General features: G+C 35.8%; 1 protein-coding gene across 2 annotated transcripts; it reads left to right on the top strand.

Moving 5' to 3' along the window:
* Positions 1 to 87,470: 87,470 nt before the first annotated feature.
* Cadn2 (Cadherin-N2) lies at positions 87,471 to 262,922 on the top strand. Of its 2 annotated transcripts, none has more exons than XM_064062207.1 (12): positions 87,471 to 87,628; positions 189,864 to 190,007; positions 220,197 to 220,312; positions 228,145 to 228,309; positions 244,429 to 244,566; positions 245,284 to 246,607; positions 249,919 to 251,926; positions 251,978 to 252,252; positions 252,298 to 252,487; positions 253,924 to 254,165; positions 254,741 to 255,166; positions 261,833 to 262,922. In XM_064062207.1, exons 1-12 carry the CDS (start codon positions 87,571 to 87,573, stop codon positions 261,943 to 261,945), a joined length of 5,199 nt encoding a protein of 1,732 aa, XP_063918277.1. In that variant the 5' UTR covers positions 87,471 to 87,570; the 3' UTR covers positions 261,946 to 262,922. The 2 variants fall into 2 exon arrangements, with proteins under 2 accessions (XP_063918277.1, XP_063918278.1); XM_064062208.1 differs by lacking the exon at positions 87,471 to 87,628 and adding an exon at positions 148,598 to 148,704.
* Positions 262,923 to 288,358: the final 25,436 nt, after the last annotated feature.

Here is a 288,358-nt window from a genome sequence, read left to right as displayed (position 1 = left end):
TTTTGTGATACTGAGAAAATTTCTAATGAAAATAACCCTCTTTTGATCTAATTTCGTCACTTCTATATTTTTTATCGGTAAAAATGTTGGAGGTGCCGGGAGAATAATCAAATAAAGTAATCTTTCTTTCTAACATTTTTAAGGAACTGCTACAACAAATTATGTACGTTAAATGCAAGTAATTTCTTAATGCCTTAAAATTAGCTCAAAAACGGAATGGTTTTCAAAAAATAAAATCTCTTTTTCGGAATTCTTCTTTTTTTCTTAGAGGGAATGTCATCTTCCAAAATCAGTCACATCTTGGAAAATACTAGCCCCGCCCAGCCGCCCTCTATTTTTTTGGAAGCTACGCCATTTTCCAAAATCAGTCATTACTTAGGCAGTACTAGCCCCGCCCACCCGCCCCATATTTTCTTAGAGGGAATATGATTTGCTAAAATCAGTCATATCTTAGTTAGTACTACTAACAAATGACCTACTCTCTAAAAATATGCAGGGCGAGGGGGCGGGCCTACCACTTGGTAAAATAAGACTTATTTTGGCAAATGACATCCTCTGAGAAAATATAGGGGCAGGTGGGCGGGGCTAATTTTTGCTAAGATAAAACTGATTTTGGCAGATGACATACATTCTAAGAAAATAGAGGGTGGGTGGGCGGGCCTAGTACTTGCCAAGATAAGACTAATTTTGGCAAATGACCTACTTTCTAAGAAAAGGAAGGGCGAGAGGACGGAGCCGGTACTTTCGTGGTAAGTACTAGCCCTGCTCACCCGCCCTTTATTTTCTTAGAAGGTATATCATTTGCCAAAATCAGTCTTATCTTAGCAAGTACTATTGTATTTCGAAAATTTGAAGGTGTTTAGGTGTAACAAAAGTAACTACAAATTCGTGATCTTGGGAAAGTTCTCGATAAGAATGACTCAGTTTTTTCGGATTTCGTCACCCGTGAATTTTCTTTATAAAAATGGTAGGATTATAATCTTTTATTCCTTTCTATAAAAGTCTTTTTTTCTTTGCTTGAAGTACATTTAACGAAAATAAGGGTAGTTTTGTGTTCTTGGGGAAATTAATAATAAAAATGGACTTCTTTTCAATTTATACAAATGGTGGATGCGCCGGGATAATCAAAGATAAAAACCTTTATTTCTGATATTTTTAAAGAACTGCTGCCACAAATTGTGTATTTGGAAAGCAGTAATTTGTATCCTTAATGCCTCGAAATTTGAACAAAATAATAGCCCAGAATACTTAGTTTTCGGGAAGATAAAATTCCTTTTCGGACTTGTCTGAAAACTTGGAGGAGTAGATATATAAGAAAAATAATACGAACTCGTGATCTTAAGAAAGTTTCCAATGACAGTGACTCAATTTTGGTCCGATTTCACCGGCTTCGAATTTTTGTGTAAAAAATGGTGGAGCGTCGGGATTTTCTACTTTTTTAAATAGAACTATTTTTTTGAAATATATTTATTTTACAAAAATAAGAGTAAGTTTGTGATACCGTGGAAATTTCTGACGAAAATTAACCCTCTTGTGATCTAATTTCATCACTTCAATTTTTTTTTATCGGTGAAATTGTTGGAGGTGCCTGGAGAAAAGTCAATTAAAATTATCTGTCTTTCCAACATTTTTAAGGAACTACTACAACAAATTATGTACAGTAATTTGCACCCTTAATGCCTTGAAAATAGAACAAAATCGGAATAGTTTCCAAAAAATTAAATTTTCGGGATTCTCTTCTCTTTCTTATTTTTCCAATGTCATTTTCCAAAATCAGTGACATCTTAGGAAGTACTAGCCCCGCCCACCTTCTCTTTATTTTCTTAGAGAATATGTTAAATGCAATATCCGTCTTCTCTTGGCTAAGATATGACTGATTTTGCCAAATGATATATCCTCTACCCTTTATTTTCTTAGAGGGTCTTATATTAGCAAGTAGTATAAAAATAACTTCGTGATCTTGAAGAAGTTTCCGATGAGAATGATCAATTTTCATCCGATTTCACGACTTTCGAGCTTTTGCATAAAAATCGTCGAGGTGTCCGGATTATAACCTTTTTTTTTTCATAAAAACTTCCTTTCTACTTGAGATATATTTACCAAAGATAAACACAAGTTTGTGATCCTGAGGAAAATTCCGATGAAAATGGACCTCTTTTGATCTAGTTTCACCACTTCAAAATTTTTTATTTGTACAAATGGTGGAGGTGCCTTGAAAATAATTCGTTCTTTGTTTATAATATTTTTAAAGAAGTGCTGCAACAAATAAAAAGCAGTAATTTACGTCCTTAAGGCCCCGCAAGTTGGAACAAAATAAAAGACTGGTTTTTAAGTAGATAAAATCCATTTTTCGGAATTAATTGGAAAACGTTTCAGGTTTTATGAAAACCCGATTTTTTCCGTTGTTGGAAGAGATATAGCAAAAATAAGGATGATAATAAAATAATTGTGATCCGATTTTACTATTTTTAATTTTTTTATCTACAAATAGTGGAATATCGGAACAATAACCGACTGAAAAAGTAAGGATTTCTAGAATTTTTAATTTAAAAGAAGCCATGCACTTCTATAAATAGTTTAAATTTTTAACAAAATAAACAGTTTTTTTGGGAAAATAAAACTTTTTTGAAATTATTTGAAAAATTGTTTAGAAATATAAAAATTAACTACAAATTCGTGATCTGAAGCAAGTTTCCGATGAGAATGACTCAATTTTTATCCGATTTCACCACCTTCAAATTTTGTATAAAAATTGTGGAGGCGTCGAGACCTGCTTTTTTTCATAAAAATATTTTTTTCTTTCTTTGAAATATATATAGTTAAAATAAGGGCACTTTTGTGATACTGAGAGAATTTCTGATGAAAATAACCTTGTATTGTTCTAATTTCGTCAATTCTATATTTTTTTTATCGCTTAAAATGATGGTGGAGGTGCCGGGAGAATAATGTATTAAAATAATCTTTTTCTCATTTTTAAGGAATTGCTACAACAAATTATGTACTTTAAAGGCGGCAATTTGCCCCCTTAATGCCTTAAAATTAGCTCAAACACGGAATGATATTCTTTTTTTTTCTTAGAGCTAATGTCATCTTCCAAAATCACTCGCGTCTTAGGAAATACTAGTCTCGCCCACCCACCCTCTATTTTCTTACAGGGCATGTGATTTGCCAAAAGCCGTTTTATCTTAACAAGTGCCAGCCCCACCCACCCACTCTCTATTTTTTTGGAAGCTAGGTCATTTTCCAAAATCAGTCATAACTTAGACAGTACCAGTCCCGCCCACCCACCATATTTTTTCTTAGAGGGAATATCATTTTTCAAAATTAGTCATATCTTAGGCAGTACTACTAACAAATGGCCTGCTCTTTAAAAAAATGAAGGGCGAGTGGATGGGACTGGTACTTGCTAAGATAAGACTGATTTTGCCAAATGACATACCCTCGAAAAAAATTAAGGGCGGGTGGGCGGGGTTAGAACTTGCCAGGAGAAAACTGATATTGGCAGATAACATGTACTTTAAGAAAATGAAGGGTGGGTGGGCGGGGTCATTACTTGCCAAAATAAGACTGTTTTTGGCAAATGACGGGTGGGTGGGCGGGGCTAATACTTGCCAAGATAAGACTCATTTTGGCAAAGGACCTACTCTCTAAGAAAATGGAGGACGAGAAGGCGGTTCTTTTCTTGGCAAGTACTAGCCCCACCCACCCGCCCTCTATTTACTTAGAAGGTATGCCATTTTCCAAAATCAGTCTTATCTTAGCAAGTAGTATAAAAATAATTTCGTGATCTTGAAAAAGTTTCGAATGAGAATGAGAAATTTTTATCCGGTTTCACGACTTTCGAATTTTTGTATAAAAATGGAGGTGTCGGGATTATAACCTTCTATTTTTATATATTTTTTTTCCTCTACTTGAGATATATTTAGCAAAGATAAACACAATTTTGTGATACTGCGGAAAATTCCGATGAAAATGGACCTCCTTTGATCTAATTTCACCACTTCAATTTTGTTCGGCTGTAAAAATGGTGGAGGTGCCGGGATAAAATAATCCGTTCTTTGTTTATAAAATTTTTAAAAAACTGCTACACCTAATACAAAAGCAAATTAATTTACGTTCTTAATGCCCTCAAGTTGGCACAAAATAAAGGACTACTAATAGTTTTCGAGCAGATAAAATCCATTTTTCGATGTTAATTGGAAAACGTTTCAGGTTTTATGAGAACCTGATTTTTTCCGTTTTTTAAAAGATATAGCAAAAATAAGGACACATGCATGATTCTGAAGAAATGTCCGATGATAATAAAATAATTTTGATCTGATTTCACCATTTTTAAATTTTTTTTCTCTAGAAATAGTGGACTATCGGAATAATAACCGACTGAAAAAATAAGAATTTCTTGAATTTTTAAGTAATTTCTACATCATGCGGTATATTTTGAAAATAGTCATTCACTTCTGCAAGTAGTTTAAATTTTGAACGAAATAAACAATTTTTAGGGAAGATAAAACTTTTTTGAAATTATTTGAAAAACAAATTATTTTTGTAAAAAACTCAATCTGTTTCCTTTACTTAAAGATATATAAACAAAAATAACCAGAAATTCGTGATCTTAAGGAAGTTTGACTCAATTTTTATCCGATTTCACAAACTTCAAATTTTTGTATAAAAAGTGTGGAGACGTCGAAACCTTTTTTTATAAATTTTGTTTCCTTTGAAATATATATAGCAAAAATATGGGCAATTTTGTGAAAATTTCTGATGAAAATAACCCTGTATTGATCTAATTTCATCAGTTCTATATTTTTTTATCTGTAAAAATTGTGGAGGTGCCGGGATAACAATAAGTAAAATAATCTTTATTCGTAACATTTTTAAGAAACTAATACAACAAATTATGTACTTTATAGGGAGTAATTTGCGCCCTTAATGCCTTCAAATTAAAACAAAATCGGAATAGTTTTCAAAAAAATTAAATCTCGTTTTCGAAATTCTTTTTTTTAATTTTTTTTATGAATGTTATTTTCCAAAATCAGTCACATCTTAGGAAGTACTAGCCCCACCCACCCGCCCTCTATTTTCTTGGAAGGAATATCATTTGCCAAAATCAGTCATATCTTAGGCAGTACTAGCCCCGCCCACCCACCCTCTGTTTTCTTAGAGGTAATATCATTTGCTAAAATTAGTCATGTCTTAGGCACTTTCCAATTTTTGTATAAAAATTCTGGCGTCGGGATTATAACCTTCTATTTTTTTAATAAAAATATTTTTTCTCTACTTGAAATATACTCAGCAAAGATAAACACAATTTTGTGATACTGAGGAAAATTCCGTTAAAAGTGGACCTCTTTTGATTCAATTTGACCACTTCTATATTTTTCATCTGTAAAAATGGTGGAGGTGCCGGAATAATAATCCATTTAAAAAATCTTTATTTCTAATGTCTTTCAAGAACTGCTACAATAAATAAAAAAGCAGTTTTTACGTCCTTTATACTTTCAAATTTGAATAAAATAAAAGACTCAGGATAGTGTTCAAACAGATAAAATCAATTTTTCTTAATTAATCGGAAAACTTTGCAGATTTTATGAAAACCTCATTTTTTCCATTGTTTTAAGAGATGCAGCAAAAATAAGGACACTTTGATGATGTTGAGAAAACGTTCGATGAGAGTTACCCACTTTTGATCTGATTTCACCACTTTTGAAAATTTTTATTCAGAAATGGGGGAGGTGCCGGGATAAAAAGCAACTGTAAAAACATATTTCTAAAATTTTTACATAATTTCTACATCATGTGGTGCATTTTAAAAGAAAACTTCTGTAAATACTTTAGTGTTAGAACAAAATAACAAATAGCACAGTTTTTGGCAAGCAAATTTTTTTTTATAATTTGAAAAACTATTGTTTTTTAATAATAATGTCGTTTTATTTCCTTTGTCTAAAGAGAAATAGGAATAATAACGTCAAATTCGTGATGTTGGGCAAGTGTCCTACGAGAAGGACTTAATTTTTATCTGATAAATAAATCCTTTAAATGTTTGTCTAAAAATTGTGGAGGCGTCCTCATTACAACCTTTTATTTGTTATAGAAATATATTTTGTCCTTGAGGAAATTTCCGACGAAAATGGGCCTCTTTTGATGTAATTTAATCACTTCTATAATTTTTAAGATCTGAAAAAAATGGTGCAGGCGCCGGGATAATAATTAATTTAAACATTCCAACATATTGGATATTTTAAAAGGAGTAATTTGCGCCCCTAATAACTTGAAATTTGAACAAACGAATTCTTTGAAAAAAAAAATGTATTTCTAGAATGTCTAACGAATTTCCATATCATGTACTATATTTTAGACTACTCCTTTAAATAAGTTGATATTATAACAAAATTACAACCAACCCAGTTTTAAGGAAGATAAACACTTATTGAAATGATTTGAAAAATTTCATTTTGTTCAATAAAAATCTCATTTTGTTTCCGTTGCTTGAAGAGATGTAAGAAAAATAAGAACAAATTTGCGACGCTGAGCAAACTTGTCTCAATTTTCATTCGATTTCACCACCCACAATTTTGAGAGAAAAATGGCGGATGCGCCGGGATAATAACCAACTCTAAAAATATTTCCTGAATTTGGAATCCGCTTCAACATCAAAGAGTGTAATTTAAATTTTGCAATTTTTAATATTTCCCTTTTGAAACAAATATCTATAATACCAAAAGATCGCTATAAACAAATATTTCCGCAGTAATTTAAAGCTTTCACAGTCAAACAGAGTAAACTATACAATTTTACTGCGTACCGCTTTGAAAGTAAACAGATTTCGTGAAATATTGAATAATGTTTGTGTCCTCGAATTCATACAACACTTCAGAAATTATTTATACTTCGTACGCCACTCTCAAAGGACTTCGTTATATTCTACTTAACATTTATCTCGTAATACGATTACCAATCGAAAATACCGCTCGTTAGAGCCCGAAGTGAACCTCCCACATTTATTTAGGACTCCATTAAACACCGATCGACAACGTAGCAGCGTTTTCATTCAGTTTTGCCACCGACAAGAAATTAAATTCAGGATTCGTGCAACTTTTGATTTTTTCGATACGATTTTCATTCTGTGTCGGATTTTCGATCACGCCTGAGCCCGAAATTCCACGTCCCACATCTACGCCCCTGCAATCCACGCAAAGCAACCCTCTGCGGAAGCAAACGCCGCCGGCCGATAGTCGTGACGAGTAACAGATGTCTCCGGAGACTGCACAACATCGTTATAATTAATTGTGGAAACAGTTTATGCAAAATGCGCACCGCCGACTCCGCTCGATGTTTTGCCATGTTTCGATAATCAGCCGGGGAACCGTAAATTAATCAAGGAAAAAGCCGCCCCCGAAGATGCTGCATCAGATAGTAGTGACGCAGCAGATCGGGACAATTAACATTTTCGGAACGGGGGCGGCGCGACGTGCCGCACATTCTGCTATAAGGCCAAATCGGGGTTCAATCTGGAATAAAGTCCGATCTTAACGACACTTTTGAGACAGATAACGATTTCATCTTTAATGCGATTATTCCGGAGATAGAAGCTGGTGGGGTGGACTACGACAATGGACGTTTTATTTTGTGTTATCTGCATGATGTACTACGATGAAATAAAAAGTAATCGAATGAAGACGAAGCGGAATCTGGTTTATTTTTTGATATCTCATTACGTCGGCATGCGGAGGACTGATTTATTTCTCGTCTTTGTGTGAAGGGTCTTAAACATTTGGCTACTTTATGCTCAAAACTCTGATTACCCTTTCTGGAGTGATACAATTATTTTACACAATTCTGCTAATGGCCGAGGCTGGCGCAGTCGTTAAAAGAAAACTTTCAAATTGTAGTTGACGGAGCTCGTTTCTGGAATGTTGTAGATTGATGAAGAGCGCCACCGAAATATGCTCTGCATCGAAAAAATGCTTTTATCTCAATTTACTACAAACGAGAATAATGAATTCAATTCGAGAACAAATTCGACAAAACGGGACTTTCAATTGGACTCGAGTACTTCGTCCGGCTATTTTTTAAGCAAAAATCGACGTGTATTCACGCATCCGTGCTATAAATTACGCTTAGGGATGATTAAAAGTGCCAAAATATTTTAAATTAACTGACAATAAACAATATTGTGTATCAATATTGCGAAATAATAACCCTTCCCTGGCTCAATTTCCGACATAATAAAATTTATCCAACGCTGGACCACATCAGGACAATAATTGCAATTTTAATTAAATGCTTTACGCATTCCACCATCCGAGCGATATTAACAATCATGAGATGCATTTATTCCGTTATTAGTTCTAATTACAATTTAACCGTATGAGCCCGTTTCACATGCGAAAAATTAAAAATTTTTTTCATCCCACCGACTGCGCCACTTTCGCAGCCCGGTTTAAAAAATGTCGTGTTTTCGAGATTTTGCGGTTCTCTGGCCATTTTCCGGCAGCCTCAGCTATTATTCTACCTGCCTGTTCTACAAATTTGGAAAAAGAAATACATCACGTCACGTCTAGCTCCGCCGCAATTCCGCATTCCGTCCCGAGTTCCGCATATTAACTTTGTTCCATTAAAAATCTTTCGATTCTTATTACGTGAGCGCTTTTTCAGCTCTAAAGTTTCCGGTTTCATTACACGTCAGAGGCAGTGGATCCCGGTACAAGCGAAGGTTATTAAAAGATATCTGGATTTACGACGAGAACAAGCGGATTTTTGCAATTAGAAATTTAGGACTAATTCCTACTCATGTACATCGTCTTATCGATGCAGTGAATAACTCCGCAGCTCTAATAACACCGCACACGGAGTATTAGCTCGACAGTAATTGGAGATTTGCGAAAGTTCAGCAGGAACTGTGCGTTGGTAGCTCGTTGTAATCAGTGGAGACAATGTCGGTTGCACTAATTGAGGGCATTCATATTTTATGGGGAATTCGGATGGTTTATAGGAGTTTTGAGTCGGTAATTAGAAGGGTCGACGATGTCCAGAGGGTGGTCGTTTGCGAGCCGACATTCAATTTTCGACGTTTGAAGGTACGGGATTACCATGTGAGGAAGCGGCGTATGTTGTGAGAAACGAGCTTTCGCTGCGGGAGTTTCATCATTCGATAAAATCAAAGCGATCCGTTCCTCGCCAAATTCGCCTCATCAACTCTCCCGGATAAGTAAAAATTACAACACTATAAGGTCACATTTGCAGAGAAAGGGGGTCTAAAACTTAGATGAGCTGGTGCACCTCAAGGTTCGTGCCTCTATTAATTATGTAAGGAACAACTTGGCGGAGAAAAATTCGGGCTAGTCGGAATTGATCTTCAGGTGGAAAGCATAATCATGTTCTCTATTAAGGAAGGAAGCGTTTTAGCTGACGCCTCGTCGTCGCCAAGTCAGCGGAATTTTTAGTTGGATCGTTGTCCGGCTCAACACTTTTTTCATCCCTTGCCCTTCCGAACTGTTGTGTGGTGATTAAGGCGCGTAATGCTACAAAGCGGTCGCTTAGGGGATCGTTGCGTTTTTGTTGGTGTGTTTTTTAAATGATACAACATTTTTATCCCTTTGTTAACCGGACGGAATTACGGGCTTTGTGTTCGAGATGGACTCGTACATTTTTAATCAATCCCGGCGGGTGGAGAAGTTAGAAACTAGATTAAATTTAGAAAGAATTAAACGCATAGGTGAAATCCCACCGACTGCGCCATTTTTGCGACTTCGATTTCTTGCACCAAACAATCGAGCTGATTATTTTTCCACCGAATAGTGAGCGCTCGGCGGCATACCGCGAGATTAAAATGGAAATTGTTGAGGCTTTGTTTTCGCAAAACATGTCCCTGATGTGCGCCAGGTATGGAAGCAATTCGAAACCCATTACGATAGTCCGACCTATAATAAATTCCCTCTGTTTAGCGCAGATTTAATTATTACCCGCATTACAGATGCACACTCACCCAACTCGATAAATCGTTGCAATTGGTTTAAAATGTTTGTCCCTGCGGCGAATAGAGAAATCCGACAAAAAGCGAACCCTCCGAAAGAATTTTCATTAAGTCGGAAAGTCTTGGCACGAAGTTTCACTTATAAAAATCGCCGGGAGATGTTAATTGGACTTTTTGAATTTTTAAAATTGGATCCTGTCGGAACTCGTTGCGTCGCATAGAAAATTATGAAAAAAACATTTAACGGCGTAGGTCGTAAAACATTTACCTACATTAAACACTAAACCCCGGCGCTATATACGATCACGTAAAATCTTCGTTCGCTTAAAAATTGATCCAACTTTTCGGCTGAATCGTCGTAAAGTCGCGTAGTGAACTTATTATAGATGTTGGTGGGGTTTTCGGATTAGATTATAATACGTTCGAGATCCTTCTCTTAAAAAATCTACAAACGACTCGGTTCGCCGGCTAATTTCGATCAAACGCGGCTCCTCGTGTTTGTCGTTTAAAAGTGAAAAGCCGGATTGGCCGATCGGGTCAATGCCGATTCGCAGTCGGAGGGAGCGACAAAAAATCCCACCGACTGCGCCATGTCTAATGAACTTTTACGTTTTCGTAAATTGTGAAGAATGGCTTATTTATCTGGAGTTTCTTCGACGGTCGTGGAAGTGGCGCAGTCGGTAGGATGGCGACCCCACGTCACCTTATTCATTGATATTCTTGCGAAAATTTACAAATAAGTGAACGGAATGAGGATAATTTGGAAAGAAACCCAAGATTTTGCGTACCAAATCAACGAAGCGAGGCCTGGGTAAAAATAACAAAGATAATCAGTCTAATTTAGGGGGCTTTTTTGTTACGTAATGTCGTGCGATAGGAAAGCGTAACAAATCCTATTGCGAATAAGACGAAAATTGCAAATCCGATTTTCGGAACGAGGGACTTATAGCAGAAATTTTTTGACTAGTAGAAATTTTCGTCTACTGTTTTTCTCTGAAAATATCCACTACATTTTTTTTATTCTTTGAAATTAATTTCTTCTAACTTGCTAGTCATTAATTCGTCAGTAATTATCGTACTCTTTTACTTTATTTGATCATTTTTTGCACTTTTCTGTATCATTCTTCTCTTCATTGTTCATAAATTTTACTTAATTATGCCACTCTTCTTTCATTTCTTCTGATCTTCTAAATGATCTTGGATCGGAGCAGAGGTTTCGTTCCTGATTTTTGTCTGCTACAAATTTTCTTGATCCTTCTACCAAGGAGGTTTTAATCTTCTTTGTTATTTTGAATTAGAATAGAAGATTCGTTTCTGATTTTCTACCTGGACATAATTACCAAAAAAATCTACTTTTAATTAAATTCTTCCTAATTTATTAATCATCATATTCATAAGTATTTGTCGTACTTTTCTATTTTTAATTATCTTTTATACAATTCTATTCCTTCTTCTCGTAATTGATCACAACTTTTAGTTAACTATGTCCCAATTTTTTATTTTCTCTGATCTTCTAAAGATCTAAATATTCTGTCTTAATTTTCTCATCAAAACTAATTCTAATTTTCCAATTTTGCAATTTGTGTGCCTTTATTTCTCTTTTCTTCTTAATTTTTTCTAAGAATGTTCTAATCTTCTAAATGACCTTCGTCTAGAACAGAAAATTCATTTCTGATTTTTTTCTCCTGCGAATATCTACTATCAAATTATTGTAAACTTTGGAATTAAATTCTTCTAATTTATCAATCATCAATTTCGTCAGCGATTTTCGTAATTTTTTATTTCTTCGGATCATGTTTTACACCCTTCTTTTTCATTCTTCTGTTAATTTTTTGCAATTTTTACTTAACTGTGTCATGATTTTTATTTCTTCTGTTCTTTTAAACGAACTATATATTCTGCCTTCGTTTTCTCATCAAAACTAATTCTAATCTTCCCATTTTGCCATTTTTGTTCCTTTATTTTTTTTTCTTCTTAATGTCTTCTAAGAATGTTCTAATCATCTAAAAGATCTTCATCTAGAACAGAAATTTCGTTTCTGATTTTTTCCCTGAGAATCTCCACTAGCAAATTGTTGTAAGTATACTTTTAAACTAATTTATTCTAATCATCAATTTCGTCAGCGATTTTCGTATTTTTTTTTCATTTCTTCTGTTCTTCTAAATCATCTTCTAAACTTTCTTATCTTGACAAGAACTAGCCCCGCCCACCCGCCCTATTCCTATTCTAACGACTAATTTTATTTTTGTTAGAAGAAAGAGACAGAGTGGGTGGGCGGGGCTAATTATGTCCTTCTGTCGAGTGGGAGTGGAAACTAATATAATCTAGGATGTGAAAAAAATAAAAAAATCGCTAATCGCATTTTTTTTGTTATATTACATATTTGCTATAAAATTTATTTCTTAATTCATGTACCTGACCAAAGTCTGGATAATTTTCGAAAATAGTTGAAAAATAGGCGAAAACATCAAAAGTGCCAAAATCAGTTTTATCTTATCAAATGCTAGCCCCGCCCACCCGCCCTCTATTTTCTTGCAATGTATGTCATCTGCCAAAATTAGTCTTACCTTAGCAACCAGTAGCACCGCCCACCCACCCTCTTCTCATTCCAACGACTATTTTGTTTCTGTTCAGCATAAAATCATTAATATCGTTCAGATCAGATAAAATTAATCACTGAAAAAGAGACAGGGTGGGTGGGCGGGGCTAATTATGTCTTTTTGTCGAGTGGGAATGAAAACCAATAGAATCTAGGAAGTCAAAAAAATAAAAAAATCCTGACCAGACTCTGGATTATTTTCTAAAATAGTTGAAAAATCGACGAAAATGTCAAAAGTGTCAAAATCAGGCTTATCATATCAAATGCTATCCCCGCCCACCCACCCTTGAAATTTTTACATTTATTCGACTTTTCAATTTTTCGGCTATTAATTTTTCAATTATACAGTTTTTCATTTCTTCAAATTTTCGATTTGCAATTTTTCGATTTTTCAATGTTCTGATTTTATAATTTCCCTTTTTTTCAAGGTGAACTTTTTCAAAATTTTTGAATTTTTCAATTTTTCCATTTGCAATTTTTCGGTTTTCGATTTTTGAATTTCAGATTTCATGATTTTTCAATTTTTGTTTTTTAATTTTTCTACTTGTCATGTTTAAATTTTTCAGTTTTTTGATTTTCCAACATTTGGGTGTTGTAATTTTTGATTTTTCAGTTTTTTTGTTCGATCAATTTTTCATTTCGGTTTTTAATTTTCTTTATTTTGTCAAATTTTCAGTTTTTTAATGTTCTGAAATTATATTTTTTCTGAATTTTGGAATTTTTCAAATTTTCGATTAGCAATTTTTCGATTTTTCAATTTTTTGTTTTATTCAATTTCAAATTTTTCAGTTTCCCGATTTTACAATTTCTCGTTTCTTCAATTTTTGATTTACAATTTTTTTAATTTTCATTTTAAATACGTAATATGCAATAATATTTAAAAAAATTTTTCACTATTTCAATTTTACGATTTTATGATTTTTCTAATTTTCAATAAATGGATTTTGAAACTTTTTCATTTATTCAACTTTTCAATTTTTCGACTTTTAATTTCTCAGTTTTTCAATTCTTCAGTATGTATTTTGTTTTTTCAGATTTTCGATTTTCAAATTTTTCGATTTTTCATTGTTCTAATTTTAACTTTTTTTTTATGTAAAATTTCTCGAAATGTTTGAATTCTTGAATTTTTCCATTTTACATTTTTCGGTTTTCAATTTTTCGATTTTGTAACCTTTAGATTTTATGATTTTCCTATTTTTTTTGATTTGCAATTTTTTTAGCTTTCATTTTTTAATTTTTAACTTAACTTTAACGATTTTCCAGCTTTCCGGTGCTTCAGTTTTTTGATTTTACAATTTTTGATTTACAATTTCACAAATTTTCAATTTACCGTTTCTCAAGTTTTCACTTTTCAGTTTTTTTGTTCCTTCAATTTCTCGTGTCGGTTTTTTATTTTCTTTATTTTTTCAGTTTTTCGGTTTTTTAATGTTCTGATTGTATCATTTTTCTGAATTTTGGGATTTTTCAAGTTTTCGATTAGCTATTTTTCGATTTTCAATTTTTCGATGTTTTAGCTAATTTTTATTTTCATTTTGAGATTTTTCTGTTATCAGTTAATTTATTGATTGTACAATTTTTGGGTTTTCCAGTTTTTCGATTCTATTAATTTTTTCTTCTTTGGAATCTTTTCATTCATTACTTTTTCGATTTTTAACTTTCTCGATTTTTAGTTTTTCAATGTTTCAATTTTTCGCTTCTTCAGTAAGTTCTTCGACTTACAATTTTTCGATTTTCTCCTTTTTCGATTTTGTAATTTTTTGTTTTTTAGTTTTTTTATTTTTTAGTTTTTGATTTTTCAATTTTTCGAATTTTTGAATTTTTCTATTTTTCAACTTTTGGAACCAGAAAATGGAAAATTTGCAGCATAACTAAAAATCAAAAATGAGAATACGAAAAAGCATTAAATGAAAACTTTGGAAAATCTAAAAATCTAGGATGTGAAAAAAATAAAAAAATCGCTAATCGCATTTTTTTGTTATATTACATATTTGCTATAAAATTTATTTCTTAATTCATGTCCTTGACCAAACTCAAATAATTTTCGAAAATAGTTGAAAAATGTTCGAAAATGTCAAAAGTGCCAAAATCAGTTTTATCTTATCAAATGCTAGCCCCGCCCACCCACCCTCTATTTTCTTGCAATATATGTCATCTTCCAAAATTAGTCTTACTTTGGCAAGCACTAGCACCGCCCACCCGCCCTCTTCTCATTCCAACGACTAATTTTGTTTCTGTTCAGTATAAAATCATTAATTTCGTTCAGATCAGATAAAATTAATCACTGAAAAGGATACAGGGTGGGTGGGCGGGACTGATTATGTCTTTTTGTCGAGTGGGAATGAAAACTAATAGGATCTAGGAAGAGAAAAAAATAAAAAAAGACCTGACCAGACTCTGAATTATTTTCTAAAATAGTTGAAAAATCGACGAAAACGTTAAAAGTGCCAAAATCAGTTTTATCTTATCAAATGCTAGCCCCGCCCACCCGCCCTCTATTTTCTTGCAATGTATGTCATCTGCCAAAATCAGTCTTAACTTAGCAAGGATTAGCCCCGCCCACCCGTCCTCTATTTTCTTGCAATATATGTCATCTGCCAAAATTAGTCTTGCCTTAGCAAGCACTAGCACCGCCCACCCGCCCTCTTCTCATTCCAAAGACTAATTTTGTTTCTGTTCAGTATAAAATCATTAATTTCGTTCAGATCAGATAAAATTAATCACTGAAAAGGAGACAGGGTGGGTGGGCGGGGCTAATTATGTCTTTTTGTCGAGTGGGAATGAAAACTAATAGAATCTAGGAAGAAAAAAAAAATAAAAAAAGACCTGACCAGACTCTGGATTATTTTCTAAAATAGTTGAAACATCGACGAAAATGTCAAAAGTGCCAAAATCAGTCTTATCTTATCAAATGCTAGCCCCTCCCACCCACCCTCTATTTTCTTGGAAAGAATGTCATTTGCCAAAATCAGTCTTGTGTTAGCAAGCACTAATTTGAATAATTTGCGAGCATTCGAAACTCATTACAATATTCTACATTTGCGCAGCCATATTTAAATTTGAATATCCCCCAAAAACGGAACTTTTAAGTCAACATTAACCCCTCCTCGCCGGGTATATATCCCTTATCTTGGCACGGAGACGGTGCATTTGCATCGATATCAGTACCAATTCTGTTTACGTTTTTGTAATTTAAATGACTTTCTTTATCTCAGCTTAACAGTAGGAGGGACTAATGTCCCCAGTTGGAGAATTACCTGGAAAATTCCTCGTCGGAATACTTTTTCTTTGTGATCCGTGATAATAAAAAAGAGCGAAGAGAAAGTTAGCCGGGCCTAAAACCGTTCAATTAATCTTAATTGAAAATTAATATTTGAAACAGCTTCCCCCGACGCCCTATTGTTTTTCTAGAAAACCCTTGCCAAAAGCTCGGAATGCTAATTCGAACTGGCCCGGTTTTATGGCTACTGAAGCGACACTGTTTCAGCCAAGAAACTTGTTGGAACCGGGAAAAAAAAGAAGTTTTTCGATTAAAAGCCTGTCGAGGTAGTGCGACTCAAAAATATTAGAAATCAATTTTTGCAAGGGATGTGGCTCTCTTAAGAAGCATTTAATCGGAAAAGTTTTCATTCGCTGCTTGAGGGGCAACCAGGCAGAGGAAATTAGGGCTTGAGCATGTGTAACACGGGAAAGTTTTTGTATGTATAATCGGCTTAAAGTACCCGAATGACGTAGTTGAGATACCAAAGACCCGATCCTACCGACTGCGCCAATTACGCGTCCGACTTGTAAAATTTTGAACAACGAGTTTATTAATTTTTTCACGCACACTCAATTTCCGACCGAGTCAAATAATCGTGCATCGACGGACCAGATGTTAGGCGATCATTTATCATCAGGAAGATAAATCAAAGGAACGTTGATCGATAACATTCCGCAGGAAAAAATCCTGCCGACTGGATTTAATCGCGCCAAGAGTAGCCGAGCGTCTGTTTGCTCTTTGCCCCCGGTTTTGTAAAGCGGCCGCCGCCTTAATAGCCCCAATTAGGTCGCCGGTGTCCGAGTGGGGCGGCGTGCCGCACATAGCAGGAGCGGTCGGCCGACGCCTGCAATCCTGCATGCAGGATCCCGGTGACGCGTCGCTCATGCAGAAATGCGGCTCTTTCAAACAATAGCCGCCTCCGGTTCATTATCAAAGGGCCGGCGACGTGCCTCTCGCTTTATCGATCATTTAAAAAGGGCCCCGCTCGTCTCAAACTGACTCTTATTTATAAGCAACCTTACAAATTGCCCGCTATTTTTTATCTCCCGCGGCCTTTGTTGACTCTCTTTGGCCACGAAAATAGCCTCCTTCTTTACGAGGGCAACTTTTTTTAATTAGGGCTCGGGGGTCGGGCGGGTTTCGCTAATTAGCCGCCCCGTGCATGCGCCCCCGAGAAAAATGGGTGGGAGCCCTTTCGTCGCCGTCGCTCCGAATTAAATTTAAATCGAATTTTAGGGTGGAAGTAACTAGAACAAACAAGCATCTAATTTAAAAGTTTTTGCTCGGCCGTCGTTACCGCGAAAATAGATTTCATTGTTGTGTGTGTCAACACGGTGTCGTAGGGGGTTACCGCAGCGAACTGCTTCAAACTTAGCCCAGGAAGTTTCGCTCAGTCAATCGAATCAATTTGGATTTCCAGGTTTAAATGACAAAGAGGGTTGTCAGAACTACGGCCGCAGGCGGTGATCGAAATTAGTTTTGCAAGGGCGAGAGCAGAAATCGGATAAGGAGATATTGTTCTTTGCAGTTTATCGCGCCGGGCTTCGGGGAGAGGTAATTAGCGAGTAAACCCACCTACAAATAAGGGCAGACCCTCGATAAAGTTGCCTTTTTCTTTTTGGCTTCTGGTCGTTTAGCGAACGGTCTTACGCTATTACAGGAGAATAATTGTATCGACCCGTCAAAGAGGCGCCAGCTAGTTTTAACATCTACAAAGCGACAATTATTAAAAGTTTGCTGAAGTTGTCATTAAAAATTTATCACGCTAGATTACAGGTAGAGAGGTAATTACGGATTTAATTCTATCTTGCTGTTTAGTCCAGAGTGGTAATTTAATGATTCAAGTTAAATTGCTTCAAACTTGGTAAGTGGATAACAAACTCGCTCGCGACGACAGACAGGTGTAAAAAAAATTGGTCGAAAGTTATTTCGACAAATTATAATTTTTTTGCGATTTGTATTTTCTGATAACCTGTATTGACTTGAATTTTTCAATTCTTCGGTTTTCAATTTATATTTTCAATTTTTCGCTTCTTCAATTATACGATTTACAATTTTTCCATTTTCCATTTCTTTGTTTCAATTTTACAACGTGCAACTCTTCGAGATTTCATTTTTAAGTTTATCAGTTTTCTGATTTTCCAAATTTAGGATATTACACTTTATAGATTTTGCAATTTTTGATTTACAATGTCACAAATTATTATGAATTTTGAATTTTTCAATTGTTCGATTTTTCAGTTTTTGTGCCTTCAATTTTTCGTTTCGATGTTTTATTATCTGTATTTTATGTTTTATATGTTTTTCTCCATTTTTCGATTTTTCAAGTGTTGTTTTATTTAATTTTTGATTTTTCAATTTTTCGTTTCTCCAATTTTTGATTTGCAATTTTTTTAGGTTTCATTTTAAATACATATGTAGTAATAATAATTTTCAAAATTTTTCACTTTCAATTTTCCGATTTTCGAATTTTTCTAGTTTTCAGTTATTGGATTTTAAAACTTTTTCATGTATTCGATTTTTCACTTTTTGAATTTTGAATTTTTCAATTTTTCAATTCTTCAGTTCTTCATTAAATTTCTTCAAATTTTCGGTTTGCAATTTCTTTATTTTTACAATTTTTTTATTTTTCAATGTTCTGATTTTTGTAGTTTTCCTTTTATCTATATGGAATTTTTCAAAATTTTTGAATTTTTGAATTTTCCCATTTACAATTTACGGTTTTCAATTTTTCAATTTTTTTACTTTTAGATTACATGATATTTTAATTGGTTTTTTAATTTTTGATTTTGAATTTTTCTTGTTTTCATTTTTAAAATTTTTCAGCTTTTCGATTTTCCAAATTTTGTGTTGCAATCTTTGACTTACAATTTTCAATGTTGAATTTTTCATATTTTCGATGTTTCAGTTTATTCGTTCCTTCAGTTTTTACTTTCGGTATTTAATTTTCTTTAATTTTTCAATTTTTCGGTTTTTCAATGTTCTGATTTTATCATTTTCCTGAATTTTGGGATTTTCCAAGTTTTCGATTTGCAATTTTTCGATTTTTCAATTTTTTGTTTTATTCAATTTCAGACTTTTCAGTTTCTCAATTTTTCAGTTTTTCGTTTCTTCAGTTTTTGATTTACAATTTTTTAAGTTTTCATTTTAAATGTGTAGTATGTAATAATAATATTTTTAAAAAATTTTCAATTTTTCAATTTTACGATTTCAGAATTTTTCTAATTTTTAATTATTGGATTTTGAAACTATTTCATTTATGTATTCGAATGTTCAATTTTTCGACTTTTAATTTTTCAATTTTTCATTTCTTCAGTTCTTCAAATTTTCGATTTGAAATTTCTCGTTGTAGCTTTTTATTTTATTTATTTTTACAATTTTTCGATTTTTCAATGTTCTGATTTTATAGTTTTCCCTGTTTCTATACGGAGTTTTGAAAAATTTTTGAATTCTTTAATTTTTCCAATTGTAATTTTTTGGCTTTCAATTTTTCGTTTTTCTAACTTACAGATTTCATGATTTTTCTATTTTTGTTTTCTTAATTTTTGGTTTGCAATTTTTCTGGCTTTCATTTTAAAATTTTCCAGTTTTTCGATTTTCCAACTTTTGTATGTTGCAGTTTTTAGAATTTTCAATTTTTAATTTAGAATTCCATAAATTTTCAATTTTGGTTTTTTTAATTTTTCGGTTTTCCGTTCCTTCGATTTTTAGTTTCGGTTTTTTTTTTCTTAATTTTTCAATTTTTCGGTGTTTTAATGTTATGATTTAAAATGTTTTCTAAATTCTGGGTTTTTCAATTTTTAGATTTGCACATTTTCGACTTTTAATGTTTCAGTTTTTTAATTCTTCACTTTTTCACTTCTTCAAATTTCCGATTTGCAAATTTTCGTTGCAGCTTTTTATTTTCTTTATTTTTACAATTTTTCTATGTGAAATTTTTCAAAATTTTTGATTTCTTGAATTTTTCCATTTGCAATTTTTCAGTTTTCAATTTTTGATTTTTGGACTTTTAGATTTCATGTTTTTTCAAATTTTTTTGTTTAATTATTCATTTGCAGTTTTTCTAGTTTTCATTTCAAATATTTAATATTAATTTTAATTTTCACAATTTTTCACTTTTTTAATTTTCCAATTTTAGAATTTTTGCATTTTTCCATTATTGGATTTTAAAACTTTTTGATTTTACAATTTTTGAATTTCCCAATTTTTCTATTCGATTAATTTTTTCTTCTTTCCAATGTTTCGATTCATTAATTTTTTCGATTTTGAAGTTCTTCGATTTTTAGTTTTTCAATTTTTTCAGTTCTTGAACCTACAATTTTTCGATTTTCCGCGTTTCCAATTTTGTAACTTTCTATTTTTTCAGTTTATGGATTTTTTTATTTTCTTTTCGAATTGTTTGTTCTCGACTTTTCAGTTTTTCGATTTTTTCCGATTTCTCGATTTTTTTACTTTCAGTTTTTGTATTTTCGAACTTTTGGTATCAAAAAATGAAACAATTGCAAAACTGAAACATTAAAAATAAAAAATCGAAAAAGCATAAAATGAAAAATCGGAAGAACAAAAATTGACAAACTTAAAATCGAAGAATTGAAAATTAATGAAATTGAAAAATTGGACAACTGGAAATTCAAAAATAGCAAAATTGAAGAATTTAAAAATTGAAAAGCGAGGAGTTGAAATTTAATGATTTAAAATTTGAAAAATTGAATAAGCGAAAATCATAAAATCGAAAGAAACATTGAAGAAAATAATGCAAATGAACAAGCGAAAAATTATGATTTTTAAAAAATCTAGTAAATGAAAATAAGAAATTGGGAATTCAAAAAAGAAAAATCAAGAACCGGAAAAATTTAAGATTTTTTCAATTTTTTCCAATTTTTTAGTTTTTGGTTTTTCAGTTTTCGCATTTTCATTTTTTTTTCTACTTTTTACCTTTTGATGTTTAAATTTTGTATTTTTCAATTTTTCGAATTTTGGAATAGAAAACTGGAAACATTGCTAAAGTGAAAAAAAAATTAAAAAATCAAAGATTAACGAACTTAAAAATCGAAGAATTGAAAATTAAAGAAATTGGAAACCTGGATAACCGAAAATCCAAAATTTGCAAAATTGAAAATCAAGGAATTGAAAATTAAAGATTCAAAATTTGTAAAATTGATTAAACGAAAAATTATAAAAGTGAAAGAAACTTTGAAAACAATGATGAAAATGAACAAACGAAAAATTTTGATATAAAAACGAGTAACTGAAAATTAAAAAATTGGGAAAATGAAAAACAAAAATCAAGAGCTGGAAAAATTGAAGGATTTTTCAATTTTTTTCGGTTTTTTAATTTTCGATTTTAAATTGTCAATTTTTCAATTATTCATACTTTCAGTTCTCCGAATCAAAAATGGAAAATTTGCAAAACTGAAAAATCAAAAATGAAAAAACCAAAAAATTATTAAATAAAAACTTTTGAAAATTTAAAAATTGGCAATCAAGAACGAAAAATTAAAACATTAAAAATGACAAATTTAAAAATGGAAGAATTGAAAATTAAAGAAACTGGAAAATTCGATAATTGGAAATTAAAAATTACAAAATTGAAGTGTTAAAAGTTGAAAACTTGAATAAACGAAACATTATAAAATCGAAAGAACCACGGAAAATTGCAAATTGAAAAATTAAAAAATTTTGAGGTCGATAAATTGAGAAATTAAAAAGTTAAAGTTGGAAAAATGAAAAATTATGAAGCCGAAACATTGAGAAATGGAAAAACTGAAAAATTAAAGAAAACGAAAAACAAAAAAAAATGTGATATCAAAAAATTGTAAAAATCTAAGGAAAAGAAAAAGGAAAAATTCTGATGTCAAAAAATTGGTCGAAAGTAAATAAATCCAGATTTTTCAAAAGAATATTAGATTTGATTTTGCGAATTTTACTTTTTTATGATAACATATAAAGTTATAGTGAGTTTCTCCACTACAAAATTGCCTCAGTTATTAATTTGTTTGTATAATAAATTCTGAAATTTGTGAGAGCATTGAAAAGCCACAATTCCTAATATTTTTCATATTTTAGACAGGATTTATTCAGCAAAATTTTGAGAAGACGTCTAATTTTTTTGGAAGGAATCAAATATGATTGACGATTTAGCATGTTTGGCATAACCTTAAAGCGTTTGCAAGATTTTAGAGCATTCGATTTTGTTAAGTTGCAAAATCTGTCTAAAGTAAAAACTTGTAAAATTTGAAATAATATAATTAATAGTTTAAATTTTCGAATTTTCTGCTCATTATTCGTAATACACATATAAAATTTGACACAATCGGTCCACTAGTTTTAGAGTTTATCAGTCCAATAGAAATCTAGACACACGGCAGACAGACAGACAGAGACCTGTTTTTTGGTACTCTAAAGGTCATGAAACGTCGAGAAAACATAAAAGTAAGCAATAAACCGAAATAATAGTAGACTGTAAGTTAAAGCGAATTAAACCAACAGAGTTTGGAGTTCAAGGGTGTGGAATCAACAGTGCTTAAGCCTCTGCATCCGACATAATTAACAGACGAAGCCAAAAATAGCCCCGAGTGGTACGCGACCTTATCAAAAATGTAGGTGTTCACGTCCGCTTATGACAGTCGCCGGTGTAACCTATATATAACTAAAATTCTTCCGCTGTGTTATATTTGAATGCTTGAACTTCAACTCGTTAAAGCGTCTTCTGCTTAAAGAACTTCCCGCCCTTAGCACCCGCAGCCTACTAATGGTCCGGTGCAGCTCCACATATCTCTCCCCAAATATGTGGCGTATGCAAAACAATTTGGTATCAGCTGTGCCTTAATTACGCCATTCCGTTCCGGCTAATTCATCCGACTCGTCCGGCGTGAAATATTAGAAAAGGAGCCGGATCCGAAGTGCTCAACTTCACCATACTTGCCGGAAATTAGATTATCGTGATAGAGTTATGCGGGAGTGCATCACCCTCTGTGCACAAACACTACCTCGGGCCACCTTTGTCCGTGCTCTTGCACAAACCGCCGTCAAATATCGAGCGATCCTATTTCACCGGATCGCACTTACACACGAATCCGGAATACTTTGCAACCCCCGATTTTATAACTCCAATTATCCCTAACAAGAATAAATTTTGATCATGTTTTCTTTGCTTTCAGGTAAGTCGCTGAGACGCTGTTCCTGCTGGTATGTAGTTGTTTTATTGTTGCCTACGAAGGATTTATCTACATTTCAACAAAGGATGCGCGAAGTTTCGTTAATCGCTTCAGCCGGAAATAAGATTTTCTTTATCTTATGAACGTAAACATATCCGTGGCGACTAGACGAACGAATTTATTACCGTCAAATCGATCGTAGAACGGCACTGATCTCCTAATTAATTTCTTTCCTCGCACTGCAAACACTGTAATATTATTTTAGTGCTTTGTTCGAGAAATCCCGCCGACTGCGCCAATCGACAGGCCAGTAAAGAGCGGAAAAATGTGAAAAATTTAAATTTTAATTTAAAAACACAGTTTATCGTAAAACTGCAAACTCCTGCGAGCTCCCTCATTCTCGCCAGTGTTTTCGCAAAAATGACAGCTCCCTCGCAGCGACCCATATATTTAAATGATGAAGGGTTCGAAGGGTTATTGCGAACGGGGATTGCAAGTAAATGATTGCATTCGGAATAAGTCGATGGGGTCGGCTGATTGAGAAATGTGTCGGCGGATGAGGGAGCGCCGGAATGATCGACTTGGGGTGCATCACCTGGGGCTCGAGAGGGCGGGAGATGTGCGAAAGTCGACGTTAGTTACGTGACACGTACTTGCTGAAGGGGTTAGAAATTGTTACAGGAGTTGTACGTGGAAAAATCCAGCTATGACGTTGAGGGGTTGAATTCTGACTTGATCACAAGACTATTAATAAAACGAGGTATAAGTGAGGATTTGACTAGGCGATACAGAAAGAGATGAATTGACTTGCAAATAACTTGAGAGATTTGAAGGAATTGATTTATATCAAGTATCAAAGAAATTTATCGGAAGAGTGAGCGGTATTGCAAGTTGGGTATTCATTTTGTTTCTTTCATTGAGCGGCTGGACCTCTTATCAATATTAAGGGTCATATAAATCGAGGAGTCAATCACGCGGAATGATTATCGGGTTGTGTATCATAGTTACAGATCTAGAAATCAAAAACTACATAAAAATATCATTTCATTAGATAAAATTTGCAGGTGGTCGAAAATTGGCAAACAATTTTAAGTTTTGAAAAATTTTGCTTTTGAAACAGTTGCCAACAAATTTACAAACAATTCTCGAATATATATTTCCATGTGCTGATTCCAGAAAATTAAAGTTTTTATGCTTCTGGAGCAAGGTGTTGGAAACATTCGGTTAAATTCACTTTTTGAAAAAATCCAGAAAAATTGTCAATCAAATGGCGATTCTGGAAAAATGGCATCTGTTTTCGAAGAAATGAAGCTGAAAGTTACTTCTGGATATCGTAATTTACAAGAAAATATCTTTCGTTAGGTTTCAAAGGTGGCTGAAACATTCCGAAATTTCATAAGGGAAAAATTTTGGTTTTAAAAATGTTTTCAAAAAATTCACAAAAAATTCTTTAAAATAGATTTTGACGTGAAAGTTACTTCTGGATATCGTAATTTACAATAAATTATCTTTGGATAAATTTGGAAGGTGGTTGAAATGAATGAAAATGTTTGGTTTTAAAAGATGCCCAAACATTTTGGAACGTAGATTTCGATATGCTAACTCCAAAAATAAAGTCTGCTTTTAGAAATTTTTGGTTTAAAATCATTTTTTGAAAAAAAAATTACTGTCATATCTCAATGCGCGCTTCTGGGAAAATGGTTAGAAAAATTGACAGAAAATTTTCAATTTTGAAAAATTATGGTATAGGAAAAGTTGCCAAAAAATCACAAAAAATTCTGGAATTTAGATTCCGAAGTGCTAATTCCAAAAATGTAACCTATTTCTGGTAATGAAGCAAGTTTTTAGAAATATTTGGTTTAAAATCAGTTTTTGGAAAAAATCCAAAGCACTGTTAAATTTCAGTGTGTCATTCCAGAAAAATGGTTAGAAGTGAGACTGAGCGTAACTTCTACAAGTCGAAATCTCCAAAAAAAATCATTTCATTAAATAAGATTTGAAGCTGGTCGAAAATTGGCAGAAAATTTTCACTTTTGAAAAATTTGGTTTTTGAAAAAGTTATTGAAGAAATTATGACGTCGAAATCTACAAGAAAATGTCTTTAGTTGGGTTTCGGACGGTAAAAGCAGAAACATTCCGAAATTTTCCAAAAAGGAAGTTATTGAAAAATTTTAATTTTCAAAAGTTGCCAAAAAATTCTCAAAAAGTTTTGGAACGTTGATCTGGACATTCTGATTCCAAAAATATAGAGTGTTTATAGTCCCGAAATAAACTTTTAAAAATAAAGATTTGAAAATTTATTTTTAAAAAATCCAAAATACTGTCATATTTCAAGGGGCGATTTTGGAAAAATGGTAGAAGTTATCGAAGAAATGCTGACGAAAATAACTTTTGCATCTGGAAATCTACAAGAACACATCTTTAGTTAGTTTTTGAAGGTAGTCGAAAAATTTTGAAATTTTCCAAAAGAAGACTTATTGAAGAATTTTTATTTAAAGAAATGCGAAAAAATTCGCAAAAAATTTGAAATGTAAATGTCGACATTTAATTGCAAAAATCTAGTGTTTGTGATATCGGAGAAAAATTTTCATTCGGTTTGAAAATCAATTTTTGAAAAAAAAACTGAAAAATGAGTCCGAAAGTAACTTCTGGAGGTCAAAATCTGCAAGAAAATGTCTTTAGTCTACGTTTGAAGGTGAACGAAAATTTCCGAAATTTTCCAAAAGGAAGTGTAACGAAAAATTTTAAGTTGAGATAGCCAAAAAATCTACAAAAAATTCTGGAAAACAGATTTCGATATGCTGATTCCAGAAATATAGAATGTTTGTGGCCCCGGGCAAGTTTTTAGAAATATTCGACTTGAAATCCAATTTCGTAAAAAATGCAAAAAATGCGATAATTTAGTGACCGATTCTAGAAAAATGAAAGTAATTTTCGACCAAACGAGGCCCAAAGTGAATTCTGTCTGGACACTTTTCGGGTTGTGTATCATAGTTACATATCTAGAAGTCAAAATCTACATAAAAATATCATTTCATTAGATAAAATTTGCAGGTGGTCGAAAATTGGCAAACAATTTTGAGTTTTGAAAAATTTTGCTTTTGAAACAGTTGCCAACAAATTTACAAACAATTCTCGAGTAGTATATTTCCATGTGCTGATTCCAGAAAATGAAAGTTTTTATACTCCTGGAGCAAGGTGTTGGAAATATTCGGTTAAATTCACTTTTTGAAAAAATCCAAAAAAATTGTCATTCAACGGGCGATTCTGGAAAAATGACTTTTCGAAGAAATGGAGCCGAAAGTTACTTTGGGATGTCGAAATTTACAAGAAAATGTATTTCGTAAGGTTTCAAAAGTGGCTGAAAAATTCCGAAAGTTTCATATGAGAAAGATTTTGGTTTTAAAAAACTTTCCAAAAAAATTCACAAAAAAATCTGGAAAAAGGATTTTGATGTGCTAATTCCAGAAATATAACGTTTTTGTCCAAAAAACTGGAAAAATGGCATCTGTTTTCGAAGAAATGAAGCTGAAAGTTACTTCTGGATATCGTAATTTACAAGAAAATATCTTTCGTTAGGGTTCAAAGGTGGCTGAAAGTTACTTCTGGATATCGTAATTTACAAGAAAATATCTTTCGTTAGGGTTCAAAGGTGGCTGAAACATTCCGAAATTTTCATAAGGGAAAAATTTTGGTTTTAAAAATGTTTTCAAAAAATTCTTGAAAATAGATTTTGACGTGCTGAGTCCTGAAATATAGAGTTTTTGTGGTCCCAGGCCAAAATTTTGGAAATATTCGGTTTGAAATTCAATTTTTGGACAAGTCTGGAAAAATGGTATCTGTTTTCGAAGAAATAAAGCCGAAAGTTACTTCTGGATATCGTAATTTACAATAAATTATCTTTGGATAAATTTGGAAGGTGGTTGAAATGAATGAAAATGTTTGGTTTTAAAAGTTGCCCAAACATTTTGGAACGTAGATTTCGATATGCTAACTCCAAAAATAAAGTCTGCTTTTAGAAATTTTTGGTTTAAAATCATTTTTTGAAAAAAAAATTACTGTCATATCTCAATGCGCGCTTCTGGTAAAATGGTTAGAAAAATTGACAGAAAATTTTCAATTTTGAAAAATTATGGAATAGGAAAAGTTGCCAAAAAATCCCAAAAAATTCTGGAATTTAGATTTCGAAGTGCTAATTCCAAAAATGTAGCCTGTTTCTGGTAATGGAGCAAGTTTTTAGAAATATTTGGTTTAAAATCAGTTTTTGGAAAAAATCCAAAGCACTGTTAAATTTCAGTGTGTCATTCCAGAAAAATGGTTATAAGTGAGACTGAACGTAACTTCTACAAGGCGAAATCTCCAAAAAAATTCATTTCATTAAATAAGATTTGAAGCTGGTCGAAAATTGGCAGAAAATTTTCACTTTTGAAAAATTTGGTTTTTGAAAAAGTTATTGAAGAAATAATGACGTCGAAATCTACAAGAAAATGTCTTTAGTTGGGTTTCGGACGGTAAAAACAGAAACATTCCGAAATTTTCCAAAAAAGAAATTATTGAAAAATTTTGATTTTAAAAAGTTGCCAAAAAATTCTCAAAAAGTTTTGGAACGTTGATCTGGATATTCTGATTCCAAAAATATAGAGTGTTTATAGTCCCGAAATAAACTTTTAAAAATAAAGATTTGAAAATTTATTTTCAAAAAATCCAAAATACTGTCATATTTCAAGGGGCGATTTTGGAAAAATGGTAGAAGTTATCGAAGAAATGCTGACGAAAATAACTTTTGCATCTGGAAATCTACAAGAACACATCTTTAGTTAGTTTTTGAAGGTAGTCGAAAAATTTTGAAATTTTCCAAAAGAAGACTTATTGAAGAATTTTTATTTAAAAAAATGCGAAAAAAATCATAAAAAATTTGAAATGTAAATGTCGACATTTAATTGCAAAAATCGAGTGTTTGTAATCTCGGGGGAAAATTTTACATTCGGTTTGAAAATCAATTTTTTAAAAAAAAATTTAAAAATGAGTCGGAAAGTAACTTCTGGAGGTCAAAATCTGCAAGAAAATGTCTTTAGTCTACTTTTGAAGGTGAACGAAATATTCCGAAATTTTCCAAAAGGAAATGCAATGAAAAATTTTAAGTTGAGATAGCCAAAAAATCTACAAAAAATTCTGGAAAACAGATTTCGATATGCTGATTCCAGAAATATGGAATGTTTGTGTCCCCGGGGCAAGTTTTTAGAAAAATTCGACTTGAAATCCAATTTCGTAAAAAATGCAAAAAATGCCATAATTTAGTGGCCGATTCTAGAAAAATGAAAGTAATTTTCGACCAAACGAGGCCCAAAGTGAATTCTGTCTGGACACTTTTTATTCCCTCTTAGTATTTAAATGTATTTAATTTGAAGTATAGCTCAAAATAACGTTAAACAAACACTGACGTACCCGTTTTCAATATAATTTTGTTTAAAGATGAAAGTAAATTTGATTTTGTCAGCACGTTGCGAGGGGACGTATTTAACAAGAAAATTCTGGATTGTATCCGTTAATGAATTCTTATGTCTTAGTCGTTCCGCTCCAAGTATTTGAGTGAAATTTAGTTTGTTTTTCGTGTGACTTTATTTTCATCAAAGTGTTTACCCACCGGAATGCGTATATCGCGATTTAGCTCCATATCGGAAAATAATCCCACCGACTGCGCCATTTCTGTAACACTTCTGAAAATTATCGGTTCCGAGATATTGTTTATATTGTCTGTGAAGCTGAAACTTAACTAACGTCGCTACAAACTACCAACTTACGGCTGAAACTTTAAATTTAGAGCTACTTTAGTGTAATTACGAATTTATGAATTTAGAGGTAGATAAATTCGTGGTCCGGAACTTACGCGTTCTGTACTTGTTTAAATGACGATATAGTTGTAGTCCACAATAAAACCCCCAAATCTCGTGTATCGACGAGTTTTATTGGGTAATCAGGTATCCATAATATCGGATAAGGACTTTATCGACTGTTTCAGTTTTATTGGCCACTTGATCCTTTTCATTAGGGAAATTTCCCAAGTAAATTGTAAGCGTCTCAAGTTTAATACACCAACATTATACTTGTTTATTTCCGAAGTAGCTTCCTGGAGATGAAATTTTTTTCGCCGGTACATCCGCTGCGCAGCTGAAAATGTGTTAATTACCGCATTTCCCCCCAGAAAAGCCATCATATCAGGCTCCCTCAGCACCACTCCTCCCGATTGCGGAATTGTAGACACAGCTGATTCAGATGTAGCGAATTGTTTATTGATTGATCCGACCCTCAGATTGTAATTATTACTAATTAGATAGTGCAGAGCTTCAAACTAGATTATATTGTCTGATTCGATTAGAGATTCATGAGCAAAATTCGGTTCAGAAAGCCGTTTCCGTTTTCAGCCAAACTAGCGCGACTGTTAAAAGGCTTGCGCAAGAAAATATTAGTCTTCACCGAAATCCCGTCAACCTGGATGCGCCGAGTTGGAAACTAATGTCTCAGTTTCGTTATGTTGAACGTTTTGTTTCAATTTTCCGATTTTTCAATTCCTAGATGTTTTCATTTTTGGTTTTTTCAAAACTTAGATGTTTCGATCTTCAAGTTTTCAATTTCTGCAAAGCCAATTTTTGAGCTTGCAATTTGTTGATTTTTCAATTTTTCGATTTTTAATTTTTCGAATTTTCTATATTCAATTGCAAATTCGGAAAACTAAAGAACTTTTAAAGACTCAAATTTCAGTCTCTACACTGCAAATTTTTGAGATACTAATTTTTGATTTTTCAGTATTTTGTTTGCGAATTTTTTTATTTTTCTATTTCTAGATATTTAAACTTTTCATTTGACCTATTTTTCACTTTTGATTTTCCCGATTTTTCAGTATTTCGATCTGCAGTTTTTCAATTTTTCAATTTGTAGATATGTAAATTTTTCGTTTGTCCGGTTTTTCTTTAATTTGAGTTTATTGATTTTTAGTTTTTTTGTTTTCTCAATTGATTATTTTTCGATTTTTTGAATGTTAAATTTTTAAAACTTCAATTTTTGTTTCAATTTTCCGATTTTTCAATTCCTAGATGTTTTCATTTTTGGTTTTTTCAAAACTTAGATTTTTCAATTTCCTAATTCTCAATTTTACAATGGAAATTTTTTATTTCAATTTTTCGAGTTAGTTTCTCGAGTTCTATATTTCGACAAATTAAATTTTTCAATTTTTGTTTGAATTTTCAGATTTTTCAATTCCTAGATATATATTTTCATTTTTCGTTTTTTAAAATTTAGATTTTCCTTTTTTTCGAGTTTTCAATTCCTACAAAGCAAATTTTTGATCTTGCAAATTTTCGATTTTTACATTTTCGGTTTTTTATTTTCCATTTTTCAGTTTCTAAATGCTTTATTTTTCGATTGTTGAACTTTACAATTTTCAATTTTCTGATGTTTCAATTTCTAGATATTTTAATACTTTTTCGCTAACTCAATTTTTAATTTTTCAGTTTCTCAAATTTCAAATTTCACAAATGTTTCACTTTTTATTTTTTTTAATTACATTTTACAATTTTTCATTGTTGACAATGCAAATGTTTGAGTTTACAATTTTTTATATTTGATATTTTCGGTTTTTCAGTTCCTCGACAATTTAAAAATTGTTTTCTTTCTCCAGTATTTTGATTTGTAATTGTGTGAGTTTCCAGTTTAATTTTTCGATTTTTTATTTCACCTTGATATTTGCAATTGCTAGATTCCTACAAATTGTAAAACGAGAAACTTAAAAAAATCGAAAAATCCAAGAAACGAAATATTTTAAATCGAAAAAGATCAAAAATCTAAAAATACAGCGAAAAACTGTAAAATAGAAACTTTGAAAAACCTAAAACAAATTCGAAAAATTGCAAATCGAAAAATTGTAAAATCGGAAAATCGAGAAATTGGAAGAACGGAAAACTGAAAAATTTTTAGAAACTCAAAAATGAGTGCTATTAAAAAATGCTCAGTCAACACAATAAACGCGGTGAAAGCACTTAAAAATCAATTAATTTAGTTGAGAAAAATTTAAATATAAAAATTTTAAAATCCAAAATCTGTAAAATTGTGCTTTTAATAAATTTGTTCTTTTAGAATTAAATTAAAGATTAGAATTTGGGAGAACGATACATTAAAAAATTGAGAATCTGAAAAATTTAAAAGCTGAAAAATATATATTTCCTAAACTTTTTGGATTTTCAGGATTTTCTGGACGTTCTAGGCTTTCTGGATGACTTCTGGATTTTCTGGACTTTCGGGGCTTCTGGACTTTCTGGATTTTATAGATTTTCTATATTTTCTGGATTTTTGAAGATTTCTGGATCTTCTGGATTTACTGAATTTTCCTGATTGTCTTGACTTTCTAGATTTTCTGAATTTTTTGTTTTGTTTTATTTTTTCTACTTTCTCGACTTTCTGGATATTCCGCATTTTCTGGACTTTCTGGACTTCTGAGTTTTCTGGACATTCTGGACTTTCCGGACCTCCTGGATTTTCGGATTTTTTTGGATTTTCTGGATTTACCGGATTTTCTGGATTTTTTGGAGCATCTGAAGTTTCTGGAATTTCTGGACTTTCTGGGCTTCTAGACTTTATGGACTTTCTGAACTTCCAAACTTTCTAAATTTTTTGTTTCGTTTTATTTTCTGAACTTTCTGGACTTTCTGGACTTCTGGACTTTCTGGAATTGTAGACTTTCTGAACTTCTAGACTTTCTGGATTTTCTATATTTTCTGGATTTTCGGGATATTTTGATTTTTTTATTTTTTGGAGTTTCTCGAATTTCTGAATATTCCTGATTTTCTAGACTTTCTCGATTTCTGGACTTTATGGACTTGTGGACTTTCTGGAATTTTTGGAGTTTCTGGAGTTTCTGGATTTTCAGGTTTTTGGATTTTCTAGATTTTCTGGATTCTTTTGGTTTTTTGGAATTTTTGGAACTTTTCGATTTTCTGTATTTTCTTTATTTTCAGAATTTTCGGAATTTTCAGAATTTTCAGAATATTTTCAATTTTTCAATTTAATATTAATAATTTGTAATTATTTTAATTGGTTGTGTTTTCAATTTTTCGATTTAGAATTTCTCGTTTAACGATCTCTCATTTTTCAAATTTTCGTTTCTTCAATTTTGATTCAGTTTTTCGCTAATTCAATGTTCCGTTTATATAATTTGGATTGGCGTGGAGATTTTGTAAGAACTGTTACAACAATGTTCTGGACTTTTGGAATTTTTATTGGATCTTCTGGATTTTCTGGATGTTCTTGATTTTTTGGACCTTCTATATTTTCTAAATTTCCTGGAATTTTTAGATTTTCTAAAACTTTCGAATATTTCGGATTTTCTGGATTTTCCTGATTTCCTGGACTTTCTGGATTTCCAGGGTCTTTGCACTTTTTGGGTTTTTTGGATTTTTTGGACTTTCTCGATTTTATGGGTTTCCTAAACTTTTTGGATATTCTGGTTTTTCTGAATTTGTTTTTTTTGGTATTTTTTTGGACTTTCTCATCTTTCTAGATTTTCCGCATTTTCTGGACTTTTCCGACTTTCTGGATTTTCCGCATTATCTAGACGTTCTGGACCTTCTGGACTTCTGGATGACCTCAGGATTTTCTGGACTTTCTGGACTTCTGGACTTTCTCGATTTTATGGATTTTCTATATTTTCTGGATTTTTTGAGTTTTCTGGATCTTCTGGATTTTCTGAATTTTCCTGATTTTCTTGACTTTCTAGATTTTCTGAATTTTCTGGACTTTTTAGATATTCTGGATTTTCTAAATTCTTTGTTTTGTTTTATTTTTTTGGACTTTCTCGACTTTCTGGATATTCCAGATTTTCTGGATTTTCTGGACTTCTGAGTTTTCTGGATTTTCTGGACTTCTGAGTTTTCTGGACATTCTGGACTTCTGGACTTTCCGGACCTTCTGAATTTTCGATATTTTCTGGATTTTCGGAATTTTTTGGATTTTCCTGATTTCCTGGACTTTCTGGATTTTCAGGGTCTCTGCACTTTTTGGGTTTTTTGGATTTTTTGGACTTTCTCGATTTTATGGGTTTCCTAAACTTTTTGGATATTCTGGTTTTTCTGAATTTGTTTTTTTTTTGGTATTTTTTTGGACTTTCTCATCTTTCTAGATTTTCCGCATTTTCTGGCCTTTTCCGACTTTCTGGATTTTCCGCATTATCTAGACGTTCTGGACCTTCTGGACTTCTGGATGACCTCAGGATTTTCTGGACTTTCTGGACTTCTGGACTTTCTCGATTTTATTAATTTTCTATATTTTCTGGATTTTTTGAGTTTTCTGGATCTTCTGAATTTTCCTGATTTTCTTGACTTTCTAGATTTTCTGAATTTTCTGGACTTTTTAGATATTCTGAATTTTCTAAATTTGTTGTTTTGTTTTATTTTTTTGGACTTTCTCGACTTTCTGGATATTCCAAATTTTCTGGATTTTCTGGACTTCTGAGTTTTCTGGACATTGGATTTACTGGATTTACCGGATTTTCTGGACTTTTTGGAGCATCTGAATTTTCTGGAATTTCTGGACTTTCTGGACTTCTAGACTTTATGGACTTTCTGGACTTCTAAACTTTCTAAATTTTTTGTTCGTTTTATTTTTTGGACTTTCTCAACTTTCTGGATTTTCTATATTTTCTGGATTTTCGGGATTTTGAAAAATTGAGGAAGTGTAAAACTACAATATCGAAAAAGTGCAAATCAAAAATCTGGGTGACCGAAAAATTCCGAAATCAAAAAATAAAAAATTCCAAAAATTGTAAAATTGAAAAATGAAAGATTGAAAATTAGAAAACTCAAAATCGAAAAACTGTAAACAATTGAAAAAATCGAATGTTAAATATTTCAAAATTTTCAAAAACTTAAAATTGTTAAGTCAAAAATTTGCAAATCGAAACATTGTACAATTAATAGATTCCAAAATAAAAAACGAAAAACCGAGAAATCGTAAAACAAAAGTTAAAAAATCAAAAGGAGTAACGTTGAGTTGTTGGTAGCGAGGTGGACGAGTATTGCTTGCGGGCAAATCCACCCGACTGCGCCAGTTCACCTAAATGAATTACTATTATTACATTATTCCAGCTGGTTCTGTAGTTTTAATAGCTACGGTTTTTATGCAAGTACGAAATAATAGCGCGATGTTACGACGCCGCTGGGGGCGAATATTAGTAGCAAGTTGGACAATCACCTCGGGCGCGACTCTAACGGGGCAAAACACGTTGTTACTCCGGACTAAATTTCGATTTTTAATTATCAAAAAATCCACGTGAAGTTAATGTAGAGTTTAATTATCGAGTTACAAAGTTGAATTTACACCTGAAATATCGAAGCTCTAGACTTGTTCAGGACGTATTATGTTAATGGCACTTTGTGATTTTTCCGGCGAGTGTAAGAGGGCGGTTTACGTGTGCCTCCGGGCGCACTTACGCTGCCCCCGCCTGCGCCAACTCAAGTGTCAGTTATAATCGTGAGAATTGTGTGGGATGCGCCAGGTCCGGAAAGCATACAAACCGAAGTCGCGCAAAGTTGCAGTGAGAATTCCGGCTATGGCAGTGTCCGGTGTATGCTAATCCGGTCCGAATCCCACCGACTGCGCCATTTACGTTGTCCCCGTGCACCTCGTGAATTTGGGTGGATGCGCCGGGCCCGCGGCCCATGGAAGTGTTAGGAGCGTCTTGCAGGAGCGTGCGAGTGCGATCGGTTGCAGTCGTGAGAACGTCGAGTTCGTCTCACACGGCTCCACAGCATCCAGTAGCACGCCGAACGCGCGTTTATAACCAAGTCGGGAGAGCGTGTCCGAATCGCGAGGTGTTTCCGGCCTTTGTGTGCTATTTATTGGATTCGTGTGATAAAACTTAATCGGATATCGGCGGCAGAGGAGTAAGTAGGGGGCGAGCCGAAAACAACACGTGATTTATCGCGGGGGTAGTTGTGGTGAATTATTTAGGGGGGCGCTCATAACGCCATGAAAAATTCAAGCAGGTGGCGGACTTTGATGTATCGAGGACAGTGGATGCTGATTAATTCGGGGTTGTCGCTCTTTGTGCAGGTGCTTTTTACGAAATTAACTGTTCCTGACGTCGTTTTAATGATGGAGGTCGGCTTCGACGCGTCAACGATTGATTTCACGCCAAATTTCACACAATTTATTGAATAAACACAAGACACATAAATTTGAATAAATGAACGAAAGTCGGAATATAAATTAATAAAGTTGCGCTAGGAGCGGGATTTATATCTATTTATCAAACCGAGCCCGGGATTCAATTAAATCAATTAAATCGCGGTATGGCCGGGTTGATGATGTTTCCCGAACTTGCCAAGGTCTCGCATGGCCACTTTGCCGATATTGTTCACCGGATGTATCGTATCTGTATCTGTATCTATATTTCACGGCCCGGCCAATAACACCCCCCTGGCGGAAGCGCATAAGCCACTGACAAACGCCGCCCTTAATTAACCAAAATCGCCACCCCGTCTCCAACCCGGAAAGAAATTGGTTTCGTTATCGCCCGGAGAATTCCGCGCGATTTTTCGCAAAATTCCATAAAGCGCAGGTATAGAATATGTCATCTCGTAATATTTCAATAGCATTTACTATGCAAATCTTCGACATGATGTTTGACGAAATGGTCAACCGACTGCTACAGGTAAACAGAAACGGGGTACCTACTTTTTCATTCCTTAGGTGTCATCAGGCATCGCGCGATTAAATTTCCGCCCCTCTGCCGGCAATCTAACAGGTAATTTCTATCCAACAAACGCTGATGATTGCCATTACGGCCGCTGTTTCCATATTGTCACAGCTGAGTCGTGCTTTAACAGATTATGGGGGTAGTTTTGGGGCGCGGCTGATTTATCGTCGATCTTCGCTTCGAAAATTCGCCAAAATACCAGGCTTTCCTAATTTGCCCCGCTGCTCAAAATGCAAATACAGAGTCGTTTTGAATAATTTGATAAGTTTTGAATAATTGCGGCCCGAAATAACTATCGGAGGGCGGGCCCGATCCGGTTTCTTCCGTTTTTTGGCGTAACGAAGTTCGGTTTGTAATCTCCATATTTAACAAGTGAAGTGTGCCGGAGTCTTGTCAAAGATAGTTGGCTAATTAGGGCTTCGGATTTATAAACTCGGAGTTCTGTTGCGGAAAAACGACGAAAGAATTTAGTGTTAATGGTGTTTCGGCCATATTTACGCGGAAAGACGAAGTTTCTTGAGCGCGGCTCGCTCAAAGGGGAACTTTGATCTCGATACGTCGCCGCCTCCTAAGTGCACAATAATGAGAGTTGCTTCATTATTGCCAAACTGCAAATTTTCCCGACCGAACTTCAGGTCTAAGTTTTAAATTCCGCGTTTTTGAAGAATTTAATTAAACAAACTTATGCAAGAACTATGTTACAGCGTGTCTGTTTTCCAAACCAGTCGCGAAAATGGCGCAGTCCGAAGATGCAATTTTTGCAGTTACGTTTTATCCCGATTTTGCGTATTCCAGTCACACCCTTTGTTTTCCGAGTAAATTAAAAGTCTCACCTCCGCCCTTACGGTTTTACAAAACCGAACATCCCAATAAAACGGATCCCATTCAGCCCACATTGCCTCACCCTTTAACCAGCATTATAAAATACGCCCAAACTCCGACTTTATTGAAAAGTATTATGTATCTGCTTTTGTTTACACGACTTTCTGCTTATCTTGTTTTAGTTTATGGAGGCCTGTTTTTATTTACTCACGACGGAGTGTTTTTCGTGCTTCATGCCGCGTTTGAGTACGAGTATATGTATAAATAAATATCAGTTTTGTTTATTAGCGACTGTTTCTTGATTTTCAAAGAATCGCTTCATAAATATGTCGAGTGGGTTGGGCTGTGTACACACGACTTAATTAATTCGCGCTTTTATTTTGGCCCCGATTTATAATTCACTGAGTAAATTCCCGGACATTGATTACGCGGGGTATCTGGATGATGGGACGATTTTTTATTGGAATTTTCGGAATAACCACAAACGCGTAATTTGGTTAATTGATGATGCCATAATTAGGGGCGAGCGGTCGGGGTTTTTATCGTGTGTTAATTTGTTTATGTCGAAGGAAAAACATGATAAACACGATATGGTGCTTTTGATTATGAACGCCACGGTTTTGGAGATGTGTGCACACAAATTGTGGCGGAATGGTAAACAGTGTCATTGATGGGAAAAACGAAACGTTGCGGAGGGAAAATAAAACCCTGAGAGACTCCGAGTATTATCTAAATGTTGTAGATACGTAATCCGGAGTGGAAGGTAAACTATATGATGAGGGTTGGAAATAAATTAAATTATTATCTCGGAGTGTCCAGTTCGACATCTGGGATTAAAAATAGTGAGATGAAATCTAGGGTTTGACGTCGCAATATAGTACATAATTAACTATAATGTAACAATGATCAGCCCGAAGGCCATTAGTTGGACAGAAACAGCTGTTCTTGTGATGAATAATAAATTAATTGGAACGAGAGTCAATCAAATGGTCGGTTTTTGTTTTCATTTTTTCTACAAGTACAAAGTTGTAACGTACAATATATACACAAATCAGTCGAAAAATTCAAGGAACCTGAAAAAAAATAAAGTACATTGTCAGTTAAATAATAATGAAAAAGAGAGTAATTTTTAAAATTTTTCAAAAAATGTAAATGTTGGAATGAAAAAAGCGTTAACACATTAAAAATTGTTTTTAGATCATGAAGCTGAAGTTACTTTGGCTATATTTGATCAAGTAAATGTGGAGCCGTGAAATAAATAATTTCTCAAATACTAGTCAAAAAGTGAATGATTTCCAAAAGTTTTTCGACCAAAATTTTGAAACGTGTGCTATTAACATGGAAAAAAGCCTGATTGCTTGAAAAATGTGTCCTAAAAACTGTGAACATTCCAAAAATTTTTCAAGAAAGCAATTTAAAACGTGGGTTATTCTAAAGTAGAAAAAACTGCAGTATTAGGAATTTTCCTTAAATTACAAATTTGAAATCATTTTTATTAAAATTCATCAAATTAGCGCGAAAAATAAGAAACTATTTTCAAAAATTTTCCAAACGAAGTGTTAAAACAGCTGTATTTGAACTATATATTTTGTGAGCAATTTTTTAGAGATTTCGAATAGATTTTAGCTACAATTATCCAAATAATAGCGAAAAAAAATTAATAACAAAAATTTTCCAAAAAAATGTTGGAACAAATGCGAAATATGGTGAAATATTTCACAAAAATGTTCCAAACAAAGTGTGCAAAAAAGCTATATTCAAAAAAAGTATGTGGTATTTTGCATAGAATTTTTTATAAAGTTGGAAGTGGTTTTAGTTATAGTTAGCCAAATAATAGAGAAAAAGATAAAAGTAAATTCCAACAATTTTTCAATAATATATTGAAACATTTATTTGCACAAATTTTCCAAACAAAAAAATTAAAACGGTATTCATTCCTTACAAATTTGAAATCATTTTTAATGAAACTCACCAAATAAGCGAGACTAAAAATAAGAAACTGCATATTTTCAAAAAAATTTTCAAACTATATGTTCAAAAAAGCTGTATTTAAAAGAAATATGAACTATATATTTTGTATACAATTTTTTAGATATTTAGAAGTAGTTTTAATTGCAGTATTATTTGGCTAATAATAATTAAAAAAAATGATTCCAAAAATTTTCAGAAAAAAAAAGTTGAAACAAGCCAGAAAAAATACTGAAATATTTTGAAAAACTTTTCAAACAAAGTGTGCAAAACAGCTGTATTCAGAAAGAGTATGTATTATTTTGTATAGAATTTTGTATAAAGTTGGAAGTGGTTTTAGTTATAGTTAAAGAAAAAGAGAAAATAATTTTCAAAAATTTTCCAAAAAAATGTTGGAACATTTTCCTATATTATGAAAAAACACTAGTAAATGAAAAATTCCGTGTCGATTTCCAATCTGATGTCACTTCGGCTCTATTTCTTGAAAGAAATGCTGAAGACTGAATACATTTCCAAAAATTTTCAAAAAAAAAATTAAAAGGTGGTTCTTTCTGAGGGACAGTATGCTGGATTATTAAGAATTTTCCGTAAATTACAAATTTGAAGTCATTTTTAATGAAACTCATCAAATAAGCGAGACTAAAAATAAGAAACTACATACTTTCAAAAAATTTTCCAAACTAAATGTTCAAAAAGGCTGTATTTAATAAGAATATGAAGTATATATTTTGTATGCAAGTTTTTAAATATTTAGAAGAGTTTTAATTGCAGTTGGCCAAATAATAATAAAGAAAAATTGATTCCAAAAATTGTCAAAAAAAAAAATGTTGGGACAAGCCAAAAAAATGGTGAAATATTTTCAAAAACTTTCCAAACAAAATGTGCAAAAAAGCTGTATTCAAAAGGAGTATGTATTATTTTGTATAGAATTTTGTATAAAGTTGGAAGTGGTTTTAGTTCTAGTTAAAGAAAAAGAGAAAATAATTTCCAAAAATTTTCCAATAAATGTTGGAACATTTTCCTATATTATGAAAAAACACTAGTAAATGAAAAATTCCGTGTCGATTTCCAATCTGAAGTCACTTTGGCTCTATTTCTTAAAAGAAACGCAAAAGTCTGAAAACATTTCCAAAAATTTTCAAAAAAAAAAAAATTAAAACGTGATTCATTCTGAAATTTGAAATCATTTTTAATGAAACTCATCAAATAAGCGAGACTAAAAATTAAAAACTACATATTTTCAAAAAAATGTCCAAACTAAATGTTCAAAAAGGCTGTATTTGAAAGGAATATGAACTATATATTTTGTATACAATTTTTTAAATATTTAGAAGACTTTTAATTGCAGTTAACCAAATAATATTAAAGAAAAACTGATTCCAAAAATTTTCAAAAAAAAAAGTTGAAACAAGCCAAAAAAAATGGTGAAATATTTTCAAAAACTTTCCAAACAAAGTGTGCAAAAAGCTGTGTTCAAAAGGAGTATATAGTATTTTGTATAGAATTTTGTATAAAGTTGGAAGTGGTTTTAGTTATAGTTAAAGAAAAAGAGAAATTAATTTCCAAAAATTTTCCAAAAAAATGTTGGAACGTGTTCCTATATCATGGAAAAACACTAGTACATGAAAAACTCCTTGTCGATGCCGAATCTGAAGTCACTTTGACTCTACTTCTTGAAAGAAACGCAAAAGCCTGCGAAAACATATCCAAAAATTTTCAAAAAAAAAAAAAAATTAAAACGTGATTCATTCTGAAATTTTAAATCATTTTTAATGAAACTCATCAAATAAGCGAGACTAAAAATAAGAAACTACATATTTTCAAAAAAATTTCCAAACTAAATGTTCAAAAAGGCTGTATTTGAAAGGAATATGAACGATATATTGTGTATACAATTTTTTAGATATTTAGAAGAGTTTTAATTGCAGTTAACCAAATAATATTAAAGAAAAACTGATTCCAAAAATTTTCAAAAAAAAAGAAAGTTGAAACAAGCCAAGAAAATGGTGAAATATTTTCAAAAACTTTCCAAACAAAATGTGCAAAAAATCTGTGTTCAAAAGAAGTGTGTATTATTTTGTATAGAATTTTGTATAAATTTGGAAGTGGTTTTAGTTATAGTTAGAGAAAAAGAGAAAATAATTTCCAAAAATTTTCCAAAAAAATGTTGGAACATGTTCCTATATCATTGAAAAACACTAGTACATGAAAAATTTCTTGTCGATTCCGAATCTGAAGTCACTTTGGCTCTATTTCTTGAAAGAAATGCTAAAGACTATGAACACATTTCCAAAAATTAAAAAAAAAATTAAAATGTGGTTCATTCTGAGGCAGAAAATGCTGGATTATTAAGAATTTTCCGTAAATTACAAATTTGAAATCATTTTTAATGAAACTCATCAAATAAGCGAGACTAAAAATAAGAAACTACATATTTTCAAAAGATTTTCCGAACTAAATGCTCAAAAAGGCTGTATTTAAAAGGAATATGAACTATATATTTTGTATACAATATTTTTTTGATATTTAGAAGTAGTTTTAATTGCAGTTAACCAAATAATAATAAGGAAAGATTGATTCCAAAAATTAAAAAAAAAAAAAATGGTGAACTATTTTCAAAAACTTTCCAAACAAAGTGTGCAAAAAATCTGTATTTAAAAGGAGTATGTATTATTTTATATAGAATTTTGTATAAAGCTGTAAGTGGTTTTAGTTATAGTTAGAGAAAAAGGAAAAAAAAAATTCCAAAAAAAAATTTCAAAATGGAAACGTGTTCCTATTATCGTGGAAAAACACCAGTACATGAAGAATTGTTCGTAATTTCCGAATCCGAAGCTTATTTTCTTAGAAAACATGTTATTTGCCAAAATCAGTTTTATCTTAAGCAAAAACTAGCCCCGCCCACCCGCCCTCTATTTTTTCAGAGGCAATGTCATTTGCCAAAATAAGTCATATTTTACCAAATACTAGCCCTGCCCTTTATTTTCTTAGAAGGTATGTCATTTGCCAAAATAAGTCTTATCTTAGCAAGTACTAGCCCCGCCCACCCACCCCCTGTTTTCTCAAAGGATATATCATTTGCCAAAATCAGTTTTATCTAAGCAAAAACTAGCCCCGCCCACCCGCCTCCTATTTTCTCAGAGGATTTGTCATTTGCCAAAATCAGTCTTATTTTACCAAGTACTAGCCCTGTCCTTACGCCCTTTATTTTCTAAGAAGCTATGTCATTTCCCAAAATCTGATTTTGGCAAATGACATACTCTCTAAGAAAAGAGAGGGTGGGTGGGCGGGGCTACTACCTACTAAGGTAAGACTGATTTTAGCAAATGACGTATCCTGTAACAAATTTAATTAAATTATTATAAGAAAAGACACTTGAGGCTCCAAAGCACTTTCAAATTCTTTCCAAACAGGAATACTTGAAACTTCAAGATTGTTTAAAATTTTTCAAAGGAAAAAACGGAATTCCAAAATTAACTCAAAAACAGGTCAGGTCAAAATTTTCCAAAAATAGAACACCAGAATTCCCAAAAATTGTTTTAAATAATTTACAAAAAAAAATCTTCATGGGCTCCCAAAATAATACAGCATGGGTACTCAAGAGTATTGCCTATATTTTTTGAAATAAAAAAAAAATCAAACGGGTTCTTTCTAAGGGAGAAATTTCTGAATTATGGAGCATCTATTTTCCGTAAATTACAAATTTGAAAATACTTTTAATAAAACTGATCAAATAATTATTTTCAAAAATTTTGGAGACAGTGTACAAAAAAAGCTATATTTAAAGGAATATGAACTATCTTGTGTTGAATTTTTGTAGACTTCGAAGTGGTTTTAGTTATAGTCAGCTTAGAGAAAAAGCAACATATTGCAAAAATTTTTCAAAAAAAATTCGTATTCTCGTGGAAAAAACACTAGTTCTTGAATCATTTTTCGTAGATTCTGAATCTTTATGGATGCAATAAATGAAATGTTTCGTTTTTGTGGTTCTTTTATACAATCGAATTCAAAGATCGAAAAATTACAGATTGAAACAAAAATAGAATAATTTAAAAACTCAAAAACTGTAAAATCAAAAATTGAAAATAGAAAAAATGAATAAACGAAAAACTGAAGAATGAAAAAATTAAAACTCGAGAAACTGAAAAATTGGAGAAACGAAAAATTGAAAAAGTCAAGAAACGATTAGTTGATAAATTGAAAAATGGAAAAAGTGACTGATTCTTCAGTTTGTTGAGAAACCTTTATAAGTTCTGCTTATACACCGAGTCCTTTGACAACTTTTTCTAAGCCCGTGGTAACTGAATGGAGAAATTCAATTGTAGTCAAAATTAGTCTCTCCTTTTATTGTTTTGAACGAACTACTCGTAGTTTCATCATCATCATCACAGTAACGAGTTTAATCGATGTCTTGACTTTGCGAAAATAAAATTCATAAAATATGGGCCATCTGTTTTTCCGAATGTCGACTAGTTGGAGATCCAATTTGTGGTAAAACCTAAACTCTCTCTAGACCAATCCAACAAATGCATCGAATGTATAGACCCACTCATGAATGCGAAATCTCGTCAGGTTTATATAATATCTTCCGTGTGACTTAGAGTCGAATCATGACTTTAATATTCCAGAAAAGTGGCTTTTAAGAGCTCCAGATTATGTAACATTTCACGCAAGGGAATATAAATCTCCTTTCGTTTTGTTTTTTTCTCGTCGAATAATTTCGCCGTCCTTCATTAATCCAGCCCCGTATCGAATATTGATAACCCACAAACTAACATGAGCCGAATCTGAAATTCCAATCGCTTCGCCCCACAACTTCAAAACACTATCCAAACCTTGGCTTCACCGTCGACACTCACGCCGAGATTAAGAGCAGTTAAGCGCCCCCAAATTATAAATACCCTGCACATTTCTCGCCCCACATGAGTGTTTTTCACTCAGTCGTTCGGATTACCATAACTTCATGATGATTCCATGTCACAATTCCGCTGACAATGTTGAATCGATACGACCTGATATCAGTTCGAGTTAAATTCCTCACGACCAATTTATGCGGCAGCACACATTCTCCAATTTCAATTCGCGTTATATTCGGCGCTCGGAAAGTGGTTTCGATGCGGGACCTCTTCCGGATCGGGCGCCCGGATCGGGAGGGTTTTAGAAAATTTGGGAAAAAGTTGCATTTGTTGCAATGGACACGTAGGGAGATGGGAGCCTCGATTACGGCTCGGGGATTAAGCACGTTTTGAGAATGTTTAAGGCGGTATTTAGGGATTCGGGAGCGCAGGGGGCGCGGAATTGATTTGTTTATTTCCGGGCGATAAAAGGGCGCTGCGTAAACAAATGTCGTTTAATGATGGAAATACGCAGTAAATTTTACATCGCGCGGTGTAAATTAGTTGTAAACTATGTTTTGACCTTTTCCGGGATCCGGAGGTCATAAAGTGGGGCTTCGGATACTTGAAACGGTCGGTAAAGTAACGGAAGGTTTCGCTAGGGTATAAATCTACATGGTAATGGAGGTACCAGTGCGATTTGTGTAGCGGCAGTTGCATACTTTGATTAATTAAATTCTCGAAAAACGCGAAAGCTCGAAGAAGCTCGAAACGAACGACCGGATATTGGTTATTTATTATTTTACTGAGAGTTTGTTTACTAGGAAACCGAAATTGTTATCAAATATTCAAACCAAGCCGCAGAGTTTATAATAAAACAGGGTTGCATTACCACTCATTAAATATTGTTTACCTCGGAGATTTGAGAATTTGCTCACTTTCACTGACATCGTTGTGTGTATTTTTACAACATTAAGTCAAACATGGTTTTTATTGTTGTTTATTACACCATTTTAAAAAAGTGACATCATCAGAATAATAATGAAACTGAAAATTTCGCTCATGTTTCCAAATGTGTTTGTTTTTATTTTCATAACTAAACAACGCCAATTAAATTTCCGTTTTGTTTGAATTTTTTATTTATGTGGGGTGACGGACAGTTAGTTCGTCCGTAGTCATAAATACACAACGGATTGCTGATATTTTTATGAACCGGAATAATTTGAAAACTGTTCGGAAGAGCGGATGTCGAGTCTTTCCGGACTTTTAATATTTTAGTTTTGAAATATTTTTTTATTGTTTTATGGCAGCTGATATGGAAAATTGGTCAAAGGTTATTTCGATAGAACTTCCCTTGCCCCTGAAGTGCAACGAATTCCGCGTCCTTGATAAATTACAAAATTCGCTGTCCGTACAAATGCGAACAATCTGAAATTAAATCGACAAACCGAAAAATTTTAAAAATTGAAAAATTCAAATCGCAAAAAATCAGAATCCGAATAACCGAGCAATCAAAACATTAAAAAATCAAAAAATCTAAAATTTGAAAAACCGGAAATTTCAAACATCCAAAAATTGAAAAATCCCCAAATTTGAACTGTTGAAAAATTCGACAAATCGAAAAATGTAAAATTTCTCGAAATCCAAAAATTGAAAAACAGAAAAACTGAAAAATCAAGTTAAACGTGAATCGGAAAATTGAAAAATCCGCAAACTGAATTCTCGAAAAATTGGGGGACCAAACATTTGAAAAATCGAAACATCAAAAATTAGTAAATCGAAAAGTCGAAAAATCGAAGAAACGAGAAGTCAAAAAATTCGAGAAGTCTAAATTAGAGTCACTGAAATAACCCAAAATCAAAAAATTAATAATTGAAAAATTGAAAAATTTTAAATTTAAAAAATCACATAACAAATCGAGAACTGAAAAATCTTTAAATCGGGAAATTAAGCTATCAAAAAATTGAAAAACTGAAAAATCGGAAAATTGAAAATCAAAATATCGAATACTCAAAAAATTGAAACATCGCAATGTCGATAAATTGAGAAATGAAAAGATTTTTAAAATCGAAAAATTGAAATTTGATATCTAAATTTTAAAAATCGAGGGACAGAAATATCAAAATACGAAAAATCGAAAGATTGAGCAATCAAAACATCAAAAAATATTATATCTAAAATTAAAAAAAATTGAAAAATTAAAATATCGAAACATTGAAAAATCAAGTTTAAAATGTTGAAAATTTGAGAAATCTGAAACTTGTAAAATCGAGTAATCGAAAAATCGAAAATTACAAAAATTTTCAAAATCAAAAAACCGATATGTAGAGAAATCAAAAATTCGAAAAATTTGAAAATCGTGAAATCGAAATATCAAAAAAACTTAAATTCGAAAATTTGAAATATCGGAAACCGTAAAATTCTTTTACATCGAAAAATTGAAAACCCCGAAAACTGGAAGATCAAATAAAAACGAGAAATCGGGAAATTGAAAAATCCTGAAACAAAATTCCCGAGAAATTGGGAAATCAAAAATTGAAAAATTGTAAAACAATCGAAATCTCAAGAAATCCATAAATAGAAAAATTGAAAAACGTAAAAATCAAAAAATTGAAAAATCGAATAATTTAAAACCCGAAAAATCGTAAAATCTAAAATTGAGAAAATCGCAGAATCTAAAGACTAAAAATTGAGAAATCGAAAGGTTCCTGAATTTTTTGAAAAATTAAACGCGAGAATTCGAAACATCAAAAAATCGAAAAATGGAAATAGTGAAAAATCCCAAAACTGAAATATCGAAAATTTGACAAATCGATAGACCCGAAAGTCGAAAAACTGAAAACTCAAAATGTTGAGAAATCGAATAATGGAAAAATTGAGAAACAGAAGAATCAGAATACGAAAAGTCGAAACATCGAAATATTATATCTAAAATTTAAAAAATCGAAACATTAAAATATCGGAATATTGAAAAATCCAGAATTCGAAAATTTCCAACATTAAAATGTTGAAGAAAAAGTCGAATATTCCAAAAATCTTAAAAATCAAAAAGCCAATATGTCAGGAAATCAAAAATTCGAAAAATTTGGAAAATCGAAAAATCTCAATTTTTTCCAATCCGAAAAAGTGAAAAACCGAATAACTGGAACATGGAATAAAAACGAGAAAATGAGAAATTCAAAAATTCTTAAACTGAACTCTCGGAAAATTGGGAGATTGAAAAATGAAAAATCTACAAATCTACAAATCAAGAAATCGGGAAATCGAAAAATCTAACATTTAAAAAATCTAAAAATTGAAGAATCGGAACATTCTTGGATTTTTTGAAAAATTGAAATATCAAACAATCGAAGAGCTGAAAAATCAAATTATTCACAAAACGAATAATCGGAAAATAAAAACATTCGAATGTCGATGAATCGAGAAATCCAAACATTTCAAAAATCAAAAAATTCAAAAAACGATATACTGAAAAAGTAAAAATCTAAATATTGAAAAATTGAAAAATTAACAATTTTAAAAATCGAGAAATTGAAAAACCGAAAGATCAAATTCCGATAAGTCGAAAAATCGAAAGATCGAACAATCGAAACATCGAAAATCTCTATAAAAAAATTGAAAACTCGGAAAATTAAAATATCCAAACATTGAAAAACCCAGAAATTTGACAAATTCCCAAGATTGAAATATTGAAATTAAGAAATCGAAGACTTGTAAAATTAAGAAATCGACAACGCGAAAATTCCAAAAATTAAAAAAGAATCAAGATGTCGAGAAATTAAAAATTAGAAATGTCGAAAACTTGAAAGATTGAAAAATTTGAAAATCGCGAAATCGAAATATCAAAAAATCGTAAAATTGAAAATTTGAAAAATCGAGGAACTGAAAAATCAAATATAAGCGAAAAACAGAGAAATTCCTCAAACTGAAGTCTCGAAAAATTGAAAAATTGAAACATCGAAAAATTGGAAAATCGGAAAACGGAAAAATCGAAAATTTGGAACTGCGAGAAATCTAAACATGAAAAATGCAGACATGGAGAAATTGAAATAGCCCAAAATGGAAAAGTCATTTAATAATTGAGAAATTAAAAATAAAAAATTGAAGAATCGAAAGATCGAAAAATCAAGAAACTGAAACACCAAAAATTCAAAAAACCAAGAAATTAAAAATCGAAAAATCGAAAATTTCAAAACTGAAACGTTCGAAAAACTTAGAAATCGAGAAATCGAACGTCGAAAAGTTGAGAAATCGAGAGATGGGAAAAACGACTAATCCAGAAATCAGGAAATGGAAAAATCGAAATAATAATGCCGAAAAATCGAAAACTCAAAATCCGAAAAGAAGAAAAATGCAAAGATCGAGCAATCGAAACATCAAAATATCTAAATCTAAAATTTAAAAAATCGAAAAATTAAAATATTGAGACACTGAAAAATTCTCAAAATTGCAATGTTGAAAAATTGAGAAATCGAAAAGTTGAATACTTCAAAAATTTAAAAATCAGAAACCGAGATGTCGAGAAATGAAAAATTCGAACAATCAAATTGAAATGAGAAATTGAAAAATCTTCAACCTCAATTCTCGAAAAATTGGGATATCGAAAAACTAAAAGGCTGAAAAATTCAAAAATCAAAAAACCGTGAAATCGAAAATTTGAAAAATCGAGGAATCGGAACATGAAAAGATCGAGAAATGGAAAAGTCTACGAATCGAGAAATTGAAATCGTCCAAAATGGAAAAATTAATAACTGAAAAATTAAAAAGAAATGATATCGTAAATCGGAAAATTGAACAATCGAAAAATCGAAACATCGAAATCTCAGTAAATCGAGGAATTGCCAAAATTAAAAAATTCAAAAACCGAAAAATCATAATTTGAGAAGTCGAAAAATCGAGAAATTCAGCAATACAAACACCAAAAATCGAAATATCTAAAATTTAAAGGATCGAAAATTGAAAAACTGAAAGATCGAAGAGTAATTGAAAAATGGAAAAATAAGAGGCCGAGAACTCGAAAAGTCGAATGATTGAAAATTTTATAAATCAAAAAATTGAGATGTCGGGAATTCAAAAATTTGGAAATCGGGAAATCGAAATTTCAAAATTACGATTTTTTTACGATTGAAAATTTGAAAAATCGAAGAACTGAAAAGTCAGATAAAAACGAGAAATCGAGAAACTGAAAATTCCTGAAACAGTGATTCTTGAAAAGTTGAAAATTCTTAAAACTGAAACATCGAAAAACTGGGATATCGAGAAGCCGAAAATTGAGAAATCGAACGTGATTTAAATAACACTTATTCAAATTGGGCCAAAATTGTAAGATCTTATAAGATTCCTAACATACCAATAGAATTTGACAACAATCAGTCTAGTAATTTCGAATATTATCTGTCTAATACAAATCGATACAGACGGCGGACAGCCAGACAGACGAAAACGGGAGCCCTATTTTTTCGTAATTTAGGGGTCATGAAACGTCAAGAAAACATGAATGTAGCCAGCTTTAATGACTTGGTAAAAATGTTCGTAACCTTGTTGCCATGTAAACGGATTTATTGAAAAAAACATTCAAACTATTTTTGTATAGTCGAACAATAATTTTGTTGGGTAATTCTTTATTGTTCTATTTTATTTTTATGTGAATAGAGTTCGGGAGTAGATTGATCGATTATTTGAATAAAACTATTGTTTTTCAATGTATTTTGTTTGTGAATAGAAATATTACAACCACACTTTAAATATTAAAAACAGCTTTACTGTAAAAACCAAAAACTATTATTACAAAAATATTTTAACGAAACTCACATTTTAAAATATGAAATTCTAAAGCTTACACGAACGCAAAAAAACTAAGTTAATTTTTAAAACTCCTGCAGTCCAATTATGAGCAATTTTCAAAAGCACACAGCATATTTAACGAACATCCGTCAAAACTCCTCTTCATTCCCAGCAATCCTATAAATATCGGACTAAACCCTCCAAATTCGTGTTTTGTAGCCGCGAATAATACAGGTTTCGGGGCATTTCTGTGTTGAAATACAAACGATCGAGTTCAAAGTTGTGTAACCTGCAGAGCACCAGATAATCCATGCATTACGATAAACATATTATAGTTTTGATTCGGAGATTATTCCTAAGCCGCCGAGATTGCTATGACTTAGGGCATGACGTAACCGCGATTTGTGGTGGCTTAGCAAAACTTTATTCCGGGCGCTTAGTTGAGGTTTCAGTATATCACTCGCGCAAATATTGAAAAGCGGGAGACTCCTTATCGGTCCTTGCGAAGAATTTGCTTTACCGCGTCAGAATGAGAGATTGACGGAGAAATTACAACAATAACGAAAACGCCACAAAAAGATAAGGAACCGTATCGCTATAAATGCCTGGAAACATCGCGTGATTCGGAACATTGTCTTCCACAGGGTTATCACGCAGCCTGATTTTAATTTAAGTTGAAACAAAAAAGACGTTTCGTGGGAATCATTGGAAATAGTTTTCTGTACTTCGGGTGTTTTTCGTAAGTTATTAAAAACTTGTCAGAAAATATTCTTTTGTAGTGAGCTATATTGTGAAACAAATTTTGCTTCTGAAATCCCTAAAATCTTTTTATGTTTGTTATTGGCTTAGAGGGCTGCGGTTTTCGCTAATACTTTGCTCGAATTTTTTAAAAGTCGAAACGCTGTTTGCCCTTTAATGTTTTGGTACTCATTTATGTTTTCCAACATTTCATTAACTTGATTTAGACATTACTCGGAGTTGAAATAACGTTGTACCGAATAATTCCTCAAATCGTCTATAAAATCCAAACATCAACACAGCGTCATGTAATTTAATTAATGCTGTAGTATTAGCCAGCTCTGTGTTGTTTCAGGATCCCGCACAAAGGAAAAAATATCCTCGAGTCAAATATTTTGTAACAAACACATAAATTTAAAATCTCCCCGAAATTATTATTAAGTTTTTGAATAACGGAGCAGAACGCACAAACACAGCGAAATTTCCCCAATCGCTCGGAAAACTACGTTTTGCACTGTCGTTCCCGAATTATCAGCTCAAAAGCAAATCACGCCACCTCTCATCTTCACGGTCTCTTCACCCAAATCCCGATTTCCGGTTACGTCGATAAGGATTCCTCCCCGACACAGGGATGTGTAAACATCGCACTCCCCGTTGACCAGCTTGTCTGCACCGGATTTTCCCGGAAAAATACCGCCGTTCCATGCAAATGTAATTAGTGCCCTCGGACAATAGTTAGGCGGAGCTTTAAATATTTACGTGGGCGCTATGAATTGAAAATTCCCAAGGTCGCCCCAACGTCAAATTGTCAAAGTTGGGGCGCGCTTAATAGAACCGGGCCGGGATGAGATTTTTGCTCAGCGAACAAACTTTCTAATAATTATGCAAGTTTTCCGGAACAGTGTGCCGCAACGTTCTGTAGATCATATTTATGTACTGTGTTTGTTGTCTTGTATTAAATTACGGGCCAACTTCGCGAAGTATCATTATCGTTTGCATATTTTTCGCCGTTTCGAACGCGCTGGATTAGGCTGCGTAAACAAAAAGATGAGCCTTAAATTGCCTGCAGAAACCAATAATTGTACTTGAGTGGCAGATATTTTTCATTGGGAAGCCAATTTTACGCGGCGCTGAACTCCGCGACTTAAAATTGTATTTCATCTCTAATTTAACACAAAACATTTTGCGGGTTCATGCACAAGCGGCGACATTCTTTCGAGAAATGTGAAAGGTGATTCGTAAATAATAACACAAAATAAAAAAATATTTATGTGATCGTACAAATTATCATTACCGTGAAACAGAAACTAAAGTGACGACAATCAACAGAACAAATTTTGCTGAGAGGTGTTTTCAAAATTTTAACGGCGACACTGGAGGTCTATTTTACGTTGCCAGCGTGGAGTGCCGGCCGAAGAATAGGGGAGAGCAGAAAACGGAAAATAATAAAACCGCAAAGCGTTCAAAGAAAATTCAAGCATACGCAAGTTCTTAAATCCACTACTGGTTACTGTGTTACAATAAATAACATCTAAACATCAATAACGCGACCCCGTGATACAAAGAATTTCTGAGAGCGCTGTAAATAAACTGTCAGAAATGGGTCTTTGAATTTACTCTCCCCCTCTGCTTAAAATCGAACACTTTATGGTCTCTGACAGATTATTTACGATCTTAATTTGTGCGAATTTTTACATTGTTCTAATCGAATCCATCGGGCGACTGACAACTTTATTTTTCTCGACGTTTCATGACCTCTAAGGTACGAAAAAAGAGTTAATGCAATGGAAATGGAAAAATTCGTTTGAAACAAACGGGTAGCAAGCTTCTTTACATTTATTTTAACATTACATACATATCTTTATTTTAATTTATAAGGGTTACCATAAAAAAACAAAATTCGTAAAATCAAATCTCCTAATTTTTGGAAAGATCTGAATTTATTTACTCTCGACCAATTTTTTCATATCATAAACGGTCGTTTTTCTTTTACTTCGATTTCACAATTTTTTGTTTTTTTAACTTAAATTTTTTCAATTTTAAATTTTTTTGATAAGTATTACTATTTTTCATTTTTCGGTTTTTCAGTTTCTCTATTTTTAATTTTTCAATTTTTCAAGTTCTATATTTAAATTTTTCTTTTTCCTAATTTTTTAAATTTAATTTCCTCGAATTTATATCACAATTTTTCGATTTTTCTTTTCATTCTATTTTTTCAATGTTTCTTTAAATTTTATAATTTTTCGTTTATTCAGTTTTTCACATTTTCAATATTTGATTCTTCGATTCATCGATTTTCCAATTTTGCAGTTTTTGGATTTCCAATTGTCGGATTTTCCGATTTTTTAATTTTCGTTTTCTCGATGTTTGCATCACAATTTTTAGTTTTTCCATTTCAATGTTTTTTTCTATTTTAAATGTTTCGTTTATTATCCAACTTTGCAATTATTGTATTTCCATTTAATCGATTTTGTTCGATTTTTAAGTTCCCCGATTTTTAGTTTTTCAATTTTCCAATTTTTGGTTTCCTCAGTTTTTCAAGTTCTCGATTTTTATTTTTCATTTTCCCGATTTTTTAATTTTCATTTTCTCTATGTTTAGAACACAATTTTTGTTTTTTTTTATTTCCTTCATTTTCCCAATTTCTTTCGTTTTATGATTTTTTCGTTTATTCAGTGTTTCAAATTTTCAATTTGTGATCCTCGATTTTTGCGATTTTAAAATTTTTCAATGCTTGTAATTTTTGGATTTCCAATTATCCGTTTTTCTGATGTCTTTAATTTTCAATGTTTGGATTTTACAATATATATATTTTCCGTTTTTCGATTTTGAACTTTCTCAATTTTTCGATTTGTAGTTTTTCGGTTTTCATTCAACCTTCGATTTTTCGATTTTTTGTTTCTTCAATTTTTCATGTTCGTGATTTCCAATTTTTGGATAGAAGTTTACATTTTATACTTTTTTGTTATTTCGTTTTTAATTTTTCAATTTTACAATAATGCAATTGTTCCATTCTGATTTGAAAAATTGAAAAATTGAAAACCTAAAAAATCGGAAGAAACTGATAAAACAAAATAGTGGCAAATCGAAAAATTTAATAAGCGAAAAATTAAAAAAGCAAAAACCGAGAAATTCAAGAAACGGTTAATTGAAAATTCTAAAAGTTAAAAATGGAGAAAGATCCAAAAGCTGAAAAATTGAAACATTGAAAAAAAGAAAAATTGTAAGTTCAAAAAATTATAAAATCGTCAAAATTGTAAGTCCAAATCGCACACATTGACAGATTGAAAAATTTAAATATTAAATATTGAGAAATTTAAAAATTAAAAATCGACAAATTCAAACATCGGAAAAAACTGACAAATCGAAAAACTGAAATACTGAAAAATTACGAAATCGAAAAGGTGGAAAATCGAAAAATTGGAAATCGAGGAACTGAAGAAATGAAAAATTGAATCACTGAAAAATTAAAAATCGAAAAAAAATCTTTAAATTGGAAAACCCAAAAATTGTAAAATCAAAAAATTATAGAATTGTCAAAATTGTAAGGTCGAAAACTGTAACATTGAAATATCGAAAAATTGTGTAATTAAATATTGAGCAATTGAAAAAATAAAAATCGAAAAATTCAAAACTAGCAAAAAATTGACGAATCGAAAAACTGAAATAAAGAGAAATTGCGAAATCGAAAAATAACAAACCGAAAAATTGCGAATCGAAGAACAAACAATGAGAAATTGAATAACTGAGAAAATCTAAAAATAGAGAAAAAAAATAAATCGAAAAAGTTGAAAACCCGAAAACAGTAAAATCAAAAAATTATAAAATCGTCAAAATTGTAAAGACGAAGTCTATAACATATAAAAGTCGAAAAATTTGTAATTTAAATATTGAGAAACTGTAAAATTAATAATCAAAAAATTAAAATTCGAAAAATCCAAAAATCGGAAAAAATTGACAATTCGAAAAATGAAATAATGAAAAATTGCGAAATCGAAAAAGTGAAAAATCAACAAACTCCAAATCGAAGAACTGAAAAAATAAAAAATTGAATAATTGAAACACTAAAAATCGTTAAAAAAAACGAGAAACGGGAAAACTCGAAAACTGTAAAATCAAAAAATTATAAAATCGTCAAAATTGTAAAGTCGAAATCGCAAACATTGACGGATTGTAAAATTTAAATATTAAATATTGAGAAATTTAACAATTAACAATCGAAAAGTTCAAACATCGGAAAAAACTGACAAATCGAAAATTTGAAATTTACTGAAAAATTTCGAAATCGAAAAGGTGGAAAATCGAAAAATTGCAAATCGATGAACTTAAGAAACGAAAAATTGAATCATTGAAAAACAAAAAATCGAAAAAAAAATCTATAAATTGGGAAACCCAAAAATTGTTAAATCAAAAAATCATAGAATCGTCAAAATTGTAACCTCGAAATCTGTAATATTGAAATATCGAAAAATTGTGTAATTAAATATTGAGCAATTGAAAAATTGAAAATCGACAAATTCATAAATCGCAAAAAAATTGACCAATCCAAAAACTGAAATAAAGAGAAATTGCGAAATCGAAAATAACAAACCGAAAAATTGCGAATCGAAGAACAAAAGATGAGAAATTGAATAACCGAGAAAATCTAAAAATAGAAAAAAAAATTAAAATTATAAAATCGTCAAAATTGTGAAGTCGAAATCAATAACAAGGAAACATAAAAAAATTTATAAATGAAAATTCGAGAAATTGAAAAATTCAAAAATCGGAAAAATTAACGAATCGAAAAACTGAAATAATGAAAAATTGCGAAATCGAAAAGTCATAAACCGAAAAATTGCAAATAAAAGAACTGAAGAAATGAAAAATTGAATAATTGAGAAACTAAAGTCGATAAAAAAATCGAAATATTGGAACAGTCAAAAATCGTAAAATCAAAAAATTATACATTCGTCAAAATTGTAAGGTCGAAATCTGTAACATTGAGACATGGAAAAATTTAAAAATCAAAATATCGAGAAATTGAAAATCGAAAAATTCAAAAATCGGAAAAAATTGACAAACCGAAAAACTGAGACAATGAAAAATTGTGAAATCGAAAAACTGAAGAAGTGGAAAATTGAAAGATTGAAAAACTAAAAATCGAGAAAAAATTAATGAATCGAAAAATTGGAAAACCCGAAAATTGTGATTTCAAAGAATTATGGAATCGTCAAAATTCTAACATCGGACGAAAAAATTAAATTTCGGGAAATTTGAAAATTAAAAATCGAAAAACTCAAAAATCGAATACATGAAAGAGGTTTAAAATTCAATAAACGAAAAATGGGAAAAATTTTAATACCGTAAATTAAGAAAAGTAATTATTTTTAAATTATAATTATCATTACATGTTTAAAATGAAAACTTCAAACATTCCAAATCGAAAAATTGAAGAAATGAAAAATTAAAAAAATCGAAAAATTAAAAAATTAAAAACTCGTGAAACTGCAAATCGAAAAACTGGAGCATCCAAAAGTTGAAAAATCGAAAAACTGAAAAATTTAAAAAGGAAAAAAATAAAAGTGTGGGAATGAACAAAATAATAAATCAAAACTAAAATTGCAAGAATTTGAAATGAAAAATTAAAGAATCGAAAAATTGAAGAAACAAAAAAAATGAAAATTTGAAAAAACGCAAATTGAAACAAATTAAGAAAATGAAAACAAGAAACGATAAATTGCAGATTGAAAAGTTGAAAAATTAAAGATTCAAAAATTGGAGAAACTCAAATAAAAAAATTGCAAAATCTAGAAATTGAAAAATTTAAACCTGAAAATTCGCGAAAAAATGCAAATCGTAAAACTAAAGAAACAAACGAAAATGAAGAATTGAAAAATTCGTGTCAAAAAAGCTGCCTGTGTTGACTTCAGTTTTTCCAAGTGTGTTAGTCCGATCCTCTTTACAATTTTATTTTCACAACACTAATATCCAAAAGCAAGAAATGGAGCAAAGTTAACCGAGCAGTTCACAGTTGTTGGAAGGAAGAAGAACGAAAACAGGAAAAGGAAAAAGCCAGATAAAGCCCCCGACAGGATTCACGAGAACAAGGTCAACCACAGGGAACTAAAATTGTGTGATGTCGCCACAAAAACAAGAAGGCAAAGAGACCTCTGAACGCGTTCACGATGTGGCGGTAACGTGCAAGAAGTGCAAATCGCTGCATCGCAAACAACCAAGACGCAAGAAAATACCAACGCTAGACACAGTACATTTATAACTCGGACACTCCAAGACGAACCAATCAGACGCCAGTGTTTGAATTCGCACGCCGCCATTAATCGACCTCACCCAATTACGTCCCGCCACGCACACCGCGTCATTCTTCACACACAACACAAATCGGAAACGAATTTTACATTGTCACTCATATTTTACATATGAATATTAAAAATTAGTTTCACGCCACAATGGAAATCCAGTTTGATTCATATTTGATGCGGCTAGTAAATAAACGTTCCATGGAGACTGAAATTACTGCAGTTTCGGGGGCTTCCAGACAAACAAATCTGAATTTTAAATTTTCACTGACACCTTTATTATATTCAAGCACGGGGATGTTTTTTCACGGCGAAAGTAAACACATTTATTTACCGCCGCACTTTGTATAAAAAAGCCACTAAAAACACTCCACGAAATTGACACAATAGATTTTTAGTTTTCAGATTAATGCCGGGCGTGGGATTAGTGCCATCGGGCGCGTTCATAAATCTGCCATAATTAAAAACAGAGTTCCGCCCGACGAGAACTCACCAAAGGTGTTTATTTGCGAAATTAAAATTTCACTCGTATTTCAGGCGCATCCACCATTTGTTAGCCCAATAAATTTCGCAAAGCTGCAACAAATGGACGCGATATTGACTTTCAAAGCGCGAATTTTTCGGAAATTACACGGGGTTGATGCTCCAGCACTCGTTAAACTCGACAAAAAACCAGCGACGTTTCGGACGTTCCGCATTTATGCATCGCAAATGCAGCCACTCACAGTCCTAATCCCGCTATGCTGTTAATATTTTAGATTTTATTTGACAGGGGAATGTAATTTCGGAAGTCGTGAAATAATTTGGATTTATGAGGATAATATTGTGTGGGGGTATCAAAGGAGAGCCGTGCAGATTAATAATTTGTGTAATCGGTTTGAAGATAAATGGTTGCAAAGTTTGCGGAGATTTTTGATGAGGGCAAGTCGGACGAGAGTTTTACGTTTAAATTTAAAACAATAATTTGGTTGTGCGCCTGCAGCGCTACACGGCTTAAAATGTAAAACATAACTGGATAATACGCAAAAAACGAAGCGGTAAATCTCGCCAATTTACCGGTTGTTGCTTGTCTGTTCGAATCGAGTTTAACTCGGAGTTTAGTCGGGATTAACGGATGTTTTTTAGTTTGACACCTTTTTACATTTCGGATGTGACAATGCGGTTCGACGTCTCGGGTTTATTAAATAAGCGGAATCCGAAGAATGCGCACTTAAAACTTGTCGAACTCGTCCCTAATTCCCGAACCTACTCCAGTTAATTATTCCCGAATAAATTCCTCCAATTTACGTCTCAATTCGTTATAGTGAGAGCCATGATCCCATTGGATTAAATAAATTATTCGGAATGGAGCCGAATCCATCGCGTTGTTGATAAATCCGATCCGATGGCTCATCATCTTATTTATTTGTCAGTGCTTGAGACATCGTCGCCTCGAAACAGTTAAAGCCCTTAATTTTCCGAGGAAAATCAGGAAAATGCACACGATAAGACCGCAACGTTCGAGTTCATATTGCGGAGTTTTCCGCAGCAATAAGAGCACGTAGGCCCTGATATACGGCCCTGTCATTCTATTCTCTCGAAGCTTTTATGCTAATTATGTATTTACGTTGTTTCGCACTTCTTCGCAATTCTCTATAATAAAGGGTCGGCATTCCAATTATCCGTTTTAGTGTGAAGGTGGAGGCGTCCTCTGAATACATTAAGGCGCGGCCACTCAACTCATGTATAGATGTATAGTTAGAAGTTCGCTAATTAATTCTTAACGAGTCAAAATTGAATAGAACTGTCACAAATTCCAGCGTCGGCTTGTCGATTTCGTGCCACTGTAACCTCGCGTGGAGCGCAGCCTTAAGGATCGATCATGACGGAGGCTGTTTGGCCCAACTTGGCCAAAGTTAAATTAACGATCACACTACACGGTATAGGCTGGAGATTTGGCGGTCGATGACCATGTTCGAGAGATATCGTGATGAATGGAACGCGTCAGGCCTTAATGTACGGTGACTAGGGAGTGATCCGATCTAGCGCTAGACGTATGGCGGTGTCGGGCGTAAGCCCTAGATTATTCATCGTTCGGATGAACACGACAGAGAGATTCTTCTAGTTAGCATTTCCCAGATGAATAGATAAGGACGGGATCTACACGTGATGAAGGTCTGGGGAGATGTTCGCGGAGGTGTAGAATTAGCACGCCCTAAATATGCATGGAAAAGTGCCGTATATCAGCTGTTCGCCTCTCAACGGAAAGTAACGAGTATGTTGATCGTATTTTTTAATTTAGGGGCGGAGATGACGTGCAGGTGCATTAGGGTATATTAAATTATGGAGTTTAGCGGGTAATGTGTTCATCCAATAAGGGCCCGTCGGGGGAAAAGCTCGTTAAAATATTAGTGGAAGGGATATAATGAAACGGTGCAATGGCTTGCAGTGGATTAGCTTTGCGAAGTCTTGCACTTGTCATTAGGTAAAGTTTTATGGAGCAAGCCGAGTCTCGAAAAATTCTTATATGTTGCGACTGTTCATTTCAGTGAGTCTAGTTTCTTGTTTTACTAAAACGTGGTTAATCGATTCTATAATTCTATAAAGGATTCATTCGAGGTACTGGGGTTTTATTTGACACGCAAACTTTCCAAACTAACAATCCATCTGCCGATCTTGTTGGAGGTAAACTAAGATTGGGTTTTCAATCCCTCTTGGTTTTTGTAATATATTTTCATTCTACTCCGTCCTTTGACGATTTAAATGCACTTTGTGATTTCTTTGAGGAAAAGTCTTTTCATTTTAAAAATATAGTTCTAATAGCTGACTTCAATATTTCAAATTTTAATGAAGACGTTCCTAACAAAGTAGTTCATTGTCTACAGTCATTTGCACAATTTTTAAACTTATTAAATCAAATGAGTAATGTTTTAAATTCTATTTAATTTGCTAGATTTAGCATTTTCGAATGTTCAATGGAAACTCGCTGGGATACTCGAAGACTAATATCATTCAGCACTATCTTTAGTATGTTCTCTGTTGATAAATCGATAAATTTTCCACGGTATGACAATGATAATGATAACATAAGAGCTTTTAACTTTCGTAAAACTGACTTAATTTCTCTCTCTACAAAATGGAAAATCTAAGATCTTGTCCGGTGATGCATCTAAAGTTGAAAATTACAGATCGATTTCCCTCCTTTCCAATTTTTTTAATGTTTTCGAATTATTTCTACATTCTTATATCTATCCTGTAGTGCATTGTCGATCAACAGCGACAGACCTTTAGCAAAAAAGAACATTTAGCAAAATCAGTCTCATCTTAGTAAGTACTAGCCCCGCCCACCCGCCCTCTATTTTTTTAGAGAGTATACCATTTGTCAAAATTAGTCTTACCTTAACAAGCACTAGCCCCGCCCACCCACCCTCTGTTTTCTCAGAAGGAATATCATTTGCCAAAATCAGTCATATCTTAGGCAGTATTAGCCCTGCCCACCCGCCCTCTGTTTTCTTAGATGCTATTTTCCAAAGTCGGTCACATCTTAGGAGGTACATCTAATTTCACCAATTCTATATTTTTTCTGTAAAAATGGTGGAGGTGCCGGGATAATAATCCATTAAAAAAATCTTTATTTCTATTGTTTTTAAAGAACTGCTACAACAAATAAAAAAGCAGTAATTTACGTCCTTTGGGCCTTTTCAGTTTGACCAAAATAAAGTCACAAGATAGTTTTCAAGCAGATAATATTTTTAATTTAGCAGATAACCTGATATTGTCAAATGACATATATACTTTTCAAGAAAATAAAGGGTGGGCGAGCGGGGCTACAACTTGTTTTAATAAGACTTATTTTGGCAAATGGCCTACTTTCCAAGTAAATAATGGGCGGGTGGGCGGGGCTAGTACTTATCAAAGTAAAACTGATTTTGGCAAATCACCTAGTCGCTAAGAAAATAAAGGGTGGGTGGGCGGGGTTAGTACTTGTCAAAATAAGACTGATTTTGGCAAATCACCTACTCTCTAGGAAAATAAAGGGCGGGTGGGCGGGACTAGTACTTACGAAGATAAGACTGATTTTGGCAACTACCCTATTCTCTGAGAATATGAGGGACGAATGGACGGGGCTTATTAGGATAAGACTAATTTTGCCAAAATTTTCTAAAAAAATAAAGGGTGGGTGGGCGGGGCTAGTACTTGTTAAGATAAAACTGAGTTGCCAAATGATATACCCTCTACCCATTATTTTCTTAGAGGAGATGTCATTTGGGAAAATCAGTCTTACTTTCGTAAGTACCAGACCCGTCCTCTCGACCTTCATGTTCTTAGAGAGTAAATCATTTGCCTAAATCAGTCTTATCATGGGCAAATACTAACCCCACCCACTCGCCCGTTGTTATCTTAAAGGATATGTCCTTTGGCAAAATAAATCCTGCCTTGGCAAGTACTGGTCCCGTCAACCCGCCCTTTATTTTCTTCGAGAGTATGGCATTTGGCAATCTCAGCTTTATCTCAGCAAGTATTCGTCTCGCTAACTCACCTTCTATTTCCTTAGAAAGTGAGTCATTTGCCAAAATCAGTCTTATCTTGCGAGTGCTAGCCCCACCCACCCTCCCTTTATTTTTTAGAGGGGCTAGGACTTGTTAAGATAAACCTGATATTGTCAAATGACATACTTTCCAAGAAAATAAAGAATGGGTGGGCTGGGCTACAACTTGCTTCAATAAGACTTATTTTTGCAATTGGCCTACTTCCCAAGCAAATAATGGGCGGGTGGGCAGGGCTAGTACTTGCTAAGATAAAACTGATATTGTCAAATCGCATATCACCGAAGAAGATAAAGGGCGGGTGGGCGGGGCTAGTACCTACTTGTCAAAGTAAAACTGATTTTGGCGAATCACCTACTTGCTAAGAAAATACAGGGTGGGCGGGCGGGGTAAGTACTTGTCAAAATAAGACTGATTTTGGCACATCACCTACTCTCTAAGAAAATAAAGGGCGGGTGGGCGGGGCTAGTACTTACAAAGATAAGACTGATTTTGGCAACTGACCTACTATCTAAGAAAATGAAGGACGAATGGACGGGGCTTAACTACGATAAGACTGATTTTGCCAAATGACATACCTTCGAAAAAAATTTAGGGTGGGTGGGCGGGGCTAGTACTTGTTAAGATAAAACTGATTTTGCCAAATGATATACCCTCTACCCATTATTTTCTTAGAAGGTATGTCATTAATCAAAATCAGTCTTACTTTTGTAAGTACAAGTGCTGTCCACTCGACCTTCATTTCCTTAGACAGTAAGTCATTTGCCTAAATCAGTCTTATCATGGACAAATACTAGCCCCGCCCACTCGCCCTTTGTTATCTTAGAGGATATGTCCCTTGGAAAAATCAATCCTGTCTTGGCAAGTACTGGCCCCGCCAACCCGCCCTTTATTTTCTTCAGGAATATGCCATTTGGCAATCTCAGTATTCGCTCCGCTAACCCACCTTCTAATTCTTTAGAGATTGAGTCATTTGCCATAATCAGTCTTATCTTGCAAGTACTAGCCCCATCCACCCGCCCTTTATTGTCTTAGAATGTATGTCAATTGGCAAAATCAGTGTTATCTAGGCAAGTACCAGCCCCGTCCACTTGCCCTTCATTTTCTTAGAGAGTATTTGCCAAAATCAGTTTTTTCATGAGTAAATACTAAACCCGCCCACCCGCCCTTTGTTGTTTTAGGGGATATGTCCTTTGGCAAAATCCGCCGTTTATTTTCTTCGGCAATCTCAGCTTAATTCTCTTGAGGGTGTGTTATTTGACGAAATCAGTCTTATCTTAGCAAGTACTAGGCCCACCCACCCTTTATTTTTTAGAGGGGCTATGACTATAATAAATGGCATACCTTCCAAGAAAATAAAGAGTGGGCGGACGGGGCTATAACATGCTTTAATAAGACTTATTTTGGTAAATGGCCTACTTTCCAAGTAAATAATGGGCGGGTGGGGGGGCTAGTACTTGTCAAAGTAAAACTGATTTTGGCGAATCACCTAGTCGCTAAGAAAATAAAGGGTGGGTGGGCGGGGTTAGTACTTACCAAGATAAGACTGATTTTGGCAAATGACCTACTCTCTAAGGAAATGAAGGACGAATGGACGGGGCTTACTAGGATAAGACTGATTTTGCCAAATAGCATATCCTCTGATAAATAAATGCAGATCTTTCCAAAAATTATAAGATTTGATTTTACGAATTTTGTTTTCTTATGATGCCAAATGGCATATCCTGTAACAAGCTAAAGGGCGGGTGGGCGAGGCTAGTACTTGTCAAAGTAAAACTGATTTTGGCAAATCACCTACTCGCTAAGAAAATAAAGGGTTGGTGGGCGGGGTTTTAGTATTTGTCAAAATAAGACTAATTTTGGCAAATCACCTACTCTCTAAGAAAATAAAGGGCGGGCGGGCGGGGCTAGTACTTACCAAGATAAGACTGATTTTGGCAACTGACCTACTATCTAAGAAAATGAGGGACGAATGGACGGGGCTTAACTACGATAAGACTGATTTTGCCAAATGACATACCTTCGAAAAAAATTTAGGGTGGGTGGGCGGGGCTAGTACTTGTTAAGATAAAACTGATTTTGCCAAATGATATACCCTCTACCCATTATTTTCTTAGAAGGTATGTCATTAATCAAAATCAGTCTTACTTTTGTAAGTACAAGTGCTGTCCACTCGACCTTCATTTCCTTAGACAGTAAGTCATTTGCCTAAATCAGTCTTATCATGGACAAATACTAGCCCCGCCCACTCGCCCTTTGTTATCTTAGAGGATATGTCCCTTGGAAAAATCAATCCTGTCTTGGCAAGTACTGGCCCCGCCAACCCGCCCTTTATTTTCTTCAGGAATATGCCATTTGGCAATCTCAGTATTCGCTCCGCTAACCCACCTTCTAATTCTTTAGAGATTGAGTCATTTGCCATAATCAGTCTTATCTTGCAAGTACTAGCCCCATCCACCCGCCCTTTATTGTCTTAGAATGTATGTCAATTGGCAAAATCAGTGTTATCTAGGCAAGTACCAGCCCCGTCCACTTGCCCTTCATTTTCTTAGAGAGTATTTGCCAAAATCAGTTTTTTCATGAGTAAATACTAAACCCGCCCACCCGCCCTTTGTTGTTTTAGGGGATATGTCCTTTGGCAAAATCCGCCGTTTATTTTCTTCGGCAATCTCAGCTTAATTCTCTTGAGGGTGTGTTATTTGACGAAATCAGTCTTATCTTAGCAAGTACTAGGCCCACCCACCCTTTATTTTTTAGAGGGGCTATGACTATAATAAATGGCATACCTTCCAAGAAAATAAAGAGTGGGCGGACGGGGCTATAACATGCTTTAATAAGACTTATTTTGGTAAATGGCCTACTTTCCAAGTAAATAATGGGCGGGTGGGGGGGCTAGTACTTGTCAAAGTAAAACTGATTTTGGCGAATCACCTAGTCGCTAAGAAAATAAAGGGTGGGTGGGCGGGGTTAGTACTTACCAAGATAAGACTGATTTTGGCAAATGACCTACTCTCTAAGGAAATGAAGGACGAATGGACGGGGCTTACTAGGATAAGACTGATTTTGCCAAATAGCATATCCTCTGATAAATAAATGCAGATCTTTCCAAAAATTATAAGATTTGATTTTACGAATTTTGTTTTCTTATGATGCCAAATGGCATATCCTGTAACAAGCTAAAGGGCGGGTGGGCGAGGCTAGTACTTGTCAAAGTAAAACTGATTTTGGCAAATCACCTACTCGCTAAGAAAATAAAGGGTTGGTGGGCGGGGTTTTAGTATTTGTCAAAATAAGACTAATTTTGGCAAATCACCTACTCTCTAAGAAAATAAAGGGCGGGCGGGCGGGGCTAGTACTTACCAAGATAAGACTGATTTTGGCAACTGACCTACTATCTAAGAAAATGAGGGACGAATGGACGGGGCTTAACTACGATAAGACTGATTTTGCCAAATGACATACCTTCTAAAAAAAATTTAGGGTGGGTGGGCGGGGCTAGTACTTGTTAAGATAAAACTGATTTTGCCAAATGATATACCCTCTACCCATTATTTTCTTAGAAGATATGTCATTAAGCAAAATCAGTCTTACTTTTGTAAGTACAAGTGCTGTCCACTGGACCTTCATTTCCTTAGACAGTAAGTCATTTGCCAAAATCAGTCTTATCTTGCGAGTACTAGCCCGACCCATCAGCCCTTTATTGTCTTAGAGTGTATGTCAATTGGCAAAATCAGTGTTATCTAGGCAAGTACCAACCCCGTCCACTTGCCCTTCATTTTCTTGGAGAGTATTTGCCAAAATCTGTTTTTTCATGAGCAAATACTAAAACCCGCCCACCCGCCCTTTGTTGTTTTAGGGGATATGTCCTTTGGCAAAATCAGTCCTGTCTTGGCAAATCCTGGCCCCGCCAATCCGCCCTTTGTTTTCTTCGGCAATCTCAGCTTAATTCTCTTGAGGGTTTGTCATTTGGCGAAATCAGTGTTATCTTGGCAAGTACCAGCCCCGTCCACTTGCCCTTTATTTTCTTAGAAAGTATTTGCCAAAACCAGTTTTTTCATGAGCAAATACTAAACCCGCCCACCCGCCCTTTGTTGTTTTAGGGGATATGTCCTTTTGCAAAATCAGTCCTGTCTTGGCAAATCCTGGCCCCGCCAATCCGTCCTTTATTTTCTTCGGCAATCTCAGCTTTATTCTCTTAGAGGGTTTGTCATTTGGCGAAATCAGTGTTATCTTGGCAAGTACCAGCCCCGTCCACTTGCCCTTTATTTTCTTAGAGAGTATTTGCTAAAATCAGTTTTTTCATGAGCAAATACTAAACCCGCCCACCCGCCCTTTGTTGTTTTCGGGGATATGTCCTTTGGCAAAATCAGTCCTATATTGGCAAGTACTGGCCCCACCCACCCACCCTTTACTTTCTTCGAGGATATGCTTTTTGGCAATCTGAGTTTTATCTCGGCAATAATTCGTTCCGCCAACCCACCTTTTATTTCTTTAGAGAGTAGGCTGTTATCTTGCAAGTAATAGCCCCACCCACCCGCCCTTTATTTTTTTTGGGGGTATGTTATTTGGCAATGTCGGTCTTACCTTGTCAAGTACTAGCCCCACCCACTCACCCTTATTTTCTTAAAGGGTATATCAATTGGCAAAGACCAGCCCCGACCACTTGCCCTTCTTCGAGAGTAGGTCATTTGCCATAATCAGACTTATCATGGGCAAATACTAGCCCCACCCACCCGCCCGTTGTTGTCTTTTAGGATGTTCTTTGGCAAAATCAGTCCTATCTTGGCAAGTTCTTTGGTTAGACAATTAAGAAATTAATAATTAACAAAAATAGTATTTTTTTCATTTTTGTCTTAACCCTATTTAGAAATACGTTTTTTTCCAAATTGTGACAATTGGATAGATTCTCTTTGACAATAAATATTATTATTAATGTTAATGTCAGTCTTATCTTGGAAAATATTAGCCCCGCCCACCCACCCTTTACTTTCTTGGAGAGTACGTCATTTGCCAAAATCAGTCTTATTTTGGCAAGTACTAGACCGCCCACCCACCCTTTATTTTCCTAGAGGGTATTGAAAGAAATGGCGAGTTTACTGTTACCAACTGTTTCTGTTGTACTTTACTAGTGAAATTAAATTAAATTAAAAATTAGAATCTGAGAAAACGAAACATTAAGAAATTGAGAATTTGAAAAATTTAAAAGCTAAATTAAAAGTTGAAATCTAGATTAATTGAAATAAGGAAAAATTAAAATATCTACAAATTGAAAAATTGAGGAAGTGTAAAATTGAAATATCGAAGAACTGCTAATCAAAAATCTGGGAGACCGAAAAATTACAAAATCAAAAAATTGAAAAATCCATCAAAAATTGTAAAATTAAAACATTGAACATTGAAAACTAGAAAACCTAAAATCGAAAACAAATGGACAATTTGAAAATCGAAATATTAAAAATCGAGGAACTGGAAAATCCAAAAACTGAATAAACGATCTAGAAATTGCTGAATCGAGCTAACTGTAAAATCGAAAAAATGTTCAAAAACTTAAAATTGAGAAGTTAAAAACTTGCAAATCGAAACATTGTATATAAACATACGAAAATAACAACAAAACCTGGATAATTTTTAAAAATTCGAACATGCGTGTAAAACTGAAAAATACAAAAGTTGAAAAATCAAAATTGAAAAACCAAAAGTTGAAAATATGAAAAACTGCAAATCGAAAAAATTGACAAATCAAAAATTGAAGCAAAAATTAATCAAATACTAGACATTACACGTATTTTGGCTTGCTCAGTGTTTATAAAATTCCATTTTTTGCCGAATTTTAACGAAGATTAGGATCGCTGGTTATGTAAAATAATAAAACAAATCTATATCTCAACGAAGACCCGACGTTGCTGGCCGGACTCGACTCGAAATTCCGAGTCATTGCTCCCCGTCCCTTTGTTCCAGGACACCTTGTATTTTGTCAACACTGATCAACGTGAGGGCGTTGGGACCTTTTGCCGAATAAATCGGAATCGATTGGATATCGTCCCCACTGATCCAGGAACCGAAAGGTGGAATATTCCTACGTCTTTTAGGGGTTTTGTGAATGAAGGATGCACGCAGTTTTCTAGTCTCCCCGAGGATCATCCTTTAAATTTGGCCACAGATTATTGCGAAGCTCGACTGGGAAAACTGTTATTCAAAAAACTTCGGCCGAGATTTAGAGGCATTTGCGTAATATTTGGGATTACCCTATCAAACATCGCCCATTTTTCCGATGCGTTGTAGAACTAGCTTTTAACGCAACCCTTTATAAACCCTTTCTCTTAAATAAAAAATAAATACAACTCCGTCGTTCCTTTTACTGACCTTTATAACGCGAGATCCGGAAAAGGTGTCATAATAGAGTAACCTGACCTAGGTTCGGAGACAAGAATGCACAAAAACTCGCTGTGACCCTTTTTTAGAAGTCGACTTGAACTGCCTTAAAAGTTTCAACAAAAGATTTTTCGCTTTTTTAAGATCGTGTTTTTAACGTTGCTCCCTCAAAAGCCAGACGCCGACTTTTCTAATGGTACAGCTTTATCGCAGCGTACGTGTGTCAGCTTTATATGAGAGTTTTTGTTTATGTGCTACCGAAAACTTTTGCACACCACGTTGCCACGAAAATTGTGTTGTTAACAACTTTGATTTTGGCAAGGCGATTGCGACCTGAAGCAATTATTCTCTATTCAGCTTTTATAAAAAAAATCGAAGGGGATTTGTTATTTCCAGAGAGCATGTCGAGCTTTGTTTTCGAAAGGTCAGTTCACCGTCTTATTTACAAGACCACGATGGCGTTCATTAAATCTCGAGTTGAATAGGCACGATTAAGGTCTGCAAATGAACCGTAGCGCCATTGAGTTGGCCCAGTTACAAATACACAGCTCTTAAGTATATCATACCGAAAATGGAAAACATCGTAAAGCCTTGACCGAAAACAGCGTTTAACGAAATAATCCAATCTTTTGACATCGCGCCGCCCATTTAAGAAATGAACATCAGAAATGGCCGGGTAAGAATCGTGCACACGAATAAAGGTGAATTGGTTAAGGGACCTCGAGACTAAATTGAAATTCCGTTGTCATACTCACAAATATTCACTCAACTGTTCTTTTTCCAATACGAGCAGCGAACAATACGTAGGTACTGCCAAAAACACAAAGCAGCACTAATAAATCGAGTAAAAAATTTGTGGAGCGCCGCCGGGCTCCACACTGCGCTCACCTCTCTTCACCGTCTTTGTTAACGACCTCCAGACAGTTTGTACATTGCGTTGTCGCATAATCTAAAAATTATTCAGCAACCGATTTTCTTAATTCGGAGCTCATCAGCGCCATCCTATCTCGGGGCCATCAAGCTGAATTCAGAAGCTATCTCATAACCCGGATACCTCCCCACAGACCGACCCCGTCTCTGGTAACCGCTGGTAGCGCGCCACCTCATTGTGCTCTACCTTCCAAGACCGCTCATCCGCCCTCCGGACGATTATCTCCAACGGATAGAGAACCTCCGTCATTGTGTTTTGACACACGAGCAACTCGCACCGACCCCTTATGCAAATTTCACGTCGCACAATAATAATAGCCTCTCGGAAGGGTGCCTCGGCCTGAATAAAACAGGTCCAGAGGGAGCCCTGCGAGTTAACGATAAATACGAAGAGTTGTTCACATGTCCTCCAACTAGTCGACGAGACCGCTCCGTAATCAAATCAAACCCCATTTAACTGGCCCCGATGATTCGTTACGAAGGTTTAAACACACAAGCCGACTTCTGAAAGAGCATCTGATAAAAGCTACTTCGCTTTCTTGCGTGCTTTTTAAGGAAATTAAGGAAATTCTCTCAAAGGCGAGCCGAGTGTGTTGGGAAAAATACGTGGGTGCGCCGCCCAGGACGAAATTAAAATAGAGGCTTTACGAATGGATGTGGCGGGGGTGGGTAATGGGTCGGTGGTTGCATGGCGTGCTTTTCAGGTCGAGTGTTTTGGAAATGTTGACCAATGTAACTTAAGGCTCGCGATGTGCTCACAGTAACGAAAAAGTTGCCAGTGGTAGGTGTGATTTTAGTATTATTAGTACTATTATTATTTCTTATTTATATGGAAAATGTACAACTATACATGAAAATTAAAACCCTAAAATAATATACAGGGTTTTTATAAATGATTCTAAGGGCGTAGTTGGCCATGGATTTCAAAAATTGTAATGAATTAGTTTTATGTTTTAATAAGATATGAAACATTTAGGCAACCAGTTATACAGATGCGCGTGGACTTTGTCATGCGTCCTTGAGCATTTAATAAAGTTCAAATCTGAGAGGCGGCACGTATTCATGACCTACTTGGACCCTATAATCATTCTATAAAGATGACATCAGGTATATTGGCGTCCTTATAATACCTATACCTGGAACCAGGAAATTCAGTTTTTCAAGCATTTGAGGAGTGAATCAATTGATATAGTAACAGTAGTACATTCATTTGACACCTTGCTAGAACACAAATAAAATTAAATTCACTACTAAAAGAAGATCATGATTGTACCCTCTGGGGGATAAACTTTGTGTTTTTAAGAGTAAATAAATCAGCTATCTTAATCTTCGTTAAAATTTACAAAAATTGTCGTTTTTAGGAGTTCACATTGAAATTTATTGGAAAAAAATTGAATTTTAGAAACATCAAGCAAGCCAAAAAACGTGTAATGTGTAATTTTTCTATGCCAAAAAATCAATTTTTATTGGATATTTTTTTATTTTTGATTTTTCAATTTTTCGGTTTGCAGTTTTTCTATTATCAATTTTTGGCTTTTTCAATTTTTGATTTTTGAATTTTTGTTTTACGACTTGTCAGTTTTTCGTTTTTTATTTTGCAATCTATTAATTGTACAATATTTCGGTTTGCAAGTTTTTGAGTTTTCAATTTTAAGTTTTTCAAAATTTTGAAATATCAACGTTCGGTTTTTTTCTTTTTTTAATTTACAATTTTTCGATTTTACAGTTAGCTCGATTTGTCAATATGTAGATCGTTTATTCCGTTTCTCGATTTTCCAGTTTCTCGATTTTTAATGTTTCGATTTTCAAATTTTCCATTTGTGAATTAATTTTTGTATCTCCAAATTTTCGACTTTACAGTTTTTCGATTTTCGGTTTTCTAGTTTTCAGTCTTTAATTTTTCAATTTTACAATTTTTGGAACTTTTTATTTTTTGATTTTGGAATTTTTCGATATTTGAATTTTGCACTTCCTCAATTTTTCAATTTGTAGATATTTTTATTTTTCCTTATTTAAATTAATCCAGATTTCAATTTTTTATCTAGCTTTTAAATTTTCCCAGAACCTAATTTTTAATTTAATTCAAAAAGAACAAATTTATTAAAATCACAATTTTACAGTTTTTGGATAAGTTTTACAATTTTTCGAATTTGTTTTAGGTTTTCCAAAATTTTGATTTTAAGTTTCTCGTTTTTCAATTTTTCGTTCCTTCGATTTTCAATTTCTAGAAATTTTAATTTTCCTGTATTTAAATTAAACGATAATAAAATTTTCATGTCTTCAATTTTTTGGTTTGCAGTTTTTCTAGTTTTCAGATTTTAGCTTTTTCCAATTTTAGCTTTTAAGTAATCAAGTTCTCGTTTTTGCATTTTTAAATTTTGGACAAAAAGTTTATTAAAACTGAAATTTTGAAAAATTCTAACGCAGGAATTTTTTCATGTTGCTCTTGTATTTTCGATGTGTTTACTCGAAAAATGGGAACATCCAAAATAGAAAATTGGAAATATGTATAACAACTGAAAAGAGGAAAAATTGAGAAATCTAAAAATAATAATACAAAGAAAAATCGAAAAATGAAAAAATTTAAACTGGGAACTCAAAAGATGCAAATCGAAAGACTGCGGAAACGAAAAATGAAAAACTAAAAAACTGAAAAAGCAAAATTTTAAATTTGAAATTTCAAAAAAAAACTGCAACACGATGAATTGAAAAACCGAAAAACTGAAAAATAGAAAAATAGTGGAATCTAGAAGTTGCAAAGTTCAAAGGAGAAATAAAAAATCGCAAAATTAAACTGGAAACTCACACAATTATAAATCAAAATACTGGAGAAAGGAACAATTTTTTAAATTGTCGAGGTACTGAAAAACCGAAAATATTAAACATCAAAAAATTCTAACTCACAAATTTGTCAAAATTGAAAAATTGTTAAATGTAATTAAAAAAATTAAAAAGTGAAACATTTGTGAAAAATTCGAAAGATTTACAAAATTGAATAAACGAAACACTATTAAAATATCTAGAAATTGAAAAATGAAAGAAAAAATTGAATATGAAAAATTCAAGAGACGAAAAATTAATTGTAAATCGAAAAATAAAAAATTGAGAAACTGAAAATTGGAAAATTGAAAATTGAGCAACAAAAAATCAAAAAATAGGAAAAATGGAAAATTTAAATATCTGTAAATTGAAAAGTTGAGAAAAAAAAAATCGAAAAGCCCAAAAATTTGCTTTGTAGAAGTAGAAAACTGAAAAATTGAAAATTTAAAATTTGAAAGAACGAAAAATGACACAAAAATTGAAGAATTTTAAATTTACCAATAGAAAAATTCCGAATCGAAGTACTAAAAAATCTATTTAAAACATTGCAGGCTCATAAATTTACTTTGTAAAATTGAAAACTTGAAAATCGAACATCTAAATTTTGAAAAAATAAAATATGAAAACATCTAGGAATTGAAAAATCGGAAAATTGAAACAAAAATTCAGATTTTAAAAATTTAGCAGTCAAAAAATCGAAAAATCGAAAAACTGCAGATCGAAATTTTGAAAAGTCGGGAAAATCAAAATTGAAAAATGATTCAGATGAAAAATTTAAATATCTAGAAATTGAAAAATAAAAAAAATGGCGAACAAAATACTGAAAAATCAAAAATTGGTATCAAAAATTTGCATTGTACAGACTGAAATCTCGAAATCGAAAAACCTGAAAATTTATTTTTGAGTTTTTAAAAATCCTTTAGTTTTCCGATTTTGCAATTTCTCGATTTTCCGATTTTTGTTAAATTTTACAATTTTTCGAATTTAAAGTTACTTATATTTTTAAATTTTCCGAATTAAAATGATTCAGTCATTGAGATCGATGCACTATCAAAATTCAAAAATTGTAAAATGAAATTAAGAACATTAAAAATTGAAAAATTAATATCGGAAAATTTGAAATTTGAGATACTAAGAAATCCAAAATTAAATAAGCGAAAAACTATTAAAATATCTAGAAATTAAAACATCGGAAAAATGAAAGAAAAAATTGAAAATTGTAAATTTCAACAATCGAAAAACAAAAAATTTAGAAACTGAAAAATGAAAAATTAAACACAAGGAACAAGTAAAAAAATCGAAAAATAGGAAAAACGGAAAATCTAAATATCTATAAACAGGAAAAACAAAAAATTTAAATATCTACAAATTGGAAAATCGAAAAAGTAAAAAATCAAAAAATTACAAGTTGAAAAATTTGCTATGTAGAAATTGAAAACTCGAGAATCGAAGAAACTGAATTTTAAAAAAACGAAAAATAAAAATATCTGTGAATTGAAAAATCAGAAAATTGAAAGAAAAATTGAGAAATTTAAAATTTATTAGTCGAAAAATTGCAAATCGAAATATAGAAAATTGGAGAAACTAAAAATCGAAAAATTTAAAAATCAAAAAATTGCAAGCTCAAAAATTTGCTTCGCAGAAATTGAAAACTTGAAGATCGAAGAATCTAAGTTTTGAAAAAACCAAAAATGAAAACATCTAGGAATTGAAAAATCGGAAAATTGAAACAAAAATTGAAATTTTAAAAATTTAACAGTCAAAAAATCGAAAAATAAGCGATTGAGAAAACAAAAAACTAAAAATCAAGGAACTCAAATAAAAGAAAAACCGGATAAACGAAAAATTTCAATATCTACAAATTGAAAAATCGAAAAACTGCAGATCGAAATACCGAAAAATCGGGAAAATCAAAATTGAAAAGTAGGTCAGATGAAAAATTTAAATATCTAGAAATTGAAAAATAAAAACATTCGCGAACAAAATACTGAAAAATAAAAAATTGGTTTCTCAAAAATTTGCATTGTAGAGACTGAAATCTCGAAATCGAAAAACCTGAAAATGTATTTTTGAATTTTTAAAAGTTCTTTAGATTTCCGATTTTCCAATCTCTCGATTTTCCGATTTTTGTTAAATTTTACAATTTTTCGAATTTAAAGTTACTTATATTTTTAAATTTTCCGAATTAGAATGATTCAGTCATTGATTGACGCATTATCAAAATTGAAAAATTGTAAAATGAAATTAAAAAAATTAAAAAGTAAAAAATTTGTAAAAAAATCGAAAGATTTAAAATCGGAAATTTGAAATTTGAGTTACTAATAAGAAATCCAAAATTAAATAAGCGAAAAACTATTAAAATATCTAGAAATTAAAACATCAGAAAAATGAAAGAAAAAATTGAAAATTGTAAAGTTCAACGGAAAAACGGAAAATCTAAATATCTATAAATAGGAAAAACAATAAATTTAAATATCTATAAGTTGGAAAATCGAAAAAGTAAAAAATCAAAAAATTGCAAGTTTAAAAATTTGCCATGTAGAAATTGAAAACTCGAGAATTGAAGAAACTGAATTTAAAAAAAAAATAAAAATATCTAAGAATTAAAAATCGGAAAATTGAAAGAAAAATTGAAAAATTTAAAATTTATTAGTAGAAAATTGCAAATCGAAACAGAAAATTCGAGAAACTAAAAATCGAAAAACTGAAAAATCAAAAAATTGCAAGCTCAAAAATTTGCCTTGCAGAAATTGAAAACTTGAATCGAAAAATCTACGTTTTGAAAAAACGAAAAATGAAAACATCTAGGAAATGAAAAATCGGAAAATTGAAACAAAAATTGAAATTTTAGAAACTTAATAGTCAAAAAATCGAAAAATGACAATTGAGAAAACAAAAAATTAAAAATCAATTAACTCAAATTAAAGAAAATACTGAAAAATCGGGAAAATCAAAATTGAAAAATAATACATATGAAAAATTTAAATATCTAGAAATTGAAAAATAAAAAAATTGGAGAACAAAATACTGAAAAATCAAAAATTGGTATCTCAAAAATTTGCATTGTAGGGACTGAAATCTCGAAATCGAAAAACCTAAAAATTAATTTTTCAGTTTTTGAAAGTTCTTTAGATTTCCGATTTTACAATTTCTCGATTTTCCGTTTTGTGTTAAATTTTACAATTTTTCGACTTGCAAATTTTCGAATTTGTTTTAAGTTTTTCAGTGTTCTATTTATCAACTCATGAATTTAAATTTTGCGATTTTATGGTTACTCAGATTTTTAACTTTTTCGATTTTACTATTTTTCGTTTTTCTTAATCTTAATAAAATATCGAAAAATTCAAAAGTGCAAAATCTAAAAATGAAAAAAACTGAAAACTGAAAAAATTGCAATTCAAAAAACTGCGGAAACGAAAAATTAAAAATCAAAAAACTGAAAATTCGAGGAGTTCAAGAACCGAAAAACTCAAAAATAGAAAAATTGTGGAATCTAGAAATTGCAAATCAATATACTGGAGAAAGGAAAAATTGTAAATCAGCCAACAGAAAATTCGAACCACTGAAAGAACAAAGAAAGTGAAAATCCGAAAGTTGAAAACTCAAAAATTACTTAGGGATGTAGAAAATTCAGATTTTAGACCAAAATAAGCACTCATGACCAAAAATAGGCAAATAGGGAAAAACAGGTAGGACTCAAACAAAGGATTTTCTCAGATACACATTTATATACAACCTTCATACATTTGCCCACAACCAGAGTGAAAAATCATTTTCCCTAGCAGTGTTACCCGATCGAATGATCTCTTCCTCGCACAAATAACCGGATAGACGCACTGCCAACAATCCATCCCGCTTCCAACTTCCCCATTCCGAAAAACCCTAAATCTGAATTTTCCTCATGAACAGCCCGCCGCTTCCTATAGAAACTAGGCCGGTTTCCGGCTCCCCCAACGTCTCCCGCCTTCAGCTAGGTCAAGTCACCGCGCCTTCTCCCATCATCCTCCTGCATTATTCCCTTCGTACCATCACCCCGAGCTGCACGTTCCTCATTCGGCTTCCTCTGGCCGCCCTCCAACTCACGAAAGCCCGCCTGTTGGTACACGTTCGTCCACTTATGATTTATGGAGCCGTCCCAATGGTGCACATAGTGAAGCCGTAGCGACGTGACGAGCTCCGGCCAATGAAATATCGCCCCCGGAAAGCCGGATTGTCATTCTTCTGTCGGCGTTCCATTATTTATATCGACGTGTCGTTGTCAGGTGGCCGTATTGTTTCCGTGATTTGTGTAGTCGGACGATTCCGGGCCTGCAACACCCGAAACGGTAAACACCGGAGGGCGCGCTTATCGCCGTCCGGCCCAGCTCCGGGGATTCCGGGCCGGCAGCGCGAATTCCGGGTGTCGACGGAGTTTAATATCGGACGCGGCTCGCGACATGCATTATTCAAGCGGCTGTGTGCGGAGCCGCCGGCGGCGGCGCGCTGCTGCCGCCGCCGAGGGCATAGGCCGCGGGATTGAGACGCGGGATTGGGGGCGGCGAGATCGGTTTCGGGGGAAATTAAATTCTGGAGACGGTGGGTGGACACGCCGCCGACTGCGACCCGAATGCCGGCTCGGGCACGTGCACACGCATAGCGAGGCGGACGCATCCGGCGCAGATATAGGGGTTTTCTGATCACATTTATAATGAGCAGCTACTATAAATTTGAAATTTATAATTGATTTTAAATATATATATATAACATACTTATAAATATTTTGTAGTTTTGTCTCCTTATCGAAAAATTAAAATAAGAGTATCTGAAACTGGAAAAATTGAAAGTCGAAAAATTGAATTGTCAAATTGAAAAAGCAAAAAATTCAAAAATTGGAAAATCGAAAAATTGAAAAATTAAAAATCGAATGACTGAAAAATCGAAAAATTCAGAAGGCAAAAATTTAAAAATTTAAAATTGAACACTTGAAATGTTGAAAATCCAAAAACAAAAAATTGAAAACACAATTACGTACCAAGATATCAAAAAAACGTAAACTCAGAAATTTGCATTGTCAAAATTGAAAAATTGTTAAATTAAATTAAAAAAATTAAAAAGTGAAAAATGAAAATCTAAAAATTGGAAATTTGAGAAACTGAAAAATCAAAAATTGAATAAACAAAAAACTATTAAAATATCTGGAAAATAAAAAATCGGAACAATGAAAGAAAAAACTGAAAATTGTAAAATTGCAAATCTATAAATTGAAAAATCTAGAAAGTAAAAATCTAAAAGTGAAAAATTGCAAATCCAACTACTGAAAAACTCAAAACCGAAAAAGTGAAAAAATCTAAGGATTCAAAATCGAAAAATTGGGAATTTGTAAAACTCAAAAATGAAAAATTGAACAAACGGGACAGTATTAAAAAATCTAGTAATTAAAAATCCGAAAAATGAAAGAAAAAGATTGGAAATTGTAAAATTGAACACTCGAAAAATTGCAATTCGAAAAATAAAAAATTGAGAACATGATAAATGGAAAATTAAAAATTGAGAAAATAAAAAAATTGAAAAAATGCATAAACAGAAAATGTAAATATCTAAAAGTAGAACAAATAAAAAAATTAAATATCTCTAAATTGAAAAATCAAACAAAGTACAAATCGAAAAATGAAAAATCAGAAAATTCGAAGCTCAAAAATTTGCTTTGTAGAAATCGGGAAAATCTAAATTTTATAAAAACGAAAAATGAAAACATCTAGAAATTGAAGAGAAGTCTGAAAATTGAAGCAAAAATTGAAAAATGTAAAATTTATCATTGGAAAAATTGCAAATCCAAGTACTGAAAAACCCAAAATCGAAAAAATGAAAAACTCAAAAGATTCAAAATCGAAAAATTGGAATTTGAAAAACGGAAAAATCCAAAATTGAACAAACGAAAAAGTGTTAAAATATCTAGAAATTAAAAATTGGGAAATTGAAAGAAAAAATTGAAAAATGGAAAATTGAACAGTCGAAAAATTGCAAATCGAAAAATAAAAAACTGAAAACGTGAAAAATGAGCAAATCTTGAAAAATTGGAAAAATGGAAAATTTATATAACTACCTATCTATAAATAAAAAAAATAAAAAATGTAAAATCAAAAAGTTGAAAGCTCAAAAATTGTCTTTGTGGAAATCGAAAATTCGAAAATAGAAAAATCTAAATTTTGTAAAAATGAAAAACTAAAACATCTAGACATTGTAAAATCGGAAAATTGATACAAAAATTGAAAATTTTGAAATTTATCAGTCGAAAAATTCTGAATCGAAATACTGAAAAATCGAGAAACAAAAAATCAAAAAATTGGAAAGTCCTGAATTTCCGTTGTAAAAATCGAGAACTAGAAAATATAAAAATTTAAAAATTGCAACAAAATTAAAATTTTAAAAATGTAACAGTCGAAAAATTGGAAAATCGAAAAATTAGCAATTGAGAAAACAAAAATATAAAAATTAAAGGACTGAAATTAGAAAAGCCGGACAAACGAAAAGTTTAAATATCTACAAATTGAAAAATCGAAAAACTGCAGATCGAAATACTGAAAAACCCATAAATTCATAAGGCGAAAATGTGAAAAATTGAAAATTGAACGGTTGAAATATTGAAAATCGAAAAACAAAAAAATGAGATAACGAAAAATCGAAAAATCTTAAAATTAAATAATCCACAAAAAAAAATTGCCAACACGAATACGTATCAAAGTATCAAAAAAATGAAAAAATGAAACATTCAAAAGACTTAAAATCGAAAAATAAGTTGTAAATTTCAGAAACTAAAAAATTCTTAATTGAATAAACGAAAAACTATTAAAATACCAGAAATAAAAAATAGGAAAGTGAAAAAAATACTCAAAATGGTAATATTCAACAATCGAAAAATAAAAAATTGGGTTCAGTTTCCCAAAAAAAAATTTAAATATCTACAAATTGAAAAATCGAAATACTGAAAAATCAGGAAATTCAAAGTCGAAAAATAAGATAAACGAAAATAGAAATTGAAAAATAAAAAACTTTACAAGTAAAATACTGAAAAACCAAAAATTTATATTTCAAAAATTTGCATTGGAGAAACCGAAAAATCGAAAAATTTAAAATCGGGAATCTGAAAAATCGTGAAACTGAAAAATCAAATAATTGAAAATCGTGCAACTGAAAAATCTAAAAATTAAAAATCGGGGAACTGAAAAATACCAACATAAAAAAAAACAATAATTAACATCTAAAAATTGAAAAATAAAAAAAAATCCATTGTAGAAACTGCAAGATTGAAAACTGGAAAATCAAAACGAAAAATTGAAAAATAAAGAAATTTGAAAAGAAAAAATCGAAAAATTAAAAATCAAGGAATTTAATATTAGGACATTAAAATCTCAAAAAATCGAAAAATCTAAAAACTGAAAAAGTTGAATTTAAAATTGAAAACCGGAAAAATTATAAAACTGCAAAATTACAAACGAAGAATTGACGAAATGAAAAAATTAAAATGTCGAAGCTAAAATCGAAAATCTGCAAATTGAAAAGTTGAAAAATCTAAAATTCAAAACTCAATTTAAATGTTTAAAAACTGACAGAATTTTTAAATTTTTCGTTTCGTCAACTTTGTCTTTTGGATTTCTTCAACTTTTCATTTCTCTTTTTTTCGATTTTTTAATTTTTCACTTCTTCAGTATTTCAGGTACTAGATCCTTCATCTTTTGAAATTTTAGATTCCTTGGAATTTAAGATTTTGCAATTTTCCCATTTTTCAATCTTTTAATTTTTAGGTTATAGATTTTCAAAATTTTAAATTTTTGAATTTTTCCGTTTTTCAATTTCACGATTTTCGTTTTCAAATTTTCAGTTTGAAATTTTTCAATTTTTCAACTTTTGAATTTTCCAATGATTCTAAATTTCAAAAGTTGGAAACTTAAAAAATTTAAAAATTTGAGAATGAAAAGTCAAAAAATTGCAAATCGGACTATTTGAAAAAATGATAAAGTCAAAACTCCAACAATAGGAAAAACAGAAAATTTAATTATCTAAATAGGAAAAACAAAAATTTAAATATCTATAAATTGAAAAATCGAGAAAGTAAAAATCAAAAATTTGCTTTGTAGAAAGTGAACACCCGAAGATCGAAAAATCCAAATTTTGAAAAAACGAAAAATGAAAACATCTAGTAATTGAAAAATTGGAAAGTTGAAACAAAAATTGAAAATTTTAAAATTTATCAGTCGAATAAATGCAAATCGATGTATCGAGAAACTAAAATTCGAAAAATTGAAAAATCAAAAATTTGCGCTGTAAAAATTAATATCTAGAAAATAGAAAAATTTTAAAAATTGAAACAAAATTGAAATTGAGTTGAAAAATCGGAAAATAAACAGTTGAGAAAATAAAAAATTCAAAATCGAAAAATAGGATAAACGAAAAATTTAAATATTGAGAAATTCAAAAATAAAAAGAATTACAAAATACTGAATAATCAAAAATTGGTATCTCAAAAGTCTGCACTGTAGAGACTGAAATCTTGAAAACGAAAAACCCATAAATTTAAAATCGAGAAACTAAAAAATCGAGAATTGAAAGTACCTGAAAAATAAAATATGAAACATTTTAAATTTCTCTTTAATGCTTGAAAAATTGCACATCGAAAAATTTAGAGAAAAACTGAAAAACCGAAAAACTTAAAATCGAGAGTCCGAAAAATAAAAAATTGAAAATCGTGCAACTCAAAAATAAAAAATTAAAAATTGAGAAACTGACAAATTTAAACTTTGGAAAAACAATAATTAAAATCTGAAAATTGCATTGCAAAAACTGAAATATCGAAACTTGAAAAATGAAAATGAAAAATAGAAAAATAATGAAATTTGAAAAGAAATGAAATATTGCAAAATCGAATAAACAAAAATCAAGAAATTTCATATAGGAAAACCAAAATCTCCAAAAATCGAACAACCTAAAAAAATTCAAAAGTTAAATTTAAAATTGAAAACTGGAAAAATCATAAAACTGTAAAATTGCAAACGAAGAATTGACAAAATGAAAAATTGGAAAACTGCAAATCAAAACACTGAAAAATCGGGAAATTCAAAAACGATAAATTTAAATATCTAGATTGAAAAATAAAAAAATTGACAAACAAAATACTGAAAAATCAAAAATTTGCATTGTAAAGATTGAAACCTCGAAATCGAAAAACCTGAAAAAAAAGCGAAAATTTAAAATCGTGAAACTGAAAAATCAAAAATTAAAAAAATTGAAAATCCTGCAACTCAAAACTCTAAAGTTGGAAAACGAGACATTAAAATGTCGAAGTTAAAGAATTGAAAAATCTAAAAACAGAAAAATCAAAAATTGAAACACTGAAAAACTGGCCGAATTTTCCAATTTTTTATTTCTTCAATTTTTCGATTTAACAATTTTTCAGTTTCCCGATTTTTTTTTCAAATTTTCAACTTCAATAAATGAAATTGAAAATTCTATTTTTGTAATATTCAGGGGCGTGGGAAGTTCGTTTGAATAGCCTTCGACCAATTTGCTTTTATTTACTTATAGCGGAAACTGTCTAGGGTGAAGTCTAGAATAAAGCGGAAGGTCAGTGTTTAATTATTAATTTTCATTGCCTAGGGAGTTAATCCTAGGGATTTAAGTTCCGACTGGAACCGGCATGTGTGTTTGGTACCTCTATCTGCCGGCCACGGGGGTTATAGGTGTTTATCAGGGTCTGCGTAATACACCGACCTCTTTTGACGTCTTGCGGTTGGCGCCTTCGCACGAGGATTAAAACTGTCGCCAAATCTCCTTCGACCCTAATCTGAGTTCAGGTCTAAATATTTCCTGCACTGCGACATACAGCGATGTTAATCACCCTTATAATTTCCTCTAGGAAAAATCTCGGCGATATTTATTCGCTGTCGTTTTTCGGCTCCCAGTGATATTTCACCACCGCTCGGTTATTTTTAACATTTTCCGCTGTTCGCAGCCGATCCGTCCTCCCCCGGCTCCCAAATTAGTCAAAACTCAAGTAAAAGCCGTCCGTCTCAGCTCCACGTCTCGAATTCATCAAAACCCCCACTAACATCATAAACGTCGTCATATTTCAGCGGATCCCGTTCGCGAAAGGGGTTTCAATTCAGTGCGGGCCGGAATAAATTCTTTATTTGGCGAAGCAGGGCAATAATTCATACAAATTCTGAAAAAGGAACATCCCGAGATTTATTTAGATGTATGGTTATTTTTCGGGTTCGAAACACGATGTTTTACGAATGTTCGTCATTTCTTTCTTTTACTGTCCTGCCGTGTTTCGAGTAACCGGAATGTTGTCCGCACTCGAAATAAAAATAAATCCGGTCGATGCGAAATGCTCCGGGCGCCGAAAAAACCGATCCGAAATTCGACTTATCGGGAGTTAATCCGGGTTGTCGGGCAACCAACCGTACACTGTCGCTAATGAAATGGCGGGAGGTATAAGCGCGTAAAGCTGAGTTATGGCGCCGCGACGTCAAAAAAACATTAAAACAACGTGAGGGCACGTAACTAATTAAGAACGGGGGCGCATTTAGGGCGCAATAAAACCCTCTTGACCTGCCAGACAAGGGCGTGTGTAACTAACGGTGTTGTTTTATCGGTTCCGTAATCAAGGGAGATATTAGGGACGATGTTGAATAACAATCCGAGAAAAATCTTCGTTTTGAATAAAAATATCTCGGGTTCTTTACAAGGGTCCCTAATGACCGACCTAACCCTTCTATACCTTTCTCTCTTTGAATCGCTGACAGGCGTAATGGGGGTGCAGATGGCCTTTGGGTTAAGAAAAACAACGATATTTCACCCGGGGGCGCTCACTTCCGCTGGGTGTGGTACTCTATAATGGAGACGATAAATTCACTTGTTATCTTTGATTTTATAACCTCTAAAATAACGGGCTAAATACGGTTTGCTTAAACGCAAAGCGCGACTCACATTTTGGAGGGTTTATGTTCGGTTTAGGGCCCGATTGGGGTAATTATCGGGACAATTGCTCCTTCTGAGCTAGTTATTCTTACTCGGAGGAAGGATTTTGCCTTAGCGCCGAAAGGACACTATTTCAGCCGAAGCTACACCGAGCTTAGGGTGAAATACTGGCGCTGGTTTTCTTAATTTAGATCCTGCATGAAATATATTACTCCTTCGGGGTGATTTCACCACGACTAATCCACCGAGCTTGTGATCACACTCAAACCCGAACGCTACCACAAGCTGGAGACTATAGGTTTCACTAAACCTAATGCAACACGAGACAATAAACTGAAACTGAACAATTCTGCTTTGTGAAAAAGTATAAAAAAAAATCGATTTTTCTTTGCTGACAAGCTTTATAAAGTAAGAACCAGCTTTTTTGACCCAATTTATCATTTTTTTGTTTCCAAGTTAAAATTTTTCAGTTCTTCAATTTTTGGATTTTGCAATTTTTGATTTGAGTTTTCAATTTTTCGTATTGGATTTTTCAATTTTTCATTTTTTTTCTTCAATTTCTAGATTTTCAATTTTTTTATTCAAAATTTCTTGACTTGTCATTTTTTTTCGGTTTTCAATTTTTTTACTTTTACAAATTTATCTATTGTTCAATATACCTATTTTATAATTTTTTTTTTTCGAGTTCGATTTTACCATTTACAATTTGTTGGTTTTAAATTTTTAATATATTCAATTTTTGCATTTTTTAATTTTAGTTTTTCAATTTTAGATTTTTCAATTTATCGATTTTTCACTTACTGGATCTTAAAACTTTTTCATTGATCAATCTTTCAATTTCTCGACTTGACAATTTTTGGATTTTCCAATTTTTTGATTCGATTCGTTTTTTTAACAATTAAAATCTAAAATTTGGAAAATCAAAATGAAAAATAGAAAAATTATGAAATTTGAAAAGTAAATGAAATATTGCAAAATCGAAGAATTAAAAATCAAGGAATTTAATATTATGAAACTAAAATCTCAAAAAATCGAAAAATCTAAAAACTGAAAAATTATAAACGAAAATTGACAAAAAGAAAAATTGGCAAACGAAACATTAAAATGTCGAAGTTAACGAATCGAAAAGTTTTGAAATAAAAAAATTGAAATATTGAAAAATTGACTGAATTTTTCAATTTTTCGATTTTTAAATTTTTTGTCTTTTGAATTTCAGCTTTTCGTTTCTCTTTTTTATTTTTTACTTCTTCAGTATTTCAGGTTCTCGATTCTTCAATTTTTGAAATTTTAGATCTCGTCAATTTTGTAATTTTACAATTTTCCCATTTTTTAATTATTTTAATTTTAGTTTTTAGATATATTAAAATTTTAAATTTTTCAATTTTGCGTTTTTTCAGTTTCTCGAATATTCATTATCACGATTTTTATTTTTATTTTCAAATTTTCAGTTTGAAATTGCCCAGTTTTTCAACTTTTTCATTTTCCAAATGATTCGAAATTTCAAAAGTTGAAAAATCAAAAAATTTAAAAATTTATAATTGTAAAGTTGCAAATCGGACAACTTGAAGAAACGATGAATTCAAAAATTAAAAATTAAAATTTTGCAATTTTTTGCTTTTAAATTTTTCGAATAATCAAATTTTGCATTTTTAATTTTGGTTTCTTCAATTTTAGAATTTTCAATTTCTCCATTTTTCAGTTTTTCATTTCTGCAATTTTTGAATTGCAATTTTCTTAATTTCTTTTATTATTCGATTTGTGATTTTTTAATTTTTCATATTTCTGTTTCCGCAGTTTTTTGGTTGTTTAAATTTCTTCAATTTTTTATATCTTCAAATTTTCGATTTGCAATTTTTCCTTTCGAGTTTTCATTTTCTTTACATTTACAATTTTTCGATTTTCCAGAGTAACGATTTTTAATTTTTTGTTATTTCAGTTTTAATTTTTAAAATTTTGCATTTTTTTTCTTTAATTTTTCGAGTTTTCGTTTTTAAATTTCTTAGGTTTTCAAATTTCCAACTTTCGATGCTTCAATTCTTAGATTTTGAAATTTTACGATTTCCAATTTCATCAGTTTTCAATTTTTCCATTTTTCAGTTTTTCATGTCTTCAATTTTTCAATTTTTCGCGTCTTCAATTTTTTGATTTGCAATTTTTCGTTTCGGTTTTTCAATTGTTCGATTTTTCAAAGTTTCGATTTTATAATTTTTTGGTTTTTTCAATTTCAGTTTTAATTAAGTTTTCCGTTTGTTCAATTTTTTTTTCTTCAATTTTTAGATTTTGCGGTTTTTTTCAATTTCTCGAGTTTTCAATTTTTAATTTTTCAGAAATTAGATTTTCCAGCTTAGATGTTTCAATTTTTGGATTTTTTAATGTCGCAATTTGTGATTTTTCAATTTTTCGTTTTTCTGTTTCTTCAATTTTTCATATCTTCAAATTTTCGATTTGCAATTTTTTTTTCCGGTTTTTCATTTTCTTGATTTTTAAGGTTTTTCGAATTTCCAAATTATAATTATATAATTTTTATTTTTGTCAATTTTAATTTTTCCAAATTTTCGTTTCTTCGATTTTACGGCGAAGAGTCGGGAGTTTTCATTTTTAATTTTTCAGTTTTTCGATTTTTTGGGTGCTTCAATTTTTCGATTTGCAATTTTTAGTTTCAAAGATCGAGAAATAGATAAACTAAGAAATTGAAAAACTGAAATATTCCAAAAATAAAATACTGAAAAATTAAAAACTGGGGAATCGAAATATCAAAAAGTCTAAAATACAAAAAATTCAATAGTGCAAACCCAAAAATTTGAAAAATCGAGATATCGAAAAATTGAGAAATCGAAATGTCGACAAATTGAAAAGTTCAAAATTTAAAAAATAGGAAAACTGAAGTCGAAAAGTCGAAAATTCAAAAATTGAAACATCGAGAAGTCGAAAAATTGAAAAATACATCGAAAAGTCGAAAATCGAGAAATCAAAAAATTTAAAATTGAATTCAATCAAGAAATGAAAAATCGGAGCATCCAAAAATCTATAAATTTGGAAATTGAGAACTCGAAAAGTTGGGAAAATTGGGAAATTAAGATATCAAAAAACCTAAAACACAAAAAATTATATTTTAAATATGTAATAATAATTATAATTTTTTAAAATTGTCACTTTTTCGATTTTACGGTTTTAAAATTTTTTGGTTTTTTCAGTTTCTCGATTTTTCAATTTTTCCTTTCTTCAATTTTTGTATTGCAGTTTTCCTTGAATTTTTCAAATTTCTTCTGTGCTTCGATTTTCCAATTTTTCGATTCTTCATCTTTTCTAATCAAAAATATGGAACAAATTGCAAAATTGTAAAAATGAAAAACCAAAAAAGTAAAAATGTAAAAATTGGAAATTCAAAAATCGAAACTTCAAAATCTGAGAAACTTAAAAAACGTTAAAGTGTAAAATTGAAAAAGCGAAATACGTATTGTAAAATTGAAATTTTGAAAATTAAAGAGAATCGGAAAATTAGACTACTGGAAGTCCTAAAATTGCAAAACTGAACAATTTAAAATTGGAAAACCGAGAAATTTTCAGTCTTAATTTGAAATATTATAAATTCTAAAGAAACGTTAAAAATAAAACAAATGATACAACAAAAAATTGTGCTATAATAAAAATCGAGAAAACGAAAATAAAAAAACGGGAAAATGAAAAATAAAATTAAAGAAATTAAAAATTGCAAATCGAAAGAAACTTGAAGAAACGAAAAGTTGAAAAATTGGAAGTCGAGAAATTGACAAATTGGAAAAATTAAAGTTGAAAAAACGGAACATTTTGATATAAAAAAATTATAAAATCCAAGAAAAAGGAAAAACGTAAAATCGTGGTATCAAAAAATTTGTCAAAGGCAATTAAAAAAATTTTTTTTCAAAAAATTATAAAATTTGATTTTGCGAATTTTAGAGAGGATTTCTTAGGCGATATTATGAGATGACATCATCAACTTTTTGGAAGGAGATTACGATAATCTTAAAACATCTGCACGATTTCAGAGCATTCGATTTTATAGTTTCAAAGTTAAATTGCAAAATGTTGTAATACAATTTTGATCGTTTTCCAAAAATCTGGAGTAAAAACTGGACACGGATTCATAAGCCACAATGCTTACGCTCAGGAAGTAAAAAGTAAACTTTAAGTTGTTACGGTGTTGTGCCCAAGACGCTCCTTCAAACTTTGGCTAGTGCACCTATTTTTCGCGAAATAGTTTTACGCCACTTGAGGAAAATCGTAAATTCCATACCGCGGCTGATCTCGTAAAATTATTATCGAATGCAGCAAAGTTGAAAGTTCCAGCACCTATAATCCGGTAACCGGATTTTTCCATCGTTTTAATAAACCGTGGCGTGCAGTTAACAAGCCCTCAGCTGCAACTGCTACTAACTTCTCACTTGCGGGAGTGTTTGTGTTTAATATACTCACTCTATTTCAGCTCGTGGAGTACGTTTACACTCCCCATTTCCAGTTTTAATAAGCTCTCCGGCTAAACTATGTTCCGGCCCGAGAAAGCCACTCGATAATAAAAAAGCTGCAAATTGAAACCCCGAATGTTGACTGTCGATGACAACAAAGCCAGTTTCACTCTCCGACCGCATAAAGTTGGACGATTACCGCCACCCGCTCATTTCCAATCGTCCGGATCCGCCAAAAGTCACGTGATTCAAACAATTCATGTTTACTTTGGCTGTCCGGACCAGTTCCGGTTTTTTCCAGCCGGTCCATTATCGATAACGAGTGCGTACAGCTGGATCCGTACGTCGAATTTTTAATTTTCCAAATGGCGAAACGCAACCAAGGATAAAAAGGACGAAGATTCCGGCCGGCGATAATGAGGAGCAATTTTAATTAAGAAAGCATTAAAAAAGTTGGAAGAGGGCTAATGTTATTTCCCTGTACAGAAACAAAAATGATAATCAATTCAATATGGCGCCTCCGATCGCCCGAGAATTGCATCTGCTTTTTTTTCTCGGGGGCGTTTTAAGAGGGGCGGATTTTGTCTAAATAGGTTTCGGGGTGGGGCGTTTATGTGCGATTGGTACATAATGTATTTATTGTTGAGTGGCGGCGTAAAAACCGCTTGTGTAAATTTTGAGCTACATTACTGGCAGGGTGCTTATCTTGGACGCTTTAATGCTATAAATTATGGTCAGAGCGAAGCTTTTTCGTACACATTTTTTGTGGAGCTCTTCCGGATCATGAATAAGCCATTTTCGACGTCGAAATGCCAAATGATGTACATAATACAGTTAAAAGGGGAGGGCGCTCGAGATAATCCCAATACAGACAACAACATCGTGCCCACCACTGTTTTGCATGTACACAATTTATGATCTAGTAGTAGCGAAATTTTTTGTCTCCTTCAACAGGACACCTTTTAGCCCCGAATTTTTTACGCCGAATCGATACGTTGCGCCGTTTCGTCCGGTTTAATTTGTGAGATTCCAATATTACAATATATCGCCGCAACTTAATAAAATATGAATGCACGACCAAGAGCATGCTTTATGGCAATCTATAAATTCCCGAAATTCCGGATGCGCCTTTATCTCCCAATAAAACAGGGTCCGTTGGCTGTTTCCTTGCCTCACACAATTAATAAATCTCGTGTTGTTGTCTTTTTTTCCTCGCCTTTCGCCCCCGCCACTGCTTAAACTGCCCTCGTGCAAGAAGTGGACTTTTGTTTATTGGGTCATCCGGGACTAGACGCGATGCCATCCATCCGCGTGCGGACGCTCCCATCTCCCTGAGGACGCATCCATGGCTGCTCCGGACGCAAACCTCCACCTACTGGCCTCCCTGCTCAGAATACTCGTTGGTGAGTTGCGTTACACCCTCATTTAAATTTAAGGACGAGCGTGTTTTTGCACTTGCCGCATAAAGCGGCCGCGGACGTCCAATTACCAGCAGAATCGAAAACGTGACGTATTTTTCCGACCGACGCGACTTCCATAACTTGGTCCACTTACTATTATGTTGGTGCTAGTGTTAAGCGTGGTACGGCTGCCACTGGTGGCTCCGCAAGTGTCTTATTGTATTTCACTGCCGGTAGATGGCTCTGACCACAGTCCTCCAAAGACGAAGATAATATTGACCCCAGAGACATGGTAAATCAAAAGTCAAGTTGTGACAGCTAGATGTTTAATTTTTCTACAGTTTTTTTTCTTCTTTCGACATCTTCATTTATTTTTGGGATATAAGAATATTCTTCTGCTACTTTTTCTCAAAATAGCCTATTTCAACAATACCACAATATACTATTTTATTCGTTGTGAGACAGGGGGCGGAGCTTAAATGAAAAGTTCATTTTTCTTCTCAAGAAATTACCACGTGAAACATGTTTTTAATGTCGTGTTGTTCAAAGAAAGGTATATATATATATTAAGGAAAAAGAGACGAAAAGTATGCCCCACCCACCCACCCGGATTCAAATCGTGCTAAATCTTTTATTCGTCGTGCGTCCAGGGGGCGGAGCTTAATTGCAAAGTCTATATTTCTGTACAAGAAATTACCAAGAGAAACATGTTTGTGATATTATGGGATTTTTGAAAATTAACTATTTTGAGAAAAAGTAGCGAAAGAATATTTTTATTCATCAAAAGTAAAAGAACATATCGAAAGAAGAAAAAACTACATACAAAAAAGTAGAACATTCAGTGACTTTTTGTAAATTTGTAGCGTAAATCGATTAATCTGACAATTCTGATGACGAAACTGGATATAATTCTATCCTGAAATTCACCATTTGATATTTTAAGTATTTTTTTCTTGAAAGAAGACTATGTATCTTAAGAAAAGAAAGCGATAGGCGGAGCTTAATTAAGAAGTTTATATTTATTTTTGTAAGTATCGTGTCGTTGAAAACAAAAATATATATACATATTAAGAAAAAGAGCGGAAGATTATGCCCCACCCACCCACCCGGATCTCAATTGTGATTATTATTTTATTGGTCGTGAGAGCAGGGGGCGGAGCGTAATTGCAAAAACTATATTGCTGTGCAAGAAATTATTCATAAAAATGGACTATTTTGCAAAAAAGTAGCAAAAGAATATTCTTATTTTCTCAAAAGTAAAATTTTCAATTAAGTTCCGCCCCCAAGTCTCACAACAAATAACAAATTCGTTACAATTGGAATCTTGCATATACTTCGGGTCCTTTTCTAAATATATATAGTTTCCTTTCAACGAGACGACGAATAACAAAATTAATCACAATTGAGGCAAGGGCGGGTGGATGGGGTTTATCCTCCATCTTAGTTGTGCGTAATATTGTATTCGTTGTGAGACGGGAGGCGGAGCTTAATTGAAAAGTTTATATTTCTCTACATGAAATATGTTTTAAGTATGATGTTGTGGAAAGAAAACTATATATATATTAAGAACGACCAACCAAAAATTGTGCCCCACCCACCCGCCCTTACCCAAATCGTGTCAAACCTTTTATTCGTTTTGAGACAAGAGGGTGGAGCTTAATTGCAAAGTTTCCATTTCTATACAAGAAAGTACCAAGAGAACATGTTTGTGGTACTATGATATTGTTAAAATGGATTATTTTGCGAAAAAATAGACCTATTTTCTGAAAAGTAAAATGTACAATTAAGTTCCGCCCCTTGGTCTCTCAACGAATAAAAAATTGATTACAATTGGAATCGGGGAGGGTGGGTGGGGCATATTTTTCGGCTCTCTCGCTAAATATATAGTTTTCTTTCAACAGCACGATACTGCAAACATGTTTCACGTGGTAATTTCTTAGAGAGAAATATAAACATTTCAATTAAGCTCCGCCTCCCGTCTGACGACAAATAAAAAAATTAATCACAAACGGGATGAGGGCGGGTGGGTGGGGCTTATCTTTCATACCAATTGTGCTTAACATTGTATTCGTTGTGAGACGGGGGAGGAGCTTAATTGAGCAGTTATATTTGTCTACCAAAAAATATATGTTTTAAGTATCGTGTTGTTGCAAGAAAATTACATATATTAAGAACAACCAACAAAAAATATGCCCCACCCACCCGCCCCATCTCAATTGTAATTATTTTTTATTTGCCATGAGACGATAGGCGGAGCTTAATTAAGAAGTTGATATTTCTCTAGAAGAAATTACCACGTGAAACATTTTTAAGTATCGTGTCGTCGAAAATAAAACTATATGAATATATTAAGAAAAACAAGCTTAAGATTATGCTCCACCCACCCACCCGGATCTCATTTGTGATACATTTTTTATTCGTTGTGAGAACAGGGGGCGGAGCTTAATTGCAATTTATATATTCCTGTACAAGAAATTACCAATAAAAACATATTTGTGGTATTACGATATTGCTGAAAATGAACTGTTTTGTGAAAAAGTAGCGAAAGAATATTCTTGTTCCCTCAAAACTAAAATTTGCAGTTAAATTCCGCCCCCTGGCCTCACAACGAATACAAAATTTAATACAATTGAGACAGGGGCAGGTGGGCGGGGCATATTATTGCGCTTCTTTTTCTAAATGTACACAGTTTTCTTTCAAAAACGCGATACTTAAAACATATTTTACGCGGTAATTTCTTACAGAGAAATATATACTTTTCAATTAAGCTCCGCCTCTCGTCTGACGACGAATAAAAAAATTAATCACAAACGGGATGAGGGCGGGTGGGTGGGGTTTATCCTTCTTTCCAATTGTGCTTAAAATTGTATTCGTTGTGAGACGGGGGAGGAGCTTAATTGAGCAGTTATATTTGTCTACCAAAAAATATATGTTTTAAATATAGTGTTGTTGAAAGAAAACTGTATATATTAAGAACAAGCAACCAAAGTTATGCCCCACCCACCCACCCTGTCGCAAATCGTGTCAAATCTTTTATTCGTTTTGAGACCAGAGGGCGGAGCTTCATTGCAAAGTCTATATTTCTGTACAAGAAATTACCAAGAGTAACATGTTTGTGATATTATGGTATTGTCGAAAATGGACTATTTTGCGAAAAGTAGCGAAAAAATATTCTTATTTTCTCAAAAGTAAAATTTGAAAGTAAGGTCCTCCCCTTGTCTCACAATGAATAAAAAATTTATTACAATTGAAATCGGGGTGGGCGGGTGGGGCATACTTTTCAGCTTCTTTTTCTAAGTACATATAATTTTCTTTCTATAACACAATTCTTCAAAATAGTTTCACGTGGTAATTTCTTAGAGAGAAATATAAACTTTTCAGTTAAGCTCCGCCTCTCGTCTGACGACGAATAAGAAAATTAGTCACAAACGGGATGAGGGCGGGTGGGTGGGGCTTATCCTTCATATCATTTGTACTTAACATTTTGTTCGTTGTGAGACGGGGGAGGAGCTTAATTGAGCAGTTATATTTGTGTACCAAAAAATATGTGTTTTAAGTATCGTGTAGTTGAAAGAAAACAATATATATTAAGAACAAGCAACAAAAATTATGCCCCACCCACCCGCCCTTACGCAAATCGTGTCAAATCTTTTATACGTTTTGAGACAAGAGGGCGGAGATTAACTGCAAAGTCTCTATTTCTATACAAGAAATTGCCAAGAGAACATGTTGGTGGTATTATGGTATTGTTGAAAATGGACTATTTTGCGAAAAAGCAGCGAAAAAGTATTCTTATTCTCTTAAAAGTAAAATTTGTAATTAAGGTCCGTCCCCTAGTCTCACAACGAATAAAAAATTGAGCACAACTGAGACGAGGGCGGGTGGGTGGGGCATATCCTCCATTTCACTATTATTGTATTCGTTGTGAAACGGGGGGTGGAGCTTAATTGAGAAGTTTAAATTTCTCTTCACGAAATAAAAAAAGTAAAACATATTTTAGTATAGCATTGAAAGAAAACTATATATATAAATTAAGAAAAAGCAGTAAAAAATTATGCCCCACCCACCCTCCCTGCTCCAAATCGTGTTAAATCTTTTATTCGTTGTGAGACCAGGGGGCGGAGCTGAATTGCAAAATACATATTTATGTAAAAGAAATTATCAAGTAAAACATGTTTGAGGTATTATCATATTGTTGAAAATAGACTATTTTTTAAAAAATGGCGAAATAAATAGTATTCTTATTCTGTCAAAAGTCAAAGATATCGAAAGAAAAAAAATTTGACCGCCCGAGGAAAATCCTCTAGGTGTCATGAAACGTCGAGAAATCACAAAAGTAGCCAGTAACAAGATGGACTCGATTATAATGGTTCTAAACGGACACAAACGTAATGTTCAGTCATTTTAGTCCAAGGTTCCGTCTTCTACCATGTTTAAATCGTCAGTATTGGTTAATATATTCCTATTGGATCAGGTTGATATACAAAAATACTACTTCCTATCTAAAATCTGTCCGTAACATATTTATTATACATTCATTTTTGTTCTCGTTTCGAGTCCAGCTACGTGGCCACGGAATTATAAAAACCCGGAGAGAGGAGGCGGAGAAGTCTAGTACCTCTCGCTGCTGGGTGCTGGGTGTCGGGTACCGATTGAGATACCGTCGCTGCTTAAGAAGCACGAAAAAGTCTTATACTCCCTAATGAGATTTTGTTTAGATTTTTGCTTTTAAAATTTTTTGTTTACTGTCATTAGCTATATCAACCGTAAACGAATTTGAGCCGCAGGTCTGAAGTAGTTAGTAATTGCGCAATTTTGCTGACCTTTCGTGATAATTTTCGCCCACTTCAGATTTATGGGTCTTTGTCGGTCGGTCTTTGAAGCTCGCTTTCCCTGGTCGTGACGCGGTCTTTTGCATCGGATTTTGTCATTAAACTGGTGAAATTTGACGACGGTCAGTGGCAGCCCTGTTCGAGAAGTGATTGCGTCCGGTGTTTGTGCAGAAGTGGCGACAATTCGGCCAATCCCGTACTAATCTGTCCGGAGTTGTCCCGTAGTTGACGTCGGCTTAGAAATATTTCGTAGATTATAAACAGTGGGACAAGATTACGAGTCTAAGCCCTTTCCCTGCTGTCACGGCGTATTATCTTTGTCCGAGAGCGCGCTGCCAACCTAATCTATTCAAATGGCCCCCGTCCCGCAGCCAGAGCGGCAAGCACGGCCGTGTTGATTAAATTAATTGCTAAACCGCAAAAATTACGCTGCTCGGGTACGCGCCGGGAATAAAACAATATTCCGCCTTAATAGAAACGGCGGCTTCGATATTCGACCGGATACGGCCGAAAAAACCGGAACGGGAAATGGACGTGGTACAGCGACGGCCAGAAGTCAAGTAACGATTTGTGTTTCGGCATTAGGGCCGCCGGTTTCATCAGTTTAAAGCTGCTTTTCTCTGGAAACCGATCGAACCGCATTTTTCCTTTTCGCCCGTCGCTCGATTTTGTATTTTATAATGCCAGAAATTGAGTTCTAAACGATATTTTAAAGCGGCTCGACGCAACGGTGGATTTGACAGATTCACGGCTCTCCATGAATGTTTTTCTGTCACGTTGCGACATAATCGTGATTGCGATTTGAAAAGAATTTGTTCGGAACTGCAAATGGTCCGTCTTTGTGAATAAATTCTATGGGATTAACGTTGTCGCAGACTTTTTTACTACCGGGGCTTTGTATTTACGAACGGCAGCAGCTTTTAATCGTGCTGCTGTCGAAATAAATCCGAAAAGTGTAATTTAAGCGCGAGTTCGGACGGAATCATCTTCTCCGAGTACTAAATCCTTTGCGCCGGTGTAAATATCGTGACTGCGTTGTTAACATATTTCATGAGTTTTGATTCGAAATCGCAGCGTCTCGGATTTTATTCCGATGAAAATTGATCTGTCAGCGACAAAAAAAAGCCCTAAGTGTTTTTCTGACACATGGCGACGTTACCGCGACTACAGATCGAAATAAGCTTTTGTGAAACTGAAAATTCAAGCTCGAGGCGAATAAATTCTATGGGATTAAAATTGGAGAAGGTTTTTACACGAAAGACTTTGCTTTGCCAAACAAGCGCAGATTTTAATCGCGGACCTGTCACTGTAAATCTAGAAAACTGGAAATTACGCCCTAGTTTCTATGATAGTGTGGGTCGTCCCCCCATGTGGACAACTCAAGGTATAAGACCATAATTCCAAATCTACCAGTGTCGATGAAGTTGGCCATGCCCCACTCCCGCGCCGCCTTACCCTAGGTATAAGTGCCCCTGCATATTAATGAGTTCCGGATTTAGAAGCATTTAAACATTGCAAAGGCTTAAAAATTCTTGATTAATTACTGAAGCAAACAAGAAACGCTCCTTCGCCCCCTCCTCATTGTTTGTTTAATAAGAACTCTGTTAACCGATTTTAATTTCACTCCAGATCGACTGTTCGCCCCTCAAAGAAGCGAAAGCGTACACAGCCCCTAAACGGAATTGAAGAAACATTTTTAAATATTTGCTCACTAAGAAAATAGCAGCGAGACTCGTTCCGAACTTTTCGGCCACCACTTAAATATTACCGTTATTGATTGTGCGACACAAAACGACGCCGGCACCGACACCGCCTCCGGTGACGTGTTGACGAAAAACCCTTCCACGTTGATTATGAATTGCCTCGATACGGACGATAATTTAATAGCGCTAACGACGCTGCATCTTTATGAAGTTGTTGCGATCGTCCCTCGGAGGAGGATAATTGAGTGACAGGCGTCCCGCCGAAAAATGACAGACTGTAAATTCTCCTTCGCAACGAAATCGCTGCTCGATCGGGCGCCAGATTTCACTGTTTCATAAATAAAGCAAAAAAGGAGTGCGTCGACCCAGGGACGCACGGATGGAGTTTTAATTCTGCGTTGACAATTTATATAAATTAAACACGTATGCGCGGCGAAGTCCTTAATTTTCTCTTAAGAAATGCTTCCTTTTACCACAAAAAAATTGTTAAATTTCCCATTCGTACACTCTTTAATGAGAAGCTGTTACCACAAGCATTGATTAAATACATATAGATAGACCCATGCTATAGTTTGGAGCGAACAGGCCAACGGCCGGCGAACAAGAGATGGCGCACCAACAGTCGGCCGTCAAACGCCGGCGAAAAGCTTGGACACCAATCGCGCGCGTAGATAACCCAAATCACAGCAACAATACATTTAATAAAGCTACCACTCGACAGAGGGCGACGAAAACAATGTGTAAAAATCTCTTAGTAACCATTTATATAATTTGAAACGTTGCCAGATGAGCCTAGCACAACTTTGCCGTTATTTCTAGTCGATTAGATTTTATTTCATTTAAAAGTTTCTGGTGAATAAATGGAATTATTATAATGAATAAACAATACAAACAAATTATTACTTGTTATTTTAAATACTTGTTAGTGTTGATGAAAACATAAATGGTAATTAAAGTTATTCTAAATACGGTCCGGTCCGGTAGCTCAAATTTTACAGTACGAGTGATATGTTTCAGGATGAGTAGGTAGCCGAGTCTTTAATTTCGAAACGAGTACTGCGAAAAGAGTTACCGGACGTATGTTGTTATCTATTTTATTTCATACTGTCAACATACTTTTTTATTCGATAAAATTATTATTATTTTGAGAAAAAATCCAAATCGAGTCACTTTTTCTGACATCGTTAGCAACCGCTCTTTGGTAAATGTTTTAATTTGTTTATTCGTGCAAATCAGCATCATATGTTTAAACACATAGTACTTATTATAACACTTTACAGGACTTATTGTTTTGTATAATCCGACTCGATGGACGAATGTTTTGTGCAATCCGTCTCGAAGGACCAATGTTTGTGCAACTCGGCTCGTCCTACCAGTATTTTTTGTAATCTGGTTGATACGACAAAGTGATACCGAATTGTACTTTGATATTGCTCCAATGACTTTTGTTTTATTGCGTGCGAGATAATAGACAGCGTTCGGTTTCGATGTTTAATACAGGACGGTTACAGAAGTACTAAATTTACATTTGTATTTACAATAACAGGTAAAGCAAAAGAGACCCAAAAGGGTCAGTGGCCGCTTCCGGAAATGGAACACTTGTCCTTTTTGGCTCAATTTTATCGGACTTGTCCGTTTTTTTTATTTTACCGGAATCGTTCGATCCAGTAAAACGTCAAACTTGACATAGTATAAAGTAAAATAAATAAATTTTATTCAATTTTGACATGTAAACAAACGTTTATTTTGCCGTCAGTAGGCCACTAAAGCTTTGGTTTATCCGGTAGCACCATAAAATTTTTAAACCGCTAGCGAAATAAAATTTTTATTTTGCTGTTTTAAAACCATGGTTACCATTTCTGTAATTTCTCCAATGTCTTGCTGCTCTTTCCATCTAAGGAACTTTTGATACACTTTCTGATTTGCTCTTTTTTGGGAGCAAGTTTTGCCGTTGGAATCTTGCATGATTTTGCAATTTTTCGATAATTTTAGTTTGTTTAAAATAAACAAACACCGTCGCCAGAGTCACATACTACACACACACACCTGATATTGTAACCTAAATTCTACGCATATAAAACTTTTATTTGGTCGCTGTCAATTCTGACGTTTCTCGAATGTGAACTTTGAATCACCAATTTTTTCACAATTTGGGACTTGGGGTTGTCAAAATTGAATAAAAGTTTGTATTACACTCGCGGTTAAAATGAATGTGTAACTCGTGGTCTTAAGGCGCTCGCGGCATACGCCGCTCTCGCCTTAAACTGGCCGCTCATTAAACATTCACTTTAACCGCTTATATAATAAATAACTATTATGATGTAAATACAATTAAGTATATCGATAATTCACTACTGAAAATTTATTGAAATATAATTTGTGTTAAAAAAAGATTTTTGTGGTTTTATGGTTTATTAACATAATTTACTTATTTGAAATTAAATATTTTTAATACATAGCACAAGTTCTTGATATTCTTTATTTTTATTCCAAGTAATAATTGTGTTTCCTTTAGTTTTAATCAAGAAAATTTTTCGGTTATTATCTAACATACTTTTGTACATTAAGAAACTCCATTCCACGTCACAGGACGTTACAGGACAATATTTAAATAAATAAAGAAGTCGTTTTATGTGTTTTAAAATTCACTCTGATTTCCGGACTTTAGACTTTTTGGTGTTTCACTTCGGCACAAGAACTAGTCGTATCTCAAAGAAAACAAACAGTGGAATATAGCGTATTGTACCAATATTTCATAGTAAAAATGTCTACATTTTTTTATGAAGAGACAGACTGTTCTAGGAAACTTTACTAAATCTTTTCATTTACGAGCTTTTGAAAGACCGCCGGTCTCACTGATACTTCTTACTTGGCTCCTACGAATGAAGCGAAAAATGCACAGATTGAAAATATAGTAAATGGGGTAGTATGTATGCGTGATATGTCGTTAGACATTAAGTATTTTGCAAATAAAATTTATTTCATTGAAAACAGAAACAATAAAAAACATATCTGTACAAGTTTGGAATCGATATGGCCAGTTGTTTAGAATATGCAAATATGCTTTTGTTCGTATTTACAATTATTACGAAACAGGTTATCAAATAATCTATTTTCACATGGCGAGACTTTCAAGCGGCCGAAGAATTAAAAACCATAAATTTTCATTGAAGAAACAAACTCTTCCAAGAAAATTACCAAATCTTTTAGTTCCATTGATACCTACCTACCGAAAACGTTGCCAGATGAGCCTAACACAAATTTGCGGATATTTCTCGTCAACCAGATATTATTTCATTTAGAAGTTTCTGGTAAATAAATGGGATTATTGTAATGAACACATAAAACAAATAAATTGTGATCATTACTTGTTGTTTTAATCCATTAGACGCTTATAGGCTTATAAGCATACTTTTCTTGAAAAATCGGTATTAAATTCAGTGAAACATCTTTGTGCCTTAATTCCTATTGGTAAACTGGGATTTTGAATAGAGGTCGCAGGAAAATTTTGTATGGTTTTATGGTTTATTTACATAATTTTCTTATTTACAATGAATGTTTTTGATATATAATACAAGTTCTTGATATTATTTATTTTAATTACATTTAATAAACCATAAAACCACAAACATCTTTTTTTAACACAAATTATATTTCAATAAATTTTCAGTAGCGAATTATCGATACACTTAATTGTATTTACATCATAAAATTTATTTATTTTACTTCATACTATGTCAAGTTTGACGTTTTACTGGATCGAACTATTCCGGTAAAATCAAAAAAACGGACAAGCCCGATAAAATTGAGCCAAAAACACGGAGGTAGAAGAGACACTCTTCTACCTCCGTGGCCAAAAAGGACAAGTTTTCCATTTCCGGAAGGGGCCACTGACCCTTTTGGGTCTCTTTTGCTTTACCTGTTATTGTAAATACAAATGTAAATTTAGTACTTCTGTAACCGTCCTGTATTAAACATCGAAACCGAACGCTGTCTATTATCTCGCACGCAAGAAAACAAAGGTCCTTGGAGCAATATCAAAGTGCAATTCGGTATCACATTGTCGTATCAACCAGATTACAAAAAATACTGGTAGGACGAGCCGAGTTGCACAAACATTGGTCCCTCGAGACGGATTGCACAAAACATTCGTCCATCGAGTCGGATTATACAAAACAATAAGTCCTGTAAAGTGTTATAAGTACTATGTGTTTAAACATATGATGCTGATTTGCACGAATAAACAAATTAAAACATTTACCAAAGAGCGGTTGCTAACGATGTCAGAAAAAGTGATTCGATTTGGATTTTTTCTCAAAATAATAATAATTTTATCGAATAAAAAAGTATGTTGACAGTATGAAATAAAATAGATAACAACATACGTCCGGTAACTCTTTTCGCAGTACTCGTTTCGAAATTAAAGACTCGGCTACCTACTCATCCTGAAACATATCACTCGTACTGTAAAATTTGAGCTACCGGACCGGACCGTATTTAGAATAACTTTAATTACCGTTTATGTTTTCATCAACACTAACAAGTATTTAAAATAACAAGTAATAATTTGTTGGTATTGTTTATTCATTATAATAATTCCATTTATTCACCAGAAACTTTTAAACGAAATAAAATCTAATCGACTAGAAATAACGGCAAAGTTGTGCTAGGCTCATCTGGCAACGTTGCAAATTATATAAATGGTTACTAAGAGATTTTTACACATTGTTTTCGTCGCCCTCTGTCGAGTGGTAGCTTTATTAAATGTATTGTTGCTGTGATTGGGGTTATCTACGCGCGCGATTGGTGTCCAAGCTTTTCGCCGGCGTTTGACGGCCGACTGTTGGTGCGCCATCTCTTGTTCGCCGGCCGTTGGCCTGTTCGCTCCAAACAATAGCATGGGTCTATCTATATGTATTTAATCAATGCCACAAGGAAGCATTTGCACAACTTTTGAACGTCAGGAACGTGATCAGGGGGTGATGTAGAAGCGTTTTGCGTAAACAGTTTGTGCGAAATCGGAAGGTGGCTTTTGTAAAGTTTCACCATCATCGTTAATTTTGTAAAATTGTTTCTGTACTTACCAATAAGATATAGTTTGTTAAAATGTACGTAGCTAATAAATACATACATACATATGCAATTAACATGACTGTTCTTTTATAATTTGAAATCATCGCATCATGTTTAATTCAGGTTATCTCAGAGTTCGCGTCGAAAAATTGAAAAATGGAAGAATTAAAATTTAAAAAATCGAAAAACTGAAAAACCTGAACTCCAAAAATCGAAAAGCCGAGATCGAAAACTCCAAAATTTAAAAATCGAAAAATTGAAAAATCGGAAAACTGAAAAATCGAGAAATTAAAAACTTTCAACTGAAATGACGAAAAATTGGGAAACTAAAAAACTTAACAAAAAAAAATCGACAAGCCGAAAAATCGAAAAACTAAAAAACCGAAAAATCGAGAAAATGAAGAATAGAAAAGTTGAATCATCGAACTGTCGAGGAGACGCGTTAAAATTAATCACTGAAATGGAGACAGGGTGGGTGGGCGGGGCTAATCGTGTTCTACTGAAGAGTGGGAGTCAAAAAATTGTAAAAGTTCCCACATTTCACTTGGCAATACTGGAAAAATGGTTGGAATTTTCGAAGAAACGAAGCCGAAAATGATTTCTAGATGTCGAACAGAAAATATATAGTTAATTTTCGAAAATTGTTGAAAAGTGTCAAAATCAATCATATCTTATGAAATGCTAGCAACATGTTACACGTATTAATTTCGTTTAAAGAAATATGAACTTTTCGATTAAGCTCTTAAGTCGAATAAAAAAATTAATCACAATTGAGAGTCACTTTCCTTTTTTAAAATACATCGTCTTCTTTATACGTTTGAAATATTGTCGTATTTTTAAAATACACTATTTTGAGAAAAAGCAGGGAATTATTTTTATCCTCTCAAAAGTAATAGAAGATATCCAAAAAAGAAAAAAAACTATACGAAAATAACACATTTATAAGTGTCAACTTGCCTTTTCTGTAAATTTATAGCGTAAGTCGGTAAACTTCGCCATTTGATATTTTAAGTATTTTATTATTAAAAGAAGGCTATGTAGCTTACGAAAAGAAACTCAAAAGATAAGCCCCACCCACCCGCCCCCGTTCCAATTGTGATTATTTTTTTTATTCGTCGTGAGACCAGAGGAGGAGCTTAAAAGGAAAATATTTTTCGGATCTCTCGCTAAATATATAGTTTTCTTTCAACAGCACGATATTGCAAACATGTTTCACGTGATGATTTCTTAGAGAGAAATATAAACTTTTTAATTAAGCTCCGCCTCTCGTCTGACGACGAATAAAAAAGTTAATCACAAACGGGATGAGGGCGGGTGGGTGGGGTTTATCCTTCATTTCAATTGTGCTTAACATTGTATTCGTTGTGAGAGGGGGGAGGAGCTTAATTGAGCAGTTATATTTGTCTACCAAAAAATATATGTTTTAAGTATCGTGTTGTTGAAAGAAAACTGTATATATTAAGAACAAGCAACCAAAAGTTATGCCCCACCCACCCACCCTGTCGCAAATCGTGTCAAATCTTTTATTCGTTTTGAGATCAGAGGGCGGAGCTTAATTGCAAATTCTCTATTCCTATACAAGAAATTACCAAAAGAACATGTTGTGGTATTATGGTATCGTTGAAAATGGACTATTTTGCGAAAAAGTAGCGAAAAAATATTCTTATTTTCTCAAAAGTAAAATTTGAAAGTAAGTTCCTCCCTATTGTCTCACAATGAATAAAAAATTTATTACAATTGAAATCGGGGTGGGTGGGTGGGGCATATTTTTCAGTTTCTTTTTCTAAATACATGTAATTTGCCTTCTATAACACGATTCTTCAAAATTGTTTCACGTGGTAATTTCTTAAAGAGAAATATAAACTTTTAAATTAAGCTCCGCCTCTCGTCTGACGACGAATAAAAAAATTAATTACAAACGGGATGAGGGCGGGTGGGTGGGGTTTATCCTTCATTTCAATTGTGCTTAACATTGTATTCGTTGTGAGACGGGGGAGGAGGTTAATTGAGCAGCTATATTTGTCTACCAAAAAGTATATGTTTTAAGTATCGCGTTGTTGAAAGAAAACTACATATATTAAGAACAAGCAACAAAAAAATATGCCCCACCCACCCGCCCTGACCCAAATCGTGTTAAATATTGTATTGGTTATGCGACCAGAGGGCGGAGCTTCATTGCAAAGTCTATATTTTTCTAGAAGGATTTACCAAGAGAGACATGTCTGCGGTATTATGGTATTTTTAAAAATAGACTATTCTGCGAAAAAATAGCGAAACAATATTTTTATTCTCTTGAAAGTAAAATTTGCAATTAAGTTCCTCCCCCTGGTCTCACAACGAATAAAAAATTGATTACATTGTTGGGTCTTTTTCTAAATATATATAGTTTTATTTCAAAAATATGATATTTCAAACATGTTTCACGTGGTAATTTCTTATAGACAAATACAAATTTTTGCAATTAAGCTCCGCCTCTCGCCTGACGACGAATAAAAAACTTAATCACAATTGAGGCGAGGGTGGGTGGGTGGGGCTTATCCTCCATATCAATTGTACTTAATATTGAATTAGTTATGAGACGGGGAGGAGCTTAATTGAGACGTTATATTAAGTTATATTTGTCTACCAGAAAACATATGTTTTAAGTAACTTGTTTGTTGAAAGAAAACTACATATATTAAGAACAAGCAAACAAAGATTATGCCCCACCCACCCACCCTTACCCAAATCGTGTACAATCTTTTATTCGTTTTGAGACAAGGGGGCGGAGCTTAATTGCAAAGTCTCTATTTCTATACAAGAAATTACCAAATGAACATGTTGTGGTATTATAGTATTACTGAAAATGGACTATTTTGCGCAAAAATGTTCCCATTGTCTTAAAAGTAAAATTTACAATTAAGTTCCGCTCCTTGATCTCACAACGAATAAAAAATTGATTACAACTGGAATCGGGGAGGGTGGGCGGGGCATATTCTTCAGCTCTCTTTCTAAATTATATAGTTTTCTTTCAACAGTATGATACTGCTAATATGTTTCACGTGGTTCGCGTCGAAAAATTGATAAATAGAAGAATGTAAAATTTAAAAAATCGAAAAACTGAAAAACCTGAACTCCAAAAATCGAAAAGCCGAGATCGAAAAATCCAAAATTTAAAAATCGAAAAATTGAAAAATCGGAAAACTGAAAAATCGAGAAATTAAAAACTTTCAATTTTGATTATTGTTTTTATTCGTCGTGAGACCAGACGAGGAGCTTAAAAGAAAGCCGAAGATTATGCTCCACCCACCTGCCGCGATACCAATTGTGATGATTTTTTTATTCGTTGTGAGACCAGAGGGTGGAGCTTAATTGCAAATTCAAGCCCGCTAAAATTTCGAATTGTAAATATTCTCCTTTAGTATTGTGTCCTGTTGAAAGATCCTTCTCTAGATATAAAACTGTCGTAACAGAGCAAAGGCAAAATTTTTCGCCCTAGAATTTAGAATTCTTCTAATTGTCGACATAACCAAATGTACCTAATTTTGTCGGTCAGGTAGCTGTAATTCCGCGCCGATTGCTTAATAAAGCGCAGTTTCGGGAGCAGTTGAGGTCCGTTCGTCGGTGAGGAATAGTTAAATTAGGTGTGTGTAGTACGGTACCGAACCGCATCCTGCGTCCGTTCCGTCTCCAATTAACACTCGACAACCGCACCTCGCCAAAAGTTGTGCGCCCTCGGTGAGAGCCAGCGCGCTCGCATGGAAACTAAGCAAACACAAACTCCGTTGTAATTTCCTTAAATTGCAGTTAATTGCGATCAGTCAGGTTTTCGCCCGATTAAGCAAATCAACGGCGCTTTGTTGCAGAGTCAATCGAACGGTCGGAACCGCGACCTGATTAGGAATTAAGATGGCGACCGCCGAAGAAACGGACCGCTTCTTCCAGCAGGCAGTAAAATAAAGCAGTGCTTGTAAGCGCTGCTCCACATAAATCTGGGCTAAAGTGGAGCTTTGACGAGCCGAACAAGTGAACTTTAAAAGTGGTCGGATTTGAAAAAATAAAAAAGTCGGCGTCTCGTTGTGTTTTTATTCCGACCGTTGGTAATTGTGTACAATTAAAAGTTTTACGAGGTCGCTTCTTCCCGAGTCGGGATTGAATACTTAGATGTTTCTTAAATAAGGTTAGGTGGCTCAAGAGCGGGCTTATCGTGTTACGATTGGCGAAATCCGTTCGCAAACTCTGGACACGTCTGGGCTGGCAGGCAAAGGAGAAGGGATTAGGGGAGCAAACGCGAAAAACATAAACCAAAAAATACACGTGCTCCCGAAAACCAACACATGTATTCCACGGCGCTCGCATAGGATACAAAGGTTTAGTGTCTCGCGTCTTAAATCCCTCGCTTGTCATTGGGATCTCGAAAACTATGAGGATTACGAAGGCACCTAAATTAGCGCTGCGAGTTGGTGGCTGCGAGCGGAAAAAAGGCTATTTACGTTGGGTCTGGAAGAGGGCGAAACTCAAACACCGCCTGGAAACAAGAAGACCCGGCGCTCTTTGAAGTAACCGTATTTACACATTAATCTTAATACTTCATTTGCAAGTTTTTTGGAGGCGGCTGCTCCTCTTAATCCGCTATTAAGAGATTAGGCAGGGTGAGCGCGTGATTTAAGTTCCCAACTATCGCTCGCGGATTAGCGGGAAACGCCTTTTAATATTTAACGCAACTTAGGAAGCCAACGAAAGAGAAAACTTCCACGAACAAAACACCGGCCGAAGCGGACCACGCGACCTTTTAATCTCGGGAATTACGAAACGGTTAAACAAATCCACTAATGAAGCTTTATACAACTAAGTACATTTTAAATAATCCGGACGAAGAAACGCGAACAACGCAGTATGAAAATTTTTGCTTCTTATTGTGTGTAGGTACAGAGTTCACAGGCAATTAAAGTTGCGACAACCAGTTGCTACGAGCGACCTCATAGAAACGTTAGATCTGTAAATTGAGCAGTGGGAGGGTACTTGATTTCTAGTCCAGTCCCGTGGCACAAGGTAATTAAGATGTCCTAATTCAAAATTTTTTAAGGAGGCGGAGAAGTCTCGCCTTGTGAAGTCCATCAAAACGTGTCGCAAAATTCAACAGCGCTTGCTAATATTTGCTAAGGACCTTTCCCAGTGTGGAAAACGGTAACTGCGGCCCGTTCCATAAAACCGCGATATCCTTTCGATTGCCTCCAGCCCTAAAAAAGAATTGTCATGTTTTATTAAAACGCGCAACATTATTAAGTCGCTCGCACGGATCATTTCCTGTTCCGACATAAAGGCCCGCGCTAATACAAAAATACGCGTCGGCGGTACACATTCAATAACATCAAGAGCGTTTAAGCGAACTTTCCCCAACTTATCGGTTGAGTTCCTTCGGTGTTTCTGGGGCGGCGGCGTTCATCGAATTGACGTTAACGCCGCCTCCACCATCCATGTCCAATTTCTCCCGCATAATATCCGGGTAATAGATTTACACCGATCCAGGGGTGTGAATAATCGCGCTCTGATCTATCCCGGCGTCCTCGCCTGATATGAAAAAGCGACAAATGAGTGATCGAGCGCAATTTTTAGTTCGGCGAGTAAATTAAGTCGGCTGCAATCTGACAGTTACCGAGCACTGACTGACGGCCGACTAATTCATCATAAACGCTGCGTTGCCAGATATTACCAATTAGTTTAGGCGGGCGGGGGCGGCGCGCGACACCCCTAATACATCATCGGGAAAAAGTCGACGGTGCGTGTAACGGATGAGGGATTAAATATAGGGCGGAGGAGCGGAAAGCGCCACTACTCTGGCAATTAGACAAAAACTTGCACGGTTTCGTAGTCGCCCCGTTGTATTGTATCGATTCGCGGAAAACTTTTGGAATTTAACTCCTGATAGAACACGTATACGACGCTCACCAGAATAAGATGTCGAGTTCGAGCTACGCGCGCGGTGTCGGTGTCGGTGTCGGTGTCGAAGTCATGTTAATTGCAAATGTATGCATGTATAATTACAGTTACATACATTTTAACAAACAATATATTTTTGGTAAGTACAGAAACAGTTTTTTTTTTAAATGACAATGATGGTGAAACTTTACAAAAGCCACCTTTCGATTTCGCACAAACTGTTTGCGCAAAACTCTTCTACATCACTCCCTGATCACGTTCCTTGCGTTCAAAAGTTGCGCAAATACTTTCTTGTGTCAGAAAAAAAAATTAGTATTCGCCCTATTAGATTCAGTTGGCCATAACTAGGTGCAACAGTGCGCCACCTAGCAAAGCGCGCTCGCGTTAATCACCGCCGTCTGCATGAATAATATTTGTGAAATCTGTCGACGCGTCGTTCGGAAAAATTGCGGATGACACACAGTGACGCGTTATTCGAAAACAATGCAACGTAAAACAATAGCCCGCAGGTGATGTTGGCGTCGATTTCCACTCTTTCATTCCGGGAAAATAACATCTCAATACTCGAGCCCGAATAAAAATACTAAAGCAGCCCTCGATTCCACGCGGGAAATTGAAGCCATCGCCTTTTGACAGGACGACATTCGCAAAAACATATGCGAGGCCGAGTTTTGTTAATTCCGTTACAGCCGATAAACTCGTTCGAGGAAGAAAATCCGGCGCTTCTCTCGAGAAAAAGGGCCGCAAACACGTTGACATTTTTCAATTTCATCGCCGCATTTACCTGCACAATAAGCAAAAACAAGCTCTTTCATTCCTTCATTCACCCCTTCCACGGAATTTATGGCCGGATCCGCTCCGGAAGGATCCGATTTATAAATTTGTGAAGCATCTGGAGGTTTTGGGCGACAGTTCTGCCAACCGACAGGGCAATTCGTTACTAGGAAAGTCAGAGGATAATTAAATTTACACGGTCTTTAGCTGACAGCCGAAAGAACGCTCGATAATGAATTACGCCGACTCGTATTAATATAAATATCGGTCGACTGGATTTGCATATAGTGCATGCACTGCAAAGCAATAAATAAATGCCCGATTAAAGCAGCACATTACGCAATCTGTTCGTGACGTACCGTGATCTATAGTCTTTCCGTATTAATTAAATTCGATTTTTCCGCGACTCGTCAAAAAATCGTGCTTAATTTTTTGAAGGAGGGTAATTTGCGGCGATTACGGCCCTCGATTCTCCCGAATTGTTCGTGTGAAAAAGGGTGTGCAAGAAAATGGTTTTTTATTCGTGCTCATGGATTACCGTTATTTATTCTGACGTTTACGGCTGTTGAGCTATAAGGACGGATAAATTTCGACTAGGGGGGCAGTTAGAGGCGGCGATAAAGAATAGTCCTTTCGAATCTGACGTGGTGTCGAGAAGAAAAAGGGGAACGTCTTTGATAACAAAGTTGGAGGTGTAGTGATGTCGATAGCGTCGAGTTAAAGGGACTCAGTGAAATGGAACCGCATCTTCGGTTAGTTCCGATTGATTTTGCACAAGTTCGGATGACATGAACCGACTTAGGAAACTAGTTAAATAGGTACGTGGCTAGGGGCTATGCCGGGAACGAAGCTTGTGTATTTAAATTGCAGATTGCAATTAGGGAGAAAACGAGCAAAAATTGAGGCGGTGACGGCGCGCTGAAGTTGAAGGGATAACTGTACTCGTTTTTTAACCGCTCGCTCCGCTTGCTACTTTGTGAATAATTTGTCGTCATTCCAATTCTCAAGCTATACTTTCACCGAAGGTTAACCGACCCTGGTGATTTTATAATCGTCACTAACCCAGTTATCGCATCATCCGACCCCCATAATAACGTCATAAAACGTTAGTGGATACAGAAATAACACCCAAAGGATAAATTGTCGCTGCCCTTAGAATATCAATTGGATCAGCTGCTAAGTGTTTTTTACTCTATCTGTTCGATAAACCCCGTATAGCCCGTGTTTGAGCTTGCGATATTCAATTAGCTCGAAATTAAGCTAATAAAGCCATCACGAGCGCAACATGTTTTCCGTCATAAGGGAGAATGGGATCTTCGTGGGGCGTTTTTCCCGTTAATTAATTATTCGCTCCAAGTTCGGTCGAGAGTCATGAGCGTTTCATTTAATAGTCCGCGATTAGTCGGACGATAATTGCTCGAAAAGTGGGGCATCTCCACGGATCCGGGCTCACATTATAAGAATATTAATTACTCCGCCCGTATTCAAGACTAACGGCACGTGTGTTCCGGTTGCTCGTCACGTAACATATTAGCTTTATCTATAAAAATCGCAATTCCACTCTTCCGCCGCCATTACGACAATTATTAAAAATATATCAGCCGAATCGTGCGCGGAATCGTAATTAAAAATTCCGTTGTTGAGGAACCCCCGGGCGCGAACTCTAAGTCGGCGTCAAGTTTCCGAGTAACGAGGTGCTTAAAGCAAATATTTTCCCAGTATTTACGATATCATCTATGCATACTTAATGCGGGGATAAAACGTGCCCGGTATTTTTGCTCCCGCATTTATTTATAGTTTAATTCACGTCCGGATTCCGTATGCGAACGGAAACTCCGGTTTCAATAGACATACGTACATTCTTTGTAGCAACCAAATCACCCCCTATAAATCGGATTTTCGCGCTCTGCCATACGTCTCTATTAACCACAAACCAAAAAAGGAACCGGAATCGACTTATCATGCCCATCACATACCGAACCTATTTGTTATTCCACATATGGAGTGCTTTTTAATCTCGGAGAAGTGCCTGAAAAATGAGATCCGCGAAATTTATGACACACATCTTCAATTAATTCCGTTTCTTATACGCCGATTAGGCTGCGATCGATCGCACGAAGCGCACGCTGGCGCCACCTGTCGCTCCACTCCCTCACCGAGTAGATTTCTTGGCAAAGTCAAGCGTAGTACGAGTTCGTGGCGCCAGAGCGCTCTCGAGGCGCAGCGCCCTGACGGAAACGTCGACCCATAACTTCGGCTATCCACCGCGCCACGGCGCCACCAGTCGATGTTGGGGACGGAACCCGAATCCTCCTCTAATTCGCGCGTTTTAACGAAGGTGATCAACGCAGAGGAGGGTGATAATGAATTCTTTGAGGGTTGTTTTAATGGTAGGTTTTTCCCAAAGGCAGGTGTACGTTTGGCCGTTTTTTCGGTGCATGCTTGCGTGCAGTAAATTGGTTGTAAATTACAATAAAGTAGCAACGGTAACAAAGGGAACACCTAGTTAGGGTTGTTTATGGCTTTAATATTATTCTGCAATTACGCTAATTTGGCGATCGCGTTCTTGGAAGAATGGAACGGGCGATCGCAGCACGATAAGATTTTTGTAGTCTGATACGTTGTTATTACGGGCTTGTTCTGGAAGAATTGGATTCGAGATTTCTGACCGGCATAAATTAAGAACACTGCTTGTGGCTAATTAATTGCTGTTATTAAATTTGTAAGCAACAGAAATAAATCTGGTGGAATTAGTACGAAAACTGGGTCATTTGCAACGAATTTGAAATCGGGAATTTTCCAGGAGCGCCAGTGCCGAAACCAAATTTGCTATATTTTTAAATTAATTATTATTATTATTATTATTATTATTAGTTAAGTAAAATTCCACCTCTGATGACAGGGCTCCGAGATTTTTTTCAGTTTGTCAAAAACAGAACACGAGGGCTCCCCGAGATTCTATAAAAACCACTTCAACAACAAAACAAAACGGGTGCCAGAGATTCTTTTAAACTTCTTCAAAAACCAGACACAACAGTTCCCCGAGATTCTATAAAAACCACTTCAAAAATCAAACAAACAAACGAGATTCTTTCACGCTACTTCAAAAATCAGACACAAGAGGTCCTCGAGATTCTTTTAAACCACTTTAAAAACGGTAGAAAAGGGGTCTCCGAGATTCTTTTAAACTACTTCCAAAACCATACAAAAGGGGTTCCCGACACTATAAAAACCACTTCAAAAACAAACAAAACGGATCTCCGAGATCCTTCCAAGCTACTTCAACAACCAGACACAAGTGGTCCCCGAAATTCTATAAACACCACTTCAAAAACCATACAAAACGGGTCCCCGAGATTCTATAAAAACGACTTTAAAAACAAAATGAAACGCCTCTCCGAGATTCTTTTAAACCACTTCAAAAACCATACAATAGGGGTCTCCAAGATTCTTTTAAACTACTTCAAAAACCATAAAAATGGGTCTCTGAGATTCTATAAAAACCACTTCAAAATCCAAACAAAACGGGTCTCTGAGGTTCTTTCAAACTTCTTCATAAACGAGATAAAAGGAGCCCTGAGATTCTATAAAAACCACTTCAAAAACAAAACGAAATGCGTCTCCGAAATTTTTTAAACTGCTTCAAAAACAGTACAAAGGGGCTCTCCAAGATTCTTTTAAACTACTTCAAAAACCATAGAAAAGAACTCGCCAAGATTCTGTTTAAGTACTTCAAAAATCATATAAAACGGGTCTCCGAGATTCTATAAAAACCACTTCAAAAACCAAACAGAAGTCTCCAAGATTCTTTTAAACTACTTCAAAAACCATACAGAAGGGGTCCCCAAGATTCTATATAAACCACTTCGAAAACTAACAAAACGGGTCTTCGAGATTCTTTTAAACTACTTCAAAAACCATACAAAAGGGCTTTTCGAGATTCTTTTAAACTACCTCAAAAACCATAAAAAGGGGTCCGCGGGATTCTATAAAAACCACTTCCAAAACCGTTCCGAGATTCTTTCAGAATTTTTCAAAAACCAGGTAAAAGAGGCACTGAGATTATATAAAAACCACTTCAAAAACAAAACAAAACGCGTTTCCGAGAGTCTTTTAAACCACTTCAAAAACCATGCAAAAGAGTCTCCCAGATTCTTTTAAACTACTTCAAAAACCATACAGAACGGGTCCCCGTCATTCTTTTAAACTTCTTCTAAAACCAGACAAAAGCGGCCCCGAGATTCTATAAAAACCACTTCAAACACAAAACAAAACACGTCTCCTCTTTTAAACCACTTCAAGAACCTTACAAAAGGGCTCTCCAAAATTCTATAAAAACCACTTCAAAAACCAAACAGAACGGGTCTCCGACATTCTTTCAAACTTCTTCAAAAACCAGACAAAAGCGGCGCCGAGATTCTATAAAAACCGCTTTAAACACAAAACAAAACACGTCTCCTCTTTTAAACCACTTCAAAAACCATAGAAAAGGGCTTTTCAAGATTCTGTTAAACTACTTCTAAAATCATAAAAAGGGGTCCGCGGGATTCTATAAAAACCTCTTCAAAAACCAAACAAAACGGGTCACTGAGATTCTTTCAGAATTCTCCTAAAAACAGGCAAAAGAGGCCCTGAGATTCTATAAAAACCACTCCAAAAACCAAACAAAAGTGGTTTCCGAGATTCTTTTAAACTACTTCAAAAACCAAACAAAAGGAGTCTCCGAGATTCTATAAGAACCACTTCAAAAACCAAACAAAACGCGTCTCCGAGATTCTTTTAAACCACTTCAAATACCATACACAAGACTCTCCGAGATTCTTTTACACTACTTCAAAAACCATACATAAGGGGTCCCCGAGATTCTATAAAAACCACTTCAAAAACTAACAAAACGGGTCCCCGAGATTCTTTCAAAATTCTTCAAAAACCAGGAAAAAGGGGCCCCGAGAGTTTATAAAAACCACTTCAAAAAAAAACACGTCTCCGAAATTCTTTTAAACCACTTCAAAAACCATACAGAAGGGGTCCCCAAGATTCTATAAAAACCACTTCAAAAACAAACAAAACGGGTCCTCAGATTCTTTTCAACCACTTCAAAAATCATACAAAGGTGGCCTTGAGATTCTATAAAAACCACTTCAAAAACCAAACAAAACAAGTCCCCGAGATTCTTTCAAACGTCTTCAAAAACCAGACAAAAGGGGCCTCAATATTCCATAAAAAACCACTTCAAAAACAAAAGAAAACGCGTCTCTGAGATTCTTTTAAACTACTTCTCAAAAACCATATAGAAGAGTCTCCGAGAGTCTTTTAAATTACTTCAAAAACCGTACAGAAGGGGTCCCCAAGATTCGATAAAAACCACTTCAAAAACTAACAAAACGGATCATCGAGACTCTTTTAAACTACTGCAAAAACTATATAAAAGGGTTCTCCGAGATTCTTTTAAACTACTTCAAAAATCATACAAAAGGGGTCCCCGAGATTGTATAAAAACCACTTCAAAAACTAACAAAACGGGTCCCCGAGATTTTTTTAAACTACTTCAAAAACCATACAAAAGGGTTCTCTGGGATTCTTTTAAACTACTTCAAAAATCATACAAAAGGGGTCCCCGAGATTCTTTCAAACGTCTTCAAAAACCAAACAAAAGGGGCCCCGAGATTCTATAAAAACCACTTCAAAAACAAAACAGAACGCGTTTCCGAGATTCTTTTGAACCACTTCAAAAACCATACAGAAGGGGGCCCCAAGGTTCTATAAAGACGACTTCAAAAACAAACAAAACGGGTGCTCAAGATTGTTTTAAATTACTTCAAAAACCATAGAAAAGAGGTCCCCGATATTCTATAAAAGCACTTCAAAAACCATACAAAACGTTTCCCCGAGATTCTTGGAAACTTCTTCAAAAACCAGACAAAAGCGGCCCCGAGATTCTATAAAAACCACTTCAAACACAAAACAAAACACGTCTCCTCGTTTAACCACTTCAAGAACCTTACAAAAGGGCTCTCCAAAATTCTATAAAAACCACTTCAAAAACCAAACAAAACGGGTCTTCGAGATTCTTTTAAAAATCTTTAAAAACCAGACAAATGGGGCCCTGATATTCTGTAAAAACCACTTAAAAAACCATACAGAAGAGTCTCCGAGATTCGTTTAAACTACTTGAAAAACCATACAGAAGAGGTCCTCAAGATTCTATAAAAACCACTTCAAAAACTAACAAAACGGGTCACCGAGATTCTTTTAAACTGCTTCAAAAACCGTACAAAAGCGCTCTCCGAGATTCTTTTAGACTACTTCAGAAATCATTAAAAGGGGTCAACGAGATTCTATAAAAACCACTTCAAAAACCAAACATAACGGGTCTCCGAGATTCTTTCAAACGTGTTCGAAAATCAGACAAAAGGGGCTCCGAAATTCTATAAAAACCTCTTCAAAAACAAAACAAAACGCGTTTCCGAGATTCTTTTAAACCACTTCAAAAACCAAACAAAAGAGGTGTCCGAGATTCTTTTAAACTACTTCAAAAGCCATAGAAAAGTGGTCCCCGAGATTCTATAAACACCATTTCAAAAACCAAACAAAGAGAATCCCTGAGTTTCTTTCAAATTTTTTCAAAAACCAGATAAAAGGGGCCCCCAGATTCTATTAAATCCACTTCAAAAACAAACAAAAAGGGTTTCTGAGATTCTTTTAAACTACTTCAAAAATCATACAAAAGAGATCCCCGAGATTCTATAAAAATCACTTCAAAAACAAAACAACATGCGTCTCCGAGATTCTTTTAAACGATTTCAAGTACCATACAAAAGGGGCTTCAAGATTCTATAAAAACCACTTCGGTACTGGTACTTGCTAAGATAAAACTGATATTGCCAAATGACATACCTTCCTAAAAACTAAAGGGTGGGTGGGCGGGGCTAGTACCTGACCAGAAAAGACTGATATTGCCAGATAATATACCCTCTATGAACATAAAGGGAGGGTGGGCGGGGCTAGTACTTGCCTAGGTAAGACTGATTTTGTCAAAGGCTAAAACCAGATATGACATCAGGTTCTGATCAGATCCCAATCTTCATAATTAGGGATGGCAATTTCCGAATTGTTAAGCCACTCCTATTAATATATAATAAATTTTGTGAAACAGGGATTTCCCCTACATAGTGTAAAGAATCTAAAGTCTGTCCTGTCTTGAAGCCGGGTAATGCATTCAAATTTGAAAATTGCAGACTGACTGGCCAAATCAGTCTTCTATTATTTATTAGGTCTATGAGCCTCCAAAAAATAAAGGGCGGGGGTGGGGCTAATATGTGCTAAGAGAAAGGATGTCGCCAAATGACATACCTTCCAAAAAAATAAAGGGCGGGTGGGCGGGGCTAGTACTTGACAGGACAAGATCGACATTGGCAAATAATATAGCCTCTAAGAAAATAAGGGCGGGTGGGTGGGGCTAGTACTTGCTAAGATAAGAGTGATCTTGCCAAAGACTAAAACCAGGTATGACATCAGGTTCTATTTCATCGTCTGAGATTTTAACTGCTTGTGTTACAAAAGCTTTTCTGGTGGAAGATCCTTGTAGTAAGTTTTTAAAATAAATGTGGCGAACTAGAGGAATGTAAAGCAACAAGTCCTGCATATTTTACTTGTCTGGATTTACAGGACGAAGGATAAAAATACAAAGAATAATTCACTGCATACAGACAATGTTGCCATAACATGGTTAAATATTTTAAATTTGTGTATCTTCGTATCTCATTTTTTTACTGCAAGCTCAGGAGTTCATCAAGTCAATATTAGGGCCACTCCTTTTCAATTTATATATAAATGATCTACCCTCCGGTATAGGTTGTTCAATTTTGTTATTTGCGGATGATGCGAAAATATTCCACAGTATTAATTCAATCGTACAAAATTGCTGAAGAAATTAAACCTTCAAAAACGAAACTTAACAAATACTAACACTGAATATATTTATTCTAATAAGCTGCCAGTAATAAGTGGCTTACCACGACCCGCTAAAAGAAAAATCCGGGAAGCTTCCGGTTCCGGTATCGCCGTCGCGGCTATAAAACTCGTCTTTTTACTAAATATCGTAACATTTGCGTTATTCAAAGGACTTCCGGGGTGTGTTCGCGATAATTAAAAGCGCCGCCAGTGGTGTGACGCGTCCGCCGACTTAATTAAAAAAAATCGAGGTCCGTCAAAACGAAGACTTGCAACTTTCGCACGCAAACAAGGGTTAAAAGCTTCTGAATTAATTAAGGACGGAAGTTAATCCAGCAGACGTGACAATTTTTCCGGGCCTGCTTGCATGTCGCCGCACCAGCGGCGTCCGCGAAATAATTAATTAGCGGCCGGGCAAAAGCTAGCGTTCCGTTACATAATTTAGGGCGGTGTCGCATAGAAGGAAACCGCACATTTTTATACGAAGGAGAGTTGGCGAAATAATCACTCAAAAATGGCGTCGCTCTAAGACGCCTAAATAATGCATCCGGCGGTATCTTCACCTGTCAAGATCTAATATTTATGAACGAAATGGGACGGAAAGCCTGTGTTACTTTTTATTTATTTCGGATTACTGGGAGAGTTCTCCGGAAATATGTGATATGCATTTATAAGGGATGAATATTTTATACGGGACGAGAGCTGCTACTTAAATTCCGGAGTTTAATAAGGACAAACACCGCATCATTTACTCGGCAATTATTGAAACTAAGTCAATGGAACGGAACACTAATAGCCAAATCGGGCGATCAATCGGAAATTTAAAACTTTGATAAATTAGCGAACTCCGACACTAAAACTCGTGCATTTATATTTCATAGATTGTTTGGGGAAAGGCTGCACCAGAACGAATTTTCACGGTCAACAATTGACCTATTCCGCAAACAAACGTCCGATTGTTTGCTAAAAATGTATTTCATGCAATAAAGCCGCTCCGAAATTGTGCGAATCAATATTGCGTTTACCGGGAGGAAACACAGTCGCCGACTTTCATGTTTATAAAAAGCTCAAAACGATAAATTTAGGCAAATAAACGGACAAATTCTTCGCTTGACGGTTTCAGATTAATATTTGCTTATTCTAGTTCACTGCCTACCCAATTTTTCATTTTTCGCGGCAGGATGTTTGGTTAATTTTACAAAAAACGACATGCTATATCCACAGGGGTGAAAAAACAGAACATCCATTAAAGGTCTAGTTTAGAGTGAAAATTTTATGAGAAGAACATTCAAGTACTAGATCCATTAATATGCCGAGAGTGCTGTGGAGATTCTAGATTAAGGGGACTCGCTAGACGAGGTATAACATTTTTTTGGTTTTTTGTATGAAAAAATGATATTAATATAGATGTGTCATACATCAAACTGCAGCTTTTTTCATATTCTAGGGCGCAGAGACCAGTTCAATCAACTAAAAAAATATGGCTGAGAAATATCGTAAAAAAGCACAATTTTATGTTTTCTTTTCAAGTTTTTTGAGTCATAACCATCATAAAATCGCTTGAAAATTCGCACATGAATAAAACATCACTTTTTACAGGGCGCAGAATCATTAAATGTTTGTTAGTGGTACAATTAGTTTAAATAATAATGTGTTTATTAAAATCAAAATATACCACAAATTAATGCAAAATACGTCGAAGAATTTTAACAGGAATATCAGAGGAAAATTAATGATCTATTGGTTAGCAGAGTTTTTAACCAAAACTAACAGTTATTGAAAAAAATGGGTATCAATTCGACAGAATTTGAGCAGTTAGTTCAGTACTTTGCCGATAGGAGCGCCACTAAAATTTACGGAAGCGACTTTCAGGTAAAACCCTAATCGCCTGCTTTACCATAAGCTGATTGTTTGAGTTCTCGGCTGATTTTTCTAATTTATGGCAAGGAACTCAGCTTTATAACAAGCCGCCAGGACCGGTCGTAGTAATCTATTGTTAAGAAAATTAAATTTTACGCAATGAGGTACTATCATAAAACCGAATTAAAACTGGGAAACTATAATATTTTTATTCCACTCAGGATCCTGAATTCAATACACATGATTACTAAAAATTCATTGTAATATTATTGTTAATATATATTTTGCTTTCTTAATTAATAAAACTAATAAACATATTTATAATAATAATAAAAAATATATAAAATACAGCTTTTGTTTAACACGTATAAGTAGCTAATTGTATCTACTACTTATCCCAGAAAGGAGGTGTTTTAAAAAAGCCCTACGCCCAGTAACTTATCCCTTCATTGTTTATTCGAAAAAAGTGCTCGTATATGTTTTCATTTGCCGAGAGATCATTTTCAAAATATATTTATAATAAAAATATGCAAGTCTTGGTGATGAAAAATGTACTCATAATAAATTATTAAAGTACATAAAAAAATAGAAACAAATTTTATTTATTTTAAAAAAATCTCTCGCAAAGGCAGGTTCCTCTTTCTTCTTGAATCAATTATTTCGGGCAATAAAGCGCCAAAGCAAAATCTGCCAAGTTTATCTGCCATCTTTTTACATATGTTTCTACGTCTTTATAAATTTTTTCTATATTTATTCCTTGGGTGTCCATACAACAAAATAAACTTGTGAAATACCCGTAACAAGCATTTGTCCCTGGACTTGAAAGTAGTAATCATGATTCTTTTTTTAGTTTCAATTCTCTGTCTGTCAATGTACAAAATTTGATTATTTTTTTTCTAACCGCTTCTTCGGGAGACAAATCTTGCGATTTTGAAGGGCATTTAATTTCGACTAATGCACTCCTATCCTCTAGAACCCTGTCTGGACTAGCAGCCAAGTGAGGAAATTGTTTTGAAATAAACAAGCCACACCGTTCAGTTTTTATATTTTTATTTATTTCAAAACACTTGACAGCTTTTTCCTCACTTTGCTGTCCATAGTATGTATAACTGTTACCTCTAAATGTACTGTATAACAGAGACTCCACAGTTTTAGCTATTGCTGTAGTTGGTCTAAATTTGTAAATACGTCCAAAATTTGAAGCCGTAACCCTAATTTCTCTTTCTTTTGCCCAAATGTGCCTATTGCCTAGTGTCTATTTAAATTCGGTCTAAATTCAAAGATAATTTTCTCAAAAAAACCTCTTTGGCTGTCACAAATGTTTCTACATCCATGACAGGATTTTCTAAAAAATATTTAAACTATAATCGCAGTCGGGACCAGCATACGTAAATTTTTTTACGACATATTTTTTTACGAATACTTTGTCTAAGACGAGCTTGTTTTATAGACGGACAATATTTGTTTGTTATTAAACCAGGACCGTTTTAATCACAATATATTTACTTATCCCCTCTAAAAAATTGATGACGTCACCTCAAAATTTTGCTGAATAAATCCTATCTAAATTGTATAAAATATGATGAGTCTCTTCTTGGGATTTATCATTCCATTAATGTTTTTGGGATTTGCATATACAGGTGACCCCAAAAATTAATGAATGCGTAAATTTATTTTATTGATTTAATCAGGAACCACAGAACCCAATGCTTTGAAATCTTGCAAATGTTTTAAGGTTATAAAGAGCATAATAAATTTTTAGTCCAAATATATTTGCTTATCCCCTCCAAAAAATTGATGACGTCAGCTCAAAAGTTTGCCGTATAATCCTATTTAAAATTTACAAAATATGATGAGTCTCTTCTTGTAATTTATCATTCCATTCATATTTTTTGGATTCGGATATACAGGGTGACTCAAAAAATTTAATGGATGCGCAAATTTATTTTATTGATTTAATCAGGAACTATAAAACCGAATGCTTTGAAATCTAATGTGAAAAAAAAACATAATAGGTATGGAGTCGTTACGTTTCCGATAGCGAGGGAAGTAGGTACTATTGTCTAAACTCTTTAGACTAATTTTTTTGATTTTCCCATTTTTCCATTTCTCAATTTTTCAGTGTTTCAGTTTGGGACTTTTTCACTGTTTCGATTCTTTAATTTTCCTTCCATTTTTAGGTTTTTCAATATTTTAGCTTTGGAATTTTGCAATATTTCGTTTCTTCAATTTTTGAAATTTTTGATATTGTGTTTTCTCGGTTTTTAAATTTTTCGATATTTTAATTTTTCAGTTTTTAAAGTTTTAGATTTCTCACTATCTCGACTTTTCGATTTTTCAGTTCCATGATTTTTCAATTTGTCGAATTTTTAAATTTTAGATTTTTTGTTCTCGATCATTCAATTTTCTGAGTTTTCAGGCTTAGATTTTTTTTGTTGTTCATTTCTTGGATTTTTAAAATTTTTGTTTTTTAAATTTTCCTATTTATCAACTTACTGGGATTTCAATGTTTTGATTTTTTGTTTGTTCAATTTCTCGATTTTTTGAATTTTTAGTTTTTGATACGATTTTTTTTTTCAAAAATTTTCAGTTTTCAATTTATTAACTTCACGATATTTCAGTTTTACGATTTTAATTTTTTTTTATTTTTCAGTTTTTAATTTTTGACGTTTCTAAATTTTTCGATTTTTCAGTTTTTCGATTAACTGATTTTTTGATTTTCCCATTTCTCTATTTCTTGATTTTTCAATTCTTTCTTCAATTGTGATTTTTCAATTTTACGATTTCTGGATTTTTCAATGTTTCAGTTTTGGATTTTTTCACTTTTTCGATTTTTCGATTTTCCTTCCATTTTTCAGTTTTTCAGCATTTCAGTTCTGAGATTTTGCAATGTTTCGCTTCTTCAATTTTTCCATTTTTTGATGTTTCGATTTCTGGGTTTTTCAATTTTTCGATAGGTATTTTAATTTTTCAATTTTTAAGTTCTAGATGTTCCGTTAATTTTTTGTTTCCTTGATGTTTCGATTTTTAAATTGTTTAATTTTTAGATTGTTCAATTTCTCGATTTATAAATTTTTCAGTTTTTCGGTTTACCGATTTTTTTCATTTAAAATGTTTCAATTTTTCAATTTTGGTGTAATTTGAAAACGGTATTAATAATACATTTAGGCGAAGAAACTAATAGACGGGCTTGTTAAGCCTTGTTTGCTCTACAGTGTCTAAATTGTGTTTGAATAATATAATAATTATCTCGTATATTAAAATTAATATGTCAAAAGAATAGGAGAAATGATTATTCCCCCTTAAATGCCACTTCGATATTACAGGATCGAGCGAATTCGTCTGTGAGTAACTTTGCGGATTTTTCCCTGCCCCACGTAATCCCCTCCCGATTAATTAAGTTTGTTCATTAAATTATTGTTTTATTTTAATAACATTCATCCCCCGAGTTTATGTAAAACGCGGCCGAACTTCCGAAACTCCTCGCACTTCCAAATTGCCGAAACATTCCTCCGAGGTTATTAAAAGCCGGATAAAATTCGCAAGACGTATTTCAGGCCCGGATTTTTTACGTCTGGTTAAATATTTGCAGTTCCGTGGTGGCAAAAATCCGCTAATTAACTCCGGTCGAGGTGGAGGCGGCTCCGGGCCGCTCCGGGTCCCGTGTTTCTCGCAGATGCGGCCACGTTCTTTCATTTCGACGGCTCCGTTTAATATAATCCTGCGAAACGTGGTAGTTTTACGTTGGCAGGATCATGTATACCATAACCGGAAATTTACGGCCGTTTATAATACGTATCGCCTATATTCGAACGGCGTCGTTATTTCCTGTATCAGGTGTGACGTCTCCTCAATCGATACATATACACATGAAGCAATTTCGAAAAATGGCTGCTGGCCCACTTGTGCCCTCGCCCGCAGCCGGAACGGCGGTGTTAGACCGCGTTGTGTTTTCCATCAAATTGGTGCGGGGATGTTTTTCCGGCAAGTTGCCGCAAAAAAGGCCGGGGAAAACGTTTTATCTGTCAGAAGGAGCCATTGTTTTGATATGCTGTCTTGCGCCACTTATCACCCGGGACAGGGAACGAGGGAAAATGTGCCGAAGATGGGGGTGCGGATGTAGATGTCGATGTTTAGAGGGCAACTAGGGTGCGGGGAAAAATGGCGGTTCTCGTTTTTGTTTTTTAGAAAAGTTGCCTAAAAATCTAAAACATAGATTTTGACGAAGCAAGATTTTTGTTCGGAAAAGTCCACTTGGAGAGGAATTTACTGGTCTTATCGTCAGCGGGACTCTAAATTTTGATACAAAGATAGTCGTGTTTCGCTATCAGGGTTCACATCATCAGGAAAAAAAAATGTCTGTAATAAAAGTAACATTTATAAATTATTTCCGTTATTTCAGCTCTAGTCGAGGATGGGACAAAGAAATGGGGGATTACCTATACAACAATCTGCATAAAACAGTAGTTTTCTTTTCAAATATTTATAGACGTTTTAGGGCGTCCAGAAATTTTTAGGTTAGTTAACAAACTAAGGTCTCGTAAAAGCGCCCTTACAGAAGAATTTTTGTACAAGAACTTCTAAATCTCTTTCTTGAGGTTCAATTAAAATAACATTTTTTTTTGACTTGTTAAAATTTAATATAAACAACAATAACAAAAAACGTTAACTAAATAAGTTTCAACAGTGTGAATACGAGATTAAATTATAATAACGTTTTCATCTTGTACAGGGGAATAGGACGTGACAAACAAATTGATTTACTTAGATAAATTATCAAATTTGATCTCAATAAGATAATATAAGAATAATTTAAAAAAAAAAGTTTCCATAAAAAATTACAGAAAAGACTACAAAAAAAGCAATAAAAATAAGGCGAATACAAGGCCGATAAAAACAATTTCTACAAAAGAAATGCAGAAAAAGGACGACAAAAAGCACGATTAAAAATTACGACAAAAAGGGACAAAAAAATTAGAAATGTGATAAAAAATGCGATAAACGAAGGTAATAAAACGAGAAAAATAAAGCGAACGCAAGTGGATAAAAAAAATCGACAAAAAATGCGAAAAAAAGCAGATAAAAGCAACGAAAAAAAGTCGGTAAGAAAAACGGCAAAAAAGATGACTAAAATAAAGCAAAAGGCAAAAAATGTGAATAAAACAACGGCAAAAAAAAAAGGAAAAAGATCAAAAAGCAACTAAAAAAATTACATCAAGAAAAGCAACTAAAAAAAGGAGACAAAAAGAAGCGAAGAAAAAAAGAAACGACAAGACAAAAATACAAAAAGGGATAGAAAATGCAATAAATAAGAGTAACGAAAAAGACGAAAAAATACGTGACAAGTAAAGGCGACAAAAATGAAAATTAAAAAAAAGACAAAACAAGATACAAAAAAAGTGACGAAAGAGAAAGGCGACAAAAAAATAAGTGACAAAGAAGGCGACAAAAAAGCCACATGAACATTTGCAAAAATGGGGACAAAAAAGACAAAAAAGAGGACGAAAAAACCTAAAAAAAAACTCAAAAAAATCATACTAAAAGCGTCAAGAACAGCAACACAAGGAAGGAGACAAGAAAGCCAAAAAGAAAAGGGCAATAAAAAAACCCTGATCGAAAAAAGTCGATATAAGATAAGAAAATACTACAAAAAAGACGACACGTGACAAGAAAAGGCGACAAAAATGGAGAGCAAAAAGAAGACAAAACAACTTACAAAAAAGTGATAAAAAAAAGTAACAATAAAAATAACCACAAAGAAATAGCAAAACAAAGGCGACAAAAGGGCGATTCAAAAGACGACAAAACAAGTGAAAAAAGCGACAAAAAAAATACGACAAAGAAAAGGCGAAAAAAGCGACAAGAAAACTGACAAAGAAGGCGCTAAAATCGACAAAAAAACGATTAAAAAAGAAAGACAAAAAAAACTGAAAAAAAGCAACAATAAACAACGACAAAAAATGTTCAAAGAAAAGAGGTAAACAAGGGACAAACAAGAAACAAAAAAATCGCGACCAAAAAAAAAACTAGAAAAGAAACTATAAAAGAAAGGCAATAAAGAGGGCTACAAAAAGAGAACAACAAACAGGTGTGACATAAAAGGCGAAAATTTACAAAAAAAATCGACGACAAAAAAAAGACGAAAAAAACTATAAATAATGCACAAAAGTTTACAAAAAGCGGCAAGAAAAGCTACATAAGAAAGGAGACAAAAAAGCGACGAAAAAGGACAAAAAAGCGACTAAAACAACAAAGAACCTCGACGGAAAAAAAATTACGGAAAAGCGACAAAAATAAGGCGAAAACAAGAGTAATAAAAATTACAACATAGAAAAAACAACAAAAAAATACATTAAAAAGTGTACGAAACAAATGATAAAAAGCACGATAAAAGAGTAACGAAAAAGACAACAAAAATCATTATTTTTATAATCGAAGAAGGAAAGACGACAAAAAAGGCAAAAAGAAAGGGAACAAAAAATACGAAAAATCAGGCGAGAACAAATGTGACAAAAAAACAAAAAATGCAGTAAAGGAAATGTGAAAAAACGAACTAAAAGACTAAGAAAGGTACAAAATAAATTCCAAAAAAGAGACAGAAAAGTGAATAAAAGACAAAAAAGGCAATAAAAGGCGACAAAAATAAAATGAAAACAATGACGATAAAAAAAATGCGACAAAGAAAAAGCGAAAAAAGCGACAAAAAACTAACAAAAAATGCGCAAAAAACATAAAAAAGCCGATTAAAAAATGAAAAAAAAACACCCACAAAAAATTGAAAGAAAACAGGTAAAAAAAAACGTAAAAGAAACGACAAAAAAGGCAACAAAGAGGGCTACAAGAAGAGAACAAACAAAAAACGACAAAAATGGCGAAGAAATTTACAAAAAAAAACTATAGCAAATCGACACCAGACTACAAAAAGGACGAAAAAAAACTACAAAAAAATAGCAAAATACACAAAAAGCGGTAAGAAACGCGAAAAAAAAGGAGACAAAAAAGTGACGGAAAAGGACATTAAAAAGACGATAAAAGAGTAACGAAAAAAAAAACAAAAAAAATGTGAAAACGAGTCGGAAAAAAAAATCGACGAAGGAGAGGCGACAAAAAAGCGACAAACAAAGAGAAAAAAGCAAAAAAAAGGCGATGAAGACACAGAACAAAAAATACGACGAAAACAAATGTGACAAAAAAGCGAAAAGTGCGACAAAATTAAAATGTAAACAACGACAAGAAAAGACGAAAAAGGCGACAAAAAGCCACAGAAAAAAGACAAAAAAAACCGACGACAAAAGCGCCTACAAAAAAGCAACAAGAAACAATTACACAATAAACGCTGGAAGAAAAGAGGTAAGAGAGGAACGAAGAAGTACAAAAAGCCCTGACCAAAAAAAAAAAACGATAAAAGAAATCACAAAAAAAGGCAAAAAAAATTGCAAAAAACGGACAAAAAGCCCTATAAATGTAGCAAAAAAATCCACAAAAAGAGGAGACAAAAAAGTGACGAAAAAGGGGAACGAAGAATCTCGACCGAAAAAAATCGATAAAGGAACGGCGAAAAAACCAACCAAAAGACTAAGAAATGTACAAAATAAATTACAAAAAAGGGACAGAAAAGTGAAAAAAAATAAAAAAAGCCATTAAAAAGGCGACAAAAATAAAATGAAAACAGCGACGCGACGATTAGAAAACTAACAAAAAATGTGCCAAAAACAACAAAAAGCCGATGAAAAAACGAAAATGAACACCTAAAAAAAATTGAAAAAGAGGTAAAAAAAACGATAAACGAAACGACACAATAGGCAACAAAGAGAGCTACAAAAAGAACACAACAAGAACAAACAGTTGTGACAGAAAAGGCCAAGAAAATTTCCAAAAAAAACTATAACAAATCGTCAAAGAACACGACAAAGGAAGGATGAAAAAAACTACAAAAAAATTGTAAAAAAAACACACAAAATGCAGCAAGAACAGCGGCAGAAGAAAGAAGACAAAAAAGCGACGAAAAAGGAGATTAAAAAGACGATAAAAGAGTAACGAAAAAGACAAAAAAAAAAATTGAAAACAAAGGCGACAAAAAAATCGACGAACGAAATATAACAAAAAAGCGACATCAAAGAGAAAAAAAGAAGCAGAAAAGGCGATAAAGAAAGGGAACAAACTGCGAAAAATCAGACGAAAACAAATGTAACAAATAGATACAAAAAAGTGCGACAAAAATAAAATATAAACAACGACAAGAAAAATCCGATAAAAAGGCGCCAAAAAAACACACAGAAAAAAGACAAAAAAGGCAACAAAAAAGGACAAAAAACCTACAAATGTAGCAAAAAAAAACACTAAAAGCGGCAAGAAAAGTGATAAACTAAAGGAGACAAAAAGTGACGAAAAAGGGCAACGAAGAATCTCTACCGAAAAAAAATCGATAAAGGAAAGGACAAATGACAAGAAAAGACAAACTAGCAATAAAAAGAGTCTACGAAAAAAGACGAAAATCCTACAAAAAAGCAACAACAAAAATCACACAAAAAGCGAGAGATAAAGGGACGAAAATGGGCTACAAAAAGCGAGACAAAGATTTTCACGAGTTGGTTCGAATAATATTGCGCATTATTTTTTTTGACCTAAAAATTGCCGAATTTCATATGGGCGATTCTAGAAAAACGGTAGGAATTTTCTAGGAAATGAAGCCGAAAATAAATTCTAGAGATCGTAGAATGACCATTGGAAAAATTTCTCTTTTAAAAATGTCGTCCAAAAATTCTGAAAAAATTCAGGGATGTAGATCTCGACTTGCTGATTCCAAAAATATAGAATGTTTAGATTTAGATATTTCAATTGTCGATTCTGAGAAAACGGTTGCAGCCATCAAAGAAACGAGGCCGGGAGTGAGTTCTGGAGCTCGAAATCTACAAGAAAAGTTGAGTTTCGAAAATGTCAAAATTTGGCCGAAATTTGAATTGGAAAAATTTCTCTTTTAAAAATGTCCAAAAATTCTGAAAAAATTCAGGAGTGTAGATCTCGACTTACTGAAATAAAAAATCTGTTCAAGTAATTAAAAAAAATTCATACCGGGAGCAGAATTGAAAAATAGAAGTTTTGAAAAAATTGCCGAATAAAATAGACAAAAATTCTGTAGTCAGAAATTGAGCGTGTTTATGGTCTCAGGGCAAGATTTTTGAAATGCTCAGTTTGATACTCATTTTTTTCTAACCTAAAAGTTACCAGATTTCATGCGGCTGATTCTGGAAAAATAGTAGGTTCTTTTGAGGAAATGAAGCCGAATATGCGTTCTGTAGAAGTAATATTCAGAAAAATCTCTTTAGGGAATTTTCGAAGGTGGCCGAAAAAGGTCAAAAATTGGAAAACAGGGGAGTATTGAAAAATTAAGTCCGTGGAAAGTTGCCTAAAAATCTACAAAAATTTTCGATGTGATAGTATGTTTTTTTAATCATTTAAATTGCTATGTGTCATATTCGTATCGGCAAAATCCTGTTTGCCTAGAAAATTCTACTTCTATCAAGGAAAATAAGCCAAAATCTATAAATTTGTTGTATTTCGAAACATTCGGGTTTCAAATTCAAATTTTTAAATATTCTGCAAAAAATTCTGGGAGATCGAAATCGTAAAAACCAATCAAACACAAAAAAAATCATTCCGTCGTAATTATCAAGTCCATATTAATTCTCACCCTTTCAACAAAAAAATGAAACCCTCATTTCCAGTTAGAGATACAGCGGTGCCACAGCCACACTATAAAAGCCTCTAAACGATTATCCGGTCACGCGAACGCCTCATTTCCGCTGCACCCGCCTCAACCCGTCGCGCCGCCAAAACCCTAAAAGCGCAATCGCTGCGTCCCACTTTTCATTAAAAAATTACTCCCCGTCGAAGTTCGCGCGATTTCAAAAATGCAAATTGCCCCCATCCGCCCGCTTTCTCGCTCCGGCCTCTCCTTTCCCGACTTGTAACTTACGAAATTGCTCGGTCAACCGCAAAATCTACAACTCAGTCTGGTCCGGTCCTCCGGAGAGCCTTTTTATCCCCGCGTCCGGACACAAAGCGCCAGGGAACATTCAAATTAATGGAATAATCACAAAGGGCCGATATTTTTGCGATAAGTCGCTTTCGGCTCCTTGTTATTTTTGTATAATTACGGCGGGGTGGAGAAACGAACCACCTAACTTAATTAAAATAACAACGGTGCTGAATATTCGCGTCGAACGAAAGAAGCCGTTTTTGCGGTGTCGAGGTTCCGTTCTAAATAAAATTCAACATTCGTTTGATTGTTTGGGGAGCCGTTATCGGGAGGTTCTGTTTATTCTGTGTCGGCCTATTGTTTCAAATTAAACAATTCGGAAGACGCATTCAGACCGCTATAAAGGACAATTTAAGACGAATTCGGTCCTGTTGCGCCACGGCTGGCTTTTGTAGGGACCTCGAGATACTATTCCGGAAATAACTGTGACAGTGTTAAACAACACGAACTATATTTTTGGCGGAATACTAAAACACCGATTTCTCTTATACGTGCCGGTCATACTAAGAGAGGTTGTTTTTTTGCGAACCTTTACCGAGAACTCGATTTTGGCACGTTGTTTTAATTCGAGCGGGCCGTTTCGGTCCAGGAATTGTAATTCTCCATCCCGTGGGACAGTTTTCGTTGCGATTGCTTTTTTTTTCTTTTTAGGGGAACGTTTTTTCTTTAAACCTCGAGTTAGAAAATCGTTTGTAACTTGTTCCTTAACAAGGTTTTCCGGCGGTTCGACGAAGGGTAAAATTTGATGCTTTTTGTGTGTTTATCTGCGATGTGGCGGTTTGAATCAATACTAACTAGCTAATGCGAGCTTAATATTAATTTATGGCGATGATTATTTCGCGGAAATAGCAATTGGTGGACCAATTATAATTTATTTATCATTGGAAAATTAAGTGGTGTGAATGTGAGCTATGTGGCTACAGGTAAAACAATTTATTAGTGAACAAATTTTTCTTAACAAGGGGTGTTTATTTTTATACTTTTCGAAATAAGCGCCTTTTAGGGGTTTGTCGAAACCTAGAATACAATTTTTCACTCCCTCGACAAAGAAACTCTAGTTTATTGAGTAAAACATGGCGCAGCAATCTCTTTTTTTATGGCGAATACTTCTCGAGGAGGAGATATGGATGAAATGACCACCGGAAACGTGGTTCAACTACAAAAAGCTTATGTAGCTTGAGGATCAAATTTGTTCGCAAGACATAGTCGGACATTATTTCCAACCATGTTGATTTTACGAACCTTTCTTCATTTAATTTATTTTTTTGTATTTTATTTACGATTTTAAGAGTCAGTTTCCAAAAAAATTCAGGAGGCCCCTGAGAGATTTTCTGAGCCTCAATTCTTATTCAGGATGTTAAAATTATCTGAAAATTTTACGACATCCAAATAACCTGAAAAAATGAAAATTTTCAAATCGATCTCAAACTGTGGACTTTAGCTAACTGGACATCGACGATTTCATTTCAGTCTTCATTTGATTGCTAATTTTTAATTTTACCCAGAAATGCGCTTTTTCCGGATCTAAAAATCTGTTTCTTGAATTTAGGCCCTCATAATTCCGAAACAAAAAAAAGTGGCGATTCAAGTTTTACGTCAGTCGATTGCTTGGAATTTTCAAGTCCAATTGGTCGTTTTTCACCTAGGGTTCTCAATTCGTTTAGGTTCCTGAGACGGATATATGGAACGATGCCATTTTTCAGAAAACTAGGTTACTGAAAAATTCCAAAAAATTCAGGAGGCTCCTGAGAGACTTTCTGAGTCTGAATTTTTATTCACGAGATTTGAATTAGTAGACATAGAAAATTTCAAGAACCTAGGAGTCCATATAAGGGAGATAATCTGAAATGATCGAAATCTGAAAATTTGACAATATCCAAATAACCTGAAAAAATTAAAATTTTCAAATCGATCAGAAATTATGGATTTTAGTTAACTGGATATTGAAGACTTCATTTCAGCCCTCAGTTGTTCGCAATTCTTTTAATTTCACTCAGAAATGTGCATTTTCCACATCCAAAAAACTGTTTTTTGAGTTTAGGGCCTTATAATTCCGAAACAGAAAAAAACTGGTGATTCAGTTTAAAGTCAGTGAATTTCTGGGAATTTTTGACTCGTACTGGTTATTTTTAAGTCAAGATTCTCAATTCGTTTAGGTTCCCGAGACGGATATATGAAACGGTCTCATTTTTCAGAAAAAAAAAATCGAAAAGTCGAAAAATTGTAAGACTGAATTACAGAAAAATTGAAAAATAAAAATGGGAAATTTGAAAAATCGTAAAACTAAAAATTAGAAAATAAAAAAACGAAAGACATTGCATTTTGGAAAAATAAAAAAAGTAAGAATCTAGAATTTCAAAAATTAAATATAGAGAAATAAAAGTTCCTAAATTTTCAAAATTGAAAAATCAAAAAATAGGGAACGAAAAAATTGACAAAATTCAAAACTTGAAAAATCAAAAATGAAATAACTAATAATAAATACATGTATCTAGAAAATGGCAAACCGAAAAATTCAGATCAAAAAAATTCAAAAAACGGAAACGAAAAAATTGCAACATTGTAAAATGGAAAGATAAAGAAATAATTAATAATGGAAAAATTTCAAATTGAAGAATTGAAAAAACGCGGAAAATAGAAAACTTTTTCAATTTCACTTTGCAATTTTTTAGTTTTTAATTTTTTATTTTCTCGACTTGTTATTCTTCCGTTTTTCAGCAATAGAACAAATTTATTCATATCGACGTTTTGAAAAAATCGAAAACCGAAAAAATCAAATATGTAATTGGGAAATTGAAAAACTGCAAAAATAAAAAAAATTAATTCAAAAATTAAAAATTGAAAAGACGAAAAATAAAGATACCTAGAAAAATGAAAAATTGGAACTCGATTTTCAGTTTGTGTTTTCCAATGTTTGCATTTTAATTTTTCATATTCCCGATTTTTTATTTTCCATTTTCTCGATTGTTCAGTTTTCAGTTTTTCAACGAAAAGAATAAATTTAATCAAATTGAAATTTTCAAAGATCAAAAAGTCGAAAAATAAAAAATCAAATTCATTTGAAAATGACAAAATTGTAATTAAAAAAACGAAAGAGTAAAATTTGATACATTTTAAATTGAAAAATTAAAACATTAAAAAATCGAGATATTGGAAGATCAATATTTGGAAAATTGAAAAAAAAAATTGGAAACTGGAACATCGAAAAATTGCAAAATTAAAAATCGGGAAATTAAAAATTCGAAAAACTAAAATCTGGTAAATTAAAAAAAGACGAAAAATTGTAGGTTTGATTTATGGATGGATAAATTAAAAAAAAAAGTAAAATCTGCGCGAGTGGGAGGAGCTTCAATAACATTAAACACAAAAATTTTAAAATTGGAAAATCTAAAAATTGAAAAAATAGGAACATTTTCAATGTTTCGTGGCCTCGATTTTTAACGTTTCAGTTTTTCAACAAAAGGAGCAAATTTATACAAACTGACATCTTGAAAGATCGAAAAGTCGAAGAATAAAAAATTAAATTCGACAAATCAAAAAATCGAAAAATTACAAAATCATAAAATTGAAAATTTGAAAAATCCAAAAAATGAAAAATCAAAACATAAAAGTCGGAAAATTAAAAACAGTGAAAAATAAAACCATATTGAAAATTTTAAAAATCGAAACAGAGAAAAACGAAAAAAAACATTTAGAAACTGAAAATTGTAAACTGAAATATCGAAAAATTGCAAAATTAAAAGTCGGGAATTTAAAAATTCGAAAAATTGGATTAATAAAAAAAGACGAAAAAAGATAACATGAAATTATGCAAATATTAAAAAAAAAGGTAGTCTACACGAAAACTCAACGACTGAAAAATCTAAAAACTGAAAAATACAACAAATTTGCAAAATTACTGAACAAAAATGTCTCAAAATTAAAATATCCAAAAATTGAAGAAACGAAAAACTGAAAAATATTAAATTGAAAACTGAAATTTTCAAATTTTACTTCGCAATTTTTTAATTTTCAATGTTTCGTTTCCTCGATTTTTAATGTTTCAGTTTTTTCAACAAAAGAAACAAATTTATACAAACTGACATCTTGAAAGATCGAAAAGTCGAAGAATAAAAAATTAAATTCGACAAATAAAAAATCAAACAATCAAAAAATCGAAAAATTACAAACTTATAAAATTGGAAATTTGAAAAATCCGCAAAATGAAAAATCAAAAGATGAAAAGTCGAAAAATTAAAAACGGTGAAAAATAAAACCATATTGAAAATTTAAAAAATCGAAACAGAAAAACGAAAAAAAAACCATTTAGAAACTGAAAATTGTAAACTGAAACATCGAAAAATTGCAAAATTAAAAGTCGGGAAATTAAAAATTCGAAAAAATTGGAAAATTGAAAAAAGACAAAAAATGGTAATATTAAATTATGGAAAAAATAAAAAAGGGTAGTCTAGAAATTGAAAAAATACAGGAAAATTTGCAAAATTGTTGAAAAAAAAATCTCAAAATTAAAATATCCAAAAATTAAAGAAATGAAGAACTGAAAAATATTAAATTGAAAACTGCTGAAATTTTCAAATTTTACTTTGCAATTTTTGGATCTTCAATGTTTCGTTTCCTCGATTTTTAATGTTTCAGTTTTTCAACAAAAGGAACAAATTTATACAAACTGACAACTTGAAAGATCGAAAAATCGACAAATGAAAAATTAAATTCGACAAATAAAAAATCAAACATTCGAAAAATCAAAAGATTACAAAATTGTAAAATTCAAAAATTTGAAAAATCAAAACATAGAAAAACGGGAAAAAAACATTTAGAAACTGAAAATTGTAAACATGAAACATCGAAAAATTACAAAATAAAATGTCGAGAATTTAAAAACTCGAAAAATTGGGTTATTAAAAAAAGATGAAAAATTGTAACATTAAATTATGGAAAAATTTAAAAAAAAGGTAGTCTACACGAAAACTGAACGATTGAAAAATCTAAAAACTGAAAAAATACAGGCAAATTTTGTTAAATTGTTGAAAAAAAAGTCGCAAAATTAAAATATCCAAAAATTAAAGAAACGAAAAAACGAAAAATATTAAATTGAAAACTTGAAATTTTCACATTTTACTATGCAATTTTTTGATTTTCAATGTTTCGTTTCCTCGATTTTTAATGATTCAGTTTTTCAACAAAAGGAACAAATTTATTCAGACTGACATCTTGAAAGATCGAAAAATCGACAAATGAAAAATTAATTTGACAAATAAAAAATCAAACAATCGAAAAATCAAAAGATTACAAAATTGTAAAATTGAAAAATCAATAAATGAAAAATCAAAACATGAAAAGCCAAATAATTAACAAACACTGAAAAATAAAACCATTTTAAATTAAAAAATTAAAAAATCTAAACATAGAAAAACGAAAAAAAATACATTTAGAAACTGAAAATTTTAAACCTGAAACATCGAAAAATAGCGAAATTAAAAGTTGAGAATTTAAAAATTCGAAAAATTGGATTATAAAAAAAAAGACGAAAATGGTAACATTAAATTATGGAAAAATTAAAAAAAGATAGTCCACAAGAAAACCGAAGGCTTGAAAAATCTAAAAACGAAAAAATACAGGCAAATTTGCAAAATTATTGAAAAAAAAATCTCAATATTAAAATTTCCAAAAGTTAAAAGAACGAAAAACTGAAAAATATTAAATTGAAAACTGCTGGAATTTTCACATTTTACTTTGCAATTTTTTGATTTTCAATGTTTCGTTTCCTCGATTTTTAATGTTTCAGTTTTTTAACAAAAGGAACCAATTTATTCAGATTGACATCTTGAAAGATCGAAAAATCGACAAATGAAAAATTAAATTCGACAAATAAAAAATCAAACAATCGAAAAATCAAAAGATTACAAAATTGTAAAATTGAAAAGTTGAAAAATCAATAAAATGAAAAATCAAAACATGAAAAGCCAAATAATTAAAAAACACGGAAAAATAAAACCATTCTAAATTGAAAAATTAAAAACTGAAAATTTTAAAACTGAAACATACAAAAAATTACAAAATTAAAAGTCGGAAAATTAAAAATTCGAAAAAGGTAGTATACACGAAAACTGAACGACTGAAAAATCTAAAAACTGAAAAAATACAAAAAAATTTGCAAAATTTTTGAAAAAAAAAATCTAAAAATTAAAATATCCAAAAATTGAAGAAATGAAAAACTGGAAAATATTAAATGGAAAACTGTGGGAATTTTCAATTTTTATTTAAAATTTTTTTGAATTTCAATTTTTCATTTCCTCGATTGTTTCAGTTTTTCAACAACGGGAACAAATTTATTAAAACTGAGACATTCTTGAAAGCTCGAAAAGTCGAAAAATTACAAAATTGCAAATTTGAAAAATCGAAAGATCCGCAAACTGAAAAATCAAGAAAAATAGAAACATTTTGAAATTGGAAAATTGAATTATTAAAAAATTAACATATTGAAAATTTAAAATTAAAAATATCAAAAAAACGAGAGAGAAAAATATTCATAAACTGAAAATGAGAATATGGAAAAAAAGAAATATAAAAATAAGAAATCGGGAAATTGAAAAAACGAAAAACTAAAAACTGGAAAATTTTAAAAAGAGGAAAACTGCACACTTTTTGTCTCCAACGGGTTAACAGATTTGCCTAAGCTTATAATAAAATAATAAAGATAACAATATCAAGAGTGGTCACTAGTTTGAAGAGAGGGGTGGGTGGGCGGGGCTAGATTTTTTATTTTATTTACTCTAAAATAAGAAAAACTGAAAATGGTAATATTGAAACACTGAAAAATTGAAAAATTAAAAATCGAAATAAAAAAAACGAAAAACTGCAACATTTTTAAGCCAGGATTCGATTAGTTTAGGTTTCCGGGAGGCTCTTGATTATTCAGAACGTTCGAGTTAGTATAAGCGAGGTAGCCTGAAATGATCGAACTCCTAAAATTTGGCAATAAAATTTTCATATCGACCTGAAATTATGGATATCGCTAGCTTGGCATTGAAAATTTCGTTCCAGTCCTCGTTGCTCACTCTTTTTTTAATTTCACCCAAATTCTTATTGCTACTTTTGTTTAATTGATGACGTAGTAATTCAGAATCTAAACCCCGCTTAAATGTGCGAGCGTTGTTAAATTTTCTTCGAAAGTTCTATGAATGAAGCCCCGACTTCGAGAGCACAGGCTACAAAAAATATAAAATATTCGCGGCTTTGAGATACGTCGCATTCATCACAGTAAATTCCCTAGACAACAATAGACTCGACATATTACCATTGTGAATGTACATTTAATCTTACAAATAAAGAACTCGTCTTAATGAAAGTACGAAATTCAAAAGCTGTATTCACATTATTATTCAACACTGACAGACAAATAATACTTCACCGGTTCTCCGTGGGTGTTAAGATTCCACATCTTAAAATTTCATTAAATTAAAACAATATTCAGACGGCGTCCTTTCACAACAAATGAGCAAACGCAATCAACCTTGAAAACAGAGTAACAGTTATTTGCTCACCCTTTTCTAAAATCAGAACGTACACAAAAATAAATACCAAAGGCGACAAGCCCCGACCAGATGTCTAAAAATCCCATTTAGCCTCGCCCCCGCGCCTGAAACAAAATTCCGACCCAATCCCCAACTTCTCGAATTTCCTCTGGAATAATCCATGTGTTCTTAGTGAAACCCATTCCTTCCCTTCGCCTCTAATTTCCGGTAACCCATCCCCGATCGTTAACGGTCGGAGACACTTGACACATTGAGATGGGCCCTTTAATCTCCCTCAAACTTCGAAAACTGTTTCGCTAACGCGGCCATGCCTAGTGCGAACTCCAGGTCTGGCAATAATCATAATAATTAAGGCTGGAATTGATGTCCTCGGCTAGTATTAATGGTCCCTTACTCAAACTTTTCGAATAAAAACTTGAAAAAAGTCCGCTAGACAAAACGGAGTGGGCTTCATAACAAGCACATAACTCTCTAAACCCAATCGATAAATTTTCACTGACGATTTCCATACAAGGCCGAAACACGTGACGCGGTTTTCCAGTCGAGTTTATAAACACCCCGGCACAATGTCGCCTCTTATCTTTTAATTTCCGTTCACAGTCTGTGTTATTATTTACGGAATTGGCAATTTCGGCCGGATTTGCATGCGCAACCACTTATTAGCCAAATGAGCGCGATTTACGAGTCACCGCCTATTGCGAAATAGTTGCGTTAAATCACGTTCAACACTATTTTCCATTTCGGATTTTTAGAGCGCGCCCGAATTAATAACCCATCTCGCGCAAGTTGGATGAGCCGCGTAATTGACGTTGAAAGATACGCGTCGGCCGGGGAATCCCATGAATTCATAACGCGCGGGATGATACAGCGCGTTCAAAAAAAAATTAATAGCGCAGTGCAGGTGGTTGCTGATATTTATGGCCGGGCTTCGCCCTCCCGTGGAATATAAAACCGACAAATCGAAGGTGCGACCTGGGCATTCTTCACCCCGTTTTTGGGCGATTTGTTTTCGGCCGATATTTTTTATGAGCATCGTTGACAGTTTTGCAAATGAAAGCGCGCGAAACATCATATCTTACGGACGTGGCCGAATAAATCAAAAAACGATGCATCGATTCCGGGCCCGGATTTACGAGGGGCGGGCGCGCGTGACTTATACAGTGTGTTCGATAAATTTTAATGGCTGCAACGGGGCGTAATGTGGCAGTTATGCGCGGCTGGAATGAGAGATGGTGCCCGGAACTATCATAAATAAAACGGGAAAGATTCACGGCGAGAGACGGCAGACAGACAGACAGACGGACGTAAACGCGAGATTATTTTTCGTACTCTAGGGGTCATGAAACTTACATAATTATTCAAGTTCGTGTAGGATGTCGTTCACACAATGTGGGTTATTTGAAGGTCCTTGAGCGATTCGCCAAGCGCTGTATAAACTGCATTTAAGCCACTCACAACATGCAAATTTGGCCCAGGGGTGGTTTGAATCCTTCTTGCGACGACTGAAGTAGTGTATGGAAATGTGCATTGGAATTCATGGCACCCAGCTGTAGAGGAAATGTTCACGAGCCCTTGCCTTAATGTCATCGATACCGCTTCAGTGCCAAACGCAGGCAAAAGATGCACTTGTTGGTTCCCTCTTGCTTTAAAAACCCGCAAAGGAAAATAATTTCACCCACATTGAGCCCATCACGTCGCAATGCCGCCACCGAGACCCACTATCTCCCTTAGAAAATAAATTCCCAGTCAGTAGTCCCTCCAAATCGATGTTCATGCTCCCTCATTGCTCTCAACCCCCAAGTGATCGATCCTTCCCCGAAATTCGACATAACCTGACACAGCAACAAACCGCCATCGGTTAACAATCCCTCTCCCAAAAAGTCGCTTTTTCTCTAACCGACCCGATTATGCAAATAAACACACTCCTTGGTCGTTTAAAGTTGACCGAACCAACAATAGCCCCCAACTTTAAAGAGCAGATTTGCTTTTTTCGCTTTGGTGGCGACTCCAGCGATCGTTAAAGTTATATTTTGCTAATTACATAAAAGTGCGCCCTTCGCAGCTCCCAACCCTCTTCTGTCTGATTTCCATTATCCCCAAAATCGCAAATCTTCACGTGAGGCTTCAAAGTCGATAACGACGAGTCATTAAAAATGTCAAGGCTGGAACTGCTCGGCGCCGGGTGCGCTTGCAAAAAGCGCCTTTCCGAGCTGTTTACGAGCCAGCTGACCGAGATCGTCTGCAAAAATCGCCATTGTGCGCCGAAGAGGACATTGTCGGTGTAATTACGATACGAGAGGATTGTCACTTACAGGCCCTTGAGTGTAATAGGTGTCGTTATATGAACGCAAGACGGCGGCTGCGAACGCAGGCGGCGTGGGCGAGAGCGGCTCCCTTCGCTCGCTAATATAATTCCGTTTTTGAGCACCCACTGTTATAAAGATCCCTCGAAGGATAAGAGACACTAATACAGACGTCGATTTTATTTATTCATCGCACCTCCTTGGAACAAAGGACGCGGAACGACGCGAGACGGCGCTGGGCGGAAAAATCACGGCCGGGTTATGTATTGCCGCCGAATTGCCGGAAGTTCGACAATCGGAACGCGCGATAACCCGATTGCGCGAGAGTTGTCGCTTGTGACGTCGCAACGAAAACGAGCTCGCTTTCTCGCTGTTTGACGTTCATTTGTTTTTGGCTAAATGGAATACAATTTTGATTTTTTTTATACATTTTTGACAACAATCGGACCGGTAGTTTTGCATTATCTGTCTAACAAAAATCGACAAAGACGGCGGACAGACAGGCAGACGGACACGCGAAACCTATGAAACTTTTTCATTATATAGACCACGTGTTTCTTTTATTTGATGCAACCCCTATAATTTTTTTATTTTTGAAGATAAACGTATAGTGTCTTTGAGTAAATTTGTATCATTTGAACGGATAACTTATGTGAATAAATGACATGAATGTCAATTTTTCAAGCTACTAGGTTGTTGTCAATAAATACGAATTTTCCATCTACTTTATTGAATAACTTAAGTATTGATTTTCGAATATCGGTTGCTTTTGAGTTTTTACAAAAAATCGATCTTTCCATTTATGAAAATCTACCTAGTGTTCCATTAAAAAATAAAGTTAACGTCATTTCCGGTTTTAGCGGAAGTTACAATAAAAATGCATAATCTTCGCCTTCCAAACATTTTATTTTCGTATCATTTTTTTCTTCTTTCGATATCGCCTTTAAGTTTTGAGAGAATAAAAATATTATTTTGCTACTGTTTCTCAAAAAAATTGTCTGTTTTCAACAATATCATAATACCACAAAGATGTTTGTCTTGGTAAGTTCTTGTGTAGAAATATAGACTTTCCAATTAAGCTCCGCCCCCTGGTCTCAAAACGAATAAAATATTTGACACGATTTGAGACAGGGTGGGTGGGTGGGGCATACTTTTAATTACTTGTTCTTAATATATAATTTTCTTTCAACATTATGATACTTAAAACATATTTCATGTGGTAATTTCTTTTAGAGAAATATAAACATTTCAATTAAGCTCCGCCCCGTCTCACAATGAATACATATTAAGCACAATTGAGATGAAGGATAAGCCCCACCCACCCACCCTCATCTCAATTGTGATTAATTTTTTTATTCGTCGTCAGACGAGAGGTGGAGCTTAATTGAAAAGTTTATATGTCTCTATAGGAAATTACCACGTGAAATATATTTGGAGAATCGCGTCGTTGAAAGAAAACTAATATATTTTTAGAAAAAGGGCCGAAAAATATGCCCCACCCACCCCCCCGACTCCAATTGTAATCAATTTTTTATCCATTGTGAGATAAGAGGGCGGAACTTACTTGCAAATTTTACTTTTGAGAGAACAGGAATATTTTTCGCCACTTTTACGCAAAATAGATCATTTTCAACAATACCATAATACCACAAACATATTTCTCTTGGCAATTTCTTGTATAGAAATATAGACTTTGTAATTAAGCTCCGCCCTCTGGTCTCAAAACGAATAAAAGATTTGACACGATTTGAGACCGGGTGGGTGGGTGGGGCACAATTTTTGGTTGCTTGTTCTTAATTATATAATTTTCCTTAAGCCCTGTGATACTAACAATATATTTCTCGTGGTAATTTCTTGTAGAGAAATATAAACTTTTCAATTAAGCTCCGCCCACGTCTCACAACGAATATAATACTAAACACAATTGAGACGGAGGATAAGCCCCACCCACCCGCCCTCATCTCAATTGTGATTAATTTTTTTATTCGTCGTCAGACGGGAGCTGGAGCTTAATTGAAAAGTTTATATTTCTCGATAAGAAATTATCACGTGAAACATGTTTGCAGTGTTGTGTTGTTGAAAGAAAACTATATATATTTAGAAAAAGGGTCAAAAAATGTGCCCCACCCACCCACCCGGGTTCCAATTGTAATCAATTTTTTATTCGTTGTGGGTCCAGAGGGCGGAATTTACTTGCATATTTTACTATTGAGAGAACATGAATATTTTTCGCCACTTTTACGCAAAAGAGACCATTTTCAACAATGCCATAATACCACAAACATATTTCTATTGGCAATTCCTTGTATAGAAATTAATATAGACTTTGCAATTAAGCTCCGCCCCTTGGTTTCAAAACGAATACAATTTCTGACACGATTTGAGGCCGGGTGGGTGGGTGGGGTACAATTTTTGTTGCTTATTCTTAATTTATATAATTTTCTTTCAGCACCATGATACTAACGATATACATATTTCACGTGGTAATTTCTTGTAGAGAAATATAAACTTTTCAGTTAAGCTCCGCCCCCAATACAACATTAAGCACAATTGAGATGGAGGATAAGCCCCACCCACCCGCCCTCGTCTCAATTGTCATTAATTTTTTTATTCGTCATCAAACGAGAGGCGGAACTTAATTGAAAAATTTATATTTCTCTATAAGAAATTATTACGTGAAACATCTTTGCCGTATCGTGTCGTTGAAAGAAAACTATATATATTTTTAGAAAAAGGGCCGAAAAATGTGCCCCACCCACCCGCCCTACTCCAATTGTAATCAATTTTTTTATTCGTTGTGAGATCAGAGGGCGGAACCTACTTGCAAATTTTACTTTTGAGAGAACAAGAATATTTTTCGCCACCTTTTCGCAAAATAGTCCATTTTCAACAATGCCATAGTACCACAAACATATTTCTCTTGGCAATTTCTTGTATAGAAATATAGACTTTGCAATTAAGCTCCGCCCTCTGGTCTCAAAACGAATAAAAGATTTGACACGATTTGAGACAGGGTGGGTGGGTGGGGCATAATTTTTGGTTGCTTGTTCTTAATTTATATAATTTTCTTTAAGCACCATGATACTGACAATATATTTCACGTGGTAATTTCTTGTAGAGAAATATAAATTTTTCAATTAAACTCCGCCCCCGTTTCACAACGAATACAATATTAAGCACAATTGAGATGGAGGATTAGTCCCACCCACCCACCCTCATTTCATTTGTGATTAATTTTTTTATTCGTCATCAAACGAGAGGCGGAACTTAATTGAAAAGTTTATATTTCTCTATAAGAAATTATCACGTGAAACATATTTGCAGTATTGTGTTGTTTAAAGAAAACTACATATATTTAGAAAAAGAGCCGAAAATATGCCCCACCCACCCGCCCCACTCCAATTGTAATCAATTTTTTATTCATTGTGAGATAAGAGGGCGGAACTTACTTGCAACTTTTACTTTTGAGAGAACAGAAATATTTTTCGCCACCTTTTCGTAAAATAGTCCATTTTCGACAATACCATAATACCACAAACATGTTTCACTTGGTAATTTCTTGTATAGAAATATAGACTTTGCAATTAAGCTCCGCCCCTTTGTCTCAAAACGAATAAAATGTTTGACACGATTTGAGACCAGATGGGTGGGTGGGGCACAATTTTTGGTTGCTTGTTCTTAATTTATATAATTTTATTTCAGCACCAGGATACTGACAATATATTTCCCGTGGCAATTTCTTGTAGAAAAATATAAACTTTTCAGTTAAGCTCCGCCCCCCGTCTGACAACGAATACGATGTTAAGCACAATTGAGATTGAGGATAAGCACCACCCACCCGCCCTCATCTCAATTGTGATTAATTTTTTATTCGTCGTCAAACGAGAGGTGGAGCTTAATTCAAAAGTTTATATTTCTCAATAAGAAATTACCACGTGAAACATGGGTGCAGTATCATGTTGTTGAAAGAAAACTATATATATATTTAGAAAAAGGGTCGAAAAATGTGCCCCACACACCCACCCGACTCCAATTGTAATCAATTTTTTATTCGTTGTGAGATCAGAGGGCGGAACTTACTTGCACAATTTTACTTTTGAGAGAACAGGAATATGCTACTTTTTCGTAAAATAGTCCATTTTCAACAATACCGGAATACCACAAACATGTTTCTTTTAGTAATTTCTTGTATAGAAATATAGACTTTGCAATTAAGCTCCGCCCCTTGGTTTAAAAACGAATAAAATATTTGACACGATTTGAGACAGGGTGGGTGGGTGGGGCATAATTTTTTATTGCTTGTTCTTAATTTATATTTTTTTTCAGCACCATGATATTAACAATATATTTGACGTGTTAATTTCTTGTAGAGAAATATAAACTCTTCAATAAGCTCCGCCCCCAGTCCCACAACGAATACAATATTAAGCACAATTATTATATTGATTTAGAAAAAGAGCCGAAAAATCCATATTTCTGTACAACAAATTACCAATTAGTGAATCATGTTTGAGGTATTATCATATTATTGGAAATAAACTATTTTGAGAAAAAGTACCGAATGAATAATTGTATTGAAATAAGAAAGAAAAAACTACAAAAGTCAGAAGATCTGAGAATAATCATAATCGAGATACGATTCTAACCTTAAATTCACCATTTAATATTTTAAGTATTTTATTGTTAAAGAGGAATATGCATTTTACGAAAAGAAAGTCAAAGGATAAACCCCGCCCACCCACCCCCATCCCAATTCTGGTCAATTTTTTTATTCGTCGTGAGACAAGAGGCGGAGCTTAATTGAAAATTTTGTATTTCGTGTTATTCTTGAAAGAAAACTATGTTTTAAAAAAGAGAAGCCGAAAATTATGCCCCATCCGCCCTCCGTAATACCAATTGTAATCATTTTTTTATTCCTTAATTGCAAAATCCATGTTTCTGCAGAAGAAATTATCAGTTAGTGAAACATGTTTGAGAAAAAGTAGGGAATGAATATTTTTATTCTCCCAAAAGTAAAAGAAAATATCAAAATAAGAAAAAACACTACACAAAAATTACTAAATCTAGTAATAATTATAATCTAGATATAATTCTATCTTCAAATTCAGTATTTAATAATTTAAGTATTTTATTGTTGAAAGAAGACTATGCATCCTACGAAAATAAAGTCAAAGTATAAACCCCTCCCACCCGCCCCCGTCTCAAACCTGATTAATTTTTTTATTCGTCTTGAGATGAAAGGCGGAGCTTAATTAAGAAGCTTATTTTTCTCTACTAGAAAGTACCAGATTTTAAGTATCGTGTCGTTGAAAAATAAACTGTATATAGTAAGAAAAAGAAGCCAAATATTATGCCCCACCGACCCGCCCCAATCTCAGTTGGGATAAATTTTTTATTCGTTATGAGATCAGAGGGCGGAGCTAAACTGCAAAGTCCATATTTCTGTTCAAAAAATTAGTGAAACAGATTTGAACTATTGTAATATTGTTAAAAATAGGTTATTTTAAGAAAAAGTGAAAAAATAATAAAAAATTGTATGAAAATAAAACACTAAGCAGTCACAACGTCACTTTTCTTGTAAATTTGTAACGTAAATCGGTAGATCCGGCAACTCTGGTGAAACAACTGGACGTAATTCCAACCTCAAATTCGCCATTTGATATTTTAAGTACTCATTTTATTGTTTGAAGAAGATTATCTATTTTCCGAAAAGAAAGTCAAAAGATAAACCCCACCTTCTCGTCACCATCTTAGAAAACCCTCTAGGAGTCATCAAACGTCTGGAAAACAAAAAGTAGCCAGTCGTCCGATGTGTTCTACCATTTTTAAATCGTTAATCATAAAGTCCACGCTTCGAATTCCGAATTTTCTGTAATCAGAAAATGGTTCTTGTCTACTCAGTTTAGCCAAGGGACTATGGGATTATGAAAACCTGTAGAATGGAGGTGGACAAGTCTAATACCCTCGCTGCTGACAATTTTTATCCGTTACAGTCAAACAAAACCCTATGCAGCAGCGATTAATCCGCCGCTTCCGCTACAACAAGACTACCCCATGTTCATTACCCCGTCCCATTTCATTCGCTGAAAACGTGAAATCAAATCCTGCCTCGGTCCGCAGCGCGACAAATGCCCAGAATAATCTTGCTGGCTGTTGCACTGGACGGGTCGAACTATCGACTCCCTCGGGAGGCAACTAGTGTCCGCCCCCGCCGCCGCCGCCGCAACGTAAACCACAGGCCGAATTCTATCAGCACTGTATTATTCAAGTGTACACTCAATTAAACGTTTGTATACACCGATTGGTTGCGAATGGGCCAGAATACCCCAATTAGCGCCACCGGCAGACGTCCGATTGTATGTGCCGCTGACGGGCCGTATATAAGACGTCGGTCCCGGCATCTTTGCCTGTCACCGCCACTCGTTATTATTTTAAGTCCTGATGATCCGATTGAAATGGCGAACGCGAGGCCGGGAAATCAGCCGATCGTTTCCGGATCGGTTCTCTCCCGGAATCGACAAAAATATGGGTTGTTTACAGAGGCAGGGGTGAAATATCAGATATGTTTTCAAAATGAAAAAAGAAACGGGGGAGGAACGAAACCCTCCAAGAGCTGTCATTGATCGGCGGCAATTTATATGTGTAGATGTAGTTTGGAATGATGGGGGTGTGACGTCAAAGGAGGCAGTGGGCGGTGTATTTACCGGAGGGGTTTTGTCTCGCTCTCGGAAAGAGGGGGAGCCGCAGGTACAATTTACACTAGTAAATAGGTCATCGAAAAACGCAGTTCAGTCGAAGTCGGGCAAACAGCGGCGAGTCTGTATTACGCGCCCCCGGCGACCCGTGGCAAGAAAATATTTCTTTTCATTTAGTCCGCTTTTAGAGCCAACGTCCCTTTGTCTACCTAGACGCTCCTCCCCGGCTGTTTACACTAAAAACATCCCATTATTTCCCCCATCGATCCGTCTGAAAAATCGGGCCTCAGTTCACACCGACGCATATTTAAATAGTCACTTTTGAAAACAAAGTTCTCCGGTGCCAGGAAGAAAACAGCCTGAATTATGTGCAAGTTTAGAGGTCATTTTCCGGTGTAAACAAAATTCCGGTTGCGCATTGTTCCTGATTAACGCGGTCTTGATTAAACGAGCCAAATGCAGGTGAAGCTCGCTGGCGCCTTTGTGGATTCCACCTGACGTCGTTTGAAGTGGGATAAATCAAAAGAGCTCTCCCTAATAAGCCGAACTGCGATTAATAAGCGGATGCCGAAGTAGCGCCAGGGTAATTTTGTTAACGAGACGAGTCAACAGGAGGAGTCGATTAGAAAAATGGGTTTTTTACCAATTAGGGAGTTCGGAGGGCTGGAAAAAGGAGATTCGGGGGTATTAATACCGGAATCGTGGTTAAAAAGCGCCGGATTTTCGGGACCCGGACGTAAGCCGCTTGGTTCGGAACGCACACATCAGACAAGATTTTTCCACAAACACGAATCAATTTAATTGTGTTGTTTTGAAAACGCGTAATGAATTAACACAATTACGACGACAACGATTCACTCACATTTAATAAAACAATATTTAATTTTCCCTTTTGAAACGCCAACAATTCGGAATACGCAGTAATAACAAAATTATTTTTCACGTACCGGAGTATTCCGATTATAAAGCGCAGATTATTTGGATAACTGACTTACTGCATACATTTCTCTGACTCCTTACAACGATTGTGGAGCGTTGGCATTTTCTAGATTGTTTCACCGCTATTTTCTCATTTTGTCAAATCGACGGAGAATTTTTTAAAAAGATCGGTATGTCGTCCAAAAAATAGCATTCATATCACAGGGGTAAATCGTTTTACGCGCTCGTCATAATTTTACAGCTCTCTTCGCGTCGCGTGAATCCCGGCATAAAAAAATACTTTACGTCCTAGTAGATGAAAAATATCCCACTCAAAACTTGTATTATCGCACTGGTTAATAAAACACAACTTTTAACACATGCCACACTCGACATTTTTGCCACTCCAACAACCCTCTATTTGTTTTTGTTCAAACCAGCTAAACCCTTTGTTATTAATGCACTGCAAATCGCCTCTTTCATCGCCATAAAGGTCACAACCGCCATTTTTCAATTCCGCTGCACAAAACTCATACAAACCCTTTTAAACAGAAAATTCGCGTTTAATACCAATCTCCATCGCTTTTATTATTTTTGTTAGTTGGGAATACGCGCCACTGTTTGTTTTAACCCGTGCACTTGCCCCGACCATAAAACATGATATACGATTTTCGCTCGAACGCGTCATTTTACCCCGAATGGACATTTTTCAGCGTTTCCAAATTGAAGCGCTCTGTTTACTGCAAACCGCAATTAAAACGGGCAATGAAACGCGCCGTCCACATTTTGTTTGCCAATCAAATAGCCGCCCCCGCGTCATAAATCCAAGAAAACGGCAACCGCTTTGGCCAATTACCGCTGACGGTGCGCACGTTCGGGCCACTGGAAAGCGGATCGCCGCATGCAGCGGCCGGATAATCGGCGGTGTTTGGTTATGAGGAATCGAGTGCGGGGTGGTTCAAGGTCGGGGGTGGTACGCGGTGACGTAGCTGTCTTGGCTGCAGCGACGGTTAAGAAAAGTGAAGTGGCGCTCTGCCAAAGAAACTCATTAAAGTTCTAAACAAAGTTGAATGGGTATCAACCCTATTGTTAGATAAAATTAGTCTATCGTCCTAACACTAATGGTGGTGTAACGTTTCATGACCCCTAGAGTACGAAAAAATAGGAATTCCGTTTTTGTGTGTCTGTCTGCCTGTCGTCTGTCCGGATTTTTATTAGGCAGATAATCTCCGAAATTACCGCACCGACTGTTGCCAAATTTTTACGTATTTTAGACGGTCAAACGCTAACCAAAATTTGTCTGCTAAACCCCATCCACATGACGCCATTTCATGATTATCGTCCTTTGGTTTTTCGACTTTTCGATTTTTTCTTAATTGACCGATGTTTCAATTTTCGATATTTCGATTTCACGATTTTTTATTTTTTTGATTTTTCAATTTTTAGATCTTTTGATATTTCAGTTACCTATCTCGATTTTTCAGTTATTCGATTCTTCAGTTTTTCGAATTTTAGATGTCTCGGTTTTTTAATTTTTCGCTTTTGCAATTTTCCGTTTCCAAATTTTTTTTTGATTTTTCACTTTTTTGAATTTTTCGATATCTCAGTTTTGGAATTTTTCAATTTTTCGATTCTCGAGTTGTTCAACGATTATTCAATTTTTCGAGATTTTAGCTTCAGAATTTTTCAGTATTTCGACTTTTATATAGTTTGATTCGATTTTTCGATTTTTCAAATTTCCGATTTTTTTGATGCTTCGATTTCTCGATTTCTGGATTAATCGTGTTTTTTTTGGTTGTTGGACTTTCGATTTCCCAACTTCTCCATTCCTCAAAATTTTTTGGCCGCTAAGTTTTTTAGGTTTTCAATTTTTAGATTTTTCAGGTTTTTCATTTTTCAGTTTTTCGAATTTTTAAATTTTCAATCTTTCGACTTCGATTTTTAGATTTCTCGAGATTTTACTTTTTGGATGTTTCGATTATCTGGATGCTCCAGTTTTTCGTATCTTCAATTTTTCTTCGATTTTGAAAATGCTTCTCCGATTTTTCGATTTTTGATGTTTGGATTTCTCAATTTTTCAATTTTTCAAATCTTCAATCTTTCAATTTTAAAATTTTAAATTTTTCAGTATTTTGGTGTTTCTACCTCTCGGTTTTAGATTTTTCGGTTTTCCGATTTTCCGATTTTTAACATTTTTAATCTTTCGATTTTTCAAATTTTCGGTTTTTAAATTTTTCGATTTGCCAATTTTTGTTTCTCGATATATTTAACGATATTTCCTTTGTCTATTTTCTCAATTTTTCAGTTTTTCCATTTTCCGACTTTTCGGCTTTTCAATTTTTAGAGTTCAAATTAGTCAATTCTTCGAGTTTTTGTAGTTTCGATCTTCTAGATTTTACATTTTTCCAAATTTTAATTTTTCGATTTTACGATCTTTTTTCTTAACACCTCGGTTGTCGATTTTTAAAATTTTTCGAATTTGTGGATTTAGAGTTTTCGGTTTTTTAATTTTTCGATATTTCGATTTTTTATTTTCTCCATAAATTTAACGACAATTCGATGATTCAGTTTTTCTATTCTTCATTTTCTCGATTTTTCCTTTTTCAGTTTTTCGATTTTTCGGTTTATCGATTTTTTTATGTTAAATTTTTCAATTTCCCAATTTTTTATTTCGGTTGAAAATTTTCGGTTTTTCGTTATTGCAGTTTTCCAATTTTTTCAACTTTCCAATATTTCAATTTTTCGATCTTCTAAATTTTGGATTTTTCGATTTGGTTTGTTAGACTTTTCGACAATTTTTGGGCTTTTCAATTTTCAGGGTTCAGGTTTTTAATTTTTCCATTTTTTGATCTTTCGATTTCTCGATTTTCAATTTTTCAATTCCTCGATATTTTTATTTGTTCCAGTTTTTCGATTTTTTAAATTTTGCATTTTCCAATTTTTCAATTTTTGGATTTTACGATGTTTTGATTTAATTTCTGACTTCTCGATTATTCGATTTTTAACATTTTTTGGGCTTTCCGATTTTCAGATTTTTGTTTTCTCGGGATATTTAACGATATTTCCTTTGTCTATTTTCTCAATTTTTCAGTTTTTCCATTTTCCAAATTTTCGGTTTTTACATTTTTCAACTTTTCAATTTTTAGAGTTCAGATTTGTCAATTCCCCGAGTTTTTGAAGTTTTGATTTTCTAGATTGTACAATTTTCCATTTTTTTATTTTTCGATTTTACGGTCTTTTTTCTTGACACCTCGGTTGTCGATTTTTAAAATTTTTCGAATTTTTGGATTTAGAGTTTTCGGTTTTTTAATTTTTCGATATTTCGATTTTTTATTTTCTCCATAAATTTAACGACATTTGGATGATTCAATTTTTCTATTCTTCATTTTCTCGATATTTCGGTTTTTTAGTTTTTCGATTTTTCAACTTTCTAATTTTTTAACTTTCAAATTTTTCGATTCTTCGATCCATAAAATTTTGGATTTTTCGATTTGGTTTGTTTGATTTTTCGACAATTTCTGGGCTTTCCAATTTTCAGGGTTGAGGTTTTTAATTTTTCGATTTTTTAATGTTTTGATTTCTCGATTTTTCAATTTTTCAGTTGTTCCAATTTTTCAATTTTTGGATTTTATTTCTGACATCTCAGTTGTTCGATTTTTAACATTTTTTCGACTTTCCGATTTTTCGATTTTTAACATTTTTAATCTTCCGATTCTTCAAATTTTCGGTTTTTAAATTTTTCAATTTTCGGATTTTTTGTTTTCTCGATATATTTAACTATATTTTCCAATTTTTCGTCATTTCAGTTGCAAGTTTTCAATTTCTTGATTTTTTCGTTTTACGGATTTTCAATTTTCCAATTTTTCGCATTTTTCACTTGCTCGATATTTCTATTTGTTCCAGTTTTTCCATTTTTCAATTTTACCATGTTTTTTTCTTGACGTCTCTGTTGTTCGATTTTAAACATTTTTTGGACTTTTCGATTTTTAAATTTCTTGCCTTTTTTAAGTTTTTGATTTATCAATTTTTCAATTTTGTGAATTTATCAATTACTGGATTTTTCGATATGTTAATGTTTCGCATTTATTGATATTTTGATTGCTTGATCTTTCGATTTTTCGAATTTTTGAATTTAGATTTTTCGGTTTTTCAATTTTTCAATTTTTTGTTTTGTCCACAAATTTAACGAGAATTCGATGGTTCGATTTTTCTATTGTTTATTGTTCATTTTCTCGATTTTTCGGTTTTTTAGTTTAGTTTATCGATTTTTTCTTTTCATTTGAAAATTTACAATTTCTCATTATTTCAGTTTCCCGATTTTTCAATTTTCCAATTTTTCAATTTTTTGATCTTTTAAATTTTGGATTTTGTTTGATTTTTGGACAATTTTTGGGGTTTTCGATTTTTAAAGTTCTGGTTTTTTTAGTTTTTCGATTTTGTGATGTTTCGATTTCTCGATTTTTAAAATTTTACGTTTTCAAAATACTTATTTCAATTTTTGGATTTTCGATTTTCTAGATTTTTCTTTTAATCAGTATTTTAATTTTTCTCTTTTCTGATATTTTGATTGCTCGATATATCGAATTTTCGAATTTTTCGGTATTTTAATGTTTCGATTTTTGGATTTTTCAGTTTTTCGATTTTTCAATTTTCCAGTTTTTAAAATTTTCATATAGTCCGCACTTGTACAGACCGTGTCTTGGAATTTGCGCAATTGGTTTTGCGGGATTCGTTGGGCTGTACTTCAGGGGCGAGGAAAGTTCTAACGAAATAACCTGGACCAATTTTTTAAATTAAATTTGAAAAAATAGTGCATTTTATTTTTTAAATAATAATAAATAATCGCACAAAAAAAGTTGCCAAACTGGAAAAAGCTCAATTTTTGAATAATTCGCAAGTTCCTACAACTTAAATTAAGCGCAATTTCCATAATAGTCCGTGTAAAGCCAAAGTTAAGCACCCTTTTGCCTCTAACCAATTAAAAATTCAATTTATAGTTTGTTAACCAAACACACCGAAACAACCGTTAACTTATAAACTTCTTGATATAAAATTTTCCTCCATCCAGTCCGGAGCTTTTTCAAAATCGTACCGGAAGCCAAGTACCCTCCCCTCGCGCTTTAATTGCGTCGTCACGTGACTCGCATGGGCGCCCCGCGGCGCTCCGGGCGCCCGGAGCCACGCAGATGGCGTCGTCCGCGGCGAAAGGTCGCATACATCATCATTAAATCGGTCGGTTTGAGCTTTTTTCTTAATTTGCCGATTAATAATGGATGGGCGCGAGAGCGGGAAACGCGCGCACGCCCGACTCCGGGAACTCCGGGAGCGCACCGGAGCGTCCGCCAGTGTGACCCATGCTCCGGTGAGCTGTGTGGCGGGCTCCTACCCTACTGCGATGTGAGTGATCGTGGTTTGTGTGTGTGATGGTCGACCCTCTCAAGGTCTTTTGGGTGTTAACCAACAGCACTTACCTAGGTAATCGGCTCGGAAAAAGCTTCGTCCCGCGGGACGGCTCCAATTTAAGTTGGGCTAATCAAAGTTTCGCCGAGGCCGGAATGCCGTGATGGACAATCCGGCTAAATTCCATATTTGTTAGTGTCGCGCTTAATGGCGGTGTTGTGCTTTCGGAATTCCCGGAGGAGGCTTGTTTGGAGATTTTTTGCGGTCGAGTTGGAGAAAGCGCGTCGAATGTTATTGCGACGAGGAGCGGGAGATGCTTTATTTTGGCAGGAAGGAGAGCGGAATTTATCCCAGATATGCGAGAGGAGGGGAAAAAACGAAGCGATATTTTATTAAAAGAAGCGTCTGACTGTATAAACACAATTGCGGGTTTGGAAATGGCTTGGGAGTTCCGGTAATGACGGCACTGGGCTTACGAAAAATTACGCCGAAATTTTTGAGACGGGCGAGCTTTGTTAATCCGGGGAAATTAACGCACGAAATGACGTCACCGGTTTTTTGCAGAGCTTATTAGAGCGCTTGTGGGAGAATATTAAATTACAAATAAAATAGCCCGGGGAGTATGCATTTGAAATAACAGTTAATTATAAACATTAACTTGGGACCGAACATAATGTTTCTTTGTTTCGAAAATACCCCAGCATTCGGACAACAGCTTTTTAGATAATCGATAAAGCACATCTGTAAGGAGCGGGTTTTAGGCAAAAAAAAGCCAAAATAGACGCTTTAGGCAAGTTTTAGGAAAAATTAATTTTACGCAACGTCTGGTTTTTCTTTGAGCTGATGTACATTTATTTTCGTTAAAATTTGTATAACTAATTAGATATTTTTGTAAATTTTCACCAGAAAAATTTTTCCTTTTGACTGTTTGAAAAATTTCAGTGGGTTTCATTTTTATTTCTTTTTTTACATTTTCGTTTTGTAATAAATTTTTGACAAGCTTAAGCTCTTGGTAGCCGATATTTTTTCTAAATGATCGCAATAATATCTTGCCGCTTGAATTCATGAACCCCACCTAGTCAGAACAGGTTCTGGAGGCAATGGACAATCCGGTAAGGCTTGGATCCTAAAATGAGCTTTAAAAATACTTTCTTTACGTTGAAAATTATACCATTATACATGCATTAAGTTGGGATAAAAAATTTCCAGATTTTAGTTTTTCGTATTTCATTCCGTTGGCCATAATATACCCGTATTATTATCTTTGAATTAACATTATCATTCCAGAAATTGGGTCACAGACCAAATTTAAGTGCGGCTTACATCAGATTACTTATCTTACCACATAGCAGAGTTGCAAATTTGCCCTAATTGTGCAACAATGTTAATGCAACTTTGCAACCTTGCATCGATAAATTTAACCAATCTGATCGACGTTACTAAGATGCCATTTGAGCACTTATGCAAGCCGAAGTTAATTTCAGTCGATCCGAGAAAAATAGATTTTTTTAATAATCAATACAATTTTCTAACGACTCACTGATAAAACGTGCCACTGTTGAATATTGTTTTTTTCCAATAATTTCGATACCATAAGTATTTTATTGTAAAAAGAGGAGTATGTATCTCACGAAAAGAAAGTCAAAGGATAAGCCCCACCCGCCCGCCCTCATCTCAATTGTGATTAATTTTTTTATTCGTCGTCAGTCGAAAGGCGGAGCTTAATTAAAGAGTATATATTTCTCTATAAGAAATTACCACGTAAAATTTGTTTTAAGTATCGTGTTGTTGAAAGAAAACTATGTACATTTAGAAACAGAAGCCAAAGAATATGCCCCGCCCACCGGCCCCTGTCTCAATTGTAATAAATTTTTTATTCGTTGTGAGACCAGAGGGCGGAACTTAATTGCAAATTTTACTTTCGACAGAATAAGAATTTTCTAGAATACCATAATACCACAAATATATTTCTTTTGATAATTTCTTGTACAGCAATATAGATTTTACAAATAAGCTCCGCCCCCTGGTCTCACAACGAATAAAAAATGTCTCACAATTGCGATCGGGCGGGTGGGTGGGGCATAATCTTCGGCTTCTTTCTCTTAACATACGTAGTTTTTTTTTCAACGACATGGTACTTAAAATATGTTTAACGTGGTAATTTCTTGTAGAGAAATATAAACTTCTTAATTAAGTTCCGCCTATCGACTCCTGGCAAATAAAAAATAATTACAATTGAGACGGGGCGGGTGGGTGGGGCTTATCATTTCACTTTCTTTTCATAGTATACATGGTCTTTTTTCAACGAAGAAATACATAAAATATCAAACACTGAATTGTTCATTGTGATTAATTATTTTATTCGTCGTCAGACGAGAGGCGGAGCTTAATTGAAGAGTATATATTTCTCTATAAGAAATTACCACGTAAAATATGTTTCAAGTATCGTGTTTCTGAAAGAAAACTATGTACATTTAGAAAAAGAAGCGAAAGAATATGCCCCGCCCACCCGCCCCTGTCTCAATTGTAATAAATTTTTTATTCGTTGTGAGTCCAGAGGGCGGAACTTAATTGCAAATTTTAGTTTTGAGGGAATAAGAATATTCTTTCGCTACCTTTTCACAAAATAATCCATCTTCAGCAATACCGTAATACCACAAACATGTTTTTATTGGTAATTTCTAATTTCTTGTACAGCACTATAGACATTGCAGTTAAGCTCCGCCCCCTGTTCTCACAACGAATAAAAAAATTATCACAATTGGGATCCGGGCGGGTGGGTGGGGCATAATCTTAGGCTTGTTTTTCTTAATATATTCATGTAGTTTTTTTTCGACAACACGATACTTAAAAATGTTTCACGTGGTAATTTCTTGTAAAGAAATATAAACTTCTTAATTAAGCTCCGCCTATCGACTCCTGGCAAATAAAAAATAATTACAATTGAGATGGCGCGGGTGAGTGGGGCTTATCATTTCACTTTCTTTTCATATGATACATGGTCTTTTTTCAACAAAGAAATACTTAAAATATCAAGCGCTGAATTGTTCATTGTGATTAATTTTTTTATTCGTCATCAAACGAGAGGCGGAGCTTAATTGAAAAGTATATATTTCTCTGTTAGAAATTACCACCTAAAACATGTTTTAAGTATCGTGTTGTTGAAAGAAAACTATGTACATTTCGAAAAGGAAGCGGAAGAATATGCCCCACCCACCCGCCCGTTCCCAATTGTAATAAATTTGGTATTCGTTGTGAGACCAGTGGGCGGATCTTAATTAATTGCATATTTTAGTTTTGAGGGAATAAGAATATTCTTTCGCTACCTTTTCGCAAAATAGTCCATCTTCAGCAATACCGTAATAGCACAAACATGTCTTTATTGGTAATTTCTTGTACAGCAATATAAACATTGCAAATAAGCTCCGCCCCGTGTTCTTACAATGAATAAAAAATTTATCACAATTGACATCCGGGCGGGTGGGTGGGGCATAATCTTAGGCTTGTTTTTCTTAATATATTCATATAGTTTTTTTTCGACGACACGATACTTAAAAATGTTTCACGTGGTAATTTCTTGTAGAGAAATATAAACTTCTTAATTAAGCTCCGCCTATCGACTCCTGGCAAATGAAAAATAATTAAAATTGAGATGGGGCGGGTGGGTGGGGGTTATCATTTCACTTTCTTTTCATAGGATACATGGTCTTATTTCAACAAAGAAATACATAAAATATCAAACGTTGAATTATTCATTGTGATTAATTATTTTATTCGTCGTCAGACGAGAGGCGGAGCTTAATTGAAGCGTATATATTTCTCTATAAGAAATTACCACGTAAAATATGTTTTAAGTATCGTGTTTCTGAAAGAAAACTATGTACATTTAGAAAAAGAAGCGAAAGAATATGCCCCACCCCCCCGCCCCTGTCTCAATTGTAATAAATTTTTTATTCGTTGTGAGTCCAGAGGGCGGAACTTAATTGCAAATTTTAGCTTTGAGGGAATAAGAATATTCTTTCGCTACCTTTTCGCAAAATAGTCCATCTTCAGCAATACCGTAATACCACAAACATGTCTTTATTGGTAATTTCTTGTACAGCAATATAAACATTGCAATTAAGCTCCGCCCCCTGTTCTTACAAGGAATAAAAAATTTATCACAATTGAGATCCGGACGGGTGGGTGGGGCATAATCTTAGGCTGGTTTTTCTTAATATATTCATATAGTTTTTTTTTCGACGACACGATACTTAAACGTGGTAATTTCTTGTAGAGAAATATAAACTTCTTAATTAAGCTCCGCCTATCGACTCCTGGCAAATCAAAAATAATTACAATTGAGATGGGGCGGGTGGGTGGGGCTTATCATTTCACTTACTTTTCATAGGATACATGGTCTTTTTTCAACAAAGAAATACATAAAATATCAAACGCTGAATTATTCATTGTGATTAATTATTTTATTCGTCGGACGAGAGGCGGAGCTTAATTGAAGAGTATATATTTCTCTATAAGAAATTACCACGTAAAATATGTTTTAAGTATCGTGTTTCTGAAAGAAAACTATGTACATTTAGAAAAAGAAGCGAAAGAATATGCCCCGCCCACCCGCCCCTGTCTCAATTGTAATAAATTTTGTATTCGTTGTGAGGCCAGGGGGCGGACCTTAATTAATTGCATATTTTACTTTTGAGAGAATAAGCATATTTTTCCGCCACTTTTACCCAAAATAGTCCATTTTCAGCAATACCGTAATATCACAAACATGTTTTTATTGGTAATTTCTTGTACAGCAATATAGACTTTGCAACTAAGCTCCGCCCTCTGGTCTCACAACGAATAAAAAATTGTCACAATTGAGATCCGGGTGGGTGGGTGGGGCATAATCTTTGGCTTCTTTTTCTTAACATATATATTTTTTTTTTCAACGATACGATACTTAAAATATGTTGCACGTGGTAATTTCTTGTAGAGAAATAGAAATTTCTTAATTAAGCTCCGCCTATCGGCTCATGGCAAATAAAAAGAATAATTACAATTGAGATGGGGCGGGTGGGTGGGGCGTATCTTTTCACTCTCTTTTCGTAAGATACATGGTCTTCTTTCAACAACGAAATACTTAAAATATCAAATGCTGAATTTAAGGTTAGAATTATATCCAGCTGTGTCATCAAAGTTGCGCTACAAATTTACAAAAAAGTGAAATTGTGAATGATCAACGTTTTATTTCGGTATAGTTTTTCTTCTTTCGATTCTCTCCTTTTAGTTTTAATAGAATAAAAATATTCTTTCCCAATTTTGTCTTTTTTTTTACTTTGTTTTACCTTTTTTCTACTTAATTTCTTGTAGAGAAATATGGAATTTGCAATTAAGGTTCGCCCCCCGATCTCAATGGTGATACATTTTTTACTCGTTGTAAGTATTTTATTGTTAAAGAGGAATATGCATTTTACGAAAAGAAAGTCAAAGGATAAGCCCCACCCACCCACCCACGTCTCAATTGTAATTAATTTTTTATTCGTCGTCAGACGAGAGGCTTAATTGAAAAGTTTATATTTCTATATTAGAAATGAGCATGTGAAACATTTAAAAATCGTGTTGTCAAAGAAAACTATGTATAGTTACGAAAAGAAGCCGAAAATATTATTATATATAAATTCTTGTACAGCAATATACATTTTGCAATTAAGCTCCGCCCTCTGGTCTTACAACGAATAAAAAATGTATCACAATTGCGATCCGGGCGGGTGGGTGGGGCATAATCTTCTACTTCTATTTCTTAACATATATTAGGCGGAGCTTAATTGAAAAGTTTATATTCCTCTATAAGAAATTACCACGTGAAACATTGACGTATCGTGTTGTGAAAGAAAACTATATATATTTAGAAAAAGGAGGCGAAATATCTGCCCCACCCACCCACCCGTATTCAAATCGTGTTAGATCTTTTATTCGTTATGAGACCATGGGGCGGAGCTTAATTGCAAAGTCATAGTGTTCAAAAAAAAAATATTTTGAGAAAAAGTGGCGCAATATTATTCTTATTCTCCCAAAAATAAAAGGACATAACCAAAATATGAAAAACTATACAAAAATTGAACTACAATGATCAAATGATCAAAAACAGGCAAATAGACTCTTTAGTAATCAGTTCGGTAGTTTTGGACATTACGTGCATAACCCTCCCTTACTTGTCGCTCCTCGCCCGGAAAGTAAACCCACCCCTTGTAATATAATTGTAATCTTGTAAAATCCATAAAACAAGCTCGTCCAAATCAGGCGCAGGTTTCGCTCGTAGCTAATAAAACCCCCTTTGTAAGCCGCCCTTAAAAAATGCCTTATCTAAAAACTTGACTTGATAGAAAATGTATTTCGAGTCATAAAATTTTCCAGTTACTTGAGGATTTAGAGCCGTCTTCAAATCCTTTTTATTTCATTTTATAACGCGGATTTGTATAAAACATACAATTCCGCTAAGATTTTATTTTTAACAGCCCCTCGAAGTGTTTTTCGTGGCGCTTCGAATACGAAATTTGCGTCACTACATGACATACTGTCTTCGGGATGACGGATATTGTTCGTACCGCGGGCCTTCATAAAACGAAAGTTTTAAAATGGTAAATATAATAAAAAAAGTTTGTTTGCTGGAGATGCGCATCTTTACATTTATTTCATTTATCGTTCGGGGTTGTCTCTTTGTTAGCATTTAATTTAGCTTGCGGTTGGGTTTTATTCGCCAGATTTATGTTTTTGTGTTTTTTCTTGTGCGAATTAACGTTTTTTTTTTTTGCTTTTTGTGTCTCAATTAGCTGAATTAATCTTGAACGTACAACCTTCGACCGATTTTTTTACGTATCAATCTAAAGTTTTGTGGGTTTTTTTTATAGGTTCTTTTAATGTAGACGCGGTTTGTTTATCCTGGAATTATCCTCGAGTTATTGCTCAACCTCTAGTTTTATGGAAACTAACTAAAACGAAAAAAACATGTTTACGACTTTATCTTTACTTTCACACAATTTTTAATGCTATTTTTCGTGAATGGAAAAAATCCGCCCGGAGAAAACATTTTCCATTAAAAACCCTGAAACAACCGTATGGAACTCCAGCACGTTTGCACTTTCAGTACTTTAATTCCACACTTTGTAATTGCAAGAACCTTTTAATCTAGTTTCATTACCGTACAAATGAGAGTTCCGCGGACCATAATCATTAAAATCCTTTTCTATGCAAAACGAGAGAAAAAATAACATGAAACAACTAACCCCGGACTAAAATTTTGCGCACCAGTTGTCGATCAGCATTGTATAAAATTCAGAAACAAAATATCAAAAATAATATCGACTTTAATGAAAATGCATATCGCTGTGTTTTCCGTTCCCAGTCCCGGAGGCGGCGTATTTATGAAGACCCCCCTTTCCGCCGCACGTTTGCGATTTAACATAAATATTTAATCGCCCGCTTGGAGATTCAAAATATAAATATACAGCGAGTTTTTGTATGAATCAAACTTAGAACAAATAGTTCTTCCGGTAGGCCGCTGTACGCTCTATCGCTAAAGTTCTCCACATCCCGGACTAATCCGGGCCCGCGCTACCGTCCGAGATAAGCCCGGAGGAGCGCTAACAACCCCGTGTGAATGAATTCCCGCTTACAATAAAATACCTACCATCATTTCCCGAATGATTAACGACAACGGCACTCTGAAAATCTGTGGAAAGGGGAGCTTCGATCACAATGGCCGACGTTTTATACAACTAACTCGCATATAAATGTGTCAAAACGTTAAACAATGACGTCTCGAGTGATAAATGGGACGGGTGATACGTGCCAACGGGGAAACTTTCCCGAGAGCGCTTTTTAATTGCGACGTTTTTACAAGTTCGAGGAATATCGCAGGATTAATGAAGGAGTGGACACCTGTGGAGCGGCTTTGTTCCGATGGGTGGATTAATTAAATTCGCACCGGAAAAATCCGGGATGTGCGGCTAGCCGCGACCGGAAGCGGCGAATAAATTAAAAAATTAGCGCGAAAAGACGATCTTGCTCCGGCTTCCGGACTTGTGGCGGGCGAATATTGTTCGATAATTGACCCGGGTAGCGTGACCATAATTCTAAACAGATAGGGATCTCGGGATTAGGGCGGCGAATATTGTTAAAAGGACGACGTTCGGTTTGTGAGAAATGAGCTTCTTTATTGAAAAGTTAACACTGCTGAAATATGGACAAATTCATTCGTTTTAGAGAAAAATGTGTTTATTTGGGTTCGAATTTGCCCGTGTGTTTAATTAAAATTATTTCTGTTGGATGTCTTCGTCGGCACTTCGCTTCTCAAAGCACAAAATTTACTACTCATTGAAATACCTTCGCACCTCGCTAACTGAAAAACTTTCCGGCATTCCCACTAATTGTGGCATTTGAGCAACCTTGTTTTCCGCCACTTCCTCCCAAAAATGGAATTCTTCTAATCCGTTTGCTCCGGAGCGAATCCGATCCGGCGAAGTTCGCGCCTACACGAAGCCATAACTCGGCCATGCCGCGGCCACTTTTCTAATTTTCGCTTCTTTCCCTTGCGGCGCTGGCACTAATGAGATTTTTCTCGTCATGATCCTCCGGAAGGCGCTGAAGAATCATCCTTTTTATTAAATCAGGTCGGCGGCCCTCCGTATGCAATGGTAATCTGTTTGCACCCCTCGGTCCGGATTAATTTATGAAGGCCTTCGCCGGATTTAATTGCATTCGTACAACAAACATCTTGTAATGCGATTACCGGCAAAAACTTCGGGGACCGAATCCGGAAAAACAATGGAATTTGATTTAAGTGTAAATGGATTTCCGGGGATCTTCCTTCTATAATGTCGCGGAATCCGTGTTGACAGTTTTTTGTCTTCGCAAGGATTCTCGGGGGTAACTGGTTTTGCAGGTTTTTGGCTTTTCTAAGTGGATTAGCGGAGTTTTGTGTCTGTTGTGGAGTGTGTTAGTTGTTGTTGAAAGAAATATGGCTCTAGAAAATAGTTTCATAGGAGTCTCGAAGGATCCGGGACTGCATCGAGAAGTTGGCTTGTTCGGCAACAAAGCGGTGCAAAAAGCGGAGTTCGAGGCGAAGGCGAGGTTTGAAAGCGATTCGCTGAAAAGTCAAATAAAAACTTTGCTACAGATGTAACTGCAACGTCGAGTTCCTCAGGGGTTTATTAAAATTATTAAATACACGACTTAGATCAATAACTGGTGGCTGAAACGAGTTTTGCGCTTCAAAATTGATTCAGAATCTTACTTTCAAGCAGATTGGGAAACTTTCGTATTTTCACCTTATTTTCCACAAAAATAATTCATGGAATGGAATTTCCTAAATTTTTTTGATTTTTTGTATGAAAGTACCTATAGAAAAATTACATCGTCCGTTTTATTTGTCTCTCATGCCCGAACGGCTCACTTGTCCATCTTAAAAATGTATCTGCTACGACTAGAAAACTCCCAGGAATCGAATGGTATAAACGCGAACTTGATATCTTGGGCCGTTTTGAAATGATCAATCCATAAACTCGAAAAATATTTTTTGAGATGTGGATTGGAACGCGATTTTGATCTAAATCGAATCGATATTTAATAACTGACGGCAAAAATTAACTTCACACTGACAAATCATTCCAGAAACTGAATTTCACGCAGATCGGAAGAATTTAATTTTTTGATCTTATTTTCATGTCTTACGAAAAGCTCTGATTTTGACCATTTCAGAATATCTCGGTTAATTAAGCTTCCAGTTTTCGGAAAATTGGTCTCTGCAATGATTCAGACCTCTTGAATTCGAATCCGAGTTCAAAAATTACCTCTGGAGCTTCCTGAATATTTTCGATTTTTTTATATGATGGTAGCAATAGAAAAATGACATCGTCTGTTTTATTGGTCTCTCACGTCCAAACCGCTCACTTATCCATTTTAGAAAAGTCTCTGCTACGACTAGAAAAATCCGAGGAATCGATTGGTATAAACGCGAACTTGATATCTTGGGCCGTTTTGAAATGATGAACCCATAAGCTCGAAAAATATTTTTTGAGATGTTGATGGGAATGCGATTTTGATCTAAATCGAATCGATATTTAATAGCTGATGGCAAAAATTAATTTTACAATGAAAAATTATTACAGAAACTTAATTTCAATCAGATCGAAAGAATTTAATATTTTGGTCTACTTTTCATGTCATACGAAAGCTCTGATTTTGACCATTTCAGAATATCTCCGTTAATTAAGCTTCCAGTTTTCGGAAAATTGGTGTCTTCACTGACTCAAACCTCTTGAATTCGAATCCGAGTTCAAAAATTACCTCTGGAGCTTCCTCAATATTTTCGATTTTTTTATATGATGGCAGCAATAGAAAAATGACATCGTCTGTTTTATTGGTCTCTCACATCCAAACCGCTCATTTATCCATTTTAAAAAAGTATCTGCTACGACTAGAAAACTCCCAGGAATCGAATGGTATAAACGCAAACTTGATATCTTGGGCCGTTTTGAAATGATGAACCCATAAACTCGAAAAATATTTTTTGAGATGTTGATGGGAACGCGATTTTGATCTAAATCGAATCGATATTTAATAACTGATGGCAAAAATTAACTTCACACTGACAAGTCATTCCAAAAACTGAATTTCAGGCAGATCCGAAGAATTTAATTTTTTGATCTTATTTTCATGTCTTACGAAAAGCTCTGATTTTGACCATTTCAAAATATCTTCGTTAATTAAGCTTCCAGTTTTCGGAAAATTGGCCTCTTCACTGATTCAGACCTCCTGAATTCGAAGCCGAGTTCAAAAATTACCTCTGGAGCTTCTTGAATATTTTCGATTTTTTTATATGATGGTAGCAATAGAAAAATGGCATCGTCTGTTTCATTGGTCTCTCACGTCCAAACGACTCACTTAATCATTTTAAAAAAGTCTCAGCTACGACTAGAAAACTCCAAGGAATCGAACGGTATAAACGCGAACTTTATATCTTAGGCCGTTTTGAAATGATGAACCGATAAACTCGAAAAATATTTTTTGGGATGTTGATTGGAAAGCGATTTTGATCTAAATGGAATCGATATTTAATAACTGATGGCAAAAATTAACTTCACCCTGACAAATCATTCCAGAAACTGAATTTCAGGCAGATCGGAAGAATTCAATTTTTTGATCTTATTTTCATGTCTTACGAAAAGCTCTGATTTTCACCATTTCAGAATATCTCCGTTAATTAAGCTTCCAGTTTTCGTAAAATTGGTTTCTTCACTGATTCAGACCTCCTGAATTCGAAACAGAGTTCAAAAATTCAGTCTGGAGCTTCCTGAATATTTTCGATTTTTTATATGATGGTAGCAATAGAAAAATGACATCGTCTGTTTCATTGGTCTCTCACGTCCAAACGACTCACTTAATCATTTTAGAAAAGTATTTGCTACGACTAGAAAACCCAGAGGAATCGAATGGTATAAAAGCGAACTTGATATCTTAGGCTGTTTTGAAATGATGAACCCATAAACTCGAAAAATATTTTTTGAGATGTTAATTGGAACGCGATTTTGATCTAAATCCAATCGATATTTAATAACTGGTAGCAAAAATTAACTTCACACTGACAAATCATTCCAGAAACTGAATTTCAGGCAGATCGGAAGAATTTAATTTTTTGATCTTATTTTCATCTCTTACGAAAAGCTCTGATTTTGACCATTTCAGAATATCTCCGTTAATTAAGCTTCCAGTTTTCGGAAAATTGGTCTCTTCACTGATTCAGATGTCCTGAATTCGAATCCGAGTTCAAAAATTACTTCTGGAGCTTCCTGAATATTTTCGATTTTTTTATATGATGGTAGCAATAGAAAAATGACATCGTCTGTGTTATTGGTCTCTCACGTCCAAACGGCTCACTTATCCATTTTGAAAAAGTATCTGCTACAACTAGAAAACTCCCAGGAATCGAATGGTATAAACGCGAACTTGATATCTTCGGCCGTTTTGAAATGATGTACCCATAAACTCGAAAAATATTTTTTGAGATGCCGATTGGAACGCTATTTTGATCTAAATCGATTATATATTTAATAACTAATGGCAAAAATTAATTTTGCAGTGAAAAATTATTCCAAAAACTGAATTTCAGGCAGATCCGAAGAATTTAATTTTTTGATCTTATTTTCATGTCTTACGAAAAGCTCTGATTTTGACTATTTCCGAATATCACCATTAATTAGGCTTCTAGTTTCCTGAAAATTGGTCTCTTTACTAACTCAGATCTCTTGAATTCGAATCCGGGTTCAAAAATGACCTGTGGCGCTTCCTGAATATTTTCGATTTTTTCTGTTATGGTAGCAATAGAAAAATGACGTCATCCGTTTTATTGGTCTCTCATGCTCGAACAGCCCTGTTATCCACCTTAAAAAAGTATCTACTATGATTAGAAAACTATGAGGAATCTAATGGTATAAAGGACAAATTGAAATTTTAACCCGTTTTGCGATGATGAACCCATAAACTCAAAAAATATTTTTTGAGATGCGGATTGAAACGCGATTTAAATCTAAATCGAAGCAATATTCAACAACAAATGGCAGAAACGAATTTTGCACCTGAAATTGAGTCTAGAAAATTAAGTTCAGGCAGATCGGAAGACTTTTCATTTTTTGTCTTATTTATTTTCCATAGAAAAATTCAAATTTTGACCATTTCAAATTATCTTCATTAATTAGGCCCTCAGCTTTCGGAAAATTGGTGTCTTCATTAACTTGAACCTTCTGAATACGAATCCGAGTTCAGAAGTGACTTGTGGCACTTCCTTAGTTTTCTTGATTTTTTATATGATCGTATCTACAGAAAAATGACAACTTCCGATTTATTGGTCACTCTTGTCCAAACGACCTACTTACCCGCCTCGAAAAAGCATCTACGATGATCAGAAGACTCTGAGGAATCTAATGGTATAAAGGACAAATTGAAATTTTAACCCGTTTTGCAATGATGAACCCATAAACTCAAAAAATATTTTTTGAGATGCGGATTGAAACGCGATTTAGATCTAAATCGAAGTAATATTCAACAACTGATGGCAGAAACGAATTTTGCACCTAAGATTTACTCTAGAAACTTCATTTCCGCCAAATCGAAAGACTTTCAATTTTTGTCTTACTTATTTTCCATAGGAAAATTCAAATTTTGACCATTTCAAATTATCTCAATTAAGTAGGTTTCCAGCTTTCTGAAAATTGGTCTCTTCACTAATTCGAACCCCCTGAATACGAGTCAGAAATCACCTATGAAGCTTTCTAAATTTTTTTGATTTTCTCGAAGTACGTATAGAAAAATGACATCGTCTGTTCTATTGGTCTCTCGTGCCTGATCAGCTCACTTATCCACCTTAAAAAAATATCTACTACGACTAGAAAACTCACAGGAATCGAGTGGTAGAAACGCGAAATCGATGTCTTACGCCGTTTTGAAATGACGAACCCATAAACTCGAAAAATATTTTTTGAGATATGGATTGAAACGCAATTTAGATTTAAATCAAACCAATAGTTCAAATGAGTTGTGCACCGCAAAATTAGTCTGGAAACTTAAGTTCAGACAGATTGGAAGATATTTATTTTTCGTCTTATTTTCCGCAGCGAAAATTTTCTGATTACGAACATTTGAAACTATCTCGTTTAATTAAGCTCTCAGCTTTCTGAAAATTGGTCTCTGTACTAATTCGAGTCTGAATAGCTTCGCCTCGAACTTATTGCACATTCCGCACCACCTTTGCAGTCTACTATTTCCCTAATAAAACTAACGAATCGAAAATCTAAGCTTTAAAACGAAATTCGTCAAATCCGGCTCAGCGTGTTAAAAATCGATTCATCTCGCTCAGTTGTCCCCGAAGTTGAAAAATAGCCTTCGCAGTAAATTTCATTTACCCTAACAGCGCTTTTAAACACCCGTAATTGCCGTAATTACTCATAATTACCAGATTCACTACGTTTACAGCCGCATATCCATCCAGTGGAACAAATAGCCTTATTTTGTGACTCGGGTCTGTTGATATTTCACGCGGGTATTTAAATCGTCCCGGAGGAGGGTTGTCGAGTTGGTTGAGTTTCAGAAGGGCGGTTCGTGCGGTACTTAATGACACCCTAAAAGCGAAAGTTGGGGGCATTTTCTTTGAAATATGACAGTAGTGGTGATTTCTTACGCGCGCAAGCAACAAAGTTGGGTCGGACGTCTCTTTCGCCTCGGGAGGGTGCGGATGCGAACTAAAAATGCACTTTGTTTGCTAACGACGGAAATATGAACCCCAAGCCGGTCTTAATTCAATCAAATCCGCTGTAATAACGGCGGAGATCGCGTCGATTTCAAGTTTTCTCGCTGCAACTGCCATCCATCAAGTTGCATTTCCATAAATTGCATTCCGAGAATCCTATCGCCGCCGTCAGTTAAATCACTTCAAGAACACGCCGCCATGAATAACTTCCTTTTATTGTCGGGTGCGAAATTTGGCGTTGAGCGGTGTCACCCCGCTGAAGGGTTTTAAATGAATGCCGCTCGTTGGCGAGGGTCTTAAGGTTGTCGATACTGTACATTTTATAAAATATTCTGTTTACGACGAGATAAATTACATTCTTTTGTTCGAATGGCTCCCTTTCCCGTGATTCTCTTTTCGTCGACGGTAGCAGCCGCCACATCCTTTCAAATCCTGCTGGAAAGACCGCCCCCATTAACAGGTACCGCCGCCTCCAAGTCGCATATCAATACAGAAATAACACTACCGCAGCATTTTTTACTTGGCTTTTTTAATTTTTCTGTCTGTCTGTCCGTCTATCCGTCTATCTGTCCGTATCTAGACAAGTTATAATTAGAGAGCGGATTTATAAGCACAAAAAATTAAGAATGAGCGCTTAAATAAGCACAACATTTTCAATAAAAAAGTTTTATTTTAAGCAAAAAAGCATTAAAAACATAATCATATTACTGATGCTGCCTCCACAAATTCTTCGTCTGTACTATTCAACATTTCCTGTGGTTCCAGAAAAGAAAAATAGTTTCTGACGTTTTTCATGCTTTCAAACCTATCTTTAATTTGAATATTTAAAATATCAAGAGCAGGATAGAAAACGGTTGTTTTAAATTTTTCAGTGGGATCTTTGAAAACGGCATCTTCACATAATTCGTCATGAAACAGTTTTACTTTTTTATACGTTTATTTGAAAAAGAATTGTTAATTTTCCAGGTATCAGCACATTTCCTTGATTCCTCCATTATTTGTTCAAAATTGTCACGTATACTTTGAAATTTGTCTTTTAGATGTTCCATCCATTTACAAGCCTCATCTAAAGTAATTTTTGATCTCTGTAAAGTTTTTGAGACCAAATTAACATTTTCTAAAATTTTGCATTGAAATACTAATAGAGCAACAAATTCAAATGAATCCATTTTTTTACGAAGAGCTACAGCTTCATCTATTTCACTTTTCTTTTTTGATGTTAAAATAATTTCAGCTCATAACTGTTGAGAGATTATATCTAATGGCAATTAGAGAATCAAATCTCGATGACCATCTGGTGGGGCATAACTTTTTTAAAGTTTTTTTTATAACACACTTATCATTTTCTTTCATCTCAATGTTGTTGTTGTTGTTGTTGTTGCCATCTCGGTAAACTCTCACTGAAATAGACGTACCTATATAGCATTTATTAAATCATAAAATGCGGAAATTCCTGGTACATTCTTAACAGAATCATTAAGGACTAAATTGAGTTTATGTGTAGCGCAATGAACATATTCGGCGTTGTTGGAAATTCCATATCCAATCATCTTTAGCAGGTACCTGGGGTTGTGAGAGGTGGGGGTGTGTCCCACCCACCCCATTTAGTCGGTACCGGTACACACAATCATGTAGTCAGAGTTCTGGAATAAATCCCAAGTACAACGGTCGCACTCTTCATTTTGGTCCTTCGAACTAATTCCTAATAATCATAAACAGCGTAATGATGTTGTTTCAAGTTCTTTATTTTTTTATACCATTTTCCCGATTTTTTAATTTTCATTTTCTGGATTTGATATCACAATTTTTCGTTTATTCAATTTTTCACATTTTCAGTTCCTCGATTTTCCAATTTTCGATATTTAGATTTCACAATAATTTTCGTGTTTTCGACCGCAATTTTTCGATCTTTAAGTTTCTCAATTTTTAATTTTTCGATTTTTGAATTTTCCGTTTCTTCAATTTCTCAAGTTTTTAGATTTCTCGAAGCCTTCATTTTATACTTTTGCGTTTTTTCATTTTGAGTTTTCAAATTTACAATTTTTCTATTTTATAACTTTTCCATTTTGTTTATTCGGAGAGTAGAAAATGCGAAAAATTGAAAAATCGGAAAATTAAAAAATTGGAAAAAATTGAAGAAACAAAAAATTGCAAAATCGATAAAACGGAAAATCGAATGGAATTTGTTTTTACGATTTTTTAACTTCGATTTTTTAAACTTTTTATTCTGTATTTCAATTTTTCGATTTTTGGAATTTTCTGTTTCTCATATCAAGGTTTATCGATTTTTTTGAGTTTTTCGATTTTTCCGTTTATCTTTTTTTTAAGTAAATATTTCAATTTTGAATTTTCCGATTTCTGCCTATTTCGATTTCTCGATCTTTTGAAGTCTCAAGTTTTCGATTTCGATTTCTTGGTTTTTCGATTTTCAAAATTTTCGTTTTTTCTAGTATATATTTTAAATTTTCGATTTTTAAAATTTTTCATTTTTCCCTTTTATAATCTTTATCTTTCGATTTCCCGATTTTAATATTTTAATGTGTTTCAATTTTTCCATTTTTGGAATTTTCGATTTCTCATATCTCAATTTTCCAATTTCAAAAATTTTTCGATTTCTCGATTTTTAAGTTTTCGCTATCTCAATTTTAAACATCGCAATTTTGGGAATTTTTCAATTTCTATATTTTTCAGATTTTCGATATTTTCGTTTTCCCGATTTTGTAATTTTCATTTTCTTGATTTTATATCACAATTTTTCATTTTCCATTATCTTTATTTTTTCAATGTTTCTTTGGATTTTATAATTTTTTATTTATTCAATTTTTTCCATTTTCAATTTTTGATTTTTTAAGTTCTTGATTTCCAATTTTTTTATATTTCGAAGCTTTCATTGTGTACTTTTTCAGTTTTACAATTTTTCTATTTTATAATGTTTCGATTTTGTTTATTCGAAAAGTTAAAAACCCGAAAAAATGAAAAATTGAAACAATGAAAAACTAAAAACCGAGAAACTTAAAAATCTAAAAAAAATTAATGAATCGAAGAATGGGAAAGAGGAAAAACCATTCGAATTGCAAAATTGGAAAATCCAAAAATTATAGAATCTTGAAAATTGTAAAGTCCAAAAACTGTGACATTCAAATACCGAAAAATTGAAAAATTCCAAAAACCAAAAACCGAAAAAATGAACAACTTTAAAAATGAAATTAATTAAAATGAAAACTAGAAAAACTGCAAATGAAAAATTAAAAAAACGGAAAATTGAAAGCAGAAAATTGAAAAAATAAAGAAAATTAAAAACCCACAGGAAAAATGGACGAAATTAAAAACTGTGAACTCGTAAGAAATTTGAAAAACTGAAAAATCGAAAAATCTAATAATCGAAAAGTTGGAAAGTCGAAAAAGGGAGAAATCAAAAAAGGAAAACAAAAAAATTGAAAAATCTAATATTTGAAAATTAGAAAAATTAAGAAATGGAAATATTGAAGAAAAATGAAAAAACAAGTAAATCAAAAATTCCAAAAATCGAATATTTGAAAAGCCCAAAAATCGCGAAACCGAAAAATCGAAACATCAAAAAATTGAAAAACTGAAACATTGAGAAATCGAGAAACGGAAAAGTCGAGAAGTCGAAAATCGGTAAATCAAAATAACCCAAAATCGAAAAGTTAAAATTGAAAAATTGCAAATTAAAAATTACAAAAAATTAAAAAAAAAATAAACTGGAAAATTGCAAAAATCAAAAAACCGAAAAATCGATCATTTAAAATTTGAAAAAAATGAGAAAAAGGCATATCGAAGAACTGAAACATTGAAAAATTATACAGTCAAAATAGGAAATTTGAAAAACTGAAGAGTCGAAAATAAAATTGAAAAATCTATCTTTTAAAAATCAGAAAAATTAAAAAATAGAAATATTGAAGAATAACTGAAATATCAAAAAATCGAAAAAACGGCAAAATCCCAAAACCGAAACTTCAAAAAACCCGAAAAATGAAAAATTGAAACAATGAAAAACTAAAAACTGCAAATGAAAAATTAAAAAAACGGAAAATTGAAAAAATAAAGGAAATTAAAAACCCACAGGAAAAATTGACGAAATTAAAAACTGTAAACTCGTGAAATTTGCAAACTCTAAAATTTGAAACATCTAAAAGTTGGAAAATCAAAAACTGAAAAATCGAGAAATCGAAAATTTTCAAAAATCGAAATTTTGGAAAATCGAAAAACCGAGGAATTCAAACTGAAAAAAGATCGAGAATTCAAGATGTCTAAAAATCTAAATATCTAAAATTTAAAAAATAGAAAAATTACAATAACGAAAAATTTAACATTTAAAAAAAACACAAAATCAAAAAGTCGAAAAATCGAGAAATTGGGAAATGGAAAAAAGAAAATTTAGAAAAACCAAAAATTGAAAAGTATAAAAAAAATTAAAATCGGGTATTCGGAACGTAAAAAAATAAAATCGAAAAATTGAAAAATTTTAAATTTAAAAATTCGAAAACTTGAAAAACCGAAAAACTGAAGAAATGAGAAACCAAAAAATCGACAAATTGAAAAATCTCAAAACTGAAAAGTCGAAAAATTGAAAAACGCAAAAATCGATTTCCGGTAAGTCGAAAAATCATAATTTAAAAAGTTGAAAAATGAAAATATCAAAAAACTGAAAAATATAGACATTCTCAAAATTGAAATGTTGAAAGATTGAGAAATTGAAAACATGAAAAATCCAGAATCCGAAAAAAGAACGAAAAGTAAAAACATTTTAAAATCGAAAAAACGAAAAATCGAGATGTAAGAAATCGAAAATTCCAAAATCGAAAAATTGGAATACACGTTAAAAAGGTTAAAATCGGGAGATCGAAGCATAACAAAACATAAAATCGAAAAATGGAGAATTTTAAAAATCTAAAAGCTTGAAGAAATAAAAAATTGAGAAATGGAAAAGCCGAGAAAACGAAATTAAAAAATTGAGACATCAAAAGATCCGAGAAATGGAGAAATCGAAATAGCCCGAAATCGAAAAACCGGAAAATTTTAAACTGAAATACATATTTAAACTTTAAAAAAACGATAAATCAAAATATTCAAAATTCGAAAAATCAGAAATTTTAAAAATCGAAAGATCGAGAAATCGATATATCAAAAAAGTGAAAAATTTTAAATAAAAAAATTGGAGATATTGAAAAATCCCAAAATTGGAACAACGAAAACTTGATAAATCGAAAAACTGAAAAATCGAGAAATCAAGAAATCGAAAAATTGTAGTTCAATTTTGCTTTATTTTTCCACAAAAATTTCGATGTCGAAGATAAAAATTCAACACGGATTCATAGACCATAGGTACACTGTTACATTTTTTTTAATTTATATAACGTTTATTTGACAAAATTGTAGAACTGAAGAAACGAAAAATAGAAACATTGAAAAACTAGAAATCGAGAAAAAATTAACTCCAAATTGTATCATAGTTACAGATACAAAAAAGTTTTGAAGTACTTACATTTTTCACAAAAAGCATTAAACCTAGAAATCCTCTCTCTAGTTATAATTAACCAAATGTGAATTACAACATCAAAAATCAAAATAAAATGTAGTGTTTGATTCAATGAGCGAAAGTCAGAGCAATAAAAAAGTCTGGACCGTCGGCATTGTAACATCTTTTATTACATACGGCAGACGTGATTAAATTGTTTCGTTATTTTGTCCATCCAGTATATGAAAATGTAGCAAATTTCCCGAAACCCACACAGACATTAGTAATTTGCCGTTGATATAACCCACACAATATTGAAACGTTCGGCGGTCTTGAAAGCACTGTGGTAACCCTATCAGGTAAAACCCCCATCTCGCCCAAATTTAATCCATTTCGGGATGGTCCCGGCGTATTAATCTCCCCGAAGTGCCCTCCGTCCGTCCGGAATCAATATTCCGCCGAAAATCGTCTGGACGGCCCTCGACGGGCATAAATCAGCAGCCAGCGACCTCGAAATAAAATCCATAATTGAGGTAAGAGCCGTGGATGTGATGCCGTACGTCACAATTTATGTGGGGCCCCGATATTTTTATGACGGCAGATATTGGGAACGGCGGCTTTCCCGAGATTACCTAATTTATTGTTTACGTGGAATCCGGGCCAAAGTGGCGGAATTAATTCTCGGACGGAGGCAAGATCGTCCGGAGTTAATTAGACGTGTGAGGGTCCGCAGGAAATTTAGCAGAAATCGCTGATAGGGCTCGCGGCGGGAAAAAGAAGCGGCTGACGCGCTGCCGGGGCAAGTTTAGTTAAAAGGGCGTCATTTCCTGGCAACATCCGTCGCGATATGAACTCGAATAAATTTGTTTTTGCGACAATGCGCCTGATTTTAATTACGTCCGATTCAGATGCTTGAAGAGGCAAATTGCAGACACAATACGGCGCCGATGCAGGAATTCAGGGAGCGTAATGACGTGTTTTTTTATTTTTGGGGTTGTTAGTTCGTGAGGGTGAGCTAAAGAAGTATAATCGAGTAGAGCAGGAGATGTGGCGCTTTTATGTTTTCGCGACGGTTCATGACCTCTAGAGGACGAAGATAAGATAAAGTAAGGTTTATTGAATTTATCGCATTTCCGTCTATTTGTCTGTCTGTCTGTCTGTCTGTCTGTCTGGAGGAAGATCTATGTTTTCGTAATCTAGGGGTCAAATTTAAAAAAATTGTACAAATCAAAACATGACAAATTCCCAAAATTGGGATGTCGAAAAACTGAGTAATCGTAGGGTTGAAAAATCCAGAAATCCACAGAAACGAAAAACCGAGATATCAAGAAATCAAAACATCAAAAAATCGTAAAATCGTAAATTAGAAAATGGGAAATTTAAAAATGTAATATTGAAAAATCCCAAAACTGAAACATCGAAAACTTGAGAAATCGAAAAGTCGAAAAACCGCAAGGTCGAATCGAGAGATCTGGAACTCTACAATTTAAAAAATTGAGAGAAATAGAAAAATTTCAAAACTCAAATCGAAATACCACAGATGGAGAAATTGCAAAGTTGAGAAGTAGAGAAATCATACAATTTGAAAATCGAAATAGGCCACAATCAAACAATCTAAAACCTAAAAATTAAAAAATTGGAAAATTTCAAATGAAAAAAAATCGATATATCAAAATATCGGAAAATTGAAAAATCGATAAATCGAGAAATTGAAAAATCGAAAAATTCCAACACTGGAACATCGACAGCCTGAAAAACGGAGGAATCGAAAAGTCGAAAAATCGATTACGAAAATTCGAAAATCGAAAAAATCGAATAATTGAAAAATCAAGAATGTAAACTTGAAAAATTGGAAAAACGAAAAAATCTAGTAATCGAGAGATCGGGAAATCAAAAATTTAAAGAATTGGGAGAAATTGAAAAATTCCAAAACTGAAACACCGAAAAATTTGAAAATCTAAAAACCGAAAAGCCGAGAAATCGGAAAAGCGAGGAATAGGAAAATCTGAAATTTTAAAAATAAAAAGTCAAAAATTTAAAAATCGAAAAAGCAAAAAATCGAGAAATCAAAATTGAAATATTGAAAACTTCCAAGATGGTTTTGGTTCAAAGTCGCTCTGGAATGGGAAGCTTTTTTCTCGATCTGTAATTTTTTTTTTATGAAAGCCGAAATACGGAAAAACTGAAAAATCCCAGCAGTGAAAATTCGAAAAATTGAAAAGTTGAGAAATCAAAAGTGTGAAATTTAAAAAATCGAAAAAGGATAAAATAAAAAACCTAGAAATCGAGAGATCGGGAAATTTAAACTCCAAAAAATTAAGAAACATTGAACAATTCCGAATCTAAAACATCGAAAAATTGGAAAATCTAAAAATTCAAAAACTTTAACATCCAGAAATCGAAATAGGCCAAAATCGAAAAAAACTCCATAAATCAAAATATCGGAAAATTGAAAGATGGATAAATCGAAAAATTGAAAAATTTAAAATTCCAAAAATTCAAAAACTGAAAAATCAATAAGAAGAAAATTTGTTTCCATCTATATTTTTTTATCATACCTAAAATATGAAAAAATTGAAAATTGTAAGATAAATTGTAGAATTGAAAAATCCCAACATCGACAACCTGAAAAACCGGAATCTAAAAGTCGGAAAATCGAAGTCGAAAATTCGAAAATTTAAAAAATCGAAAAACTGAAAAATCAAGAATGTAAAGTTTAAAAAATGCAAAAACGAACAAATCTAGTAATCGAGAGATCGGAAAATCAAAAATTTAAAGAATTCGGAAAATTGAAAAATTCCAAAACTGTTCGAAAAATTGGAAAATATAAAAATTGAAAAGCCGAGAAATCGGAAAAGCGAGGAATAGAAAAATCAAACAACAGAAAATTTAAAAATTGAAACATCTCAAATCGAAATACCAAAGATCGAAAAATCGAAAAAGTGGGAAATCGAAATAGACCAAAATCGAAAAATTCAAAAAGTTTAAATAAAAAAAACATCTGTAAGTCAAAATATCGGAAAATGGAAAAATCTAAAAATCGAGAAATTGAAAAATTGAAAATTCAAAAAATTTAAAAACCGAAAAATCGAAAAACGAAACATCAACAACTGAAAAATATAAAATTTAAAAATTCTAAAAATGGTAAAATGCAAACATTGTAGAACTGAAAAATCGAAAAATCGCGAAATTGAAAAATAAAAAATTTTAAAATCAAAAATCTAACATTTAAAAATCGAAAAAGCAAAAAAAAGAGAAACCGAAAAATCGAAAGTCGAAAAATTGAAATATTGAGAAATCCCAAGATGGTTTTGAGTCAAAGTCGCTCTCGATGGGAAGCTTTTTTCTCGATCTGTAATTGTTTTTTTTTATGAAAGCCGAAAAATTGAAAAATATCAGCACTGAAAAATCGAAAACTTGAAAAGTTGAGAAATCGAAAAATCGAAACATCGAAGTCGAAAATTGGAAAAACTAAAAAATGGAAAAATTGCAAAATCAAAAGTGTGAAATTTGAAAAATCGAAAAATGAAAAAATAAAAAAATCTGGAAATCGAGAGATCGGGAAATCTATAATCCAAAAAATTAAGAAAAATTGAAAAATTCCAAAACTGAAACATCGAAAAATTGGAAAATCTAAGAATTCAAAAACTAAAACATCCAGAAATCGAAAAAAGTCGGTAAATCAAAAAACGAAAACTAAATAAATAGACAAATTGAAAAATTGAAAATTCGAAAAATAAAAACCGAAAAATCGAAAAGTCAAAAATTGAAAAACCGAAAGCTCGAATCGAGAAAACGAAACATCAAAACCTGAAAAATCTAAAAATTAAAAATTCGGAAAATTTAAAAATGGAAATAGTGAAGAACTGCAAAATCGGAAAATCGAGAAGTTTAAAAATCTAAAATTTTAAAAATAATTCAAAATTTAAAAATCCCAACATGATTTTTTTTATCTGTAATTGTTTTTTCTATTAAATCTGAAATATGAAAAAATTGAAGAACTGAAAAACTGAAAAATATCTACACTGAAACATCGAAAAATTGAAAAAATGAGCAATCGAAAAGTTGAAGAATCGAAGTCGAAACTTCCAGAATCTAAAAAATCCAAAAATTTAAAATCTAAAATATAAAATTTAAAAAATCGAAAAACGAAAAAATCAAAAAAACTCGAAATCGAGAAATCGATAAATCCAGAATTTAAAAAATCGAGAAAAATTGGACAATTCCAAAAGTGGAACATAAAAAATTTGGAAAATCTACAAAAAGCCGAAAAATCGAAAACGCGAGAAATAGAAAAATCAAACAAAGGAAAATTCAAAAACTGAAGCATCGACAAATCGAAATACCAAAGATCGGAAAATTGAAGTAGAGAAGTTGAAAAATCGAAAAATTGGGAAATCTAAATAAGCCAAAATCGAAAAATATAAATAAAAATATCGGAAAACTGAAAAATTGAAGGATCCGAGAAATTATACAATTAACATGTGAAAACATCGAAATCTATTGAAAAATTCAAAATTTAAAATCCGGAAAAGCTAACAAAAAAAAATCGAAACATCAAAAACTGAAAAATGGAAATATTGATGAACCGAAAGATTCAAAAATCCAGAAATTGAAAAATCTGAAACTTAAAAAAATAAAAAATCGAATAATTGGAAAATCAGAAATGTAACATTCAAAAAATTGAAAAAAATCGAAAAATCTAATAAAAAAAATTGAAAAATCGAAAAATCGTGGAATTGTACAATTAAAAAGTGGAAACATCGAAATCTCCATAAATCGAGAAATTGAAAAATTTAAAAACCGAAAAATCGAAAAATCAAAAATCGAAAAATCGAAAAACGAAACATCAAAAACTAAAAAATCTAGAATTTAAAAATTTGAAAAATTGAAAAATCTAAAATTTAAAAATAAAAAGTCTAAAATTTTAATTGAAAGATTGAAATATTGAAAAATCCCAAGAACATTTTGGTTCACGGCCGAACTCGAATGCGAAGCTTTTTATCAAAGCTGAAATACGGAAAAATTGAAAAATATATCAAAAACTGAAGAATTAGGAAATTGAAAATTCCTAACACTGACACATCGAAAAATTGAAAAATTGATCTGAGCGGATCGGATTGGAAATTGTAAGAATTTTCTTTTTCCAAAAATTTGGATGCCTAAGGTAACACGGATTCATAAACCACATGTGGAGGAGTAAGTTATTTTGTAAAAAAAATTATTGTATAATTTGGAGGTGATGTCATTCCAGACAGACAGACAGACAGACGGGAATGGAAGACATATTTTTTCATTGAACCAAGAAAACATAAAAGTAACCAGTAGCCCCATGGCGACAGCTTACGCTCTGGAAGTAAAAAAAAAGGGCATTTCGTAAAATGTTAGATCCCTTAATTTCAGGGAATTTGCTTAAAACTTATCAAACTTTTATTTCAGAGGATCAACATGGGTTTATGAGTAAGCACAGGACTTAAGCAAACATTTTCATTTATAATAATTATTTAAACAACTCTACAGAAGAAGACTGAAAGTAAACTCACTGAATACCGACTCCTGCGAACCTTTTGATAAAGTTGATAAGATCTGCTACTAACTAAACTTTTAAATTACGAAATTCAAAGAAATATTATTTCATCTTGCCCTAAGTAACTTAAAAGGAAAACACAGTTTATTTTTATAAATGGCTCTACTTCAAATAGAACTTATACCAGTCGGGGGTCCCTCAGGGAATAATAGATATTTTCCTTAACGATACATTTGTACAATGGTTCGATCGTGTGTTCACACGACATCGGCGCATTCGAAATGCGTTTTAGTGCAGCAATCCAGACCGGATTTGCTTAGAGATGCGCGAAAAGCAAATAAAGACTTTCCGCGAAATTAATTCGGGATTACAAGATCTCACCAGAAAGCTGGAACAATGGAGAAAAAAGTGCGCCAAATGTCACACCGTTAATTTCGCTCACACTCGTGCCATTTAAATCAGAATCCGTTTCTTACTCGAAATTCCGCCGCCTAAATCAAACATTGACACTAATCGGATCCGCAATTTACCGTCAAGCTGCAAATGCGCGTCATCAATAACCCACCGACATAAACACGCGTATATTTTTCCCCTCCCCGCCCGAATTAATTAATTAAAACTAGCACATTATGCAAATGCCCTCCGCCTATCGACCCGAACCCACGAAACGGCACGATTTATCCGTTCCGCAATCCGAAAGCGCAACATTTGATTAAATTCGCATTTCTCTCCGGCTTATTTTTTACGCAGCCGTGGGCGAATTTATTGTCGGTTAACGGGAAAAAAGCGGCAAACTCGATCCGGCGCCTCGACCGTCACTAATTAAACAACCCTTGGTTATTGAAATATTGGGCCGGGCCGTCAGAAACTTGAAGCTTGTCTTGTCTCGGACAAGCTCATTAACATGTAATTGGATTTGCGGCTTATGTTAATATCGGCATATTCCGGCCCTGTACTGCGCCGAAAATGCAAATGCGCCGTCTGATTGGCAAAAAATGTGCTCGGAAGGTTTTAACAAGTGTATTTTAATTTAGGCGGGATAAGTCCCCTGTGGAAAATCAAGCCGGAACAAAGTTTGACTGCTGGAAGGCCGGGGGCGGCGTTGTCAGTACTCGAGTTAATAATTACCGCCACTAATTGCCGAATAAAATTGACGCCAAGGCCGTTGCGGGCGAAAGGGTCGCAGCCCTCGTCACGGCGGGGCTGCGGAGGCGATTTTTCCGGCCCATATGTGCCTTTTGGCGCCCACGCACGGCTGACCCACCTCATTATTATTATTATTATTTTATTACCCAGCACTGTAATATACACCAAGTACTAATGGCTAAGCTTAATATAAATTCAAATTAGTGACGTCCACCACTCAAAAATTAATAATAAAACATTTGAAAATACTTGACCAGCACTTATTACTTATTACTTTTGACATAAAATTTTATTGTTGGATTATGAGGGGTTTAAAAGGGCGTGCTCTATCAGTTACCTGTTGTAGATTTGACGGACCAGAAAAATGGCTACAGTTTGTTTGACCACAAATTTTAAATATTCTGCCCCTGTTTACTCAAATTGTTTATTAAGATATTTTATTTCTGTGAAGCGTAATGGATTTTTTAATACAATTTCTACTAATGTACCTCTTTGAAAATCTAAAATTGATCCATAAACAACGAAAACCAGATAATCCCATACTCATCACAATTTTAACGCGTTGTAATTTTTTTTTTTTGCAACAAAATTTGAAAAACGGAAAAGCAGTCTGGGTAGGCTTTTTACGCCCATTTCAACGGTGTAAAGTGAAACAAGTTATGTAGTAACAGTAGAGACCTTACTAGAACATGAATAAAATCGATCATAATTGTACCCTCTGGGGGATAAACTTTGAGTTTTCAAGAGTAAATATTTTAAGAATTCAGAACACCCCACAATGGAAGCATATTTTAGTTTGTTTAAGACAAAAGCTCTAAAAGCTCTATACAAGGTTTTGAAGTAGCAATAAAATCCTTCGTCTGATTACAGGATGAAATAATATTAATCTAATGTTGATTAAATCGGACAAAAAATTCAAAGTATATACTCGTACCTAAGTCTTTAACTGATTCATAGTACGGAAGAAAGCTCTGATTAATTTTATAATCATAGATAATAACGTTCATTTAAGTTAATATCGTGGAATATTTCGCATCATCCAACAAAGTTGAACAATGTATACTGAAGAGTAGATCATTTATATACACACTGAAAAGTAGTGGCTCTAATATTCACCCCTGAAAAACTCCTGAGCGTGCAGTGAAAGAATAAGACACGAAGTTATTATATTCCACAAATTGTATTCGGAATGTAAGACAGGATCGAAAATGGTTTACTAAATTAGGAATGGAACTAAAGCTTACAAGCTTTTTTAAGCAGAATATTGTGGTCAATTTCATCAGCTGCCTTTGTAACGTCTGTATAGATAACATCGACATGAGATTGATGTTCTAAATTTTGAGACACAAACTGTAAGACTGATAAGACGATTTTGGCAGATGACCTATCCTCTAAGAAAATAAAGGGCGGGTGGGTGGGGCTAGTACTTGCCAAAATGAGACTGATTTTGGCAGATAACCTACTCTCTAAGAAAATAAAGGGTGGGTGGGCGGGGCTAGTACTTGCTAAGATAAAGCTGATTTTTTTTGAAAAATTTTAAAATCCCAGCACTGAAAAACCGAAAAATTTAAAAGTTGAGAAAATGAAACATCAAAAACTCAAAAACCTAAAATTTAAAAATTCGGAAAATTGAAAAACGGAAATTTGGAAGAAGTGAAAAATCGGAAAACCGAGAAATCTGAAATCTAAAAAATAAAAATTCTAAAAATTTAAAAATCGAAAAAGCAAAGAATAGAGAAACTGAATAATCGAAAAGTCGAAAAATTGAAATATTGAGAAATCCCAACATGATTTTTTTTCTCGATCTGTAATTTTTTTAATGAAAGCTTTTATGGAAAAACTGAAAAATATAAGAAAAATTGAAGAATTGAAAAACTGAAAAATCTCTACACTGAAACATCGAAAAAATGAAAAATTGAGAAATCGAAAAGTCGAAACTTCCAAAATACAAAATCAAAAATGTAAAATTTTAAAAATCGAAAAACGGAAAAAACAAAAATACTAGAAATCGAGGGATCAGGAAATCTAAAATAAAAAAAATTGAGAGAAATTGAAAAATTCTGAAACATCGAAAAATTGGAAAATCTACAAATCGAAAAGCCGAAAAATCGAAAACGCGAGAAATAGGAAAATCAAACGACGGAAAATTCAAAAACTCAAACGTCGACAATCGAAATACCAAATATGGAGTAATTGAAAAGTGGAGAAGTCGTAAAATCGAAATAGGCCAAAATTGAAAAAACCAAAACATAAAAATTCAAAAATTGAAAAATTTAAAATAAAAAAAGTCTATAAATAAAAAAATATCGGAAAACGGAAAAACGGAAAAGTTGAGAAATTATACAATTGACATGTGGAAACATCGAAATCTCGACAAATTGAAAAATTGAAACTTCCAAAAATTTAAAACCCAAAAGATCGAAAAATCAGAAAACGAAACATCAAAAACTGAAAAATATAAAATATAAAAATTCGAAAAATTGACGAACTGAAAAATCCAAAAATCCTAAATTTAAAATAATAAAAAATCGAACAATTGAAAAATCAAAAATGTAAAATTAATAAAATCGAAAAACGAAAAAATCGGATAAATTAAAGATCGAACAACCGAAAAATCGAAAAATCGAAAAATTAACGGAAAATACAAGAACTGAAACATCGACCAATCCAAATACCAAATATCGAGAAACTAAAAAGAAAAGAAGTTGAAAAATCGAAAAATTGGGAGAGCGAAAAAAAAAATCTATAAATAAAAATATCTGATAAGACTGATAAGACTGATTTTAGCAGATGACTTATCCTCTAAGAAAATAAAGGGCGGGTGGGCGGGTCTAGTACTTGCCAAAATGAGACTGATTTTGGCAGATATCCTACTCTCTAAGAAAATAAAGGGTGGGTGGGCGGGGCTAGTACTTGCTAAGATAAAGCTTATTTTCGCAAATCACCTACTCTCTAGGAACATAAAGGGTGGGTGGGCAGGGCTAGTACTTGCTAAGATAAAGCAAATTTTCGCAAATCTCCTACTCTCTCAAAACTTAAGGGTGGGTGGGCGGGCCTAGTACTTGCCAAAATAAGGCTGATTTTGGCAGATAATCTACTCTCTAAGAAAAGAAAGGGTGGGTGGGCGGGGCTAGTACTTGTCAAGGTAAGACTGATTTTAGCAAATGACCTATCCTCCAAGAAAATAGGGGGTGGGTGGGCGGGGCTAGTACTTGATAAGATAAGACTGATTTTGCAGAATATTTTTTTTTGCAAAAGGTTTGTCGTTGTTGATGTACAATTGAAAAACCATGATCATGCTCTGGTATGCAGGGTCGCTAGATCGTATGGAAACTATTAAATATCTTGAGAACCAATTATACAAATCAAATAAAATTAGGTATAAGAGTACAAGAAGTGGTGCTTTAATTATTCGTCAAAAAAAAATTTTTTTTGCTCCAACTTATTGTTTTTTAATGGTACTACCATATAATTAATGCAGTTTTTAATTTCTTGTACTCCTATACATAATTTCATTTGATTTGTACCAATTGGTTCTCAAAATATTTAACCGTTTCCATATATTGTAGCGACCCTGTATATCAGAGCGTCAGCATGTTTTTAAATTGTAGATCAACAACGACAAACCTTTAGCTAAAAAAAACATTTGCTAAAATTAGTCTTATCTTAGCAAGAACTAACCCCGCCCACCCGCCCACTATTTTCTTAGAAGGTATGGCATCTGCCAAAATCAGTTTTATCTTAGCAAGTATTAACCCCGCCCACCCGCCCACCCACTATATTATTAGAAGGTACGGCATCTGCCAAAATCAGTTTTATCATAGCAAGTACTAGCCCCGCCCACCCACCCTTTATTTTTAGGAGGGTCTGTTATTTGGCAATATCAGTCTTATCTTAGCAACTACCAGCCCCGTCCACTCGCCCTTCATTTTCTTAGAGAGAAGGTCATTTGCCAAAATTAGTCTTATCTTAGCAAGCACTAACCCCGCCCACCCACCCTTTGTTTTCTTAGAGAGCAGGTATCTGCCAAAATCAGTCTCATTTTGGAGTCAAGAAATCGAGAAATAGGACTATGAGCTAATGCAAAAATCAAGAATATGGAAAAATGCTAAATCGAAAAATAGAAGAAGTGGAGATTTGAAGAATCAAAAAATCAAAAAATGCCGAAACTAAAATATTGGATAATTGAGAAATCGAAAATTTGAAAATCGAAAAATTGAAAAATATAGAAATTGAAAAATCGGAGTAAAGAATCAAAGAAGTGAAAAATTCCAAAGGTGAAATACCGAAAAATTAAGAAATCGAAAGTTCGAAAATTCAAAAAGTTGAAACATCGAAATCAAAATACATATTGAAAAACTGAAAACCTGAAAAATCAAAAATTTTATACTCGAAAAATTGAAAAACCGAAAAATCAAAATCCGAATAGTCTAAACATCAAAATTTTAAAAATGAAAAAATTAAGATACAAGATACTAAACTTATCGAAAAATTGTTTCCAAAATGTTGAACAATTATTGAGAAATCGAAAACTTGAAACATTTTAAATTTAAAAAAATCGAAACATCAAAAAACCATAAAATTGAAGAATTAAAATATGAAAAAACGTAAAATTTAAGAAATCGAAGAACTGTAAAGTCAGAAAAAGGAGAAAACAACCTATTGAAAAATCCCAAAAAATTATTCTCGGAAAATCGAAAAATTGAAAAACAAAACACTGAAAAATTGGAAAACCAAATAGCTGAAAAATCGAAACATTATTCATTACAAAATTTAAAATTAAAAAAATCAAATCGAAGATCGGACTTTTGAAAAATCTAAAAATCGAGAAATTAAACAATCGAAAAATCGAAAGATTAAAATCTCGAGAAATCGAAAAACTAGAAATTTAAAATTTTGACAAATTGGAAAACTGAAGAACTGAAAAATTTAATCGAAAAATTGAAAAATTTAAGAAATCGAACAATTGAAAATCCGAAAAACTGATATATTAAAAAAATTTTAAATCTTGAAATCCAAACACCAAAAAATCATAATACCGAAAAAGTCGAAAAATCGAAAAATGTAAAAACCAAAATACTGAAAAATAAAAAAAAAACTAGAAATCGAGGAATTGAAAAATCCCCAAACTGAATTCTAGAAAAATTGGGAAATCGAAAAATTGCAAAATCGAAACGTTAAAAAATTGGAAACCGAAAAATTTAAAGATCGAGAAATCGAAAGATGAAAAGATCGAGAAATCGAAAATTCGATCAAGACATTGAAACAGCACAAAATCGAAAAATTAAAATAAAATGGGAAATTAAAAAGACGAAAAATTGAAAAATTGAAATATTCCAAAACTGAAACCTTGAAAAATTAACAAATCGAGAAAGCAAACATCGAAAGGCGAGAAATCGAGAAATGGGAAAAATTAATACAGAAATAGAGAAAATCGAAAAATCGAAGAAACAAAAAATTGAACAATCAAAAAATCGAAAAATGGCAAATGGTACTAGCCCCGCCCACCCACCCTCTCTTTTCTTGGAAGGTATCTCATTAGATGAATTCAGTCTTATCTTAGCAGATACTAGCCCCGCCCACCCGCCCTCCCTTCTTTTAGAGGATATTTTATTTGCCAAACTCAGTCTTATCTTGGCAGTTACTAGCCCCGCCCACCCACCCTCTATTTTCTTGGAAACTATGTGATTTGCCAAAATCAGTCTTATCGTAGGTAGTAGCTGCTAACATAAAACTGATATTGGAAAATGAAATACCTTGTAAGAAAAGAGAAGGTGGGTGGGTGGGGATAGTACCTGCGAAGATAAAACTGATTTTGGCAGATGAGACACCCTCTAAGAAAACAGAGGGCGGGTGGGCGGGGCTAATACTTGCCAGGATAAGAGTGATTTTGGCAAATCACCTACGCTCTAAAAAATGAAGGGTGGGTGGGCGGGGTTAGTACTTGCTAAGATGAGAGTAATTTTGCCAATTGGTATATCCTCTAAAAAATAAAGGGTGGGTGGGCGGGGCTAGTACTTGCTCAGATAAGATTAATTTTAAACTTTTTTTTGGCTAAACCGTTAGTTGATCTACAATTTATAAAGCATGCTGATGTTCTGATATATAACTTTTCACCACAAGATAGATATAACAGTGTACAATTAATTTAGAAATTTTAGTACAATTATAAGCCGACCGAACTTCAATACCGAGCAGATCTTAGGATCCTTCTTTGTAGGGAAAATCTCTGTTTCAAGATATCTATTAACTATTGATAGGAGTGGCTTAACAATTTAGAAATAACAATCCTTGATTATGAAGCTTGGGATTTGATTGGAATCTGGCGTCATTCCTAGTTTCAGTCTTTTGATGGGTTTTATTATCTTCCGTTATCTTAAATACATTTTCGGTAAATGAGGTAGAATTTTCATTTTCAACTGAATAATATTCACCAAGAGGATCAGATTCAGTGTGAGTTGATTTAAAGAAACCGCCCAAGGCATTTACAATTTCAGTAGGATTTTCGAAAGTGTTATTACCGAGAGACTTGGCCTGGAATTCTAGTTTTACCTTTTTTAGCATTGATGTAATCCCAGAATTGCTTAGGATCATGATATAGGTTCATTTGAGTGTTAATATACGATTTATTTGCTTTTTAAAAGTATCCCATAAATCTAGACCTGAACTTCTGTATTTCTTAAGATATTTAAATTTAAATTTGATATTATTTATTATTCCACTGTTGAACCAAGGCTACTAAACAAATTTATTATTGGAATGCAAGATATTATTCATTTGATTTACGGTTAAAAATTGTGCGAATGGCTGTAGACTCAGAAATTTTATTAGGAATGTTGTGATTAAAATTTGGAATATTGAAGTCACCTATTTTTAAGATGAAAAGACTTTTCCTCAAAGAAAACACAAAGAGCATTTAAATCATCAAAGGACGAAGTACAAGGAAAATATTACACAAACAAAGCGGGATTGAAAACCCAATCTAACAGGATCGACAGATGGATTGTTAGTTAGAAAAGTTCGCGTGTAAATTTTTCTCCAGAAATGCTACCTTCAACGGCTAATAAAACACCACTGCCTCGAGCTAAATTAGTAGACAGCAGATATCGATCAGATCTAAATACCTTTTAAACGCCTGTTAAAATGAATTCAGAATCCCTTACAGAATCCATTAAGCACGTTTCTGTTAAACAAATTATATCAAAATTAGAATCACTTGAAGAAAGCAAAAACTTGTCTACTTGGTTTTTAAGGCTACGAAAATTCAATATGATGTAATTTTCGGAAACATTTTGCAAAAAACGCTAAAAACCCGAAAACAATGTTTAACTTTATAGCAAACTTCATTACGAACGAGACTCCGCGAATTCCAGCTCTTCCATTAGTTGCGGAGAAAAATCACCGAAGTTGGCGCAGCAAGTGGGATGCAGGAAGTGCTAATGCATCTCGAAGTACCGAAGTGTAAATTACTTAACTTTCGTCGTATTGATTGGCGAGTTTGCGAAAGCGCACAGATTAATTGCCGCTTCCACTCGCCGAATGTTTTTTAATAACGAAAAATGGCAACGGACCATCGTTAGTCCCATTGAATATCAATTCGCCCCGGTATCGCGCCTGATTTATATTCCTGGATGCACCGCAGCGGCAAACTTGGAATATGTAGGAGTTCTGTTACGCGACGTCCCATTTATTAGGGGATTTCGCGCGGCGTGAATGGGTTCATCAGGGCATTCGGGCCGACTTGTCCCATGATAGCGGGATTTTTGCGTGAGTCGCTGGAGCGCCCGGGCCAATCGATCCGTGCTCCATGGTAGCTTAATTTGCCAACCCAATAATTTCTTGTGTACGTGCTACAATATACATTACCAACTCCCTGTATTAATCCGAAAGTTTAGATGCTGAAGTAATTCTAGAAGTTAGCTCATTAACCGCAAAAACTTGGCGTCCCGCTAAAAATCGGCCCGTTTCGGTGGCACATGCAAAATACCGGAATTTAATCCAACTTCTCGAGACATTCTCTCCCTTTTCGGAAACTTTACTCGTTTGAATTCTTTTTAAACGGCACTCGAATCCCGACAGAGTAAATTGATATTGAAAGCATTCCGGACTCGTCAGATCGGTTATAACCGTGTAGTCGTCTTTAATTTTAAAAATGCAAATTCGGTCTATAAAAGCGACTAATTCTCTTATAAATTAACCGAGAGGGCGAACCGACGCGCCCGGATTTCGACGGAATTGTGCATTATCCCGTTCTAATCCACCTTCTTAAGCTCCTTTTAAAAGAGAAACGTTGATTCGGACGGTTTTTTAAGTGATGGATGGCCGACATTAATGAAACTCCGTGGACATAATTGAGTGTGAAATTTAACGAATGGCGACGTTTCGCTCGAAAAGTCTAACTTAGCGGTATCAAATTACGCCGACTCAGCGGTATCAAATTAATGCAGCCAATTATACATGTATACAAGTGCACGCGATCCCACAAGGGGTAGTATTTCATTCGGTAACACAGATTACGTTCCAGCTTGTTCTTGTAGTGTCATCTTCCCGGAACATCCGACTCGAGATTCTAACCGTGTCATCTTCGTTAATCCGGCGCCATGAAACCCAACCACAGTTGTTACTAGTGTGTTTTTTTCGGAACAGCGTGTTTCGAGCCATTAATTTCTTGAAAACACTCGTTCCGGCGGCACACGTGTCATCCTACGTGCTAATCTTTTTATTCGTTTCATGCAAATCTGGTTTCGCCCAGCTGCGTGCCGCTCGCGTGTGTGTATAAATTAATAAAATCTTGTTTTTTTAAAACAGGCCGACGATAAATAATCCGGCTTTAGCAGGACCTTGCAATTATTCTTGCAGAATTAATTCCGCGCCCGGTCCGGCATTTTATTCCCGTATTATCTCGTTGCGGCACGTTATTCTAATAAAGTCGCTTCGGCAAAAAACACGCGTCGTTTCCGTAATTGAATCCGTTCTCGCGAGTGGCGGCGTCTTTGTCCGTATGCACCCCGATCCGAGATAAGCCGCCGCCACTCCACCACACCCAACTTAATTTAGCCGACCCGTCTGATTACTTTTCGGGGTTATGTTTATATTATAGTTCGGCGGTTTGTCGGTGGCGATTAGGGCGGCGAAAATTCGTGTTTAACAAGGCCCGAAGAAGAGCCAAATAACGAGGAAAGTTTTTATTTGCTCGCAGTATGGCTGACGTCGGCCTAATGTTTGCTTATTTAAAAGAGAACGAGCGAACTATAGTCTTTTGGCGGAAGAGCGTATTAATTCGGACGGAAAATGGACAAGTTGTAGGGGACGAGAAAGAGGGCTTTCGATCTGTCTCCGAACGACTTAAAAAGTCGCCGTGGGGCCGAACGCTAAAAAAACATCTCGGTTTAAAATCAACACTTGCGAGAATGGAAGCTGACGCACGATAGAAGCGAATCCGTGTCGAAGTTTGAGGGAAAATTGACCTCGCGGGTCGTGCTAGACTGCTCCACCTCCGCACTACGGGTTTCCATAATCCCCCGAATTTAGATAGAACAAAGCGAGAAAGTTGTACCTCTTCTAACGAATCCTTAATTAAAAGTTACAATTTTGATACACACACTACCTCGAGCTTAAGTAAGTGACGGAAAATTATTAAAGTGCGAAATTAATTCCGTAATAAGTAGCGACTGCGAGAACGGGTTAATCGATTCGGAAAACAAATCCTCGAGATCCCCGTTTACAATGTTCAATAAAAATAAACACAAACAGCTCGGTCGGAATTAACTATGTAACCAATTAATAAAATCGGGATAAAGCGATCGAGTTTTTCCGCTCCTCAAACAGATATATTAAATCATAACTCGTTTTAATCCGGGGAGACAAATTTATATACATGCGAAATATAAATTCCGGATTTCGTTTTACGTCAGCCACGCTTGAGGATTTGCGAACTCAACCCTCCTTTTTCAATCTAATTTGGCCATAATTCGCGTGCCCTTTCCCTTATTGTAAAAATCGTAATCGTCAGTCACCGCAAGCACCTGCTTCGAAATACCCCTTGTAAATATCACCGGTCGCACATTCCGAAGAATGTCAGCCGTAAAATTCCTCGAAATTAGCAACACTTTAACAAAGTCAATTCGAAAGGTCAAAACGTTAGGGAGAATGACCCGTGTCGATTAGTTTTTATTTATATCGGGTGGAATTTTAATTTCGTCCCGAAAGATGGGGCTAATGAGGCGCCCGGGCGATGATTAATTTAATAGCCGTTGTTCCGGCTTCCTTTTTTCGAGCGTCGTGATTGTCGTGTTGCGGTTTAATCGGGCGAGAGCGGCGAAAATCGCATCACCGGATTACTCCGGGTAACGGATATGGGTTCAATAGGCCCATCACTCGGCTATCGGACACTGTCCATTCGGTCTCGGCTCGGCACCGACCCATTACTCTTAATTTCGTTCGCGAAGGGAGCTAATTCGATTGGCGGGGTCCCCGGACTAATAATACCGGCAGAATATTATTAGTTCCGGGCCGGTTCTTTCGCACCTAAGGGTCCCCGAGCTTATTCATTCGATATAAAATAAGAATAATATCGACGCGGCGGATGGGGGACGTAAAATATTTACAGCTGATATAAAACGGTCCCGGATGGGAATTTGAAATGCATCAGGGGGCCGCGCAGTCCGCATGGGCTCGTAAATACCGCGACGTGTGGCTTTACCGAAATTGTTTATTATACGGGGCGCCGCAACGACTTGAATAGTTGGCATACATGTGGGAGGCCATTCGAGGGAAGTGGTCGCTCAATTTAATTACGAACTTCTTTAAGTTAAAAGGACGAAAACCGGCTAAATTAGTCTGCACTTCATGAATATTTACGCAGCTTGAGATGTCTACTGAATAATATACAAATTTGTCCTAGGAGAGTTCAGCGCCAAATAAAATAAAAAATTTTCTTACTTAGTTTCGTAACGACCGCCACAATACTCCCCGCTTAAAAGTGAATCAAGAATGTGTGGCATTTAGATTGCGCGACTTTAACGCTCGTAACTAAATTACAAAGTATATTTAACGCGGAAAACACGCACTGCGCGCAAAATAAAACCCTAATTCTGTTTGTGTGCTCATTTGTACTAGTAGTTTTCTTAATGCACTCCACTATTAGATTTCTTATCCGGAAATGGTTTAGACTAAGTGGGAACCGAAACTTCTACTGTATTAACTCCGGGTCCAAAGTTCTTTGATGTCTTTTTTGTTTTCTGTTTTCGAGGCCTGTCGAAACTTCAGATTGACGGACTTTGTGTTCTTTGACAATTAAACCGGAGACATTACGGTCACGAAACATCCGAAATTTGCAAACATCTCGGATTCTTGACACCGCGCTGATACGTAATCAATAAAATCAATTCTTTCACCGGCAATAAATTTCCGGTTTCAATTTACAAGGAAACAAAGGATTTCGGCGGCATTATTTTATTAGAATCGACAAAACTCAGAGTGACATTTCGTAAATTGCGTAGAAATAACTCAGTCGGAGAAGGCAACAAATTGCATTTTTTATATCCCACCGACTGCGCCAGTCGAGCTACTTTTTTCAAAAATAAGTCCGTAGCGCTCCTTCAAATCCCAGTTTACTGAGTGCAACATTGAATTGCATTTACAAAGCTTTGAAATAAGTAATTTTTAGGTTACCACGAACTCGTTCAACCACAACTTTGTTCATATAATTTTAACGTACTCGTCAAAGCGTCGACATGTTTAATGCACAAATTTGAACACAATCAGAGTTTAGTAATTAATAATGTAGTTTACTGTGTTCACGGAAGGCACACAATAGGCAATTGTTTGAATCGATCCTTTTGAAAAAATCGCACTCTTCAAATCCAACTTTTCCGATGCACCGTCTTGCCCCGTTTGCGCAACTTCAAAGCCGCGCTCGCAAACAAATCCTCATCAAAGTGGCCTCAGCGCCATTTCGGCCCCGTCAAAAGAGCCGAAGTCGAGGTGGAAGCCGCCAATCTCTCCAAATTGAAACGTCAAAAACTATCGCGTCGGATTGCAATATTGGGCGAACTCCGGTCTGCATAAGTCGCCCGTAATCAATTTAGTTGCAAGTCGAACCGCAGGATTTGCCCCCGCCTCGATCGCTTCACAGCCATTAACCCTAATCGGTAATCGCATAAGCGGCTCTATCTTAACACGATCGCCCCCGTCTGCTCGCAGCACGTGAAATTAAAAAATTTAACTTTTCGAATCCATCATTGTCGCGACGAAATCGGCCACCCTCGACACGTGCCACCCGTAATCGAGGATCAATCCTAATTAATTGAGGTGCGTTTCTGCGCTCGCTGGCGAAATTGAACTGAGATGCTTATTTATGGACTTTGGAACGGAGGGTTTTGTGTTGATATCGATTCGGAGTCGGGGGAAATTGTGCCGGGGTGTGTGATTTTGTGATTTATAATTATTGTGATTTATTTTAATTTGTTGTGGGGTCAGGAGCGATGAAAACGATTTGCCGGCGGGAGGTTTATGCGATTTTTATTTTAATGGGGATTATCTGAATTTACGCTGATTAGTTCTTTTCAGGATATCGGAATAATTAAATTTTAGTCTGTTCATGATTTGCTAACTAATTGGGTAATTTTAGCGTGCCCCGGATCCATTATCATATCGACTTCATTATAATACGGCGAGACATAACTCACATCGGTGCTAATTAAAGAGTCCAACTTCGGGCCATCACAACACTCCCCGCTTAAAAGTAAATCTAGGTCACTGACAAGGCCGTCTTGAGAAATATTTTTGCTTTTTGCATGGTCGGCTGGCTACAGCTTTCCTCGTCCATAAACACCCGTTCCCTTTTAATTTATGTGTCCGCTTGTGCAAGTTTTTCCCAATTTTAATTTTTAACGGCACGAAGCGTGTCCACCGGCCATAAATAATAAAGAAACAATTAAGTAGGCGGCGGTATCGAGCTCGCGGCAGCAGCGCCTCGACGTGTCATATCTTCCTAACTTCATATCGTCTCCGAACAGCCCTGTTTATACACACCCGACTTCGCAACATATCGATATGATGGAAAGCATTTCAATAAGTGCCAAACTGTACATGACGAAGTCGACGCGGCACTACATCACACCTCCAGAAAAGCGGAAAAACTCCAAAAGGCCGACGTAATTTATCTCCGGATTTTCATAAATCTAAACGGATTCGAATGAGCTATTAAGCATTGAGGAGGTTAACCAAATATAAATTCGCTTTGATTGAATCGGAGACAATGAATGGGATAAAGCCCCATTATTGAGCCAAACTACGAGAAACAGAAGTAAAGAACGAAATTGGGGAATTATAAAGGATAGTGAAATTTCGCGAACAATGAGGTTCATGACCGGATTATGGCGGATCGAAGGTTTTTTTTAAATATGGCGCCATCAGCTTCCCGCAACGCCATCTAATCTAAGGAGTCATTAATCATGTCGAACACGCTTCTTTGCAGGGTCAAAAATAAGAAACATGGTTGGCACTTTATTAAATTAGGCTGGAGCGCTCTAAAGGGTTTCAACGTTTTAATTTGGACCCAGAATGGAAGCGACATGACATGATTTCTTTTCGCCAAGACTGTGTGAAGCATTTTCTTTACAACGAAAGAGGGGTTTGTCGGGTACAAAACGCTACCGTGTTGCGAGCTCTCACCCGTTTTATTTTCGCTCAGGACTCTTTTGTGAACTCCGAGTTTCCACAATTTCATACGAATTTTCAACTAGTTATTTGACGCTCGAACTTCACAGATATTAAAGTAATGAAATGTGTCACATGTCGTGTGGTCATCCTTATTCATGTGAATGCGCACACGAAGAAACCGAGCAGATATTTTCGTGATTAATTAGCCCCGGAATAATTAGTCCGACGAAGTACTTTATTATTCTTGCAGCGGAAAGCTAATTAAAATTCATGATATGTAAAGTAAATGGTAGAAAGCTTAGACAGATGACTTTACGAGGAGAAAAAGTTTAACAAAAATCGAGCGAAACCTGAACTAAGTTTAAAACACCTTAGAACGAAAACAGAAAAGTAAAGTTTGGTGCAGCAGGCGGGACTTTCGCAAAATTAAATATCAGAACCTATCGACAAAAAAAACCTTGATTGGATAAGGCCGCATGCATAAAACAGCAACTGTCGCCTACATTTGCTATTTCTGCAAATGACGTCGTGTAAAATCTCTAAGAAAAAGGAAAGAAAAGTGAAACGGCTGTCGACACTAAGCAGATTACTGAAATGGAACGAACTGACGAACTAATAACATCTGATGAAAGCAAGCAAATGAAATCAGATAAATAAATTTGGTTAATGCTGCTACTGTTTCCGCGTCGCATTGTAGCGATGAGCATCAAATACCCAAATCATCTGTCGCTTCGACTCCGCAACCAATTTCTTTATTATTTATAGCGCACGAGTTTACGGTTGACACCGTTTTTAAAAATGCAAATTCAATCTGCGACACAGCCACCAGCTGATCTAATAAATTCGCTTTAATCCCCTTTTCCCATTAACACCCTGTTTTAAGCGCCGAAACCTGCTTTTTTGAATAGTTCGCCGGCGACTAATTGCTCTTTCGGAAAGCACGGTCGTGAAGGGTAAATACGCAGATGTAATTTAAACGACTCCGGCATGCTACTCGACAATATACAGTCCAAACAGGCCGTAATAAATAAGTAACTGAATAGTAAAGTCCGGGTGCCATTTACTTTTTAGCGGGGAGTGTTGTGACGGTCGATCTAAACCAATGAGAGTGATTAATATGTTGTTGTTTGTTTCAGTGACCAAGTTCATCCGGATTGGAATCGCCGACAAAAATGATAATCCGCCCTACTTCGACAAGGCCCTCTACGAGGCGGAAGTGGACGAGAATGAAGACATCCAACACACCGTCCTCACCGTCACCGCCAAAGATCACGATGAATGTAAGTGCACTTCTACACTACTTAGTATTTTTATGGCGGCTGTAAACCGTTGTTCTAGCGTAAATTTTTAGTCAAGAGTAAACCGTTATTTAAGTTAAGATGTTTCCAAGTAGTGCTTAAAAGCGCTAGATCATGTGTTGCTCCCCCTAGCTTGAAAAGAATCTTAAGAACTTTAAATTCTGAGTGAAAGAGGATTTCGTTCGGGGCTGCGAGAGCAGCGCCGGAAATTTATGCCTCTTAATCCGTTTTAATAGGGCGTGATGATATATTGTGTTATGAAAAATGGCGGAGGAACGATAAAGATGAAAATTGAAGTCAAGGTATCGCTAAATTTCCAGATCTGGACTGAGAACCAGAGCGACATGAATCATCGATAAGAATCATTATTGAAATAAATTTTATACAGCCGTTTTCGAGATAAGGTTGTTTGATCTTACGAATTCGGAAAATTGTTTCCGAGCTACGCCGATTCGGGAATTTAAATGTCGCCATATCTAGATTGGATTTTTTGCAAAAGATGTTTTATGAGCCTTTTACGGAAAATGTAATAAAGGGCCATTTTTTCCTTTTAATAATAAAATAGGAAGCGGCTTTTCGTGCAAGTTTTACGCTGTTATAACTTAAAGTTTGGACGGAACTCCCGAAACAATTTTATTAGAAATTTGGTGAAAAGTTGCGCGGGATATTCCCCAGACGGGCGACTCGCGTCCATTTTGATCCGCCGCGAACACCCATCGATCAATTTGAAGATGTTGCGGAGTTCCTCGAGTGTGATTACTAGAGAGCGGATTTTATGAAATTTGCATATCAGTTATTTTTTGCATATAAGTCTTGATATTTAATATGTGAACGAATCATGCTAATTAAAAATGAATACAGCTATAAAAAAATTGCATATTTCACGTAACCGGTGCATATTTTGCATTTTTATCCATTTTTGTGGTAATTTGAAAAAAAAAAGATTATCATTCTATCGGCATTTATTGTAGTCCCAGTTTAAAGCGGTTTTTATGACAAGATAATTAACATTATCACTTCGTTATTACCCCACCACGGACAATATTAAATAATAAAGTACGGCCTTGCAAAGAAACCGACCACGTTCTTATTTATGGCTAGGGAATGACTTCATTGTCCCCATCGTCAACTTCGACACAATGGACCTATCATAAAAACCACTTTAAACTGGGAAGACTATATCTAGAAAGTCAAAATTTCATTCATCATATAGCAAATATTTTCCTGAGCTTCAAATAACTAGGAAAGGTTTGGGTTTTATGGTAGTTTGGAGAAACCACTGGGTGTTAAACCATCCAGCAGGTAAATTCGCGCTCTAATTCCTTTTGGAAATAAGGCCTGTCCCAGAAACTTTTGCACATATTTTGTTTTTGAATAAAATAAGAACGTCTCAACAAATCGAATCAAATTTATTTACAGTATATTATAACAGCAGTAAAATTATGAATTTCTTAATTACTTGTTTAAAATTAACGGCTTACGGGAAAATAATCTCACTTTAGATCTAATGCGACGCATTATTTTTTGCAAATTTGCGCTAGAAACTTTTTCACTTCCCATCATCCACAATTTTTTGAAGAATTCAAAATTTTTGGCGCATTTTCCTTCTTCCCTTAACTAGAACCCAATATCTTTCAACAAACCGGAGTTCAGGTAAGTTTGAGGGGTTGTTTTCATTGTCTGGATATTGCACTCTAATCTGCGCAAACCAATTCTTCGCTAATTGTGAGTAATGCAAAGTAGCTAGGTCTGGCAAAAAGAAAGTAGAACCAGGGTGAGCTCTTAAAAAAGATAGTAATCGAGCTTGAAGGCATTTTTGGACACAAAAATCAGTGTTGGTGCTGCTTTCAACAAAAAAATCCTGTTTCTCTTGCCACATTGGCAAATTGCTTGCCAAACAAGAACTTTGCGGCCAAATTTTTGCAAAAAAATTTATTTTTCTTTGTCTCTGACATCTATCAATGGTCCGTTTTACCGTCCACTGCGTCGCATTAGCCTCTTTCACTATTACATTTAAAGATTTTTGACAATGCTCGGACCAAATTTACAAAATTCGTTGTCTTACACTAACTCTTTTTGACGACATTTTGAGAGCCGACTGATTAAAATAAAAAAACTAATGACAGATGTGTAGACCATGGCCTACTGTAGCATATTTTACTTAATTCAAATGTCAATTAAACAACTTTAATAGCAGAATTTAAATATGGTGCAAAACTTTCTGGGACAAGCCTTACGTTCATTCCCAATATTTTTGTTCGTTACTTCAGTGTATTAATGACTAGCTAGTATCTGCTAAGATAAAACTGATTTTGGCAAATGGGATACTCTCTAAGAAAAGAGAGGGTGGGTGGGCGGGGCTAGTAGCTGCCAAGATAATACTGATTTTGGCAAATGACCTATCCCCTAAGAAATTATTTTAAGAAAAGATACTAGAGGTTCCAAAGCACTTTCAGTTTTTTTCCAAACTGGAATATCTAGAAACGCAAAAATGTTTTAAGTTTTTCAAAAAAAAAATAGAAAACACCAAAATCCCCCAAAGTTGTTTTAAATAATTTACAAAAAAAATTTCCAGGAGATCCCAAAATAATACACCATGAGTACCCAAGAGTCTTCCCTATTAAAAAAAAAACACTGTGGCACTCGAGACTTTCAGTTTTAATACTAGTTATTATGATAATGAATGTGTTGTTTAGTTGTTAAACGTAGCAAAAGAACCAATTTTAAAATCTTTGTAACTCCAGCAAAGTGTGAGAAGGAATTTTTTACTGTTTTTCTCAGAGTCACCAGTTGATTGTTAACAGCGTAGCGGAGAGTTTTTCCACCATTTTCCAGACACCCGGTATATATAATTTCGAGTACCATAACCTGTTACGGATAATAAATTAATACACATTTGTTACTTTAAAACCAACTTTACTTGTTCTGCCTGAAGACGAAAACGTAGGCTCTCGAAACATGTTCCGTTACTAATAAACTTTTTTTCAAATTTTAAGCTCCATTTTGTGAAATAGGATCGCTAAAAATTGTTGAATTTTATTTCTACTTAAAATATACATATTTTTTTTGGCATTCTAAAAATCGGTGATCTATTTAGTTCTCAAGTGCCAAAATTTAGATATTAAAATTTTTTGCAATGTTACAAATACTTACAAAATCCGAGTCGAAACACATACACCACGATCAAAAACATTTTGATTTAGAGTTGGCCTTACGAGCCTCCGCATTTCAGACCACTGATATCGTTGACAAAAATTACAGAATTGAAATGACATTTAACTAGGGCAAAAATTTATTTTATGTATTTGTGGTGGTCAAAGGGACGTTATCCTATTATTTTTCATCGTGAGTTTGCATTGAGGCATTTAAAGCGATACAGGTGTGTCAATATGTCGAAGATAACTCAAATTAATTTATGGATTAAACCTTATTCTTCAAGAAGCAACTGTGTTTTGTCGCGTCTGCTCTAAACCGGTATTTATTTTTACATCTGTGGACGTAGTAGGTACACAGTTTTTCTATTTACAAATACATACTTTAGAATCACTTTTTGTTCAATATTTCGAAAAATATTTAAAAATAAATTGTTACCAAAATAGTAATTAAATAGTCGATTACTACTATCTTGCGATTTGTTCTGTTTGTATTTAATTTTTAGTATAAGAATATTAATATTTATGATTTATGTATTTTTTGTAATAAAACGGAAACCTGTTTTTGTAATTTGTAAATCAATTTAGTTCACTTATTAAGCTTTTTTTTTAATTGTTGGAGCATATGCAAATGCATATCTCTGCATATATTAAGAAAGTTACTGCATATTTCCATAAATTTCGTGCATATCATATGATCATATTTCCCAAAATTTTGCTGCATATTTTCCGCTCTCTAGTGATTACGGTAGATCAAATTCAAAATTATTCAGGCGGTATTAAAATCGTACTCGTTTCGGCCCACTTGTCATTGTCAGATGCTTAATGAAAAATGGCCGAGGCGCCGGCGTGTCTACATGCTGATTTATTCCTTCACATAATTTCATTATTTTGTGGAAACAGTTAAGAGAGACGTAATAAAAAGCGGCTTTTAATATTAATCAAAGAAATAGGCGATATGACACCGCTAATTTTATCAAAGGCCAAAGTCTTTGACTGCACGAAAACTAATTAAAACACGAATGGAATCTCCAAGCAGAAATTAATTGATATTGTTTCTGTGTGCACTTATCGAGCCAGACTTATTCTTGAGTTGGAACAAAAAAACGTTAAGCGTACCCAAACGCGAATCCAACTCTTGCAAACTTTCTGATTCTTCTTTAAATGTCTCAAGGCCGTCGTAAACCACGCAGCTGTCACCTACGTTCAGCAAATTGCGACAAGATGGCCCCCAAATCCTCCACAGATCCTGCGAGACCCACGCCAGCCTTGGCATTTTAAAGAACGCATATTAAATGATGAGGCTTAGTCGTGACGGGCGGCTGTCAACCCAAAGAACTAGTCGCTTGAGGAAAAATTGAGAAAGTCAGAGAATTAAACACAATTGATGATGCCGGAAAAAAGTTGACGCGTTTCATATTTAATTCAAATGTAGTTGTAATTTCGCCTGAATAAACTATTATTATAATAAAACGTGCGTTCCCATGCGCGTTTTCCGGCACCACTTAATTTCCGAACCCGTCCACTTACTCAAAACCCGAAACTCAAAACTGGGCTGTGCAGCCAAAATCCCGTCTAATTCCCCAGCGAAAGCCCTCGTTTCCGTTCTCGTTACCTCTGCGTACTTTACGGCCTCGCGACGCTTAATTCCGGTTCATTTTCATTAAGCAATACGAAAATTCCTCTCCACTTACATTAACACATTGCGGCCTCTACCCTCCCGTATAAATTTCCACGTGCACGCAGAGGTACACCCGGCCATAAATTTTTGAGCAGGACCTCGGCCGATATTAAGCGCGTGATTTAAGCCCGCACCTCTTCCCGAAAGCGAAAAAATTCAAATCGGGAAATGAGCGGATTCGAGACGCCCCATAAAAAATAGCGGCGCTGCGTCGGCTAATTTGCGGAGGCTATATTTCGAGATTGAGACGAATGTATGGAGGACAATTACGCGAGAGTGGATTCAATTTTAGGCGCGCGGTATACATTAAGTTGTCGTAAAACGTAACGTAACTATCGGGTTGATATGCGGAGGTGAGTAAATATTCGAATTTGGGGCGTGAATTCATCAGTTTTAGGCGCGCCCAGGAAGCGAGTTAAGGAGAAAGGCTGGATTCATCAATCTGGGCGAGATTACGTTCGTTCTCCGGGAGGAGGGGGGAAATTTCGATGAGGGAGAGGTATAAATTAATGAACAATAAACCAATACAAAAGGAGAAAAATGTTTGCTTTAAGGTGGACCATCCCATATTAAGAAAAAGGATAAAATATAAGGCCCGCCCACCCCCCCATATTTCGATTGTGATGATTTTTTCATTCCTAAATTTTTCTAGAAAATTCTACCCTCTTGAAAACATATTTCATATCGTAATTTCTAGAAATGAGCCCACGATGAATAGGAACTTCATCACAATTGAGAAGGGGTGGGTGGGTGGGGCTTATATTTTGCCCATTTTTTCTTAATATACAAAGTCTTTTTTTCCCAACAAGAAACTGAAAATATGTATGTCAACTATCATCGTGTTTTGAAATAAAACTATATTAAAAAAATAACAAACATTAAACAAGAAAAGACGACTACCTAAATTAAGAAAACGGGCAAAATATAAGGCCCGCCCACCCACCCTATCTCTATTCTGATGATTTTTTCATTCCGAATCAGACGGAGGGGCGAAGTTTAATTGCAACATCAAAATTTTTCTAGAAAATTCTACCCTTTTAAAAACATATTTCATATCGTAATTTCTAGAAATGAGCCCACGTTGAATAAAAAATCCATCACAATTGTGAAGGGGTGGGTGGGTGGGGCCTATATTTTGTCCATTTTTTCTTAATATACGAAGTTTTTTTTTCCAACAAAAAACTAAAGACATGTCAATTATCATCCTGTTATTGAAATAAAACTCTACATTAAAAAAAACAAAGATTAAACAAAAAAAGACGACTACCTATATTAAGAAAGAGGGTAAAATATAAGGCCCGCCCACCCACCCTATCTCTATTCTGATGATATTTTTCATTCCAAATCAGACCGAGGGGTGAAGTTTAACTGTAATGTGAAAATTTTTCTAGAAATTTCTACCCTTTTAAAAACATATTTCATATCGTAATTTCTAGAAATGAGCCCACGATGAATAGGAAATTCATCACAGTTGAGAAGAGGTGGGTGGGTGGGGCTTATAATTTGCCCATTTTTTCTAAATATACGAAGTTTTTTTTTCCAAAAAAAAACTGAAAACATGTCAATTATCATCCTGTTATTGAAGTAAAATTCTACATTAAAAAAAACAAAGATTAAACAAAAAAAGACGACTACCTATATTAAGAAAGAGGGTAAAATATAAGGCCCGCCCACCCACCCTATCTCTATTCTGATGATTTTTTCATTCCTAATCAGCCCGAGGGGCGAAGTTTAATTGTAAAATCAAATTTTTTTTTTGAAAATTCTACCCTTTTAAAACAATTTTTCACATCGTAATTTCTAGAAATGAGCTCACGATGAATAGGAAATTCATCACAGTTGAGAAGAGGTGGGTGGGTGGGGCTTATATTTTGCCCATTTTTTCTAAATATACGAAGTTTTTTTTTCCAACAAAAAACTAAAGACATGTCAATTATCATCCTGTTATTGAAATAAAACTCTACATTAAAAAAAAACAAAGATTAAACAAAAAAAGACGACTACCTATATTAAGAAAGAGGGTAAAATATAAGGCCCGCCCACCCACCCTATCTCTATTCTGATGATATTTTTCATTCCAAATCAGACCGAGGGGTGAAGTTTAACTGTAATGTGAAAATTTTTCTAGAAATTTCTATCCTTTTAAAAACATATTTCATATCGTAATTTCTAGAAATGAGCCCACGATGAATAGGAAATTCATCACAGTTGAGAAGAGGTGGGTGGGTGGGGCTTATAATTTGCCCATTTTTTCTAAATGTACGAATTTTTTTTTTCCAAAAAAAAACTGAAAACATGTCAATTATCATCCTGTTATTGAAGTAAAATTCTACATTAAAAAAAACAAAGATTAAACAAAAAAAGACGACTACCTATATTAAGAAAGAGGGTAAAATATAAGGCCCGCCCACCCACCCTATCTCTATTCTGATGATTTTTTCATTCCTAATCAGCCCGAGGGGCGAAGTTTAATTGTAAAATCAATTTTTTTTTGAAAATTCTACCCTTTTAAAACAATTTTTCACATCGTAATTTCTAGAAATGAGCTCACGATGAATAGGAAATTCATCACAGTTGAGAAGAGGTGGGTGGGTGGGGCTTATATTTTGCCCATTTTTTCTAAATATACGAAGTTTTTTTTTCCAACAAAAAACTAAAGACATGTCAATTATCATCCTGTTATTGAAATAAAACTCTACATTAAAAAAAAACAAAGATTAAACAAAAAAAGACGACTACCTATATTAAGAAAGAGGGTAAAATATAAGGCCCGCCCACCCACCCTATCTCTATTCTGATGATATTTTTCATTCCAAATCAGACCGAGGGGTGAAGTTTAACTGTAATGTGAAAATTTTTCTAGAAATTTCTATCCTTTTAAAAACATATTTCATATCGTAATTTCTAGAAATGAGCCCACGATGAATAGGAAATTCATCACAGTTGAGAAGAGGTGGGTGGGTGGGGCTTATAATTTGCCCATTTTTTCTAAATGTACGAAATTTTTTTTTCCAAAAAAAAAACTGAAAACATGTCAATTATCATCCTGTTATTGAAGTAAAATTCTACATTAAAAAAAACAAAGATTAAACAAAAAAAGACGACTACCTATATTAAGAAAGAGGGTAAAATATAAGGCCCGCCCACCCACCCTGTCTCGATTGTGATGATTTCTTCATTCCAAATCAGACCGAGGGATAAAGTTTAAAACTGTAATGTGAACATTTTTCTAGAAATTTCTACCCTTTTAAAAACATATTTTATATCGTAATTTCTAGAAATGAGCCCACGATGAATAAAAAATTCATCACAATTGAGAAGGGGTGGGTGGGTGGGGCCTATATTTTGCCCATTTTTTCTAAATGTACGAATTTTTTTTTTCTAACAAAAAAATGAAAACATGTCAATTATCATCCTGTTATTGAAGTAAAATTCTAAATTAAAAATAAACAAAGATTAAACAAGAAAAAACGACTACCTATATTAATTGCAACTAAATAATGAAAGCTTTTGCTGATTTTGAAAAATATTACGCCGACTGGAGAAAGAAATTGCGTTTTAATTACTTTTACTTAAAATTTAATTTCGTCTGATGGTAAATCCCGATGTCTTTTATCTGCTGAGTGGAAATAATCTTTTTATTTATTTCGGTGGAAGTTCTTTTTATTTCGCGATTCGGTATTTAAATGTACAAAACCCGGTAACATCTATCCAATTTTCATAAGGCAAAAACGCCAAGTTTGAAACATTAATGAGTTTTGGATGGAAACGACGAACAGGGATGTTTTAATTGGACCAAATTTTAAAAATCCCCATGAAAAAATGATGGCGCTTTTGGGTTACTTTATTACAAGCTTTAACGATGAACTGTTTGCGCTTTTTTGCAAAATATTGAAACTGGCTCATGGCTATGCTGATGTAGCATAAATCTGGTTATTCCTCACTCACGCAAATAATTTGTCAGCCGGAAAAACACAACGTTATTTTAGCTAGTTCACGATTTTACTTTATAATTCAATTTAATGAAAATGAAAATTGGTTCCGCACAACTTCAAAGCCGATACATCATTTTACATATAATGGCTATGAATAACATATTATTCATTATTCCAACATCAATGCAGGCGCTTTTGAGCGCAAAATAATTATAAATAAATATAAAAGTACGTGAAAATGCATTTCCAAGCCGACGGGCACTTAGTAAGTGATGTAGAAGCCCCAGCATACAACTAATGCTGCGATTTCTGCTCCTTGTCTACTCGTTTCAGGAAAACGTGGGTGAAAAACAAGTTTCGAGAGCGCACGGTTTTACTTTACTTTTAAATCAGGGTATCATTAGAGCCGAGGTACAGATACGCCTTTGATTCAGACACTTCCTTATCTCGCTTAAATTTGTGCTTCGTAAAAGAAGCGTCGGCTTGAAAATATTCGAAAAGAGAAATGTTGATCCTAGTGGAATTAACGAAAGTGGGAGACGGGCAGTAACCCAGTCCCAAAATGTATTTTCGGAATATCAGATGTGAGACGAATAATACCTGCGTCCCCATTGAAATAACATCCCGTCCCTTCCGAGTTTATTTTCGACCCTGCACACTTTTATCTCGTTTGTTAAAAATATCCAGATTATGATTTAATTATGCGCAAGCCCGCCTATACCATTTTAATTCTGCTTTATGCTCGTTACATTTTTGAAAGCGCCAAGATAAAAACTTTACAACAACAATAAAGTCGTCCGAACGTTATAAACCGGAAGCTCTCGTTAAATTTCCTCATCCATATGATCCCGAAAATAAAACGCGTTCCCGTATTTGCAGCGTTCGTTTTCGATTCAATTAGAAAAATTCCGACGAGAAAGCCGAACGTTGTTTACAGCTCGCTATCTCGTCCTGTCAGAAGGATAATTTGGTTTATTGGCACAGCAGGCTCTAAACTTGCCGAATCGATCAGTGCCGGAATTACAATAATCCCTTTTTTATTCCGGTACCGGTGACACTTCTCCAGACGTTCGCCTGCTTTGATGGAAATTCGTACGAATCGCGGCGCGAAAGCGGCTTTTACGTACGCGCTGCGGCCCCATCGTGTGATTAATTTATTAGCGAGCTTTCGCGCGACACGTTCGTTAATGTATGCCGTTTACGCAGACGGCGTAAATTTTTAATTTTCAATTTCGGCGTTGTATTGACTCCGGCGGTGATTAAATATGGATAATTGTTGATCAGTATTTGGTGGATTTTGCTTTGTTTGTAAATGAAGCAACAGACGACGCCGTGTCTTTGCTGGTAATTTTCGCTTGGTCAAACATGATACTGTTCAAACATGTTTGCCGGAATAATCTCGACACCTTGGTGTTAAGCCCGAATTTACGCTTTTACGTTCGATCGTGTATAAAGGCTTAAAAATTTAATCCCATAAAACGCCACGTTGTTTTAGCAAGTGTTAGATTAGAACCATTACGGTGATGGGTCGTAAAAATGGCGAATAAAAGACACTCGGCTTAATCGCTTTGTTACATTCTTTATACGGAAGGTGGAGTGATGTGTGTCGCAATTTTAAAGTGAGCGGAGCTGTAATGTTTTTCCAACGACTCACTCGGGAAGTTTTATTGTGATTCGGTTAATACCTCAACAAGTTGTGTCAATAGAGGTTACTGATGTTGCTTTTGACGGGCGAATCAACAAAATGTGGCCGGAAGTCTAGATGGGAGCTCAAGAGCCGAACGAGAGATAAAGCGAGAAGTGAAGTTAATATCTGATTATTCTAATTAGTTTAATAAGTTAAACAGAGTATTAAACAGTGGGTTTACTTTCGAGAGGAGATGAAAGTTCGAAATTTCGAACTTGTAACGAGAGACGTTATTTAGGGAGCTTCGATAACCTCTTTACACAATATAGTCGTAAATAGGTAAATACGGGGTTCCGTCTGGGACCGTAATAAAAGATTTGCACCCAGTTTCATTACCATGCAAATTTCTCCCAAAAAGTATAAAAGTGAATTTACGTGCCGTTAGTTTATATTTAATCCGGCGACGACAAAGACCATAAAGTTAGTGTAGGGTTGTCAAAATTTAATTCTAGTCTTAAATTACATTGTTACGATCCTTAGCAAGTTGGTTAGTTAGTTAGTTAGTTCAGTATACAAGAAACTAGCTTTTCGGGCTTGCTTAAGATTCATGAAATAAATTACACCTCAAAGAAATATTTATGCCTGCGAGATTTTATAACTCAAAGCGGCCAATTTTAAACTGACGCTAATGTCGCAACCGGAAAAACCCTCCGGTATTATCATAGGTACGTGCCAGAAATGAGTTACAGCGGTTCAAGTGGAAAAGACCCTTTCCGACAAACCCGTCACTGCGACCTTTGACAAAAAATTAACTTTACGGGTATGATTTAAGGACCCGCTCTGCAACAACAATAAAACCGACAAAAAAGGCAAAAGTTCGAGTCGGCAGCTTTTTGTTGTTTCATCCAGGAAAAACTCCCAAAGCACCTGCTCCGAGAGAGGAATATCGTGAGTCGTTGACGTGTCTCCCATGTACAAGTTTCGACTTGTTAAAGCCACGGATCGAAAAGTTAAATAACGACTTAATCATCCGGCGGCCTCGCCAACTTCAATTTAATTAGGAATTTTACTGTTTGCAAAAGAAGCGCAAACTTTGCCGAAATATAGAAATATAGCTAAGGAGATTTCGTGTTTTTGTGCGCTCGCGAGCGAAACGATAAAAAACGTCAAGCACATTACTTTAATTAAATTTTAATTAATTAACACGGCGCGACCCGACGGATCCGGTCTTAGATTTTTAACGAGGCTGCGGCTCAAAGAGATGGCGCTGTCATTTCCGCTCAGCGCTCGCAGGGGCGCGATTGCACATTATCAAACAATCCAAAGAATTGGACGAAAGCACCAAGAAACGAGCTAGATATCTACAACATTATCATGTGCTGAAATTTAATCACACTTCTGCAAAACAAATTTTGATCGAATATATCAAGAATCATGGGGTGGAGGTCGTATACGTAAAAGGAATAGAATATTTACAATTGGCTGTATATATAATTTTATTTAAACGCAAAAAAACTGGCAGGTGTGGGATTCGCACCCACGCTCCCTTTCGAAAATCTCGGCCAACCTGACTACACGTATGTGTTTTATGTATAAATTTGTACTTCCCTACTAAGCTGTATGAACACAAAGCGATAACAAACGCGAATCCACCAAACTAGATATCTAGAACGTTATCATCATATGACGGCGCCAACGATCAGACTTTTGTAAAACAAATTTTGATCGAATATATCAAGGATCATGGGGTGGAGGTCGTATACGTGAAAGGAGGAAATACAGGAAAAACTGTCAGGTGTGGGATTCTAACCCACGCTCCTTTTCGAGAATCAGAGCTTAAATGTAACATCCGGCCAACCTGACTACACTTATGTGTTTTATGTATAAATTTGTACTTCCCTACTAAGCTAAATGCGATGACAAACGTTCGATGCCACGTGCCGACCTCAGAGATCAATGACCATTGATCGATAGAACTTTCCTCGCCTCTGAAGTACAGCCCAATGAATCCTGCAAATTCTAAGACGTCGAAGTGAAAAAATTTTAAAAACTGGAAAATTGAAAAATCCAATTGAATAATCTAAAAATCAAAAATTTTTAAAATCGAAAAATTAAAATATTGATTAAAAGAAAAATCCAGAAATTGAAAAATTCCCAAAATAAAAAAAGTAAGAAATAGAAATCTAAAAATCCTAAAATCTAAAAATTAAGATGTTTGAAAATATAAAGTTTTTAAAATCGAGAAATCGAAACATCAAAAAATCGAAAGATTAAAAACCTTAACCCTAAAAATCGAAAAACCCAAAAATTGTCGAAAAATCCAAAATTTGAAAAATCGGAAAACTGAAATATTGAGAAATTGCAAATTTTGAACAGAAATAAAAAATTGAGACATTGAAAAATTTTACATAAAAAAAATGGATAAATCGAAAACTCGAATAACTAAAAAAAACGAAAAATCGAGAAAATGAACAATATAAAAATCGAACCATCAAATTCTCGTTAAATTAGTGGAGAAAAAACAAAAAAACAAAAAATTCGAAAAATCGGAATATCGAGGAAAGCAAAAATAAAAAAAATCCAAAATTTAAAAATTGAAAAACTTAACAAAAAAATCGACAAATCAAAAAATCGAAGAATTGAAAAACCGAAAAATCGAGAAAATGAACAATGGAAAAATTAAACGATCGAAATTTTGTTGAATAGATAGAGAATATATCAAGAAAACAAAAACTCGGAAAATCGAAACATTTGAAAACCCAAAAATTTGAAAAAACGAAGGATTAAAAATGTTAAAAGTCGGAAAATTGTAAAGTCCAAAAAATGTTAAAAATCGAATAACCGAGATGTCAGAAATGAAATCAAAACATCGTAAAATCCAAAAATTGAAAAATTGGAAAAGGTGAAATTTTAAAAATCGAAAAACTGGACCAAATAGGAATACGAACAACTGAAAAATTGAAAAATCGAGAAATCGAAACATCAAAAAATGGAAAAATTAAAAACCTGAACCCCAAAACTGAAAACCCATTGTCGAAAAATCAAAAACACCCGATCGAAGAATCCGAAATTGAAAAGTTGGTAAGTTGAAAAATTTGACACGAAAAGAATCCAAAAACCGAAAAATCGAAACATTAAAAAACCGAAAAATCGAAAAAATGAAGAACAGAAAAATCGAATCATCGAATTTTCGTTAAATTTATAAAACCGAAAACTTTAAAGCCAAAAATTCGAAAAATTTTAAAAATCGAACAACCGAGATGTCGAGAAAAAAGATTATAAAATCGAAATATTAAAAAATGGAGAAATATAAAATTTTAGAAAATCGAAACTTCAAAAACTCGAAGAATAAACTGCAGGAAAATCAAAGTTGAAAAATAATTCAGATGAAAATTTTAAATATCTAGAAATTGAAAAATGAAAAAATTGGGGAACAAAATACTGAAAAATCAAACATTGGTTTCTCAAAAATTTGAATTGTAGAGACTGAAATCTCGAAATCGAAAAACCTGAAAATGTCCGATTTTGCAATTTCTCGATTTTCCGATTTTTGTTAAATTTTACATTTTTCGAATTTAAAGTTACTTATATTTTTAAATTTTCCGAATTAGAATGATTCAGTCATTAATTGATGCACTGTTAAAATTGAAAAATTGTAAAATGAAATTAAAAAAATTAAAAAGTGAAAAATTTGTGAAAAATTCGAAAGATTTATAATCAGAAAATTTGAAAATTGAGATACTAAAAATTCTAAAATTAAATAAGCGAAAAACTATTAAAATATCTAGAAATTAAAACATCGGAAAAATGAAAGAAAAAATTGAAAATTGTAAAGTTCAACAATCGAAAAATTCCAAATCGAAAAACAAAAAAATTAAAAACTGAAAAATAGAAAATTAAACACATTGAACAAGTAAAAAAATCGAAAAATAGGAAAAACGGAAAATCTAAATATCTATAATTGGGAAAAACAAAAATTTTAAATATCTATAAATTGGAAAATCGAAAAAGTAAAAAATCAAATAATTGCAAGTTCAATAAATTTGCTATGTAGAAATTGAAAACTCGAGAATCGAAGAAACTAAATTTTAAAAAAACGAAAAATAAAAATATCTGAGAATTGAAAAATCGGAAAATTGAAACAAAAATTGAAATTTTAAAAATTTAACAGTCAAAATATCGAAAAATAAGCAATTGAGAAAACAAAAAATTAAAAATCAAGGAACTCAAATTAAAGAAAATACTGAAAATCGGGAAAATCAAAATTGAAAAATAATACAGATGAAAAATTTAAATATCTAGAAATTGAAAAATAAATAAATTGGCAAACAAAATACTAAAAAATCAAAAATTGGTTTCTCAAAAATTTGCATTGTAAAGACTGAAATCTCGAAATCGAAAAACCTGTAAATTTGCTTTTGAGTTGTTAAAAGTTCTTTAGTTTTCCGATTTTGCAATTTTTCGATTTTCCGTTATGTGTTAAATTTTACCATTTTTCGATTTGCCAATTTTCAAATTTGTTTTAAGTTTTTCAATGTTCTATTTATCAACGCATGAATTTTTAAATTTTGCGATTTTATGGTTACTTAAATTTTTAACTTTTTCGATTTTACAATTTTTTGCTTTCAATTTTTCTAGTTTTCAATTTTTCGAATTTTTCGATTTTCGATTTTGGAAATTTTCGTTAATTCTGTTTTTCCATCTACAATTTTTCATTTTTCGTAATCTTCGACTTCTTAATAAAAAAACTCAAAAATAGAAAAATTGTGGAATCTAGAAATTGCAATTCGATAAAGGAAAAATTTTAAATCAACGAACAGAAAATTCGAAACACTCAAAGAACGAAGAAAGTGAAAATCCGAGAGTTGAAATCTCAAAAATCTACTAATAGAAAAACCAATTTAGAAGCGTTGCATTACGGATAGCGTACATATTGAACGACATCAGTTTTGCTTACACTACAGTGGCAAGTTTCGAATCGGTGTCTTAAATGTGACCTTCGCGACAAACATGTAGGTACTTAGAGATGTAGAAACTTCAGATTTTAGACCAAAATAGGCACTCATGATCAAAAATAGGCAAATAGGTAAAAACAGGTAGGACTCAAACAAAGGATTTTCTTAGATACACATTTATATACAACCTTCATACATTTACCCACAACCAGAGTGAAAAGTCATTTTCCCTAGCAGTGTTACCCGATCGAATGATCTCTTCCTCGCACAAATAATGAACAGCCCGCCGCTTCCTATAGAAACTAGGCCGGAAAGGGAGGAAATACAGGAAAAACTGTCAGGTGTGGGATTCGAACCCACGCTCCTTTTCGAGAATCAGAGCTTAAATGTAACACCCGGCCAACCTGACTACACTTATGTGTTTTATGTATAAATTTGTACTTCCCTACTAAGCTGAATGCGATGACAAACGTTCGATGCCACGTGCCGACCTCAGAGATCAATGACCGATCGATAACTAAAAGACTTCATTTGACGTTGCCTAGAAGCCCCACTACATAACTACTAGGGATGAATATGCCGTCCGTGTCTTTCTTTTGTGGCAGCAAAGTGCGAATGCAAGCGAATCCTTATATCCACGAAATTTTATTATAATTTATGTAGTGTCGAACGAAATGAAAGTCAAACGCCGTTCGCCTTAATAACCGAAACATGTTTTTTTTAATAACAACAGTGCGGCGTAAACAGTTGGCCGTTTTTAATAATCCGCCTCGTTCCAGTGAAATCCCCCGGAAAAATCCGGTAAAGCGAAAATTTCAGGCCGTTAGAACACGGCGCGTTGTTATCGACATCTCGCCTCCGCGATGTTAATTAATTTGCGGTCCGCGACTTTAAAGATTGCAAAATCTTGGCGTAATTATCTAGTTCGCACCCACCTCGAGCCCGAGGACCTACGTTGTGCACAAGAACTCGTAATGACACACCACTAAAAAGCCAAATTGCGCAATTACCGATGGAACATCCGCTCCCAACAACCGCTTACGATGCCATCACGATGTGCAAATAGCCTAATAAAGAATCCCCGTAAACCCAGTCCAAAAACAGCCATTCAGCATGTAATATGTTGTACAGCAACCGAGTTGGTGCGATAAAGCCGGCAAATCCGCGCCAATCTCAATTAAGTGCTGCCTCATAACCGGGACTCCGGGAGTTGTTTTGTAGACAAATGGAATTAGGGCCGACAAATTATTAGCTTAATACTGGGTCATCATGGTGGTGTCGATGGCGACGCTTTCCTTGTTTTCTTCGGAATCAATGAAGACGCAAATAAAGCGAGGTCCGGGCCGAGGCCCCCATAAAACCGTGACGTTATTGGGGCATCGATTCGGCCCCAACACCGGTCATAAATCGAAGTGGAACTGTCATGGAGCAGGAGGACGTGCCCGACCACGGAGGAGCAAATCTGGATTTACTCCATGGCACATCCAAGACGAATGTGCTTTTCTTTTAGTGACTTACACGATGCAGCGGATGGGGTCCTATATTGCGGAGATTTATCGGGGGCACGTACGAAATACAAAGTGTCGGACGGGTTGTAGCCGGTAATTTGGTGCGACCGCGAGCGCAGCGAGCCCTCTGAACTAAAAGAGGACAGTTACGTTTTGTCTTACTTTTAATAAGCGTGAAGGGGAGCCCGAATCCGACACGTCCCTCTCCATTGATTCTCGAGAATTCGGAATGGGTAATGAATACAGTCGTCGTTCGGGTTTATTACATTTGCTATAAAGACTCGTCCCCGATCTTTGTTTGATCAATTCTTGGCATTTTTTCGCACGGATGCAGCCTCGAGTTTAATTAATGAAAGAATATCGCCGGATTTATGCGTCGAAGCATAAATCCCCTTCTCGTTTATTGTCGGTCGTGATTCAGGCATCGCTGAGCAGAAATCCCGAAGGTCCATAGCAGCGACAATAACGACAAGCATTTTTTACATCGTATCCAATAATGCGAATTAATTTCCTCATAATTCCGGGCCCTTTCCTCAGGAACATTTCCTTTATTAGAATTGTAACTCAGTAAGCCGGAACGTAATCACATATTTTCTTTGGTACGCCACGACATGTCGGCTAATATCCCCGGAACGGGCGATCAAAAGAAGTTTTGTTTTCTTGAAAGGAAAGCTCTTATTGTTTGAAAGCTCCGTCCATCAATATTCCCGCTGAATTGAAATAAATGGTACGCCAGACGATATATCTACCGGGGATCGCCGGTGTATCCCTAACCATATTATTGCCAATTTAAATAATACAACTCTATCCGAATAATTTCCATAAATCTAAAAGGGACCGCCTGCGTGGGATGTGTTTAAAATCCGACTTTCGCAACACGAGGAAACTTCCAAGCCCCCGTACCTCTAGTTAGATCACTAAAAACCGAAACTCTTGTAAGCCGGCGGCTTATCAAATCACCGCCTCCAACTTCCAACACCCCGCCCCCGGTCGCGACAAACATAAATCTCGCCATCTGATAACGCATCTGCATCTATCAAAATTGATGGCCCCGATCGCGTAAACTCCGGAAAAATCGCCCCACTCGGAGCGATTTTTTCATCCCACCGACTGCGCCACTTCGGAAAGCGTTCGCTTTTTATCGTCGCAAACTTTCCCGGCTTTTAGTTCGTCTGTTAACTAAACACTACTTTCTATGAAAACGGCCGAGAACCGAATTAATACCGAGAGGTCGACGTAATATCACGTGGACGTGACGCCGAAAAGGGATTTTCACTCTTTCGTAGCAGAACACCGGGATATGAGGAATTTAATAAGTGCGACGTGTACACAAAAAACTAACTCGTTACGTAATACACCTATACTTGTTAAACCGTCTCAAAAAGCCCCGTTTTTAATTTCCGTTAATTAACGTGCGGCCCCGTGAATTTTTAACGGTTTCGAAAGCTCGCAACATCTCCGCATTAGAAATTCAATTTAGTTCCGTGACCCTCTAATTAGACGTTTCGGCGTAATGAATTCATCCCTTGATCTCTGTGCGCCAAGTCGGCGATGGTTCCCTTTATGGGCATATGTGACGCGAGTTTGATAGCGCTGGATGCATATTTCACGGCGACGGTTGCTTAATCGCTTGGAAGTTGGTGCAAGCTCGTCCTTAACGACTGTGTTTTTCAGGCGTGTTTACAAGGAACGAATTAAAAGGGGGATGAGTGAGAATAAGTGTGAGTAATTTAAAAGCTCACGCAATTTAATTTCGACGATACGGTTGTGTTTACGGTGATTTAATCATCAGCGGGTTAAAGTGGCGCTTTTCGTTGTTTCGCTGGAAAAGGGAGTCATAATTCTGGCCTGATACGATCGTCATGGCGGAATTGCTGTCGCATGTGCTGTTAAATGATATTCTCCGGTTGCATGGTTGAAATAGTGTAATTTCGTTGTAGTTATGTGTCAGGTGTAGTTTGCGTTCGGAGGGGTCTGGTTGGGAGAGAACAATTAAGTTTACTGAGATGGTATAATTACCTGGATGGATGATGGGTATGATGTTGGCAGGGGGAAATTTGCGGATAGTTCAAATAATTTTCGCTATTTGTGTGTTCGTAACGAATTTAAATTATAAAGTTAATCAAACTGTGTTGTGGCAAGTTTGTTCCAAAGCTCGTCTGCAGCTATATTCGCAGCATTTACAATGATAATTTAAAACCCAAATAAATGGAAATAATTTGACTTCTGCTCAATCTTTAAAAAAGAAAGTAAAAATGAAATGGAAAATTATCGGGATTTAATTTGAAAGAAAATTTCATCGGGACGAAGAATCTGTCCTTAGTTTTCCCTTATATCTTCAAATTACGCACAAAATGTCGTTTTATGGAAGCTACTAAATTGAGTTAAATCTATGAAAAACTCTTTTATTTTAATCAGATCTAAATACAAATTTCAAGATATATATTTTTTTCTTCTAAAACATTTGAGTTTATGTCGAAAACACTCACAATTTTTAGAAATAAATATTACAAAATTAGATTTTTATCCCGGCGCCTTATTCCTTATTCCTTTATTCAAAAATTAAAATTTTTCAAATAGATCCTCGTCAATGTCATTGTGAAAGGAAAGCTTTTCAGAACCAAGAATCTGTGCTTATTTTAGCCTCGTCTCTTCAAATAAAGGAGAAAATATCATTCTGATCGGAGCTATTAAATAAGGTTATATCGATGGAAATTCTAATTAATTATTTTGGTTCTGACGTGTATTGAATCTGTTATTTTAATGAGCTTTCAATACAAATTTAAAGAGATAGCTCTTTTCTTGTAAAATACGTGAGTTTCTGTGGAAGTAACTTACAAATTTTTTAAATAAATAGCAATTAAGTTAAATTTTAATCCCGGCGCCTCCACCATTTTTACTCAAAAATTAAAATTGTCCAAATCGATCTGGACCAAAGTCATTCTGGAAGGAAATGTCTCTAATATCAATATTCTGGGCTTATTTTTGCCTTACGTCTTCAAGCAACAGAAAAAATATATTTTTGTCGGAATTATTAAATCAAGTTTAATCGAAAAGAACTCTAGTCACTTATTTTGGTTCTGAAGTGCACTAAATTTGTTGTTTTAATGAGATTTCACTGAAAATTTGAAGGAAGACATCTTTCCTGTTAAAATACGAGGTTCAGTGGAAGAAACTTCCAAATTTTCGAAATAAATAGCAACAAAGTTAAATTTTAATCCCGGCGCCTCCAACATTTTTACTCAAAAATTAAAATTGCCCAAATCGATCTGGACCAAAGTCATTCTGGAAGGAAATGTCTCTGATATCTATATTCTTGGCTTATTTTTGCCTTATGTCTTCAAACAACAGAAAAAAACATATTTTTGTCGGAATTATTAAATCAGGTTTAATCGAAAAGAACTCTAGTCACTTATTTTAGTTCTAAAGTGTATTTAATTTGTTATTTTAATGACATTTCACTGAAAAGTTGAGGGAATACGTCTTTCCTGTTAAAATACGAGAGCTTTAGTGGAAGAAACTACAAATTTTTGAAATAAATAGCAACAAAGTTAAATTTTAGTCCCGGCGCCTCCACCATTTTTACCCAAAAATTAAAATTGCTCAGATCGATGTGGACCAAAGTTATTCTGGAAGGAAATGTCTCCAATATCAATATTCTTTGCTTATTTTTGGTTCATCTCTCGTAACACAAAAATTTCATTTTTGTCGGAGCTATTAAATAGGGTTTAATCGATAGGAACTCTAGTCACCAATTTGGTTCTAAAGTGTACTAAATTTGTTATTTTAATGAGACTTCAATAAAAATTTTAAGAGATATGTTTTTTCTTCTAAAATAGTTAAGTTTATGTGGAACAAACTTACAAATTTTTGAATTAAATACCAACATACTTAAATTTTAACCCCGGCGCCTCCACCATTTTACTCAAAAATTAAAATTGTCCTAATCGATCTGAACCAGAGTCATAATGAAAGGAAGTGTTTCCAGTATCAAATTTCTGCGCTGATTTTTACCGTATCTTTTTAAGCAACAGAAAAAAAATTGGTCGAAAGTTGTTTCAATAGAACTTCCCTCGCTCCTGAAGTAGAATGAAACATAAAAAATAAACCACCAATCAGATTCAGGAATTTAACCCGTTATTATGGAAATTAACAATTTAACAAGTTTTTACAAGATTAACAGAAGCCAAGTCAGTCTTATGTTAGCAAGTACTAGCCCCGCCCACCCTTCCCCTCTTTTGTCAGAGGATATGTCATTTGCCAAAATTAGTCTTATCTTAGCGAAGACTAGCCCCGCCCACCTGCCCTCTATTTTCTTGGAAGGTATGCCATCTGCCAAAATTAGTCTTACCTTAGCAAGGCTTAGCCCCGCCCACCCGCCCTCTATTTTCTTAGAAGGTATAGCATCTGCCAAAATTACTCTTATCTTAGCAAGTACTAGCCCCGCCCACCCACCCCTTATTTTCTCAGAGGATATGTCATTTGCCAAAATAAGTCTTGTCTTAGCAAATACTAGCCTCGCCCACCCGCCCCCTATTTTCTCAGAGGGTATGTTATTTGCTAAGATAAGATTGATTTTGGCAAATGACATAATCCTCTAAGAAAATAGGGGGCGGGTGGGTGGGGCTAGTACTTGCTCGGATGAAACTGGTTTTGGCAGATGCTGTATCTTTTAAGAAAATAGAGGGCGGGTGGGCGGGGCTAATCCTTGCTAAGATAAGACTAATTTTGACAGATGCCATACCTTCTAAGAAAATAGAGGGCGGGTGGGCGGGGCTAGTCTACTATTTGCTTAGAAGGTATGCCATCTGCCAAAATTAGTTTTATCTTACCAAGTACTAACCCCGCCCACCCGCCCCCGATTTTCTAAAAAGGTATTGCATCTGCCAAAGTCAGTTTTATCTCAGCGAGTACTAGCCCCGCCCACCCACCCCTTATTTTCTCAGAGGATATGTCATTTGCCAAAATAAATCTTGTCTTAGCAAATACTAGCCCCGCTCACTCGCCCCCTATTTTCTGAGAGTGTATGTTATTTGCTAAGATAAGACTGATTTTGGCAAATGTCATAATTCTCTAAGAAAATAGGGGGCGGGTGGGTGGGGCTAATGCTTGCTAGGATGAAACTGGTTTTGGCAGATGCCGTACCTTCTAAGAAAATAGAGGGCGGGTGGGCGGGGCTAATCCTTGCTAAGATAAGACTAATTTTGACAGATGCCATACCTTCTAAGAAAATAGAGGGCGGGTGGGCGGGGCTAGTCTACTATTTGCTTAGAAGGTATGCCATCTACCAAAATTAGTTTTATCTTACCAAGTACTAACCCCGCCCACCCGCCCCCGATTTTCTAAAAAGGTATTGCATCTGCCAAAGTCAGTTTTATCTCAGCGAGTACTAGCCCCGCCCACCCACCCCTTATTTTCTCAGAGGATCTGTCATTTGCCAAAATAAGTCTTGTCTGAGAAAATAGGGGGTGGGTGGGTGGTGCTAGTACTTACTAAGATGAAATTGACAGATGAAACTGAAGAAAATAGGGGGCTGGTGGGCGGGGCTAGTCTTTGCAACATGTTGTTTCACATTTTTGATTTTTTTTTCCAAAAATTTCTAAGTTTTCACCATTTTTACTCAAAAATTAAAATTGGTCAAATCGATCTGGACCAGAGTGTTTCCGAAAGGAAATGTCTCCAGGATCAAGATTCTACGCTTACTTTTACATCATCTCTTCAAATAAAGGAGAAAATATCGTTTTTGTCGGAACTATTAAATAGGGCTAAGTCGATGGGAACTTCACTTTTACCTCTAACGTGAACTGAATTTGTTATTTTAATGAGATTTCAATAAAACTTTGAACAAATCGTCTTTACTTCTAAAATACGTGAATTTTTAGGGAAAGAACTAACAAATGTTTTAAATAAATAGCAACAAAATTAAATTTTAATCCGGCGCCTCCACCATTTTTACTCAAAAATTAAAATTGCTCAGATCGATTCAGGCCAATGTAATTCGGAAAGGAAATTTCATTAAAATAAAAAAATCTGCCTTATTTATGCCAAATCTCTTCAAATAACTGAAAAATATAATTTTTATGAACGCTATTAAAATGAACTTAAATCGATGTGAGCACTCGTCAATTATTTTGGTTCCAGCGTGAGCTGAATTTGTTATTTTGATTAGATCTCAACACAAATTTCCTTCTTAAATATGTGACTTTCTGTGGAAATATTGCACAATTAAATTTTAATCCCGGCGCCTCCACCATTTTTACTCAAAAATTAAAATTGCTCAAATCGATCTGGACCAGAGTTATTCTCCCAGGAAATGTCTCCAGGATCAAGACTTTGCGCTTATTTTTGCCTCATATTTTCAAATAAAGGAGAAAATATCGTTTTGTCGGAGCTATTAAATTGGGTTAAATCGATGGAAAGTCTAGTGACTTGTTTTGCCTCTAAGGTGCATCTTTCCGTGAATTTCAGTAGGAGACCGTAGAAATGTTTTAAATAAATATTACAAAATTGTCAAATATCATTTTTGTGGGCTGAAGTCCTTAGTTTAGTCGATTCTCAGTAAAAATTTATAAATTTCAACTGCGTTTTAAAGGAGATGTCAGTTGCATCAGATTTCCCTTTGAAACGTAAAGTGAGCAGGTTTCCAACTTTTATGATGACATGCACTTCGCCGCCGCTCGTCAAAAAAGATATCGCCGATCAAAACGCGCTGAATATTTAATTTAAACAACGTGTGTACGTTCGGCAAACAAAGCAAGTATTTCAGAACATCCTGAGAATTTTCCCCGTTTTGGTTCATTGACTGCTAAAGCCGCCGATTCTGTTTTCCCGCTCCATCAAACAACCTTTCCTCCCCTGCGTCCTAATGCTACCACTATGAAAAACATTCTAAAATAGGAGAAATCTGCACCGCAGACACATCCAAAGTGCTCTCTAACAAGCCCTGTTCGATCTATCTTTCCGCCAGTCCTCAAGGCAATACGAACTTTACCTTCACGTCAAAGTAGATACATATGCTTTCCATTTGACAAGCTGTGTATTCAGAGCTAACTGTTCTCTTTGACCTGCTGTTCACACCTCCAATGCAATTTGCATTAGACATTTGAGGATTCACAATGTACTGCATTTAAATGCAGCTGTGCAGCTTCAAACTTTACCTTAGTTGATCCACTTAGCCACGTCTGAGCAGACATTTTTGCGGGTCGCACAGAGCCGAAGTTGTGTACGTAATTCCACCCTTCCCTTTACCCGACATTCCACGACACAACCTCCTATATTTCTGCAATTTTCGCCGAGCAATCTCGTCTAAGCTAGCGCACCCCCGAAATAAGGGGTTAATCGGATCTTTCGGCTCCGCGGTGGATCTTGCCTGTATGCTTGTAAGCTCGCCGGGCTCATTACTCATGTATGACTCCGGTGGAAAAACAGGGCGATGTTTGCACACCCCAGACATTTCATTACCGCGTCGGAGGGTCGGACGCACTATACTTAATCGGTCGTCAGTCAAACCGAATTAGTCGTCGAGTCGGTCCATGAATTAATTATAACGTTGCGTTGTTACCCCGAATTTGTCTCCAGACCTCCCTCTCCATTAATTACGCGATAAAACCGCCCCCGATTGAAAGAGATACGTTCCACTGACAGCGGTTTATCGGGCAACAAGTGCACGTCAGACGCTAACGTGCAGAGTGCAATTAGGGGATGAAGCCACCTCGCGGCCTTCGGGGGCTAATTGAACCTGCTAGCGATTAGCGGGTAATCCGACGAGGGTGCGATCACTTGTTTGATTCCAGGTGTTGCTCGACCGCAGCTTTCACTCGTTCCGCCCCCGGGGACGGCGTATAAACAAAAAGTACAGTTAACGGCCCGCAAAAAATGTCATTAACGATGCTTTCTTTTACGATGGAGCGACGATAAAAGGCGAGTGTATAAAGTGAGAACATCAACCGGATACAAATCCTCCCCTTTTAACAGCCGCCAAGACGTCGGTTATTTATTTTCCAAGGGTTGTCGCTCGGCTCGATTAATTGCACGAAACGAACGCGTTATTTTAATTGCTAATATTTTTCCCATCACGAGAAACGGCTCGGAAATGTCAGCGGTTATAATTGTCGGTTGTTCGAATGCCACTTCGACGAATTAAGAAGGGGTTGGGGCGGCGCTAAATCACCGGAGTCAACGCGAACTCTTAAGTGAAATAATGGGAGTTTTTCTAATTTGCTGAATTTGTACGACCGGATTTATGAGCAAAGGAACACATTAAAATTGACGAAAATAAGGGTGTTCGGCGCTTTCGATTTTTGTGTACACAATACTTTACCTTAAAACTCGGTTTGTTCAAACACCCTTTGTGAATTTAAATGAGACGGTGCTGCAAACGAAGTTCAAGTTTTTATTCGTAGTTGGTGTGAATTTTCCTACCTCGTTCCAATAATACCGCGAAATCGAAGAAAACTTAGTCAAAGTTGCACATGAACGAAAGCTGCCAGCCTTAGTTTAGTGTTTTTTTACTTTAAAATGTGTTTGTCAATAGTGTGTGTGTTCTATGCTTAACGCAAGCTTCGCGGAAGACAACAATTGTACTACGTATTCTCATCCGAACACTCGTTTCTTTATCTAACTAGGTAGTAATGCTACGTACTCGTTTCCCGTGTCCATACAATTATTATAGATAAATATTCGCTTAGTGAGCAGTAGCACCATCCTGCTGCAGCTCTCCCTGATTCCCCACAGCTCGTATCATGTTCCGATGGTGCGCTTCATCCGATCTCCCATTTCTGCTTGTTGTTTGCATTCCATATTCACTTTTTACTTTAAAATGTGTTTGTCAACAGTGTGTGTGTTCTGTGCTTAACGCAAGCTTCGCGTAAGACAACAATTGTACTACGTATTCTCATCCGAACACTCGTTTCTTTATCTAACTAGGTACTAATGCTATGTGTTCGTTTACCGTGTCCATACAATTATTATAGATAAATATTCGCTTAGTGAGCAGTAGCACCATCCTGCTGCAGCTCTCCCTGATATTCCCCACAGCTCGTATCATGTTCCGATGGTGCGCTTCATCCAATCTCCCATTTCTGTTGTTGTTTGCATTCCATATTCATTTTGCTCCATCAGAGCTGGTGTTTAATGCAGGTTTCCCTGTTTTCCCGACCGAATCACATCTGTTTCCACAACCGTTGTAATTACCTGAATAGCATATGCTCTCCGCCATCGAAGTTTCTCTCCGGCTGCAACTGTTGCGCGGATTTGCATACAGTCCTTGAAATAATAATCAACAAGGATTGAGCGCCCGACTAAAAATACTCCACGATTGTTGGTTCAAAAAATCCCCTGAATTCGTTTCGGCACAAATCGCCGGCCGCAAATAAACGAAACAGATTGCAGACACTCCGGAATAGCTCCGATAAACGTCACCGTCGGGACTCACATGCAATTCAAATTTCCACCGTCTCAAGCTCAAGTTTCAATTGGTATAACTCACCACGTCTGGGCTTAACGATCGTAAAAGCGCTCGGTTTGAGCCATTGTGGTAACAAAGTGGACAACTATTAGGGTAGGTGAGGCTTGTTAACGGGAAACAAAGCGATTGATCATTATTTACAACCAAGGGACGTCGTTCCGAGCGAAAAAAATATTTTTTTCATAATGATTTGGAATCCTTAAAATGTTTGACGAATCTGATTGAAGTGTCCGGGATAATGGATCAATCCAGGCCTAAGCAAACGATAAATAAATGATTCTTTGCTAGTCAATTTTGTGCGTTTGAGGCTCATTCTTCACTTCCACTTCCAGCATTCAGCTCGAAATTTGGCTACTTAACCCCCTCGGCACGATCCACCGCGATTGATCATTATTACTAAACAAAACTCGTCGTAATGGAGACGTTTTCCGTGGTCCAGAATGCGCAAAACCCCGCTTCGCCTTGCACAACATCAATCATTTCTACTTCTCGAGTCACGAAAAGGGAGTTGCTAACAGCCCCATCACGTTCGTAAATCACATCACTCACTAAATATAACAATAATTATGACGCAACAGGGTCGTCATTAGAGATAATGAAGTTGCAACTTTACCCATTATGAATATGAATCCCGGCGCATCCACCATTTTTATAACGAGCTCCGGCTGTAATTAAGGATGTTTTGCTCAGGGCGGGATTCGCTATTTATTGTTTAGTGTAGGCGCGGTAGTCGCTCAGGCATCGATCCTATCGGGAATTTACATGCCGTAGATCAGCGTTAACGCGCAAAAGTGGCTGTTCATAATTTAGAACGGCGAATGCGTTCCATTTTAATTATTAATTGGATTGCCGGGTTGAGGTGGCCGGCGAGATCAGGTGTGGATTAGCCCACGATCCATCAATTTTGTTATCGGTAATTTTTTACGCGCCGTAGGTGATAAATCACAAACGGACTTTTTGTGGATACGAAGGGGGAATTTAAAAGAGCGGCGCGCTAAAAAAGTGCGCGGATAAAATGTGTTTCGTTTTATGGCGGCAATTCGTCTAATACACTACGAGACAAATTGAAGGCTTTACGCTAATCTAAAGCGCGACGTTTTCACTAGGTCCGGACACAAGAGTCGCAAGTGAATTTTATCAACCCCAATTGTTAAAATCTATTCGCGTCAGGTTTTCTTTTTTGAGTGCGTCGTTGACAAAACCCGCGAATAATCTCGGACCGGGAGATCGCCCCAGCACCTTTCACTCAAAATAGCCGCCTCCGTTGTGTCGTATTTATATCAGCGAAAATCGCTTCAGTCACCTCTATTTAGCCCATCCATTCATCCCTCCGGCCGGATTAAAACCAGTGATTCGGGTCTCCTTACAAATCAGCCCGCTCGGCTGTACACCGGGCACGAGTTCGGCCCTGAAAGTCACATTCTGAACTGCTGAATAATGCATACCGAGTGAATTCGGCTGGTGAAAATTCCGGATTCAAAGCCCTTTTCGGTCGTGTTACGATATCTTGTAAATATTGTCGCCTAACGAATTTGGGGGGGAAAAACGGCGCGTATTGATGGCACGCTTTTAGCCCGGGTCAATTCACACTGACGGTCCTTTCGTCATTAGAGGCGCCGGATTAGGAAAAGGGTTATTCGCGTAATCCGAAGACAAGTATATGGATCAGGCAGATTTTCTCGTTCACTCAATTCGACGGAGAACTATTCAACTAACTCCGCTAAATTCGGTCGGAGTTGCTTTAATCCGGACTGCGAATTGGGGATTTGCATTCTGTTGCGATAATTCGACGATGAAAATAATAACTGTCTGAAGTGGATGTTGTTTACCTGGTGTGCCACTTTGAGGATGAGTTTGATAAATTATGGAGTTTATCGTAAATGAGATCTGCCCGGTTTCTTTGTTTTCGGGGATTACAATCATATCGGGAAAATAAAGAAATAAATAATCGGGTTAGGCAGCGACATGGCTTGCCAATTACGGGATAAAAGTACGGAAACGTTTCAAATTTTAAACAAAGAGCAATTTTTCGAGATGGATATCTACCGTAAATATTAAAATCAACTTTCTTTAGGATGCTTTTATGAATCTACGTTATTGGAGTAAACGTCTGGTGACAAGGAAAACATTCCTTAACTTTGGAACTAGACCATTACAACACGGTACGGAATTGTGCTCTGATTTATTTTAGGAGTTTTCTCATTAACCTTCATGTTTTTAGCTGTAATTTATAGTTTGCAACACAATGAATTGCAGCTACATAACTGTGACGCTTTTTATCTAGTATGGTGGATTTTCCAGAAAGGCGGCACAGTTGTGTAGTTGTGGTTTATGAATCTGCTTCCCATTCAACTTTTCCAGTGTCAAATTGCTTCTGAACACGAACGGAAAAGGTTACGGTTGATTTTTTCTTTTAAGTGGGGAGTATTGTGGCGGCCAAAATTTTTAGCATGCTTATAGGGGTCATCACAAAATAAATTTTTTAACTGAAATTGAATAAAGCTGTAAAAGGTGAATTCGCTAATTACACTAACGTTAAGTTTCGCAAGCTGGGAATAGCGTAGTAATGGAATACATCGTCTGGCACTCTCTTTCCCATTATGATTATTTTTATTTCATCAACTTCGTGCCACCCTATCCCAACTGGACACGCGTTTGGTTCCATTTTCGACAATATCTCCATTTTTTCTCAATTAATGTCTCCACTTAACCAGATATTCGTTCGCCGATTGGCAATTTCCTCAACGAGAGACCTCGCATTTATCACATATTATTGAGAAAATTCCAATCGAACTAACGCTATTAAGCGTCGAACTCCGGCATCCACACTTAGTCGAAAAAAGGCTTTATGATCCGTCAGCGTACGCGCTGTCACGGGCCTTTGTTGTCATTATTGCCGGTTTAGCGATCGTCATTAAATCCGATCGGATGTATGAGTCCCCCGACGCCGAATAATCCGCCCGGATCCGGATATCTGTCTATTTTTTTCCGGACCGTCGTTAGACTCACGATGCGGGCTTTAGCCGAAGGGACTCGCATTATTTAAATTATCAATTAACGCAGCCTTCTCGAACACGGCTCTGTCTTGTAATACTAAAAGCTTCTGAAATTATCCCGACTCCGAGCAGTAACAAGCCTAAAGCAACCTGGTTTCGCCCTCTCCGCACTCAATTACTCATTTTTACGGATGAGTCGACCACAAAGCGCCAACTATTCCACGGGAGCGGCTAACGCCGCTAAATTCACTGCAGGATTTTTTGTTTCCAGTTTTAAACGGGATTGGAATTTTATTGTCACGGAGATCAGTTTTCCGGAATGAGGGATAAGACAGCTGGGTGAAGACGACGATGGGCAATAAAAATGTCTCGGAGTTAAATACCCACAGGGGCGGATTAGTGTTTTCGGTCGACCGTTCTACAATTCCACTTCGCCTCTTTCTATAAAAGGACAAAGCGCCGCAGATTACACCTATATCGTTTCATAAAGATAAAGATATTAGAGTTAATGGTACGCTGATGGCCCGAATTTGTCGCCCCCTCCGAAACACCGATGACGTCATTACGCTAAGTAGATCTCACTTGCAACCGGAACGTGACTTGCTCCGTTATCCGCGCTTTAATAACCCGCCCTAGTTTGAACCTTTGAACTTTAGGTACTGTAAATATAATAAAAACGGTGTCGTCTTGCCCGCAATGCGGGCGCTATTTTGAATTCGATTTACGCAAATTGCGGTAGAATAAGTATTGAGGTCATGCATTTTGACTGATGACGTTTTTTTTTTTTTAATTAAACTGAAACTGCTAACGGTGCTGTGTGCTTTGTAATAACATCCTCTCGTTCCTTTCAGCCTCCCGTATTCGATACGAGATCACAAGCGGTAACATAGGTGGGGCGTTCGCCGTCAAGAACATGACTGGAGCTATCTATGTAGCCGGAGCGTTGGATTACGAGACCAGAAAACGGGTAAGTACTAAAACAACAAGCCTTGATGTTTTGACGCAGTCCGGATTAATTTGAGAGTGTCGTAGTCGGAGTGAATCCCAGCCGTTCGTATCAATAAATCCGCGCAAAAATGCACAATTTGCGACCCCGATTAGTCGCCAGCAAATCAGGATCTGTGCCGTGTTTGCGGATTGCGGCCGCAAAAATATGGGGGGTATTTCTGGTTTATTACACATTCCGAGGATATTCGGGGCCGAAATGCAATTTACGTAAAGTATTGCACTCACGCGGAATTTAGATAATGAAAAGCGGGTAAAGGAACACTTGCAGTGCAACCGAGGACGCAAAAATGGAGCAGCTGGTGGGATTCGGCACGATCTTAACATACTTTTTGACAATGTAATTTATTTCGGGGTTTGTTAAAGAGGAAAATGGGACTTAGTTACAATACTTGGCAGATAATAGAGCATGCTTTTAGGGATTGCAATGCACTCACGTGGAATTTAGATAACGAAAAACATGTGGAAGCAACGAGAAGTCTTGTTTAAGAAATGCACACCGGGAGCCATAAAAATGGAGCAGCTGGTAGGATTCGGTAAATGTTTAAAGGATCGGGAGATGCTTTTTGACAATGCGATTTATTTCGACGTTAGTTAGAGAGTAAAATGAGACAGTCAAGTTGCAATATTTAGTAGATTGTGCGCACGATGCATTCACGTGGAACTTAGATAGTGGAAACCAGGTTGAGACTAGACTTATTTGAAGAAGTGCTGCAAAAATGGCGCAGCTGCTGGGATTCGTCAAGAAAGAATTAAATTACAACGCTTGCCAGAATATAGACAAGTACACACGCTCATACTCATGTAGAATTTCGATCAGAAGCAATATATGATTTCTCGGTAGGTAGAGATTTATTTACGTTACGAAATGCATACGGAATACCCGTAACTGGAATAGATGATGAGATGGTTTTCCAATTACGAGGGGCATATTCTTTTAAACTTCGCGTTTTAATCAGCTGTCAAGATCCAATTTCAGCTTACAAAACTAAATATGGTAATTGCTTAATTGAATGGGCTCAGAGTGCAATCACGCGGAATGTAGATAAGGAGCAATGCGGGCTTATTTTAAGAAGCACCTACCGAGAATCATAAATCAGAAGATCAAAAAAGCGCGATGTTCCCACCATTGTTTAAAGGTCGACGAGACAAACCGCAATCTTGCTAATTGAATATGGTAATTTTCTAATTACATATGCTCGCAGTCCCAAAACCGTCTTGTATTCGCATTAAATGCATCCCTACTCACGTGGCAGCCATAAATCTCCCCCACCCCCTCACTGACGTTTAATTAAAATGAATGTGTCGGCCATGTTCGAGGCAGGAACGTTGTTAACTTAACTTGTCGTCTCCGCTTTTTACCAAAGATGAGTTCTCCACGAATTAAAAAATCTTACATGAATAAAACCAAAACGATCGTTCGGATGAATGTATAATTTATTTGTCTCAATTTGCGCGTAAAAAATGTGTAAAGCCAGCACGACTTTTTGTTCGAAATGTGTCGACCTCCGAAATGGGAAACCGGAGCTTTGAAGGAAAATAATAAATATGTATGAGCAACATTTTGGATAATCCGTGGCGATACAGCAAATGTCGAAAGAAATTTAATAAGATGACGGCGGAGGCCGCCTTAAGTGCCCCAAAGAAATTCCGAGTAGAGAAAAATGGGCCGACGTAATCGATAAACGGCGCTGTGCTTTTAGTTTAGACCGGATTAACAGAATTTAGTTGTTCGGTCGGAACGTGGAAATAGTGAGGCTTAATTGCAGTTAATCGGAATTTTTCGACTTATTCGAAAGTTTAAATTGGCAAGTGAAGCGATTATTCTCGTTGACGCGTCGGATAAATCACGATTCCTCGACATCGATTAACTCTCTTAATAGTTTTGCCACTTTTAGCTTAGCGACGATCCATCAGCCCGGACTTTCACTTACTGCAACTATTTTTAGGAGTTATCGGCTACTTCCACGCCCCACTGGCCAGATTTAGCATGCATTTTATCGCTAAACTTTGACAATGCCGAATTTATCACACCCTATGACATAAAAAATTCCTTGCTACTCCGAATGAGCCATAAGCGGGCTTCTCGTCCCGTAAAAACGCAAAGATTTAGCGCTTGCGGGATATCCGCGTCGATTATTTACATTCCGAATGGAGCAATCAATATTTAAAGCATCTCACGGTCTTATTCGACCTCACTCCCGTACCATCTCCCCGAACAAATGTTTATTTCTCCATACATAAATAACAAAGAAAATTCGCCGAACGCAACGGCTTGCTTACTCCTTATCCGTCCAGCCCATTGACTCCAGAGAATGGTTCGCGAACGCACATATTTTTTATTTACAATTTCATGTAACATTAAGCATCAATTTATTTTAAACAAATGTCCCGTGCCCGACATGCACCACCGAAAGGTAATTGAACCGCGACACGACACAGCTCAAGGACGACGCCGAACATGTGGAGAAAACTCGGCCCTGATTGGCCAGTTTAAACTCGTTTTGGAGTGTGAACTGAAGCCTGAAGTCGTTGCCAGGAAGAATAGTGAGTTCTGCACTCGTACAATCGCACGCAAATGTTCTGAGCCTATGGGCGGATCATTTTTGCCGGTCGTCACCGAAGGAGGCGGTCCAAATCGTCCAAGGGCAGAATTTGTAGGTAGGCTCAAACTACAGCGAAATTTACGTGTTGACCAAATTCTTACCCTGAATTAGTTTTAATTTTATAAATACCCTATCTAAAATGTTCAGAATATGATGAGTCTATACTTTTGATTTACCATTCCATTAATATTTTTTGGATTTGTTTATACATACAGGGTGACTCAAAAAAAATGACTGAGTCAATTTATTTTATTGAAGAAATCAAGAATTGCAAAACTGAATACTTTGAAATCTTGTCAATTGGTTAGAAAAAAAAACCTGTCCTGCTCTAATAACATCGAGAATATGCTCAAAATCACACTATTATTAGGTCTAATTGTGCCGACCATAGTTATAAAATTCACATTAAAGTAAGTCACAGACATTTTTTGAAGTGTACTACATTTCAAAAAGCAAAAAAAATGTTCAGTTTATAAACTTCTTAATTTTGGTTTAAAGTCAATCATATTTGACGTTTTATTTTATCCCTTCCATTTGTTATCCTTTACTGCGGTCTCTCTTGGGTCGAGGTGTAACACCGGACCGAACGTTCTTCGACCGATAGGATAATTTATTACTTCCGACATCTTTTCGGTGACAAATTTATTCTTTGCATACTTCAGCATAGTTAGTGAACTCGTTGTGACCACTGAAATATACAAAGAGTAAATTTTGAAATGGAACGAAAGTCGAAGAATACTTTCAAAGCCACGATCAAAATGTATTTGCTTATCTTCGCCAAAAAATGCATGACGTCATCGTAAAATTTGATATGATGAGTCTATACCTGTGATTTATCATTGCAGTAATATTTTTTAGATTTACTTATACAGCCTGTCTCAAAAAAAAGTCACTTCGATTTTCGATTTTTCGTTTTTTCGACCAACAGTTTCATCGAATTAGATTTTTCAGTTTCCATTTTTCTATCAACTTTTCGATTTTATTACTTTCTAATTTTCTGATTTTTCAAATTTGCGGTATTTTGATTTTTAGAGTTTTCAGTTTTTTCGTTTTTTTGATTTTTCGATGTTTCGATTTTTTAATTTGCCATTCTTTCAATTTTCGATTTTTCGTCTTTCCATTTTTAGATTTTTTGATTTTTCTGTTCGTCAGTTTTTAGACTTTTTCGATGATATTTTACTTTCCGATTTTTTTGATTTTTGAATTCTCGATTTAACGTTTTTAATTCTTCGATTTCCGATTTTTCAATTTTCCGGTTTTTTAATTATGCTATTCTCGATTTTTCGATTTTCCATTAATCATAAAATTTTTCGATTTTTCGGTTGTTTTATTTTCCAGTTTTCTATTTTCAGATTTTCTGTTTTTCGCATATCTGATTTATCAAATTTTCGATTTCTCGATTTTTCGATATTTGATTTTTGAATTCTCGATTTAACGTTTTTAATTCTTCGATTTCCGATTTTTCAATTTTCCGGTTTTTTAATTATGCTATTCTCGATTTTTCGATTTTCCATTAATCATAAAATTTTTCGATTTTTCGGTTGTTTTATTTTTCGACCTTCGATTTTTCAACTTTCGATTATTCGATTTTCCATTTTCTGATTTTACGATTTTTCGATTTGCGATTTTTCGATTTTCGTTTTTCCGCTTTTGTGGTTTTTCGATTTTTCTGTTTGTTTCAGTTTTTATGGTTCTGCAATTTGCAGCTTTTAGATTTCAATTTTGTTACTTTCCCATTTTCCACTGTTCGATTTTTTGATTTTTTTTCGATCGTCGTTTTTTCGATTTTCATTTTTTCGATTTTTTGATTTTTCAATTTTTAGGCCTTGCAACTTTTTTACTTTTCGCTTTTTCGAGTATTTGTTTCATCGAATTTTCGAGTTTTCGATTTTCGATTTTTCGGTTTTTCCATTTTCCGATTTTCGATTTTTCGATTTTCCATGTTTAGATATTTTTCGATTTTTTTTTATTTTTCGATTGTTCTGTTCGTCAGTTTTGAGACTTTGCAATTTTTACTTTTCCACTTTTCTATTATTTTAGTTTCGGATTTTTAGGTTTTTTAATTTGTCGATTCTCGATATTCCGATTTTAGATTTTTCAATTTTCCAATCTTCGATTTTTCAATTTCCAGTTTTCGATTTTCCACTTTTTGATTTTACGATTTTTCGATTTTTCTGTTCGTCAGTTTTTAGGCTTTGCAATTTGTTTACTTTTCGATTTTTCGATTATTTTTTTCCAGTTTTTTGATTTTTGAATTGTCGACTTTTAGAGTTTTCAATATTATGAATTTTCGAATTTTCGGTTTTCCTATTTTTCGATTTTTGATTTTTCCATTTTTCGGTTTTTTGATTTTTCAATTCTCGGTTTTTCAATCTTACAAATTTTCGATTTTTCAGATTTGTGAATTTCCAGTTTTTCGATCGACCTACATATTAGATTCATTGAATTTTCGATTTTCGGTTTTTCCATTTTTAGATTTTTGATTTTCCAGTTTTCTATTTTCAGATTTTCTGTTTTTCGCATATCTGATTTATCAAATTTTCGATTTCTCGATTTTTCGATATTTGATTTTCGAATTTTCGATTGTTCAGTTTTCCATTTTTCAGCTTTTAGACTTCAATTTTTTTACTTTTCGATTTTCCAAATTTTCGAGTTTCAATTTTCAGATTTTTGATTTTTCGATTTTCTTTTTAAATCTTTGAATTTTTCGAATTTTTGATTTTTAATTTTTCCATTCTTCGGTTTTTAGACTTCAATTTTCTTTCTTTTAAATTTTTCGATATTCTATTTTCCGCTTTTCAGAATTTTCGATTTTCAGTTTTCAGACTTTCGATGATTAGAATTTTGGATTTTTCAGTTTTATGATTTTTCGATTTTTAGAAAATTTGAGTAGTCGAATTTTCGATTTTTCAATTCATCGATTTTTCTATGTTCAATATCAAAATTTTGCGATTTTCAATTTGTCCATTGTCGATTTTTAGAATGTTCGGTTTTTCAATTTTTCCATTCTCAACTGTTAGACTTCAATTTTGTTACTTTCCGATTTTTTCGTTTTCGATTTTCCAATTTTCAGAATTTCCAAGTTCTTTATTCAGATTTTCGATTTTCCACTTTTTCTATTTTAGATTTTTCGAATTTTTGTTTTTCCAATTTTTTGCTTTTTCGATTTTTCTGTTCGTTTCAGTTTTTAGGCTTTGCAATATTTTTTACTTTATATATTTTGATTATTTTAATTTCCGATTTTTTTTATTTTTGTTTTTGATTTTTTTAATTTTCAATATTACAAATTTTTGACTTTTCGATTTTTTGGTTTTCCCGTTTTTCAATTCTCGATTTTTCGATTTTTGAGGTTTGTGAATTTCCACTTTTCGATCGACCTTCATTGAATTTTCGATTTTTTGATTAGCCATTTTTAGATTTTCGATTTTTACGATTTGTATTTTTCGATTTTCTGTTTTTTACATTAGTGGATTTCAGTTTTTCCGATTTTTGATTTTGCGCATATTTGATTAATCAAATATTGTTGCTTACAAAAACTTCAAAACATCTACAATATTTCAAAGTATTCAGTTTTGCTATTCTTGATTTCTTCAATAAAATAAATTGAAAATGAGGTCAAAAAGTCATTAACTTTTTTGAGACACCCTGTATAACCAAATCTAAAAAATATTAATGGAGTGATAAATCACAAGTATAAAACTCATCATATTTTATACATTTAAGATAGGATTTATTCTGCAAAATTTTGAGGTGACGTCATAAATTTTTTAGAGAGGATAAGCAAATATATTTTAATTAAAAATGTATCATGTTTTTCATGATTTTAAAACATCTGCAAGATTTCAAGGTATTCGATTTTGCAAATTCAAAATTAAATTGCAAAATGTTGTTTTATAATTTTGATTTTTTTTCCAAAAATCTGGACATTTACTATGCATAAATTTGAAGTGACGTCATCACATTATTGGTGGGGATGATTAGACAAATTTAATAATTTTGCGACATTTATGAAAAAAATATCAGTTAACAAAATGGCACGTTTTTATTATTATGCCAGTTACATGTCACTCAACGACAATGTCGTTTTTTTTAAGAGTATTTTATTTGAAAAAGTGATGAAATTTTTTATACGGAACAATTGGTCGAAAGATGTTATGACTATTATTTTATGGGAACAACTACCTGCTAAATCTTCTCCGACAAATTCGAGAGAACTAGTGTGAGCCATAAATATTTCTTACCTAAAAAAAAATATATATATATATATAACTACTGTCCGTCCCGTTATTGTCAATACAATTTTATAGGGTAAAATGTGAATTTCGTTGTAGTTTGAGCCTACCTACAAATTCTGCCCTTGAAGGATTTGGACCGCCTTCTTCGGTGAGGGCAGGCAAAAACGATCCGCCCATAGGCTCAAAACATTTGCGTGCGATTGTACGACGTCTGAACCCGTAGATGTGATTTTTACATTTGAGTTGGCAGTATTGTGGTGGCCAAAATTTTTTTCTTGTTGACATCAGTGGCTACTGTAAGTAATAAAATGAAATAAGGGAGTGCTGCAGCTCATAAAAGCTGCTGCTGTCGAATAAGACTTACAAGACCGAAACATGCTATATAAAGAACAAACTCTGGAGGCGTCGTAAATGAAATTATTCCACACGCGAATAAAGTGCAGCAAGGTTGTAAAACGTGTTCCTTAAGCAGGAGGGTGATTTTTAATTGTCCGAAGAGGAGAAGCCTGTGTATTCGTCGTTTCATGTTTAATTCGGGTCCCATCTTCGCTTTCCCTTCGCGTGCAGCGAAAGTCCTCTAATTGTGGCGCTCAATGAAGCGGACATGATTGATATGGGAGACGTCGCGTTCGCTTATCTGGCTCACAAAGGGCCGTCCATTTCGGAAAATCCGGGCGCGTATCGGCCCGAGCTTTGTTTTCCGTCTGGGATTCACTATTAAGTTACGTCCGAGCGGTGAATGAGCCACGTGATTAGTACATCCCTAGGGATCAGACGTTCCAATCAGCCCGCACAATGGCGTTATTGTTTGGGCGTGTTGAGGGCCGTTGTCTATGACACATTGACAATGGCACGTGCAGCTGTTGGGTATACCGTCAATCTCGTTACCGCGTATCAAGTGCCGACGTTTCGGCGCCGTGCGTCCTCAGACTTAAACCGAGATTTTGCGACAGTATGAGCTGCGACTTGCCGCGTCCGATAACCTCAAAGAGAACTACACGACGGTGGTGATCCACGTCAAGGACGTTAACGACAATCCGCCCGTGTTCGAGCGACCGACCTACAGGACGCAGATAACGGAGGAGGACGACAGGAATTTGCCCAAGAGCGTGCTAAGGGCGAGTGTCTCGCATGTGTTTGTGTTGTTTGACGCATCGTCGCAGCTCCTTGCATGTCGGAGGGGGCGTCCGAGCGAGACTCATTCCTGGAGCACCCCGGGCCCTCGCTCGGCCGCCGCCTCCCAGCACCGCTAGATTTATGTGCATTCATGTTGTGTATGTCCCCTTGTGTGATGCATGTGTAGTACGAGCTAACCCTGGTCGCATCAGACAGCTTGAACGAAAACTATACCACGGTGGTCATCCACATTAAGGACGTCAACGATTTGCCCCCGCTTTTCCCCAAAGGGGTCTACAAAACCGAAATTGACGAGGAGTATCCCTCGACGTACCCTCTGCGCCTGATGCAGGTCAGTTCTGGATTCGGGAATCAGGGGTCAGGTCGATGGAAATTATACAGAAACTAGTTGCAAGCGTAATCGCAGAGCCAGAAATCAACGCTTAGGGAAACAATCGGGATTTTACAAGAACTGCGAACTTCGGGTAGAGGGAGATTACGTTGTTGGAACGAACAAACGGATGTTTCTGTAGTTTCCATCGAGCTGCACCGTTCACTGGTGAAAGGGAAAGGTTAACTACTGGTTCAATATTTGGATAATTTGGGGCCGATAATGTGCTGCGGGTGCAGCAGAACCTATCATGTGAGGATTTAGGTCGTGCACGCTTTATTTTAATTCGGTTGAATCATCGACTAATATAATAACAGTTCTGTGCTTGAATTTCACGTAAATTGTTTCATTTTTACTTGTAAGTGGGGAGTATTGTGGTGACCAAAATTTTTCGAGTGCGCTGTTTTGCATGCGCGGTGCCCCACTGGACTTGAACGTGCTTCTAGTGGTGACCAAGACACCAAAAATGGCATCAAATGGGTATTTGACGTTTTAACTTCGCTCGTAGGTAGCTTGTGAATTAAATTTTTGTAACCCCAGCTATCAGTTTAATCAAAATTCTATTTCTTGCGTTCACAATCTCCACCAGGAAACCGGGACCATTACCGGAAGCCTCCCCTTTCGGAAATATGAATTCCGAATCGGTTTCTTTGGCTTCCCGCGCTGCAAATCCAGAATTCCATTATTTCATGCTAATTTCGGAAAAGTTCTAAAGCGAATTTCAAGTAAACAAAATTTAAGACGCAACAGAATCTTATTTCGCCACGCTTTGACGGTGCGGAAATTGTGAAATGTGCTCACGTGGCACACACTCGGAGCGCTTCCTATTGATCATGTCGGCACAAAAGTGTGATTTATCCGATTTCCTGCACTTTTTGGAAAAGTTAGCGACGTCGCGGCGCTGTCGATGTAGCCGGAATCAAGACAAATTATTTTAATTAAAATAAGAACATCTTTCTTTCGTTTGAATCGCGCCCATTTAAAACTGCGATTTATCAAACTCGGGTTAAGCCGAACGTCTCTCCCGACTCTCCCGTTGTTTATTCGGGAGTGACCCCCCGATTATGCACGATGAAACTTCCGGGAGCTTTGTTTCGGCACGTGTTCCGCTAATGACCCCGAACTTTGATGCGAGTTGGAAAAATCAGCTTTTGTTTCGATCTGCGAAGTTGGAGTCTTGGTCGACCGAAACGAGTATTAAAGTTATTTTTTGCGAGCTTACTCGAGTGTGTAGGAGATTAGGGAGGCGACCGTGGAAAGCAGATTTTTCGTCTGACTTTTTTCCGGTCTTTTTGTTTTTCTGTTTTGTGTGCTGTTCCGCCAGCACGTCTGGTCTCGGGAAATAGGTTTCGACCATGCGAGAACGACAACGAGATGGCCGTTGTCCGACGACTTCCGGTAAGTCAGCTGCGACGCGTCCAGATAAAGTAGTTATTGATGTTTACCGAAGTGGGAATTTGACGTCCGAACGTCACGACTTTTTGTTCGGATTTGCCTGCGCCCGAATTTTTCCACGGAAGGAAGTCGGGTAATTTATTGGAAAACTGTTTACACCCACGAAAGTTCCAATGCCCGATTTCGTCGGGAATTCCCCGCGCTAATCCATATTGCCAACCGTGAGGTCGTAAATTTCCCGGTTGTATGAGACCGCGTAAATAATTCAAAAGAAAACGTTGGGGTGCTACGTCACGAGTGTTTGCTGCACTCTACTGCACCGTGGAGACACCAAGTCTGCCTCGTATTTATGTCCGTGTATTGTCTACGTGCTCGGGGAAGTACCCCTTTATTACGCCGGGCTTGCCCCGACCCCAAAATCTGGTGCACTTTTCACAATTTACAATAAGATACAGCTGCACGATATCTCGTTTTTCGTTCGCAGTACATTTAATTTTCTCAAGGACCCTCACCACACAAGTGTGTTTCAGCAAGCCCCCATTGTTCGACGAAGAAAAAACCTCCGACTTAATCTTATTGAAACCACTCAAAGTTTAATCTCCACGAGACGAGACCCCGGTATGATTAAAAGAAAGAACATTTCTAGAGGAACCCGTCACGTCAATCTAAGCAAATATTAAACATCAACGAGCCGGTTTTTTAATTTTTCAGCATTCGCCAGATTCTTCACCAACCATTCACATCTATACCTTCTGAAAACTGTAATACGACGTTCAAAGGGTGTCTTAATTTTCGTCTAAACCGTTCTAAATTTAAATCCGAGTACTTTATTTGCTGGTTTTCGCGCCTGCAGTAAGCTCCTGCTGTTTTCAAAACGCAAGAACCGCCCTCGAGTTAATCTCGTCGAACCTCTCAAACTTTAATCTCCACAAGACGCCTCTGCGATTAAAAAAAGACCACTCGAACGGCGATTGCTCTCCGAAATGTCAAGTTTACGGGAATATTAACCGTCAACCACCTTTTTAATTTTTTACCTCTAGAACTCCAATAAATTTCTCATTCACTTCCAGCGAAGACCGTGGGTTTTTCGCAGTTTGTCGTCGAATAAAAAATGTCCTTTTGTTCTCTCGGCGCGCCGTTTTTCTTTAAATCCTTTATAAGTCAGATCAAAGAGGCTCCCGTTTGCTAATTCATTGGATCCGGGGTGCAGCGCTGCAGCTTTATGGATTATTACCCTTTTGTCGCAACTGTTGTTGAATTAAAGGCTGGACGTTTCCCGTTTCCATTCGGGTTAAAAGGCAAGAATCCCGACTTCAAAGCGGCGGATAAGCGCAAACACGTGCCTCGTTTTCCAAAGGTGGAACAGATTTGTAGTTTTTGAGTCACCAGTTACTATTTCTGGTGGCTGATATAAATCGCTACTTTGTTGCAAAAGTGTAGGTGATATTCCTCTCTCGTTATATCCGACTTTATGTGGCGTTCGAACCACTATTTTAAGTACAAATTTTCTTTCATCTGTATTTACAATTTTTGAAATACTTATTTAGCCTTTTGAAGTTTCTTTTTTCATATTTTTTTTTTGCCAATAGTTTCATTAATTTTCTGGATTTAGGTTGAAAATTGCTCCCTTTCCAAATTCGAACCATTGGTGCCAAAAAATCTACAGACCTGTTCCTGAGTTTTTTTGGAATTTTTTAATATTCGAGTTTTCGGAATATGACACCGTGTAGGCTCAGATTCTAAAGGGACGAGATATTCAGCCTGAAAATTAACCGGAGTAATTGCAAAACTTCAAGAAAGCGAATGACGCAAACTGGAGACAAGAATCTCAGCCGGTTCCGGAGTTATGGACCATCAAACTCAAAATTAGATTTTTGAGTATGAAATAATACGAATTTGGTCTAAAATATCAAAAATTTAAAATAACTGATGCTAGAAACGGACTCAGCGGGCCGAAGTTAGTCTAGAAACCGAAGTTCAGGCAGATCGGAAAATGTTTACTTTTTATCAAATTTTTCCTAATAGCCAAAATTTTTGGATTTTGGTCATATCAACTTATTTCGCTTAAACGGATCCCGATTTGTCTGAAAATTGCTCCCTTCCCTAATTCGAACCTCCCGAACAAGAATCTGTTGTCAAAAAAACGCAAGCCGGTTCCTGATTTTTTTGGAATTTTTTATGTTCGAATTTTCGGAAAATGATACCGTCTGATAAATGAAGACGCAGATTCTAAAGGGATAAAGACTTCGGCCTGAAAATTAACCAATGGAACTGGAAGACTTTAAGAAAGTCAATGGTGTAAACCGGAACTACAAATCTCAGCCGGTTCCAGAATTATGGAATGTTAAACTCAAAATTTGGTTTTTGAGTATAGGTTAAGAAGGATTTCGTTTAAAATATTGTATATTTTAAAGAATTGATGCTAGAAATGAACTCGGCGAGGCGGAATTAGTCTAGAAACCGAAATTCAGGTAGATTGGGAAACGTTTATTTTTTGACCAAATTTTTTCTTATGGCCAAAATTTTTGGATTTTGGTCATATCAACTTATTTCGCTTAAACGGATCCCGATTTGTCTGAAAATTGCTCCCTTCCCTAATTCGAACCTCCCGAACAAGAATCTGTTGTCAAAAAAAAACGCAGGCCGGTTCCTGATTTTTTTGGAATTTTTTTATGTTCGAATTTTCGGAAAATGATACCGTCTGATAAATGAAAACGCAGATTCTAAAGGGATAAAGACTTCGACCTAAAAATTAACCAATGCAACTGGAAGACTTTAAGAAAGACAATGGTGAAAACCGGAACTACAAATCTCAGAATTATGGAATGTTAAACTCAAAATTTGGTTTTTGAGTATGGGTTAAAAAGGATTTCGTTTAAAATATTGTATATTTTAAAGAATTGATGCTAGAAATGAACTCGGCGAGGCGGAATTAGTCTAGAAACCGAAATTCAGGTAGATTGGGAAACGTTTTTTTTTGACCAAATTTTTTCTTATGGCCAAAATTTTTGGATTTTGGTCATATCAACTTATTTCGCTTAAACGGATCCAGATTTGTCCGAAAATTGCTCCCTTCCCTAATTCGAACCTCCCGAACAAGAATCTGTTGTCAAAAAAACGCAGGCCGGTTCCTGATTTTTTGGAATTTTTTTATGTTCGAATTTTCGGAAAATGATACCGTCTGATAAATGAAGACGCGGGTTCTAAAGGGATAAAGACTTCGGCCTGAAAATTAACCGATGCAACTGGAAGACTTTAATAAAGCCAATGGTGAAAACCGGAACTACAAATCTCAGCCGGTTCCAGAATTATGGAATGTTAAACTCAAAATTTGGTTTTTGAGTATAGGTTAAGAAGGATTTCGTTTAAAATATTGTATATTTTAAAGAATTGATGCTAGAAATGAACTCGGCGAGGCGGAATTAGTCTAGAAACCGAAATTCAGGTAGATTGGGAAACGTTTATTTTTTGACCAAATTTTTTCTTATGGCCAAAATTTTTGGATTTTGGTCATATCAACTTATTTCGCTTAAACGGATCCCGATTTGTCTGAAAATTGCTCCCTTCCCTAATTTGAACCTCCCGAACAAGAATCTGTTGTCAAAAAAAAACGCAGGCCGGTTCCTGATTTTTTTGGAATTTTTTTATGTTCGAATTTTCGGGAAATGATACCGTCTGATAAATGAAGACGCAGATTCTAAAGGGATAAAGACTTCGGCCTGAAAATTAACCAATGCAACTGGAAGACTTTAAGAAAGCCAATGGTGAAAACCGGAACTACAAATCTCAGCCGGTTCCAGAATTATGGAATGTTAAACTCAAAATTTGGTCTTTGAGTATAGATTAAGAAGGATTTCGTTTAAAATATTGTATATTTTAAAGAATTGATGCTAGAAATGAACTCGGCGAGGCGGAATTAGTCTAGAAACCGAAATTCGGGTAGATTGGGAAACGTTTATTTTTTGAACAAATTTTTTCTTATGGCCAAAATTTTTGGATTTTGGTCATATCAACTTATTTCGCTTAAACGGTTCCCGATTTGTCTGAAAATTGCTCCCTTCCCTAATTCGAACCTCCCGAACAAGAATCTGTTGTCAAAAAAACGCAGGCCGGTTCCTGATTTTTTGGAATTTTTTTATGTTCGAATTTTCGGAAAATGATACCGTCTGATAAATGAAGACGCAGATTCTAAAGGGATAAAGACTTCGGCCTGAAAATTAACCAATGCAACTGGAAGACTTTAAGAAAGCCAATGGTGAAAACCGGAACTACAAATCTCAGCCGGTTCCAGAATTATGGAATGTTAAACTCAAAATTTGGTTTTTGAGTATAGGTTAAGAAGGATTTCGTTTAAAATATTGTATATTTTAAAGAATTGATGCTAGAAATGAACTCGGCGAGGCGGAATTAGTCTAGAAACCGAAATTCAGGTAGATTGGGAAACGTTTATTTTTTGACCAAATTTTTTCTTATGGCCAAAATTTTTGGATTTTGGTCATATCAACTTATTTCGCTTAAACGGATCCCGATTTGTCTGAAAATTGCTCCCTTCCCTAATTCGAACCTCCCGAACAAGAATCTGTTGTAAAAAAAAACGCCGGCCGGTTCCTGATTTTTTTGGAATTTTTTTATGTTCGAATTTTCGGAAAATGATACCGTCTGATAAATGAAGACACAGATTCTAAAGGGATTAAAGGGATAAAGACTTCGGCCTGAAAATTAACCAATGCAACTGGAAGACTTTAAGAAAGGCAATGGTGAAAACCGGAACTACAAATCTCAGCCGGTTCCAGAATTATGGAACGTTAAACTCAAAATTTAGTTTTTGAGTATAGGTTAAGATGGATTTCGTTTAAAATATTGTATATTTTAAAGAATTGATGCTAGAAATGAACTCGGCGAGGCGGAATTAGTCTAGAAACCGAAATTCAGGTAGATTGGGAAACGTTTATTTTTTGACCAAATTTTTTCTTATGGCCAAAATTTTTGGATTTTGGTCATATCAACTTATTTCGCTTAAACGGATCCCGATTTGTCTGAAAATTGCTCCCTTCCCTAATTCGAACCTCCCGAACAAGAATCTGTTGTAAAAAAAAACGCCGGCCGGTTCCTGATTTTTTTGGAATTTTTTTATGTTCGAATTTTCGGAAAATGATACCGTCTGATAAATGAAGACACAGATTCTAAAGGGATTAAAGGGATAAAGACTTCGGCCTGAAAATTAACCAATGCAACTGGAAGACTTTAAGAAAGGCAATGGTGAAAACCGGAACTACAAATCTCAGCCGGTTCCAGAATTATGGAACGTTAAACTCAAAATTTAGTTTTTGAGTATAGGTTAAGATGGATTTCGTTTAAAATATTGTATATTTTAAAGAATTGATGCTAGAAATGAACTCGGCGAGGCGGAATTAGTCTAGAAACCGAAATTCAGGTAGATTGGGAAACGTTTATTTTTTGACCAAATTTTTTCTTATGGCCAAAATTTTTGGATTTTGGCTATATCAACTTATTTCGCTTAAACGGATCCCGATTTGTCTGAAAATTGCTCGCTTCCCTAATTCGAACCTCCCGAACAAGAATCTGTTGTCAAAAAAACGCAGGCCGGTTCCTGATTTTTTGGAATTTTTTTATGTTCGAATTTTCGGAAAATGATACCGTCTGATAAATGAAGACGCAGATTCTAAAGGGATAAAGACTTCGGCCTGAAAATTAACCAATGCAACTAGAAGACTTTAAGAAAGCCAATGGTGAAAACCGGAACTACAAATCTCAGCCGGCTCCAGAATTATGGAATGTTAAACTCAAAATTTGGTTTTTGAGCATAGGTTAAAAAGGATTTCGCTTAAGGTATTGTATATTTTAAAGAATTGATGCTAGAAATGAACTCGGCGATGCGGAATTAGTCTAGAAACCGAAATTCAGGTAGATTGGGAAACGTTTATTTTTTGACCAAATTTTTTCTTATGGCCAAAATTTTTGGATTTTGGTCATATCAACTTATTTCGCTTAAACGGATCCCGATTTGTCTGAAAATTGCTCCCTTCCCTAATTCGAACCTCCCGAACAAGAATCTGTTGTCAAAAAAAAACGCAGGCCGGTTCCTGATTTTTTTGGAATTTTTTTATGTTCGAATTTTCGGAAAATGATACCGTCTGATAAATGAAGACGCAGATTCTAAAGGGATAAAGACTTCGGCCTGAAAATTAACCAATGCAGCTGGAAGACTTTAAGAAAGCCAATGGTGTAAACCGGAACTACAAATCTCAGCCGGTTCCAGAATTATGGAATGTTAAACTCAAAATTTGGTTTTTGAGTATAGGTTAAGAAGGATTTCGTTTAAAATATTGTATATTTTAAAGAATTGATGCTAGAAATGAACTCGGCGAGGCGGAATTAGTCTAGAAACCGAAATTCAGGTAGATTGGGAAACGTTTATTTTTTGACCAAATTTTTTCTTATGGACAAAATTTTCGGATTTAGGTCATATCAAGGTGTTTCGGTTAAAAGAACCTGGATTCGTCTGAAAATTTCTCTTTTCCCTAATTCGATCCTCCTGAACAAAAATATGTTGTCGAAAAAAACGCAGGCCGGTTCCTGATTCTTTTGGATTTTTTTTGTTGGAATTTTCTGAAGATGACACCATCTGATAAATAAATAAGTGCGCAGATTTTAAAAAGACAAAGACAACGATCTGAAAATTAACCAATAGAACTGGAAACACTTGAAGAAAGCGAATGGTGAAACCCGGAACCATGAATCTCAGCCGGTTCCGGAGTTATGGACTGTCAAACTCAAAATTTTGTTTTTTGAGTATGGGTTAACAGGGATTTCGTTGAAAATAGACAACATTTTCAACAACTTGTGCCAAAAACGAACCCAACGCGGCGAAATTAGTCTTGAAACCAAATTTCAGGCAGATCGGAAAATGTTTATTTTTTGATAAAATATTTCCTTGTGGTCAAAATTTTTGTATTTAATCCTATCAAGTTATTTCGCTTAAATGGACCCCAATTCGATTAAAAATTGCTTTCTTTTCTAATTCGACCCTACCGAACAAGAATCTGGTATAAAAAAAACTGCAGGCCGCTTTCTGATTTTTTTTGAATTTTTTTATGTTCGAATTTTCTGAAATGACACCCTCTGATAAATGAAGGCGTAGATTGTAAACGGACAAGGACTTTGGCCTGAAAATTAAGGCATGCGACTGGGAAACAACAAGAAAGTGAACGATGAAAACCGGAACTAAGAATTTCAGTAGTGACAATTTTCAAAAACTGACGACAGAAAGGGACTCAACAGTCCGAAATTAGTCTAGAAACCGAATTTCAGGAAAATTATAAAATGGATTATTACCCTTTTGTCGCAACTGTTGTTAAATTAAAGGCTGGACGTTTCCATTCGGGTTAAAAGGCAAGAATCGCGACTTCAAAGCGGCGGATAAGCGCAAACACGTGCCTCTTTTTCCAAAGTTGGAACAGATTTGTAGTTTTGAGCGCAAGAAACCAGTCACCAGTTACTATTCCTGATAAATCGCTACTTTGTTGCAAAAGTGGAGGTGATATTCCTCTCTCGTTATGTCGGTACTTTAAAGTTTGAAGCTTTTGCCCGATCCGACTTTTTGTGGCGTTCGAACCACTTTGAAACTGCGAGAGATTCGCGAAAACAAGCACGAGATCAAACAACAGCAGTAAATCAGCGCGGAGGTCGTAAACGTAGCAAAACGGAAATTCATTCCGTAATGACGAACTTTCTCGTCACGGATAAGCAGAGGAGTAAATCCGGAGCTTTGCCATTCGGACAATTTAACATAACAATGAGAATTAACATAAAAAAAACTAAAGTTCCTGCGGGCGGACTGCTGAAGTAGGTTTCCGGCGAATATTATGATGGAAACGTCGCAACAGAGATAAAAAACAAATTTACGACTCTATTAGAGAAGAAGCGGTAAATCAGAGGATCAGCCCGGAGTTCGTCCTTGCGGGTGTATTTCTGGTTGCGTAGTTCTCACAATTAGGAGTTTTATTGGTTGCCTACATCCTGGAGGCGGACGCGAGCCCTCCCGTCAATAATAACAATAAACCGAACGAGTTATCTTTTATCATTCCCTGATCCAAGGAAATGGAAAAAGTCGGATAAGTCCTTCGGCTTTTTTTTCAAACTGTGCGGTGTTATCGTTCGTTTGATTATCGGTCTCGCCCCGGGTTTTATTAAAAACCCGGTTTGTTAATCACGAAGGAACACGCCGGCTCCGTGTCGCATGAAACGAGCATCCCTGAAAGAGCGAAAATAATAATGTAAATCATTGTAAATAAGAGCGAGCAAACTTCGTTTAACCTGAAGCCATACGACGTGAAAGGGCGCTTTTTGTATGCATGCGTTCCGGGATCGAACAGCCGACGTCTATTGTTAGAAACTTGTCTGGGATGATTTTTATTCAGTTTGCAAGTTTATTCCTTGCGGGATCGGATGCGATATCGAACCGGACGATCTTATTTATGGAATCGCGGACATTTCAATATCCCGTAATGAAAGGCTCCCGTGGCGGCTGGAATCAGACGAGCCAACTTTAAGACATAAATTACAACTAATCTTAAACAAAAACAAAGCGAAGCTTTGCTGCGAGTTCCCTTTGTACGAGGCAATATTAATCTGCGAAATAACACGAGTGCCTGAAATAATGTGATGTCGGAACGGGATGTTTATGGGGTTTTTATTTGCGCCAACGCTATAGACTTAATTCCACCAGGGCACGTACACCAGGTTAGTAAAATAGCTATAATCGCGGGGATTAAAAGTCCTGCCGATGGCGTTCAACGCCGGAATAATTACGCCAATTTGGCACTGCAGCCGGTGCAATAAAACGGAGCAGTCGTCGATAAAAGTGCTACCAACATTGTAAACATTGAGTGGTTGGTTCGGCTTTACAGCCGCGTAATCCGTCGGAGTTTACCCCGACTATGACAAATAGCCGAGTTAGCACTAATACCCGTGCAATGACGCAAGTATCGTGTGATTGCGAAGAGAACGCTGCTTCGCTTGAAATAAACAACATAAAAGTATGATTTATGCAGCCACTAGGTCGCACCTCGTAACCATTCGTGACAAATGCCCTAAACCGGACCCTGAAAGCCTCTCTATAGCAGGGATTCACACATCGCTATGTTTCCGTCAAGGACTAACCTCCCTGATCGTCAGTCACCAAGAAAATCCATTTATTTGGTTAATTTTTACTTTTAAGGAGGGAGTACTGTGGCGGCCAAATTTTTCCGCGTGCTTCTTTAACCTGAAGAACGGTCTCCGGGTGACCTTTAACGTTACAAGTTCCATTTGATGACCTAGTTTGAACACCAAATTACAATTTTCTTAGTGGAAGGAAACGTGACAGTGACGTGAGAGAGCGTATCGCCGGAGGCGTTAATGCTAGCGGGATCCCGGTCCCGGCGTATCTCATCATACATTCCGTGTCGTTGTTTACATTCAATTTTGCACTTGATTTCGCACAATTTTACGAAGCCAACAAAATTAATGGCGTCGACGGGGCACATTAACGTCTGAAGGTCCTACGATTTAGGTATCACCTCGTCAGCGATCCGTGAATAAGCGGCCATTCGGCCGCTGTGGTCTTTGTTCCACGAGGGGATAAAAATTAAGTATAACTGATACCGTGGCACTTTCCGACTTTCGCAAGCCGAAATGAAGTCGCAACCAGTGTTCATTTTTCTAGACCTTAGCAATATTGGCCTAGTGTCAGCTGCGAATATATTCTGCGAACTGTGGCATAACTAGAAACCCGTACCGCTCAGCGGTCGTGGAAAAAATCCCGCACCCGGATGTTTTATTCATCTCTTGCCGTCTTTCAGTGTTTTGTGGCGGCTAAAGTGTGTCTTTTGTAACAAGTAAAGTGCTTTCGGAATCTGCAGTGCACATATTTCACTTGTCGGGCGACAACTTGACAAAAACTTGTCCTAATCGCGTCTGGCTCTTTCAGACATGTAAGTAATCGAATTTCTAGGAACACATTGCGGCTTTCTTTACGACTCTTCGACCGAGAAAAAGAGCAAACTCATAAGACGCGCGGCAATTAGGCAGGCCATCGCCAAGTCGCGTTTTCTCCATAAAGTAATTAGGTTGAAACTGAAGTGGAGCCACTTCGCCATCAAGACCGTGTTACACAAACCGGAACGACGTTAATTTTAGACCTTAATTATTCGTCCGAGAAAAACCTCACCCTCCGAAGCGTGCATTTTGGGCGTCATGTGAAGCGTCGGACCGGAAGCGGCACGTAAAATGAAATTTAGGACTCGTAAAACCTTTTACTGATGTTAAGTCGTAATTCACCTTCGATGTAAAATAAAGTTGGAAGTTTTTAAATCGCCATAACAATTCTTACGAGGCTGGCTCGAGGGCTCGCGAATTTTTAACGCGGATCCATCATAAATTTAATTTTAATGGCGGAAAGCCCGAATAAGTGAGTTTCACCGGGAGGACTAATAGCGACAGCCGTCCTGAAATGCCACGGTTAATAACGGGCTTTCGAACCGCAAGTTTTGGTTGGTAATTTGATTGCGAGTAATGGACCAAAATTGTTTGATTTGACTAAAAGCCTGCGGTGGGCCCGGGCGGTCTGGGGACTCGCGGGAGGCGGCGGCCGCCCCCGCGCCAACAACGACGACACAAGTTGACCATCTACCAGTACAAATACAGTATAAATAACCTTCGCAGCCGCCAATTTACAGTTTCCAAGTTTGTGGTAGATGTCGCCTGTGACAACCGCTCCCACTTAAAAAGCTGTCGCGTAGCTATGAAAACTCAGGTTGACTTTTTGCGGTGACGCGGTATCGAGCTCACAATGAACGCGTATCGTATGCTCGGGTAATAATTGTTGACGTGGATCGTCGAAGCGATAAAATTTCTGCCGAAATGTTTCCCGTATTAAAATTATGCCGGAATAAATTTCGAACCGCAGCGCACGTCCTATTCCATTTATTTTACGTACGTATGGATATTGGCTTTCGGCAAAAAATATAAAACTAAATAACATTCCAGAAAGAACAAAGGATATAAAAGCAACCACAACACCTCCACTCCCGGATCTCGAATAAAACACGCCGCATAATTTATTCGAAATTTTAAACTCGGACTCGGCCAATTTAATGCCTGCATTTTATATCAGTTATGTTTCGACAGAACGCGAATGTTTCCCGACCCCTCATTGTTATTCAAACTGGGTTGAATGCGAGTTAGTAAAAAACAACAATGCGTTTCGAACGGAATTTCTTGCTCATCACTCTCTACTTTACCGACCCGAATATACCGGCGTAATTAAATAAGTAAATACAGCCTCGGAGCACTCAAATAAATTGAAATAAAAATAAGCGCGTCTCATTTCGCGAGATGCATCCACTCCGACTGTGAATTTATTTCGTCGTGAGACTAATTGAAAGCGACGGCTTCGGTCGGACTCCATTCATACGCGGATTCATTTAGCTACGACTACAATTAAACTGTTCTGGATGTACTTTTCGCGGGATGAACCAATTACGTCGACTTGTTATTCGCGCGACGCGTGCTTTTGTAATTCCCTAACAATCCCCAAGGAAAAGAGTACGATCCGATTATCTGAATCCTTTCCGAATGATGAAATTGGAAAAGATAGGAGGCAAGAGCAAAAGCGAGTTGTGTGTATAAAATATGGCGGATGTGTGTGTTTCGGTTTAGCTGAATAAGGCGAACCGGTATATAAAACGAAATTATTGGATTAAGTGCGTCAAGACCAACCGTTCTCTATTTCATAGTCCCGTTTGTCTAACCTCGTTAATACTCAAAAACACAAAGCAGAACCATCAGCGAGCTCAATAATGCCGTTGTTTATGCATTAGATATGAGCAGAACTCGCGTAATTCCCCCGGCGGGTGGAAGAAATACAGCCTCATGTTGAAACCGTGACGAAAAAAGCCCATGTCACTAGTTCCCAATGTATTATTAAATTTTTCATTGAAGTAAGGGGCTCGGAGCACAATGCGACCTCCGCTCGCCTGTTTCTTTCACCCGGAAAGGAATACGGGGCTTTAATTGCCTGGAAACGTGGTGGGATGGCGAGATTAACGATAATTTGCCTGAAACAGGTGCCTCGTAGTGCAAATCAATGAACGTATCCGGTTTGAATTTCGCGCCGGAGGAGCTCGGATGCCAAGTGCACACAAATGGAGCAGTCGGTAGGATGAAATTTTACATATACACATCGTCCAGGATTGCCTTTCCGGTGGCAATTACTTGTCGCCGCTCTAATCAAGGCATCATCAAACTTTCCCCGTTCCCACACATAAATTCTAATTTCGACTGCGAAATTACCGCTTATTCAGGCGATTTTTGCCCCGATTCTCCGCCGCAGTGAATTATCGCCGTGGTTGTTTTATGCTTTTCTTTTAGCTTGATTTATGGAAGCTGAATGGTTCATAACCGCAGCGGCCAGCTGCACCCATATTTATCGAGCAAACACGCTTCGCGGCAACTGCAATAATTAAAGACGGGTTGAAAGCCATCTCCAGCTTGTTATTTTGAGCGACGGCACAAAGGCGCTCTTCCTGTAATTACGTCAATTCGAATAATTGAAATCGTCCCGTCCCCATCTTTGATTTCGCCGCCGCTTTTCTTCGGAGATTAGCGGCATGTATCGGGCGGTTTCGCACGGATATGACAGTAATCCATGGATGGGGTATTTGGAATTTCAGCTAAATTCGGGTTGAATTTATTAAGCCGATCTCTTGCGTGCTTATGTGAAGGGTGAATCCGCCCGAGCAGGTTAATAAATGACACGACGAGTCAGGGGAAATGGTGCTATTATTCCTGTATGCTTTGGGGCTGGAAACGTCAAAAGTCAGAGAGAATAATCCGAATTATTCAAAGTGGCTTGTGTGTAAACGGTAAGTCGTGACGTACAACACAGTTTCGCTGAAAAATCGGACCTTTTGATGGCTCGAGAGCGCGAAGAAAGCCCGGAATTACGCCGATTATTTTTATTAGGGGATTTTATCGGGCACAAGTTCTTCCGAGATGTTCTGCAACTGGTGATTTTTTATTGGGAATATCTACTTGCTTCGTGCCGACAATAAAGAGCGAGATCGCAACGACTCTCCCCGAGTTTTATTTTTAGATGGCGATTTTGATACTTTTCAAAGAGAGCGAGGAAACGTGATTTCGACTAACTTACTTTCAGAATTACGAAATTTAATATCGTTTGGCGCATTTATTATACAAGAAAATAATATCGCCCGATGCTCACGTTCATACCAAAAGGTAATTGTTACAATCGCAAGAGCTAAATTAAAACGAACGAAAATGAAGCATAACCGTCAAACTGTTTTCTGATTTTTTTTCCAAATGCAGGACGATTTATTGCTTTGTATCTGTGCAATGAAAACAACTCTTTGTAGCTGAAGTGATAAAGGAAACCCCATAATCGCATTATATTGTAAACCTTTACACAACTTTTGATTCATGTTAGTAGTTCGTGGGCTATTGTCAAGGTCGTCCTTGAAAGAAACCCACTTTCTACTATCGATCCGACTCTTTGTTCTATAAACGTCAGCTAAAAAAATAAACAGTCTTCTGATTCTCGATTTTTTAACTTAACTTAGCAGTCAATTCGTTTCGTCCATTAATTTCACTACCGACTTTTATCGTCAGTTGATAGCGCTCCCAGAATGGAAAAATCTAATAACCCTATCGTTTCATTAATTTAACGATCGTCACAATCTGATTGTAATCGCGCCGTTACTACATCAAACGTGATGAAAAAAGGAAATAAAGCCAAATCGTTATAAGAAAAAATTAAACGGTCGGTATAAATCTCGCAGATGTTATCGCAAAAACACACCAGAGGGCTGTAGAAACTATTTGTGACGAGTCCGAATCCTTAGCGTCCCTTCCTGGTAGTTAAACCATTAATTTAAAATAAAAGAAGCACGCACCCCGGACTCCAAATCCATTCCGTTTTTCAGAATAAAAACTTTTTTAATATATATTTATAAACCGTCTGCAGTTACATGTCACGGAAAGAATGGATCGCATATTGCGTATCTCAAAATAATAAAACGGCGCACTTTGAAAGTTTTTATTTTCCTACGTCACGCACCCATTGGTCGTAATTCTCGTTCTTGCTGCACCCGTGCACCCATGCATGCCAATTAGGTTCTCGGAAGCGGGTCACTTGACCGCGTGTCCCGCCGGATTAGCCGCCCCCGCCTCCAAACCGGTGAGTTAACTCGACGTAGCAACTGCATGTGCATCTTGCCGCCCCCGCTCCCGTTCTAATTAGAGTTGTCGTGTTTAGGTGACCGCAACCGACGGCGACAAAGATCGGCCCCAGAACATCGTGTATTTCCTGACAGGCCAGGGCATCGATCCGGACAATCCAGACAACAGCAAATTCGACATAAACAGGACCACGGGGGAGATATTCGTGCTCAAGGTAGGTGTCGGGATCCATTTCCGCCCCAATTGCTTCTAAAAACCGCATTCGAATGCAGATCGGACGTCGATAATGTCCCTTCACGAGGCCCGCTCGTAAAAGGCTCGTTTCGCCGGGTTCGAGTCAACTGGATGTGCCCTTCAACCCGTTTCACTCATTAGGGCGGATTTTTTCGGCGGAGACGACGTTTTGTTCGAAATTACACAAAGAGAGTTAATCTGGCGATTTTTCATCGCTCGTATCTCTATTACGCTCTCCGGCTCTTCGGCCTTTATCATCTACGGTTTGATTTAAGAGACGCGTTAAAATCTGTAATCCTTCCGACCCTCCTCGTGCCATTATCCGCCCCTCGGTCGTTTTTATTTACTCGGGGCATAAATCGTGTTCCGCCAAAAAACAAGCTGGAAAAGTAGAAAAACCGCTAAGTGCAAGGGTGGCGCTCACTTTAAAGTAAGCGTCATTCGAGTGCACACAAAAACTACTACCACGAATAGTAACCGGGATTTTCTCTAAACACCCCCATTTCCGCTATCTGTATTCACATCATAAAATCACAATCTATCATTTCGTGGTTGTTTATCTTCGTTTACTGGTCTTCCGCTTTCCAGTCGTAACGGTGGACACGAAAAAACTGCTACCGGCGCGAGTAGTAGACGGGATTTTCTCAAGGTCGTCCTTCAAAACAGCCCCATTTCTACTAATGTTTTTGTTTTCTAGCCCTTGGACCGCGACCAGCCCAACGGCCGCCCCCAATGGCGCTTCACGGTGTTCGCCCAAGACGAAGGCGGCGAGGGTCTGGTGGGCTACGCCGACGTGCAGGTCAACCTCAAGGATATTAACGACAACGCGCCCATCTTCCCTCAGGGCGTGTACTTCGGTAACGTGACCGAGAACGGGACGGCCGGCATGGTGGTCATGACCATGACCGCCGTCGACTACGACGACCCTTCGGAGGGGACGAACGCGCGTTTAGTGTACTCCATCGAGAAGAACGTGATCGAGGAGGAAACGGGCTCGCCCATATTCGAAATCGAATCTGAAACGGGCGTCATCAAGACGGCGGTGTGCTGTTTAGACCGCGAACGGACTCCCGATTACTCGATCCAAGTGGTGGCGATGGACGGCGGCGGCTTGAAAGGGACTGGCACCGCCTCCATACGCGTGAAAGACATAAACGACATGCCGCCGCAGTTCACCAAAGACGAGTGGTTGACGGAGGTGGACGAGACGGACGGCACCACGCTGCCCGAGATGCCGATCCTGACGGTGACGGTGCACGACGAGGACGAGACCAACAAGTTCCAGTACAAGGTGCTGGAGAACAGCGGCTACGGGGCGGACAAGTTCACCATGGTGCGCAACAACGACGGGACAGGGAGCTTGAAGATCGTGCAGCCGCTGGACTACGAAGACTTGCTGCAGAGCAACGGATTCCGCTTCAGGATCCAGGTGAACGACAAGGGTGAAGATAACGATAACGACAAGTACCACGTGGCCAACTCGTGGGTGGTGGTGAAGTTGCGCGACATCAACGACAACAAGCCGCAGTTCGAGCGACCCAACATCGAGGTTTCCGTTTACGAAAACGCGGAGGTGGGGAAGAGTCTGGAGACATTTCAGGCCACCGATCCGGATCAAGGCGGTAAAAGCAAAGTCTCGTACGCGATCGACAGGGTTTCGGACCGGAAACGCCAATTCTCGATCAATCAAGAGGGAACTGTGAGTATACAGAGGTCTCTGGACCGTGAAGACACACCCAGGCACCAGGTCAAGATCCTGGCTATCGATGACGGGATTCCGCCGAAAACCGCCACGGCCACGCTCACCGTGATCGTGCAGGATATCAACGACAACGCCCCCACGTTCCTGAGGGACTACAGGCCGGTGTTGCCGGAGCACGTGCCGCCAAGGAAGGTCGTGGAAATCCTGGCTACCGATGATGACGACAGGTCGAAGAGCAACGGGCCGCCGTTCCAGTTCCGGTTGGACCCCGGCGCGGACGACATCATCAGGGCGTCGTTCAAGGTCGAGCAGGATCAAAGTGAGTATGAACCTTCAGGTAATAATCGATCCGAGCTGGTGGGCGGATAAATTATGGATTATGACGCGCAATGTTTACCGGGTAATGGGAATTATCTACTATTAAAAAAATAATTCACTTTGATTATAGGATTAGTGGTATATCAATAACCCGTAGTCTTGTGATAGATGTTTTAGGTGTCACGTTTGATGTTAAATTAACGTTTTTAGAGCACATCTATAAAATTGCGTCTGCTGCGCATTCAGGTTTAGGTTTTATTTGGCGAAACTGTCGAGATTTCGAAAATACCAACAATAGCCTACTAATCTTATATTATTCTCTATGGTATCAAATCAAATGTATTGAGTCAGTCCAACGTAAGTTTTTAAAATTTATTGCATTTAAATTTGATGGTTTTTATCCCCCCAAGGGTAGTGAGCATTCATTATTACTAAGCCGTTTCAGTGTGTTCCCATTAGATGTAAGACGTGATCAAGCCTCTGTTACAATTTTGTAGTCCAGCCCTATTATCGCTATTTCAATACATGTCCCTCCAGTACGTACAAGAAAGCATAATACTTTTTATAATCCACCTAATAGGACTTTAATTTTAAGAAAATCCCCTTTAAGTATATGTTGCAGCAACTGCGAAATTTTTTGTGACAGCTTGCAGTATATTGTAAATTTATTTAATAGAAATTAAATAATATATGTAATTATTTATATTTGTTATTTGTTTAGTTTATATCTACTTGTCCTATTTTGGTACTTTGTATTCTGTGTGGGCAATAAACTCTATCATAATTAATATTATTATTACCTCCTGTTCTGGGCTTCGGTTCGACCCTATAAAAATTTTTCAACGGGCGGAAGGGAAGTGCGCGGAAGCCTGAGTGCACTAATAACGGAATTACGGCGGAGATGCACAGCATTCATTTAATTATGAACGCATACAGACTTGTTTACTTAAATTGGCCATTTCATTCTGAAGCGTGTTCACTTTTAATGTGAACTCGTAGCCTAGCGAGCCAATTAATAGGAAAATAAGAAAACTCGGTATTTACTGAAACGAACTCGCAACTACCGAGCGACGTCCTTTAATTTACAACTAGAGTTATGTTCGAGGGTTGTCTGCTGCATAAAAATTGCCGCAATTTGTTTCCTTTTGCTATCGGAACGCCCGGATGCACGACGTACAATTATTGTGCATTTCCCAGATGCTCGCCTACATTTTTCTAAATATTTCTTCATAATCTTGACAACTCCTGATTGATTACGGCTCGTCTTGGTACACCGCGGCACCTTTTTTCCCTCTTCTCGTGTGTAGTGAAAAATTGCAATGCCGCGGATTCGTCTGACATTTTTTTATCTTCTGCCTCGCCGCTCACTAAATCATGAACAGGAGCATTCAGGACATCCAATTTTTTTCTACAAACGGTTTTCACTCAAACAATACAAGAGAGTAACAATTGGAGCAAACACGAGTTCCTGGTTTGTTTTAAGGACCGTGTTTGCCCAAATTCCACAAATTAATCACAATATTGATCTTAACCTAGGCGTGTAAACTGCTAAATGAGGCTTCTACGTTTCACGTGTATACATTAGTCTGATTGTTTACCCGTATTGTGTATCTTGGATTTTGTCGTTAATTGAACGATTTTTCAACTGCTGGTGGTGGTGACAGCAGCAGTTCTTCAATTATTTTTTGTTGGGTCATTGACCCAACGAGCCTATGGACCAGTGCTAGTTAGGAAACACGATGTAACTACGAGAACTTGTAAATGTACAACAAATTCCATCCAGTACTAAGGAACCTTGATGTATTCTCTCCGAAAGTCGGCCCTCCCTGGCGATGCCGCCAGCGGCAATAAAGTTTCCGCGCTATCAGATGGCTCCCAGTTTAGACTTGGCCGAGATAATCTGCGCGGGTTTATTTATTGTTTGTTTTTCGTCATGTTGCCGGAAAGGCCCGATAAAAGTAGAGGCCGTTGAGCAAACTCCATTTCCATGCACGCGCATGCATGCAACTTTGATTTCCCGCGGATAAGAAAATTTTTGTGACCTGAAAAATAACGGGTTGTTAAAAGCCCGGACAAGATTGTTTACTCCATTTCTCTGGGTTTTTACGTTGGTAATAAACGTAAAACGCACTCTTATCAGGGCCCGCGACGAAACACAAATACACCTAGGCGAATCAATACGGAATAAAAACGGGAGGAGGGGCCAATGTTAAGAGACAATTCATTTAGTCTGTAGCTTCTTGCGCCTCGCCTTTCACCCCATTTGCCGTTTCCTGATGACTCCGGCACACAAAAGACCGGAGTGTTTTCTCCGATTATGACGATCAGTATTCAAGGGTTTAAGCCGAATTCAGACGTTCTGTTTAAGTATTCCGTAAGTTTTGCGCAAGGCAGGAGCAGCCGTTGATCAAAAATGTATCCCGCTGGGGTTAATTTGCAATTATTGGAGAGTGAAGGGGACGAGCGTTTTAATTAAAATTTTCACTCTTGTTATGTCTGTTATTTTCTGATTAAAATGTTAATTTTAGACGAAAGTATGAATAATGTCCGACAGTGAATTGCCGGGAGGCGAGGGATCCGTCAAAAATACGCCGTCTGCTTCTGAGAACTCGGTTCAATCTCTTCATAGTCGCACCCGAGCAGCTGTGCGGTCTCGCGCGAAAACGACGCTATCACACTTTCGCTCCGTCGAGAGTCAAATTTGTTCCAATAATGAAGAATAAACTTGTAACGACGAATTATCGTCGTCGTAATGGGCCACGACTACTCCACCAACGCGCGAATGAAATTTTAACGAACGCTTATAAAAATTAATAAGTAGAAAGAGGGTCTGGAAAGTTCAGGGATTGTTAAGAAGTTTGCGAATGCATGGGAAGATCAATTAAATCCGTGCTATTTCACTTATCGCCCCCGGGGGATCTTTTTATGAAATTTAATGAACGAAGCAACTTTAAAGCAAAGCCGCGTAAGCCTCGCTTTATTCTAAGGTATTTCTCCATCGCTCGTTTTTAATTCAACGCAGATTATCGTCACAGTTAAAAGTAGGGTGTTCCTCGAGGGTAAACGAGATCCCGCCGCCATAATCCAGAAAGGGTGTCACAGTCGCAAACTTCCCGAACCCGCATAACTCGTCGGTGTCTTTCCGTCCCAAGCAAACAATAAGTATTGCGTCTCGACACTTATTGCCCGACTTGGTGACGGTTGACGGGGGGAATTAGCGCTCTGGCAGTAATGAAACCCTCCCGGCCGAAATTGTGCCATCTCCGAGCGTGTAATGAGCGTAATAACTCGCGAATATTAATTTGATTGCAGAGGGTGCGAACGGAGACGGCATGGCCATCGTGTCGTCGTTGCGCTCGTTCGACCGGGAGCAGCAAAAGGAGTACCTCATCCCCATCGTGATCAAGGACCACGGCAATCCCGCCATGAGCGGCACCAGCACCTTGACCGTCGTCATCGGCGACGTCAACGACAACAAAATGCAGCCCGGTTCGAAGGAAATCTTCGTCTACAACTACCAGGGACAAGCGCCTGAGACCGAAATCGGGCGCGTCTATGTGTACGACTTGGACGACTGGGACTTGCCTGACAAGAAGTTCTACTGGGAGACCACCGAACACCCCAGGTTCAAGCTCAACGAGGACACGGGGATGATCTCCATGAAGCACGGCACCCGCGACGGCAAGTATCACCTCAGGTTCAAGGTCTACGACAGGAAGCACACCCAGACGGACGTACCGGCTAACGTCACCGTCACCGTCAAGGAGATCCCGCACGAGGCCGTGGTCAACTCCGGGTCGGTGCGTATCGCCGGCATCACCGACGAGGACTTCATCCGGATCTGGGACTACAAGACGCAGAGTCTGTCCAGGAGCAAGGCGGACAAGTTCAAGGACAAGATCGCGGATCTCCTGAACACGGACAGGGACAACGTGGACGTGTTCAGCGTGCAGCTGCGGCGGAAGCACCCGCCGTTGACGGACGTGCGGTTCTCGGCCCACGGCTCGCCGTACTACAAGCCGGTGCGGCTGAACGGGATCGTGCTGATGCACCGAGAGGACATCGAGAAGGACGTGGGGATCAACATAACCATGGTGGGAATCGACGAGTGCCTGTACGAGAACCAGATGTGCGAAGGCTCCTGTACGAACACTCTTGACATAAGTGCCTTGCCCTACATGGTGAATGCCAACAAGACGTCGTTAGTGGGTGTCCGGGTTGACGTCCTCGCTGAGTGTACCTGCGGCGCGCGGAACTTCTCCAAGGAGGAGAACTGCCGCAACACGCCGTGCTACAACGGCGGTCGATGCATCGAAACGCGCTACTCGCTCTCGTGCTCGTGTCCGGCGGGCTACAACGGGCCCAGGTGCCAGCAAACCTCGCGTAGTTTCAGAGGGAACGGCTGGGCGTGGTACCCGGCTCTGGAGATGTGCGACAAGTCGCATCTTCATTTCGAATTCGCGACGCGCAAAGCCGACGGGTTGCTCTTGTACAACGGACCCATCGTCCCTCCCGAGTCCGACGAAGTCATGGTGTCCGACTACATCGCCGTGGAGCTCGAACGCGGCTACCCTCGCCTGCTGCTCGACTTCGGCTCGGGGACCCTCGAGCTGCGCGTCAAGACCAAGAAGACTCTCGACGACGGGGAGTGGCACCGGATCGACGTCTTCTGGGACAGCGAGAACGTGCGCATGGTAGTCGACTATTGCAAATCCGCAGACATCGCGGAGTTGGAAGACGGGACGCCGCCCGAATTCGACGACAGCACTTGTCAGGCTCAGGGCACGATTCCTCCGTTCAACGAATACCTAAACGTGAACGCCCCGCTCCAGTTGGGCGGGTTGTACGTGGAGCAGTTCGATCCCACGCACTACCACTGGCAGTATATGCCCGTGGGGAAAGCTTTCGACGGCTGCATCCGCAATTTGTTCCATAATTCCAAGTTGTACGATTTGGCCCATCCGGGACTGTCGAGGAACAGCGTTGCGGGCTGCCCGCAAACCGAGGAGATGTGCGGTAGGTCGGACGCCACGTCCAGATGTTGGGAACACGGAACGTGCGTGGGAAGCTTCAACGAGGCGAAGTGTCAGTGCAAGCCGGGATGGACGGGACCGGCGTGCACGATAGCCACGATACCGACGTCCTTCAAACCACAGTCGTACGTCAAATACGCGCTGAGTTTCGAGCCGGACCGATTCTCCACGCAGATACAACTGAGATTTAGGACCCGCGAAGAGCACGGGGAGTTGTTCAGAGTGTCGGATCAGCACAACCGGGAGTACGGAATCCTGGAAATCAAGGACTCGAGGCTGTACTTCAGGTAATTAACTTGATTAAATCATAGTCGCTTGACGTAACGACATATTCATAGGTACAACCTCAACTCCTTGAGGACCGAAGAGAAAGACATTTGGCTTAGCGCGGTCACCGTGGACGACGGTCAGTGGCACGTCGCTCGGGTAAGTCGCTACGGATCCGCCGCCACCCTGGAACTCGACGGCGGCGAAGGCCGGCGCTACAACGAGACCTTCGACTTCGTCGGCCACCAGTGGCTCCTAGTTGATAAACAAGAGGGGGTGTATGCCGGCGGAAAAGCCGAATACACGGGAGTGCGAACCTTCGAAGTATACGCCGACTATCAGAAAGGTAACACTAGAATTTCTGTCGAACAAGTGTATAACTTTTGTGTAGGTTGCTTGGACGATATCCGATTGGAAGGTAAGCACCTGCCGCTACCGCCTGCGATGAACGGCACCCAATGGGGTCAAGCCACCATGGCCAGGAACCTCGAACGCAATTGCCCGTCGAACAAACCCTGCGCCAACGTGATTTGTCCCCAACCCTTCGAATGCGTAGATCTGTGGAACGATTACGAGTGCACGTAAGTAAATCCGCCCGATTTCGCCGTCCTTTCATGATAATTAGTTTCGATTTAAAAAGAAGGTTTTTTTTCCTTTGACTCTTCCCCCAGACGTACTTGGAAGTTGTTTGCGGCGTCGTTTCGTGGTTAATTTAAACTTTTAAACGAGACTCTCTTTGCATTATGACAACTTCAAAAGTACGCGAGGAAACGTTTTATTTTTATTTGCGACGGCACTGAGTTCTGTGTCTTTGATTTCCACTTGAATGGTGACGGGTGGTGTGGCTTGGTGTGAAGTTTGGTTTTTGGGTTGAGTTTGTACGAGCAATAAAATTTTGGTGTTTTAATAGGAATGTCGGTATTTTGCATAGTTAATTGTCTCTCATCTACTAATAATCGCACGCTCGCCTCCACAACGGCGAACTATTAAATTACGGTGAAACAATTTTGTTCCAGCGAGAAGAATTTCCAACGTGATGATGTCGAATGACGACGGAGCGAATTTTCACGGAATAATTCAAAAGATTACTGTTGTCTTAGTTTTATGTAAAGTTCATTTATGCTTTAGAATAATGTAGAATTTCGGGTTTTTTTGTTGCGGAATAATTACGTATAATTACGTTCCGCTGAGGTTGCTGAGTCTTTCATCAAATTATAAAATAATGGGAGACGGGAGGTTTTGTGCAAAGTTTATGAATACCGTATTATGAGATTAGGTTAGAAGTTGCATGTACTTGTTCTATTATAAATAAAGAAAGTGTTGCTGAGCATAATAGTGTTCGGATTAATAAAGCTAATGGAATTCCTTATCAGAATTTTGCGAAAACGGGAGTACGTGAAACGTTTTATTTTGGACTAATTATAACTTTAAACAATGAAAATAAAACTTGTAAGATTCCCGCGAATGCACGATATCACGAGACTAAATTGTCACGAGTGGAAAGAACAGAGAAAGCTGATAATTAATGGCGTAGAGATTAAACTTTTTGTCCCATTCCATATTCAAACCGCAATAATAAAATATATTTTATGTTTGCGCAAAATTCAATTTTGTATTTTAAATGAAAACCAATCATACCCGAACACGCGAGCAAAACACCGATTCAAAGTTTAATTAGAAGATATGGCATTCATTCACAGCGGCTAATTTCCATACACAGATATCAAAATTCAATTTCGAACCTTAGCTGCTCTGTATTTTTTTTTGTTGACTAATTTTTATTAACGTGCTTAATTTCTCTTCCAACTTTTAAAATAACCTCCTCGGGCTCTGGAAAAAATACGTTCCGCTAAATTGCCTCCAATTTGTGTTTTATTAAAACATCAAAAGTTTTTTGTAACAATACTGGATGCCGAATTTTGTTTAATTGAACCCTTTGGTGAAATAATTTTCTTGTGGTGGTAGCGTTGTTGTTGCTTGCATGCGTCGAATAACGTTGTCTGTCCTTGTGTAACAGCTGCGGGGAGGGTCGTGTTATGTCTCCCGACAGTAAGGACTGCATGGACAAAGATGAATGCGTGGATTTACCGTGTTTGAACGGTGGTACCTGCTTCAATTTGGAACCGCGGCTGAGGTACCGCTGTCACTGTCCTGACGGTTTCTGGGGCGAAAACTGCGAGCTCATTCAGGAGGGACAGACCCTTAAACTCAGCATGGGAGCACTCGCAGCTATCCTAGTCTGCTTGCTCATCATTCTCAGTAAGAAACTAGCTTAACAGCACGTCGCATGCGTAGTCCTTCTAGTTCTTTCTTCTTTTCTTATAACAATAACCTCAGTGCCAGAGCAAGGGTGTCTTCTTTGTGGGTGAGTATTTAATGATTTTTTGTGGATTTAGATGTCCCCCGGGGTACAAGTTCCGCAATCACGACTGCGTTAACGACAACGAGTGCATGTGGTTGCCGTGCATTAACGGGGGGGTGTGCAGAGACCACATTCCCCCTCTGAAATACCAGTGCGTATGCCCTTCGGGCTATACCGGAGTTCATTGCGAGCTAGAAATTGCCGCGTCCGGAGCTATAATGCCTTCCAAGGACTTTATCGTAGCCGTTATCGTGTGTCTGTTGGTCCTTCTAGGTAAGTAACACACGGTTGCACCTAATCTGTCCCCAAGCACCGCAATATCGTCGATCGATGAAAGAAATACCTCTCCCTCCACATACCGCACGATCCGAAAAGATCGCCGCCTCTCTAATTGCGAGTCCACTTTACAATGACCGGCCCTTTTTTATCGTGCGGTATCTGCGGAATGCCCCAACTAACTCCCTTTTTGCAGTCCTAGTTTTGGTATTTGTGGTGTACAACCGGCGGCGAGAGGCGCACATCAAGTATCCGGGGCCGGACGACGACGTCCGCGAAAACATCATCAATTACGATGATGAAGGAGGTGGCGAGGACGATATGACTGCTTTCGACATCACCCCGCTCCAGATCCCCATCGGCGGACCTCTTCCCGAATTAGCCCCGCCCAAACTCGGATGTAAGTCGAGAGCTCGCGAGCTCGAAAAGCAAAAATCAACCGTTTTCTTGTGTGCAGTTTCGATGATCGGCGTCGGGCAAGAACCCAACGTTGGAGTTTTTATAGAGGAACACAAGAAGCGCGCCGACAGCGATCCCAACGCTCCCCCGTTCGACGATCTCAGGAACTACGCGTACGAGGGAGGCGGCAGCACGGCCGGATCGCTCAGCTCACTCGCCTCAGGTGAGATTATGCGTGGCGGGTTGAAGTAGGGACACCTAATATCGAATTAGTCGGTAATGCGATCGGCGATTTGTACGAGGACGTGACTGATCGGCCTGGAAACGGATATTGGGAAGTCGCAACTAGCGGAGTAGGGGGCTAAGATTGCGCTAAGAAGTTTATTAATCTCACTAGAACTAATGCACTAAACTTACGATTAGTGTTAGGCGGGAGGGATTTAAGGCTCCCCGCTAGTTTTGTTGTTTAACGCAAATTGAGAATAGTCCGGACAGCGACCAAAAATACAGACGAAATTAGGAATAAATGCAACGGGTAGGGCGGGTTACGGGTCAATTTCATCAGCTAAATCTGCTTTCCATTTAACCGCTCAAGTGACCGAAGTAGATCGCTCCCGATTAGCTCCGGATCGAATCACTTTTAAAAACAAATGGAAATGGAACACACATTTCGAGATCAAATCCGAGTTTTTTTTATTAAATAAACCGGGAAACACTTTTACAAAATTGTACATGGCTATACCGGGTGTCTGGAAAATGGGGAATTAAGTCTTCAGTACGTTATGTACGGAGGTTCCGGAAGTCCCAAAAAACTAATAAAAAAATTCTTTATGATGTAGGTTATGAAAAAAACGTAATTTTAAAAAAGTAAAAACCTCCGGCGTACTTTCAGATTTCTTAGTAATGATGGTGACTAAAATCCACCTTTTATTTTCTTTAGGACAATAACCCGAACAACCAGTAGTCATTTATAAATTATAAACAGAAACAGAAACAACATATTCAAAATTTCTACCTTGTGCAGATAAGTAAGCTAGTAATGTTTCCAAATTTTGATCATTTTTTCTAAAAGTTAGTCATCAGTACTTGCTAAGATAAAATTGATTTTGGCAATTAGATACCCTGTAAGAAAAGAGGGGGTGGATGGGCGGTACTATAGTACCTGTTAAGATACGACTAATTTTGGCAAATGACACCCAAATTGTTTTAAATTTTTCAAAAAAAAACTGGGTCCCAAAATGAACTCAAAAACAAGTCAGGAGTCGTATCTTAGAAGGTACTAGCCCCGCCCGCCCATCCCCTCTTTTGTTAGAGGGTATATAATGTGCCAAAATCAGTCTTATCTTAGCAGGTAATCAGCCCCACCCACCCACCCTCTCTTTTCTTAGAGGGTATATAATGTGCCAAAATCAGTTTTATCGTATCAGGTAGTGATGAGTAACTTTTACAAAAAATTGTCAAAATTTTAAAATATTACGAGTTTAGTTATATGTACAAGACATACACTTTGAACATCTTTAGAGTTTAATTGGTTATGCCTTAAGGGATTTTTCTTAGCTAGTACTTGCTAAGATATAACTGATTTTGGCAAATGACATATCCTCTAGGAAAAGAGAGGGTAAGAGATGAGATAACACTGATTTAGGCAAAAGAGATACCCTCTAAGAAAAGAAAGGGTGAGTGACAGGTACTAGCCCCGCCCACACACCCTCTCTTTTCTTAGAGAGTATTTGATATGCCAAAATCAGTTTTATCTTACCAGGTAGTCAGCCCCGCCCACCCACACTCTCTTTTCTTAGAAGGTATGTCATTTTCTAAAATCAGTTCTATCTTAGCAGGTAACAGGTTGAATATCTCTAGTGTTTGGTTGGTTATGCTTTAATGGATTTTTCTTAGGTAATACCTGTTAAGATAGAACTGATTCTCGCAAATGACATACCTTCTAAGAAAAGAGAGGGTGGGTGGGCGGGGCAGACTACCTTCTAAGAAAAAACTGATTTTGGCAAATAACATATCCCTTAAGAAAAGAGAGGGTGGGTGGGCGGGGCTAACTACCTGCTATGATAAAACTGATTTTGATAATGAGATACCCGCTAAGACAAGAGAGGGTGAGTAGGCGGGGCTAGTACTTACTAAAATAAGACCGATTTTGGCAAATGACATACCCAGATTGTTTTAAATTTTTCAAAAAAAAGCTGGGTCTCAAAATTAACTTAAGAACCAGTCAGGTCAGAGTTTTATCTGAGCAAGTATAAGCTCCACCCACCCACCTTCTCTTTTCTTAGAGGGTGCCAAGGTCAGTCTTATCTTAGCAGGTACTAGCGCCGCCCACTCACCCTTTCTTTTCTTAAAGGATATGTTATTTGCCAGAATCAGTTTTTTCTTAGCAGGTAGTCTGCCCCGCCCACCCGCCCTCTCTTTTCTGGGAAGGTATACCATTTGCCAAAATCAGTTCTATCTTAGCAGGTAACAGGTTGAATATATCTAGTGTTTGGTTGGTTATGCTTTAATGGATTTTTCTTAGCTAATACCTTCTAAGATAGAACTGATTTTGGCAAATGACATACCTTCTAAGAAAAGAGAGGGTGGGTGGGCGGGGCAGACTAATTGCTAAGAAAAAACTGATTTTGGCAAATAACATATCCTTTAAGAAAAGAGAGGGTGGGTGGGCGGGGCTAACTACCTGCTATGATAAAACTGATTTCGGCAAATGAGATACCCTCTAAGAAAAGACAAGATGAGTGGGCGGGGCTAGTACTTACTAAAATAAGACCGATTTTGGCAAATGAAATACACAAATTGTTTCGAATTTAAAAAAAAACTGAGTCCCAAAATTAACTCATAAACAGGTCAGGTAAGAGTCTTATCTTAGCAAGTACAAGCCCCACCCAACCACCCTTTTTTTTCTTAGAGGGTATGTGATTTGCCAAGGTCAGTCTTATCTTAGCAGGTATTAGCCCCGCCCACCCACCCTCTCTTTCCTTAGAGAGTATCTGATATGCCAAAATCAGTTTTATCTTAGCAGGTAGATAGCCCCGCCCACCCACCCCCTCTTTTCTTAAAGGATATGTTATTTACCAAAATCAGTCTTATCTTAGCAGGTAGCCAGCCCCGCCCACCCACCTCTCTTTTCTTAGAAGGTATGTCATTTGCGAAATTCAGTTCTATCTTAGCAGATAACAGGTTGAATATCTAGTGTTTGGTTGGTTATGCTTTAATGGATTTTTCTTAGCTAATACCTGCTAAGATAGAACTAATTTTCGCAAATGACATACCTTCTAAGAAAAGAGAGGATGGGTGGGCGGGGCAGACTACCTGCTAAGAATAAACTAATTCTGGCAAATAACATATCCTTTAAGAAAAGAGAGGGTGGGTGGGCGGGGCTAACTACTTGCTAAGATAAAACTGATTTTGGCAAATGAGATCCCCCTAAGAAAAGAGAGGGTGCGTAGGCGTCCCTAGTACTTACTAAAATAAGACCGATTTTGGCAAATGACATACACAGATTGTTTCGAATTTAAAAAAAAAACTGAGTCCCAAAATTAAGTCATAAACAGGTCAGGTAAGAGACTTATCTTAGCAAGTACAAGCCCCACCCACCCACCCTTTTTTTTCTAAGAGGGTATGTGATTTGCCAAGGTCAGTCTTATCTTAACAGGTACTAGCCCCGCCCACCCACCCTCTCTTTCCTTAGAGAGTATCTGATATGCCAAAATCAATTTTATCTTAGCAGGTAGTTAGCCCCGCCCACCCACCCCCTCTTTTCTTAAAGGATATGTTATTTGCCAAAATGAGTCTTATCTTAGCAGTTAGCCAGCCCCGCCCACCCACCTCTCTTTTCTTAGAAGGTATGTCATTTGCCAAAATCAGTTCTATCTTAGCAGGTAACAGGTTGAATATCTCTAGTGTTTGGTTGCTTATGCTTTAATGGATTTTTCTTAGCTAATACCTGCTAAGATAGAACTGATTTTGGCAAATAATATACCTTCTAAGAAAAAAGAGGGTGGGTGGGCGGGGCAGAATAACTGCTAAGAAAAAACTGATTCTGGCAAATAAAATATCCTTTAAGAAAAGAGAGGGTGGGTGGGCGGGGCTAACCACCTGCTAAGATAAAACTGATTTTGGCAAATGAAATACCCTCTATGAAAAGAGAAGATGAGTGGACGGGGTTAGTACTTACTAAAATAAGACCGATTTAGGCAAATGACACACTCAGATTGTTACAAATTTTTCAAAAAAAAAACAGAGTCCGAAAATTAACTCATAAACGGGTCAGGTAAGAGTCTTATCTTAGCAAGTACAAGCCCGACCGACTGACCCTCTCTTTTTTTAGAGGGTATGTCATTTGCCAAGGTCAGTCTTATCTTAGTAGGTATTAGCCCCGCCCACCCACCCTCTCTTTTCTTAGAGGGTATGTGATTTGCCAAGGTCAGTCTTATCTTAGCAGGTACTAGCCCCGCACCCTCCCTTTTCTTCGAGACTATCTGATATGCCAAGGTCAGTCTTATCTTAACAGGTAGTCAGCCCCGCCCACCCACCCTCTCTTTTTTTAGAAGGTATGTCATTTGCCAAGATCAGTTCTATCTTAGCAGGTAACAAGTTGAATATCTCTAGCGTTCGGTTGGTTATGCTTTAATGGATTTTTCTTAGCTAGTACCTGCTAAGATAGAACTGATTTTGGCAAATGAGACACCCTCTAAGAAAAGAGAAGGTGGGTGGGCGGGACTAGTATCTCTTAAATTAAGACCGACTTTGGCAAATGACATACCCAGATTGTTTTAAATTTTTCAAAAAAAAAACTGGGTCTCAAAATTAACTTAAAAACAAGTCAGGTCAGAGTCTTATCTGAACAGGTACGAGCCCCGCCCGCCAACCCTCTCTTTTCTTAGCGGGTATCTCATTTGTCAAAATCAGTTTCATCCTAGCAGGTACTAGTCCCGCCCACCCGCCCTCTGTTTTCTTAGGGAGTATCTGATTTGCCAAAATCCGTTTTATCTTAGCAAGTACTGACGACTAACTTTTACAAAAACTTATCAAAATTTGGAAATATTACGAGTTTAGTTATATACACAAGATAGAAATTTTGAACATCTCTAGTGTTTAGTTGGTTATGCTTTAATGGATTTTTCTTAGTACCTACCAAGATAGAACCGATTTTGGCAAATGGTGTATCTTCTAAGAAAACAGAGGGTGGGTGGGCGGGACTAGTTCCTGCTAAGATAAGACTGATTTTAGCAAATGACGTATCCTGGAAGAAATTTAATTAATTTATTATAAAAAAATTGGTCGAAGGTTACGTCCATAGAACTTCCCTCGCCCATAACGTACAGTTTGTCAAATCCAGCAATTTCGAAAAATTAAAAAATTTGATTTTGTCACTTTTATTGTTTTCTATGGCAACCATGATAAGCTAAAATAAAAATATCTAATGTTTGAGTAAAGGTTAAGAAACGTGCTAACCGTTTATTACAAGTCAGTTTTTCTATTACAAAATTTTGCATTGTAATACCAATAATAAAAGTATTGTATTATTGTTATTCTTAAATAGTTATTTATAATCAATAAAATACACGATAACGAAACAATTTAATCGAACAGAAACTAAACTAAAAGATGTTTTCTAGACTTTTTTATTGCTCTGACTTCGGCTTATTGAATAAAACGCTAGATTTTATTTTGATTTTCGATGTCGTAATTCATATTTGGTTAATTATAACTTGTCTAGAGCTTGGGGGGGCTCAGCATCTTTTAGCCTCCCCCTAGCTACGGCCTTGTTCTAGGGGTTATGAAATATTCAAAAAATATTAAAATACCAAATTGCCCGACGGACTGCATTACTGTACGCCTTTAGGTTACCCTCGATGAGAAAACAACTTGAAAGTGTTTATGTTTATGCATCGGAAGAATGTCACGTAGAAATTAGTTTGATTTGAATGAGTTCGTCTCCTCAAAACAAAGAATCAAAACTATTAAGCTGTAAGCTACAATCGACAAAATGTTCTGAATATTATTATTATAATTCTTATTAAATAAAGACGTCTGCATTTGATTGTTAAAAGCGTAGCAGAGAGCTAATCTGCCATTTTCCAGACACCCGGTATAGTAAGAAGAAAATTAAAGACATTTCAACCAACATGTCTAACACCAATTTAGAAAACAAAACAAAACTAAAGCAAAGCAATGATCACCTGCAGTATACCTAATTGTGAAGAGAACAATAGAGCAACTTATTTTTTTTACGTATAAAAATGAGTTGTGATTTTTACATTTAAGCGGGGAGTGTTGTGGCGACCGACATTAAATGTGCTTGTTTTGCTGCAGCGTGAATATGTGCGTTCGCAGACCGACGTTTATTGAAATTCATCGTTTCGGTTGCCAAACTATCAAACAATATCTCAATTTTATCTGCGATGGTCGCTCGGATTTCAATTAGAACACATTTTATTATCGTTTGACGGTATTTAACCGCATTCCTAATGATCGGTTTAACGGTTAAACATGGCGAACTAATTACGTCGTCGCTAATGTATGAAACAAGTTACTTAGCGTAATGGAAACTGTAATTAATCGTGCACTTTCTACCGAAGACGAATGTAGAAAAAAGGCGTCAGACGTCGCGAAGTTTGCGTTCGCCCATCCATCATTTAGCCAATCAGCTCGGCACAATCGCAAAATCAAACGCTCATGAATTATGAAAAGCATTTTTTATGAAAAAATAAATAAGAATCTTGCGGGGTTTCCGAGCTTTATGGCTCGTAACTTTTTTTGTGTACGCCTCATAAATTATTTGGCGAAAGTTTTACGCAAGCGGAAGCTCGTCCGTAATGAAAACAAGGCGTTCGCGTTTGTTTGTTCGATTTCGGTGGAAATAAAAGATTGTTGATTTTAGGTACCGACGACGAGGCTCAAGAATACGACTACTTGGGCGCTTGGGGTCCCCGCTTCGACAAACTAGCAGACATGTACGGTCCAGGAGAAGAGACTGAGCAAGAGGAAGAATAAGTGTCGAGTCGTAATTAGTGAAAAACACATTCCTTCGACGTCTAAAGCTTCTCACGTGTCCTGCGTGTTTAATAAGACTGTCGCAGTTCTGCTGCATCATATAAATAATTGTAGAGAATTTATACGGGCGCTGTCGGCGAGACCTTCCGGGGCAACTGGCGCAATTCGGGGCACTTCGATCGAACTGGGCCTAATAATATTTACTTGTTTGTGACCACTGCCACAATTCTTTGCATGTACCACTTTCGGTTGAGTTCTTTTTTTCCTCTTCGGGACGTCTCGGTGGCAGTGCCGTAATGTTGCATATGTTTTATTTGTAAAGCACATAAATACCATTGTCATGTATCGTTGAGCCAGTATTCCTACGAACAATGTACGTGTAGGCAGTCACTACATTTTAGGTCAAATTACAGGTTTAGTCTAGTTAACACTGTGCGAATGGAGAGCGACGGAGTGGAAGATACGCGTGGACTGTGTATATAGGAGCATCACAGAACACATCGTTTTGATATAGCACCTTGCGTAACATGTTGCCATATTACAGGACATTTTTGATAATTTTTCAGCTCACTAGGGTTCTTGTGTTGTAGTTATGTATATAGGAGTCACGTGGACGACTGATTCGTGTGCATGTTTCGAGAGCCAGTGCCAATTATTATAACTTATAAATGTAATAAATCTTGAATGCTGTGTAATAATTATGATATTATGTGTTTGCACTTGTGTATTGTTTCAAATATGTATACTTAATATTCTTATGACATCGCACCATATAACAACACTCGGCGATTCGTTTCCTCATCATTAGCCCATCCTGATTCACGTTCGTTTTTGTTCTAGTGGTAATTTTGAGTGCATTCTAGTGATTCTTGTTTTATGAGTTCTTTGTCATAAGGAATTCGTAGAAAGATTTATGTACCTTTTTTGTACAAGAAATTTATTTAAAATTTTATTTAAAATAAACTTCTAGAGATTTACTCTGTCTTTCTGTTACCTTCATTCGTACCAAATATACATTAATCTTCCAATATTACTACGAATTTCGTAGAAGTGAAACGATATTCAAGAAACGTAAAATCGATAAATAAACAATTTACATGTAAATACGGAAGACTGCGTGGTTAACAAAAAAACACTCACAGCAATGAATGTAAAGTGGCTGAAATATTCCATTTTCGCTGTTATTTTCTCCAAAAGCTATCTAAAATCTTTGTTTAGGTTTGGTTATTGCCCATTAAAATACATAACATTGTCGTCCGAGTGAGTTTCCTGTTTTTCTCTATCGAAAATTGTCAATCGCTTTACATTAAAATAGAAATCCGTGAAATATTTTTGCCTTTAAGGTTCACATTACAAAACGTTGTAAGTACTTATTACCACAAAGGTCCTCGTGTTTAAGGTAAAAAATTTGCTATGAGTGAAAATAAAAGACAAAGATATTATACTTATATCTATTTCGTGTGCCACACCTCCCACTATCCAGTTTCCTATAGGGAGTGTCACTGTGGAGCCATCTGCACACTAATGGCTTAACAATTAGAGACCAAAGACATGTAGATTGCCAGATTCAATAAACCTAGACAACCATGAATTTAGAATAGAGTGTAATGTTTACTCATAGTCAGTAAGTCAGTCAGTAATGTACAGATTTTCTGACCCCTGAAAGCTTAGAAAGTTAACGATTCCACGGAAACATTTTTCACCTAGTCGAAAAGCCTGAAGCTATTTTTAATCATGCCTATTCGGTCAGAAATGACACCTTTCGATTCGAACTATAAATTTCAAAAATTTCGATATTTCAACGGTCGATTCTGGAAAAACGGTTGCAGATATCAAAAAACCGAAGCCGGATTTGAATTCTAAAGCGTGAAATCCACAAGAAAATGAATTTAGTTGAGTTTCAACAAAATTTTCGAAATGTCACTAAATACATTTTCTTGTAGATTTCGGGCGGCAGAAGTCATTTCCGCTTTAATTCTTCGATAACTCTAATGGTTCTTCCAGAATCGTCTTATGAAATATATAAAAATTTGCCAAATCCGCCCAATTTTCGACCAATTTTCAACAAAAATTTCGAAATTTCACTAAATACATTTTTTTGTAGATTTCGGGCTGCAGAAGTCATATCCGCTTTCATTTCTTCGATAACTCCAATGATTTTTCCAGAATCGTCTTTGAAACTTTCAAAAATATGCAAAATACTCCTATTTTCAAACAATTATCAACAAAATTTTCGAAATTTCACTAAATACATTTTCTTGTAGATTTCGGGCTCCAGAAGTCATATCCGCTTTCATTTCTTCGATAATTCCAATGATATTTCCAGAATCGGCCTTTGAATCTTTGAAAAATATGCAAATTACCCCAATTTTCGACCAATTTTCAGCAAAATTTTCAAAATTTTACTAAATACATTTTCTTGTAGATTTCGGGCTGCAAAAGTCATATCCAATTCTGAATGAAAAATCTCCAGTGAGTAGAAAGGGGGAGGACCATTAAAAAATTCCAATTTTAAAAAAGCTATCTAAAAATTATCAAAAAATTCAGGGACGTAGATCTCGACACGCTGATACCAAAAATATAGCACCTTGATGTTCACGAATAAACTTTTTCGAAAAAATCGCTGCGAAATGCGTATTTTGAAAATTTCAAAAATTTCGAAATTTCAACGGTCGATTCTGGAAAAATGGTTGCAGATATCAAAAAAGATATATTTGAAGAGATATATCAAAAACATGCGCGGAATCGTAATCCTGAGAAGATTCTGTGTCCGATGATACCCCACATGGCCGATTCTGACCATTTTTTAAAACTTCCAAAAAAGAGGGCCGCATTTTTCTCGCTTATTTGAAGAGATATTTCAAAAACATGCACGGAATCATTATTCTGGGAAGATATTGCGTCCGATGATACCCCACATGGTCGATTCGGACCATTTTGAAAAAATTCGAAAAAAATGGTGGGGCAGCATTTTTCTCGCTTATTTGAAGAGATACATTAAAACCAAGCATGGAATCGTAATCCTGAGAAGATTCTGCGTCCGATGTTACCCCACACGGTCGATTCTGACAATTTTTTAAAAATTAAAAAAGCAGCATTTTTCTCGCTTATTTGAAGAGATATTTCAAAAACATGCACGGAATCGTTATTCTGGGAAGATATTGCGTCCGATGATACCCCACATGGTCGATTCGGACCATTTTGAAAAAATTCGAAAAAAATGGGGGGGCAGCATTTTTCTCGCTTATTTGAAAAGATATATAAAAACCAAGCACGGAATCGTAATCCTGGGAAAATTCTACGTGCCATGATACCCCACATGGTCGATTCGGGCCATTTTGAAAAAATTCGAAAAAAATGGTGGGGGCAGCATCGGAAGCAGAATCTTCTCAGATTACGATTCCGTGCTTGGTTTTTAAATATCCCTTCAAATAAGCGAGAAAAATGCTGCCCCACCATTTTTTTCGAATTTTTTCAAAATGGTCCGAATCGACCATGTGGGGTATCATCGGACGCAGAATCTTCTAAGGATTACGATTCCGTGCTTGGTTTTAATGTATCTCTTCAAATAAGCGAGAAAAATCCTGCCCCACCATTTTTTTCGAATTTTTTCAAAATGGTCCGAATTGACCATGTGGGGTATCATCGGACGCAGAATCTTCTCAGGATTACGATTCCGTGCTTGGTTTTTAAATATCTCTTCAAATAAGCGAGAAAAATGCTGCCCCACCATTTTTTTCGAATTTTTTCAAAATGGTCCGAATCGACCATGTGGGGTATCATCGGACGCAGAATCTTCTAAGGATTACGATTCCGTGCTTGGTTTTTAAATATCTCTTCAAATAAGCGAGAAAAATGCTGCCCCACCTTTTTTTTCGAATTTTTTCAAAATGGTCCGAATTGACCATGTGGGGTATCATCGGACGCAGAATCTTCTCAGGATTACGATTCCGTGCTTGGTTTTTAAATATCTCTTCAAATAAGCGAGAAAAATGCTGCCCCACCTTTTTTTTCGAATTTTTTCAAAATGGTCCGAATCGACCATGTGGGGTATCATCGGACGCAGAATCTTCTCAGGATTACGATTCCGTGCTTGCTTTTTAAATATCTCTTCAAATAAGCGAGAAAAATGCTGCCCCACCTTTTCTTCGAATTTTTTAAAAATGGTCCGAATCGACCATGTGGGGTATCATCGGACGCAGAATCTTCTCAGGATTACGATTCCGTGCTTGGTTTTTAAATATCTCTTCAAATAAGCGAGAAAAATGCTGCCCCACCATTTTTTTTGAATTTTTTCAAAATGGTCCGAATCGACCATGTGGGGTATCATCGGACGCAGAATCTTCTCAGGATTACGATTCCGTGCTTGGTTTTAATGTATCTCTTCAAATAAGCGAGAAAAATCCTGCCCCACCATTTTTTTCGAATTTTTTCAAAATGGTCCGAATCGACCATGCGGGGTATCATCGGACGCAGAATCTTCTCAGGATTACGATTCCGTGCTTGGTTTTTAAATATCTCTTCAAATAAGCGAGAAAAATGCTGCCCCACCATTTTTTTTGAATTTTTTCAAAATGGTCCGAATCGACCATGTGGGGTATCATCGGACGCAGAATCTTCTCAGGATTACGATTCCGTGCTTGGTTTTAATGTATCTCTTCAAATAAGCGAGAAAAATGCTGCCCCATCATTTTTTTCGAATTTTTTCAAAATGGTTCGAATCGACCATGTGGGGTATCATCGGACGCAGAATCTTCTCAGGATTACGATTCCGTGCTTGGTTTTTAAATATCTCTTCAAATAAGCGACAAAAATTCTGCCCCACCATTTTTTTCGAATTTTTTCAAAATGGTCCGAATCGACCCTGTGGGGTATCATCGGACACAGAATCTTCTCAGGATTACGATTCCGTGATTGGTTTTTAAATATCTCTTCAAATAAGCGAGAAAAATGCTGCCCCACCTTTTTTTTTGAATTTTTTCAAAATGGTCCGAATCGACCATGTGGGGTATCATCGGACGCAGAATCTTCTCAGGATTACGATTCCGTGCTTGGTTTTAATGTATCTCTTCAAATAAGCGAGAAAAATCCTGCCCCACCATTTTTTTAGAATTTTTTCAAAATGGTCCGAATCGACCATGCGGGGTATCATCGGACGCAGAATCTTCTCAGGATTACGATTCCGTGCTTGGTTTTTAAATATCTCTTCAAATAAGCGAGAAAAATGCTGCCCCACCTTTTTTTTCGAATTTTTTCAAAATGGTCCGAATCGACCATGTGGGGTATCATCGGACGCAGAATCTTCTCAGGATTACGATTCCGTGCTTGGTTTTTAAATATCTCTTCAAATAAGCGAGAAAAATGCTGCCCCACCATTTTTTTCGAATTTTTTCAAAATGGTCCGAATCGACCATGTGGGGTATCATCGGACGCAGAATCTTCTCAGGATTACGATTCCGTGCTTGGTTTTTAAATATCTCTTCAAATAAGCGAGAAAAATGCTGCCCCACCATTTTTTTCGAATTTTTTCAAAATGGTCCGAATCGACCATGTGGGGTATCATCGGACGCAGAATCTTCTCAGGATTACGATTCCGTGCTTGGTTTTTAAATATCTCTTCAAATAAGCGAGAAAATGGCAAATATTTGAATTTTCAAAATTGGTCCGTTTTCGACCGTTTTGGGTGTCATTTCACGCGGAATTTCCTCAGGATCACGACTCCGTATTCGTTTTTGACGTATCTCTTCAAATAAGCGAGAAAAATGCAAATTTTGGAATTTTCAAAATTGGTCCGTTTTCGACCGTGTTGGGTGTCATTTTACGCGGAATTTCCTCAGGATCACGATTCCGTATTCGTTTTTGACGTATCTCTTCAAATAAGCGAGAAAAATGCAAATTTTGGAATTTTCAAAATTGGTCCGTTTTCGACCGTGTTGGGTGTCATTTTACGCGGAATTTCCTCAGGATCACGATTCCGTATTCGTTTTTGACGTATCTCTTCAAATAAGAAAGAAAATGGCAAATATTTGAATTTTCAAAATTGGTCCGTTTTCGACCGTTTTGGGTGTCATTTCACGCGGAATTTCCTCAGGATCACGATTCCGTATTCGTTTTTGACGTATCTCTTCAAATAAGCGAGAAAAATGCAAATTTTGGAATTTACAAAACTGGTCCGTTTTCGACCGTTTTGGGTGTCATTTCACGCGGAATTTCCTCAGGATCACGATTCCGTATTCGTTTTTGACGTATCTCTTCAAATAAGCGAGAAAAATGCAAATTTTGGAATTTTCAAAATTGGTCCGTTTTCGACCGTGTTGGGTGTCATTTTACGCGGAATTTCCTCAGGATCACGATTCCGTATTCGTTTTTGACGTATCTCTTCAAATAAGCGAGAAAAATGCAAACTTTGGAATTTTCAAAAATGGTCCGTTTTCGACCGTGTTGGGTGTCATTTTACGCGGAATTTCCTCAGGATCACGATTCCGTATTCGTTTTTGACGTTTCTCTTCAAATAAGGGAGAAAATGGCAAATATTTGAATTTTCAAAATTGGTCCGTTTTCGACCGTTTTGGGTGTCATTTCACGCGGAATTTCCTCAGGATCACGATTCCGTATTCGTTTTTGACGTATCTCTTCAAATAAGCGAGAAAAATGCAAATTTTGGAATTTACAAAACTGGTCCGTTTTCGACTGTTTTGGGTGTCATTTCACGCGGAATTTCCTCAGGATCACGATTCCGTATTCGTTTTTGACGTATCTCTTCAAATAAGCGAGAAAAATGCAGATTTTGGAATTTACAAAACTGGTCCGTTTTCGACTGTTTTGGGTGTCATTTGACGCGGAATTTCCTCAGGATCACGATTCCGTATTCGTTTTTGACGTATCTCTTCAAATAAGCGAGAAAATGGCAAATCTTTGAATTTTCAAAATGGGTCCGTTTTCGACCCTTTTTCGGTGTCATTTCACGCGGAATATCCTCAGGATCACGATTCCGTATTCGTTTTTGACGTATCTCTTCAAATAAGCGAGAAAATGGCAAATATTTGAATTTTCAAAATTGGTCCGTTTTCGACCGTTTTGGGTGTCATTTCACGCGGAATTTCCTCAGGATCACGATTCCGTATTCGTTTTTGACTTATCTCTTCAAATAAGCGAGAAAATGGCAAATATTTGAATTTTCAAAATTGGTCCGTTTTCGACCGTTTTGGGTGTCATTTCACGCGGAATTTCCTCAGGATCACGATTCCGTATTCGTTTTTGACGTATCTCTTCAAATAAGCGAGAAAAATGCAAATTTTGGAATTTACAAAACTGGTCCGTTTTCGACTGTTTTGGGTGTCATTTCACGCGGAATTTCCTCAGGATCACGATTCCGTATTCGTTTTTGACGTATCTCTTCAAATAAGCGAGAAAAATGCAGATTTTGGAATTTACAAAACTGGTCCGTTTTCGACTGTTTTGGGTGTCATTTGACGCGGAATTTCCTCAGGATCACGATTCCGTATTCGTTTTTGACGTATCTCTTCAAATAAGCGAGAAAATGGCAAATCTTTGAATTTTCAAAATGGGTCCGTTTTCGACCCTTTTTCGGTGTCATTTCACGCGGAATATCCTCAGGATCACGATTCCGTATTCGTTTTTGACGTATCTCTTCAAATAAGCGAGAAAATGGCAAATATTTGAATTTTCAAAATTGGTCCGTTTTCGACCGTTTTGGGTGTCATTTCACGCGGAATTTCCTCAGGATCACGATTCCGTATTCGTTTTTGACTTATCTCTTCAAATAAGCGAGAAAATGGCAAATATTTGAATTTTCAAAATTGGTCCGTTTTCGACCGTTTTGGGTGTCATTTCACGCGGAATTTCCTCAGGATCACGATTCCGTATTCGTTTTTGACTTATCTCTTCAAATAAGCGAGAAAATGGCAAATATTTGAATTTTCAAAATTGGTCCGTTTTCGACCGTTTTGGGTGTCATTTCACGCGGAATTTCCTCAGGATCACGATTCCGTATTCGTTTTTGACGTATCTCTTCAAATAAGCGAGAAAAATGCAAATTTTGGAATTTTCAAAATTGGTCCGTTTTCGACCGTTTTGGGTGTCATTTCATGCGGAATTTCCTCAGGATCACGATTCCGTATTCGTTTTTGACGTATCTCTTCAAATAAGGGAGAAAATGGCAAATATTTGAATTTTCAAAATTGGTCCGTTTTCGACCGTTTTGGGTGTCATTTCACGCGGAATTTCCTCAGGATCACGATTCCGTATTCGTTTTTGACGTATCTCTTCAAATAAGCGAGAACAATGCAAATTTTGGAATTTTCAAAATTGGTCCATTTTCGACCGTTTTGGGTGTCATTTTACGCGGAATTTCCTCAGGATCACGATTCCGTATTCGTTTTTGACGTATCTCTTCAAATAAGCGAGAAAATGACAAATATTTGAATTTTCAAAATTGGTCCATTTTCGACCGTTTTGGGTGTCATTTTACGCGGAATTTCCTCAGGATCACGATTCCGTATTCGTTTTTGACGTATCTCTTCAAATAAGCGAGAAAATGGCAAATATTTGAATTTTCAAAATTGGTCCGTTTTCGACCGTTTTGGGTGTCATTTTACGCGGAATTTCCTCAGGATCACGATTCCGTATTCGTTTTTGACGTATCTCTTCAAATAAGCGAGAAAATGGCAAATATTTGAATTTTCAAAATTGGTCCGTTTTCGACCGTTTTGGGTGTCATTTCATGCGGAATTTCCTCAGGATCACGATTCCGTATTCGTTTTTGACGTATCTCTTCAAATAAGGGAGAAAATGGCAAATATTTGAATTTTCAAAATTGGTCCGTTTTCGACCGTTTTGGGTGTCATTTCACGCGGAATTTCCTCAGGATCACACGATTCCGTATTCGTTTTTGACGTATCTCTTCAAATAAGCGAGAAAATGGCAAATCTTTGAATTTTCAAAATGGGTCCGTTTTCGACCCTTTTTGGGTGTCATTTCACGCGGAATTTCCTCAGGATCACGATTCCGTATTCGTTTTTGACGTATCTCTTCAAATAAGCGAGAAAAATGCAGATTTTGGAATTTACAAAACTGGTCCGTTTTCGACTGTTTTGGGTGTCATTTGACGCGGAATTTCCTCAGGATCACGATTCCGTATTCGTTTTTGACGTATCTCTTCAAATAAGCGAGAAAATGGCAAATCTTTGAATTTTCAAAATGGGTCCGTTTTCGACCCTTTTTGGGTGTCATTTCACGCGGAATTTCCTCAGGATCACGATTCCGTATTCGTTTTTGACGTATCTCTTCAAATAAGCGAGAAAAATGCAGATTTTGGAATTTACAAAACTGGTTCGTTTTCGACTGTTTTGGGTGTCATTTTACGCGGAATTTCCTCAGGATCACGATTCCGTATTCGTTTTTGACGTATCTCTTCAAATAAGCGAGAAAATGGCAAATATTTGAATTTTCAAAATTGGTCCGTTTTCGACCGTTTTGGGTGTCATTTTACGCGGAATTTCCTCAGGATCACGATTCCGTATTCGTTTTTGACGTATCTCTTCAAATAAGCGAGAAAAATGCAAATTTTGGAATTTACAAAACTGGTCCGTTTTCGACTGTTTTGGGTGTCATTTCACGCGGAATTTCCTCAGGATCACGATTCCGTATTCGTTTTTGACGTATCTCTTCAAATAAGCGAGAAAATGGCAAATATTTGAATTTTCAAAATTGGTCCGTTTTCGACCGTTTTGGGTGTCATTTCACGCGGAATTTCCTCAGGATCACGATTCCGTATTCGTTTTTGACGTATCTCTTCAAATAAGCGAGAAAAATGCAAATTTTGGAATTTACAAAATTGGTCCGTTTTCGACCGTTTTGGGTGTCATTTTACGCGGAATTTCCTCAGGATCACGATTCCGTATTCGTTTTTTGACGTATCTCTTCAAATAAGCGAGAAAATGGCAAATATTTGAATTTTCAAAATTGGTCCGTTTTCGACCGTTTTGGGTGTCATTTCATGCGGAATTTCCTCAGGATCACGATTCCGTATTCGTTTTTGACGTATCTCTTCAAATAAGCGAGAAAAATTCAAATTTTGGAATTTTCAAAATTGGTCCGTTTTCGACCGTTTTGGGTGTCATTTCACGCGGAATTTCCTCAGGATCACGATTCCGTATTCGTTTTTGACGTATCTCTTCAAATAAGCGAGAAAATGGCAAATATTTGAATTTTCAAAATTGGTCCGTTTTCGACCGTTTTGGGTGTCATTTTACGCGGAATTTCCTCAGGATCACGATTCCGTATTCGTTTTTGACGTATCTCTTCAAATAAGCGAGAAAAATGCAAATTTTGGAATTTACAAAATTGGTCCGTTTTCGACCGTTTTGGGTGTCATTTTACGCGGAATTTCCTCAGGATCACGATTCCGTATTCGTTTTTGACGTATCTCTTCAAATAAGCGAGAAAAATGCAAATTTTGGAATTTACAAAATTGGTCCGTTTTCGACCGTTTTGGGTGTCATTTTACGCGGAATTTCCTCAGGATCACGATTCCGTATTCGTTTTTGACGTATCTCTTCAAATAAGCGAGAAAAATTCAAATTTTGGAATTTTCAAAATTGGTCCGTTTTCGACCGTTTTGGGTGTCATTTTACGCGGAATTTCCTCAGGATCACGATTCCGTATTCGTTTTTGACGTATCTCTTCAAATAAGCGAGAAAAATGCAAATTTTGGAATTTACAAAATTGGTCCGTTTTCGACCGTTTTGGGTGTCATTTCACGCGGAATTTCCTCAGGATCACGATTCCGTATTCGTTTTTGACGTATCTCTTCAAATAAGCGAGAAAATGGCAAATATTTGAATTTTCAAAATTGGTCCGTTTTCGACCGTTTTGGGTGTCATTTCACGCGGAATTTCCTCAGGATCACGATTCCGTATTCGTTTTTGACGTATCTCTTCAAATAAGCGAGAAAATGGCAAATATTTGAATTTTCAAAATTGGTCCGTTTTCGACCGTTTTGGGTGTCATTTTACGCGGAATTTCCTCAGGATCACGATTCCGTATTCGTTTTTGACGTATCTCTTCAAATAAGCGAGAAAAATGCAAATTTTGGAATTTACAAAATTGGTCCGTTTTCGACCGTTTTGGGTGTCATTTTACGCGGAATTTCCTCAGGATCACGATTCCGTATTCGTTTTTGACGTATCTCTTCAAATAAGCGAGAAAAATGCAAATTTTGGAATTTACAAAATTGGTCCGTTTTCGACCGTTTTGGGTGTCATTTTACGCGGAATTTCCTCAGGATCACGATTCCGTATTCGTTTTTGACGTATCTCTTCAAATAAGCGAGAAAAATGCAAATTTTGGAATTTACAAAATTGGTCCGTTTTCGACCGTTTTGGGTGTCATTTCACGCGGAATTTCCTCAGGATCACGATTCCGTATTCGTTTTTGACGTATCTCTTCAAATAAGCGAGAAAAATTCAAATTTTGGAATTTACAAAACTGGTCCGTTTTCGACTGTTTTGGGTGTCATTTGACGCGGAATTTCCTCAGGATCACGATTCCGTATTCGTTTTTGACGTATCTCTTCAAATAAGCGAGAAAATGGCAAATCTTTGAATTTTCAAAATGGGTCCGTTTTCGACCCTTTTTGGGTGTCATTTCACGCGGAATTTCCTCAGGATCACGATTCCGTATTCGTTTTTGACGTATCTCTTCAAATAAGCGAGAAAAATGCAGATTTTGGAATTTACAAAACTGGTTCGTTTTCGACTGTTTTGGGTGTCATTTTACGCGGAATTTCCTCAGGATCACGATTCCGTATTCGTTTTTGACGTATCTCTTCAAATAAGCGAGAAAATGGCAAATATTTGAATTTTCAAAATTGGTCCGTTTTCGACCGTTTTGGGTGTCATTTTACGCGGAATTTCCTCAGGATCACGATTCCGTATTCGTTTTTGACGTATCTCTTCAAATAAGCGAGAAAAATGCAAATTTTGGAATTTACAAAACTGGTCCGTTTTCGACTGTTTTGGGTGTCATTTCACGCGGAATTTCCTCAGGATCACGATTCCGTATTCGTTTTTGACGTATCTCTTCAAATAAGCGAGAAAATGGCAAATATTTGAATTTTCAAAATTGGTCCGTTTTCGACCGTTTTGGGTGTCATTTCACGCGGAATTTCCTCAGGATCACGATTCCGTATTCGTTTTTGACGTATCTCTTCAAATAAGCGAGAAAAATGCAAATTTTGGAATTTACAAAATTGGTCCGTTTTCGACCGTTTTGGGTGTCATTTTACGCGGAATTTCCTCAGGATCACGATTCCGTATTCGTTTTTGACGTATCTCTTCAAATAAGCGAGAAAATGGCAAATATTTGAATTTTCAAAATTGGTCCGTTTTCGACCGTTTTGGGTGTCATTTCATGCGGAATTTCCTCAGGATCACGATTCCGTATTCGTTTTTGACGTATCTCTTCAAATAAGCGAGAAAATGACAAATATTTGAATTTTCAAAATTGGTCATTTTCGACCGTTTTGGGTGTCATTTTACGCGGAATTTCCTCAGGATCACGATTCCGTATTCGTTTTTGACGTATCTCTTCAAATAAGCGAGAAAATGGCAAATATTTGAATTTTCAAAATTGGTCCGTTTTCGACCGTTTTGGGTGTCATTTTACGCGGAATTTCCTCAGGATCACGATTACGTATTCGTTTTTGACGTATCTCTTCAAATAAGCGAGAAAATGGCAAATATTTGAATTTTCAAAATTGGTCCGTTTTCGACCGTTTTGGGTGTCATTTCACGCGGAATTTCCTCAGGATCACGATTCCGTATTCGTTTTTGACGTATCTCTTCAAATAAGCGAGAAAAATGCAAATTTTGGAATTTACAAAACTGGTCCGTTTTCGACTGTTTTGGGTGTCATTTCACGCGGAATTTCCTCAGGATCACGATTCCGTATTCGTTTTTGACGTATCTCTTCAAATAAGCGAGAAAATGGCAAATATTTGAATTTTCAAAATTGGTCCGTTTTCGACCGTTTTGGGTGTCATTTCACGCGGAATTTCCTCAGGATCACGATTCCGTATTCGTTTTTGACGTATCTCTTCAAATAAGCGAGAAAATGGCAAATATTTGAATTTTCAAAATTGGTCCGTTTTCGACCGTGTTGGGTGTCATTTCACGCGGAATTTCCTCAGGGTCACGATTCCGTATTCGTTTTTGACGTATCTCTTCAAATAAGCGAGAAAAATGCAAATTTTGGAATTTTCAAAATTGGTCCGTTTTCGACCGTCTTGGGTGTCATTTTCCGCGGAATTTCCTCAGGATCACGATTCCGTATTCGTTTTTGACGTATCTCTTCAAATAAGCGAGAAAATGGCAAATATTAGAATTTTCAAAATTGGTCCGTTTTCGACCGTTTTGGGTGTCATTTCACGCGGAATTTCCTCAGGATCACGATTCCGTATTCGTTTTTGACGTATCTCTTCAAATAAGCGAGAAAATGGCAAATATTTGAATTTTCAAAATTGGTCCGTTTTCAACCGTTTTGGGTGTCATTTCACGCGGAATTTCCTCAGGATCACGATTCCGTATTCGTTTTTGACGTATCTCTTCAAATAAGCGAGAAAATGGCAAATATTTGAATTTTCAAAATTGGTCCGTTTTCGACCGTTTTGGGTGTCATTTCACGCGGAATTTCCTCAGGATCACGATTCCGTATTCGTTTTTGACGTATCTCTTCAAATAAGCGAGAAAATGGCAAATATTTGAATTTTCAAAATTGGTCCGTTTTCGACCGTTTTGGGTGTCATTTTACGCGGAATTTCCTCAGGATCACGATTCCGTATTCGTTTTTGACGTATCTCTTCAAATAAGCGAGAAAAATGCAAATTTTGGAATTTTCAAAATTGGTCCGTTTTCGACCGTTTTGGGTGTCATTTTACGCGGAATTTCCTCAGGATCACGATTCCGTATTCGTTTTTGACGTATCTCTTCAAATAAGCGAGAAAAATGCAAATTTTGGAATTTTCAAAATTGGTCCGTTTTCGACCGTTTTGGGTGTCATTTTACGCGGAATTTCCTCAGGATCACGATTCCGTATTCGTTTTTGACGTATCTCTTCAAATAAGCGAGAAAATGGCAAATATTTGAATTTTCAAAATTGGTCCGTTTTCGACCGTTTTGGGTGTCATTTCACGCGGAATTTCCTCAGGATCACGATTCCGTATTCGTTTTTGACGTATCTCTTCAAATAAGCGAGAAAAATGCAAATTTTGGAATTTACAAAACTGGTCCGTTTTCGACTGTTTTGGGTGTCATTTTACGCGGAATTTCCTCAGGATCACGATTCCGTATTCGTTTTTGACGTATCTCTTCAAATAAGCGAGAAAAATGCAAATTTTGGAATTTACAAAACTGGTCCGTTTTCGACTGTTTTGGGTGTCATTTCACGCGGAATTTCCTCAGGATCACGATTCCGTATTCGTTTTTGACGTATCTCTTCAAATAAGCGAGAAAATGGCAAATATTTGAATTTTCAAAATTGGTCCGTTTTCGACCGTTTTGGGTGTCATTTCACGCGGAATTTCCTCAGGATCACGATTCCGTATTCGTTTTTGACGTATCTCTTCAAATAAGCGAGAAAATGGCAAATATTTGAATTTTCAAAATTGGTCCGTTTTCGACCGTGTTGGGTGTCATTTCACGCGGAATTTCCTCAGGGTCACGATTCCGTATTCGTTTTTGACGTATCTCTTCAAATAAGCGAGAAAAATGCAAATTTTGGAATTTTCAAAATTGGTCCGTTTTCGACCGTCTTGGGTGTCATTTTCCGCGGAATTTCCTCAGGATCACGATTCCGTATTCGTTTTTGACGTATCTCTTCAAATAAGCGAGAAAATGGCAAATATTAGAATTTTCAAAATTGGTCCGTTTTCGACCGTTTTGGGTGTCATTTCACGCGGAATTTCCTCAGGATCACGATTCCGTATTCGTTTTTGACGTATCTCTTCAAATAAGCGAGAAAATGGCAAATATTTGAATTTTCAAAATTGGTCCGTTTTCAACCGTTTTGGGTGTCATTTCACGCGGAATTTCCTCAGGATCACGATTCCGTATTCGTTTTTGACGTATCTCTTCAAATAAGCGAGAAAATGGCAAATATTTGAATTTTCAAAATTGGTCCGTTTTCGACCGTTTTGGGTGTCATTTCACGCGGAATTTCCTCAGGATCACGATTCCGTATTCGTTTTTGACGTATCTCTTCAAATAAGCGAGAAAATGGCAAATATTTGAATTTTCAAAATTGGTCCGTTTTCGACCGTTTTGGGTGTCATTTTACGCGGAATTTCCTCAGGATCACGATTCCGTATTCGTTTTTGACGTATCTCTTCAAATAAGCGAGAAAAATGCAAATTTTGGAATTTTCAAAATTGGTCCGTTTTCGACCGTTTTGGGTGTCATTTTACGCGGAATTTCCTCAGGATCACGATTCCGTATTCGTTTTTGACGTATCTCTTCAAATAAGCGAGAAAATGGCAAATATTTGAATTTTCAAAATTGGTCCGTTTTCGACCGTTTTGGGTGTCATTTCACGCGGAATTTCCTCAGGATCACGATTCCGTATTCGTTTTTGACGTATCTCTTCAAATAAGCGAGAAAAATGCAAATTTTGGAATTTACAAAACTGGTCCGTTTTCGACTGTTTTGGGTGTCATTTTACGCGGAATTTCCTCAGGATCACGATTCCGTATTCGTTTTTGACGTATCTCTTCAAATAAGCGAGAAAATGACAAATATTTGAATTTTCAAAATTGGTCCGTTTTCGACCGTTTTGGGTGTCATTTCACGCGGAATTTCCTCAAGTTCACGATTCCGTATTCGTTTTTGACGTATCTCTTCAAATAAGCGAGAAAAATGCAAATTTTGGAATTTACAAAACTGGTCCGTTTTCGACTGTTTTGGGTGTCATTTTACGCGGAATTTCCTCAGGATCACGATTCCGTATTCGTTTTTGACGTATCTCTTCAAATAAGCGAGAAAAATGCAAATTTTGGAATTTACAAAACTGGTCCGTTTTCGACTGTTTTGGGTGTCATTTCACGCGGAATTTCCTCAGGATCACGATTCCGTATTCGTTTTTGACGTATCTCTTCAAATAAGCGAGAAAAATGCAAATTTTGGAATTTTCAAAATTGGTCCGTTTTCGACCGTCTTGGGTGTCATTTTCCGCGGAATTTCCTCAGGATCACGATTCCGTATTCGTTTTTGACGTATCTCTTCAAATAAGCGAGAAAATGGCAAATATTAGAATTTTCAAAATTGGTCCGTTTTCGACCGTTTTGGGTGTCATTTCACGCGGAATTTCCTCAGGATCACGATTCCGTATTCGTTTTTTGACGTATCTCTTCAAATAAGCGAGAAAATGGCAAATATTTGAATTTTCAAAATTGGTCCGTTTTCAACCGTTTTGGGTGTCATTTCACGCGGAATTTCCTCAGGATCACGATTCCGTATTCGTTTTTGACGTATCTCTTCAAATAAGCGAGAAAAATGCAAATTTTGGAATTTACAAAACTGGTCCGTTTTCGACTGTTTTGGGTGTCATTTTACGCGGAATTTCCTCAGGATCACGATTCCGTATTCGTTTTTGACGTATCTCTTCAAATAAGCGAGAAAAATGCAAATTTTGGAATTTACAAAACTGGTCCGTTTTCGACTGTTTTGGGTGTCATTTCACGCGGAATTTCCTCAGGATCACGATTCCGTATTCGTTTTTGACGTATCTCTTCAAATAAGCGAGAAAATGGCAAATATTTGAATTTTCAAAATTGGTCCGTTTTCGACCGTTTTGGGTGTCATTTCACGCGGAATTTCCTCAGGATCACGATTCCGTATTCGTTTTTGACGTATCTCTTCAAATAAGCGAGAAAATGGCAAATATTTGAATTTTCAAAATTGGTCCGTTTTCGACCGTGTTGGGTGTCATTTCACGCGGAATTTCCTCAGGGTCACGATTCCGTATTCGTTTTTGACGTATCTCTTCAAATAAGCGAGAAAAATGCAAATTTTGGAATTTTCAAAATTGGTCCGTTTTCGACCGTCTTGGGTGTCATTTTCCGCGGAATTTCCTCAGGATCACGATTCCGTATTCGTTTTTGACGTATCTCTTCAAATAAGCGAGAAAATGGCAAATATTAGAATTTTCAAAATTGGTCCGTTTTCGACCGTTTTGGTGTCATTTCACGCGGAATTTCCTCAGGATCACGATTCCGTATTCGTTTTTGACGTATCTCTTCAAATAAGCGAGAAAATGGCAAATATTTGAATTTTCAAAATTGGTCCGTTTTCAACCGTTTTGGGTGTCATTTCACGCGGAATTTCCTCAGGATCACGATTCCGTATTCGTTTTTGACGTATCTCTTCAAATAAGCGAGAAAATGGCAAATATTTGAATTTTCAAAATTGGTCCGTTTTCGACCGTTTTGGGTGTCATTTCACGCGGAATTTCCTCAGGATCACGATTCCGTATTCGTTTTTGACGTATCTCTTCAAATAAGCGAGAAAATGGCAAATATTTGAATTTTCAAAATTGGTCCGTTTTCGACCGTTTTGGGTGTCATTTCACGCGGAATTTCCTCAGGATCACGATTCCGTATTCGTTTTGACGTATCTCTTCAAATAAGCGAGAAAATGGCAAATATTTGAATTTTCAAAATTGGTCCGTTTTCGACCGTTTTGGGTGTCATTTCACGCGGAATTTCCTCAGGATCACGATTCCGTATTCGTTTTTGACGTATCTCTTCAAATAAGCGAGAAAATGGCAAATATTTGAATTTTCAAAATTGGTCCGTTTTCGACCGTTTTGGGTGTCATTTCACGCGGAATTTCCTCAGGATCACGATTCCGTATTCGTTTTTGACGTATCTCTTCAAATAAGCGAGAAAATGACAAATATTTGAATTTTCAAAATTGGTCCGTTTTCGACCGTTTTGGGTGTCATTTCACGCGGAATTTCCTCAGGATCACGATTCCGTATTCGTTTTTGACGTATCTCTTCAAATAAGCGAGAAAATGGCAAATATTAGAATTTTCAAAATTGGTCCGTTTTCGACCGTTTTGGGTGTCATTTCACGCGGAATTTCCTCAGGATCACGATTCCGTATTCGTTTTTGACGTATCTCTTCAAATAAGCGAGAAAATGGCAAATATTTGAATTTTCAAAATTGGTCCGTTTTCGACCGTTTTGGGTGTCATTTCACGCGGAATTTCCTCAGGATCACGATTCCGTATTCGTTTTTGACGTATCTCTTCAAATAAGCGAGAAAAATGCAAATTTTGGAATTTTCAAAATTGGTCCGTTTTCGACCGTTTTGGGTGTCATTTTACGCGGAATTTCCTCAGGATCACGATTCCGTATTCGTTTTTGACGTATCTCTTCAAATAAGCGAGAAAATGACAAATATTTGAATTTTCAAAATTGGTCCGTTTTCGACCGTTTTGGGTGTCATTTCACGCGGAATTTCCTCAAGTTCACGATTCCGTATTCGTTTTTGACGTATCTCTTCAAATAAGCGAGAAAAATGCAAATTTTGGAATTTACAAAACTGGTCCGTTTTCGACTGTTTTGGGTGTCATTTTACGCGGAATTTCCTCAGGATCACGATTCCGTATTCGTTTTTGACGTATCTCTTCAAATAAGCGAGAAAAATGCAAATTTTGGAATTTACAAAACTGGTCCGTTTTCGACTGTTTTGGGTGTCATTTCACGCGGAATTTCCTCAGGATCACGATTCCGTATTCGTTTTTGACGTATCTCTTCAAATAAGCGAGAAAAATGCAAATTTTGGAATTTTCAAAATTGGTCCGTTTTCGACCGTCTTGGGTGTCATTTTCCGCGGAATTTCCTCAGGATCACGATTCCGTATTCGTTTTTGACGTATCTCTTCAAATAAGCGAGAAAATGGCAAATATTAGAATTTTCAAAATTGGTCCGTTTTCGACCGTTTTGGGTGTCATTTCACGCGGAATTTCCTCAGGATCACGATTCCGTATTCGTTTTTGACGTATCTCTTCAAATAAGCGAGAAAATGGCAAATATTTAAATTTTCAAAATTGGTCCGTTTTCAACCGTTTTGGGTGTCATTTCACGCGGAATTTCCTCAGGATCACGATTCCGTATTCGTTTTTGACGTATCTCTTCAAATAAGCGAGAAAATGGCAAATATTTGAATTTTCAAAATTGGTCCGTTTTCGACCGTTTTGGGTGTCATTTCACGCGGAATTTCCTCAGGATCACGATTCCGTATTCGTTTTTGACGTATCTCTTCAAATAAGCGAGAAAATGGCAAATATTTGAATTTTCAAAATTGGTCCGTTTTCGACCGTTTTGGGTGTCATTTCACGCGGAATTTCCTCAGGATCACGATTCCGTATTCGTTTTTGACGTATCTCTTCAAATAAGCGAGAAAATGGCAAATATTTGAATTTTCAAAATTGGTCCGTTTTCGACCGTTTTGGGTGTCATTTCACGCGGAATTTCCTCAGGATCACGATTCCGTATTCGTTTTTGACGTATCTCTTCAAATAAGCGAGAAAATGACAAACATTTGAATTTTCAAAATTGGTCCGTTTTCGACCGTTTTGGGTGTCATTTCACGCGGAATTTCCTCAGGATCACGATTCCGTATTCGTTTTTGACGTATCTCTTCAAATAAGCGAGAAAATGACAAATATTTGAATTTTCAAAATTGGTCCGTTTTCGACCGTTTTGGGTGTCATTTCACGCGGAATTTCCTCAGGATCACGATTCCGTATTCGTTTTTGACGTATCTCTTCAAATAAGCGAGAAAATGGCAAATATTAGAATTTTCAAAATTGGTCCGTTTTCGACCGTTTTGGGTGTCATTTCACGCGGAATTTCCTCAGGATCACGATTCCGTATTCGTTTTTGACGTATCTCTTCAAATAAGCGAGAAAATGGCAAATATTTGAATTTTCAAAATTGGTCCGTTTTCGACCGTTTTGGGTGTCATTTCACGCGGAATTTCCTCAGGATCACGATTCCGTATTCGTTTTTGACGTATCTCTTCAAATAAGCGAGAAAAATGCAAATTTTGGAATTTACAAAACTGGTCCGTTTTCGACCGTTTTGGGTGTCATTTCACGCGGAATTTCCTCAGGATCACGATTCCGTATTCGTTTTTGACGTATCTCTTCAAATAAGCGAGAAAATGGCAAATATTTGAATTTTCAAAATTGGTCCGTTTTCCACCGTTTTGGGTGTCATTTCACGCGGAATTTCCTCAGGATCACGATTCCGTATTCGTTTTTGACGTATCTCTTCAAATAAGCGAGAAAATGGCAAATATTTGAATTTTCAAAATTGGTCCGTTTTCGACCGTTTTGGGTGTCATTTCACGCGGAATTTCCTCAGGATCACGATTCCGTATTCGTTTTTGACGTATCTCTTCAAATAAGCGAGAAAATGGCAAATATTTGAATTTTCAAAATTGGTCCGTTTTCGACCGTTTTGGGTGTCATTTCACGCGGAATTTCCTCAGGATCACGATTCCGTATTCGTTTTTGACGTATCTCTTCAAATAAGCGAGAAAATGGCAAATATTTGAATTTTCAAAATTGGTCCGTTTTCGACCGTTTTGGGTGTCATTTCACGCGGAATTTCCTCAGGATCACGATTCCGTATTCGTTTTTGACGTATCTCTTCAAAAAAGCGAGAAAAATGCAAATTTTGGAATTTTCAAAATTGGTCCGTTTTCGACCGTTTTGGGTGTCATTTTACGCGGAATTTCCTCAGGATCACGATTCCGTATTCGTTTTTGACGTATCTCTTCAAATAAGCGAGAAAAATGCAAATTTTGGAATTTACAAAACTGGTCCGTTTTCGACTGTTTTGGGTGTCATTTTACGCGGAAATTCCTCAGGATCACGATTCCGTATTCGTTTTTGACGTATCTCTTCAAATAAGCGAGAAAAATGCAAATTTTGTAATTTTCAAAATTGGTCCGTTTTCGACCGTGTTGGGTGTCATTTTACGCGGAATTTCCTCAGGATCACGATTCCGTATTCGTTTTTGACGTATCTCTTCAAATAAGCGAGAAAAATGCAAATTTTGGAATTTTCAAAATTGGTCCGTTTTCGACCGTGTTGGGTGTCATTTTACGCGGAATTTCCTCAGGATCACGATTCCGTATTCGTTTTTGACGTATCTCTTCAAATAAGCGAGAAAAATGCAAATTTTGGAATTTTCAAAATTGGTCCGTTTTAGACCGTTTTGGGTGTCATTTCACGCGGAATTTCCTCAGGATCACGATTCCGTATTCGTTTTTGACGTATCTCTTCAAATAAGCGAGAAAATGGCAAATATTAGAATTTTCAAAATTGGTCCGTTTTCGACCGTTTTGGGTGTCATTTCACGCGGAATTTCCTCAGGATCACGATTCCGTATTCGTTTTTGACGTATCTCTTCAAATAAGCGAGAAAATGGCAAATATTTGAATTTTCAAAATTGGTCCGTTTTCGACCGTTTTGGGTGTCATTTTACGCGGAATTTCCTCAGGATCACGATTCCGTATTCGTTTTTGACGTATCTCTTCAAATAAGCGAGAAAATGACAAATATTTGAATTTTCAAAATTGGTCCATTTTCGACCGTTTTGGGTGTCATTTTACGCGGAATTTCCTCAGGATCACGATTCCGTATTCGTTTTTGACGTATCTCTTCAAATAAGCGAGAAAATGACAAATATTTGAATTTTCAAAATTGGTCCATTTTCGACCGTTTTGGGTGTCATTTTACGCGGAATTTCCTCAGGATCACGATTCCGTATTCGTTTTTGACGTATCTCTTCAAATAAGCGAGAAAATGGCAAATATTTGAATTTTCAAAATTGGTCCGTTTTCGACCGTTTTGGGTGTCATTTTACGCGGAATTTCCTCAGGATCACGATTCCGTATTCGTTTTTGACGTATCTCTTCAAATAAGCGAGAAAAATGCAAATTTGGAATTTTCAAAATTGGTCCGTTTTCGACCGTTTTGGGTGTCATTTTACGCGGAATTTCCTCAGGATCACGATTCCGTATTCGTTTTTGACGTATCTCTTCAAATAAGCGAGAAAAATGCAAATTTTGGAATTTACAAAACTGGTCCTTTTTCGACTGTTTTGGGTGTCATTTCACGCGGAATTTCCTCAGGATCACGATTCCGTATTCGTTTTTGACGTATCTCTTCAAATAAGCGAGAAAATGGCAAATATTTGAATTTTCAAAATTGGTCCGTTTTCGACCGTCTTGGGTGTCATTTTCCGCGGAATTTCCTCAGGATCACGATTCCGTATTCGTTTTTGACGTATCTCTTCAAATAAGCGAGAAAATGGCAAATATTTGAATTTTCAAAATTGGTCCGTTTTCGACCGTTTTGGGTGTCATTTCACGCGGAATTTCCTCAGGATCACGATTCCGTATTCGTTTTTGACGTATCTCTTCAAATAAGCGAGAAAATGGCAAATATTAGAATTTTCAAAATTGGTCCGTTTTCGACCGTTTTGGGTGTCATTTCACGCGGAATTTCCTCAGGATCACGATTCCGTATTCGTTTTTGACGTATCTCTTCAAATAAGCGAGAAAAATGCAAATTTTGGAATTTACAAAATTGGTCCGTTTTCGACCGTTTTGGGTGTCATTTTACGCGGAATTTCCTCAGGATCACGATTCCGTATTCGTTTTTGACGTATCTCTTCAAATAAGCGAGAAAATGGCAAATATTTGAATTTTCAAAATTGGTCCGTTTTCGACCGTTTTGGGTGTCATTTTACGCGGAATTTCCTCAGGATCACGATTCCGTATTCGTTTTTGACGTATCTCTTCAAATAAGCGAGAAAATGGCAAATATTTGAATTTTCAAAATTGGTCCGTTTTCGACCGTTTTGAGTGTCATTTCACGCGGAATTTCCTCTGGATCACGATTCCGTATTCGTTTTTGACGTATCTCTTCAAATAAGCGAGAAAATGGCAAATATTTGAATTTTCAAAATTGGTCCGTTTTCGACCGTTTTGGGTGTCATTTTACGCGGAATTTCCTCAGGATCACGATTCCGTATTCGTTTTTGACGTATCTCTTCAAATAAGCGAGAAAATGGCAAATATTTGAATTTTCAAAATTGGTCCGTTTTCGACCGTTTTGGGTGTCATTTTACGCGGAATTTCCTCAGGATCACGATTCCGTATTCGTTTTTGACGTATCTCTTCAAATAAGCGAGAAAATGGCAAATATTTGAATTTTCAAAATTGGTCCGTTTTCGACCGTTTTGGGTGTCATTTCATGCGGAATTTCCTCAGGATCACGATTCCGTATTCGTTTTTGACGTATCTCTTCAAATAAGGGAGAAAATGGCAAATATTTGAATTTTCAAAATTGGTCCGTTTTCGACCGTGTTGGGTGTCATTTTACGCGGAATTTCCTCAGGATCACGATTCCGTATTCGTTTTTGACGTATCTCTTCAAATAAGCGAGAAAAATGCAAATTTTGGAATTTACAAAACTGGTCCGTTTTCGACTGTTTTGGGTGTCATTTTACGCGGAATTTCCTCAGGATCACGATTCCGTATTCGTTTTTGACGTATCTCTTCAAATAAGCGAGAAAAATGCAAATTTTGGAATTTTCAAAATTGGTCCGTTTTCGACCGTGTTGGGTGTCATTTTACGCGGAATTTCCTCAGGATCACGATTCCGTATTCGTTTTTGACGTATCTCTTCAAATAAGCGAGAAAAATGCAAATTTTGGAATTTTCAAAATTGGTCCGTTTTAGACCGTTTTGGGTGTCATTTTACGCGGAATTTCCTCAGGATCACGATTCCGTATTCGTTTTTGACGTATCTCTTCAAATAAGCGAGAAAAATGCAAATTTTGGAATTTACAAAACTGGTCCGTTTTCGACGGTTTTGGGTGTCATTTTACGCGGAATTTCCTCAGGATCACGATTCCGTATTCGTTTTTGACGTATCTCTTCAAATAAGCGAGAAAAATGCAAATTTTGGAATTTTCAAAATTGGTCCGTTTTCGACCGTGTTGGGTGTCATTTTACGCGGAATTTCCTCAGGATCACGATTCCGTATTCGTTTTTGACGTATCTCTTCAAATAAGCGAGAAAAATGCAAATTTTGGAATTTTCAAAATTGGTCCGTTTTAGACCGTTTTGGGTGTCATTTTACGCGGAATTTCCTCAGGATCACGATTCCGTAGTCGTTTTTGACGTATCTCTTCAAATAAGCGAGAAAATGGCAAATATTTGAATTTTCAAAATTGGTCCGTTTTCGTCCGTTTTGGGTGTCATTTCACGCGGAATTTCCTCAGGATCACGATTCCGTGTTCGTTTTTGACGTATCTCTTCAAATAAGCGAGAAAAATGCAAATTTTGGAATTTTCAAAATTGGTCCGTTTTCGACCGTTTTGGGTGTCATTTCACGCGGAATTTCCTCAGGATCACGATTCCGTATTCGTTTTTGACGTATCTCTTCAAATAAGCGAGAAAATGGCAAATATTAGAATTTTCAAAATTGGTCCGTTTTCGACCGTTTTGGGTGTCATTTCACGCGGAATTTCCTCAGGATCACGATTCCGTATTCGTTTTTGACGTATCTCTTCAAATAAGCGAGAAAATGACAAATATTTGAATTTTCAAAATTGGTCCGTTTTCGACCGTTTTGGGTGTCATTTCACGCGGAATTTCCTCAGGATCACGATTCCGTATTCGTTTTTGACGTATCTCTTCAAATAAGCGAGAAAATGGCAAATATTTGAATTTTCAAAATTGGTCCGTTTTCGACCGTTTTGGGTGTCATTTCACGCGGAATTTCCTCAGGATCACGATTCCGTATTCGTTTTTGACGTATCTCTTCAAATAAGCGAGAAAATGACAAATATTTGAATTTTCAAAATTGGTCCGTTTTCGACCGTTTTGGGTGTCATTTCACGCGGAATTTCCTCAGGATCACGATTCCGTATTCGTTTTTGACGTATCTCTTCAAATAAGCGAGAAAATGACAAATATTTGAATTTTCAAAATTGGTCCATTTTCGACCGTTTTGGGTGTCATTTTACGCGGAATTTCCTCAGGATCACGATTCCGTATTCGTTTTTGACGTATCTCTTCAAATAAGCGAGAAAATGGCAAATATTTGAATTTTCAAAATTGGTCCGTTTTCGACCGTTTTGGGTGTCATTTTACGCGGAATTTCCTCAGGATCACGATTCCGTATTCGTTTTTGACGTATCTCTTCAAATAAGCGAGAAAAATGCAAATTTTGGAATTTTCAAAATTGGTCCGTTTTCGACCGTTTTGGGTGTCATTTTACGCGGAATTTCCTCAGGATCACGATTCCGTATTCGTTTTTGACGTATCTCTTCAAATAAGCGAGAAAATGGCAAATATTTGAATTTTCAAAATTGGTCCGTTTTCGACCGTTTTGGGTGTCATTTCACGCGGAATTTCCTCAGGATCACGATTCCGTATTCGTTTTTGACGTATCTCTTCAAATAAGCGAGAAAAATGCAAATTTTGGAATTTACAAAACTGGTCCTTTTTCGACTGTTTTGGGTGTCATTTCACGCGGAATTTCCTCAGGATCACGATTCCGTATTCGTTTTTGACGTATCTCTTCAAATAAGCGAGAAAATGGCAAATATTTGAATTTTCAAAATTGGTCCGTTTTCGACCGTTTTGGGTGTCATTTCACGCGGAATTTCCTCAGGATCACGATTCCGTATTCGTTTTTGACGTATCTCTTCAAATAAGCGAGAAAATGGCAAATATTTGAATTTTCAAAATTGGTCCGTTTTCCACCGTTTTGGGTGTCATTTCACGCGGAATTTCCTCAGGATCACGATTCCGTATTCGTTTTTGACGTATCTCTTCAAATAAGCGAGAAAAATGCAAATTTTTGAATTTACAAAACTGGTCCGTTTTCGACTGTTTTGGGTGTCATTTCACGCGGAATTTCCTCAGGATCACGATTCCGTAATCGTTTTTGACGTATCTCTTCAAATAAGCGAGAAAATGGCAAATATTTGAATTTTCAAAATTGGTCCGTTTTCGACCGTTTTGGGTGTCATTTCACGCGGAATTTCCTCAGGATCACGATTCCGTATTCGTTTTTGACGTATCTCTTCAAATAAGCGAGAAAATGGCAAATATTTGAATTTTCAAAATTGGTCCGTTTTCGACCGTTTTGGGTGTCATTTCACGCGGAATTTCCTCAGGATCACGATTCCGTATTCGTTTTTGACGTATCTCTTCAAATAAGCGAGAAAAATGCAAATTTTGGAATTTACAAAACTGGTCCGTTTTCGACTGTTTTGGGTGTCATTTTACGCGGAATTTCCT

Source organism: Zophobas morio, unplaced genomic scaffold, assembly GCF_036711695.1.
Source record: "Zophobas morio isolate AGI-343-1 ecotype UQ-CSIRO unplaced genomic scaffold, CSIRO_AGI_Zmor_V1 ptg000022l, whole genome shotgun sequence".
NCBI lineage: Eukaryota > Metazoa > Arthropoda > Insecta > Coleoptera > Tenebrionidae > Zophobas > Zophobas morio.
The sequence above is the reverse complement of the archived record's forward strand: the minus strand, read 5'-3'. Positions and strand labels throughout refer to the sequence as shown.

What these genes read in the sequence shown, in the direction of transcription:
- Cadn2 (XM_064062207.1), top strand. Translation starts at nt 87,571, where the DNA reads ATGGCTGCTCCGGACGCAAACCTCCACCTACTGGCCTCCCTGCTCAGA. An exon ending in GACTCGAGGCTGTACTTCAG is followed by an intron (nt 251,927 to 251,977) that starts GTAATTAACTTG and finishes ACATATTCATAG; the next exon opens with GTACAACCTCAACTCCTTGA. An exon ending in GCTCAGCTCACTCGCCTCAG is followed by an intron (nt 255,167 to 261,832) that starts GTGAGATTATGC and finishes TGTTGATTTTAG; the next exon opens with GTACCGACGACGAGGCTCAA.